General features: G+C 35.5%; 3 protein-coding genes, 1 non-coding gene and 1 pseudogene across 4 annotated transcripts; 2 read left to right on the top strand and 3 right to left on the bottom strand.

Annotated features, from left to right (window-relative positions):
• Positions 1 to 37,898: 37,898 nt before the first annotated feature.
• On the bottom strand, positions 37,899 to 39,872 carry LOC112126982 (annotated as a pseudogene).
• A 29,120-nt stretch (positions 39,873 to 68,992) lies between these two features.
• Positions 68,993 to 105,152, top strand: LOC112126984. Its single transcript, XM_024227134.1, has 7 exons — positions 68,993 to 69,078; positions 75,142 to 75,147; positions 96,365 to 96,437; positions 99,357 to 99,449; positions 100,267 to 100,293; positions 102,330 to 102,469; positions 104,621 to 105,152. Exons 3-7 carry the CDS (start codon positions 96,389 to 96,391, stop codon positions 104,804 to 104,806), a joined length of 495 nt encoding a protein of 164 aa, XP_024082902.1. The 5' UTR covers positions 68,993 to 69,078; positions 75,142 to 75,147; positions 96,365 to 96,388; the 3' UTR covers positions 104,807 to 105,152.
• Positions 105,153 to 124,188: 19,036 nt separating this feature from the next.
• Positions 124,189 to 159,468, top strand: LOC106668211 (dynein heavy chain 5, axonemal). The gene is made up of 78 exons (XM_024227141.1): positions 124,189 to 124,266; positions 128,971 to 129,108; positions 129,169 to 129,270; positions 129,323 to 129,493; positions 129,545 to 129,734; positions 131,163 to 131,323; positions 131,382 to 131,507; positions 131,566 to 131,730; positions 131,785 to 131,892; positions 131,960 to 132,266; positions 132,339 to 132,356; positions 132,434 to 132,657; positions 132,717 to 132,864; positions 132,918 to 133,099; positions 133,154 to 133,360; positions 133,422 to 133,618; positions 133,682 to 133,826; positions 133,891 to 134,017; positions 134,072 to 134,205; positions 135,572 to 135,695; positions 135,757 to 135,917; positions 136,422 to 136,685; positions 136,754 to 136,952; positions 137,006 to 137,241; positions 137,302 to 137,361; positions 137,418 to 137,639; positions 137,697 to 137,963; positions 138,019 to 138,231; positions 138,296 to 138,495; positions 138,554 to 138,871; positions 140,486 to 140,693; positions 141,938 to 142,099; positions 142,154 to 142,378; positions 142,437 to 142,609; positions 142,661 to 142,839; positions 143,059 to 143,246; positions 143,307 to 143,501; positions 143,602 to 143,740; positions 143,795 to 144,071; positions 144,128 to 144,255; positions 144,325 to 144,521; positions 144,579 to 144,764; positions 144,821 to 144,993; positions 145,079 to 145,263; positions 145,321 to 145,598; positions 145,654 to 145,894; positions 145,948 to 146,153; positions 146,213 to 146,376; positions 146,439 to 146,561; positions 146,620 to 146,812; positions 146,872 to 147,002; positions 147,060 to 147,208; positions 148,579 to 148,748; positions 148,800 to 149,026; positions 149,093 to 149,369; positions 149,430 to 149,574; positions 149,629 to 149,774; positions 149,832 to 150,047; positions 150,172 to 150,437; positions 150,530 to 150,698; positions 150,754 to 150,909; positions 150,971 to 151,126; positions 152,622 to 152,778; positions 152,842 to 152,972; positions 153,029 to 153,282; positions 153,349 to 153,539; positions 156,520 to 156,641; positions 156,703 to 156,871; positions 156,938 to 157,090; positions 157,173 to 157,399; positions 157,461 to 157,538; positions 157,595 to 157,789; positions 157,851 to 157,952; positions 158,010 to 158,170; positions 158,231 to 158,387; positions 158,442 to 158,654; positions 158,786 to 158,938; positions 158,992 to 159,468. The coding sequence occupies exons 1-78, from the start codon at positions 124,189 to 124,191 to the stop codon at positions 159,376 to 159,378; spliced, it is 14,070 nt and encodes a 4,689-aa protein (XP_024082909.1). The 3' UTR covers positions 159,379 to 159,468.
• Positions 158,697 to 194,013, bottom strand: LOC106668242 (peroxidasin homolog; the record flags this gene model as incomplete). Its single annotated transcript, XM_024227140.1, has 24 exons — positions 158,697 to 159,780; positions 161,080 to 161,312; positions 161,376 to 161,584; positions 161,643 to 161,760; positions 161,822 to 162,167; positions 162,221 to 162,372; positions 162,473 to 162,656; positions 162,727 to 162,930; positions 162,986 to 163,141; positions 163,199 to 163,671; positions 163,736 to 163,848; positions 163,906 to 164,041; positions 164,122 to 164,246; positions 166,288 to 166,558; positions 166,813 to 166,974; positions 167,108 to 167,374; positions 167,431 to 167,597; positions 167,659 to 167,776; positions 170,070 to 170,227; positions 170,287 to 170,358; positions 174,258 to 174,329; positions 174,394 to 174,465; positions 174,537 to 174,608; positions 193,907 to 194,013. Coding segments are annotated over 24 exons (4,086 nt in total), but the record flags the coding sequence as incomplete, so codon positions are not given.
• Positions 194,014 to 214,245: 20,232 nt separating this feature from the next.
• On the bottom strand, positions 214,246 to 214,318 carry Trnad-guc. Its single transcript has one exon. It is a non-coding gene; the product is annotated as a tRNA-Asp (tRNA).
• Between the last annotated feature and the right edge of the window lie 64,426 nt (positions 214,319 to 278,744).

Here is a 278,744-nt window from a genome sequence, read left to right as displayed (position 1 = left end):
TTTAACGGGAAAGATGCCTTCCCTAATACATCTTTGAAAAATAATTGTAAGTGGCAGAGCAATCGATGAAGTGCAAGTTTTAACAAACATCTCTGCTATACCATCAGGTCCCATCGCAAAGGAATCTTTCAAAATAGCACATCTTTTTAAGATATCCCTGAGTAAAAACTCATTCATCTGTGTAACATCTGCACGCCTGAAATTTTTGGAGAAATTATTGTACACATTTTTAACACTCGATAAAATGGTGATATACATAATTAAAGGATGGTGGAAGCGATAAGGGTGAACTAGGTGATAATCACAAAGATCCACCTTAAAATCCTTCTCCAAGGATAAAACCAAATCAAGGATACTGCCAAAATTATTGACTACGGTGTTACATTGAAACAGATCATGGAAGAACAAGTTATCTGACAAAAGATCAAGTCCAGTAGAACCCCCAAAATTACCATTGTAGTCACCGATAATCAGACACTGATCAAGATTATTATTTGAGCGAATCTAAGAAAGCTAAGAGAAAAATTCTTCATAAGTAACGCGCGACGAGTTAGGAGGAATGTAAAAACACCCTCCCAAAATCTTACCTTTATTGCCTTGAGAAATCATGACCCAGCAATGCTCGAAAAGAGATGATTGCCCACCAACGTACTTCACAGAGAGGGTTTTTTTTGACAGCAATAAGGACCCCCCCCCCCCTAACTAAACCTGTAGATGTACTACATCTATCATGCCTAAAAACATTATACTTTTCATTAAATATTTCCGCGTCATTAACTGAATCATTAACCGAAGTTTCAGTTAAAACAATGAGATCTATGTCGTATGACAAAACATTATTATAAAATTCTTGAGTCTTTGATCTAAGACCCCGTACATTCTGGTAGAATATTGATAAAGACTTGTAATTAAGACGATTAACATTGATATTACTAAAGTTATCACTAAGACTATGCGGAAGAAGTTCAGGCATATTACTGGCATCATTTGATGTACAGGAAGGAACATCCGGCACGTTGATCACACTGCATTCTTGAGTTTCCGATGGCGACGTAATAAAAAACGTCGAAAGCTGACATTAGGAGGCCAAAAAGACAGATCCATGATCTTATCGATATGATTGTAACTTACACTAACTTTAAACATTGCTAACTAACTTTACTTTTATTAACTTTTACTTTGCTTCAATGCCCCGAGGGTCAAGACATGGAACCCATGTCCAGTGTCAGGTCATTAGAGTCACTGACTTCCGCCAGGGCTTCCTTGCAGTTCCAAACACTCTTTGTCTTCACCACCTAGGGCCGTTAGTGCTACCTGACTGACAGAGAAAATAAAATTAGTAAAAAAACTAAATTTGCAACCTCATTGGAAAAATTTATGGTTGTAGGCTTGTGTTTGCCTCTCCCTGCTTATAGACCCACCAACTTGAAAGTTTTTGGTTTCTATACTATTATTATATTATTGTAGTATATACTAACGAAAAATCACGTTATCCCATTACTGAAGAAATCGAAATTAGTTTGACAGACCAAAATGATAGTAAACGACCAGACTTTATAATCCTATCAACCTGGGGGCTCTTTTTACTCTTTTGTGTTACACATGTCCATCAAATATGATCTGATAAAAATAATTAAAATTAAATTCTTTGTTCATCTTTAATTTCAGTTTCAGTTTCATGTAGAAATAATATTAACCAGGCAAGTTTTTAATTTATATGTCGAGATCTTTAACACGATTTTTGTTTGTGTTGTTGACTAATTGTGTTTTCAACACTTTGTATATAAATTTCACGTACCCGCTCCGATGACGTTATTGTCAAAGGTGAGCCGGGGAGGAGGAGGTTGCGGAAGTCGTTTCACTCAAAAGGAAAAATAATTGGGAGTTGTGGGTTGTAGATTCGCACGTGTTCATCCGCGATATCCCCAGCCCGTCCCAAATGAGAGTTACAAGCCCTAAGTGGAATATAAAGCAGACCGAGCCAGGTCGGTGGCTTATGACAAGGAGCGACTCCGTGAGTTACTGTCCCTGATCCTAGATAGGACGAGATGGATATTTGGGTAGCTGGATCAGCGGTAGCGCAGCTACCAGCCCGGCCCCCGCCTTCATTGTCGTCTTCTTTATTACATCCAGATCCCACTGATAGTCTCCCAGGGGCATGATGTATAACATCCTCCCAGACAGGAGAAAATATCTTCTCCCCGACTAACTATTTGCATCGAAACCTCATGGATTCGGTTCAACCAAATTATTAACCCAACATGTGTTTCTATCTGATAATTACGAAATATTTATTTATTTTTTCTTGTAATTATTTTTAATATATTTAATTATGAATAAACATTAATTAATTTAACTTGAATAAAATTTCTGTGTGTAATTTTATGTGTTTAGTCACGATTTCTGTTCAGAATTATATATGCGTAAATGGTTGTGAAATATAGCAATAATTTTTTTTCATTGAATACATTTTAAAGGAATATATAATGTATTCCATTCGAACAAATATATGTTGTACACATTGATAAAAAAATTCAACACCTGGCAGGATTTTTTGTATACTTAGCCAGGCATCGATTCGTTTCACTGTTCTTATTGTAAAAAATGTGAAAAAATTTTCCTAATACTTTGTTTATTGCAAAAAATAGATGGAGAATTAAATTTTCGCCCATTTATTGTGCTGAAATTAATTCATTATGCATCTTGTTGAAAACGTGTGCAACAAGTTTCCAACTTAAGCATACCACTTCAGCCACTCCTGCTAAACTAGGGCGTAAATCTCTGTCACCCTAAAGTCAAATTTATTAACATACCACCACGTTTGGAAGCGGGTTAATCCGTCAGTGATCTTTGTTCGCCAGATTCCATTCTCATCGACGATTAGAGATTTATCCATGATGCCTGCGGGGTGATGAACCCTCTAGTGTGGTCGTTACCGATCATTTTGGTCAGCCTGTCTTCCCTGTTTTTATATTTGACGATATATATTTACGAAAATATCAATATGACTAAAAATTTAAAAAAAAAATATAAAATTCCGATTGAGATGTTGACATGGGAAGTTATTTGTTGAGTGATGATTTGTGCAAAATCAGCTAATTTCAATTTACATTTAGATTTTAGTTAATATTTTACTTTTTTTATCACGTATTGAACTATATTTCTTTTATATAGATTTAATCTATTTACTATTTAGCGGCCCTTACACGATCAATATTATTGACAATTTACATTTATTAGGTTTCGTGGTCCGCTTGACCAAATAAATTATTTTCAATTAATTAATCTTTAATTAAAGATTTTGTTGAGATAAAAAATCAATGTCACAAGCGGGATTCGAACCCACGACCTTCGGCTAAATACCACTTGAGCTGTCGTGACTTCGATCCTCTCGGACATTCCCACTTCCCGGAACTTCCCATCTTAACCCCACCTTTTGAATCCAGCTTGTGGAGCTGACTTTTTTATCTCAACCAAAACCTTAATTAAAGATTAATTAATTGAAAATTATTGACAATATCAGTATTGTCAATACAGTCGTTTATTTCTTGAGGTACCACCGTCAATATCGTCACGCTACACGGTCAACATTGTTGTCAATAATTGTATCAATAAATGTGCTCAGTACGTTTGCTTCCACCTTTCAGACAAATGAAATTGTGTCTTTCCAAGTGAATTTTCGTGGCGTCCTGAAAACATGGACAATCGAAAAAAATGTTGTGTAGCCGATATGGCTATCAGTCGAGTTCAGCGTAATCGGTTGAAGAAACGTGAAAAATATTCTCATATGCGGCTGCTGAGGGAAATCAGATGGTGGTACCACTCTTGAGAAAGCAGAACACAAACATGAGGGAATGCATCCCTATTAATGAGAGATTAGCCTTAACTCTGAGGTACTTTAGCTACGGGAAGAAATTTTGAAGATTTGAAGAAGTTCTCCGTCATTACGTCGCCGTCAACTAACAGCAAAGCTATAACTGAAACTTGTGAAAATCAAATTACTCAATAAAGATCCAAGGGTTTCGTCTTCCGGGCTTAATTCCATAATCCATAATACTCCGCACAAAGATCACTTATTTCAATAACTAAGTATTGTCAATATTATTAAATATACCCCTAGACGCTCAATAATATTGACAATATCGAGATCAGAAAATCTGGATTTCATCAATATCGACCGTCAGCACTCTTTTTTTTTACATGATCAATATTATTGTCAATATCATACTGTCAATATTACTGATCGTGTAAGGGCCGCTTATAACAATTTGTTTACAATTGAAGTTTAAGGCCTAAAGCTGGCAATGGTCGGGGGGGGGAGATTGCAGCACAGCTCATGCAGGGATTGGCCCTTTTGCCATTGGGACTTAGCGGTGTGAACATCTAGTAGATATGTAAAACCCGAGCCAAATTCAAAAATAATTATTGGAAGATTAATGATTAATGAATTAATGGGAAGAGTGAGGTTGTTGCCTACATAATTTGGATATGGTGGGCATCTAGATAGCTTCGGTGTTTAGTTTTGCTGTATAGATAGAAAATCAAGACTCGCATAAGTGGTGGCAAATGGAAGAAGAAAAAGTTTTAATTTTTCAGCGAGCAGTTGATATTTTTTGTTTTCCAGTCGGAGTCAAAAATTGGTCAAAAAGTATCGGACTAGAAAGTAGATTTCAAGATGGAGTCTGAAGTAATGTGTATCAAACATTCTGTTGACGATAGTCTCTTTGGCTTTGACGAAATTGAAAACGGTTTGACCACCCATTGCGGCATTGTATCCCAAGCAGTTGGGAAGTAGTTCTCAAAGGACATCATCAATGAACGTTCGCAAGCTCCAATTTGTTTTCTTGTAAAAAATCATTTAGCCCAAGAAAAGACTCCACCTCTTCCTTCTCAACTGATTCAACCCAAAACTGGATTTTTCTTTTGAAGGCGTGAACTTCGTCATTAGCATAGAAAGTTTCATCCTCCCATGAAAGACTCATTCATTTTAACGAAACTCTGATAAATACGACTAAATACTTCGTCATTTCTCATATTAAAAACGTTGGCTAATTTGACATTGTGGTCTGTCATCACAGATAAAACTTCACAACGCAAATCCAGTAATCGTGAAAGTGGTTTCTCACTAGACAGGCACCTCACATCTATAAGGTGAAGCATGTTGAAGGCTTCCGATATCGACACATTGTAAAAAGTCTTGACTTTGTATTTCATAATTAATAATTTGCACAGACACATCTAAAACTTTCTTGAAAGAGGCTGGCATTTGTTTCATAGCTAAAGCATGTCTGTGAAAAACAATACTACTGCTGCAAAATAAAACACTTTCGTTTTCAATACTCATTGTTATTAGATTTTTAATTTTATTTATTCATTCTCCGATTATTTTTGTAATTATTAATTTTACTCGATGTTCTCCGCGGACTTCTAGTTAGGATCGGCGGACCACAGTTTGGGAAGCCCGCCGTAGAGGAATTTCTATTAAAGAGCTTCCTGCCTCAATTTCATTAAAAAAATAACTTAAAGCAAAAACTTTTTCTGCATATTTTGCTTTTCGTTGTACGTATATTTTTTAATTTCTTTCTAAGGTAAAAGGAATTAATTTGATGTTGTAAGGGCTAATTTGATAGAAAAAAGTTCTAATCTTATAGCTTTTGAAGCTTTTTTTTCTATCAAAATGACATTTATTAAATTAAAATTAACCTTTTTTTTAATGCTAACTTTTTAATTATTTTCTCACCTTATGCTTAGTTATATAAACACTATTTTTTTGTAAATGAAAAATTTGTGTCTCAGGCGGGATTCGAACCCCATGACCTTCGGCTAAATATTTTCGAAATGAAAAATTTGTGTCACAGGCCTTGTTGTGTCAAAAATTGTGTATAATTAATTGACTTTTTTTTAAACATAAATTGAATGAATATGAAGAGAAGAATTGTATGAGCACTGGGGTGAAAAAACCCCATTTGTATATCGGGTTCAGTGCAGTGCCGTTGCACCCGGGTTAATTTGAAAGTTAAAAAAAGGTTAATTAGAATTTAAAATGATTAATTTATCATAAAAATGGGTTGATTTAATTCGAAATACGGTTAAGTTGATGAAAAAAAGCTATACATATATTAACTACTTGGCCACATCCTGTCCTTTTTCCTTATAGAGATCATACATCCGATGTAGCATACTTTTAATGCAGTAAATTTATTTTTTTACATAATTTATCATTTTGGTACATCTCTTATTCATTTGTGCTGTATATTTTTTATTAACTTTTATCTTGCAACGTATCCTTTTCTAAATATTGTCTATTTATTTATGCTATTTAACCAGCATTTCGTTTTTCATTTGCAAGAAATTGTCTAATTTCATATTTTTTTGTTTCATGTGGTGATCTTGACTTCTGGACTATAATAGTATGTAAGTACACATTTTACCTATTTTCTAAGTATAAATCTGTTATTCCTGTTATAAATTTTTACATTACATCCCTGTATTTTTCATTTTTTAGTTATAAATGGAACTAAAGAAAATTCTTATTTATTTATCAACAACTTAATTAATAGATACAATTAATTAAGGATTTTAGTCGAGATAAAAAAGTCAATGGCACGAGCGGGATTGGAACCCACGATCTTCGGCTTGATACGCCGCTGCTCTACCACTTGAGCTAACGTGACCTCGATCCACTCGGACACCAACTTCACCAAAGCTCTCCGTGGCTATTACATTTGTCGCCGAGAATCAAATTGATTATACGACGTTTGAAAAATGGCAAAAAGGAGGTAAAATTCAAAAGGTGTCGTTGAGATGGGAAGTTGGTGTCCGAGTGGATCGAGGTCACGATAGCTCAAGTGGTAGAGCAGCGGCGTATCAAGCCGAAGATCGTGGGTTCCAATCCCGCTCGTGCCATTGACTTTTTTATCTCGACTAAAAATTTTAATTAATTGTATGATATTAATTGGTCAAGCGGATCACGGAACTTGTGAATTTAATTAATAGATTTAACCTTATTCGTCAGTTCCGCAAAGTAAAGGATTTTTGATCGTCCAACCGTGAAATTACATTTTAACTGCTTTAGACTTGATCAGATGGATTGATTATTGTGGATGAATATTAATATTGTAAATAATTGTAAGTCACTTTTGGAATTGTTTTTCGCACAGTCGAGGCTAGTTATGACGAAGGTGTTTGCTTTACGTCGGATTAAGTATGCCCTTGATACCACCTTGGGCACAGTTGTGACAGATCGACCGCGAGTGGGCCGAAAAGAGCGAATGTTTTAATCCGACCGGCCACACAGCTCGCTATTGTCTACTTCAGATAGAAATCTCGTCGGTAGCCCACACTCAGTATGCTTATTGTCCCGGCCATCTCCCTTAATTGTTCCCTTTTATTGATGAGACGGGAGACTTGAACGCAACAGGGAAGAAGCGATGTTAGTTGCCTCCTCTCTTCAAAACACAACTTTATTACATTTAATTTAAATATTATTTCTCATTATTGACCCAGGAAGGAAGTTATAATAATCAGACAGAGTTTTTATAATATTGCCGATTTTTCCAGAAGTTTCGTTAAAATTTCATAGTTTTACACAGGTTGTCTCTCGACTCAATGCATTACTTCTCCAGCACATTCAACGCCGCAAATGGAATTTAAAAAACACCATAGATACCACGGTCTGATTCTCAACCATTTCGCAGATATTCAACTTTCTTTTTATTTTCCACTGTCTATGGTTTTCGTAATAAATCTGATCATCATAAATTAGTAGGGATAGGGATAAAAGAGGCTTCAAAGCTTAGATCTAATGTGCTCCCCTGTTTTTTATAACTCACTGGCCAGCTTCAGGTTGTTAATCAGCCTCCATAGCCTTGCCAGCGGCTTCTTAGTGTAGGATCTTGCTTGAGGTTTTTCCTGTACTACTTACAAGAACCTGCACCTCAATATACCTTCACAGCAACATAAAGTGTATTCTGCTGTCTCCTCTTCTTCCTGACAGTTTCTTCTGTCTGTATTCCTATCCGGTCCATGTGCTTTCTTAAGTTGCAATGTCCTGTCAGGAGTCCAACCAGAATCATGGCTCGGTTGCGGTTGCCTTCCAGTAATTCTTTTGTAATTTTTGCGGATGGTCCGATGAATCTCTTCGCGTCCCTCTTGCCTGTGGTTTTGTTCCACCTGGTTTTTACTCATTAAGGATCCATTTTAAGATGTATCCTCTTTTGTGGCAGGATGCTAAGCCACAGTAGGTTTCAGAACCTAGAGAGTCCATTTTGTCCCTTTTTTGTCCAACATGTCAGCTTTTTCGTTGCCTCTGTGCCCCGAGTGCCCAGGAACCCATGCCCAATGTCAGGTCATTGGAGTCACTGACTTCCGTCAGGGCCTCCGTGCAGTTCCAAACACTCTTTGCCTTCACCTCGCATGAGGCTAGGGCCCTTAGTTCTGCCTGACTGTCCGAGAAAATAAAATAAGTAAACCTAACTAAATTTACAACATCGTTGAAAAAATTTACGGTAGAGCCTGGAAAAGTTATTAGCGGTATACTCTTTTGTTTAATTAAATCGAACCCAATTAAAGAAATTTTATGCCGAATTGAAAAAATGGGGCGACGGTGGTTAAAATGGGATGGAGTTAATCCAGTAATCCAACTTTTTCCCTGGGCTAAATTCATTTCTCAACTTTAACTTAATAAAAAAGCACAAAAAGAAAGAAAAATGACACAAAAGACATTAAAAAGAGGTACTGAACAATATCTAACAACCAAAGCAGAAAAATTGAACAAAATATATACTCTCAACACAGACAAAAAAAGAATAATAATACAGAATTTGTTAAACCCAACTTCAACCTAATAAAAAAGCACAAAAAGAAAGAAAAATGAAACAAAAGACATTAAAAAGAGATACTGAACATAGCTAACAATCAAAGCAGAAAAATTGATCAAAATATATACTCTCAACACAGACAAAAAAGGAACTATAGTAGAGAATTTGTTAAACCCAACTTCAACCTAATAAAAAAGCACAAAAAGAAAGAGAAATGAAACAAAAGACATTAAAAAGAGACACTAAACCTAACTAACAACCAAAGCAGAAAAATTTAACAAAATATGTACAGTAAACACAGACAAAAAAAGAACAATAATAAAGAATTTGTGAAATCCAACTTCAACCTAATAAAAAAGCACAAAAACAAAGAAAAATGAAAAAAGACATTAAAAAGAGACACTAAACATAACTAACAACCAAAGCCGAAAACTTTAACAAAATATGTACACTAAACACAGACAAAAAAAGAACAATAGTAGAGAATTTGTTAAACCCAACTTCAACCTAGTAAAAAGCACAAATAGAAAGAAAAGTGAAATGATATAGATCGTTATTTTCCTGTGAAACCTACTTGATTTCTAGGCAAATAGACTTTATTTTTAGATTATCACGTAATTGAGTTTTAAGTGTATAACAAGACGGTGATAAACAATTCGAAAGGAGAAAGAATGTCAGACGGAGGATGAAGAAGAAAAGAGGATTACTGTTTGCCGGTCTAATTGGTGAAAACTTACCTTGTAACTTGAGGGTGCTGTGGTAATTGCAATTGCAGTCGTACCTTGTGGAATGTACGATGCGCTAGGCCCGTAATTCATGTAGTACACCTCTCCAGCAAATAAGCTCTGGGACTTAAGAGCTAAGGGTGATTAGCCGGACTTGACGCATGGCCCGACTCGAGGCACTTCGATTGACCAAGGCCGGGTCGATCGCTAATCCAAAATCTTTGCGGCCCGACGCGGATTATCTTTGCCCAGTATTTCTAGAAGATTGTCGGTGTAGCTGTATATTATTAATCACTTAGTTTTGAAGAAATTTTCATATAGGCAAGTAGGAAATTTTGATCTGAACTGTTGATGGTTTCTCTCCCTTTTTCGCTGGTTTTTCGTACTTTCACTTTTTTATTGCAAATGTTTTATAAGGCTAGATAATTTTCGTCAAAATTACGATCATTTCTCCGGTAGTCAATTACTCCTTTAAATGCGAAAGTACCTCGTTTCATCCCGCGTCCTTTCCAACTGAAAGAAAATATGACACTACGTTTAAAACGAGTTGCCATCTCTAGTGTCATTTTTCTCAAATGTTTATTTTTCCATCTCCATTTAAGGTTGTTAACAACGCCGAGGAATGCGAGGGAGCCCAGTCTCAGATGGACCTTGAAGATAGGTCTACGAGCAATTAGGCGCTCGGACGAAATATTACACCGTTTTGGATTGCTTGATAATTCGGTGTGAGAAAGAGCCGGTCGTACAATCTCTCTTTTTTTATCCCTCAGGTTTATTTTGATAGTTATACAACATATTACAACACTCTGCTAATTTTTATACCTTTCGACTTGGCCAACATTGCATAAATGAAACGTACACAACTGTCTTCTCAATTTTTCATGAGAGAAAGGTGGATGTTTTATATAAGTAAATCAAAGATTTTTGAATGCACGCCACATTTTTTTAAGCAAAACTTTGCGAAAATGGAGAGCAGAAACAATTTTTTAAATTTCCTCAGATTGGAAATATCGTTGCTCGGTCGCTACGTCAAATTTATGTTTGGTAAACATTGATATGGGTAACTTAGTACGTAAAAAAATCGAGAAATAAAGTTTCGTTCGTATTTTGCCCCCTACAAAACTCCTGAATATAAATTGTTGTTACTTAAAAAAAAAATCATTAAAATTTGCTTTGCTTCTTCCTGTGGCCTCCGATTTTTTTCGGCAATCATGAAAATATTGTGATAACTTTAAAACGATTTCACATATCCACAGAGAATTTTAGATCGGTTTAAAGCCTTAGAAACTCAACATATCTACACGCTTGGCCTCCATAAATAAATTACTACCGGAGATTTAAAAAAAAATTTAGATGTTTTTTGTTAATTTCATACTTATTTTTGCCACTGATAATGAAATAAAATCGTGGATATAATCTAAAAGGGAAGAAATCCAGCTTTCTATATTCTGTAATACGTTGAAGTTGGCTAAAATCCAGAGAATTTACGAATTTTCAAATTAACTCAGACATAGTCGAAAAAATTGGGTAAATCCAACGAAATATGTGCCTGAAGAGAAAATAGATTGATTATTTTAATATGCCAATTTGCTCTGGGAACTTACTTTCGTGATATGAATTTTCGTCAGTTATGATCATCAATAACAATTTCATTGTTCGTCACTACCCTAATTATATATCTTCACCTTCTTACGTGCATGCATCGCCCTGCTTACACCCTGACGATCACCAAACCCTTTTCATTTTTACAGGCCTACTAACCAAAATAACAGGTATACTACTACTGAATATGGCGAAACGCGTCTAACAGACCAAAATGATACTAAACGACCAAGCTTCATCAACCTGCAGGACTCAAGAGGACATCTAAGGATGATTATCTTCCATTTGCTATTAGGACTTTCTTTCTTTATAAATCTTCATCAATTATAAATATCGACAAAAATTCATTGTTCATCCTACTCCTGTTGAACGTCTCCACCTTTTTTCTGGCCTCACCCTGTTTATAACCTGACCAATTGTAAACTCCTTCGATTTTTACAGTCCTATAAAACAGATTCGACTAACAATAACATGTAAACCCCACCACTGAAAATGGCAAAATGCGTCTGACAGACCAAAATGACGACCTAGCTCAACCTGCAGGCCGCAAGAGAAAATCTAAGGCTAATTATTTTTCTTTTGCGATGGAGTCTTTCTTTAGTTAGCACTCTTCATCAGTTATGATCCCTGACAAAAAGTCATTGTTCGTCACTACTCCAATTGAACGTCTCTACCTTTTTCGTGCATCTTGCCTCACCCTGTTTATAACATGGCCAATTGTAAAATCTTTTGGGTTTTAACAGACTCGGCTAACCATAATAAACCCCACCACTGAAAATGGCAAAACGCGTCTGACAGACCAAAATGATCATAAACGGCCAAGCTTCATCAACCTACGGGCCTCAAGAGGAATCTAAGGATGATTGTTCTCCATCTGCTATGAGGACTTTCTTGCTTTATAACAATCTTCATCAATCATGACCAACAACAAAATTTCATTGGTCGTCACTACCCCAGTTGAACATCTCCACCTTCTTTCCTACGTCTTTCCTCATCCTGTTTATAACCTGTCCTATTGAAAACTCTTTTGGCCTTTAGAGTCCTGTAAAACAGACTTGACTAACCATAATACCATGTAAACCCACCACTGAAAATGGCAAATCGCGTCTGACAGACCAAAACGATCGTAAACGACCAAGCTTCATCAACCTACAGGCCTCAAGAGAAAATCTAAGGCTAATTATTTTTCATTCGCGGTGGGGACTTTCTTTCGTTAGCACTCTTCATCAATTATGATCCCCGACAAAAATTCATTGTTCGCCGCTACCCTAGGTGTATTTCTTCACCTTTCCTTCGTCTTCTTTACCTGTCGTTTCCTTCTATACCTTCATGTCCCGTTATTCACCTGATAGCCTGATGCATTCTCCTTCGGCTATTAGGCACTTCAGGCTTGCCGAAATTAGTTGGGAGCTAAAAGCGTACTCATTTAGTACCTATCTGTCATTAATATCCTTGCACCTTTAAAGGATTGCGTGGACCTCAATTTTAATTGGAATACAGTTGGAACCAAACCATTCTAAGGGGTTGTACTAGGGAGTAATTTTGCTCCTTGTTCTATCTTTGATTCATCAGGGTCCTTTCTTGAAACTTTGAGTTGCCTTTCTTCAAAGATCTCTGTTGTCTATGACCACTTGGAAGGGTCTGTCAAAGTTTTCTTCTCAATTTGTCATGTCATCATCCAACTTTTTAAATGTGTTAGCATTAATTTTAACAAAAACTAACTTATCGAACTAACAGGCTTAACACTGCATATAGCGAAATACGGAAACGCGTCGACAGAACAGTACAGTGAAGAAAGGCAGACCCAGAATTACAAAATGATAGGTTACGACCAAATTACAACGAAAAAAAATCTGTATTTGGCAGTATTATTCATGAGTTTATACTAAGTTTTGCACTGTTGCTAAGATGTTTGGTTAAAATTGTTTTGTCTATTCTGATTATAAAAGAAAAATCGTATGTCAATGGCATGAAAGTGTGAAATTGTTTGTGCTCAATTGTATAAACACTTTCAGTTAATTAATCTTTATGTAAGGTATTGGTTAAAATGAAAAAGTTAGTGTCACGAACGCGATTCGAACCCACGATAGCGCAAATGGTTAGAGCAGCAGCATATTGAGCCGAAGGTCGCGGGTTCGAATCCCGCTCGTGACAGTAACTTTTTCATTTCAACCAATACCTTACATAAAGATTAATTAATTTCGTGGTCCGCTTGACCAATTAATATATTACAATTAATTAAGGTTTTTAGTTGAGATAAAAAGTCAATGGCACGAACGGGATTCGAACCCACGATTTTCGGCTAGATGCGCCACGATAGCGCAAGTGGTTAGAGCAGCGGCATATTGAGCCGCGAAGGTCGTGGGTTCGAATCCCGCTCGTGACAGTAACGTTTTAATTTCAACCAATACCTTACATAAAGATTAATTAATTGAAAGAAGTTATTTGGTCAATCGGACCACGAAATATAATGGATCGTATAAACATTCATGTTCATATTTTAAAGCGATTATTTTTATTTTTACCTAATGACCGTAGATAGATAAAAGTCCTTATCTCTTTCTTTTAATTTCGCATTTAAGGTCGTTAAACAAATTAAAACAACGCTCCAGGCACATTCAGAAAACACACAGGGAACGATTTCTTTATTCTCTGCATCGTTGTGGTAGCGCATGGCTATTACACCGCCCGCATAATTTGTCGGAAAGTACTTTTGATGTTCTCGTCGAGATATTCATTACGTTGCAGTAGAGCCGAGATAAAAACTGTAATGCATTATGAATATAAATCAACTTTTGGCGGTGGGGGCAGCCCGTTCAAAAAGCCGTCGGTCGGATTTTTCCGAAAAACCCGCGACGCGCCTCGTTCAAACAATAGCAACATCGAAACATCATTAGTCATTTTATTATTCATGACGATTAATCACACATGTAAAAGAATATCCTTGTCGCCTTAAAAGCCCTTTGAAGTTCAAAGTCCACCAGTCTTACTTCAAGCAATTATCATATACAACCGTGCGCATCCTTGGGCTAATTAGCTGAATCTTTGATTAATGCTCTTCTTCATTACAGGTGTAATTAATACATTGTTGTCTTTTTTTTTTTTTTTTGCGGAATACTTTTCTGTGACAATGCCAATCTACTGAATATTTTCTGCCTTTATCTTTAGTTTGCTAAGGATTGTCAATTTTTAAGGAATATTAAATGAACTCATAATATTGACTTTGTCGGTGGGACAAGATAGCTAGGGCTAGTCCAAATTCATGCTTACCTCGGCTTCTTTATGACTTCCTAGCCCAATTAATAATCCGATGGCGTGACTGTAAACATACAGTTGTTCTTTCGGCTCTTCCGCCAGCGCTCCTTAACATTTTACGGCCGGGACGGTTTTTATTTATTTTCACTCAGGTCCAAACACGTGCACTCCTATTATTCGAGACGCGGATCGAAATATATTTAATGGCCGAATCGGGCCGGCTAATTGCATATGTTTTATGAATCGGTCAACTTAAACCGAGCTACACGCTAAGCACCGATTAACACGTTAGGCCGGGATCTGTCTTCTCACAAGTCTTCGTGTAGTTGCAAAACTGACCCTATTACTGTACCCTGTTACACAACTACATAATCAGTTTTATTACTTTTTGTCTAATAGTTTACACGTATGAGCAGATGTCGCATGTCCTAAGTAATTATGATTATACTTGGTAATCCTCGTACGTATTCTTACGACGTAATTTTTTTAGTTAGGTAGTTAAATACATTTATTTAGAAATCGTGAGATGCGGTCTGGTGTGATGTAGGGTTCAGAAAAACATTTTCTCTATCGTGCCAACGTTTCGATCTTTATTGAGATCATCTTCAGGGCCTGGGATTTACAAACATTGTTTACATATAACCATTACATTTTGGATGTGGAAGAGTGAATTTATACAATGCAGAATATATTTTTTATGTATTCAATCAAAGTATTTCTACTCACTCAAAGTGTTTGTCTTCTGTGTAATTGTGCCATTCTTGCGTGTCGTGTCGAGAGTGCCAGTGAGATTATGTTATTTTGTGTTTATATACGTTCGATTTTGAAGGGGTGGGGAAGGATGTCGGTATAGAAAAGACATTTTTGTATAAGGTTAAAACATTCCGGGTTTTTATCAGTTACGAGATTTCTGACTAATGACTCGAATAAATATTGATGGCCTCTGATTTTATACGATGAAATAAAAATACCTTGAGGTCTGAAGGCTCATTAACCTCTAGTTTAGTCATCTCTGATCGTTCTGGTTGACTTATTATCCTGTAAGACCATATATGCGCCTGGAACCGATTCTTCGGATAACAAAAACAAACATAGAATCCTCCATCACAGAATAGATCCAAAAATGACAAAATGAAAAGTGGATAAACTCTAGAGGTGCTAAACAAGCTCATGTTTACACAGTCCACACCATGACAGTAAACTCCCTGCTACAGTCAGAGAGGGCTAAACTCAGAAGAGTGTGAATGACTATATACTTCTGATAAAACAATACATCATGGTATATTCAATGATTATTTTATAGTTACCTACCATCCTGGTCGGCATATCCTCGCTGATCGTTGTTAGTTCAGACGCGTTTCGGCATTCTATCATCTTCAGTGTTTGGGTGATTTATGTGGAAGCCAATAACACGCAAAACATGAATGTCGATGCGTCGCGTCTGACAGATCAAACAGCAAGAAAGAACAGACCTGCAGGTGTTAAGAGAAAATCTTAAACTGATTATTTTTATAAATCTCTTATTTATTCTGGGAACACTCTTTTGTAATACAAATGTTCATCAATTATGATTTCATGATAAACGTTTCATTGTTCGTCGTACGTGCGTCATGCCTCCCTTGCTTACAAATTGACGAACTTAAAAACCTTTTGGGCTTTTGCAGATCAACAAAAGTGGTTGGACTAATCAAAAAACATGTAAACATACCATTGAAGATGGCAAAACCCATCTGATAGAACGAAAAAAGAGGATAAGCGAATCAGAATGAAATGAAACGCTACAAGCCTCAAGAGGATATGTGAAAAAGATTATTTTATTTAATCTTCCATTTCCTCTGATTACCACTATCGCTACCCCAGAGCTAACGCTTTGTTCGCGTTATTCTGGTAGGCCGTTTGAATTAATTGTTTTTTGTTTTTTTTCACAGCCTGTTTATTTCCTGATCAAAATCCAATCCACCACTGGATATTGCGATATCCTCAGGTTTGTGTTTTCTGTCACCTTGCTTCTACCCATGACCAACTTCAAACCTACCAATGGATCTTGAGATTCCTCAGGTTTGCTTCCTCTCTCACTTCCTTCTACCCATGTTCAACTCCAATTCAATATTACCATATCCTCAGGTTTGGGTCTTGTCTCACTGTGCTTTTATCCCTGACCAATTTCAAACATACCAATAGATATTGATATGTGCTCAGGTGTCTTGTCTCACCTTGCTTATACTATGATTAACTTCAAACCTACCAATTGAAACAACCATTGAACCAGCCTACCAATATTGAATTGTCCACAGGTTTGTGTCTTGTCTCACCCTGCTTATAACCCTGACCAACTTCAAACCTACCAATAGATATTGATATGTGCTCAGGTTTGCGTCTTCTCTCACTTTGCTTATACCCATGACCAACTCCAAACGCACCAATGGATATTAGATGTCTTCAGGTTTGCGTCTCGTTTCACCTTGCTTCTACCCATGACCAACTTCAAACACGTACTGGATATTCCGATATCCTCAGGTTTGGGTCTTGTCTCTCCCTGCTTATAACCCTGACCAACTTCAAACCTACCAATAGATATTGAGATTTCCTCAGGTTTGCGTCTTGTTTCACCTTGCTTCTACCCATGACCAACTTCAAACACGTACTGGATATTCCGATATCCTCAGGTTTGGGTCTTGTCCTTCCCTGCTTATATCCCTGACCAAATTCAAACCTACCAATAGATATTGAGATGTCCACAGGTTTGTTTCTTGACTCACCCTGTTTATATCCATGATCACTTCAAACCCACCACTGGATATTGCGATATCCTCAGATTTGTTTCTTGTCTCACCCCGGTTATACACCTAACCAACTTCAAATCCACACTGGATTTTACAATGTCCTCAGGCTTTTGTCTTGTCTCAGCCTGTTTATAGTTCTGACCAACTTCAAACCCAGCAATGGATATTACGATGTACTTAGGTTTGTTTCTGCCCTTTTTTTTTTCTCATCTTGGTTATACACCTGACCAACATCGAATCCACCCAGGATATTGCGATGTCCTCAGGTCTGTTTCTCGTCGCGCCCTTCTTATAAACCTGACCAAAGTCAGACCCACCACTGAATATTGCTAAATGCTGAAACTCGTCTGATAGAGAAGAACAGATTCAGGATGGTAAATCACCCCATTGCAAATTTATACTTACATACTTCTTTTTCTAACTAAAACCGAGCTGTTTTTCCATAACTGCGATGATAAAGTTCAAAATAAACTTACATAGTGAATGAATTTTCTTTGGTGTTCCCGACAATAGGTGTTTGATTTTATGTGCTTTTTTCCCGCAAATCATTTCGTTAGTATTATTATTTTAACTTTTTTACGTTTTGTAAATGATGGTTCTACTCACAGATTTGTTATGTACAACGATGCGGATTTCGAGCATTGAACGTCCATCGTCAGGTTGAAGGAGTTACAAACACGTCTCTGCATATTGTAGGCTCTGAGTAGGATTGTGACAGAATGGAAATAAAATGTCAATTAAAATGAAAATAATGTGAACCAACTGGCTCTGAGATAGCACGTGGACCTAATCGTTCCCATTCCATCAAGTTTGTTTGTAACTTCCGCTCATAAAATCCAGCGGTTCGTGATGATGCGATAGAGTAAATCTTGTTCATCGCGCGGATGAAAGTACCCTTAACGTGATAGGAAACCGCTGCCTTGAGATTATATTCCCATTTTCACGTAATTGCGCCCCGTACTGTTTTGAACCAAAAAAGAATATAGTTTAACGCAAATATCCATTAATTTTATTGCTTATTCAACGCTCAACTTCCTCAGAAAGCCCTACTATTACAAGTAATGTAATCACGGTCGGGATTTTTATTACGGCGCGGGTCAGTAGTAATGGGAGTAGATAGCGGTCCTCGAATCGGCCCGTAATCAAAAACGGATTGTAATAAATTACCAAGTGGGGAGAATTAAAGCTGTGGCCAGTTTAGTAGAAAGCAATCAATTGGCTAAGCCGGATATCACGTATTAAACCTGTATAATCTAGGTATACACCGTTTAAAAGTACGGTAATCCTTTTTTAATATATACATTAAATACCGCCGTCGGAGGCGGTAACCTGCGGATTTATCATGTCGCGACATGATTTTTCGCCAACAGCGAATTATCCCTCCCACTAACGATTGGAATGTACTATTTATTTTTTATTGGTAATTTATTCATAACAAGCTTTAAACTCTTACACGAAAATTGAACGATATCCATATATTACTTTTTTTTATATTAATTTCTCTCCGAATTCTATCAATGAAAATTAGGCCATAAATTAAACGACAAATTAATTCGATTTTAATACTCAACACTTATGATTCAATGGTTGCTACCTTTGATTTATTGCTTAATTTTGTGTTTAACGTCAGAGAATCCTATGAATACGAAAAATGGACGTCCAGTTAAACAAGGACAATTAAAACGGTTTTGCTAACATAATTATTAATAATTATAATTCGGAAAAGTACCACGGGCCATTAGATCTTGATTTATTCAATGTGATAATTATTTTGTAAATTTTATTTAATTTAAAATATTCATGGTTCTGGTAGTTGATGGTACAAAAACACATATAGACAGGCAAAAAAAGCAATAAAGAAAATGAAGCGGGTCGGGTGCAAAGAAATATTTTTCTCGCGATTTCTGCATGGTTTGAAAATCAAAAACGTCGCATATCTTAAAAAGTAACCCTTTATCAACAAAACTGTAATATCATCAAAAGTGCTATTGCTCAGCAACTCCGTGCTTTATTAGTGAATGGGAGAGGAAGATAGAAATAGATGGAGAGATCATGAAAAAACGTTATGTTTTTAGGTGGGTTAGGGATTATTAGATGTATGTAAGCAGATATATTTGTAGGTCGATGGGTAGGTAGGTTGGTAGTAGGTAAATAGATAGATAGATGCGAGAGAGAGAGAGAGAGAGAGAGAGAGAGAGAGAGAGAGAGAGAGAGAGAGAGAGAGAGAAAGGGAGAGAGAGAGAGTGAGAGAGAGAACAAAAAAGAGTGAGAATAGAGGGAGAGAAAGATAAAGATAAATTATTCAGAAATCGTGAGATACTGGTGTGATGTAGGTTTCAGACAAATATTTTCTTTATCGTGCCAACGTTTCGATCTTTATTAAGATCATCTTCAGGGCCTGGGATTTACAAACATTGTTTACATTTAACAAATACATGTAGGATGTGGAAAAAAAGTGAATTTATACAATGCAAAATATATTTTTTTATATTCAATCAAAGTATTTATACTCACTCAAAGTGTTTGTCTTCTGTGTAATTGTGCCATTCTTGCGTGTCGTGTTGAGAGTGCCAGTGCGCTATTGCTGTTTTATGCTGCTCCTGCATTGGAGGAATATTTATAAATGTACACCTTCGACCCAAATTAGATTAATTTGTTATTGTATGCAGGTCGATGGAAGAATATTGAGTACTCCATCTTCCAAATAGAATGAATGCAATGTGTATAGGTTTGAATGTATTTATTTGTATGAATCCGTACTGAATGTGTGTTGTAATATTTCGCATGTGCTCGCGGCTAAAATGACCAACTTGTCGGATGCCCCTTAAAAATAATAATAATAGGTATGTGTGGTACTTTGAATGAGTAGAAATACTTTAATGGAATACAAAAAAATATATATTTTGCATTGTATAAATTCACTTTTCCACATCCAAAATGTATTTGTAAAATTTAAACAATGTTTATAAATCCCAGGCCCTGGAGATGATCTCAATAAAGATCGAAACGTTGGCACGATAAAGAAAATGTTTTTCTGAAACCTACATTACACCAGACAGCATCTCACGATTTCTGAATAATTGTTGATTAACGGTCACTAATCACCGCACATAAAGAGAAACATTGAGATAAATGGAGATACAGAGTTGTTCTAGGTATATAGATAATTATATAGGTGTGTAAATAAATAGATCGCTTGTTAGAAAGAAAAATAGAGTGAGAGAGACTCCAGCTGCTTGAACCAATCTTCTCTATATCATTTATACTGTTGATGTCCCATCTGCACCGATGACGAGTAATACTTCGACGTCGAACGTACGGTAAGGGCGAGTAGTTCCTTTGTACGAACTGCAGAGACGCATATCACTTGTATATTGGTATATATTGATGGATAGATAGAGATAGATAGAGAGAGAGAGAGAGAAAAATAGTGATAGATAGATAGATAGAAATAAAGAGAGAGAAGAAACAGGAGGATACGTTTATATGTAGAGAAAGAGAGAGAAAAGGGGTGGTAAAGAATGTTATAGATATTCAGATTAGTTGATAGGTAGGTAGGTAGATAAAGAGTGAGTGAGAGAGGGATAAAGGGTGGGAGAGAGAGAAATTTTTTTTAGTAATTATTTGCAATTGCATGGTTTTTATTTGTTTTTTAAATTTTAATTTCTGTTTACTGGATATTTTTAAAGAAAATACAACATTGCTAACTTTAAAAAAAATTTAATTTAAACTGAGTAAAGCAATTTTATCCAAAATGTTGCTATGGAAACAATGGAGAAAATTAATTCACTAAGGAGTATTATGAGGCTTTGAATCTAGTGCTGAGGAATATTTTCTTACTCCTTCAACAGCATTATTCTTAATTACTACAAATTCTCTGGCATCACCGGGCGACTTTTACCCCCTTTGACAACTCTTCCCTAAGGTGTTCGAAAGGGTTTTAGGCTATGGACTACTTGCAGGCCCCTCCAAACATTGAATTACCCTTCGGATAGTTGTGGGAATTTTAAGCTTTGACTTCTTTCATCTTCCTACAATGCCATCATTCTCGCCGAATCTGTACAGATTAAAACCTCTGAAACAAATTTGAAACTTAAATATTGTCGTCGAGAATCCAATCCGATTAGACGACATTTGAAAAATGACAAAAAGGAGGGAAAACTCATAAGGAGGGTTGAGATAGGAAGTTGATGTCCGAGTGGATCGAGGTCACGATAGCTCAAGTGGTAGAGCAGCGGCGTATCTAGCCGAAGATCGTGGGTTCGAATCCCGCTCGTNAGAGGGAGAGAGAGAGAGAGAGAGAGGGGGGGTGAATGTGGGGAGAGATGTAGAGGTAGAGAGAGAGAGAGCGAGAGAGAGAGAGAGAGAGAGAGAGAGAGAGAGAGAGAGAGAGAGCGAGAGAGAGAGAGAGAGAGAGTGTGCGAGTATTCATAGATTAGTGGATTATTGGATAGGTATATAGATAATTGTATAGATAGGTAGGTAGGTAGATAGATAGATAGATAGATAGATAGATAGATAGATAGATAGATAGATAGATAGATAGAGAGAGAGAGAGAGAGAGAGAGAGAGAGAGAGAGAGTGAGTGAAAGAGAAATTTAGGGATACACCCACATGTATGAATTAAGGAACGATTTGACAATTACAAATGAACATAAATTACTAACAGAGAGAGCATACTTTGGTGGTTTTATTGGTCTGAGGTGACCTGTAATTTGGTTGTTACCGTCCAATTAAAGAAAATTTTGGGAGGGATTAAATTTCTAATATATACGAATCTTCTTCTCCCAAAAATAATAATTAATAAATACTTAGGTAGCTTAGGTCACCTGTGTTTTTTTCTTCTTTTTTTTTCTTTTCTAGTTTTCCGGCAAAACGTGTTCAAACTTTAAATGTAATGAATGAACGGTGTATTTTTAATAATTACAACTATTTCTCAGTTTTATTCACCAATTAAACAATGTACATGCTAAAATCAATCAAATTTTTGTAACAATCGGCGGATTTTACGTTTATTTTCAAACTAAAATTTCTAAATAAATCCGTGAATTGTTCGACCAAGAGTAACGATAGTTTTACTTTTAAAAATTAGGCTGTGTGCAAGAAATTGGATTTTTAACGTATTTAACAATTCTTTCTCAGTGAAGATAAATGAACAGAACTTCTATTATTTTTGAGCATTGAGCAGATAAATAATACAGGACTATTAATGTTAACTGTATACATAGTCATGTATCAAATATTATTTATATGCTCAAAGCTCAAAAATAATAAAAGTTCCGCTCATTTGTCTTCCAGGAGAAAGAATTGTTAAATACGTTAAAAATCCAATTTCTTGCAGACAGCCAAATCACTAGTACTAGTACTCAAAAAATTCATATTTCTTCACATGCCATTATACATCAATTACATAACATAAGAATGGAGGAAATCGCTGCCCAGTCCGGCTTCCAGGCCATCGTCAACGGACTGGTTTCGCACCGAAATACTGTACGGAATTAAAATAGTAGGATCATCACCGAGTATCGCTAATTGGCTGACCAGTGGCAATAAATAACGATAGGGATAACAGCCAACTGGTAGCCAGGTAACAAACCTCAACAATTGAAATTTATAGTGATAGCCTTGTAAGTTGAGTCAACTTCCCAAACTAAATCATTCCCTATTAAGCCTGTGTCCTAATCATCATAAATAACGCGCGTATTTCTATTTCCTTTTAAACGTCGGCTAGTGCAGGGGTAAACAGGGAGCTACCGGGATCCCCACTGGGCACGAAGGGATTTTCGTGTTCTCTAATTGGAATAGTTTGTTAACGATGTACATATAGGCTATTAATTGAAAATCTGAATGGTTTCCTTGTTTTATTCGCCTCACGCCTCTCTCATGTGGCGGTGATAGTTCCGCTCGGGTGGTACTAGCCGGCGTCAGGAAGATTTCAAAAATACAAACATAAATTTTAATAAACAGGGTTTGTAGTGTAACCGGGTGTATATGTTGATATACATAGTTTAAAGTTCAATGCGAAAAGGCGATTTCTTTTATTCTTTTCAAACGGGCCTATCTCGTCGAGGATCAAATACCCAAAAGGTTGTGTCTACGTTTACAACTAACTCAATTAGCTTATAAAGATGCCGGCCCGGGCCAAGTGGCAGAAGGAATCTTCTTTTGATATAAATCTGTTTAGGGTCTGTTACCACAATGACTATTGTGTCCCGTGGCCGCAAATGAGGGATGCAGGCCGTAGATGGTATCTCCTTCGACAAAGACATCAGAACCACTCGAACCGGTGGTTTACTCCCGAAACGCGCACGGTTCGCTTGATGGGAAAAGGGCGCCGGGTGTAAACACCGTGTTTTCACCGGTTTAGGCCGGGGCACGGACCTAAAGTGAAAAAGAATTAAACGTGTAACGAGCCGGAATAAACTGCCTGTGGGGATTTGGAAACGTGCCGTTTTTGATCTGGCCGACACGGCCGATTAGCAAACTGCGTAAATTCTGCCCCGTTTAAGAATCGCCCGTAGCAATCAACTTTCTCAGGAAAACATCCTTCACTAAACCACTATTTCTCTCACCCAAAAACAAGAATAACAGAAAAAAAAGTTCTTTTTCCATTAAACAGCTTTAGCTGATATAAATTTTATTAGTAATTTCAAACCGCAAATGGTTTGAAACTTGAGTTTTCTGATCAAAAACGTAGGTTTCCACATAAAGTTAAATTAAAGACCAAAACAGAATAACAAAAAGAGAAAGAGAGAATGAGAAAACACAGCTGAAAGGTAAAAATTAATGAATAAGAGCTGACAAGGGGCCGACCAGGTTGGTGTGTCACGGATGTGGACCAAACTTTTTTGGTGATTCTACACTCCAAAATGTGGGACGATTATAGGAATGTTAATTTTCCGTGCGCCCAGGCCGCTTGTGCTTAATTAACCAAGTGCGTCTAGTCTGGTCCGTTGACACGCCGAATGCAGACAATATGGGGCAAAATGGGGCGCACTGCGAGAAAATGGAACATGTCTTCCTATACCCTTAATCGCACAATTCACTGTCAAGTTGGCTGAATCATGTGGTTTAAGCTGGAGTTTCACCAATTGCCCTCTTACTAGGTGTAGCCCCACGACTAGATTAGTGTGTCACGGATGTGGTCCAAACTTTTTTGTTGGTTCTGCACTCCAAAATGTAGGACTTTATAGTAATATAATTTTCAGTACACCCAGACTGTTTGTGCTTAAGTAACCAAGTGCGTCCAGTCTGGTCCGTTGAAACGCCAAATGCAGACAATATGGGGCAAAATGGGGCGCACTGCTACAAAATGGTTCATGTCTTTCTATACCCATAATCGCACAATTGACTGTCAAGTTTGCTGAGGTGATCATGTGGTTTGTGCTGGAGTTTCACCAATTGCCCTCTTACTAGGAGACGACCAGGTTGGTGTGTCACGGATGTGGTCCAAATTTTTTCTGGTGATTCCTACACTCCAAAATGTGGAGTGCGACTTTTAGTTTTTTAATGTGCTTTTGAAACCCTTCCCTATCGTGATACCAAGATATTTTACATCGTTAGATAATATGATCGGATGATTATAAACCGGCTCCTGCTTTTTCAAAATTTCGTATTATGTATGTGTTGTTTTCGGTGACTATTCTGCAATTTTGCCTGCTCGCTCGAATCACTTTTTATTTTCATTCTGCTGGTCAATTTTGATTCAGTATCGATGTTATCTTTACCTTCTATTAAAATGGGTAAATCGTCCACATATGCAACAGATTTGATGTTATTGTTGCACAATTTATTTATAAATGTATCGAAGACAGTTGTCCGGATTGATGGTCCAAGTATGGATCCCTAGGGGCAGCCCTTAGTAACGTTTTTTTAAATCCTCATAGCACCTGCATTATAGGTAGCAAAACGGTTCTTGAAATAATATTTTATTATACTAAGGGTGTTATAATTAATCCCATTACTATAGAGCCTTGAAATCAAAGCAGGCCACTATAATGTATCAAAACCTGCTTTCATATCAACGTAGGCTGCTATCACAATTTTAGCTGGACTTGAATTTGTGTCTTCTAATAATTTACATATGGCATCAGTAGTATTTTTAGATTTGATTCCGCCAAATTGCCTTGTGTTGAGCTTTAGTTTACATTTTATTCTACTTGAAAGTAGTAACTCATAGACTTTACCTAAGGCAGGCAATAGGGACATGTATCCGCCACATTTTGTGAATAGGCCCTAGTTTCGCCAAAAAAATTTTGAAAGTGTATTTTTCATGTTCAATGTACTATTTCCTTTATCAGCTTTGAAAATAAAGTTGTTACTATATAACTTCACTAATTTCGTGGTCCGCTTGACCAATTAATACTTTACAATTAATTAAGGTTTTTAGTTGAGATGAAAAAAAGCCAATGGCACGAGAGGGATTCGAACCCACGACCTTCGGCTAGATACGCCGCTGCTCTACCACCTGAGCTATCGTGACCTCGAAAAAAACTCATAAGGTGGGGTTGAGATGGGGAGTTGATGTCCGAGTGGATCGAGGTCACGATAGCTCGGGTGGTAGAGCAGCGGCGTATCTAGCCGAAGGTCGTGGGTTCGAACCCCTCTCGTGCTATTAGCGTTTTTTCATCTTTACTGTTTAACTTCTTATCAATAGACCTAACGGTTGCATATTTAATTTTTTGACGTTTCCTTTTTAATTATAGTTTATATTTGTATTTATTTTACGACAATCTACCGACGAACCAAGGGATAATAGTTTTTTGTATCTACTTCTATTTGGGGCAAATTTTAATCCTTTTTTAATAAATTGTTTTCTTCTTGATTTAGTACCATGTTTGTTACGTTTATAACCCTCGAGTAAAATTTATTAGAGATATTTGGTCTTTATGTATGTGTTTAATTCCAATATACTTTTTTTTCTTATTTTTTTATGTTAACGAACAATGAAACTATTATACAAAAAATAATATTTTTTTAATATATAAATAACAATTTATGCTCATTTAATTAAATTTACTTTGTACTTATATTTTTATAATTAGTTTAATTTATACAAATTATATATTATTATTAATATAAAATTATAATTATGTTATTATACTAATTCGTTCATCAGCAAAATTCTCCAGCACATTCTCAACCAAATTCAAATTCATTAATTTTGAAGGAGGAGGGACCAAATCTAATCTTGGTTGAAGGAATTTAGTTATATATTTATATTGTATAAATTAAAGTAATAATAAAAATTGTAAGTATAAACTAAAATTTAATTAAATTAGCATAAATCCTTATTTACAGATTAAAAAATATTACTTTTTGGGTAATAATTTCATTGTTGGCTAACATAAAACCAAAAATGTTCTACGACACAGAATATTATAATTTGGTATGATTTAAAAAGTTAAATCAACAAAATACTGTGTTTTTTAAATATGTTTATCATTATATAATAAAAATTTAGATTACAAATGAACATAAATTTAGCACATGTTGAACTGCTTTTTTATTTTTTTTTTCTTTGTATTGTGTGGTTAACTGATTCGATTTTTGATCGTTGCACAGTATTTTTATAAAACCTTTATTACTAAATCAATTCGCTTCAATCAGCTAAATTTATTAATATAATTACTAGCTTCTAAGCGATTACAGCCACTGTGTTTAAAGAAAAAGTCCGACAAGTGAATAAAATAATAAATAAAATTTTCATAATACAAGAAAACGATGTAATCAAGAGTAGCAAGGTGTAATTATAACAGGAGAAACACAATTACGACTAAGTTGTATCTTTCAATCTAAAATATAATACCCTCGTTCTTTAATTTATTCGGACGTTTAATTATCGGTTTCTCCGGTCGAAAATTATCGGCGGGAACGCTGAGACATCTTGAAACTTTCGTGTTTATTATAGCACAATTTGCCAATGCGTTGATAGCTCATTTTGCCATGTTAATTTTTTTTTTGTCGAATAGTAGTATCGAAATAATTAACATACGTAAATGAATGAAACGATTAATGTTGGATTATTTATCGAGCAGCACTTCCGGACGACGTAACCCAGAAATAAAACCTTGTAATATTTAGATTTTCTGAAATATTCCATCAGGGTAAAATTTATCTCCGTTACCAAAGCGCAAGGCGACTGGTTTTGCCTAATTACATCCTACACCATCAAAAAGCCATTATATTTCTCGCATACCTCTACAATTGTATATTCCGCACCTGTATCAACCTTACTCTAGAAATATTGAAACACCATCCACTTTCAAAAAATTGACAAACCTGTACAAAAACCTTCGTCACATTTTCTTTCTTAGTAGGATTACAAAAATTAAAATCCTCTAACCGGAACATTAGTTTGTCTTTCTCACCATTACACAGTCCAGCAAGGGTTTCCAGTTGTCCTCTACTCTCGAGTACAAATAAATATGGAGCCTTTCATAATTTTTGATACAGAGTTTCGAGGCACAACAGTCTCTTTTACAAATTAAAAAGGGACCTGCCTCAATTTAATCCTTCGCACCTATCAATCTGAGCGGTTCTTTCTAGTTCGATAATAATCAGAGATAATAAGGGAGAGAAAGCGGGAGCGATAGAGAGACAGAGAGGAAAACAAAGGGAGCGAGAGACAGAAAAGAGAAGGTGAGGGGGAAAGAGAGAGAAAGGGAGGCACAGAGTGAAAATAGAGTGCGAGAGAGAAAGGAAGAGGGGAAAAGACTGTGAGGGAGAGAGAGAGTGATGGAAGAGGAAGATAGATATAGATGGATGGATCGTGATAAAGCGTTATGTTTTTTGGTAGGTTAGAGATGGTTAGATGTATGTAAACAACTATATTAGTACCTCGATAGGTAGGTACGATGGTACATAGATAGATACAGAGATAGGTAGTTTGATTGATAAATAGGTAGATAGATAGTGAGAGGGGGTGAAGAGAGAGTGGAAAAAGGGTGACTATGGGACGGAGAGAAAGGTAAAGAGAAACAATGGGATGAATGGAGATACTGATTTGTTATAAATTTATAGATAATTATATAGGTGTGTAAATAAATAGATTGATAGTTGGAACGGTAGAGAGAATGAAAAAGAGAGGAAGATAGATAGTTGAATAGATCATGATAAAGAGTTATTTATGTTTTTTGGTAGGTTAGGGATGATTAGATGTATGTAAGCAGTTATTTTGGTAGGTCGATATATAGATAGATAGATAGATAGATAGATAGAAAGAGAAAGAGAAAGAGAGAGAGAGAGAGAGAGAGAGAGAGAGAAAGAGAGAGCGAGAGAGTGATGGATGAGGAAGATAGACATAGATGGATGGATCGTGATAAAAAGTTCTTTAGGTTTTTTGGTAGGTTAGGGATGATTAGATGCTTGTAAGCTGCTATATTGGTAGGTCGATAGATACATAGAGAGATAGATAGATAGATAGAGAGAGAGAGCGAGAAAGAGAGAGAGAGAGACTGAGAGAGAGAGCACAAAAAGTGAGATTGAGAGGGAGAGAAAGAGAAATGTTGAGATATATGGAGATATAGAGTTGTTATAGATAGTTATATATAGATAATTTTATAGGTGTGTAAATAAATAGATTGATAGTTAGAAAGTAAAGAAAGTGAGATAGATTCCAGCTGGTTGAACCAATCCTCTATATTATTTATAATTGATCTTTTTATGTAAGGTTTTTAGTTGAGATAAAAAACTCAATGGCACGAGCGGGATTCGAACCCACGATCATCGGCTAGATACGCCGCTGCTCTACCACTTGAGCTATCGTGACCTCGATCCACTCGGACACCAACTTCCCATCTCAANGGGTTCGAATCCCTCTCGTGCCATTGACTTTTTTATCTCAACTAAAAACCTTAATTAATTGTAATATATTAATTGGTCAAGCGGACCACGAAATTAGTGAATTTTTATGTAAGGTTTTTGTTGAAATAAAAAAGTTAGTGTCACGAGCGGGATTCGAACCCACGACCTTCGGCTCAATACGCCGCTGCTCGAAGCACTTGAGTCACGATGGTTCAAGTGGTTAGAGTAGCGGCGTATTGACCCGAAGGTCGTGGGTTCGAATCCCGCTCGTGACACTAAATTTTTCATTTCAACAAAAACCTTACATAAAAGGATTAATTAATTAAAAGAAGTAATTTGGTCAGTAGACTATTAAATATAATGGATCATTTATAACATTGATATATCCCGGCTGCAACTACCTTCCTCCTTGCACCGAAGGCGAGTGATACTCCGACCTGTAATCTCGTTTACTTTCACGTCTAGTCAAAATTATGTACCAACAAACCAAAATTATATTTAATAATAAATTATCTGTTTAAGTGTGATTCTTTAAAGGAGTTAAACTCCTTCCACTACCATGTTGATTAAAAGTGAAAGCCGTGGTTTTCATTATAAAATTGAATCGGTTCAAAACAAAATCTTATGCGCAATTATATAAAAATACTTTCGAAGTGGTTGAGGCTCAATTTTCGCAGGCCGGATCGGAATCGATTACCATATAACAGCTCATCGCAAACGGGGAAAATTACCCGGATTTTCGATTAACCCAATTTTGTCCCGATCTAATGGACCTCAGACAGTACAAAACCGAACAGACGCGTTGACACTTGTCCAGTGTAAATAGCTATCTATTTAAAGTCATTCAGCCTATTATCAAAATTGTGGTTGTGTTTAATTTCCTTATATTCTCATGTCGTTATCATTCCGTGGTTTTGACTGAGTTGTTACATATGGCACATGGCAGCATGCTAGAACTTGGCCAGCGGATTCATTTATATATAAGAATTTTTTTTTTAATTAAAATTATTTATTTTAAAAATCTAAAATTATATAAAAATAAAGGATTCTTTTATTAATTGATACTTTTAAAACATAAATGGGTTTATATAACTTAGTCATTAGCTTACATTTCATACCATGTCCTAGGATTTATGAAGTTTCAAAAAAGGGTTAATTTGAAATTAAAAAGGTACTTTCGATAAAAAGGGTTACGTGGAAGGTAAAGAGAAACTTACATTGACGTTAAAAAGTACTAATTTGGAATTAAAAATGGTTAATCAGAAGAAGGATAGAAGAAATCAGAAGAAAAAGGGTTAATTTGAAATGAAAAAAACGGTTAAATAGAATTTTAAAAGGGTTAATTTTGAGTTAAAAACTGTTTTATTTCAAATTAAAAGAGTTTAAAGTTAAAAAAGGTTTTTAAAACAATTCTAAAGGTAGGTTGAGATGGGGAGTTGGTGTCCGAGTGGATCGAAGTCACGATAGCTCAAGTGGTAGAGTAGCTGTGTATTGAGCCGAAGGTCGTGGGTTCGAATCCCGCTCGTGACACCAACTTTCCTATTTCGACCAATACCTTTCATAAAAACCAATTAATTAAGTTTTTAAAACAGTTAATTTTATGTAAAAAAGGTTACTTTAAAGTAAAAAAAAGTTAATTTCAAATTAAAAAGGGTTAATGGTTAAGGTAAAGAAAAACTTTTATTGAAGTTAAAAAGTGCTAATTTGAAAATAAAAATTATTAATTAGAAGTTGAAAAGGGTTAATTTGAAACGAAAAAGGTTAATTTGAAGTTAAAATCGGTTAGTTAGAAATGAAAAAAAAGCGTTAAATAGAAATTAAAAGGGTTAATTTGAAGTTACAAACGGTTTTATTTCCAATAAAAAAGGGTTCATTATAATTTTAAACAAGGTTTTATCTTAAATAAAAAAGGGTTAATTTGAAGTTCAAAACGGTTTTATTTCAAATCAAAAAGGGTTAATTTGGAGTTAAAAACGGTTTTATTTCCAATAAAAAAGGGTTAATTGGATGTTTAAAAAGGTTTTATTTGAAATAAAAAGGGGTTTCTTAGAAGTTTAAAGACGGTTTTATTTGAAATGAAAAAGGGTTAATTTGAAGTTTAAAACGGTTTTATTTGTAATAAAAAATGGTTAATTTGAAGTTACAAACGGTTTTATTTGAAATGAAAAAGGGTTAATTTGAAGTTTAAAACGGTTTTATTTGTAATAAAAAATGGTTAATTTGAAGTTACAAACGGTTTTATTTGAAATAAAAAAGGGTTAATTTGAAGTTTAAAACGGTTTTATTTGTAATAAAAAATGGTTAATTTGAAGTTACAAACGGTTTTGTTTGAAATAAAAAAGGGTTAGAAGTTTAAAAACGGTTTTATTTGAAATAAAAAAGGGGTCATTAGAATTTAAACACGGTTTTATCTGAAATAAAAAAGGGTTAATTTGATGTTTACAAAAAGCTACTTTCAAATTAAACGAGCTAGTTAAAAGGTTATTAAAATAGTTAATTTGGTATTCAAAATGGTTACTTTAAATTTAAAGAAGGTTAATTTCAAATTAAAAAGGGTTAGTTTTGGGAAATAGCTATAACATGGGATGCAAGAGGATGCCAAGAACCTGAGATACATGATAGAACTGTCATCTTTCTATTCTATCGGCTAGATCGCTAATGAAGAGGCACAGATGTTTCCTTAACGTGAAAATATTTGCAAAATTTTCTCCTGTGGGCTGCGGGTGTGCTAAAGTTTGATAGTTACTTATCGTCTTGGTCTATCCTCGCGGAGTTGGCCGGACTTGAACTTAAATGGTCATACGATCATAAGACCAATATCAACGCTATAGGTTAGGAAGACCAAGTTGATAGATAACAATCAAACTATAGTAAAAATTTCTTTCGTTTAATTACAAATGGAGCAACGATGCCAATTTGACTGATTCATTCGTTTTTGAACTATGACTTTATCATCTTGCTGACTCTGGATAATTCAGGTCCAATCATTAAAGAAAATGGTTATTGTTCAGGTAAACTTTGTTAAAAGAGGGATGAAGATGAATCACAGTCCCGGAAGACCTTTTTGATTTAAACTGCAATCGACGAATGCTACTGCATCTTGTCTGCATTCTTGTTGAAGATACCATAAGAATCAATTTGATATTATCTTACGCTTTATATCTTCAAACCAGTTAACTGTTTACGTCCCTGTTTTAACCACTGAACATGGATATGTTTTAGGGGTTGTTTAGCCTGACCTGTGACCGACTTTATTTATAACCGTGTTAATATTAATTAGTCCGGCAAATTTATGCTTAGTTACAATGGAGATACTTCATTTATGAGTTATTACCATTGAAACATTTGGATTCGAATGTGTTCGACAAACTGCCTCCGAACGCGAATGCAGTTAAATATTCATTGCGGAAGCGGCCAATTCACACCGGCCAAAGGCTGCTCCGCCGAAGGGGTCAATTTTGTATTTTTTTTTTTCATTATTCAAAACGTTTTCAACATCGGGAGAAAATCAACAGGCCATGAAGTATGAGAAAATTCTAACCCTTTTGGCCTCGTTTACGTCTATGGACATCTATAAAACTAGTTCAATTTTTTTAACATTCACATGAAATTGAAAAAGATCTTAGAAAAAGAATCTGCAAATGGTGTAACTATTGTTTCTCTTTGTTGTCGATTCTTCATAACCTTTTAAGGACTCCATTTAATAATTTTGGAAAAATATTTTCTGTCTCTGATTATTTTTTTGATAGTAACAGATGCAGAAAAGCATGATGAATTATTAAATAAATTTAATGCTAATTTTATTTTATTTTAGCCTTAAGGATTAAAATTCCGAACACAAATGTATGCACAACTACTGGGAATGTGGAACTTACAGTTACATCCAGTAGATTTCGTGGTCCGTTTGGCCAACTAACATCTTTCAATTAATTAACCTTTATGTAAGGTATTGGTTGAGGTAAAAAATCCGTGTCACAAGGGGGATTCGAACCCACGACCTTCGGCTAAATGCGCCGCTGTTCTACCACTAGAGCTCTCGTGACTTCGAAACCCGCTCGTGACGCTGACATTTTTATCTCAACCAATACCTTACATAAAGTATGTAAAGATGGTCGTTCATGAAAACATTAAATAAGAGTGGACCGAGATGGCACCTTGGAGGACACCAGAGGAAACTTTTATTACTTGAAATTGTCAACTGTGATCTACTCGGACACCAACCTCCCATCTCAACCTACCTTTCGAATTTTCCCTCCTTTTTTTTAATGTTCAATTCATATCGACCTGGGAAAATTCGAAAGTTCAGGTTGAGATGGGAAGTTAGGGGCCGAGTGGATCGCACTCACGATAGCTCAAGTGGTAGAGCAGCGGCGTATTTGGGTCGTGGGTTCGAATCCCGATTGTGACACTGACTTTTTCATCTCAACCAATACCTTATAGTTATAGTTTGAATATAATACATTTTTCATCTTTGAATCGAGCGCTAAACTCTGTTTACGAAAAAGAATGGGAATAAGCCCTCGAATAAGTTTTACTGAGTTTTAAAAGTAATTTATGAAAATATTTTGTGTAAAAATGTTTATTGTTTTAGGTTAAAATTCGCTCGGTTTAGCATTTTATCCATTTTGAAAGACGTTGAGTCGAGTTAAGAGCCTTTAATGATATGTTGTCACATTTAAATTTCGTTCCGGATAACCGTAGAGCCCGCTTTGCCATAATTCTCATTACGTTTAAAAGGCCATAAAATATTAGAAGTGACGTATCGCCCTCGTGATCTCACGAGTCTTTCCGTCCTTTATATCCAGTTATAATTCATACAACTATCTAGAACCGAGTAAAGATATGGGCATAGCCTTAAGACAGTGGACATCCTGTGTCCTTGTTCGGATGCAAAACAGACGAGAATGGGTTACGGTGACGGCGAGCCTCTAATTGCCTTGAAGCTAATGCCCGATATCCTGCAGGTGCCGGCCCCGCTCAGGTGTTCTTCTTGTGGGAAACCAATGTCCACTAAAGTGTTCATCGGTTCCACTTCCGAAGAATATTTCGAAAAATGCCATGGGAATGTCCCACGGCCGCGGAAGTTCAGAAAGCCCGGCTGTGTTAATTAAATTTGGGCTCAATGTTAATGTACTTTTTCGCTGTCTTGGGCAGTTTAATTTTTATGATTTTTCGTCCAATCCGAAAATTATAGCACGTTGTCTTATTTGAATTTTTTCTAAGGTGAAGTAAAATGGGAAATCGAATTGGGAATTTTATGGTGTGACTCAAATTTTACATTTCGAGTGCATATTTTTTTACATTAACAGGACTTGAATTCTGCACACTTTTGCCGACGGCTAAAATCCGATATCAATATCTGAATTAAAAAAAAGACAATAGAAAACAAAATCAGAAAAACTATTAACCCAGTTTCATATGCAAAAATTATTACTGGAATAAACTTGTGTAAGCTGCGAGGGTAAAAAACTGGCTATCTGTAGGAGGAGATTAAGGGGGATTTCATAGCCAAGCTCTTTTACTTTGTTCAGAGAAACATAAGGACATACTGCAGAACCTACCTGTTAAATTAAACGTTCCATAACTTCGCAGTATTGCCTTTATACTTGATACTCCATCATGAAGTAGATTATTACTCCTCCTTCGATGACTTCTTTGATTAATTACATCTTATGTTATTTTACGTTTAAGAAATGAATGGTGTTTTTAACGCGCAACACACTTCGTAATGAGAAATTAGACCAGTACAAGCCGGCGTACCACAAGGGGACATTCCTGGTCCCATCCTGTATACCATGTACGATGAATTTCCTATTCCCAGCACCTACTGAGATGTGACAGGACACAAAGGAGTTCTGGTAGTTGAAATAGACAATAAACTGGACAGCGGAGTATCTGAAGACACTGAACCTAATCTTGGGATAAGAAGGAGAAACAAAATTTCCCATCTCAAGATGAGGCCACAAAAAACGAAAAGGAGGATGAACGAACGACCGAGGTGCCAAACACAGTAAACCTATGGTTAAAAACACGTTCAAAAAACATAGAAGCATATTGTAACATAATACCTCTAGAGAAGATAAATCAGGGTCACTGCTATCTGAGAAAACACCTACGCAATAAGGTGTATGCAACGATGACCCCATTATTAGGTTCTGAGGAAGAAACTAAATGAAAGAAGACCCGAGAAATGGAATTGCAGTGATGACATCTTAAGAGAAGGATCGATTAATTGGACAAAACTAAGGAACAAGGAAAAGTACAATAAGCCAGAAGGCTGCAACGCTTAAGGAGTAGAAAGCCTTCCCAGCATGCCATCGTCATCATCACAATCGGGCAATTTCATCTTCTACCCCTAATCTAAGCAACCTCCAAAATCCGACAGCAGAGAAACGTAAAATAAGACATAAGAGATAACGACTTAACAGAAGACCTGAACTACTAAAAGACTTTTAAACCAAAATCTATCTTGACGTCCTAAGTCTCTCTACAAGGATATTACTGCAACCACTTTGGACATTCAGGGTCTCCACCAAGCCGTACAATATCCAGCACATGCAGTCCTACTATCAAATATCTGTAGACTAACCAAAACTCCTTACGTCCTCCGATAACCACATTTCTTTTCAAAACGGACTGATCAATTCCCCAGCTTCGAAAAGTACTTCACTATCCTTGGTACCCGGACACGTGGGCTGGAGGGCAACGATCGTGCACACGAAGCGGCGAAAGCTAGTCTTGCCCTCCAGCCAAAACCTGGCGTGATATTTTACGATCAGTAAAGAACGCAATAAAGAAGGTTGGCGGCGCCTATGGGCCGAAGCACTTGCTAGTCAAGAGCACGTTTGAGAAATGGCCCACCGATGATCAACGCAAGGAAAGGATCGTGCTCGTTTGAAGATAGGCCATACCCGATTGACGCACGGACACCAGCTTTTGGAGGAACCCCGTTTGTAATGACATCCGACATAAAAACAGTCCTTGGGCACGATAATGGGTTGTTGGGTCCACTGTTGCGACTTTTAAGGGAGACGGGAGTGTTTCCTCACCTAAATATTGAAAATATCGTATATAAATGTATAGCTCTACAGTGTGTATGTACGTTTATGTTTGTATGTACAGGGTGAGTCATTTTTTGATGCACCATTGGAAAATCAACGCGGGTGCGTTTAAATCTGACTCAAGGCCAATTTCTTTTGATTTTAACATTAAAAAAAGAAAGTGAGTCAATTTTCGGTGCACCATTGGAAAATCAACGTGGGTGCGTTTAAATCTGACTCAAGGCCTATTTCTTTTGATTTTAACATTAAAAAAAGAAAGTGAGTCGATTTTCGGTGCACCATTGGAAAATCAACGTGGGTGCGTTTAAATCTGACTCAAGGCCTATTTCTTTTGATTTTAACATTAAAAAAAGAAAGTGAGTCAATTTTCGGTGCACCATCGGAAAATCAACGTTGGTGCGTCTAATTATGATTCGGCAGATTTTATTTTGTTAGTCTCGTACCAAAAAATAGGCGAGTCACTTTTCGACGCACCATTCGTTACAAATTAATTTTAGTAGGTTGGAAGGAAAATAAACAAAACTAATATTATTAAAACATTATTCAAACACAATGTAAAAATTTAAAAAAAAAATTTCACTAATTAATTTGATTATGGTTTAAGAGTATTTTTTTCTGGTAAAGTAAAAAAATTAAATAAATGTAACAATCTCCTTTGTTAGCAAACCAAAAATGTTCAAAATCATTATAATAATTGTTCGTACAGACCTCCATTTGCTGCAACACAGTAGCCTAGTCTATCGTAAAACGATGATCGGATGAAAAAAATACTCTTATGAAAAAAAATTTTAATTTTTACATTGTGTTTGAATAATGTTTTAATAATATTGGTTTTGTTTATTTTCCTTCCAACCTACTAAAACTAATTTGTAACGAATGGTGCACCGAAAATTGACTCACTTTTTTTTTATTAACGTAATCAAAGGAAATAAGCCTCAAGTCAGATTTAAACGACCCGCGTTGATTTTCCAATGGTGCGTCAAAAAATGACTCACCCTGTATAGTTGTTTGTGCATACGTTTGTTTGGGTAATTAGTTAGTTGTTTTGGTATTGTGTATATAGCCGTTTGTTTGCGTGAATGAATAACTGGCCCTCAGAGTGCTTTGGAGGCTGATATGTCTTAATTGTCGGTAACCTTCCATTAAAAAAAAAAAAAAAAAAAAAAAAAACAAGCTTCCGTTAAAGTTTTTCTTTAGATGGGATTTTAGTTAACGGCTGATGTTCGGGTTGTGTTATTAGCCGGCTACTGTGCGGAGATCACCTGGCTTTATTCTTCGAGCATTTTAATGAGGGCAGAAATTAGTTCTATTTTTTTAAAGATTGGTAATTTTGCTTCAATTTATTAAGATGTTCATCTTTAAGAGTGTTTAATTGATTTGTATTTCTTCGAGTTCTTTTTCATTGTAAGTGTACAGTGGTGCTCTTTTGCTTCCCTACCGGGTTTTATCCGTCTAATAATATTCACAAGTCCGACCTGCGCTTTAATTTTTTATCACGCGATAGTTATGAGATCCGAATCGCGATTAATTGCAAGGAGAAGCGCAGAGCGTTGAACGTCACCGGAGCGTGGCGTATAATGCAGCATTTATCAGCAGGTCTGTGCAACCGTGATGATTTATTTGGCAGTTTGAGCAGATAAGAGCTCACCGGAATTTCCTGCTGTTATTGAATTATAGTTCATAGTATAAGAAATTGAAGAATTACTTTAATTGAAATATCGTGTGGGAAAATTAATATTAAAATATTTTACTCATATTTTCCACCTTTATTTATATATATTTTAATCTTTAACTTTTTTATTATGTTGATGTTTAAATAAAGTAGCCAGGACGATGTAATTTATCTGTCGGCGGACTTGGGCTTAATTCATCGCGTTTTTAATCTTGCTTTACCACATGTAATTACACTCAGCGGTGCATGATTAAGTGTTTTATGGGTGTGGGGTCAAAATCAGATAGGGTACTTTGAAATCTCACCGGATCTACGGAAAAACCGGTGTGAGATATAATAGAATCCGCTGATCTCTGGTGTTGGTGAGTGCTGAAACGGATTTCGCAGTCAGCGAACATTTTGGTTTTCTGCATGCAACGTTTAGCAACATATAACAACGCTAAACATAACACACGATGATGAAACATTTTGGTTGATCATTCGTTCTTCACCAATATCATCGAATCTATTCCTCGGTAGATTTGCTGACGGACAGAGGTATTGGGAGCCGTTATCTTTCACCCGATGAGATTTTGATTGGTTCGGTGAAACAGGACGATACAGGGGCAGAGAGAAGCCGACCAATAATTTTTAGCACCTGGCTTTTTTGCAGCAGCATTCTTGTTTTTCCCCCAGTCTTCATCATTGTCCGAGTCGAAACCCTTCTTCTTGCGGCCTTTGGCAGCTTTGCCTTTCTGTTTTCCACCTTTGGGTTTCTTCTTTGGCGAGTAGTCTTCGTCACTCTCCTTGTCCTCAGAGGCATCATCGCTCTCATCACTGCTCTCCTTCTTCCTTTTGGGCGCCGCTTTCTTCGGTGTCGCTCTTTTCGGTTTCTTTTTCTCCTCATCTTCCTCATCCTCCTCCTCTTATTCTTCTTCCTCCTGTCCCTCTTTCTTTTCAGCCTCTTCCTTGTCATTTTCTTCATCATCCTCTTTGCCTTTGCCGTTCTTCTTGAGTTTCTTCGCTTCAGACTCTTTGAGACACTGCATTACGATATCATCAATTTCCTTTCTTCTTCTTGTCAAATCGGCATCGAGTTTTTTCTCAAGCTCCTGCCGGACCTTTTTCGCCGATGTTTTTTCTTAAATCAGCCCCTTTATGGATCCCGGCAATCTCCTTCTGCAACTTTTCTTTCGAGATGTCGGCCATTTTAGCGGTTGTGGTGGGGGATCTGGTGAAACTTCAAATTTCCAGGAAAGCGACCAGATCGGATTGCGGTCGTTAACTCAATAATTGGTGGTTGGTCAATTATTGGCCAAGGAAAGTTGGTGATAACATCACCATATCGGCCCTGAATCCGTTTGCGGCATATCAATTGCCAAAAAAATTAGATCCATCAGATAAAGGGTTAAGAATTAGTGCTCGGTTCAGTGGGGCTGTATTCCAAAACTGGAAAAATGTTCATTAAAATACCATAAACTGATGGCTGAACTATTAAACCTACGATGTGTAAAGACTAGAACGACAGGGCTGATCACTACGGAGGATAGGACTCGGTGCAGCACAAACAAGAAGATATTGACAGGATGAAGCGGAAACAGCTGAAAATGTCCTGTTCGAAGGCCAATGCAGATTCCTAAGATTCGTACTTCTGGGAAAGAAAAAAACCAAACCCTGAAGTATACACATGGGTCCACTTAACAAAACATTGGTTGCTGACAAAATTCCTTTAGATTATTAAAGAGCTCATGATATTGTAGATAGGTAAGAAAGGTCGTAAAACGACCGTCTACTTTTAACCTTAACCTTAAACTCACGCAATCAGCCAACTAAATCTAACGTTATCTAGAAAACACAAGTTATTTCTTGCCTAACGTCGCAGTAAGTTGGTGCCATACCCCGCCCTGCATATAACCCTGATCATCAATAAAACCTCCACTAAGCCTGGAAAAAGCCGAACCGCGTCTGATAGAACAAACAGACTAAAAATAATAAAGGACCAAGATGTAAGCCCATCACCCCGCAAACCATGAGAAAGATCTCATATGGTTAATAAAATATAAAATGTTCTTAAGGACTTCTACACCATAAAGCAATGTGGAATAAATGTTCAACTTAATTGTTGATATTCCTGGAAGAACATTCTTTCGAGGATGACAACATTCAGGTAAATCGTGTACATTGAAGTAGTTAAAAATAAATTATGTTGTACATCGCTTTAGATATATTGTTGTCGACACATTGCTCGAATATGACATGGTTATACCAAGACTATATTTGGAAAAACACAAGATAAAGCACGATTGGAGTTATAATCAATAACCTTGGCATTAATTATTGTAAGGTAATCAACACCAGCATCAAACCTATCTCGCAGGTTTAATTTTTCAAAGTAACGACTAAGTTCCCGACATCCCTCTTAGCCGTATACTAAATGGACAGGGGCTTAAGTAAAACAAATCCCAGCACGCGCCTTTAAACATAACAAATACTCCTGAGGTATAATTGCGCTAATATATCGTGTCCTCGGACAAATGCCAGGTACACCTAAGGTTAAAGCCGTTTCCGTGTCCTCTAATAACGCCTTTTGGACCCTCAATTACTCACAGGCCTCCCCAAGGGGATGCCGCCCATTAAAGACGTGCTTTTAATTAAAGCTAGTTTACTCCCTGGCATTTGTCATATAAACACTGAGTAAACAGAAAACATTTTTTATCAGCATGGCCTACTATTTTGTTTAGAGTAGAAGGAATTTAGTTTAAAAAAAATACGTTCAATCATATAATTGTACAGGTTGTAAAATAAGTACGTAGCGTTTTTTGGTAGTAAATTCAATTCTTGTTGCCATATTCCATGTACTTTTGTAATTCCATCATTCCCGAACTTCTCAAGTTTTTGTGTGACGAACCCCTGGAAGTTCTACAGTTCCCAAATTAAGTTTTTTCTAATGATAGAGATTTGCTTATATGCTTCCAAGATACTTGGAAAAAGTGAATCTTTGGGCGCGTCCTAGCCAAGCTGGACAATTTTTGGCAATTCTACAAAGACCTTGGTGAATAGCTATTTTCTTGGACAGCCAAGCGACACTAAACTACCTCACGATAAAATCGAAGGCCTTTGGATTGGGAAAAACATCAAAGTCACTTTCGGTACAAGGGCATACAGGTCGAGGAGCAACGAGGAGGACGATAAATCACCCAATGAAAATCAAGATAGGTGTCCTGCGGTAGCAGATCCCAGTGATGCTGCAACCAATATTGACGCCTGCAAAGACCGTGGTGAATAGCGATTTACTTGGACAGCCAAGCGACACTAAACTACCTCATTGGGAAAAACATCAAAGTCACTTTCGGCACAAGGGCATACAGGCCGAGGAGGACGATAAATCAAGATAGGTGTCCTGCGGTAGCAGATCCCAGTGATGCTGCAACCAATATTGACGCCTGCAACCAAGGACCGAGATGAATAGCGATTTACTTGGACAGCCAAGCGACACTAAACTACATGATAAAGTCGATGGCCTTTGGTTTGGGGAAAATATCAAAATCACTCTTGTTTCGTTACCAGGGCATACAGGCCGAGGAGCGACGAGGAGGACGATAAATTGGCCAATGAAAGTCAGGTAGGTGTCTTGCGGTAGCAGATCCCAGTGAAGCTGCAGCCAATATTGACGCCTGCAAAGACCGTGGTGAATAGCGATTTACTTGGACAGCCAAGCGACACTAAACTACCTCATGATAAAGTCGAAGGCTGTTGGATTGGGAAAAACATCAAAGTCACTTTCGGCACAAGGGCATACAGGCCGAGGAGGACGATAAATCAAGATAGGTGTCCTGCGGTAGCAGATCCCAGTGATGCTGCAACCAAGGACCGAGATGAATAGCGATTTACTTGGACAGCCAAGCGACACTAAACTACATGATAAAGTCGATGGCCGTTGGATTGGGGAAAACATCAAAATCACTTGTTTCGCTACCAGGGCATACAGGCCGAGGAGCAACGAGGAGGACGATAAATTCACCAATGAAAGTCAAGGTAGGTGTCTTGCGGTAGCAGATCCCAGTGAAGCTGCAGCCAAGCGGCACGAAAACGATGGCAGTAAAGTCAAAATCTGTTTGGATTGGATTTAGCCCCCCTTAACAAACTCACCCTCGTTTCGTTGCCAGGGAGTACAAGGAAGAGGAGGATGATAAATTTTCCTATGAAAGTTTAGATAGGTGTCCTCTGTCCCCTGAACCCATATGTGTGATACGGAATTTCCCAAATGGAGGTAGAATGCGAACTATTTCATTAAAGAACCACCGCAAAAGTAATTGCACAACTACTAAACTCTGAACGTGTAAGAACAAGAATGGTATGTTGCTGACTGGGCACTGCATGTCGCATATAGACTCGGAGCGGCAAAAGAAGCCTGTAAATATTTTGCCACGAAGAAAAAGAAATATGGCAAAGTGTCCTTTGTCGGATGAACGCCTATACAGGCTTAGATTCCTACTCCTGAAGAAGTAAAAGCTAAGGCCTGAAGGATAACAAAGATATGGGATCTGATAGAACTCAGATAAAACTGATTGTAGATTGCACAATAGACCAACATTGGCCGTCAGGAGGCCTTTTACCGTTAACCTTAATTCTCCTGGGATAGTACATCCTAGCCAAGCTCCAACAAGTTTCGGCGATTCTGCAAAGACACGTTATGGCGAGAGTTATCCTGGGGAAAGCAATCTTTTTTCGATTTGTCATTGCCGGTACATTTTGGTCAATTTTTGACTTTATTCGCTCCAGTTGTATGTAGTATAAACTATAATTAACGGTTCGTTCGTGCAGAAAAATTAATAATATATCAACAACACCAAATATACATAAATTCCTTGTGATGTAATCCGGCTATTGGAGTTGTTGACAGTGTGGTGTTTTTCCCAGGATTCTCTGAAGATTTATTGTAAGGGAACCATTTTTCATCCCTAGTGATTAATCTTTTTAAAAAATTGGTCTACATTGCGTTTATGATAGAATCGGAGAAAGAGGAAAAGAAAATAAATTTTGTAAGGAGCCCATATCCAGACAAATATATCCGGCTGCTCTCTAATGCGTTGAAACGCTTGTATGCGATTACTGAGAGTCTTTAATTTCTAGTGTCGTTCAGTATTTGTTATTTCTGACAAAAGTTTGATCGTCAGTTCATCTACACGGACTGAAGGACGACTGGAGGGTTTTACATCTTCCAGACCAAAATTTCCGCTTCTGAACACAGCAAACAACTTACGGTATGTGATTTCTCCTAAAGTCATCAGCAAAATAAATTTCCCAGGTGTATGAGCTGCAAAAATGCATCATTTTTACTCAATGAATACACGATCTCTAACTAATAAATAAACCTCAGAGTGTATAAACAATAATGAATAATTAAAAATAACTTCAAAGCTCAAGGTAGGTACAATCGAATCATTGAAAAACGTCACAACCAAATAAAATTCCATAGTTATTGAGAGATCCTGGTTCACGACTTTTGCCACTGTTAATTTTATATGCCATTTCTATATATGTATTTCCCCCCTTATCGACCAGAGAAAAAATACAAACGCAACCGTGTTATATACATCTGCCCTCAGATGATGATCGACACGTAAAATCATTCCATCTTTGTCTCAAAGGGGAAAAAACCCCAGGCAGGTGAAGACACCGAAAGTAAATTAATAACAGTTATGCGCAATTGTAATATAGTAAGAGATTAAATGCGTTATGAAGAGTGTCACATGATCTGGGGCTCGGGGTCTGCCAGCAGGTGGATGCCCAATTGCCGGGTCACCTGCTCCGTCTCCGCCGATCAATTATTCTCCGCTGTAATGATGAAATAATAGAGCTCACCTCTACCAAGAATGCCGCCGACAGTTCGCGGCCTTCCTTCATTCAGCTGATACCCGCTTCCTGTATACGAAAATGGGCTTGGCACCCGTCGATTCGGCGATTCTATTTCTTTGATGGGTTTTCATGTTACATTAACATATCCGTAGCGACAGTGTATATTTTATATCGAGAAACACAAAAAAATACGCGTTTTAAGTTGAAGTAATCTTAAATTTACAATATTGACAGGTCGGTTTTGTCTTGCCAGGTCCTGCTTACTTCCCTGACCAACTAAAAACCATTTTCGTATTTACATAATAAACATTGATTTATCTTCAACAGGTCTGATGTTAAACATTTCAACTTCTCCCTCTACTCAGTGGTTGGTTTATGTTTTGCCTCACACTGCTTATACCCCAGTCCGACTAAAACAGCAACAGTTTGGTCTGTATTTAGTAGATACTGACTTAGTCGGTTTGTGACTTGCCTCACACTGCTCATATCCCTGCTAATTAGAAATCCATCAGTTTGGTACCTGCATTTAGTAGATATGGACTTATCCCTATCAGTTCTAATATTAAATATTTCAACTTCTCGCTGTACTCAGTGGTTGGTTTATGTCTTGCCTCACACTGCTTATACCCCTGACCTACTAACAAACTTCCAGTTTCGTCTGTATTTAGTAGATATTGACTTATCTCCATCAGCCCTAATATTAAATATTCCAACTTTTCGATGTACTCAGTGGTTGGTTTATGTCTTGCCTCACACTGCTTATATCCCTGACGAACTAAAAAAGCACCAGTTTGGTCAATATTTAAACTTCTCGCTCTACTCAGTGGTTGGTTTTTGTCTTGCTCACACTGCTTATATCCCTGACGTACTAAAAAACCGCCACTTAAGATTCCTGAAGTCGTGCAATATTAGAAACCATAAGAGATAAGATATTAAATAAATACTAACGTCATTTATGAGCTCATGAACCAACCATAAATGTAATATATCCTCTGTGGGGTTATGAACCTGTATTATGTAGTTTCCGTTCATTTTGGTCTTCCTTGTCTCACTGTTTTGGTCTGTAGGCAGGCTGCAATTCACCATATTCAGTGGGCGCTTTTGGTCTTGCCAGATTGTGCTTGTACCCTTGGCAAACTAAAAAAATTCGCCACTGAACATGTCGATAAGTCCAAACTTTCTTTATTATAAACTGTTTGCCGTTAAGTCAATACATATTTACTAAAAACAAATTTCTTATATGAGATTCTACAAATATGATGATAAACCATAAGTACAAAATCAAAAATAAAAATAATGAAATTAAAAGAATCACATAAGACCATCTCGGGGGGTTGAGGTTTCAGTTGCAAGTTAGGCTGTCCTTTTTTTGGAGTGTTGAAGAAAGGATCAGTTAAAAGGAACTCGGGAACGACTACAATTTAGAAAATCAAAATTGAAAGAATGCTTTGCTGGGAACGGTGGAGATCTTGAGAATACCTGAAAGGAATCGAACTCGAGGATAGTAAAACGGAACTTAATCTTCGAGAGAGAAAAATAGGAAATGAATTGGAATGTAGAAAACAGAGGGACTGAACCAGTATATTTAGATATTTCCCTAATCCCTGCGGTAGAATTGGGACCGGTATAAACATTCCGCCCACCAAAATTTAAAAACGTACAGGGCTAGTGAAATGCAAAACTAGTGATCGTTTCTAGTCGACTAAGTCCACGAGAGCCAGATGTGTGATACAAAGTGAGTTTTTAAAATAAACTTCCTCGCCGACACGAAAGTTTTAAACTTAACATTTGTTTGTTCCTTTGTATGTAATTATTCAAAGTAGGAGGAAGTCCAACGCTTCCAAAAACGTTTATGAATCGCTCTTAACCGATGCCAACTAGCAAAGCTCCTTTTAGTGCCTACGTAGTTCGATGGTGAGTTAGAAATGCTTGAAAAACATCTACTCTTACATACGAACCTATCAAATCCTGGTAATAAGTCAGCATTGGTTAAATCGTACACAAACCCAAACTGTATTCCCTTACTGGCCATATATGCAAATAATCTTAAATATCCCTTACAGCGGGACTTTTTCAGCTTGGATGTGTGAAGCTTTAGAACCTTACATCAACATACCGCCCACCAAAAATTTAAACAAAATTTTCTTAAACTATTTAAGGTCAACAAAAATTTAAAAAACGCGAATAGGTGATAATAATGAATTAAATAATTTTGTAAATCATATTTACAAGAAATATTAGTTCGCGTTCTGAAGAGGACTGGGTACATGGCCTAAGCATACCAAAAAATAAACATATTTGTTTAATGGGCTTTCACATTACATTAGCATGTAACATCATCGGAAGCGATGAATATTCAAAAAGCGAAATACATCTCGACACACATTTTAAGAATATTGACTGTTGAGGAGAGGGGCGGGTCGTTTTGGACCAGCAAACCTCCGATCTCGTTTCTACTAATGCCAGTCTTCCTTCTCACTACGATAGGACTACATAAAGGCGAGCATAAACCTTCACGGAAAACATTAAAAATAAAACAATAAAACAATTAAATTACAATTAAAATAAATAGGTATAAATCAATCAATTGATTTTAAATTTAAAAAAAATATAATTGGAAGTAATAAAGAAAAAAAATATAAATAATAGATTTCAACTTCAAGTAAATAAAGTAAAATAAATTGTCAACTTCGAATAAAATAAATAAAATAAACTATTGTAAACTTCAAATGAATAAATTTAAAACAAATCCAAATCCAAAATAAATAAAATTAAAATGAACTTAAATTAACGATCGATCGATATTACAATCTAGCAAACAGTCCAAATATTTAATAAAGTGGTACCACTTCCCTCATAAAACGACGATCCAACGATGAACAGGTTGGCGATGATATTAATGACGATGACGAGGAAAAATGGTGACGATGCGACGAGAAAAACGAAAAAAAATTTACTTCGATGGAACAACGAACGAAAGACGACTGACTCTTATCTGCCGTAATCCGCCGACGCCGACTCACTGAGCAAAACAATAAACAGGTGCGGATTAACGAAACGCGATCTTTTAAATAAATTCAACAATTAATTGGCGTTAACATTGACTAACACTATAATTTGTATCTCGGTTAACGTTTATCGACGTTTAGAGAATGTTAGCACATTATAAAACTAATTAAATCAATTAAATTTTAATAATGAAATTACCAGCTTTCTCTTGTAAGTAGAAAATATTTGAGAGAGAAACGACATTGATGATCAACAAATTTTAAACCAGAAACAGCTTCCTTTTTTTCGTTTACTATAAGACAGTAAAAAAAGTGAGATTACATTATAACAATTTCGTGTAGCGAAACATGCTACATTATACTTTAATTCTGTGTGCGGTTCGATTTTACATTATTTTCAAGCAAACATAAAATATTATTTGTAAGTTTCCCTTGTTTACTCTCATTAGCATATGGTAATTTAGTCTGCTCACTGTTGAATTGACGAGAGAACCTGCTTTTTAATCCTTTTCAACTTTTTCACTCGTATCAATTTCTGCGGTTAAAAAACATAAAACGTTGAGGAATCTTTTAAATATCATCATTATTATTATAAAACTCGCAAAAATAAGAAAAGTGAAGGACGATTAAAACCAACCCACTTTTTTTATGAATATAGTGCATTGCAATTTAAAATCTTCCGTACCATAGGGATATGGATAGAGATGAGAGCGGCGGCCACAAGGCCTACTGCACCTCGTCCTAAGTAGATGTATTGTGCTCCTCTGTTAATTATAACTCACTGGCCAGCATTAACCAGCCTCCACAGCTTCGCCAGCGGTTCCTTGGTGTAGGATCTTGCTTGTGGTTTTTCTTGTCGTAGTTGCAAGAACCTGCACCTAAATAGACCTTCACAGAAACATGAAAAGTGTTCTGCGGTCTTCTCCTCTTCAGGCAGTATCTGCACAGCGTTTCTTCTGTCTGTACTCCTATCCGGTGCATGTGCTTTCTTAAGTGGCAGTAGGAACCCTGTCAGGAGTCCAACCAGAATCCTGGTTCGGTTGCGGTTGCCCTCCAGTTGTCTTTGGTAAGTTTTTGCGGATGGTCCTTCTATGAATCTCTTCGCGTGCCTCATACCTGTGGTTTTGTTCCACAAGGTTTTTGACTCATTAAGGATCCATTTTAAGACGTATCCTCTTTTCTGGCAGCTGCTAAGCCGCAGTAGGGTTCTGGGCCGAGAGTGTCCATGTTGGCCCCCTTTTTGGCCATGTCAACCTTTTCGTTGCCTCTGTGCCCCGAGTGCCCAGGAACCCATGCCCAGTGTCAGGTCATTGGAGTCACTGACTTCCGTCAGGGCCTCCATGCAGTCCCAAACACTCTTTGCCTTCGCCTCGCATGAGGCTAAGGCCCTGAGAGCTGCCTGGCTGTCAGAAAAAATGCCTATCTTCCGGGAATGTATTCCTAGCATTTTTATTTCTCTGGCACATTGTTCGATTGCTAGATTTCAGACTGGAAAACTGTAGCATAATTGCCTAGGTTTACCGTCAGTTCGGTCTTGGGGTTCATCCTGAATACCCTAGCTCCAGTACCCTTGTCGGTTTTGGAGCCTCAGTGCCAGTAGGAATTTGTCTTTACTGGTTTTAATGGCATCTGCCTGTATCTCCTCCCTCAGTTTCCATTGTTCATTCACATGACCTATCCTAGCAGATGGTTGTCCATTTATAATCCTGTGGGCTGCTGCTCTGGCTTCTCCTTGGATTAAAATGTGAAGTAGTGGAAGGTTTAACAAAACGTCTATGGCCGCAGATGGCGTGGTGCTCATGGCACCTTCCGCACCATACTGGCGGTGCTTAACAGAACAAATTCCTGGAGGTATCTGATTGTAGTTATTAGTAATTTCACCCTTTCCGTGTCTTTTTCTGACGTTTTAGGCATGAGGACACTATGATGGCCATTACTCGCACCATATCTCGACCATAAATAATAATATAGTTAAGCCTAGACTTTATATTAAGAACGATTGCTTCTGAACAACCTTCTATTCCCGGATGAGTAAATTTAATATTTTTTAATTTAATTTAGATAGGAGTGTCAAAATAATGACAATTAGTACGAAGTACGTAAAATCACAACACAGGTCTTTTTGAAATAATTTGAAGGATGATGAACGTGTAGTGTAATCGTTTCAGATCATTTTGGTATGCCTAACCTCACTATTTCGTCCTTCCCACGTTTCATCATGATATCATATGCAGTGTCGGTTTATTTATTCATGTACACTCTGGAGGAAGGTATGATCTTGAAGACAAAAGCTAATTATGTTGTTACTATCAAGCTTTCGACCTATTTTAAGGTCATCATCAGGGCAAAACAATTTTAAATATGTCTTTAGATGGACGTACTTAATTTTTTTTTACTCAACATTTACTTCGCCAAGGATGTGATTGTTTTGTCCTGATGATGACCTTAAAATAGGTCAAAAGCTTGGCAGTAAAAACTGAATTTGATTTTCTTCCTCAAGATAATACCATGAACCAGAGTGTTCGTGTATGAAAAAGTGGTCGATACTTCTACCATTGAAAAGGTTTATTTATTGCCAGGCTCGGCTTATATCCTTGACTAACAAATAAACCCGCCTCTGAAGACGGCGAGATATTAGAATCATTGGAGCTAAGTCGATATTTAATAAATAATATTGTCATTTATTGAGTCCTTTAAATATTGTGGATATCCTTTCAAAATACGGTTTCCATTTGGCCGTTTACAATCATTTTTGTCCGCATAGCCTGCTGTTTTGGCCTGTAGGCATATCAGCCAGTGATCTGTTCCTATCTTGCCAGTTTATGCCTCGCTAGACCTGCTTATATCCCTGTCCATTAAAAATCCTCCTACTGAAAATGGTTAGAAGGCATTGCGAACTTAATACTTCTGTTATGGAGGTTCTACAAATGCAGTGTTAAATCTTCCTTGGGCTGGTAAATGGTGACCATTTTTGATCAACTTTAATGATTGAAATTACCAAGTTTGATTAAATATTATCTCAAAAGAAACTATTTCCTTTTTCAAATTAGTACAATTTTTCATCATTCTGTGTTATTAATTTTTATGTAAGTAGCAGAAATAATGTGTACAATTGATGACCTGCATGTAAAAAGAAAATGTAGTATGTAAAGATGGTCGTTGGTAGTATGAAAATATTAAACAAGAGTGGACCGAGATGAGCACCTTGGAGGACACCACAGGAAACTTTTATTACATGAAATTGACAACTGCGTAGTCACTAATAAAGAAAGAAAAAAACTATATTATGTATATAATAATAAAAATCACAAATTCACAAGTTATACTAAATTCCTTGTGGTTTTGAGCCAAAAACCGGATCGAAGAATCCATGACCAAAATTATTCAGGAACTCTTGGTTTCCACGTATGTTTACAATTTAAATTGGAATTTGTTTTTCGTGTAATCTACTTAAAGAGGAAACATTTTTAACTGTAAAATGTTTAGAAAGCGAAGAATCGCTAGTACCTTTGACAACAGAAACAGTTTGTCTTGTACGTACAGAACGGGGCTTGTACCGACTAAGTGCATCCGCGGCTGATATCTCTTGACATTCTAAGACATTCTAATTACGGGTTGTACGCCCTTTTGCTCTTTCCTCCCCTACATGCAGATCTTAATGTAAAACCCATTAAGTGGTCCCGTTCTAAGGCCTCGTACCCGGTTCATAGGTGTATACACGGTGCACACCTGTACCCTTATTAATTGGACCGTTTACTTTAACATACGAAGTCCCGTTTGGATACTGAACCGTCCGAAAGTCCCCGGTTTGCGCGATCGAAGCTATCCCGTATGACCGAGTGATTTTCGTCTTCCCTCCCATCGAAATTATTTGTTTGATTTGCATTCCAATTAATACATTCGAGCCGACCCTATTTCAGCTCGGTGATAAATCAGAATCCGATTCCACGACAAATTGATTTATGGCCGATGATCCCACAGAGATAAGGTGTATTTAATTCAGATTTTCAGCCAATTCGACATTTGTTATTAGCGACAATTTATTGCTTATTTAATCCGGTCCAACCATCTGAAGGGAGAGCTTAGGATCAATTTCGAAAAGAGGCAACTTCCAAATTCATCTCTGAAATCATGCAGGTTTTATATTAATATTCATTTGTATCCTGTACATGATTTACACACATTACAAATTGTTCTTAACGGTATCAAATCCAGGGCAAAAAACTTACATCATGGTCACTACTGTATCCGTAGGACACGAGTTATGAAAAGACAACCAATGCTGGCACTCAGTTTGTTATCGGGTAGGCGAAGAAGACTCGGGGGTGATCGTTTGGCGCTACGTGTGGGTTTTTGGAATGGAAAGTAGTGGAGAAAGCTTGGGAGGTATGGTTAGGAGGTTGAAAAATTGGAGTAAAGCTTGAGGAATCAGTAACGAATTCGTTCTTCGACGAAAGGAATGTTAAGTTCAGCAAGAGTTTGAAGAAATCTTCTGAGGGCTGATTGGAAAGCTTGGATTAGTTGGATGTCCATATAGGCCAAAGTAATATTTTGTACTGAGTTAGTCTGTTATTTACAGTCATATCCGATTTCGGTCGTAAATCTTGGTTGATGTCCAATGCGGCTATTTAGTTCTTGTCGCTTGAGTCATGTACGAGGATTCCAGTAACTCTTCTGTGGTATAGCACTTTGTAATTGTGTAGATATCGGTAGTTCTTTTCTGTTAACGTATAGCATGAACGTAATTTGGGTGCATTGGAAGAGACACAGCTAATTATAAGATAAATATTTTTATTAAACACTTTTTCTTGATGCATACACAGGTCCAAACTTGGAGCTCCAAAACCCAACGATATTCACATCTAAAATGGGCAAATGAATTGGCAAAAATAACTCGTCACATGTTGGAATTTTAAAAGTACACTTTTCCATGCTCAATAAGCAAATTTGGTTAATATCTATATATTTGGGTAGAGATGGTGTTCAGGGATGAGGCCTATTAGGCTGAAAACAATTCTCAATTTCTTTGTCAAGCTTTCGATATGTAAAATTGAATGAATAGATTGACACTTCCCACTTTATTATTATCTAGGTTTCTTGCGTCGAATTTGTATCTATATATTAATTGTTTGGTTTGTAATTTGTGGCAGGGCATAAAAGACAATTTAGTTTCTATATCACCTTACTTTTATACAATTCAGGTACTTTAATTTAGAGTAAAGATTTTTGTACAGGTTATTTTTATACTTAAGAGCTACATTTATACCCAATTCTTTACTCTACCTCTAAATAACAGCTAATTTGTTTTAAATTTTGTCGACTAATATAAAACCTTTAAATATTTTATTAGTTATACAGCTATGTTGTCAGGTACTGTTTTATCAGGTACTGTGCCACCCAGCATTATTACTGACATTATACAATACTTATTTAGAAATCGTGAGATGCGGTCTGGTGTGACGTAGGTTTCAGAAAAACATTTTCTTTATCGTGCCAACGTTTCGATCTTTATTGAGATCATCTTCAGGGCCTGGGATTTACAAACATTACATTTTGGATGTGGAAAAGTGCATTTATACAATGCAAAATATATTTTTTATATATTCAATCAAATAGTGTAATTGTAAATCCCAGGGCCTGAAGATGATCTCAATAAAGATCGAAACGTTGGCACGATAAAGAAAATGTTTTTCTGAAACCTACATCACACCAGACGGCATCTCACGATTTCTAAATAAATATCGATTAACGGCCACTAATCACCACACATTGTATGATACTTTTATTAACATTTCTATGTCCTAATACTGTAGGTGTAATATGTCTTTAGCTTTGAGTTGCGTTTCTTTAATAAATTCATTGTAGCTAAGTTTGAACATTTTCTACTAAAATACGTGCTACGTTAATGGCCATTGATGGCTGAGAACTGAAGCTTTAAATTCTGTCTGAGGAAGTCGGTTTTTTGTTAGTCGAGAATATTGGAATCAAATCTAATCAACAATTCACCCAGTTATCCTAACATCCAATTTATCTCCTCTTCATATCTTTCATATGTGAAATGGATCTTAGGGTGATTAGAATTGAAGATCTACAGATTTAACTCTAAAAATTCCTTGGGAATTATGAAAAACATACCGAAACTTTTTCATACCTTTTAGCTCAAACGGAAGTTGAGGAGTCGCCCAGTAAATCAAATCATGATCAGGTCAGCAAGAATGGGGGAAGGCATCCGCACTTTGGTAATCCATGGTATCTGAAGGGTGAAAATAACCCTTTAATAATAATTTAATACCGTTAGTTCCAAAATCTTCAGCAACATACAAAGAGTGATAGAAATAATAAATGATGGAGTGAGTGTAGTGTTCAATCCTTTTTAAAAAGATAGTTTCTACTCACAATGAGTTGTTTTGCGACGATCCGGATTTCGAGCCTTTTAGCTCATCATCAGGTTGAAGGACTTCCACCATTACCAACGTTCCATTGGTCCATCAGGTTGAAGGAGTTTCATTACCAACTCAATTGTATTGATTGTGATATTAAATATATAGGACAAAGCGGTAGAGAAATAAAAACAAGAGTAAAAGAACACTTGCCTAAATCGAGCAAATTTTCGGAATTTAAGGACCATCTAAAAGAAACAAAACATAATTTCAATTCAAATCTAAATACAAGAGTGTTACATAGTTTCAACAAAGGGAAAGAATTAGATTGGTTTGAGAAATTTGAAATTAAAAAATGTAAAATTGAACATGGTGATAAATTCATTAATAATATAACAGATTTTGATCTACCTCCCATTTTAAATATGTACATAAATAATACCAAACATCCAAATAATTAAACTAATTATTTTAATTGTTATTATTTTTATAGTAATTTAATAAAATTAAGTATTTACTAGTATAATAGTTATTTGTGTTATAATTTCTGCGTTTCGCACGTTCAAATTGAGCGCCATTAAAAAGATCAGCTGCTAATGGAACGTCGCGTTGGCGGAGGTACCAGCGGGTTCACTTTGGCAATTCATGTTGAGAGACGTGGTTGTAGAAGTCCTTCAACCTGATGATGAGCTAAAAGGCTCGAAATTTGGGTCGTTGCAAAACAACTTACTGTGAGTAGGAACTATCTTTTTAAAAAGGATTACAAAGAGTGATATGGGAAATATTATTCACTTTATTTAATTCACTAGTTTCGTGGTCCGCTTGAGAGATCCTAGAATCAAATTGATTACACGAAATTGATTGAAAAATGGCAAAAAGGAGGGAAAATTCAAAAGGTGTGGTTGAGATGGGAGGTTGGTATCCGAGTGGATCGAGCTCACGATAGCTCAAGTGGTAGAGCAGCGGCGTTTCTAGCCGAAAATCGTGGGTTCGAATCCCGCTCTTGCCATTGATTTTTTTATCTCAACTAAAAACCTTAATTAATTGTAATATATTAATTGGTCAAGCGGACCTCGAAATTAGTGAATTTTTATGTAAGGTTTTTGTTGAAATGAAAAAGTTAGTGTCACGAGCGGGATTCGAACCCACGACCTTCGGCTCAATACGCCGCTTCTTTAAGCACTTGAGTCACGATAGCTCAAGTGGTGGAGCATCGGCGTATCAAGCCGAAGATTGTGGGTTCGAATCCCGCTCGTGCCATTGACTTTTTTATCTCAACTGAAAATCTTAATAAGATTATTCACTTTATTTTTCCTTTTGTTAATGTATAAACAATAAGACTGAGTGGTTTAATTGTGAACAGAGGTTTCACATCAAACGAGATCATAATTTCATCTATGCTTAATGAGCTAACATAATATCTATATATGTTTGTGCTCTGGGTAACATATGAATTTTCGGAAAACTAATTATTATAAAAGTAATAATTGAACTAATATGGAAGACAGAAAAAAAATGATTTTAAGTAAGATTTTAAGTAAGTATTTGAAATTGCATAACGGTGCAATTCCAACTTGTTTTCGATAATTTGTTAATTGTGCTTAAATGAGGAAGTCCCCAAGAATACCAGAAGGCAATCAGATAGTAAATAATAAGGTTTAATGTTGTTTATAGATAAGCTAATTACAGTATCATTATAACCTGTAACGACTGAAGGATACGGTCTGACACAATTTGCTCCATAAATATTAATTATAGCGCGGGACGGAAATTGAACGACTGGTTCCCTCTCCTTGGTCGAGTACGTATATCTGAAGATGAGGTGAAAAAATTACGCATCGCTGCTGCGGGCACTTGCCCGGTCCATTATAATAACCTTTTTTTTAAATATATTTACCCAAATAGGATGGATAATTATGTTAATGGCACTATCCCTTTCACGAGATAAGGTAGCCGTCGAGATAAAGGGATAATTCGAGGAGGCGGAGGGATATGTAAAAGAGCGTTTGTGGTCTCGTCGAGATTATTAAATAATTGTGGTTAAGTGGAGGTTTTGAATTGGAGCCGGGGGGCTGATCCTGTGATAGCGGCGAGGGAGTAGACACCTGTGCAGGCCCCTCGGGATCTGTTAAGAAAAGATCCGCCTCTCATTCATATCTCCTCCCGTTCTTAACAGGACACCTAACGTCCTTAATCGGCTACTACTGTCAGATCCACTGTTAAACATTCAATACATATTGAAAACAAATGAAATTATATTGTTCTGCACCTGTTAATTTGACTTCACTAATTAATTGCATTGTTCCACTTTCGGTATTCATTTTATTAAACAATTTTCATCAATTGTATATCACCAGGACCAAAAGTATAGGGACAGGGATAGGGATAAAAGAGGTGGCCTCAAGGCTTAGATGTATTGTGCTCCCCTGTTTTTATCACTGCGCGCGTCAGGTTGTTAATCCATAGCTTTGCCAGCGGCTCCTTAGTGTAAAATCTTGCTTACGCTTAATCTTAATCTTGCTTGTTGTTGCAAGAACCCGCACCTTCATAGACCTTGACAGAAACTTAGAATGTGTTCTGCGGTCTCCTCCTCTTCCTGACAGTTTCTGCACAGTGTTGCTTCTCCAACTCCTGTCCGATGCATGTGCTTTCTTAAGTTGCAATGTCCTGTCAGGAGATCAACCAAAATCCTGATTGGGTTGCGGATGGTCCTATGAATCTCTTGGCGTGCCTGATATCTGGGGTATTGTTCCACAAGGTTTTGGACTCATTAAGATCTATTTTAAGATATATCCTCTTTGGTGGCATGATGCTAAGCCACAGTAGGGCTGACCCAGAAAATCCATGTTGGCCCGCCCCCTCTTTGGCCAACATGTCAACCTTTTCGTTGCCTCTAAGTCCCGAGCGCTCAGGAACCCATGCCAGGGTCAGGTCATTAGTGTCGCTGAATTCCAACAGGTTCACCAAAAGACAAGTTTACTAGCAGAAAATAACTGTAACAGCGCTTATTTTTATAATTATTGTTATTTTATTTGTACACTTTACATATTCGTACAAATTACAAATTTGACTACAAAACTTTTTTCCCACGGTCAGAGCACTAACACTAATGCCAGCGCTGCACCCGGAGGACACATGCCATGAGAAACTAGCCAATGCTGGCACTCAGAACGAAAAATTGGAGGCAAGATGTCGATGCCATTGTCGATTAAGACAACGTGTCAGGTTCTCGGGATGGGATAGGATGTGTAGAGCGGGTTCGAACAATCGGGTTAGAATGGTTGGTGTGGAACTTTTGGAATGGGAAACGGATCATTTCTTTGACAAAACGAAAGTTGTGCATAGCGAGATTAGTAACGTAGTAAAGAGCTTTTACAATTTTTATGAGGGCTTTTGATTGGAAGGATTGGATGCTCTGCATGTTAGATGGCTTGGCAGAACCTTCAATTATATTCTGTATGTTCAAAGTGGTCGCAGTAAAGTCTTGTATAAGTTTAGGTTTCTATATTCTTTGTTGATGGTCAATTAAGATTTCTGTTCTAGAAGTCTTCATAGTTGACCAAGTCGTGTGTGAAGTTGTTGCTTTTTAAGTCTTGTGTGAGGATTCACAAACTTGTTCTTGGATGTTCGCATAAGATTCGAGTTAGGAGGGCGAGAGGATCGTCCGCGTAGGTTGTGATGATGTTATTAGATTGCACAGGTAAGTCAGGGCTATAAGAATACCCCCTTTTGGAACGCCGGCTTGAATTTGTCTGACGACTTCCTAGAACTCAATTCACTTATAAATGAAATTTGGAAGAGTATGAATGAAAACAACTCACTTTACATACGACTTGCCTCAGGTTAGTTAAGTTAGCAATTTCCATCCAAATTGAACAGGCAGAAGCAACCTATTAAGATCTAGGTGCTACACTTATTCACAGTAGAAAATGGTTTAGGACGAATAACGTATCCATGTAAGTACAACCACCAAGACCTGGCATAGTGACCAAATTCCTTGATGAATTGGGACTCTGCCTGTGCTACAGGTACACAAAGGGGATATATGATAGCTCTCAAGGGGCAGACCAAATTGCCTTGAATATACTTCTCCATCTTCATGAGATAAATTTCTTTACTTATCTTTTTTTATATCGTCTATGCTGTTCTGCAAGGGAGCATCCTAGGTAGGTTCGTTTTGAGCATATACATGGTAGGCTTTTTACCTTGGCACGTACCTTTCCTGACGATTCTCTGCCAACCCTGGTTTTATCCTTGCAGTTCCTTCTGTCCAAGAACAATTTTTTTACCTTCGAACCATGATTCCCAATAAGTGTCATTTACCCTCTAATGCAAAATACTCCCTCCCGGCAGATGGCGTCAAAGACTTGGTTCATGTACAAAAGTTTACATGTAATCCAATTAAAATGGCAGAATTGTGTTACAGATACATGTCAACTAAAAAAATAACATTTATCAAATCATTAAGTAATATCATTAAATGTTATACGTCTTCTAGCTCCCATATTGACTTATATATTATGAAAGTGTAAGGGGCTGCGGAAAAATCAAAGCTCCTTTCTTTGTTATACTTTGGCCTTAGCCAAATCCCGATACCCCAAATGCATTCAAGATTATCCTTTTATTACAACTTCTACACTCGTGATTTTTCAACTTTTACCCTCCTTACCAGTCCCAAGAGGTTGAGATGGACAAAGCAAACTTTTGAGTTCATGTCATGCAGTTCAGAGGCTGACATACGCTAGCAGCATGTTTTGAATTTATTGACATTTCGCCTAATTTTGTATGTGTATCTCATGTAAGCAAAGGCATAACAACAAATAGTCATATCCTTAAAGATCCACCCGATCTGCTTAAAGATCATTTTTAGTTAGATAGACTTGAATAAGTCCCCTTCAATAGCTACTTCTATTTATCCTTTTATGAAGATTTGATCTTAATATTGACTTCTTTCATTTTCCTTTGTGTTCATTCCGAAAGTTTAAGGTGGCAAACTTTCGAGATCGGGCGTGGTCGTTCCAAATTGATGTCTCGTTCCGAGGCTGGAGTTAGCGGTATTCCTGACAAACGAGTTGCCTTTGGTCAACCGTGTGAGCGAGACGTTCATCGCCCCTCACTCGCCTCGAGCCCACTAATACTAATCTTTTGATTTACCGATAAACTCGAATAATTTGTCCAACGTGACGTTCCAACTCCCCTTTCGCTTCGCTCGCACCTCCGCCGCTGACAAATAGCACGGGCGAATTCCAGACATCTGACCCAATTTTATTTTATTTTTGTTCTACTGCCTTTTGAAAACCGGCAATTAACGAGGCCACGTAATACATCAAGTTTCATGTCTCCAAGTGTGTAATTGGAATTTTTTAAACTGTTACGTACGTCGCTCGAAATCTAATTATGTTCCTATCAAAAATTGACTTACGGAAGTAAAAGCTCGTGTCGTGCCATATACACTTTCTTTCGCTACAAATTATACAGAAAAAAACATAAGTTCTGTATCAATGCATTAATATTGAGGTACCATCCATAAATCCATTAAGTACAACTTGATTTATCCTACATCACACAAAGATTCTTGTGTTATGTTAACCTTTGGATAACATATAACCTTTCAACTGATCACATTATTTATTGATTTATCATGATGAATGACGGGTGATTCCTGGCTGTATTAGGAACAATCGGAGTTTTACCCCTCTTGCCGAAGTCTATATTTCCTAGGTTCCTTTTTTACCAAGCTATTAGCACCCAACGTCCTCATTACATTATCCAGTACATCCGGTTCAAATCCTCTTTCCAATCCTGCAATACCAGGTCATCTTCCTGTGACCTAACCCTTCCCTGGCATAAAACTTGCAACGGTCTTTCATTTCCCGAGAACCAAAATTCAGGAACTTCCTCTCATAACTATCAGCAATGCCACTTCCCTTACCTCTTTTAGTAGACATCTCCTGTACTTGCACCTTCTCTCCCTCCAGAGTCGATTTGACCACAGTTTAAATTTACTCAGTAATTTTTATTTTTCTGTGTTAATTTCAAGAGTAACTCATTTTGGTTTTCACTCATTTTAGTTTTTTATATAAGTCCGTTGTTATTACGTTGATTATTACGTCAAGGTTCATTTTTGTGTCAAAATGTTATTAATTTTCACTTTAAGCTATGTGTTGTTCTAAGGAGACTCTTGTTATATGTTATATACAATTCACTAATTTCGTGGTCCGCTTGACCAATTAATATATTACAATTAATTAAGGGTTTTTTTTAGTTGAGATAAAAAAGTCAATGGCACGAGCGGGATTCGAACCCACGATCTTCGGCTTGATACGCTGCTGCTCTACCAATTGAGCTATTGTGACCTCGATCCACTTGGACACCAACTTCCCATCTCATTTGTCGTCGAGAATCCAATCCGATTACACGACATTTGAAAAATGGCAAAAAGGAGGGAAAATTCAAAAGGTGCGGTTGAGATCCAGAAGCCATTGACTTTTTTATCTCAACTAAAAAAGAAAAAAAAACAATTTATTTTATATAGAATAAATATATCCAGCTCTCTCCCTCCTTCTCCCTCCCTCCTCGCATTCTCTCCCTCTCCCTCACTATCTCCCCTTTTCCTCTCATTCACTCTCTCTCTTTCTTTCTTTCTTTATCTCTCTTTTTTTTCTCTCCCTCTCACTCTCTCTCTCTAGCAATCTTTCTCTCTTTCTCTCCCTCTTTCTCACTTTCACTACCTCCCTCCTCTCAATTTCTTTCCAACTCCCTCTCTTTCTCTCCCTCTCCCTTTTCCTCACTCTCACTACCTCCCTCCCACCTCTCAATTTCCCTCCATCTCCCTCTCTTTCTCTCTGTCTCCCTCTCCATATTTCTCAGTCTCTCTCTCCCTCTCACTCTCTCTCCCTCTCACTCTCTCTCTCTCTCTCTGTCTTTCTCTCTCTCCCTCTTCCTCACTCTCACTACCTCCCTCCTCTCAATTTCTCTCCAACTCCCTCTCTTTCTCTCTCTCTCCCTTTTCCTCACTCTCACTACCTCCCTCCCACCTCTCAATTTCCCTCCATCTCCCTCTCTTTCTCTTTGTCTCCCTCTCCATATTTCTCACTCTCACTTTCTCTCTCCCACTCTCTTCAATCTCTCTCTCTCTCTCTCCCTCTCCCTCCCCCCTCTCTCTCTCCCTCCCCCCCCTCTCTCTCTCTCTCTCTCTCTTCTCTTCTCTTCGTATTTCTTATCTATCGTAAAATAGAATGAAATAGATTACTTAAGATTAAGAAATTCGAAACTTTTTTAGTATATTGATGGCCCACGAGTTTGTGGGATCATCTAAAATCCGATCTCCTCTTTGCCGCCTATTTCCCCCATAGAGTTTTCGGTTTTCAATGACTCGATCAGTCCGCCGATAAAAATGGCTGTTAGCCATGGTAATTCGAGCATCGGCCTTTTGCCATGATGAAGCTCTAAAATCACGATGAAATGTCGATATGGATGGTATCGTGATAATTCGAGCACCAGCTAAAACGTACCGCTGCCTTGTTCCCGTTCCCGGATTTAATAGATCGTAAAGCCAAATTCAGAACATCTCAGACAATAGAGACACTCGTTATCACTTCAGAGTTAAACGCATTGTTTTCATTTCATTATCCAACTCCTGAAAACATTGTTTCTCTCTGAAACTTTGGACGTTAACGTTTAGTTGGCCAGGGCGGTTTAATGAACGCTGAAACTGCCGCGGCGTTTTCAACGGCAGCAAACAATTCGGGTTGAACAAGTTTTAATTAGTGAAAGGGCCCGTTTAAAATAGAAACAACGTCTTGTTTGATCACGTGTTAAATCTGGATACCACTGGATAATTTCTGTTAGAAAATGATTTGGATAATTGTAAATATGTATTTTAAACATATAATCATGATAAAAATACTATAATTCTATGTAACTTATGAATGATTACTCTTGCATAGTAGCATCAATCTTTACGACTTTATTTTTATTATACTATAAAGTCGTGAGGCCCAGTCTAGAATGAGGTAGTTTAGAAAAACACTTTTTTGCCGACGTTTCGGCCTTTATTCGAGTCATCTTCAGGTCATAAAATGTGGATCGAGTCTTCTGGTGTCATATTGATTTTGTGTGAAAGTGTTGTGAAATGTCTCATAAAACGAATATGACACCACAAGAATAGCACCAGACTTTATGCCCTGAAGATGACCTGAATAAAAGTAGAAACGCGGCAAGAAAAAAAAGGTGTTTTTTTCTAAACTACCTCATTCTTGACCGCTCCTCACGACTTCAACAAATTATTAAACAACCGGTCACTAAGAAACTCACTTTTATTATACTAATTATAGTTTTTAAAAAGGAAAATTTAAGGTAATTTGGTTGTTCAGTATGTTTATTATCTTCTTCTTTTTTTTTCATTTTTAAGTTGTATTTCCCATATTTTCATGCCTTTTGTATTAGGTTGAAGTTTGATTTTACAACTTCTGTTTTGTAATTTTTTTTATCTGTTTACTTAGCTATTTTGTCCAAATTTTCTGCTTTGGTTGTTCGCTATGTTTATTGTATATTTTTTATATATATTTTGCTTCCAGGTTTTTATTATTTTTTTTTTTTAAGTTAAAGTTGGAAAAATACATTTTCCTGTGACAAAAAGTTTAATTACAAGCGTAACTCCATTACCCCATTTTAACACCATCACCACTTTTTTTTTTTTTTTTTTTCAAATTAGTACAAAATTTCTGCATTTTGATTCTCTATTTTTTTTATAATTTTTTTTTTTTTTTGACAAAACAGTTGTTGATAGATTTAGTGTTTGTTTTTTACCAAAAATTAAATTGAAAGCTTTATAAGGGAGTCTTCTTAAAGGAAATATAATGCTCTTTTCAATTTTTTTTTTTTGGGGGGGGGGTGATTTTCCCAAAAATGAATAGTTCAAGTGCTACGAGTAGTTTTATGACGAAAATCGTAGATGGTTGAAAAAATAAATAAATAAAATTATTCCTAGAGAACTGATTAAAGGCACTTGCAGCATATTGTACATTACATTCTACGACTTCGGACCTCCAAATCAAATTAATATATGCAAAAGGGTATCGGTTCATGTTTTATTTTTTTTTATTTTTTTATTTTATTTTATTTTTTATTTTTGTTTTGAGGTGTAGAAGCACCTGATGAATTTTGTCGTTCACCGAGTATCACCAAAAAGAAAGTATGATGAAAATTGGATTTGCTGGATAATCCAGTTTTTATCAGTTGCTTTAAAAGAGCACTGTGAAAAAGATTTTGACTTAAAAAAAAAAGAATTCAAGACATGTTAGTTCTTATGTTCTACGAAATCTTAACTCTATTGAGCACTGTTAGAAAGGGGTATTCACGATGTTTGTAAGAAGTAATCTCGGGCTAACTCGAATAGAGAAATGTCCAGTAAGATCGTGCCGTCCCGTTCTTTTCCTAGCATGTTAAATGGTAATTTTTTCGGAATGCTGCGCGAGGCGATTGATAGAATCAAAATTAAAGCTATAACAGTCCTTGAAGGCTTGTTGTTGTTAATTTTGGGTTTCTTTTGTGTTAAATTGTAAAATGCAGAAGTTAATACAAAAGGAAAATTAATCAACTCTTTCATTCAAAATGCTCTCTGTGAATTCGAAAAGTACTAACAAATGACACTCTTCAATTCGTGCCGACATACCTAACCTGTATCCTAACGTCTAATAGCCTACAACTTTATAGGGTATGAGATGTATCTATTATGAATGAGAGTATAAGAACAGATCAGAAATTAACAAAAGAAATGTTTTGGTCTGAATTTAATTAATGCTATTTAAGAATAAAAATACGTGTAAACAAAAAACAGCTGTTAAATTCATGGCTGCCATGTTGGTTACCTACGCCCTAACGGATAGCAATGTGACTACATTTTCGACCTAGCATGTAACATTGGCCCTGGCCTCTTAGATCGAGCAATGTTAACTAGCCGCCATCATTTTTCTCGATAACACAACCTAACAGGGTTAACACGAAGATCGTGAATCATGTACTCGAAATTGTCACTACGTCATGTACACATTTCCCGTTGGACAAAGGAAAAAGTCACATCATTCACTACATATCCGACTTTCCTCTGCAATTACTTGTTTTGATCAGTTGTTCAAGGGAAGATACATATTTACAATAAAATAAAAATATATTTTGGGAAAGTTGGTATTGTGGTGTATATTTTTTCACCTTCAGGGATTGCCTAATGCTAATGGATCACAATTTGCTGTAGTTCGACTGTATATTTTTATATTTAATATACACCACATATTATAACGTAATAAATAAAACTCATGTCCAGGCGGTGAGTAATTTAAGGAGTTCAAAAATAAGAAAGGACAATTTTTAGCTCCCGGAACGCGAGAGACATTGGAAACTGTAACGGAAGACGTTAAAACACTTCACTCCGGTTTAAATATAAAGCCGTTGAGAAATTGAGTGGCTTCGGACCGTAAATTTGACAGTCGAGTCCCAGAGGAATGTCCCGAGGAAGATAAGTGGGGAGGAGCGAGGGCATAAATCTAAACGAGTAAACTGAAGGGAAGCTAAGGAGCTATTTAGTGACACCGAGTTGACATAAGGGATCAACACATGTTAAAGCTTCACAGATTTCAAGCTCATAACTCTCCACGCCTCTTGATTAACGATTATTCTATCAACCTCTAACCTCTTTATTTATTTGTTTATCCACACTAAGATCCCTCTTTCTTTTTATAAACATTGGGGTGGTTAAAATGTTTAAACTTCTTTTAAAACCTCTGAGGGGAAAAAAGGAATAGAAACAAACTGTTCCTAAAATCACATACAATTGATATACTGCTGTGCTTCGTGCTCTTGATATTTTGTCAATAAGTTATCTGTTTAAGTAAAATTAAAACTTTCCATTTACTTGTTTTGAAAGTCAACTTTTTTTCGTTAGGTTAGGTTATTTTGAGTCTATAAGACCTCTTCAAGGCAAAGTTTTGTTGGTGTCCCTGTGTCTTGGGTTTTCCTCTCCCAGTGGTGAGAATTTCAGTTGGTATGGGTCATCGTACTAACAGAGGATGGATGCACTGTTTCTCCTTCTTGCTCGCTTGTTTCTGCTGCTGTCTATACATAGCAGTGTCCTATTTGTACAGTAGTCTAACACATTTAGCAGTTACGCTGTTAGTTTATGTGATGTACCTTTTATGCACATTTTTAATATTGCTGTCCTGGGATATATATATGGGGTGTTCGGCTACTCGTGATACAAACTTTCCCAGTAAATTCTACATTCAAAATGTAACCAAAAAGTCCTAATTAACTATGGTCCTAATCTCAACAGTTTCGGAGTTATTCCCCTTTGTCTGATTATTTAAGATTTCACGACCTTGCTTCAAATAAACAGTGATAACTCCCAAATTGAAATGTTTAGGACAAATCCGTTGACACCATTGAAAACTACGTTAAATTTTCAATAAGATGTGATCAATACTAAACTTGTAAACGTTGGTGAAATAAGTGTTTTAGTTGCCAGAATTTTGAAAAATATTTTCTTTAAATGTTGAAAAACTTACTAGGGTGATTCTAAACTACTATTTCTAAATCTAGTCGCCAGCATATTTCAGAAAATGTACACCATTTAATTAATTTAATACTTTTTAGTGGCGTAATTGCTTTTATAATTACTTTTATCAAAGATGAAGATATTGATGAAGGAAAGGTAAAAACCGTAGGTGACGGATTGGTAAGGTCTAAAATTAAAAAAAGAAAAAATGAAAAACTTAAGGAAATTTTGAATGAATGAATTAAAAACGTTTTGAATCTTAAAACACTTTTATTCCGGGTAATAATAATACAATAATCCTTTAATCAAAGTTGCAGTCGTGTTGTAACCAATTGCACAATTTCGGTTTCGAACCCAAATTAAAAAAGGTTGAATAAATTCATTCAAACGTTCGAAACCGAAATTGTGCAATTGTTTACAACACGACTGCAACTTTGATTAAAGGATTATTGTATTATTATTCCCCGGAATAAAAGTGTTTTAAGATTCAAAACGTTTTTAATTCATTCATTCAAAATTTCCTTAAGTTTTTTTCATTTTTTCTTTTTTTAATTTTAGACCTTACCAATCCGTCATCTACGGTTTTTACCTTACATTCATCAAATTCTTCATATTTGAAAAAAATAATTAAAAAAGCAATTATGCCACTAAAAACTATATTAAATGGAATACGTTTTCTGAAATTTGTTGCTCGTCTCTAGGTTTGGAAATAGTAGTTTTAAATCACCATCGTAAGTTTTCAGCATTGAACAAAATTTTTTTTTATTATTATTTTAAAGATGAAGAATTTAAAGGAAAGGTAAAAACCGCGGTTGACGGATTGGTAAAGTAGAAAATTATAACATTTAAGGAAATTTTGAATGAATTTATTAAACTTTTTTAATTTGTGTTCGAAACCAAAATGGTGCAATTATTTACTTATTTACCAAAAGAGGTTTATTCAAAACGTTTTTAGTTCATTCATCCAAAATTTCCTTTTTTTTATTGTTATTAATTGTTCAAGCGGGCCACGAAAACTAGTGAATTTAATTGTTATTAATCTTTCCACCGTACCAATCCGTCAACCTTTTTCTTCTTGGTATACCAACAAATTGCATAATTCTAGCTTTATTTCCGATTTACAATATTTTTTTTCAGATGTCTGAAATAGGCATTATAAACTAACTGACATGTGTGATGAACGGATTTCATCGTCCGTCACCTCCCTGTAAAAGAATACCTCGGTTCACCTTACCATCAGTTTGCTGCCATATTTTGGTAAAATTCTTGAAAAATTCCTCCAGAAAAACCTTTATCCCATTCTTAATACCTCCACTGAGTTTCATCACGTCAATTCGTGATCAGGTGATATCTCTCCATCAATTAACAGTGCGGTAGATATCACTTCGTATTCCTTTGCCTGGAAGCAACTCTGCTTGGTACTCTCCTGGAAGTTAGGCAAGACTTCGATCGAGTCTGGTACCCATGCTTGGTCTGGAAAGTCTTATCTGATCCTAAAATACTGTCTCCGTTAGGAAGTTTCAAATAAAAATTCAAAAATATCCTATCAACCATCCATTATCCTGAAGTAAGTCTTTCTGGAGGCAGCCTCATTGGTTCCATCCTTCATGGGGTATCATCCTGGCTTGCTTTGGAAATTCGAGGGCATCATACCATTTACTATTTCTAAAAATTCCATTTACCTCAAGTTCCATTTACCGTAACCTAATAACCTCTCTGTCCAAGCTGCATCACCTAGATCATTTCTTTGTTCATCTGTTCCAAAAGTCTGTAATTATCAATAAATATTTTTTGTTAATACTTTATCGCTGTAATGGCTGTAGAAGTTAAACATAATCTTCTATAGAATGTAAGAGTCATAATCGTCTGAGCTTTTATCTGCTTATCATCCGAACAATTATCCATTACATGACAGGTTGTGTTTTCTGGATACTGCATTTTCTTAACAGATTGTCATGTCGGAAATAGTTTACATTTATCTCAGTCAACTTCTTGCTGGATTCATGTTCTACGTTCTTTACATACTGTACTTGCACATAAATCCAAAACAACAGTTAAAAACCCCATGATTAATTTTAAAGAATTTAATTCGTTCAATTTATTGTTGCTTTTCACGATGATTTACCATTAATGAATTATTGAATACACCTCACTTAAGATAACTGGGAACTTGCAACATACTCTGAATTATGGCGAGCAGGTGGTTCTATTTGATTAATTACCTCATTCTAATGTCATCACGAATGGTATTAAGCATTGTTTGAACATGCGGGAGCAGTTGAGAAATAATTCAAAACCAAAGTTCGCCAATAACCGCCCAAGATACAGTTTCCACCCCAAAAAAAAACGTTTTAAAATACTTTACCATAAAAATATGTACGACGAAAACAACATATTCGAAATACTTATCCATTATATCCAATATTGATTACACAAAAAATAATCTAATCTGTAGTAAATGTTTGACAATTGTTGTTTTTTTCCCTTAGTGTGTAAAAACATATGTTGACCCTTACAAGATCATAAATTTGGCCCTTGTTGATTAACAGCCGATGTCTTCCTACACGTTGACAAGAGGCACTAAATACTTTCTACCCGCCCTGCGTTAATGGGTCCACGGAGAGGAAATTGAGTCCCCGAGCTTTCCGCCTTTATGGTAAACATGTGAAAAGCCGCTATTTCCGTATTTAGAACCTGGCCGGTTGGTTCCGATTTACAAGATTTTTTCTTCAGATGTCTGAAATAGACATTATAAACTATGACTGACATGGTGTAAATGAACGGATTTCATCATCCGTCACCTAACAGTAGAAAAAATTCGTTTTGACCTAACTACCCGTTTGCTGAGTTATTTTGGCAAAATTCTTCCAGAAACACTTATATCTCATTCTTGATACCTCCACTGTCTTTCCTTCACATCAATTCGGGTTCAAGTGGTATCTCTCCGTTATTTAATAGAGCTACAATGCGGTAGCATTGCATCTTTTTTGACTAGAAGCAACGCTGCTTGATGATTTTCTAGTGATCAGGAAAGACTTCGATTGACTGTGATAGCCATACTTGATCTGGAAAATCTTATCTAATCCTAAAATACTGACTGTCCGAAGAGAAATTTCAAATAAAAATCAGAACATCCTAACCATCCACTGTCCGGAAGCAAGTCTTCCGGGAGGCAGCCTCATTGGTTCCATCCTCCTCTTCTTTTTGGAAGAAAGAAAAATTCCTCCAGAAACACTTATATCTCTTTCTTGATACCTCCACTGTCTTTCCTTCACATCAATTCGGGTTCAAGTGGTATCTCTCCGTTATTTAACAGAGCTACAATGCGGTAGATATCATTGCATCTTTTTTGACTAGAAGCAACGCTGCTTGATGATTTTCTAGTGATCAGGAAAGATTTCGATTGACTGTGGCAGCCATACTTGATCTGGAAAATCTTATCTAATCCTAAAATACTGACTATCCGAAGAGAAGTTTCAAATGAAAATCAGAACATCCTATCAACCATCCACTATCCTGAACCAAGTCTTCCGGTAGGTAGCCTCATTGGTTTCATCTTCTTCTTCTTTCTTGAAGAAAGAAAAATTCTTGAAAAATTCCTCCAGAAACACCTATATCCCATTCTCTAGCGCTGTTGTAACATAATGGTATAACTAGCAACAATGAACATGGCTGAAAATCATAAAATATACACCGCTTACTTAGAAGCATAGCAGAAATTACTAAAATCACCTATTACTACCACTATTCAAACATTATATAACACTAACAAGCTAATCCCTATTAGTTTTTCAGTTTTATATCACCACAAATATAATTCTGATAAAAATAAAATAGTCGAATTAAATTCGAATCTTTAGAAACCGATATACAATATTATGAACTAAAGACATTTAACCTCTATATCCCTATTAAAGATGTTATTGCAACAACAACCCTCATAAAAATATATATAAATACATTAATGTATTAAAATAATTTTGATTAACCCTGATACAAAAGGTACTCCAAAAAAGGATTCTTTCCAAAAATAAAAAAACCTTTCCTTACAGTACTAATAAAATATAACTTATGAAAACCCTATTCAGTAAACTTATTACTAAGAATATAATTATTTTTTGGAAAAAAAGGAAAAAAGAATTAATTATAAATCAATTATTTCAAATTAAACTGATTCAAACAGTTCTCTCATCGTTACTAAGAAGAAACTACCTTCCTTTTTTTTTACGAGGGTTCGCAACAGCAGAGGTCATATAAACCCTCAGGGTGCCGGTGTTTTTGAAAAAAAGCCCATTTGTAAGAAGAATGTCGGATTCGAATGCAGGGCTGCTGGATTCGAACCCGGGACCTTTACCTTACAGTGATGAGCGCCGTGTCAAAGACTAAACCTTGCGGCCACCGACACCCTCCTTCCCCTTATTGTTTGAATTTTATATTTTATTGGAAATTGCTGAAAGTTGATGTGTGTTTTTTTTGTGTGTTTTTTCAGACTGCACTTCACTGGGGAGCCAAGCACGGTAATCAAGATGTCATTAAACTGGTTGCAGGCAAACATGGAGCTGACGTCAATCAAAGAACGGTACGAATCACAGTACAATATAATTTTTATTCGAAAAGCTTCGTATTAATAAATAAATAAAAACTTAATTCTATACGGATTATTGATTTTGAAAGCTGACGGTCGGACATCTTGCAGAGTTATTCTAGGAATTGGTATTACCTGGCCATGTTGTCCAACAATATTGAAATGAGATCATGTTAAAAGTCGGCACGTCCGGAATGGTATGCAATAGCGCGACCGGACCCCATGGCATCTTACTTATCAATCGCCTACTCACTCTCTCCCTCTCTCTCCCACGAGAGAAATTTCAAATAAGCAAGATAAATTAAGGGAATTAAACGTGAACCGGGCCGCGGCCGGTGACAAATCGTTTCTTCAAATTAGATAAATCGCGGATTAAAGGAATGTGCGCTCGGGGATTATGAGTTGAAAAAGACACTTACCTTAGGCAACGCCTTTGACGTCCGCCCTATCGACTTCACCTGATCTTAATCAGGATTTACAAAATCGCTTCTAAATTATAAAAAATCCAAAGCGATAATTTGTTATAGGAGTTGCGAATCATTAAAATACCTAATATCAATATATCTAATTTTAGAAATTAGAAATGCAGTGGTCGCCGCTTATAAGTCTCAAGGATATAAGATTCAGTCGCTTATAAGACTCAGATTTGCCAGAAACAGTCCGGACGTATCCGAATACATTAAAAAAAATCTCTGTTCACTTAGTTTTTTCCACCGTTTTGCATACCCTCAACCTGGTCTCCATGGAAATATACTGCTAATATCTGCTAACACTACTTCACTGATGCAGCCGTGTGACCAAGGAATCATTCGAACCTTTAAAGCATGTTACAGGTTACTACTCTCTTGTATAGTAACATCAATCTTTACGACTTTATTTTTATTATACTATAAAATCGTGAGGAGCAGTCTAGAATGAGGTAGTTTAGAAAAACACTTTTTTTCGACGTTTCGGCCTTTATTCGGGTCATCTTCAGGGCATAAAATGTGGATCGAGTCTTCTGGTGTCATATTGATTTTGTGTGAAAGTGTTGTCAAATGTCTCATAAAACGAATATGACACCACAAGAATAGCACCAGACTTTATGCCCTGAAGATGACCTGAATAAAAGTAGAAACGTCGGCAACAAAAAAAGGTGTTTTTTTCTAAACTACCTCATTCTTGACCGCTCCTCACGACTTCAACAAATTATTAAACAACCGGTCACTAAGAAACTCACTTTTATTATACTAATTATAATTTTTAAAAAGGAAAATTTAAGGTAATTTGGTTGTTCAGTATGTTTATTATATTTTTTTTTTTTTCATTTTTACGTTGTATTTCCCATATTTTCATGCCTTTTTTATTAGGGTGAAGATTGATTTTACAACTTCTGTTTTGTAATTTTTTTATCTGTTTACTTAGCTATTTGGTCCAAATTTTCTGCTTTGGTTGTTCGCTATGTTTATTGTCTATTTTTTATATATATTTTGTTTCATTTTGCTTTCGAGTTTTTTTTTTAAGTTAAAGTTGGAAAATACATTTTCCTGTGACAAAAAGTTTAATTTCAAGCGTAACTCTATTACCCCATTTTCACACCATCACCACTTTTTTCCCAATTAGTACAAAATTTCTCCATTTTAATTCTCTAGTTTTTTAATCAATTTTTTTTGACAAAACAGTTTTTTGACAGATTTAGTGTTTGTTTTTTACCAAATCAAATTAATATATGCAAAAGGGTTGAGAATCGGTCCATGGTTTTTTTTAAGGTGTAGAAGCACCTGATGAATTTTGTCATTGATGCAGCCGTGTGACCAAGGAATCATTCTAACCTTTAAAGCATATTACAGGTCAAAAATGAGAGAAAAAAACTTATCGCTCTTATTGACGAAACCTTGGACTCTCAGTCAACTTTATCTTCAAATTCGACTTTGAAGGCTAACGACGCGCCAAGAAAATCTATCCACCTGGCCAATGAAGCGTGGTTGAAAGAAACGTTAGTGATGTGACCATTGGAAACTGCTTTCGGCTCCGTTTTGTCAAAGATGAAGAGCTGGAGAAGGAGGAAGCTGATAGCTGCCATATTGAGACGTCAGAAGACCTTACTGTGAGGAACTACGAGGATTGGATATCGACCACAATCTTCAAACCTCTGAAGCGTATCCTGAGGACCAAATCTGCCAGTCGTCATGAACGAAGCCAAGAGCAGCAACACATCGGATGGTAGGTACGATGACGATGTTGACGAGGAGACCGATGAAGTCGAAGTTCCACCTTCCAACTTACAGGTGCTAAGGGCTCTAGGGCTGTTGAGAAAAGCTGTCCAGCACCACGGGACCAATTTTCAAAAGCACTACGATTATGAGAAGTATATTATTGAAATGCTGGAAAATAACAAAAACAAACAAAAGTGACAAATTTCTTTAAACCATCTTAAATTTTGAATTGATTAAGTATGTACGTATTGGAAGGCTTACCTTTACTTTATAGATGAATGACACGCTATGTCTATATGTTTTGACAGGAAAAATAAAGTTTGTGCATTACATCCATTCATCTGCTTACAAAACTCATTTTTTGCTGGTCCCAAAGTGAGTCTTATAAGCGGCATCCACTGTAAGTGCTTTAAACTGGATTTGAATTATGAAAGAGATTTCGTAATAGTTATTGAAATGTTAGGTGTTTATAAGACATTATTGTTCGTCGGAAATTAAATATTTAAGGACCACATCCCTGATCCTCGAATATCGTGAAACGTTGGAAGATCTGCGAGGTGATAAACCATCAGACCATGGCCAATTACCGATTGATCGGACTACAAAAGCAAGCCAGGGAGAGTTGCACGGACGAATAATTAATTAGCAAGCATCTCAAGGGTCTGCTATCAGATAGCTAGGCAGCTGTAAGACTAGTTTCCCACGAGGGTGTTTTTATTCACCTGAGTCCCCTGTCAACTAGTTCCGCCGTGTGAAGACTTTTCTTGGCTCGTTTCACACCAGACAAAATCTCTTTCAAAATGGGAATTCGGTACGATGCTAGAACCCGAAGAAGCAGGACCACTTCAGGCACTTCTATTCCGCATGTTTGGCAAGCTCGATGCTGTTGAAATCTGGATAACATCTGCCTGCCACTTCTCTCCACGCTTCACTTATTTATTCAGAAATCGTGAGATGCGGTCTGGTGTGATGTAGGTTTCAAAAAAACATTTTCTTTATCGTGCCAACATATCTATGATTGCAAAAAAACCAAGCAAAATCCTAGCACTCGCTACCCACCATTTTGAACACCAACACAAGTTCGACTTCAAAAATCCAAAAGTATTACATACAGAACAAAACAAACATAAACGGAATTTCTTAGAAATGGTTTATATCAACAGAGATAAACACAGCATCAATTACAGAACATGTAAACTCAGTCGCAGCTACGCCAATATCATTAATCAAATTCAATATAGATAACATACATATATCATTACATTACATTCCACACATCAAATATTTTTCATAATCTAATTGTCCAACAATTTAGCTTTCCTTTTCCTATTTATCCCTTTTTATATAATCCTGAAAGTATAATCTGGCCGAACCATTACCAATACATTGTTTCCCTTCGTCGGCTCTTTTCACCTCAAAGAAGCTGACGCCTTATACAAAAATGTCGCAAGAATGGCACAATTACACAGAAGACAAACACTTTGAGTGAGTAGAAATTCTTTGATTGAATATAAAAAATATATTTTGCATTGTATAAATTCACTTTTCCACATCCTAAACGTAATTGTGAAATGTAAACAGTGTTTGTAAAACCCAGGCCCTGAAGATGATCTCAATAAAGATCGAAACGTTAGCACGATAAAGAAAATGTTTTTCTGAAACCTACATCACACCAGACCGCATCTCACGATTTCTGAATAATTATCGATTAACGGTCACTAATCACCACACGCTTCACTTATTTTACTTTTATCACAATATTTATTACACTTCATGTCCCATTTCAAGGAATTTCTTCAATAAACAGTTCTACGTTGAAATTTTAAGTAGGGACGCTGTCGGTAGTGAATTCAACTAAGTGACCAATGTAAAGGGCGAATACAGCCTAGTGTCTTTTGAGTTCAGTCCTTCAACTAACCACCTTTCAAGAAAGAGGCATAACGCTCGTCCAGCCTAAAGGATCAACTCAAAACTAGTCTGGAACATTGGGTTTTCAAAGAATACAACAAATACTGGGGACATGTGCTAGGCATAGGAAAAGACTAGACGCAAAAACACCCAAACGGGAGAAAGAATTCCTAGTCAACAAAAAGTATCAAAAATCTTAACAGATATATTTACAAGACATTCTCCAAGACTCTAAAAAGTTGGAAATATCTGAATACCCTAAAAACCCATGAAAAGCCAAACACTAAGGTTCCAGGTCATGAGGGAATATCAAGCAACAAGGCAGCAGTCATACTAGGAAAAAGATGAACTTCGGCACAAAATTACATAAGAATTGGAATATAGGATTACCTAAAAACCCAACAAAAACCGTATGCTAGGCATGGGGAGAAGACTACTGGCAAAAAGAACCTGATAAGACCCCTAAGTGATTAAAAACACTAACTAACCTAAACTCTGTTTTTAACTCCGATCTCATCATAGTTGTTGACATTGTAGTTTTGTAACTTTCCGTCAATTTCATTTTTTCGGTAAATGTAGGTTCGAAATAACTGTCTTAACGGTCCCTCCGGATACAAACGATCTGCTAAAGTTACTGGTAGTAGAAACTAGAGGAAGGAGAGTGGGCACCTGCATCTCGATCCTGGATTTCTAGCTGACAATTATTCAAATATCACTCGCGCCTACCTGAATCCATGATCCAAGTCCAATACAATTACGACATAACACAGTATTTACAAGTTAATGAATATGTAACGCATCGTTTGTCCCATTGTAAACTAAACTGCCTATAAATTCTAGGCGTAAATTAGACCGTTTTATATTAGGGGGATGCCCAGTTGTGTAACAAGACTGTAAACTAAAATTCTTTCTTATCTCCAGGATCGGGGACATTATTCAGATATAAATTATACATGCAAAACCGCACCCCATCCCTTCCCATTATCATAATATGTACTCATGGCTTTTTACCATATTTTTTGGGGGATGTTTCCTAATATTTTCACCCGGCCGCCGTGGTTTTTGTCGAAAACAGTATCTCGCATCAGCCGAGAGGGTCGGGGCTGTTTTTTTATGTAGGTTTTACTCCCCTTCCGAAAGGGCCGTTGCTTTGGAACTACCCGCAAATCGATGCATGACAGGCATTAAACGATGTCTTATCAACTGCAATTAACGTTTGACCTGTTTGAACGACGGTAAAGCGTTTCAACTCTTCCGAAAATCGATTAATTCTATGGGATTTAGTTCTATTAATTTTTATTTTTTTAATATTAACAACATAAAACTAAATATGTCAATATTGTTCTTAGTTACTACACTCAAAGACAAAAACCGGACACTTGTTTGTTATTTCAAACTATATGTATTTTTATCGCTGTTAATTACACAACATGCTTATTTTAATGTAAACCAATATAACTTATGATTTTTCCTTCTTGAAGGTGGGTAGGTCATCTCATAAAAACTACAACCAGTTTTTATCCACGTTTCGGATTTATTTTAATCCTTCCTCGGGTGAGTTAACGCAATGGTTAAAACAGCGGTCCTCAGTCATTAATATTTTATAACAGTTTATTTTAAAAAAGAGCCAATCTAGTCAGGTTCAAAATATTAAAACGTTTGTTCGGAGTCTGAAAGACTTAAATATGTACCACACTGGCTTTTTTTTTAAATAAACTGTTCTAAAATATTAATGACTGACGACCGCTGTTTTAACCATTGCGTTAACTCACCTGAGGAAGGATTAAAATAAATCCGAATCGTGTGAATAAAAACTGGTTGTAGTTTTTTTTTTTAGATGACCTATTATCCCACCTTCAAGAAGGAAAAATCATAAGTTATATTGTAATGTAAAAATATGTATATATTTTTTTAACTCTTAATTTTTCTGTTCCATGTTGTCTACCAACTGCAGAATGGGGTAAGTGTTATATTATTTTAATATTATTGATCATTTAAAATATTTTTAGTCTTTTATTTTAAATTGATTTACAACATAAAGGAAAAAGTGAACAATGCTGAAGAACAAATTTCCATGTAGATTAAGACAAGAGATAGATTAAGATACTTATACGACAAACTAATTCACCTAATAATTTCATGTCAAAAAGAGTTAATAAGAATTTAAAAAGGGTTAATTTGAAGTTTAAAAAAAAGGATAAATTGAAGTTTAAAAAGGTTGGTGTGAAATTCAGAAAGGTTGATTTGAAATATAAAAGCATTAATTTGAAATTAAAAAATGTTAATATGAAATCAAGAAAGGTTGATTCGAAATATAAAAGGTTTCATTTGAAGTTAAAAAAAGGTTAAATTCAAGCTGTAAAAAAGTTAATTTAAGGAGGGTTAATTTGAAGTTTAAAAAAGGTACAATTGAAGTTTAAAAAGGTTGGTGTGAAATTAAGAAAGATTGATTTGAAATATAAAAGCTTTAACTGGAAATTAAAAAATGTTAATTTGAAATCAATAAATGTTGATTCGAAGTATAAAAGATTTCATTCGAAGTTTAAAAAAAAGCTAGTTGGAGGCTTTAAAAAAGTTAATTTGAAGTTTAAAAAAGGGGTAAATTGTACTTTAAAAAGGTTGGTGTGAAATTCAGAAAGGTTGATTTGAAATATAAAAGCATTAATTTGAAATTAAAAAATGTTAATTTGAAATCAATAAAGGTTGATTCGAAGTATAAAAGGTTTCATTTGAAGTTAAAAAAAAGGTTAATCTCAAGCTTTAAAAAAGTTAATTTGAGTTTAAAAATAGGGTAAATTGTAGTTTAAAAAGGTTGGTGTGAAATTAAGAAAGGCTGAGTTGAAATATAAAAGCTGTAATTTGAAATTAAAAAAGGTTTATTCGAAGTACAAAAGGTTTCATTCGAACTTAAAAAAAGTGTTAATTTCAAGCTTTAAAAAAGTCAATTTGAAGTAAAAAAGGGTTAATTTGAAGTTTTAAAAAAAGGGTAAATAATAGTTCAAAAAGGTTGGTGTGAAATTAAGAAAGGTTAATATGAAATCATTAAAGGTTGATTCGAAGTATAAAAGTTTTCATTTTATGTTAAAAAAAGTTAATTTCAAGCTTTAAAAAAGTAAATTTGACGTTTAAAAAGTTAATTTGAAGTTACAAACGGTTAATTAGACGGGAAAAAGATATTTACTCCCGCGGTTCAAATCGGCTATACTAAGGGATTTTTTATATTGAAGACTCTTTTCACATATTTACCTTTGTTATTATATGTATAACTTTATGTATATGATTTCCCTTTAGAGGTATGGTTATGGACATTGACGTTTGATCGCTGTCTTCTTCATGTTTCGGCTTCTCACCATCTTCAGGAGGTGTTGATAGATTACCTAAATTATACTAAAAGTAGTGAACGTTGAAAAGATTGAAAATTATTTTAATTATGAAAAGAACAATTAAACAATTCAGAAAGGCGAGTTTATCATGTTTATGAGTTTTTTTACACAAAGATTAAGATCATCTCGGAATGAAAAACATCTCGTTTTTTAACAGAAGTTCAATTGCAGCATTGAATACATTATGAAAATATTCATTAAAGGGTAGTAGATACCATGACACTTAAATATCAAAAATACCTGTTAACATAAGTTCCGATTGTCCTATAAATAGACGACAAAGGTTCGTGTTCAAAACACCCTTCCAAGATGCTCTTAGTCCTGTTTTCTGAGATGGGTTTTAAAACGCCGGGTTGTATTAAATCCCAGCTGTTAAGCCGATATTAAAGTCGCCGAGGAGACAATAGTGCACATGTGCGCTTCCTCCCCCATCCGTACTTCTGTTTTTGAAACACACCCCCCGCAACCCTCGACATCTGTAACAGAATTGTATTAAAACGTGTCCGAGGGAGATGAGGATAAAAGGGGTGAGCGATTTCACGGGAGTCGAATTTTTAAACTTTATTTTCCCTTTATACAAACCGGAAGAATAATTCCGGTCTTATTTTAAGAGCTTTAAATCTAATCTGGTTTTTTTTTCTACCCAGCCTAAAATATTTTAATTGACTCTGGATTAACGAACAAGGACTGGTTATTGTTGGTTATTGTTGGACATTATTGTTTGGTCGTTGCCGATCCTTTTAGGTTATAAGACTCGTCTCCGAACCAACTAACTACAAATTATAAATAGTTCTAATAATAAATTATCATTTTGAACTAATGTCTTGAGGTACCTGGTACTTTTAGCTCGAGTAATTTTATGTGAGCCAGGTTAAGAGCTGATGATCTTTTTCGAAAATTCTAATTATTTTTTCTTTAGGAACCACATAACTAAATGTTTTTGGATTTGGCGATTCGTACGACTAGGGTGTTTTACAACTTGTATGAGAATTTAGTAGTATGACATCCTTATAGTCCCGAACCATAATGCGATTTGGTTCTCAGGTACCGAACTCAGGGTCTTTCACCAAGATAAGGTGTGATAATTGTGTTTGATTTTGAACTAAATCAATTGAAAACTGAAATGATCGTAAATGACCAAAAGTAAAATTAAATTTCAATTAAGTAAACATCGCAGATCACATAGCTTTCACAACGAATTATTCTTTTTTAATTTCGAATTAATACCGTTTTAAAAACAAACTAAACTTTTTAAATTTCTAATTGACCTTTCTTTAACTTCAGGTTAACCCATTTTATATTTTTATTTTATTTAATTGTATATAAATGTTAATTTTGATGGTCATTAATTTTCATATGGTCTTCTAAAAGCCCAATTATTTTATATTTTAGAAATAACGTAATTTCACTTTACATTCTTCTTTATATTTCATGTCAATTACTAAGGTTTTATTGCTTTAAAGAGAGGGTTAATTTAAAGTTAATAAGTGTTAATATGAAGTTAGAAAGGTTAATATGAAATTTTCTTAATTAACTATTAATCTTTTTTAACTTCAAATTAACCCTTTCTTTAAAGCAATAAAAAAATGTAGTAGTCGGTATGAAATATAATGAAGAAGAAAGTAAATTCTTTATGTTTCATGCCAACTACTAAATTTGTTTATTGCTTTAAAGAGAGGGTTAATTTAAAGTTAATAAGTGTTAATATTAAGTTAGAAAGGTTAATATGAAATTTTCTTATCTACGAATTAATCTTTTTTAACTTCAAATTAACCCTCTCTTTAAAACAATAAAAAATTTAGTAGTTGGCGTGAAACATAAAAAGAATTTACTTTCTTCTTCATTATATTTCATGCCGACTACTACAATTTTTTTATTGCTTTAAACAGCGGATTAATTTGAAGGCAGAAAAGTTTCATTTAACGTTAAAATGGTTAAAATCTAATTAACAAAGATTAATTTGAAGTTAAAAAGTTTATAATTTTTAGTTTTTATTGTATTTAATGTTCATATGGTCTTCTAAGAGGCCGATTTGAAGACATGTTTAAAAAATCTCATGTAAAAGGATCATTTATTTTTATATTTAACTGTACATAAATATTAATTTTGATTGTAATTAATTTTCATATATTCTGCTAAAAGCCCAATTATTTTATATTTTAGAAACAATCCGCAAAAATACAGAAATTTTACTTTACATTCTTCTTTACATTTCATGCCAACTACTACATTTTTTTTATTGCTTTATTTAGCGGATTACTTTGGAATTAAAAAGTTTCATTTAACGTTAAAAATGGTTAAAATCTAATTAACAAAGATTAATTTGAAGTTAAAAAGTTTATATAATTTTTAGTTTTCATTGTATTTAATGTTCATATGGTCTTCTAAGAGGCCGAATTGAAGACATGTTTAAAAAATATCATATAAAAGAATCATTTATTTTCATATTTCATTTTACATAAATGTTAATTTTGATTGTAATTAATTTTCATATATTCTGCTAAAAGCCCAATTATTTTATATTTTAGAAACAATCCTCAAAAATACAAAAATTTTACTTTACATTCTTCTTTATCGCTCGTGCCAACTACTAAGTTTTTCTTATTGTAAAGAGAAGGTTAATTTGAAGTTAAAAAGTGTTAATATGAAATTTTCTTATCTACGAATTAATCTTTTTTAACTTCAATTTAACCCTCTCTTTAAAGCAATAAAAAATTAGTAGTTGGCGTGAAACATAAAAAGATTTTACTTTCTTCTTCGTTATACAGGGTGAATTGCTACTCGTGCTACAAACTTCTCCAGTAGATTCTTCACCCTAAAATGAACAAAAAAGTTCATATTGTCCATGGTCCGATTCTCAACCATTTNGAGAATCGGACCATGGACAATATGAACTTTTTTGTTCATTTTAGGGTGAAGAATCTACTGGAGAAGTTTGTAGCACGAGTAGCAATTCACCCTGTATATGCCAACTACTACGTTTTTTTTTATATCTTTAAACAGAGGATTAATTTGAAGTTAAAAAAGATTAAATTAACGTTAAAAATGGTTAATATGTAATTAGGAAAGATTAATTTGAAGTTAAAAACAGTTAATTTAAAGTTAAAAAGGTAAATATGAGATTTAGAAAGGTTAGTTTGAAGTTAAAAATGTTAATTTAAAATACAAAAGGGTTAATTTGAAGTTAAAAAAGTTATATGAACTTTAGAAACTTAATTAGAAGTTAAAAGAGGGTTAATTTAATTCAAGTGGGGTATGCTAAGGCATTTTTTTTAAATTGAAGTCTCTTTTCACACATCTATCTTTATTGTTTATTGATTAGACATGTTTGTAATTTTATTTATAAGATTTCTCTTTTGAGATATGTATGTTGATGAACCTCAAGTTTAGTCGTTTTCGATCACTTCAGTCTGCATTTTTCTTCCTGTTTTGGTCTGTTAGGCACGTTTCGGCTTCCCGCTATCTTCAGTGGAGGGGTTGTACGATTACCTAAATCATACTAAAAGCAATGAATATTGAAAGAATTTAAAATTTATTTGAAATAGTAAAAGAAACAATTATTATTGAAATTTGTTCTGTTTTGACATAAAATTTTAATGAAATGATTCCATTGTTTTAATCAAGCACCGACGGTACAATCGTTTGTTTCAGACCTAATAATTGTGTCTTGTGCGATGTTTCAGCTTGTATCAAACAGGGGATTCTTCTTGACACGGAATTTAAGTTTTAAAAAAGTCCCTCCCCCCTTTCAAATCATCAGTACGAATATAACAGAACGGGTGGATCGTGTTAGCAGGAGTGTTACACTGATTTACACGTGAGGAGTTTACACGCATCTGTGTTCTTCCCGGGTCCAATATCTCCTATCCAATACTCTCCCCTTTCCCTTTATCACTTCCACGTTATTTCCTTTAGCTCCCCCGCACCGATCTCCGTGGCCCCTCTATTTTATCCGCCCCGTTCTCCTGGTATGCTCGGAAATTGAACAAATACACGGACCGACGCGGATATTGCCACGGAATCCTCCTTTTATAAAATGGGGGAACTCTCTTCGATTTAAACTCGACGAAGCTGGAAGAGGGAAGGAATGGATTTCCTTTCTTTCCAATTCGTATTTTTATTGCATCAGGCCTGTTGTCTCCCGTCGATGTCGTTACCTGAATTATTTTTCAATGGGATACAATTTTACTTTCGGAGCTGACATCTTTCGACCCAGGACGGAAAGAAATGAATTCAATGTGAAGTCTTTCTTTTCTACTCAGCATTTCTTTTTCGAATCGGATTAACTTCTGCTTTTATATATGATCTCAAGTCCGCTGACATGTCCAGATATGTAAAACGATGAAAAAAAAGGCATTTAATAACTTATACATTACAATACAGAACGTAATTAATTTGTAAAGATGGAAGGAAGTCAAGAGAAGCCAACCGGATCGGATCTTTTTACTTATAAACTATTCAGTTAGTGATTTTTCATTTACCAGTGAAACAGATAAATGCTCGGAATTTACCAAGACTAAAATTAATAAGATCAGAGGTCTCCGTGGTTCTGGAACATATAGTTGGTGGTTTCTAGTTGATATTGATCGACCTCCGTAGTTTAAATTGATGTATTGGATCTTCTTGAGGTCATTTTACCTAAAATGACCTCAAGAAGATCCAATACATCAATTTGGTGGTTTCTGATCATTTGGGCCTAACAGTCATCATAGTTTTGGTATGATACAAGTAATTCAGATTGAGTGGTAATTTATTTAGAAATCGTGAGATGCGGTCTGGTGTGATGTAGGTTTCAGACAAACATTTTCTTTATCGTGCCAACGTTTCGATCTTTATTGAGATCATCTTCAGGGCTCAAAGTGTTTGTCTTCTGTGTAATTGTGCCATTCTTGCGTGTCGTGTCGAGAGTGCACGTGTGTGGGGCACAATTACACAGAAGACAAACACTTTAAGCCCTGACGATGATCTCAATAAAGATCGAAACGTTGGCACGATAAAGAAAATGTTTTTCTGAAACCTACATCACACCAACCGCATCTCACGATTTCTAAATAAATATCGATTAACGGTCACTAATCACCACACTTGAGTGGTAAGTTTGTCTCAAGCCCAAGACTAAAACATTTATGATAGGCATATCCATCTGATCAGAAACGGCCGAAATCAAAATGAACAATACCGAGGTATTGGTAACCCCCGTGGTTACTGTATTTTCCCACAGACAAATTGTTTGGAATGGTAAATGCTATTTGCAGACTGATGTGCTAAATCAGCGATGGTAGGCAGACCAAAATGGCCAAAACTAAAATTAATAACATCAGAGGTCATATTAACATCCGTGGTTCTGGAACTTAGAATTGGTGGTTTCTGATCATTTGGGCCTATCAGTCATCACAGTTTTGGTCTGATATAAGCAATTCAGATTGAGTGGTACCTTTGTCTCAAGCCCAAGACTAAAACATCTATGATAGACATATATATCTGATCAGAAACGGCCGAAACCAAAATGAACAACAGCAGATCGTGGAACCCCTTGGTTACGGTATTTTCCCACAAAAAAATTGCTTGGAATGGTAAATGCTATTTGCAGACTGATGTGCTTAATCAGCGATGGTAGGCAGACCAGAATGGCCAAGAAAACGTACAAAACTAAAATATCAGAGGTCATATTAACCTCCGTGGTTCTGGAACGTATAGTTAGTGGTTTCTGACCATTTGGGCCTATCAGTCATCACAGTTTTGGTCAGATATACACAATTCAGATTGAGTGGTAAGTTAGTTTCAAGCCCAAGACAAAAACATCTATGATAGACATATATATCTGATCAGAAACGGCCGAAACCAAAATGAACAACACCGAGGTATTGGTAACCTCCGTGTTACGGTATTTTCCCACAAAAAATTGTTTGGAATGGTAAATGCTATTTGTAGACGGATCTGCTAAATCAGCGATGGTAGGGTCCTAACCCTTCTAACTAACGCCTTTCCAAGAATACTGCTCTGGAAATCATAAGGTCCAAAATATCATAGTTCTCTTCCTGAAATAGCTTGGCTCAACAATTTCAGCTGAATGACAATTTTCCCTGGACAATTTTAAACAGTGACCAATTTTACACTCAAAATTGGTCAACCATATCCGCACCTCTCCAACAATGAAATATCTCTTTCATGCTCAAAATTCTTCTAGGTTTTTGCAGTATAAGGACCTTAATATCAATCAACCTTTCTTGAACATACCGCAGATTTCTAAAATTACATACATTCCTCTAGCTCGCTGGTTTTTCAAAGTTGCGAGTTACTTTATCTTAATTTTAACCCCACAAAAGTCAATAGTTCCGATAAATTCTCCCTCTGCAACAGGCAGGATCGAGAAGATTGTTTTCAATTTTTCGCAGAATGTCCAGTTTTAGCGGTATTCCGAGCACGGTATATAGGCTTGCCCACGTTGACAAAAAAAGCACCTAATCTCTTTATTAAATAACCCCGTGTCCGAAAATTTAGTAAAGTTTGCGAGGGAAGCCTGGAACTACAGAAAAGTTACTAGTTTTTTATCTCAATTATTAAATGTTTATTGTATATATTAGATGCACCCCTGGTTATTTATATGTGCATAAATGTATGTAAACATACATAGATATGTTGTTATTTTAATTTACTTATATAGTTTTTTTTCTCTCTTTTGTTTATTCCTTGAGAAGAAATGTGTTGTTCGTTTATTAAAAATTTATAGTTGATGACGGTTGATAACCATTGTTATGTACTTTTTAGTCATGTGCAATATTTTCTCTCTTTTGTTTATTTAATAACGTGTATTTTTTCATTCAGCGATGGTAGGCAAGCCAAAACTGCACTTGATCTGTTTGTTCACAACTTGTTCTTGATAACATCTGAGTTCATATTAACCACCGTGGTTCTGAAACATGTAGGTTAGTGGTTTCCGATCATTTTGGCCTACCCTCATACTTTTGGCCTGACAGAAGCACTTCAGATTCTGTGGTGTTTCATTTGACCAAGTTTATGAAATGTTGAAAAACGACTTATTAAAGACAGAAGCCGAAATTAACAACAGCAGTTCATATTAGCCGCCGTGGTTACGGTGTTTTTCCACCATTTTTGGAATAGTAAATAATTTGTGTAGTCTGATCTACCAAAACGACTAATAGTCTAAAATAGAGTTGATAGGTAGGCTGAAATGCTCAAAAACGACCAAAACTAAAATTAATAACAACAGAGGTCATATTAAGCCCAGTTTCGGTGTTTTCCCACTGAAAAATAGTTTGGAGTAATAATTACTGTGTATACTGTTGGACCAACACACTACTGTGTATAATAATGGCTAAAACATTGATGAAAGACACACCAAAATTCTCGGAAATTACTAAAACTAAAATTAATAGCAACAGAAATCGTATTAAGCATGTAGATTGGTCGTTTCCAATCATTTTGCCCGGTCTATCTATCCTCATAATATTGATCTGTCGGAAGCAGTTCCGGTTCTGTTGTGAGCTTTTCGTTAGCCAAAGTTGGTGAAATGCTAAAACAGGAACGATAGACCAAAACTAAGACAGAATCATCAGAAATGCGAAGTAGACGCTTAAAGGAATAAGCTTAATGGAGGCTGAACCTAAACTACCTCAGGGGTAGTGCACTTTTCGCGGTTTACATTCAATATACATCTACAATTCTAGATATATAGATTTTTTTTTATGGATAGATCTTTCAGATTGCAGTTGAAGAAGGGAAGACTTTTGGTCACCAGTGACCTAGACGATGGAAGAACATATAGAAATAGCCTTCAAAAGAATATTTAATTGACTATTATTTTAAAATTATTGTTGGAGCATTGGCTACTGTCCGCAGAAACTTGGAAAGGACCACCATCGTCGGTTACACAGTAGCTAGTAAGAATAAGTATACACCGTGAAGATATCGCTCAAGAGCAGCACTCTTAATCAGTTGTCGTTGTGAAGATAAATCACAACTCCGACCAGATCCCGTTAAGTGCTCCAAATATAGCATCGGTATTTAACAAAGTCGAGACGCGTTTAGTAGTTGACAAGTGGAATAATTCGTTCGAGGTGGGCCGCAACAGCTGTTCGATAAACCGTCGAGTCGGAACAGCCCATCCGAGTACCTTTATCTCGAACGGCCTCCTAATCTCTCGGCAGACAAATCCGACGGGTTTAAATCTACAAGAGCAATTAGTCTTGACGCTATTTATGGCTTTGTTTAAATAAAATAGCACCCGTCTCAATCCAAGTAGATAAGGAAATGGTCTGGTCGGCACATCCCTCATGGGCACAAATCGATGCCAATGTTTTTACAATGAAAAGAGCTGTAATTTATTTTTTTATAAAGGAACAGCTTAAAGCAGTAAAGCTTCCGAATCGATTAGATAGATATGTTTATTTAAGGAAAACATTCTTGTAAAAGCGGTTCGCAAATCGAAACAGGACCACGATAAAAGCTGTTAATTTTTCTCCCTGGAGAAAAACGCTTTCCAGTGGTGAAAAATTCGTGAAATAAATAATAACATTGGGATTGTGAGCTTATTTTGAAATAATTGATTAAGAAGTGAACCTCTTGAGCGGAACTTAAGTCATTTTCTGTGATAAGCCAAATTGTTTTGAAAGTTGGGTGACGAGGGGCGCGTGGCTTACCAAGCTGCCGCACTGCACACGAGGCATCAACATCGCAGCGTACGCAAGTAATAATGATCGACCCTCCCTCCCGATAGGCGATGACAATACTAATGAATTACTAATACAAAACGTGTCTTTGCCCGACACGTGGCTCAGAACGGTGGGGACTGTTATGTGCTTTGACTCCCAAAGGAACAGCGTTTGTAAAAAAAAAAGTTTTGTGCACGCCGCAATCATTAATTGTTTTGTTTATAAATAGCAAGACGTAAGAAGATTGTGATAAACAAGTCTGAGGAGGGATGAACCTGAAATTTGGTCGTTCTTGGTCGTATTTCTCTGACATTTTACTACAGACCAAAACAGTAGGGATAAAACGACCAAAACGATCGGAAAAGACCTAGTTTCATCTATCCGACCATGGTTATTTTTAAAAATCTTCAAATTGCTCCGGTCAATTTTAGTTGCGTTTCCTTTAACAAGTTATATAATTTTTCTTAAGGACCTCATCATTGTTCAGGAATGCCATTTTTTCCTATTGCAAAGGATGTGCTGTGTTGTTGCTGTGTGCTCTAGACACAGTAGACATAGGTCATAAATAATGTCCAATAAATATGCTTGTTAGAATTTTCATTCCCTTTCTGTTGTGAAGAACTTTATCTTTCTATACATCTATGTACCTCACGATCTTGTAAAAAGAGAATTGGCTTCACAGAAATCACACCGACACACTGAATATATTGAAAATGCACATGACTGACGGACCAGTCAGACCAACCCAGCGACAATAGGCAGACTAAAATGATCGGTACCATACAAATTTCAGGTTCATCACACAGCAGATAACACGGAGAAATAAATGTTCTTTATGGTAGTCAAAAACCAAACACCAATGTAGATGGCGAAAATTTAGCTCTTTTATGACATTATTAAATTTAGTGATAGAATTCTTCAAGGGGTCTTTTATGAAATGGTCAGATCCTGTCTTGCGGCATGACACATGTTGATTTTTTTGGGGATGTCCTGCTTGATGATGCTGATTTTGCTGGGATGACAATTTGGCTTCCAGCTCAAGCAGTCTTTATCACAGCACAATGATTTATCATATAGAAAATTTGTGTAAAGCCTAACATAATGAATATGGTGAAATCATTTTGGTCTCCAATTGCTGTTTGGACAGTCAGTCGCGTTTCGGACTTCAGTGGTGAGTTATGCAAATTGACATTTGTATTCGTTAGGGGGGGGGAACAAATAAAAGAGAGACTCGACCTTATCTAAAACAAAACAAAAATTACTTGGCTATCTGGTATTCTTTTGCTGCCGACAGATGCATCCACCTCTACTCGTTTTCGTTAGTCGAATCCTTACGTCTGTAAAATTCAACGGGGTTTTTAGTTGGTCAGGGATGTAAGCAGGGCCAGTCAAGTCACTAACTTAACACTGAAGATGACGAAATGCAGAAACACGTCTGACAGAACAACTGGCGACGATAGGCTAACTAATTATCGGTGACGACCAAATTTCAGGATCATCACCTCTCAGATAACATGGTGAAATGTTGTTGGTTAAAAATCAAGCTCTTTTATAAAAATTAATCAGTTTAATGGCAGAATACTACATGGTTTCTGGTTTTACTAACTGGTCACATCCTTGCGGCATGACATATCTTGATATTTTTGGGATGACCTGCAGTTTGTCCTGCAGCTCAAACATCCTCAGTTATCAAAGCACAATGATTTAACATATAGAAAATTTGTTTAAACCCAAACACTAATGAATATAGTGAAATCATTTTGGTCTCCAATCATTGCTGTTTAGACAGTCACTCGCGTTTCGGACTTCTTTGGTAGGTTTACTCGTTTTCGTTAATCGAGTCTCTTACGCCTGTAAAATGCAAAGGTGTTTCTAGTTGGTCAGGGTTCTAAGCAGGGCGAGTCAAACCACTAACTCGACACTGAAGATGGCGAAATGCAAAAACACGACTGGCAGAACAACCTGGCGACGATAGGCTGACTAAAATTATCGGTGACGACCAAATTTCAGGATCATTACCTCTCAGACAACATGGTGAAATGTTGTTGGTTAAAAATCTCGCTCGTTTATAAAATTAATCAATTTAAAGACAGAATTATTCATGGTTTCTGTTTTTACGAACTGGTCAGACCCTATCATGACACATCTTGATATTTTTGGGATGACCTCTAGCTCAAACAGCCTGAATTATCAGAGCACAATGATTTATCATATATAAAATTTGTGTAAAACCAAACTCTAATAATATGATGAAATCATTTTGGTCTCCAATCTTCGTTGTTTGGACAGTCAGTCGCGTTTCGGACTTCGGTGGTGGATTTACTCGTTTTCGTTAGTTGAGTCTCTTACGTCTGTAAAATTCAAAAAGATTTTTAGTTGGTCAGGGCTGTAAGCAGGGCGAGTCAAACCACTAACTCAACAGTGAAGATGGCGAAATGCAAAAACACGACTAGCAGAACAACCTGGCGACGATAGGCTGACTAAAATTATCGGTGACGACCAAATTTCATGATTATCACCCCTCAGACATCATGGTGAAATGTTGGTTAAAAATCAAACTTTTTTATAAAAATTAATCAATTCAATGGCAGAATTCTTTGTGGTGTCTTTTTACAAACTGGTCACACCCTATCTTGCGGCATGACACATCTTGTCTAATAGTTTCATGAACTAAATTAACAAAACACTTGCGGCGAAGTGAAATTCAATTTGTATAAATCGCCCTCCAGATGCATTTACTCGCATGTTCGCCATAAACGTCAACCCTACATTTTAATATAAAAAAAAGCACAGGGACCCATCGAGTACGTTGAAATCTATCGAGTCACGGCAATAAAAATTCAATCGAACACAATTTCACTTGGACGTTTGAGAAATGGATAGCGAAGGGGGCCCCGGACCGTCCTTTTCAGCCGAGAGGGGGCGGAACGCAGAAACCGATGACTCTGCCGCCTCCAAACACACCCACGGTCTTCATTTGGCCACGTCACCCAATCCCTCAAGATTAAGGCCATAAAACCCGGACATAAAATTTGGTCTGGCGTGTAAATTATCTACCAAACGAATTGACTTGAGTGTGATTCGACATGGCATGGAGTCCAACCTGCATACACCTATTTATTATACAGAAGTATATTTTTTAAAAAACTACTTTTTCACTTAATGCTCAATGTGTACAGACATGCTAGAACAATTTAACTTAACAATGGAAGGAATAAAATATTGATTACAACAAACTGTATTTAGTTTTGAAGATAAAATTTACAATTTTTTGTACGGTCAGAATGTTTAATCATTTTGTATGAGTCAAGTTGGAAATATACAATATTATAGCATCACAATGTTGTGAGTTTAGTTGCAGTAATCTGCGAGATGATGAACCTACAGTTTGGTCGTTAGATATCATATCTCAACCGCTGGATTGGCTAGTCAGTCGCGTTTCGGCATTTCGCCATCAACAGTGTTGGGTTATTGGCTTGCCTCACCCTACTTACAACCCTGATCAACTGCAAACTCGATCTGTGTGCATAGACCCAATGCCGAAATGTGTCTGACATACCAAAACAGCGACAATAGGCACACCAAAAGGACCAAACTAGAGATTCATCGCCCCGCAGATATCACGGAGAAATGTCAAAATATTTTATATGTGCTGATATTTTCAATTGCAATTTTTCGATGAGGTTCGAATTTATTTTGGCTTGCATTACCTTAGTATAACAGGAGCAATGCATACGTGGCCGACTACAGCGATTGAAACCGCATTCGACTGCCCACCCTTACATGTTTATGTACCAAAGGTGGCTTTTGGCCAACATGCTTCTGAGATGCAAGGAAGTAGAGCCAAATCTAAGGATAAGCCACCAAAAATTCTGCAAAGAAAATAAATGAGATGGATATAACGATATCAGACAAAATGAGAGAAAACCACAACATTGACAGATCCTTCCAAGTGGTCATATGTAATAGAAGATGCCTTTGGAAGAAAGGTAGCCCCAAGTTTTCAAGAAGGTGAGCTAACGTGGTACACAGGTCGAACGTGGAAGGGAGTAGGTGTAGGAGTAACAGCGCCGAACCCTACAAAATACCCTTGGACTAATCCCATGCGTATGCTTTCAGCTCCAGACTTTCGTTGGAGTGCCTAAATTGCCTAATGGCTCTAGAAAAACAAAACGTGGTTATCTTGATGGAGAAGGAATGAACAGGCTGACAAACTAGCCATAAAAGGGGCACTTTCTTACCCATAGTAACCAGAATCACAACTAGGTGCACTGGATTGTGTGCTTAAGTTGGAACTGGAAAAATGACTTGAGAAAGAAAATCTCAGCACTGGACAAGAAACCCAGGCACGAGGGAAGCTAAGAGATTTTTAAATATCTGAAAAAGGAAGGCGAAGGAACTCTTGTCACTCAGCTGGCAGGATTTGAGGACTTATAAGTCTCTATACCGGCCACTGCCCTCATAACTACAACTAAAGAAAATCGCTGAAACAGGTGGAAACATACCGACTTTGTCAGGAGAATCGGAAACATCGTCACATATCCTTTGTGAATCTGAAGCACTTAGATTACCTACCAGGAGAGAGCAAGCAGAAAAACAATTAACTATAAATAATTAATTCATCAAAGCGTTTACTTTTTCTTTTTTTAGTTTTAGGGACGGCATACTCCATTGGTCATCACCAGCCCGCTCTTCCTTAGCTTTACATTTATCTTCTTATCTTTCTCGCGTTTTAATCCTACTAATTTCTTTTTCTGTTTCTCCAGCTGAGTTACGATATTTTATGGTGCAACGGTAACCAACTCTCTTTTCTTTGTCCTATTGCCAGCCTCGATGTATATCAGGGCCAATTGTGGATAAAATAAGACAAATAACAAATACAAAAACATATAAACTAGATGAGAACATGATAGTCTGGTTATCATTCACACTACCCCAGAATACTCGATATTCTTCGGGGTAATTGGGGATAAACCTCTCTATCCACGCTAATAAATTATATTCGCACATTCAGTCAATCTACCCCAGCAGAAATACATGCCATCAATGCTTTTGCAAGCCTATATGCCGTGCTCGGAATACCGCTAAAACTGGGCATTCTGCGAAAAATTGAAAACAATCTTCTCGATCTTGCCTGTTGCAGAGAGAGAATTTATCGGAACTATTGACTTTTGTGGGGTTAAAATTAAGATAAAGTAACTCGCAACTTTGAAAAACCAGCGAGCTAGAGGAATGTATGTAATTTTAGAAATCTGCGGTATGTTCAAGAAAGGTTGATTGATATTAAGGTCCTTATTCCGCAAAAACCTAAAATAATTTTGAGCATGAAAGAGATATTTCATTGAGGGAGAGGTGCGGATATGGTTGACCAATTTTGAGTGTAAAATTGGCCACTGTTTAAAATTGTCCAGGGAAAAATTGTCATTCAGCTGAAATTGTTGAGCCAAGCTATTTCAGGAAGAGAACTATGATATTTTGGACCTTATGATTTCCAGAGCAGTATTCTTGGAAAGGCGGTAATTAGGAATGGTTAGGACCTACCATCGCTGATTTAGCACATCCGTTTACATATAGCATTTACCATTCCTAACAATTTTTTGTGGGAAAATACCGTAACCAAGGGGGTTACCAATACCTCGGTGTTGTTCATTTTGGTTTCGGCCGTTTCTGATCAGATGTATATGTCTATCATACATGTTTTAGTCTTGGGCTTGAGGACAAACTTACCACTCAATCTGATTGCTTATGTCAGACCAAAACTGTGATGATTGATAGGCCCAAATTGTCAGAAATCACTAACTATATGTTCCAGAACCACGGAGGTTAATATGACCTCTGATATTTTAGTTTTGGCCGTTTTCTTGGCCATTTTAGTCTGCCTACCATCGCTGATTAAGCACATCAGTCTGCAAATAGCATTTACCATTCGAAGCAATTTTTTTGTGGGAAAATCTTAAAAGAGGTTAAACAGGCAAAAAATCCTTATAAGATCAGAAACCCAAGCAACCATTAAAGATTAGCACGTAAAAGAATCACATCAAAATTAGTCAGTGAATGCATCTAAAATCTCCAAAACCTGGGGAAACACAACAACCTGATAATATCTTGGGTGCCAGGCACAAAGGAATTTTGGGTATCGAGAAAGCAAACAGACTGGCCAGAGGATCCGCATGGCCATACATAGGCCCCGAACCTATACTTGGGATAACAAAAACAAATATAGAATCCTCCATCGCAGAATGGATTCAAACAAAACAAAAGGAGAAGTGGATAAACCCTAGCGGCGCTAGACATAGTAAAATTATGATGAAACAACCATCACCAAGACTGGCAAAATCGTTACGGCAATTGGAGAGGGCTAAACTCAGAGGACAAACAACGATGCCATCTGCTGATTATGTAACGAGGAGGAAACAGCCGCCCATATCATCTTCGAATGTTAGCAACAGCTCAACGGAGATTCAACCTAACATAGGAAAAAACTTAGGGAATAAAATTGTAGCAGCGATAGTCAATGACCTGATACTTCTAAGGAGAAAGATTGAATCTATTGCACTGAACTAAGGAACTAGGAAGGTACAATAAGCCAGAAGGCTGCAGTGCCTGGGGAACACAAACCCCGCTTCCTAATGTCCTTATCACCATACCATCTACCCCAGAGTGATCAATATTCCTCGGGTTAACTGGGAGCAAACCCTTTTCATGCTAATAAATAACATCTGCTCAGCACAAATCATTCACACTTCCCAGAGTACTCGATATCCCCCGGGGTATTTGGGGAACAAGCCTCTCCATTCACGCAAATAAATACATTCGTTCCAATAAATAACATATCAATGCATACAAAGATCCCATATTCAACTAAAAGTATTTATGACCCTAAGAAATAAGAAATGTGCTTGCTGCGGTGCCTCAAGGCTGCGCATAGGTCGTTCGAGATGTCGTATTTTCTCTGCTGACTTAGGTCTTTGCAGTCTGTTATTATATGCTCACCGTGATAAGCTCTCCACAGAACGTTTACTCGATATGTCCATGTGAATATTTCCCCTTAATTATAATTTGTTGAACGATGTCCCCTGGGACTTGACTCGTGGAATTTACACAAATAACACTTCTCTTTCAGCCCTGGGCTTGCCAAAGATGAACTAACATATGTCAGAATATTAGTATAGCCGTGTTATTACGTATTATAAATATTTTATCATCCTGAGACAGGAGTGGGAAATCCTTGTTCGGGCGGCATTTTCGCCTAATTACATCTTGCCCCGTGTGACAACTACATCCCATTCCGTTCCAATTTTATAAATAGCCACCCCGGTTGCATTAATCCTGTTGTGTCGCCTCTCTGCTCTTCAGCATCTTGTCAGACGGCTACCATTCTTATAAATGTTTGGGTAAAAATGACGTTTAAAAATCTGTCCGGGAGTTAATCATTATTAAGACGGCCGACGAGTAGATTTTTCAGCGAGTCTATTCTTGTATTATTTAAAAAGCTCTTTTATAAATACGTTTAGGAGCGAATGGGATTTATTTATAAACACAATTTCGACTCGTGTTACCCCAAAAGAGGATCAAGGGGGAATATCAACAAACTAAAATTTTTAAAAAATTATTTGGAGATTCAGCCAGGGTGCAAAATGGAAAATACTTCAAAAATTCAAGTTGAAACTGGTTTTGGTGAAAATGCAAGAAATGAATTTCTATTTTAATGTGTTCAATATGATCATTTTTCCTTTTTTTATTTATTAAAACTGGCCTTGCTAAACATGTTTATAATATGTTGTGTAACATACACAAATGTACATATTATTCTGCCACGGAGCAGCTCTCGCGTATCAAGTGTCTTGCCTTGACTTACTTATATCCCTGACGTTGCATTCCTTTTCCTGTAATGACACATTTCTTTTAAAAGTGACAATGTGAATAAATATTGGAGTCAACAAAAAAATAGTAGTATTGTCCTTAAATGCAAATGTTGACTTTAAGATGGTTAAATTTTTAGCAAAACCCACATTTCGAATTCTCGTATTCTCTCCGTTTCACAATCATGGAATCATGGAAACCTATCCTATTCTTAACTCAAACTTAATCTAAGCGGAAAGTGTGCTTAAAGATGGATCTGAAAAAATGTCTTGAGAAGAAAAAACTCAGGCACTGGTGAAAAAGCCCCAGGCATGGCTTCTATACTGACCTAGCATCTGAAGAAGATGGCCAAGTTGAGACGGGGATTCACACTATCAATAAGTACCTTAGACAAAAGACAGGATAAAAGTGAGGATATAATAGAAATCACTAACAATCCAAGAACCTTCTGTCGAGTTTCAGAAGGAAAGAAGCAACAGAATGCAACAAAAGAAGCAGGAATAACCTTGGAACCCTAATAGGTCACTGCGGATTGAAAAGGCATTCAAAGAAGATTGATATCATTCAACACTTACATCTGCTCACTGTGGAGCTACACTTGCCCGCAAGGAAGAAGTGTTTTGGCATGTACAACATAGCCGTAGAAGAAATTCAACTACTGAAACCGGGCCTACTAATAAAATATCTTTTTGAACAACAGTGTGCTATAGGTACAGAACGGGAGATACAATAGCGCTCAAAGAACGCAGTATATTACACAAACCAAATATTACATCTACATCCTTCATGAATGTGAAAAACTAACCTTTATACAGAAGAGGCAATGAGGCAGTGCTTATGCACTTATCTTTGTGGAAAAAATGGCATTCGTAATGGCCATAATCGTAAGAGTTCCACATAGATTTGTAGGTTGTAGGCTATGAAATACCCTTGGACTAATCCCAACCGTTTTCCAAGCAACACCTGGATCTCCTATGCACAGGAGTTAACAAAGAAAAATATAAAAGGTTATCAGATTTAAATACTCTCAGACCGTCTGACAGCTATAAAGGCATTAAATGCGTATGCTTTCAGCTACAAACTTTTGTGGTAGTTCCTAAATTGCCTAATGGCTCTAGAAAAACAACGTGGTTATCTTGATATAGAAGGAATGAACAGGCTGACCAACTAGCCAAAAAGGAGGCAGCCCTCTTACCAACAGTACCATAACCACAACTTGGTACACCGGAGTGTGTGCTAAGTTGGAATTGGAAAAATGACTTGAGAAAGAGAACCTCTACACTGGACGAAAGCACCAGCCCCATGGCCCTCGGAGGATCTGACTCGTAGTAAAAGGGTCATCTTCACCGGATTAAGAATAGGCCATGCGAGGTTGACACACTTACTTTCGGGGCAAATCCTGCGTATGTGTACGGCAAACAGAGAAAGGTTGCTCGAAGTGTACCACTTAATGAAGGGGCGATTCCCTGGCTCCATACAGAGAGCGCGCAGGAATATCAGAGATTGTACTTGAGCACGGCAGCGAGTATTTAGGTTCCGATTCGTGCATGAAACCGGATTGTTCTATTGTACATAGTTATAATAGTTGTGTATGCTTAGTTTGCGTGAGTGAATGTATTTATTAGCGTGAATTTATTATGTGAGAGCGTCGATGGTGGAATATCGAGACCCCATCGACCTTAGATTATGTAAGGTGCATAGTACGTGTAAAGGTTGAGTTGAGTGTGAATGTATTTATTGGCGTGAATGTTTGATGTGAATGGGTCTATCGCGGAATATCGAATACCACATCGACCCTCAGTTAGGCTAGTTTTATAATATGTGTAAAGGGTGATGGAGGAATATCGAGTACTCCATCACCCTAATTGAATGAATGGAATGTAAATAGAAGTGAATTATTTAAAAATGAACGAATGGGTTTGGAACTGTATGCTTTGGGTGGTGAATTGACCTAGCTGTTGACAGTGCCTCCCCCCCCCGGAGCCCAACCTAGGTGACTGGACGGTTAAGACTGAGGTCTGCCCCCCGACTGCCAACACACGGGGTGGGTGATTCTCGAGTCTGCCGGCAATTTACTGTAACTAGCAAAAGCTAGAATTGCCTATGAGAAGCCTATATTGGTATATATGTACATACTTGTACAAATCCAAATCCAAAATCTTCTGATAAGGCTATGGAGGTTGATTTAACAACCTGAAACTAGCCAGTGAATTATGAAAATAGAAGAGCACAATAAATCCACTTAGGTAGTGGTGCAGAGGGCCTTATGGCCACCTATTTTATCCCCATCCGTATATTCTAATTCGTACCATAAGATTATTAATTATACTAGTTTGTATAGCTTTGTTCTTTTCAACCTTCTAATGGTGTTTCGTTTGTGTAGGAGTTTGGTCGCTGATATCACCGCTGTGTCATCAGCAAACGTTGCAAATTTTACATCGTCCATTTTTGAATATGTGCATATTACTCATATGCAAACGATTCCGCCATTCTTACAGCAAACCCAGATACAGTTGTGATCTTTAGAAACCTTTAGGCTCATCTCTCCCCTTTGGAAGAATGTTCAAGAAATGGAGGATCAGACTCAACGAAACCAAATCTCTGCAAATTACCTTTCGCCCTATCACCTCTCCTTCAATCTACTACACTTTTCCATTCCCAGCTCAATGTCGTCCACTATTTGGAACAGTACATTGGAAAATACCCCCAGGCAATCTGAATGTAAGGATTTGAAATGTTGAGTTCAACCAAGCGTTCCAACCTCAAAAGAATTAGTGACTCCAGTCCCAAGCTGCCTACTTCGTATCCGGCTTAACAACACACTCAATATTCCAAATACTACGTCCTCAAAACCTCAATTGATTTTTTAAATTTTTTTACGAGGGTTTGCAACAGCAGAGGTCAAACCCCAGGGTGTTGGTATTTTTGAAAAAAAAAACCTGGCCGCTGGATTCGAACCCGGGACCTTTACCTTATATTGATGACCTCCTCTATTGTACACTGTTCTTTCATTTCATTTGTCCTTTGCATATTTTATTGAGAAATAATTTGTGGTTTGGTCGTTTCCCTCGTTGTTTTAGTATCAAAGACGCATCGCGACATCTTCAGATTTGGTTTGTACTTGGTCAGGGTTATAAACAGGGTGAGGCAAGGCACAAACCGAACATTGAATATAACAGCAAGGGGTTGATAATAAACTACACTACTCTACATTCCTCGAGCTTTATTTTAATGTTATATTTATTTTATTCTGTTTTAGGGGTTCACCGCTCTTCACATAGCTATGCAGTACGGCCACGACGACGTCTACAATCTCCTCGTGGAAGTATACGGTAAGTTCTCGGTCAATTATAAATCGTATTGTACATAGATGGAAACAAAGTCAAACTTGACTCGGCCGGTCGGGAATTACGAGATAATTCGTAATTGGTTCTATCGTTGTGGAAATGAAATCGAGGAATGTCAACACGAGTTGATAGGCCTGTTCTATCTGCACCATTAAACACCCAGTTATTAATGTTTACCAGGCGCTTTCAAATACGCCGCTATCTCAGATAAATTGCGACCCAATCCGCTTTTTTTTTAAAACAACCAGTCACTTTATGTGTTTATTCAGTTCCAATATGTTCCTCGTGCCAGATACGATTCTCAATTAGCTCAATTACTCCAAAATGCAAATATATGGATCAATTTGGCGCAGCTCTTATTTTTTTTAAAGCCTTTTAACTTTGTTTTCTAATGCACACATTTATTGGTGTGCAGTTCACGTGATAAAACTCCAAAAATTATATTTTATTTGTTAGTAAATTTTGTGACTAAAATTTCTTTTTGGTTGATCTATGAAGTATATGACATTCCGCCATCGGCCTTATGCTGCACATTAATCACATATTACAATTAATTAAGGTTTTTAGTTGAGTTAAAAAAGTCAATGGCACGAACGGGATTCGAACCCACGATCTTCGGCTTGATACGCCGCTGCTCTACCACTTGAGCTATCCTGACCTCGATCCACTCGGACACCAACTTCCCATCTCAACCGCACCTTTTTGAATTTCATTTGTCGTCGAGAATCCAACCCGATTACACGACATTTGAAAAATGGCAAAAAGGAGGGAAAATTCAAAAAGGTGCGGTTGAGATGGGAAATTGGTGTCCGAGTGGATCGAGGTCACGATAGCTCAAGTGGTAGAGCAGCGGCGTATCTAGCCGAAGATCGTGTGTTCGAATCCCGCTCGTGCCATTAACTTTTTTTCATCTCAACTAAAAACCTTAATTAATTGTAATTGATCAAGCGGACCACGAAATTAGTGAATTTAATTAATTACATACTCACAATAATTATTCAGAAATCGTGAGATGCGGTCTGGTGTGTTGTAGTGAATTTATACAATGCAAATTCACTTTTTTCCACATCCTACATGTTTTTTTTTTAATGTAAACAATGTTCGTAGATCCCAGGCCCTGAAGATGATCTCAATAAAGCTCGAAACGTGGCACGATAAAGAAAATGTTTTTCTGAAACCTACATCACACCAGACCGCATCTCACGATTTTTGAATGATCATCGACTAACGGTCACTAACCACCACACACATACAATAATTTAATTATTTACAAATTTATTGCAAAGAAATGACTTATGAACAAATTTAACCCACCACTCAATTTATTTAGCTTATATTTAAATTCATTATCTTTCTATATTAGTTTCAAATAATAAAGCTATTGTCAAAATAAACGATAAATTATGCATTGGTTATTTCCTTTATTTACTTATTGATTAATCCCATTTACACCAAAAATAGCTTTACGCCCTTCAATTCAGCTACTCCTAAAGATCGCTTGCAGTTAATCTTTTTCCTTCGTTGATTTCAGTTGATATTATTCTTTTCTTAAACCTTTTTAATGGCTGAAAGATTGGGGACGAGTTTTGTTTATAGATGAAGTGAGAGTTGTCCGAATTAGTCCCAGTCTTCAGATGGGCGTAATTTCATATGGAGATGCTCAGGAGAAAGGTTACGCCCTATGCTGTCTGGTTCCTCAAGTGGCTTGGTCATTGATGGGCGGTATTTCCTTGAACGCCTGCACGGAATTGGTTGTTGTGCAAGGAAGATCTCTAACTTTACAGATGTACTTACAAGACATAATCGAAGAACATGTAGGGCCATTTGCTGTCCACTTCGGTGAGAGATTCCTGTTAATGCTGGACAGTGTGAAGCCCCATAGAGCTTCTATTGTGGATGACAGCCTGAATGTGTGGCCAGATTTGAACCCAATCAAACAAATTTGGGACCATCTTAGGCGATTAGTATGACAGCGATGCCCAGGTCCTAACACCCTAGAAAAGTTGCAAATGACTATTCTTGATGAATGGGAAAGAATTCCTCTGGATTTTACCAGAAAACTTTTCTAAAGGATGCAAAGATGTTTAACAGGCGTGATTCTTGCCAGGGGTGGAAATGGTCGGTATTAAAGGGGACAAAAAAGCTTTTTTATTCAAATTTTTTTTTATAAAATTGGATAATTAAAATTTTCTTTTTAAACGTCTTATTTTTACAACCAAACGTATTTTTGGTATACAAAATATAAATAAACTTAAATATATTAAAATTTAAGGGTGGTGGGTTAATTCTGTCCATCAGTGTATATAATATATTTAAAATTATAAATTATTTGCAAATAAATATACACAGTATATGCAACATTTATATCTGAGGGAACATGAGGCTCTGACATAAAGTACTCAGGTGGGCAGGTCAAATGTTGGGTTCCCTGTTCGGTTTTTTAATCGAGAACCTTAGTACCATCTTTATGTCAGAGCTCATGCCTACTCGCTCCTTTTAAGGAACCAAAGCATGGCACTCTTCGAACAAATGTGACACACTGAACAGCCTTTCTCTACAAACGGTTTTGACCAACAGGTGTCCATATGTCAGACAGGTATGGCCGATCCTGAATTGGGTTAACACGATCCTTCCCATATGTTTCAGACTCTTGGGGAGAGGGATTTGTTCAGTCGTGCTTTTATCTAGTTGAACTAGGATCTGTTGAATGGTGATCCTACAGATTGTGCAATGCTCCCTTCTCTGAACTTGGTTCAAATTATGAACTAGGTTTCAGGGCAACTCGCTTAAACTTTGATCCCTCAAAAACAAACCACCTGTCATTGTGACAGTTTTTTCTCAAATATCAGTTTTCCAACCGCTGCAACTCTTAATGAAGCTGTATTGATGACATTCATTTTACAGGAGCTGACCCTCACCTGAGAGATTGGAGCGGAAAGAAAGCAAGACAATATCAGACAAACAAGGGCATGTCGGTATCAGCAGACACTTTCAGAAGTGAGTACAAACAGCCGAGAGCCAAAAGGGCAAGGGCTGCCTCGTTTTTTCAGCACGGATCCTGGAGTCCTGGATCAACTACCAGGCGCAAAAAGAGGAACCATTCTTTCTTGGTCGCTTCTTATTTTCAAACACAATAACTTCAAAAGAGAAATAATTAGTCACATATTTAGCTATGCACCCCTGCATGAAATAAGTTTTGCATGAGTTAGTAATATATATATATTTTTTTTAAGAAAGGAAAAATATGCATTTTTGTAAATTTGCTTTAGTCATAGTTGTGCTTTATTTTTTGTTAAATTTTCTCTTTATTGCTATACTTATTATTTATAATCATGTTTACAATTTATTTGTAAAAATCAATTGTCACATTTCTAAGTTTATTGATATTTTAAGGCATGTTATTAGCATTTTATGATACACATATTTATAAACGATTATTTTCTAGGAACTCGCATTGAGTTCGTAAAAGGGCAAGTATTATTTTCTTTCCCCCACTTGAATTCACATTGAAATAATTTATTAATGAGTGTTTAAAATTTAATGTAAAAATTGTAAATATTTACATGCATGCTTTAGTTGAAAATAAATCATTTCGTTTAGTACTGGTTTACTTTTTAACACCCTTGTGGAAACTAGTTTAGTTAACTAGTCACAAATTTACTACTTTGCATGGATTCTTCTTTAAGGTAAAATTAGCTGCATGTCATTTTTACCGTGCATGCAGGTTGGATAATTTTTGTTTATTTGTAATCGCACATAAACCGATTTGTTTTTGTACAATTTTGACATTAATTCAAGTAATTTTCATTTTCAGAAATAAAAGCGAGGAAAAAACAAGCAGGTAATTGATCATCTCGTATTTACTCATCAAATTCATGTTGATACTTTTTTTAAATACATTAGAACACTTTTCATAATTACGTCATCTCACCAATTTGGCTTCTTTCCCCATCGTCCCATCATTTAGCAAGGTTTCAGAGTCGTTGAAACCAACAAGAACTGCTTGGGTGCTTTCCTGAAGTTTTGATAGTCTGGCACCCAGGAATTTTTTATAAATTTAAACACTTCCTACCCACCTCTTATTATAATATTCTGCAATCTTATTTAACTGACTGATGCAGGTGCAGCAACGAGTACTTAGATTTCAGACCTATACAGACAGTGTCCCACAAGGGAGCATTCTTGGTCCCATTCTGTTTACCATTTATACTGCTAACTCTCCTACATATACCAACACCACCATTTATGCAGATAATAACAAAATTCTTTCTTCTAACACGAATTCTACCCAAGCAACCTCCAACAACTTCTTGAGTTTATCAAAGACAATTTGATGACAAATGTACCCAGGAGCTAACCACCACCCAAGCCAATTATTTACTGATGTGGAATCCTCACACAAGACTTAAGAATTAACAGACGACTGGACACCTAGAAACTTGTAAGACTGAAATATGTTTTGACCATCAAAACTCAACTAACTCTATTCAAAACATTACTGTGGCCATTTTGAACAAATGTAGCAGAACTGTGGGGCTCAACTAAGTCATCCAATATCCATTCCTCTAATATTTCAAAACATCCTCAGATTGAACTACTCACTAAGTCACAGTGACCTGAATATTCTTTGAATCGTTGAATTGATCCATTCATAATTCAATTATTCTAACCTTTGGATCCATCCTTAACTTACGCTAAAACCCTTTCTGTTCTTTCCCATCGAAATAATTAGGTTATATTGAGGTTAGTGATGTAATATGAATCTTTGGCTATTTTTTCCAAGAACTAGTGACTCCATTATTCCTAAGGTCACATCATCTCAAAGAGTCAACTATGGCTTTGAGACTTCATGACTGTCACGTTGATGTCCAGGTAGGACACACAGGTTTCTTAACATGTGTATTCTGGCTACAGTATCTTTGACAAGGTGAAAATAGCATCTTCATCCAACTGACGTAAGAAGGGTACAGTGGGTTTCCATCAAACCACTCAATATTTAACGTATTCAATCATTGAAATAAAAACTTTTCAAAAGAATTGTAAAGCTTCATATATCACTAACCTCACTATCCACAATGACCTGAACACTCTTTAAGCAAACTAACTGATCCATTCATCATTCAATTCATTCTAACCTTGCTGTTCAAGTCCTGTCTACAATACCCTATTCTGAAAAATCTTCAAATGACAACATTGCTTTATCTGTCGCATTGATGTACATCATTGACTGGTTTCTCCCAACACTGAAGACGGAATTGATCCTACCCCACCTCAGTTCCATACCAAGCTCTCACCCTAACCCTATTGCCAAAGCCTATCTACACTTTTCCATTCAAAGAACCTACCACATCTCCTTTTATGGCAATGGCTTTGTCGTGGCAGCTCAAGTGGTTAGAGCAGCAGCGTGTTGAGCCGAAGGTTGTGGGTTCAAATCCCGCTCGTGACACCAACTTTTACATCGCAACCAAGACCTTAGATAAAAAGAATAATTAATTAAAATTAATATGGTCAATAATGACCACTAAACATTATGGGTTGACAATAAGCTGTAACATAATACTTAAAAAATAAGAATTCAATATTTTTCTTCAAAAATTTGGTTAACTTTTATTATGCACCTTTAATTTGGCTGTTACTGATTGTTTTTGGTTTTAAATGAAAATAATCCTGAACAACCCAATTACAGGTTCATCATGAAATCTCACAGTATTATTATGCAGCTGCACGTCAATTTCCATTCATCTCACCGTGCTTATTTTCACTGGTTTTCTTCAGAGTTGGCGAAATTCTGAAATGCGACGAGAATAAGCATACCTTGATGGTCGGAGATGTCTAAATAGTGCCACAAAAATTCACTTGTTGTTTTTTCTTTTATAGAGAAAGATCTTGGATTTTTGAGAATTGGCTCGCTGAACGTCAGAGTCAAACGGACAACTGAAGCGTTCAGCAATTTTCTAGGCGTCGGCAACACAGATAAGCTTCACAAGAATTGGGGTTCTGCTGACAATCTCCACCAGGTGAAAAAAATGCCACATTTTACAAATTTATATATATTAATAAAATTTTTAAAAAATTATAAATAGCGTTGAAATTACCTTGGTCGAATTTTTGATCAACTTCAGAACACAGTTTCAGAAATGTGGAGTAGAAGCATCATCTTCCAAATGGTGGTAGTGTGTTGGAGGTGGTATGTGATTAACGCCAGTGGTACTGCTTAGTTCACTTGTTTTTGGAATGTGTAGATAAGCACCAAAATTTCCAAGATATTTTGAATTTCAGTCGTTCAATTTCTCTGTTTCCTTAATTTTCATCAATTAAGCATTCAAGAATAAGCACTATTGAGTTTTCAAATCATAATTTTTAGCATGACTGCATGTAGGTTATTATTATAAATAATTATTTATAATTATATAAGTCCTTGTGCATAAAAACCTTATTTATTTCTTTAGTAAACTACATTATATTAGTGCTTATTTGCCTTATTTTAAATTTACATTGACAATTTCTTTTATACAGCTGTACTCTTTAATTATTTTTACAATTAACTCCCTAACTTGCAATAAGCAAGATAATATTGGAACAAAAGACAAATATAATAATTGTGCAAGGCTGCATTAAATTTTTCTTTATATTATCTTTTTATTCAGCAGCTCGATAGATTTCAAACTATCACAGTGTCAATACTTACTCATACTTACACATTATTTTCTTCCCATTGACACAGAAATTAATCGCATAGAGGGAGAAAATCAATGTCTTGCCTTGACTCGCTTATATCCCTGATGTTGCGCTACCTTTTCCTGTAATGACACATTTCTTTTAAAAGGGCGGCAATTTGAAACTGTGAGGATGTGAATAAATGCTGAAGTCAACAAAAAAAGTAGTATTGTCAGTAAATGCAAATGCTGATTCTAAGATGGTTAAATTTTTAGGGAAAAAAGCCCAAATCGAGTTCCCATATTTTCTCCATTTCAAGTAAAATCATTGAATCGTATATATATTTTACCTATATAATCCTTAAATCTAACTCAATCTAATGAGAAAGTGTACTTAAAGATGGAGCTGGAAAAATATGTTGAGAAGAAACAACTCAAGCACTGGACAAAAGCACCAGGTTTGAGGCAGGTTTAAAAGATTTATAAATCTCTCTAGAAAGGAAAACGAAGGAAGTCCTCTTTATCAACAATATGGAGGAATATAGCTTCTATACTGGCCTACCATGTGAAGAAAATGGCCAAGTTGAGATAGGGATTCACACTATCAATAAGTACATTAGACAAAAGACAGGATAAAAGTGAGGAAATAATAGAAATCACTAACAATCCAAGAACCTTCTGGCGAGTTTCAGAAGGAAAGAAGCAACAGAATGCAACAAAAGAAGCAGGAAAAACCTTCGAACCTTAACAGATTACTGCCGATTGAATAGGCATTCAAAGAAGATTGATATAATCCAACATGGTCTAGATTCTGCAAGAAAATAGAAAAAACACTGATGCATCTATTTACTGTGGAACTACACTTGCCTGCAAGGAGGAAGTGCTTTGGAATGTACAATATAACCATAGAAGAAATTCAACTACTGAAACCAGGCCTTCTAATAAAATATCTTTTTGAACTAGGATTCAACGGTACAGAACGGGAGATAATAGAAATCATAGCTCTCAATGGACTTAGTATATTACACAACCTGAATATTACATAAAGTCATTACATGAAGGTGAAAAACTAACCTGTATACAGAATAGCCAATGATGACAGTGCTTAGGCACTTACCTTTGCGGAAAAAAGTGCATTCGTAATGACCATAATAATAGGAGTTCCACATAGATTTGTAGGTTGCAGTAGAGTGGTCGTTATTCGACCATGCCATAAAAAAACCTAACCCTACCAAACCTAACCTTTTCTAACCTAACTTAACCTATCGCTCTCGAGCTCTCCTCAGCAACATGGAATTGATGACACTTAATTTTCTTGTAAAAAGAATTTTTGTATCCAGCACATATTCATGTTAAAATTTAACAAAGGTTTTGACTAGTAAAATTTATGTACTTTTGTGAAACCTTTACACTCTTTCTCTAATGTACTAGTGTACATGCACGTACATGCGTGTATGCTTATAGACATTTTTTTAAATTTGACTGAATCATTTACTCATTACATATTTGCAGGCTGAACAAAAGAAAATGCCACCGCCTAAATTTGGCCCGATCAAAAAGCGCAAATCGAAGAGGGCGCAGGACTTCAGCTCCAAGACGCATCTTGCTGATAGGACACACGAACGAGGCGCCTCTGCACAGGACTCAGACTCGGATACAGCTGCTGGTTTTGGCTCTGCGTGGCAGTCGACAGTCTAATGTTTTGTTCATTTATTCCGCACTCATTTCAAATATGGGAAAGGGTTTGGGAATAGGAATAGTCTTGTTTCTATTGAAACGTTTATTTTTGTATCAGATCTGAGGTATTTATGCTTATAAAATTTTATTATTTTACAGAATCCATCACACTTATGAGTCTCAAACATCAGTATTTTAATTTGTAGTCATCATATTAAAAAATATATGTTTATTTATGCCAATGCATTATTTTTTAAGCAGATAACATTACTTAAAATAGCACATCACTCTGTATGTAATATATAGTTTTATTTTTTGGAATATTATTCAATAAAGGCCAGTAAAATTGTTTTTAAATTATTATTGAAAACAGTATTTATTTAAGCATTATTTGTATAAATTTTATTATTATTAGATAATTACACGATATTGTATGCTCAAAACATTTTCCTTTGTTACAAATATATTTTTTAATGGTTAAGTACTTAAATAAGTATGATATTTATTAACTGATATTATTAAAACTTGTATGGTTACGATGTTTCAAAAAATACACCCGATATTATTGAAAAATCTTTCAAAGTAAACAAATAAATAATTGCTACGCAATAGATTTTTTTTTACACCATATAACTGGGTTTTCACTACCTGTTTATAAATTACATTATTAGATATTTTAGCTGTTAAAGCTGAGTTTCAGGTAAATGATTGTATGATAGGAACGGATGTCTATGCATTCAATCTCAATATAAACAAAAGAAAGCTCAGGGGTCATTGGTGGCTCCAACGGTTCAGATTGAAGGTTGGATTGAATGTATTTATTAGCAAGAATGTATAGTGTGAGATGGTGGAATATTGAATACCCCATCGACACTCAATTATATTAGTTTTATAACAAGAGTGAAGATTGATAAAGAATATCAAGATACTCCTATGCCCTACTTGAGTAAACGGCACATAAATAGGAAACAACATTTAAGAATGAGAGTATGTTTGTAACTAGTTTTACAAACTACATGTTTGAGATTGATGGAACAGGTCTAGAAGCAGTCGTAAAGTGAGAGGATGCAAATACTGTAAGCTCACAACGAGATTGATGGAAACAGTTCTAGAAGCAGTCATAATAGCCAGAGGAGGTGAATATTGTAAGCTCATTAAGAGATTGGTGGAAGCAGGTAACCTGTCATCAAAACCTGAGGATGCAAATACTGTAAGTTTACATTGAGATTGGTGGAAACAGGTCTAGAAGCAGTCATAATAGCCAGAGGAGGTCAATATTGTAAGCTCACTAAGAGATTGGTAAAAGCAGGTAACCTGTCATCAAAACCAGAGGATGCAAATACTGTAAGTTTACATTGAGATTGGTGGAAACAGGTCTAGAAGCAGTCATAATAGCCTGAGGAATTCAATATTATAAGCTCACTGAGAGATTGTTGAAAACAGGTCTAGAAGCAGTCATAAAGCCAGATGATGCAAATACTGTAAGTTTACAATGAGATTGGTAGAAACGAGTCTAGAAGCAGCCATAATAGCCAGAGGAGGTCAATATTGTAAGCTCACTAAGAGATTGGTAAAAGCAGGTAACTTGTCATCAAAACCAGAGGATGCAAATACTGTAAGTTTACAAAGAGATTGGTAGAAACAGGTCTAGAAGCAGACGTAAAGCCAGAGGAGGCAAATACTGTAAGCTCACTAAGAGATTGGTGAAAGCAGGTAACCTGTCATCAAAACCAGAGGATGCAAATACTGTAAGTTTACATTGAGATTGGAGGAAACAGGTCTAGAAGCAGTCATAATAGTCAGAAGAGGTCAATATTGTAAGCTCACTAAGAGATTGGTGAAAGCAGGTAACCTGTCATCAAAGATTGTTGGAAACATTCTAGTAGCAATCATAAAGCCAGAGAGGCAAATACTGGAAGTTATTAACAATGAGACTGATGGAAAGGATGTTTTGAAAATAGTATCTCCTAGAAAAAGCAAAATGGCTTCAGACCAATTTGTACTACTGGGTGTATCTAATCGACTTTATCTTTTGAATAGTGAACGGTGATCGATTTTGTGCCCTGACTCTCATTCAATAACATGTGCGGTCGTAATTTAAATTGGAATTGCACAATATTGAAAAAAGAGGATTTCAGAGATGCATAAGTTTAAAAGCCGATTTGTTGAGTCGGGTCACGCTCGAGTCGCGGTTTGTTCGATACAAGGAAATACGTTTGACATCAATAATACACGGTGACTGGCGGAGTCAGCCGATGAGGACGGGCTCCACTTCTTAGCAACGCGAGCGTTTATTTTTCCCCGTCAGGAATGGGCGAGTCAGACATTGCCAGTCAGGTAACATGTTATTTTTGACATACTTCGCACACGTTTGCTGTCAGATTCAGACTAGACGTTATGGCCAAAGCTGAGCTTTATCGCCATTCTAGGAAAAATCGAATCATGGTCGATCAGACTGTTCCCAACTGAAAACAAATCCTCTATCCTCTTTATCCTCCACTCTTAGACTTGTTAAAAGTTATACTCTTTAAAACAATATATACACGCTAATATTTTTTATAGATATAATGTAGTGCCAATGCTCAGTAGTTCGATGTGTTAAGGGTGCCATGCCGTAGCCCATCTCTGTGCGACTTCTCAATTTCTGCAATTTTCATCATTTATTTGATTTCTCGACCAATTGCTTTATTACAACCTGATTACACCGCCCCAATATAAAAGCTTGCAAAACATAGCATAACCTAAAACCAAACATAACACTTAAAGAAACAAACAACGTTAATTAACAAAATTAAAGACAAAAAATTGCACCAAACAAATATCGTTTAAATTGCAAACCAATTAAGAAGGGGCTAGTAGACATCTTCAGCCTACTGCGAGTGAGAGGGATTAAAAATTTGTAGAGAACGATTATCGCCTACCCTTGGATCAAAAAAAGATCCAGAGAACTTATTTCAATATTGGCCAGCGGTGAATGCTTACGGCTTAATATAATCTGTCCTTTCGCTAATCAACTTCTCTTATTTTTCCTAATGAATGTATTTATTAGCGAGAATGTTGAATGAACACGTCTGGGCGAGAATAGGCCGTTCGACGGTGTATGCCAGTACATCTTGCCTATTTAGGTGTGTACGATATGAATGAGAAGTGGCCATTGGATCATTGTTGAAACCGTGGTTAGTGTCGAGTAAGAAGAGTGGTGCCACGGACACCTATGACGTGTGGGCTGTCAAGTGAGCAAGCGCTGCTGAGGGAGCGTGTGGCTTGTGACTTCTGTTGGCTGATTGCTTCATTAATCGACGACTAATCTGATTCAAGCAAGTTGTCTTAATAGGGCACTGCATTCTCATTGGCTTTTATTTGATAGGCGGAGTAAAGTCAAAGTAGTGATGTCAGGAAGGATTGATGAACACCTAAGTGTGCTGCAGGTTATCACCATAAAGGTTTGTACTCTGCGCAGTTATTAATCAAAAGAGCCATACCAGATTCATCATTCAAATTTAACTACCCTTTGTGTACAGTGCCAGTAATGTTGTTTCCAACATAATCATTAAATGCTAACCTTTTATAGATGATTAAACTTAGAAATCGAACATCTATGACGTCAGGATGCCACTGATCGTCAAGGTTATGTATGGATGACATGATTTCTGATCATTTTTACTTAATTTTGTTCATGGATTGCTACAAATTCAACCGAAATTGACGGGTCGTTGTTACAAGTGCTGGAGACAGGTAGGTCTGTAGTAGTAAATTCTCCAAGCATCTTTAAGGAAAAGAGAAAAGGCTCGTTGCAAAACTGTGATGGTTTGAAATAATGTACCTGACTATAGGTGAGTTTTATGTTATAGGTGATAAATGGCAAAACGGAAAGAAGAAGTTGTATATCTATGTGTGCACCACCAACGGAAGTCCTTCGGCTTTCCTTTTTCTCTCAGGTTTTTTCTTCGACAAAAGTGCTGCTCCCGTGATTATAGATGTGAAGCAAGCCTTCGATCGGGTATGGCACTAGGGGGCAGCTTTAAAATAGTTCTTTTACCTCTATCTGATTCTAAAATCCTACTTACCCAAAGTTTCAAGTAATCAGTGGCAACTCTCTATCAAGCGGATGCAGGGGCATCCCAAGGAATTGTTTTTGGACCCATCCTTTACATAGTATAACCGCAGACATTCCTACCCTTTTTCAAGCTTTCCTTAACTGGTGTACGGCCATCCAGTCGTTTCGTTAAAAACTTACCAAATTTTCTTGTTTATTTTTTATTTTTTAGTAAATTTTTACTAAAATATACAGCCCTAAATGTTTGAGACGTGTAAGAGACAATTGAAAATTGACTTCAATTATTGATATAAAGGTGGGAAAAAAAGAAAGAAGTGCGTACGAGTTCGCAGATTTTTTCGAACTGGGATTTAACATAGTTTTGAAAGTTTATATTCACACACATCTTAAACATCTGTCGAAGATCTGCCATGAAACACGATTCCGGGATTGCTAATTCTCGTGAATGAAGATTTAGCCAGTTGACATGCTTCTTAAGCGATGTTCCAACTGGTAAAGTCTTAACGCACCGACGGAGTTTCAAGTTGAATCCTCTGAATTCAATATAATTACAGGTTCTAACTGGATTGTGGTCTCGGTTTATAATTCGGCATCCTGTGGGCTCAAAAACCCTATTAAATAATCTACAAGCACAGCATCAAATATTCCTGTTTTATTTGAATAAACAGTTAAGAAATTGAAAAATGTCCTGAATTTTTACATTAGCAGAATTAATTACAAACCTATCTATTGGGTTGTCCGGAAAATAATGCAGGATTTTGGTATTAAACAAAAAAAAAGAAACTAGTTACTTTAAAGCAATGTTCTTTAATCAAAATAATTTCCCATACTCTCAATACATTTCTCCCAACGTGTTGGTAACTTATTAATTCCGTCTGAGTAGAATTCAGAATTTTTAGAATTGATAAAGTCAATAAATGCATTTTCCAGTTCCGTTTGATTTTTGAATATTATGTGTTGTAAGTAGTGGTCCAGGTGTCTAAAAAAATGGTAGTCAGTAGGCGAGAGGTCCGGAGAGTAGGGTGGGTGAGGCAAAGTTTCATAGCCAAGCTCCAATAATTTTTGTGACGTTACACGTGACACATGTGGTCGAGCGTTGTCATGCAACAAAATGGGCCCTTTCCGATTGACCAAAGAGGGCTTCATTACTGCCAATTTCTGATGCATGGTATTAATTTGGTTACAGTATGATTCAGCATTGATGGTTTCGCCAGGATTTAAGAAGCTGTAGTGTATTAAACCAAATGAAGCCCACCATACCGTAACCATTACCTTTTTTTGATGAGTTGGGGGCTTTGGAGCTTCTCCTTTGTCGAGCCACTGTCCAGAACGTCTAGTGTTATCGTAGAGAATCCACTTTTCGTCACATGTAACAATTCTGGCCAGAAATGGGTCATTTTTGTTTCGACAAAGAAGTGATGCACAAACATCAAAGCGCTGATTTTTTGGCGATCGTTTAATGAGTGTGGAACCCAATTTTCGAGTTTTTTCACTTTTCCAATCGCCTTGAGGTGGTCAGCGACGGTCGTTTTACTGACTTTGAGTTGCTCTGCAAGTTCTCGAACAGTTGTTTTGGGGTTTTCTTCCACCACTGATCGCAGAACATCATCATTAAGAGAGGAAGGCCTTCCACGACCTTCTTCATCTTCAAGGCTGAAATCTCCCTCCCGAAATTTTTTAAACCACCTTTGCACAGTGCACTCATTAACACAACCCTCGCCCCAGACTTGGTTAATGTTTCTAGCCGTTTGGGCTCCGCTTCGGCCGAGTTTAAACTCGTAAAAGAAAATCGTACGAAATTCTCGCTTTGACATTATAAGGATGACTGAATTATTTCCAAGTAGCGGAATGCTACAGAGGTAAACAAACAATATCATTTGGAAGAGGATTAATAAGTGTTGACATTCATACAAATGAGTAATCCTGTAAACGTAAACAGAATATTTTATATAGATTTTTTTTAATGAAAACTTAAAATCCTGCATTATTTTCCGGACAACCCGATACAAACAACCAGAAACTGTTCATATCTAAAATGTAAATTTGATTGATATAGTTACTGGTATGACCGCCATTTTATTTTAGAATGTCATACAATTTGGCCTGAAGAATTGGAAGATGGCTTTCGTTTAAAGATCTTCAATCACAGCAAGTTGCTGTTAGATAACTCTCATTGACACGTCGCGAGGCCAGTGACGCTTCGATCGGATAGGATATCTGGAAGGGTGCGAGATGAAAGAATTGAGAGGGCTGCGACAGGTTAATGTGAAACGTCTTGTAGCTCTTTTTGGCTACATCATGGACATATTGGGCATTAATTGGGAGCGAACATTGGATATGTAGAAAGGAGGATTGACGATGTTTTGGATAGGATATGTTAGGGTTGGAGTTCGATGGTGGACGTCCAAAAGCTTCACAGAATAGTGATGTATAAGAGACGTTTGTTTTGTAGGCTGTCTTTTTAAAAGAAGCGTCTGGTGAGTTTGCCTTTTTTTTTTTGTAAGTCTATAGCCCAAAATGGATACTATTGTAGTAGATGAGAACAGTAGTTATCTTGCTTAGGGCGAAAGAGATATTTTAACGTTTTTGTGCGTTTATTTTTATTTTCTACCTTTTGAACCTGTGTTCAAAGGATGTGACATGAGTTCGCAGGTTTTTTGTTGACTTGATACAAACTTTATGAAAGCAAAGGATGACACTATTCGCGTAGGTGGTAAGAAAAGTTTCAGAAAGGGTAAGAGTGTTTGGAGGTATATAGTGCGAAGAGAATGAGTCCTAAGATACTTCCTTGGGATGCCCTGCATCTGCGCGTGTCTGTAGGTTTTTAAGATCAGGTAAAGGTAAACGTCAAGACTCATAAATTTTCCAAAGTAGCCCGATCGAAGGGCAGCTTGAGATAAAGGAATAGCAAACGTCAAGAGCGTTAACGTTAACTCTCACCGTCCTAAAAATCTACTGCGCAAAGACCTGTCGTCTCAAGCGAACCATTTGAGAACAACCCAGATCGAAATTGGTGAAATTTCTAGCAATCCATTAACTAAACGAATAGGCCAAATTGATCAGAAATCATCAGAAAGTATCAAAGGCAAACGTTGACGATCAATGACATCGTTTTCTAGGTCTATCTATAAAAGACTAACATTTTTTGATTATCTGAAATTTTAGAAAACATCTTACTATCGCTGACCACCGTTTTGTGTCTCCACGGTAGTTTAATCGTTGTATCATACAGTTGATTTCTAATTCTGAATTTAAAAAAACATGTAGATACTATGAATGACGATTCTGGTATGGCTCTTTTGATAACCAAGCAGGAAACATAGTTTCGTAATGATGACGATCAATAGCGTGCTGATATCCAAAATGTTTTCTTTGTCAAATCATCGATAAGGGACTAACAATGTGTAATGACCTGAAGTTCTAGGACACTTTTGATTATCAACTAAGCAGTGTAGTAATAACCTTTCTGGTGACGCCTGTAGCGTTCTTAACTTTCCACTAGCCGCACTGCTGGCAGTCCCGCCTACTTAGACATTATTTCCGCCTTCCAAACAACAGCCAAGGAAAATGCAGTAAGCAGGGGTACCGATCATTAATGGAACAGTCAGCTAACAGGAGCCACAAACAACAGGGTCATTTTCGACAGTACTCATCACTAGGTAGCCAACTTGGTTTAACTGCCCGAGGCTCTACATCTCTAACATAACACTAACAGCGATTTCTACGACCATGATAGCCATTACTTCCTTCTTGTAAACAACATCCAATAAGAATGCAGCGTCCGTCTATTTAAGTAGGGCTCATATATCATAAAAAACCAGACATATATCATAATCACTAATAAACTACAGGCTTCTATAACCATCTGGCTCATCGACACCTCATTGGCTTCCTCTGCACACAGCCAAAGGTCTACGACGATAAGCCTCAACCTCAAGACCACTATAGTCCCCGGTCACTAACCTTTTAAAAAAGAAGCCCTAAGAATAATAGCAAAATCTCTCCAGTTATCAGGTTGGCCACTTTTCAAAATGGCTTCGTGGTGCCAGCAGTTCAAGATGTGCTAAGAGCTTCACACATGCGATTCCCAAAGGTTAAGCAATCTTCTCAACAAGTTGATGTCCAGAAAGGATTGGCAGAAAGGATTATATGAAAAATATTTCTTCATAGGGGCTGGGACTGGTAAGAAAAGAACATAAAAGACCTAAATTAAGGCAAAATACCTAATCGCTTCAATATCCATTCAACGTCCATCAGATAGGTCGGTGTGCTACCAGAGATTGTTGTATTAACTGCTGGAAATCAACAACAAAAAGTTAATAACCTAAACTATATTACAATTAAATTCACTAATTTTGTGGTCCGCTTGACCAATTAATACATTACAATTAATCAAGGTTTTTAGTTGAGATAAAAAGTCAATGGCACGAGCGGGATTCGAACCCACGATCTTCGGCTAGACACGCTGCTGCTCTACCACTTGAGCTATCGTGGCCTCGATCCACTCGGACATCAACTTCCCATCTCAACCGCACCTTTTGAATTTTCCCTCCTTTTTGCCATTTTTCAAATTTGAGGAGGGAAAATTCAAAAGGTGCGGTTGAGATGGGAAGTTGATGTCCGAGTGGATAGAGGTCACGATAGCTCAAGTGGTAGAGCAGCGGCGTATCTAGCCGAAGATCGTGGGTTCGAATCCCGCTAGTGCCACTGACTTTTTTATCTCAACTAAAAACCTTGATTAATTGTAATATATTACAATCATTGATACGTTCTCTTTATATGTATATTCGCTATCATAAATCCATGACGGGTTTAATGAAAAATAACGAAAATGGTTAACTAGTTTTCGACAATGAGAAATGTACATTAAAATAAGATCGTACAGCATACACGGCCTAAATTAGCATCATCTTTTCTCGATTTTGACGGGACTGCACCCATTTCGGGCAAACTTCTCCAAGGGATGGAAGTTGCGTGATATTTGCCGCCGGTTCGCACGATAACACGACAGACACGAACCGAACGGATTTTTATCTCAAATCATCCTTTTCATATTCAACTATAAGAGTGTAACACAAGGCTGGGGTTTTTACGATAGTGACTGAAACTTCTTGTAAAAATAACCTGGATCACTGATGATTTTTTGTTTTTTTCTGTCGTCCGAACTCATCATTGTGGCATTGATTTAATCCCTGTGCAAACCCACAAAAGGGGTTTTTCAGGCTTGAATGTTTGGTTAAAAGTTGAATTAACCAGAACAGGATGTATCTTCTCAAATCGTGTTAAAAAGCGTTCTGAATTTATTACAGGTCATCAGGAAGTCATCTCCTTGTATGAACAGGGTCCTCTCCTTTTCTTCTCATAGTGACCAATGCTTCATTCATTGGCCAAAGTAGAGCCAAGACAAAGCCCACTTATTTTCGGTGTTAAGCTTGTTCTAGTGCGTTTTAATCTCATATGACAAATTGTTTGAAATACGAAAACTGGCTATGACCTCAGGTTCGAAGTAGACAGAAAACCAACGGCAGCGATCATCATACGAGCTTGCTCATACTACCCACACAAACACGAAATGGTAGCACTCGTACACATGACGGACAAATTAAAAACCACAATGTCACCTTCCGAAAAACGAACTTGAATTAAAAAGGAAATACGTGCAAATTAACTGATTTTCGACCACGGTAGTACAAGTATGGGCAAGTCAACTCGACTGCCCTGTCAAGTTCAGCAAAAATCTGTTGAGGCAGGGGCCCTGAGGCCCTGAAAATGATCACAGAAGAATTCTCAGAATTTGAACCAACACTTTTATGCTCACTCCCATAAAACATAACTACAATTATTATTCGGAAGTCGTGAGATGCGGTCTGGTGTGACGTAGGTTTCAGAAAAACATTTTCTTTATCGTGCCAACGTTTCGATCTTTATTGAGATCATCTTCAGGGCCTGGGATTTACAAACTTATATCACTAATCAAATTCAATACCGAGAACATACATATATTATCACATTACACAAAACATATATGATAACATATAAAACATTCATCACATTCCACACATCAAACATTTTTACATAGTCTAATTTTTTCAACAAATTAGCTTTCCTTTTCCTATTTATCCCCGTCTATATAATCCTGAAAGGATAATCTGGCCGAATCATTTCCAACGTTTTTTCCCTTCGTCGGCTCTTTTCACATCAAAGAAGCCGACGCCTTGTACAAAAATGTTTTTCTATATCTACTTCCTTCCCCAATCCTTCAAAATCCAAAGTACATAAACATAAAACAGCAATATCCCACTAGCATTCTCAACACTACACCAAGAATGGCAAATGTACGCAGAAAAAAAACCACTTTGAGTGAGTAGAAATACTTGGATTGAATATAAAAAAATATTTGTTTGCATTGTATAAATTCACTTTTTCCCACATCCTACATGTATTTGTTAAATTTAAACAATGTTTGTATATCCCAGGCCCTGAAGATGATCTCAATCAAGATCGAAACGTTGGCACGATAAAGAAAATATTTTTCTGAAACCTACGTCACACCAGACCGCATCTCACGATTTCCGAATAATCATCGACTAACGGTCACTAACCACCACACATAACTACAATATTAATTAGCTGAAATGCGTGTAAAGGTTGTTTGCTCTTAAAATTAAGAAAGGATACAAAGCCACATTCTAAGAAGCTGCTTGTATTCTAGCAAAAGTCTATAATAGGATCCAATTAATAAAGGTTTTTAAGTTGAGATAAAAAAAGTCAGTGCCACGAGCGGGATTCGAACCTACGACCTTCAGCTTGATACGCAGCTACTCTACCACTTAAGCTATCGTGACCTCGATCCCCCCGGGCACTAACTTCCCATCTCAACCCCACCTTTTGAATTTTCCATCCTTTTTGCCATTTTTCAAATGTCATGTAATCTATTTCATTCTCGGGGACAAGTGAAATGGCCACGGAGAGCTTTAGTGAAGTATACTTCATTATTACAATTAATTAAGGTTTTTAGTTGAGATAAAAAAGTCAATGGCACGAGCGGGATTCGAACCCACGAACTTCGGCTAGATACGCCGCTGCTCTACCACTTGAGCCATCGTGACATCGATCCCCTCGGGCATTAACTTCCCATCTCAACCCCACCTTTTGGTCAAGGTCAAGTCCCATCTCAACTAAAAACCTTAATTAATTGTAATATATTACTTGGTCAAGTGGACCACGAAATTAGTGAAGTTAATGAATTAAAATGAAGTATACTTCACTAAAGCTCTCCGTGGCCATTTCACTTGTCGCCGAGAATCAAATAGATTACACGACATTTGAAAAATGGCAAAAAGGAGGGAAAATGCAAAAGGTGGGGTTGAGATGGGAAGTTAGTGCCCGAGGGGATCGAAGTCACGATAGCTCAAGTAGCAGAGTAGCTGCGTATCAAGGTTGTTGGTTCGAATCCCGCTCGTGACACTGACTTTTTTATCTCAACTTAAAAACCTTAATTAATTGGATGATATTAATTGGTCAAGCGGACCAGGAAAAATAGTGAGTCTATAATAGCGTTAAAGTGAGACTAAATTACGGCAAAATTCTGTATAAGTCGAAAGAAATCATAGTGGTGGGAAATGTCAATATGAAGAAGAAAGTGGAGATTGCAAACAGATAGATGGTTACACCCAGTAACCTAATAAGTGATCTCTCGGGTAATGAACTTCGATATAATCATTTCTACAGATGGTCAATCAAATAAACTGCAAATTGGAAGCGCGTTTGCCATAGTCAACAAATAAAGTACAAGAATATGCGGCAAATGATTTCGATTAGGCCCAACCTGCGCTGGTGACCAAGCACAAGACGTAGCAGTCATGGAAGAAATAAAAGAACTCGAAGTATGGAAATTAATAAAAATAGTCATTTTTACACATAGTCAATCAACTTTCGTTTTTTTTTTGTTTTTTTTTCAAAAAAAGTCCATTTGTAAGTATGTCGGGCTCGAATGCAGGGCCGCTGGATTCGATCCCGGGACCTTTACCTTAGAAAGATGAGCGCCGTGTCAACGCTTAAACCGTTGCGGCCACACACGCCCCCACTATTGTTATTACAACCTATAGCGTAAATTAGGGAAAAAATAAAGATGATTATGATTGGAAAGAAATCAGCCAACAACCGTAATTTTGAAGAAACCTACGCCCTAAAACCAATCTGCTACGCAATCAAAAAAAGATCCGTAACATCACACTAAAGAAATGGAAAGAAGAACCACAGGAGGTGAAATAAAAAAATCCTTCCCAACTGTAAAGTCCATAATGCACCATGACACGCGAACTCTCTCCTACGCAATTTAGTACGGGACACGGAAACTTCACGACAGCACACAAGACACGGATTTACAAATCAACAACCCATACATATAATTTACACCATGATCCATGAACCATGGATAACAATGGCCGAAGAGAAAAAACCCAAAACACTATGAATTACACAATCCCTTTCACGGAGTACAAAAAGGACTTGGCTAAACGAAAAATCACACTGAAGATGGCGTAATGCCGAAACTCGTCTGACAGTCTCAAAAACAACGAGTATAGACAGACAGAACGATCAGAAACGACCTAACACCAATACTTACCAAATCATTTTGGTCTTTCAGATTATGTTTTTTTAAGAATAAATACCTTTTCGTTCGTTGATAAAAGGTGCCTTTATTTCGAAGGTGATTTTCCCATTAGGTTTCATGTCAAACCTAGCGTGCCACTGTCAATGACAGTCTTTTGGCCAGGACTAAGCATCGCGTGTTTTCTTTATTGTTTATCTTGTTTACTTGGATTGAACCCCGCTGGGAACTTTTCACAACAATTAATCTCGACGATCTTAAGGATTTTAAATGTGCTAAGACATGCCAGCACCGACACCTTTCTGGGCTATTTAACCAAGACCGATAGTCAGCTTTTTGATGTGATTTAAGCAAGTATGCTCGGCGTCCTGAGCAAAGATTGGATTGTACTAAAAGTAAATTTATTTTTAAATAGTTATAGTAATGCTTATATACATTTAATTGAGCTTGTTTTGATCGCTGACTATACATTTTCTCTCTCTTGATTATGTCTTAAAAGAACAAAAATGACAATATCAATTTTATAAAATCTACATTCGAAATAAGGAGAAATTGTTGCATTTTGAATTGACCACAGTCGTCAAATTTCCATTAATCACGACCAGATTTGTCGAGGTAGATCAGAACAGCTTTCATAACCACATCAAATTTCCAGTCGCGTGTAAAACTTTAACTGGAATTGACACTGGTCCTCAAATTCACGATTTGTTTTGACGAGACTTGTTTCAACTTGAAAACAGGGGGTTGCGGTAGTATTATTTCGTTATTAATATTGAATGTACATGTCGAGTGAAAAATTGTGACATTTCTTCATAGGGTCTGCCGAGAAACCGACGGGTCTGACAAATCAAAACAGCGAAAAACGGCAGACCAAAATAATCGGTACTGACCGAATTACAAACACGAAAACACCCAACAAATTTGGATGGTTTTTTTCATTTAAGAATTTATGTTAAAAGGCTTGAATTATTTGCCAACTTTCCGTTGATGGAATTTTAGTACAAAAAAAAACTATCGTTAGTCAGTTACTAATTTTACTATTTACAAAAATTTTTGCTTGTTTATCTTATGACGAACACATTTGTTGACTTCTTTACGTGCAAAGATTAAATAATTAAATTGCTAGCAAATTACAAGATACCCTTTTCTGGTACGCAAGAAATAAAATTGTGGAGATATTCACATTATAATTTTATTTATTATAATTGAAACATTTTGTTTTTTACTGTTCCTCCTTAAGTTTCCAATTGTCAGTGTTATTTGATTCGGACAAATAAAACAGACTTTGTGATTTTTTTCTTGGGGTCTGGGATTGACAAAGTTGTAGTTTGAACGTTTCCAATCATGCTGCCTAGCCATGCTGTTTTGGTCTGTCAGACGAGTGAGAGAGACAGAAAAAACAAAAAACAGCTTTCTTCCAAAACACTGTTTTTTAGTTAATTCTGTGGAATAAAGGCAAATTATTGCTGTCTGATTTCCTTTTGGTTCCGCGAGGCGATGAGCTTATGTCGTCTTATGTCGTCGCCGAATATGGTCGTTTCCGATCATATTCGTCTGTCTTTCATCGTTGAGTTTTTTACATTCCTTACTTCTTTGACCTAACAATCACAAAAACCGATAATCGATTCCAATTCGACACATACAGAATATCAACGGCAACAATCAACATCGTAACAGCTGACTCATCTGACAGACTAAAATGAGGAAAGGCAGGATGGAATGGTATGAAATGACATAGTTCATCTCCTCCCAGATCCAGAGAGAAAATCTCACAAAGTTTTACTTTTCTGACAAGGGGACGACCAAGTTGGTGTTTCACGGATTTGGATCAAACTTTTTTTTGGTGGTTTTACACTCCAAAATACGGGACACATATCCGCTACTTCTTGAGAATAGGCCCTTGTTTCGCTTAAAAAAATTGAAAGTTTAAATTTTTCGTTTTTTAATTTTTTCGCCGTTCTACTTACTGAAATCAACTATATGAATATATCATTTTACAGCATTTTGTATGCTGATTGCTATGAAAATATAGTAAAAGCTATCAAAATTTGTCAACTCCAAATAATTTCTAAAAACCAAATATTTTTCAAGTATACTAGGTCATGAAAAAATCTTTTATGACATTAATACGAAAATTTGTTTCAACACCTCTATAGACTCCTAAATATAAATTTTTGTTTGAATCTAAATTTATCGATTTTTTTTTATCTTAAAATATTTCCGATTTTTAAGAAGTCGTTCTCTAAATATCTGATTGAACGTCTAATAGGTTTTAACGTCAAACATACCATTTGAAAGAAAAAAAACGTAGCTTTTTAACGATGTATGTACCATGAAAATATGTAAAAATTTCTATAAGAAAATACATAAAATAAGATAAAAATAAGAATAAGAAAATATCACTGTCAGAAATTATTTCTGATTTTTTAATTGAATTTTAATGTTTGATACAGTTATAAACTGCACTTGACAATTTCTTTAAAACTAATTATCTAACCATGAAAGACATGGTTTTCCAGACATTGAAAAAAATTATGTTAGAGCTTGCACTAGAATCAGTCACGCAGAAGATCGTCGAAATTATCAGTCAAAAAATTAATTTGCACCGATTTCCGCGAAAGTATTTAAAGGTGTTAAAATGCTAGAATCACAAGGAGGTCAAATCCAAGTTTTGACTATTTTCTCAAGTACTTTGATTACAGAAGGTTTATTATGTTGAATTATCTTTTTAAATCATACCAAATTAGAATATTCTGAGCGTCTTAGAACATTTTTGTTTGTATCTTAACGAACAATGAAATTAATACACCAAACATAATAATTTTTTAATCTTTAAATAACGATTTATGATCATTTAATTGCGACTAAAATTAAATTTTGCAAAAAGTGTAATTGCTGGGAATTAAACTCTCTGCTACCAGTTTTTGTCACCCTCTCTCCTTCGGTTTCCTACCAGCGGAGGTGGAATTAGAGAGTAAAGAGAGTAGATCTACGAATAAAGAAACAATATTAGCTAAATTAAAAGTATTTATGACTTCGCCCTTCCGGGATCCTTTCCGGTCCACCCAGGTTCGTGACAACTGTGAGAAATGATAGGCTCAACTCTGGGCATCCGTTTATACATGTACATGATTTGAGGTTAATATAATCACTCATGAGGCTTTTGAGCTGAAAAGTACACTTGGTGAGGTATCGGAACATACAAATACGGAAAGAACAGCTGCGAGTAGTTTCAAATAACTAAAATAAAAATATCCCTTATCATGTTCGTTTTTAAACTTAAGGCAATTAATAATAAATATACAAACATTTTAAGTGGGGTTTTTAAGATAATTTTTGAAATAATTTAGAAACAGAAAATTAAGTAACATTAAATGGAAAGAAGTATTTATTCAATAATTATTAAATATGAATTTTACATAACGTCTTAAGAATAGGCTAAACCCGCACAACGTCTGTGTCATGCCGAACTGTTGGTCCGTTTTATTTATTTTTAATAACGGCTTAAAATAGGCTAAACCCGCACAACGTCTGTGTCATGCCGAACTGTTGGTCCGTTTTATTTATTTTTTTAATAACTGTTTGGAATAGGCTAACCCCGCACAACTTCCGTGTCATGCCGAACTGTTGGTCCGTTTTATTTTTTTTTTTTTTTTATATTTTTTATTATTTTTGTACCCTTACATGCTAGTATATTTTAAAAATGTGATCACAAACCGTTTTTCACGTTTATTTCAAAATATTTTCTTATTTTACGTATTTTATTAGAAAACTTTTATACATTTTTATGGTACATACCTCGATACAAAGCTACATTTCTCTTCTTGCAAATGGTATAGTTGTCATTAAAATTCTTTTAGCCGTTTTTGAATTTTAACTGTTTCAATTAGATATTCTGAGAACGGATTGTTAAAACTCGGAAAAATTTTAGGGTTCAAAAAAATCGATAAATTTAAATTCAAACAAAATTTTGTATTTATGGGTCTCTAGACGTGCGGAAACAAAATTTCATATCAGTTTCACGAAAAAAATGTCTAACCTAGTTTTTTTTTAAAATATTTAGTTTTTAAAAATTTTTTGGTTATTGACAAACTTTGATAGCTTTTATTACATTTTTATTGCAATCTAGAACAAAATGCTGTAAAATGTAGTAAGTAGAACGGCGAAATAATTTTAAAAAGGCAAAGTTTATACTTTCAAATTTTTTATCGAAATTAGGGCCTATTCTGAAGAAGTGGCGGATACGTGACCGATATTTTGTAGTGTAGAATCACCAAAAAAAGTTTGTGCAAAATCCGTCAAACATCAACCCGGTCGTCCCCTTGTGACTCAGATGGGTACAATGAACGTAAGAAGAACGTAAAAAAGTAATCTTCCAGTTTTTTCCATTGATGAAATGTTTTATTGCTAATCCACTATGAATTTTCGTGGCATAGGCATATTTTAATTCTCTCTTTCTTGAGGTGATAGCGGGTAGTTTGATCGTTTTCGATAATTTTGATCTGTATATTCTCCCTGTTTGGTCTGTCATACACACATACAAAATCCAACTTAAAAAAACAAAATGATCGCAAACGACGAAACATAGGTTAGTGGTGACTGATGAGCTTGTAGTTTAGTCTTTTCTGATCATTTTTTCCTGCCGTTCTTTGTTGGTTTGTTATATTATTTAATTCCTTGACCTACCAAATGCACAAGCAGGTTTGACATCGCCGGTTTGACAAATCCATTGCACAGAACGGAAACGGAAACGGACTTCATACGAGCTGACACAAACTTACACAGACAAAATGGCATCACTTAAATATCAGACAAAACAGTTTAAGCAGACTAAAATGTTCGGAAATTGCCAAACTACAGGTACATCACCTCTCCTACCCAAAGAGAAAAATTGACAATTCAGCAAGAAAACAGTCTTTCATCATTGAACAAAATCTAGCGCCTGTAATTTTCCCAGTGTTTTTAAGGAAAAGCCGTTTTTTATTTCTTGTTTATTGTAGGTTTTAGTTTGATCGTTTTCTAAAATTTGGGTATGGTTATCGTCACTTTTTGGTCCGTTCTTCTTAAATTCCAGACTTGTTTTTTTTTGTTCTCGGATGAACTGCTTTTATTTTTGCTGATTACTGTGGAATCTAGGAATGTGAGCTTTCCTTTTTAGGTCTGAGAAAAGATGTGCTTCCGGTCGTTTCCGATCATTTTGGTCAATATACCCTCTGTTTTGACCTCCTTGCCCCACCAATTACAAAACTGATAATCAACTTCAGTTCGACGTTTTATACAGAATACCAGCAGACAAAATCAAATGAGCTGACTCAAACCAAACATTCACAGATTCTCAGGACACATGGGAGTAGAAGGTAACGAGAAAGTGGACACCCTTGCAAGGAAAGGGGCTGCCACACCGCTGATAGGACCCGAACCCTTCTGTGATTAACGGATATCTCAGATAGAAGGGCAAAATGAAAATGAAGGAACAATGGAATTCACTCATTGGACATAAACAATCCAAGAATCTTCTAACCAATTTTGGTAAGAAAGAAATCACAGAATGTGTCAAAGGAAGCAGGAACAGACTGCGAATCCTAACAGGACACTGCAGATTAAATGGACACTTAAAGAAAATTGGAACAACCCAAGATGGCACATGTAGATTCTGCAAGGAGGCAGAAGAGACACCAACACATTTACTAACAAACTGCGGACTTCATTAACCCGCAGGAGGAAACGTTTTGGGATGTATAATGTGACCATAGAAGAGCTTCAACCACTAAAACCGGGCCTATTAATCAAGTTTCTTGATGAAATAGGGCTCACCGATGTGCTTTAGGCAGAGAACGGGGGATACAATAGCTCTTAAAGGGCGCAGTATACCATACCCTGAAAAAATTACATCTACATCTGCATCTACAGACACAGATACAAAATGGCAAACATTTAAAGGACAGCCATCTCACCATTGTCAGTTTGTGTAGCGACAATGAGCTGAACAATGTCAAACTTTTTTCGTCAGATAAAAAAAAGCTTTCTAGCAAAAATACTGCGTAAATTCTGGCAAATTTTAACCTCTTATGTTTATGTTCACTGATCATAGACTGTATTATTTGCTGATCTAGCATGAATTTCCTTCATAATGAGGGATGAGATTTCCTCTTAGGGTCCGAGAGGGTGTAGATAGGTCGCTTTCTGATCATTTTGGTCTGTTTATCATCGCTGTTTTCTTTCTCATCATGATTTTATCTGATTTCTAAGCAACCAATTTCCCTAGTCACAAAACCCCAATCGAAGTTTTAAGATATAAAATAAAATTGATAAAACCATAAACAAATAAAAATTGAAAATATGTCAGGTAAACTATATGAATATGCTTGAATTTCGACCAACAAAAATTTAATTTTACTTTATGAGTACTTTTTAAAAATTAAAAGCGTGAGTAGAATTGAAAAACAATGTTTCTTCATTAGTGCATTAAATAAAGAAATGAGTGAAAAAAGCCAAATGTGCAAAAACATTTTTGTTGTCTCGACTGCAAATCAATCGAGAAAGCCGACAAAATATAAATCAAACCACCTCACCTGAGTCGAAAGCTCCGTGTGACTGAGTGACGAGGATCCGAGGGTGGCGTGCAGCCCTGTTCGAGTCGAGTCGGGTGAAGCGGGGAGTTTAATAGCGAGCCCATCACATACAGAACCCTTCGACTTCACTCATTCCCTGTTCGATTTCGCCTGCCTCGACATGTTTGTAGCCGCGATCCATCACGGAAATGAGGACGATTCCAGCGAGGAAGAAGAGAGCAACATCAGCCTTTTGCAGGTGTGTCAGACATCGACTGTCGCAAAATTGTAAAAATCTGCGGTGAATATTGGACCGTTTTTCCTCTAATTAAAATTGAACGGTTAAAAAATAACTTATTCTTAAAAATATTCATAAATTTTACTTCACCATGCCTGAAATGCAAACTGATTTCAAAAACATGACTTCCAAAACAATATAGAACCATGAATTAACGTGATGTCATCTCACCCACAACTGCTGTACTGTACATAGTTGGGCGTTAACATAAACACGAATTTACAATTTTTTTAGTCGTCTGACAGACCAAAACAGCTAGGATAGGCTGACCAGTAAGAAAGGAAACGTCCAAACATCACTGACTTACTGTGTTTGCTGAGTTGCAAATATTGGCTATCTCACTCCAGCAAATGTTTGAGAATGTATTGTGAAGGGAAAGTAGTTCTTTGGCAGAGATTACATGAAATTTCTTGAATAGATTCAGTGGCGTAGCTACGAGGGTGCCAGTAGGTGCAAAGCACCCGGAGATTAGTTGGGCTCCAAACGTAGATTTTTTTTATAAATATACGGTTTTGTTGAGTCCTTTTCCTCCGTTTTCCAAATATCCTAAAAACGGACATTTTACACTAGAAAGTCGTCAAATCTTTGATATTGTCGGCAGAAGGCTGACTCTTTGATGCCAATTCGGCTTAAGTGCCATCCTAGGAGATGGTGGTTGAACCTAAGTCTGAACAATAGTGTATATTTTTTACCTCACGTTATTTATTATAGACTTCCATAAAATTTTCATTTTTCCAGCGAAGTGCTACAAATCTCCTTTACCTCATTCTTTTTTATTTGAGCTGTCTGAAGTCACTATACGATCCCTCTTCTTAGGGTTCCTCTTTGGTTAAATGGCCAGCTTTTCCGTTACTTTTCAATCGGAAGATCAGTTGTGGGCTTTTAATTTTGAATTAAATTAATAATAATCTCCAAAATGATAAGCCTGTAGTTTCGTCGTTTATGATTTTGGTCTGCATTTCGTCGCTATTTCGGTCCATCACTGCGTTTCGATTTCTCACCATCACCATCACGAACACTCAGCGTTTAAACTGGCATCACTAAGATATAAAAAGGATAGAAAATTGACTTACTTGCAAGCCAAGGAATAGAAGAACACTTTCAAGACGAAAAAACTCATAAGTTACCTAATCGTAATTTACCCAGTATCTGCTTACCCTAAGACCGTTTAGCTGATCGTTACGCACTTTTTTTTAACGAGGGTTCGCAACAGCAGAGGTTATATCCACCCTCGAAGTGCCGGTGTTTTTGAAAAAAAAAAAAAAAAAAAAAAAAAAAACTGTAACTATGTCGAATTCGAATGCAGGGCCGCTGGATTCGAACCCGGGACCTTTACCTTACAGTGATGAGCGCCTTAAACCGTTGCGGCCACCGACGCAAGGGAGCATTCTTGGACCGCTCTTTTACACGATTTGTACTGACATTCATCTCCTTTCCATTTTTACGATCGAGCAATCTTTTCCCACGCATAAAGATCACGTCATTGTACGAGAAACGTTTAAAACCATTTGCAGGGCCTCAATATGATTCAACAAATAAATATAAAACTAAATACATTGAAGTGCCAAATTGGCACACATTAACTGGCCAGTCATTCACACTGTCGTTACATTTAACCTACGAATATTTGTAAAAGAAGAACTAATGAAAAAAATAAATTCTAGAAAAAATGAAGGTAAGGTGAGTATGTAGATTCATTTTTTGTAACCAAAATCTGTGAGTAGAACCATAATTTACACATGTGAAAATAATTTCTTTCTCATACTTGCTACCTGTGCAAATAAGTTTTCCTCGTTATGTGTATTTTAACATTTTTCTTCTCGTGGTTAATAAGCTAAAAAGAGTTAAAGAACACTTGCCTAGGGATAGGGATAGGGATAAAAGAGGCAGCCACAAGGCCTACTACACCTCGACCTGATCTATTGTGCTCCCCTGTTATTTATAACTCATTGGCCAGCTTTAGGTTATTGACCTCCACAGCTTTCCCAGCGGCTTCTTGGTGTGGGATCTTGCTTGTGGTTTTTCTTGTCCTAGTTGCAAGAACCTGTACCTACATAGACCTTCACAGAAACATAAAATGTGTTCAGCGATCTCCTCCTCTTCCTAGCAGAGCAGAGTGTTTCTTCTGTCTGTACTCCTATCTGGTGCATGTGCTTTCTTAAGTGGCAGTGCCCTGTCAGGAGTCCAACTAGAACCAAGTTTTGTGGATGGTCCTTCTATGAATCTCTTCCCGTGCCTCATACATGTGGTATTGTTCCACAAGGTTTTGGACTCATTAAGGATCCATTTTAAGATGTATCCTCTTTTCTGGCAGCAGCTAAGCCGCAGTAGGGTTCTGGGCCCAGAGTGTCCATGTTGGCCCCCTTTTTGGCCATGTCAACCTTTCGTTGCCTTTATGCCCCAAATGTCCAGGGACCCATGCCAAGGTCAGGTCGTTAGTGTCACTGACTTCTGTCAGGGCATCCGTGCATTTCCAAACACTATTTGTCTTCACATCGCATGAGACTCATTCTGCCTGACTGTCAGAAAAGAAGGCTATCTTCTGGGAATGTATTCCTAGCCCTTTTATTTCTCTGGCGCATTGTTCAATTGCTATGATTTCAGACTGGAAAACTGTAGCATATTTACCTAGGTTTACTGTCAGTTCAAAGCGGTTCATCCCAAAGCCCTCAGCTCCCGTACCCTTGTCGGTTTTGGGGCTGTCAGTTAGCAAGTAGGAGTTTGCCTTTAGTGGTGTTCCTTTGGCCCATTCTTCCCTTTCTGGTATCAGTACTTTGCACTTTTTAGTGAAGTTGTACTTTGGAGTAGTGGCATCAATTGGCATGCCTAGAATGGCATCTGCCTGTATCTCCTCCCTCAGTTTCCATTGTTTATTTACATAGCCTAACACTTGCCTAAACTGAACAAATTTGCTGAATTTAAGGGCCATCTAAATGAAACAAACAAAATTTCAATTTCAATTTCAATACGACAATGTTAAACTGTTTCAACTTTCAAGAGGAAACTAGATTGGTTAGAAACATGGAGCCAAATGATGGACAAAATAAATGTACCACCATTCAATTTTAATGTGTTTAGGTTTATTCATATGTTGCATACCAAAAACATTCGATTGGGTTCGAATTTGGGCTTCGAGCTGGCCAGACATTTTCAACCTCATTCAGGTTGTGATCCACAATGCGTGCTCTATGTGGCTTGACATTACCCTGCATTAGCAAGAATCTCTTATGATGTGGGAGGGGGCAAATGGCACTACATTTTCTTAGATTATTTCTCGTAAGTACATCGTTGAAGTTACATATCTTCCTCGCACAACTTATTTGGTGCGGGTGTCTAAGGAAATGCTACGCTAGAACATCAATGATCCACCGTGGAATGCCACATGAGGAACCATTAAGCATGGGGCATACCATTCTCCTTAGCATCTCCAGATGAAATTACGCCCATCTGAAGATTGAGGCCAACTCTCACATCATTTGAAATAGAACTCGTCCCAATCTTTCAATGTCCAATTCACATGTTACCGTGCTAATTGAAACCTGGCCATTTTCTGAGCTGTGGAAAGAACTGATCCACGAGCCGAGTGCTGAGCCCTGTTATTTTCGTTAATGATGTCGTTTCGTAGAGCCTGATGATGGATGAATCTATCACCTCTCTCGTCCGAAGACCTAGGTCGACCCTGTCCTGGCCTTCTAGTGTGAAGCTCAGTTCTCTGAAGGCCAGAGAACTCTTCCTATTGCAGAGTGACTTACACTCTTCTGGCCTTCTTTAGCTCCTTCAAAATTGAACGGCATTAAAAACCAGCTTCTCGTTGGAAGGTCGCGTCAGAGGTCATACAATTCATGTCAAGAGATGTCTATAACTCCTTCAACCTGATGGTGAGCATTGAATGCTTGAAATCCGGATAGTTGTAAACAACAAATCTGTGGGTAGAACCATTTTTTACAAAAAGTGAATCTACATACTCACCCTACCTTCATTATTTCTGTCACCAGGACAGCCGCAACTTCTGTTCATTAAGATAGAATGGCATCCATGATGGAATGACATTGCTGCATTGTAAAGTGCAGGGTTCTAATTTCAAACTTAGTTTTTAATATGGGAGGTTTTTCTTCTTGGAATTTAATTTGGGGTCATGGCATTATAATGTGAGCTTTTAAAGGATTTTAGTCATTACAGACAGGTCCATAGGATGAATATGTTTTAAAAAACAATTGGATAATTCATATCGCTTGTGCAATCTGTCCGGTTATACAATAATTTTATGCAGGATGTGCATAATTCTTTTTATGGTTTTCTAATTTAATAATTTGTTCCAATATCATGTTCAATAAATAAAATTTAGAACAGGCACAACACAATCAATTGGACAAAACTTATGAACACACAAATGTATAATGAAAAAACAAAACTCCTATTAAAGACACTGATAGAAAAATGAAAAAATAAAATGTGGACAAAATAACAGGCTAATCACTGAATATGGTGCTAAAATGTGTCTAACAGCCAAAGACAAAAATTCTAGACAATCTAGCTAAAATGTAAAATGTTTTATTATTTATAAATTGGTTCAATTGACGACAAGATGATAAAGTGCTAAAGTAGTAAAGTAGACTGGTTAAAGTTGTATTAAAAGTACATGCCATTATATGATTGACATTCCAGAAAAGAAGAGAAGAATGCGAGCGCAAAGCAAGAAGGGGGGAGATGGACCCCAGGCTGGAATTCACATTCCAGCTGCTCATCGATGCCACTGGGCTTCCCCGATCAGAGATTATGGATAACGTATTTGAAGGGAATATGGTAAAATTGTGATAATTAATAATTAAAATAAGTATACTTTTTAACATTATAATTCACTAGCTGGATGAAATCAATGAGTTGTTCCTTCCCCATATGAGAAACAAATTGATTTGGTTTCACCAGGATGTCGAGGAAACTCCAGCAGCTCCTAGTCAAGATTTGGTACTGAGAAATAAAATAATATTCACTTTGGATACAAATACTTTAATTTTAGGGGAAAAGTATCGGTCTAAGAGCTCTTCAAGGAGCAAAATATCATCATCAAGCATTGATGAAGAAGAAACTGTTTTTAACGGACGGTTGGGAAATACCACTAACTGGTATATGCATTTATATGTTCAGGTTAAATACTTCAAAACAGTTACCAGAAGAGGGCTTTCAAAAGGTAATAATTGTATCTCTTGATTTTATTGCAATCTAAAAGGTAATACCGTAGGATCTCTTTTGTGGAGTTATCAATTCCGTCAATGTTGGCCTTGTGACGACTGTACAAAGGGTGATGGAACATGTTTTCATGGAAGCTTTGGCCCAGCCATCTTCAGAATCTGAAGAGGAAGAAGTCGGAAGCGCTATTGTGAGAGATCAGCTTCTCCCTGGTCTTAGGTCTTTCTGCAGTGCTCTCAAAGGTCTACAAATAGAATTACATTAATGAACTATATTTTTAATTTAAGGTCTTGGTTGAGACAAAAAAGCAAGTGCCACCAGTGGGATTCGAACCCGTGACCTTCGACTCAATATGACTTCTGACTTCTCAAGTGTAGAGCAGCGGCGTATTGAGCCGAAGGTCATGGGTTGTTTTTTTTTTTTTTTTTTTTTTTTTTTTTTTTTGATTTTGCATTCAGTCAATGTCAATTAATTGGTGACAACGCCAACCGACCCGGGCCACCCCCAAAGGGCACTACCCCATACACCCGCTTCTTATTCAGGTTTACATCTAATTTCGGTAGCATTAGAAGGATATGGATAAAAACCGTACATGGCAACAGAAGCCCCTGGAAAAGTCCACATCCTCCCCACTTCCCGGGGACCAATTGCCCTTTGCATGTGGAGTACCCCCCGGAGACAACCCGAGACAGCCGAGCCAGCACCCCCAGAATGACCCAGGTTCCTCACCTGTCAATCAACCAACTGATAAATAAATACTTATAAATAATCTATACAAATGTATCGGTATCAGCGAACAAATTTCTATATAACCAGTCAATAAATAAATCAGTATTTACATCGATAATAAATAATCAATCGGTAAATATATAATTAATAAATTACTAATGTAAATATATAAATTCTACTACATAAGTAACAATGTAAATCTTTAATAGATTAATAATTGGACAGATATTGCATTAATCAATTGATTAATTATCTGGCGATTAAGCCTTCAGATCATTTTTATTCAAAAATTCAAACGTCTTAAATACCATTTCATTTTCAGAACTTATAGGGCTATTAAAATTGAATGGCTTCTCTACCTCTTTGTAACTAAAAATTTGTTCAAACATGACATTTCTCGCTTCTTCATACTCCGGACAATCAAACACAATATGCTGCATTGTCTCGGGTTCATCGCATGTTTCACAATTTGGGGAGGGTCATAAACGAATTCTGTTCAGATAAGCACCACATATGCAGTGATTCGCCCTGATTCTGATAATCGAAGAAAAAAACGCCTTGCTTCCCCTCATTGCGAAAATCCATGAATGATAGCCTTAAAAAAAGAACCTGCCTTATCCCTATTATACCACTTTTTCCATTCCTGTGACAATTTTTTAGTTAGTACTCTCTTTATATCCGATTTGGGTATTCTGACGTTCTGGACTTCTGGTCGTAGCTTCCTTTCCAACCTATCAACAATTTCGTTATGCACCAGTCCACAGTCATGGGTTCAAATCCCACTAGTGGCGCATGGTTTTTTTCTCAACCAAAACCTTAGATTAAAAGTATAATTAATTAATATAATTAAAATGGTCAATACTACTAAATACATATATGGATTAATTTAAAAAAATATATTTTTGAATATTTTTAACTTGCCAATATTTATTTGGTTTTAGTCTGTGAAGAAGTGTGTAAGGAGCCGAATATATTTGAAGATGAGTGTACTTTGATGGACAATATACGTTCATTTGATGAAGCAAAAGAACTTCTTTACCAGCTAACAACAATACCCTTGCTTGAAGAGCGGGTCAAGCTTTGGCTAAAACGTATCCATGAAGTACGTTTTCATTTCATTATTGATTTTATCATCTAATTACAATAATTTTCGCTTAAAGGTTATTATGGAAAGTGAACAACTCAGAAAGGAGAACGACACTTCTGGCCCGCAAGACGAGCTGGAATATTGGAAGAAAAGGGACGCCCAGTTTTCACAAATTGTGGCACAGATTCAAGCTCATGAAGTCAGTTATTTGGCAATGACTGAAACAAAAGAAACTATATAAAATATATCGGTTTCAGGTCACGATGACTATCCAGTGTTTAATGATGGTTAAATCGAGAATACTGAAACTCTGGAAAGAAGCTGACATGAGAATCACTTACTGTTACAACGAGGCCAGAGACAATGCAAAATATATTCAAGCTATTGAAAAATCATGTCATGCTCTTTACCTACACGATCCAGTAATATTTTTATAATTTTATATGGGCAAATAAAACAGCATAAATTGTTTTTAGGTTAGGATGAAGAGTTCCATTCTTCGCCTTCTTCAGACGGTGAAACTCATTCACAGTGTTTCGCAGTATTACAACACGTCTGAAAGAACATCCTCTCTGATGGTTAAAGTATGTATAACTAAATTTCCTTTCAGAAATTTAAATAATTAACTAATTTACTTATTTACATGTACAGATAACAAACCAAATGATCAGAAACTGCAAGCAGTACATCACTTGCCACGGCAAAGAAAATATTTGGTCGCAAGACAGAACAATCGTCAGAGAAAAACTTGTTCACTGTGTAAAACTCAACAAAGCATATCACGATTCATACACTTACGTTAAAGAACACAATTACGTCCCAGATCAGCCTCAGTTGCAATTTTCTGAAAACTACGTATTTGGAAAATTCGACACATTCTGTAGGAGGTTGGCAAAAATTATTTCAATGTTCAACCTTGTCGACGATTATAATTGTTTGTTTGAATGTAGAATGGAAGGTATAATGCTTATTATTATTATTATTATAATGGATCATAAAAAGTTATATATTATTATTATTTCTTTTCCAGGATTATTACTCGGTGAAGGTTAGTTTAAAAAATTATTATTATTTACTTTTCTTTTATTACTTTTCAATCCTGTTCAATTAAGTGGTTGATTGTAGAACTTGAAGAAGTTGTCAAAAATTTTAATGATATCAAAAATAGCATAACATCGAAAACTTATGATTATCTTGAACAGCGCAATGTTGAGTTTGATGATGATTTCGAAGAATTTATCGCGAGCACAAATTCCCTTAAAGAGAAAATTGCTAATACAATTGAAGATAATTATTCAGGGATATGGGAAACTTTGCAAGGCGTAAAATTCTTAAATAGATTTGAAAAGGTAATTAACATTATTGTAATTAAAATTATATGTTTAATATTTTCATTATTGGCTTTAAGATAAGTGGTAAAATACCTTTGAAACAAATGTCTGAGAAGTATTCAAGGATTTTAAAATTTTGTGATAAACAGCTTGACAAAGTTTTAAAAGTGTTCAGGAAGCAGCATAACAAGCCGCCAATACCCACAGACTTCCCTCCGCTTGCAGGTTCATTTAACAGTTATATTTTCCACCAGGTCGTAATCAATTTAATTGTTCAGGTAAAATTACATGGGCAAGATCACTGGGAATGAATCTCAAAAGGCTCATTGACTCAGTCTCAGAACATCCCCTTCTAAGTCCTCTACCTGAGACAAAAGACCTCCAAAGGAAATTCGCCTACATAAAACACATTTTGGAAGAGTTTGAAGATAATGTTCTAGATGTTTGGATGAATCATAATGTAAATAATCTATTTCTGTGTCAAGAACAAACTTTAATCATTTTATTTTTACAGGTTTGGGTAGCGGAGACTTGCTTGAGAAAGAAATTACTCGTATTAAACGAAAAAGAAAACCACATCGATATAAATTTTGATTGTAGATTGAGCTGGATGATCAGGGAAGCTGAATGTATGGCAAAATTGGATCTGCCAGTCCCAGTTCTTTCTGTGGCACTGCTGTCAAAGAAAAACTATTTCATTAAAATCAAAGACTCCCTTGATGTAAAGATGAAAATTAATTTACACTACTTTAAATATAATTATTTATATGTAAATGTTTTAGGACATGCTTGTAAATTTTACAAATACAGTAAAAAGGGTTAAACTCGAGGTTCGTCCTTTGTTTTTACCGCAACTTGTCAGGCTTTCTAGCCTTTTAAAACCAGCACTAAACACCCTCAGTTGGACAGACCCACAATGGAAAAATTTTGTGGAAAACATATCAGAAGCTATAAACAATTTTGATATACTAATAACAAGGTATTACTTTTATATTTAATTGCTCTCCTTTCTTTGATTTATTCAAAATAAAAATAAACACAGGGTGCACGATGTTTATTCAAACCGAATCCTCCATGTCCTATCGAGCATCCAGAATGTATCTTTACACATTTTGCCAACAAATAATCCATGGACAATTGACGAATTCATAGATAAAACTGATGAAAACTGTCGCCATGCTGCTATTGTAAATTTTTTTATGTGATTTAAAAAAAATATATAATTTAGCTATATATTTTTTTTAACTATAGGAGTTGAACAGGAAGAGTTTAATGGTTGAAGAAGCAGTGGAAGAAATATTGGAGCTTGTGAGAAAAGCCGCTTTAGAGTTCAAAGCCAACCACTCAGTACCAGAAGAGTCTGATTTCATCCTCGATGGTAATCTCTTGTAAGCAATCAGTTGTGGCAAATTAAGTTTAAATTGATTTAAAGTTCCAGACGATAATAAACATGATATAATGAATGAAGCCAATCAACAGCAGCAAGATTGGAGCCAAGTGTGTGAATGCTTTGAAAACCCATACCAGCTTCTCCAAAGTGCAGGAGGGCTTTCAAAACCAATGCAGGTATAATTATGTATCTACTTGAATATTTACCCTACCTTCTAAGTAATAAAAGTTTTCCAAAGACATTGAAATTAATAGTAGTAGTTAAGAATTATGAATAATGTGCAGACAAGGATTCCAACCTTTTCTTAACCTATATAGGTCTATTGTGGGACCATCTATGATGAAGATTGTACAATGGAAAGTGCGCTTTTTCCCACAAAACTAAGCACTTGATGCCCCATCACAAAATTATAGACCTCTATATTGGCCACTGACTACCATCTGAAGAAGATGGACAAAGCAGAGACCAAACCATGCTAACTCTGTCAACAAAAAGCATAGATATCAGCACAAATCACTTTTGAATGTGAGGCATTATCCTGGATACAGTACAGTGACTTCTATAAGGTGATTGCTACACCAAGAGAGGTACACAAAGTGGCACCAAGAAAAGTCTTTAGTTTTGTGGGAAAGCACCATCACATTCTTATAGGTTATGTGCCGATGTCTCTGTTTTCTCTTTACAGGGTTGGCATGTTTTCATTTCTGCTTTGCCCATCTTGAAGCCAGTGTAGACCTACACTTTTCCTAAAATTTTGCCTGCACAGAAAGAAAAAAACCGCCTTCCACTTCAAAAGATTTATAAATATCTTGGCTTACCTCATATCTAGTGATTTTGTCCTGTGCTTGCACAATTTTTCTTAAGGCATTTTTCTAGCTACAACTTGACCATTCTCTCCAGAGTGTCTTCTAGACTTCTTCTGAGACTATTTGGTCAACCTATTCGTTTCTTTCCATACCTTCATGTCCTGGTACCCAGCAAATTAACCTTGTTGCATTCTCCTAGCGCATTAGGCAATTTAGGTTCTCCCAGACTAGTTTGGAGCTAAAAGCATTTGCTGTTAGTGTCTTTATAACTTTGTACCCTTTGTAGACTCTCCGAAAGTATGCTGTGTCCATGTGCCTTAACTATTAGTTCAAAGTAGCTAGATTCCTAAAGCCCAGTCCTGAAAGGTAAATATGAGAGTCCTTAATAAAGCTTTAGGATCTGATAAAAAGCCTAAAGCTTAATGAAGAGTTCTATATAATTATTCTATATATTAATGGAGATTGCACAATAGACCAATATTGGTCGTGGTGAATAAGGTCCTAAAGAGGCTGTTTTTTACCATAACACTTTAGCCGTCTCACTTTTGTTAATTCTCTCCAGGATTTTGTGATGGCTTCTCCTTAGATCTGGCTTTATTTCTATGTATCTCAGGAATCTGTTAACCCTCTCAAAAGCCACCTTCTGTGCTTGAATGTGTAAGGGTGGGAGATTAAGATCTTTTGAGGGAAAGTACGTTTAATTTAATATTTTAATTGGTTTTTACTTTTTGATAAGGATATGGTAAGAAATGCTGTTGGTGAAATGAGACGATACTACAGTCGAAAAGTCGTTGATGTCTTAATTAAAATCACCCGTCAAGCTTTAGACACAGTTAGAAGGAGATTTTCTTCTCATGAAGGTTAACTAAATTCAACGATTAATTTTTAATGTCTAAAAATAAATCGAAATTTTTCTGGCAGGAAATACACCCGTTCTCTTAATAAACGGTTTGCTTTCGATACCGAATGTAATCGTAAAACCGAGTCTGGACGATGTTCAAGATTGTTTGCTGATGGTCGGAAAGATGATAACCAACGTCACAAGAGGTGTATCACAATGGACTGGAGGAAAGCCGCAGATTGTACGTTTTACACATCTTTCATTCAATTTTTAAATGAACTGCTATAACGAGATAAAATATATTTAAATATTATTTTTGTAATATTTATTAAGCAATTAAGGCCATTTTATCAAGAAATGACAAAAGTTTTCAGCTGCAAGTAATTGTTTTTGATATTTCAAAGCACAATTTATTTAGTTTGTATATTAGAGTTTTTATTTTTTAGTATTTTCTTATTTTATTTTATTTTTTTTGTTGAGCTATATAAGATTTAGGATTTCCTTTACATTATTAAAATCCTGTACAAATAAGTAAACTGTTAACTTTACTGATTCACTTGTTTTCTTTTCTTTTCATCTTGTGTTTGTCTAATGTTTTGTGATGTTCATTCGTGTCTACCCCAAACCATCCTTTAATATTTACTCACGTTCTAATCAATAAACACTTCCTTACATTTTCCACCTTTCTGCCTGTTGTGTGTGTCTTTGTCTGTTGTTTGCCGTTCATACCCCCTACCAAAAGTAGAAAGGCGAAGGCTGGAGACGGCTGGGTGTGCACGGCGACAAGGGAATGTCAAAGGCTTTAGCTAACCTTGTCTCTCGGCTAGATCAGAACGAGCCCAAGCAAGAAGACGCAAAAGCAAGGAGGAAACGTTTATACAGGCTCGCTTCAAATACAAAGCCGCCCTTTCCACATCAGCCTAAGAATTTTCATTCTCACATAATGGAGAACAAAGAAGTCATCAAAACTCTATCTTTACTCTCTAACTGCATCGTTCCTATAAAATTAGTAAGCTTTACGCTTTTGTATTGTACAAAATTATTTACTGTTTCTTTTATCTGTACTTTTTTTTAAAGGAATTGCAAAGATATGTTGAACGTTGGAAGCCGTATAAAATGCTCTGGAGTTCTGACAGCATAGCAACAAAAAGGGATGCTCACAGTGTCAGTTTGTTAGAATGTGAAATGTCATTATGCAAACATGTTGAGCTTGAGAGTGAACTTTTGGCAGAAAACAATGTTTATATTTTATGTACCACAATTGCAGTCAATATCGGTAAGACTAATCTTAACACATTAAAAAAAATTATATGTTAATTATTTTTACAGATCAGCTAAAGATGGCCCTTACAATGGAGATTAAAACCGGTACACATAAAATTGGGCAAATTGTTCGTAAAAAATACCAAAGAGAAATGGACTACGTGTATGCGGTAATGAGTGAAATGGAGAGAAAGCTTGAAAGGCCGATAAGAGATTTGGATGATGTAAGAATGGTAATGGAAACGCTGAAAAAAATTAGAGATCAGGAGGTTGACATGGAACTTCGAATTGAACCAATTGAGGTTAGTTAGGTTAAATTAAACTATTAATCGAAGTTAGCTAACTTTTTTTTTATAATAAAGGAAGCATTCAACATTCTGACAAGATATGAGCTTCCAGTTGACAGAGAAATTCTCGAGCAGGTAAATTTTCATAATTATTTTGCCTTTACACAATTTGATTTTATTTTTTATTCTAGGTAGACAACCTGCGATATACATGGCAGCAGTTATTAAGCAGGTCTATGGAGGTGAATTCGTTGCTTCTTGCGATGCAACCACACTTCCAGGAAGAACTACAAGGAAACCTAGCCAAATTTAGTGAAGACAGCGAGGATTATATACACCAGTATAGAACAGCAGGGCCCATGAGCCCTGGGCTTTCTCCTAGGGAAGCTAGCGACCGATTGATTCTGTTTCAGGCATGTAAATCATATTGAAAACTATTGTCATATTAATCCATGTAGTTTTGTTTTTAGAACCGATTCGATGGAATGTGGAGGAAACTGCAAACTTATCAGAGTGGTGAAGAACTGTTCGGCCTGCCTAATACTGAAAGTCCTGAGTTAGGCCAGATCAGAAAAGAACTCAACTTGCTTCAAAAGTTGTACAAGCTGTATAACGATGTTATCGACCGAGTCAGTAGCTACTATGATATACCATGGGGTGAGGTTAACATAGAAGACATAAACAACGAACTAATGGAGTTCCAAAATAGATGCCGTAAATTACCGAAAGGATTAAAAGTAATGAATAAATTAAACATTATAATTGGCTATTCATAATTTAAACTTTGACTAGGAATGGCCTGCGTTCCACGCTTTAAAACGCACAATTGATGATTTCAATGATATGTGCCCATTGCTCGAGCTAATGGCCAACAAAGCAATGAAACCGAGGCATTGGCAGAGAATAATGGAAGTGACAAAACACACGTTTGATTTAGAAAGTGAAGGTTTCTGTTTGAAAAACATTTTAGCAGCACCATTATTAAAATACAAGGAAGACATTGAAGTAACCATTTTATAAATTAATTAATTTAAAATTGTATTAAAACAATTTTAATTTCATTTTTAAGGATATCTGCATATCAGCTATGAAAGAGAAAGATATTGAAGCAAAATTACGCCAAGTGACTAATGAATGGTCGGTACATGAGCTAACATTTATGTCTTTTAACAACAGAGGTGAACTACTTCTGAGGGGTGACACTACAGCTGAAACTATTGGACAATTAGAAGACAGCCTCATGGTTCTCGGTTCTTTACTATCAAATAGGTATAAAAATTTAAATTTAAATTAAATTTTAAAACTCACCTTTATAAATTCATTACAGGTACAATGCACCGTTCAGGAAGCAGATTCAACAATGGGTATCAGATTTGAGCAACACTAACGAAATACTCGAAAGATGGCTTCTTGTGCAAAATCTATGGGTGTATTTGGAAGCCGTATTCGTTGGCGGTGATATTGCAAAACAATTGCCAAAAGAAGCCAAGCGGTTCAGCAAAATTGATAAATCATGGCAGAAAATTATGCAAAGGGCACACGAAACTCCCGGTGTTGTATCTTGCTGTGTCGGAGACGACATGCTTAAGCAAATCCTGCCACATCTTCAGGAACAGTTGGAACTATGTCAAAAATCTTTGAGCGGGTAAAATAATGCAAATATATACATTTATATCTAAAGGGCTATTGTGGGACCCCTATGATGTGAAAATTGCCTTGCCAAAATGGCTTGCCTCTTTGCCCATCTTTCTCCTGATAAAATTGGCTTCTTTCTGTCTTTGCTTTGCTCACCTTCTTTAGGTGGTTGTCAAGAGGGCAGTAGCCTTCTTTTTTTCTTTCTGACAGATGTTGTTTTTTTTCAGCACCAACTCATACTTTCCAATTTGCCTAGTGTGCCCGTTCTCACATTATTCATTTCCTTCTGTACCTTCATGTCCTGGAATCTACACCTTGTGTTCTCCTAGGGTAATCAGGCAATTTAGACATACCCAGACTAATTTGAGCTAAAAGCATACTCATTTAGTACCTTCTACCTGACCTAGTACCTGACTATCCAAAAGTATAGAAATATATGTAAATCTTTCATATCATCTTTAATGACTCCAGCACAGAGCTAGATTGTGTAAACCTTAGTTTGGAAGTTTGTTGGAACCAGTACAGAGGGTTTTGCTAGGGTTTAATTTGGTCCATTTACCCCCTACACCTACACTATATTCCACCATAATCAACTTTACGTTGTCTTTCTTCCAAACAGCATTTTTGTCTATAACCACTTCAAACGGTCAAAGTTGAATTTTCCTCTCATTTCGTCATCTTATGAAGAAGAAACAATGGAACATATCCTGTAATGGTTCAAAGGTCAAAAGCTGGGTTTCCGCTGTGCAAAACTCACTTCCACAATTGTTGAGAAGACAACCAGGACTGTGAAACTTTTGGTGTGAGGATGTTTTGAGGTTAGCCAACCGGTTGTTGGTTTTTTAGTGTGCATAAAAGTGTTTTGCATTGTTTGTTTCACTCCATGTAAACGCACTTGTCTTGAGTATGAGAATGAACCAGGAGGTGTGCATTAGACTTATCCGAATGTCCCATAGCTACTGATTTTTTTAGGATGCTAAAGAACTCATCAGAACAAGAACATGAGAGAGGATGCGTGGAAGGAAATTAGCATCAAAATGGGAAAAATTGTAGGTACTCGAAAATAAAAACTCTAATGGGGCTTGTCGACAAAATAATTCTTCGATCCACCAACCACGTTTTCTTCGTTTATTTTCCTTTTTAATATAAAGTATCGCCATTATAGCAAATGCTGATGCATCAGTTTTTGTAGTTATAAACAGCATGCTTGTCTCACGCAACTGATGGCTCATCTTGTTTCGCCTCGTGGAAATGGTTAACCCGAGACGGCATTGAGTAATTCTTGCATTTAGTTGCGTGAGTATTTTTTTCATGGAGTGGAAACTCAGCTTAATAGGCTGAGATGCCTACTCCTGGAAAAAGAAAAGGCAACGCAGGAATGCTTAACAAAGCTTTGGGATCTGATAAAAGTCTTAAGACTAATAAGCTCTAGATAATCATGGAGATTGCACAATATACCAATATTGGTCATGGTGCTTAAGGTCCTAAAGTGGCCTCTTTATGATTAAGTATGGGAGGTCGAATTTCTTTCTATTTCATTGTTAGATATTAGTAGAAACAATTTATTTTTTCTTTTAAATCTATTTTATTAAATTCTTATGTTCACATTTTTTAAATATTTTAGTTATTTGGAAAAGAAGAGAATGATGTTTCCAAGATTTTTCTTCGTGTCTGACCCAGCGCTTCTTGAAATCCTGGGCCAAGCTTCAGACTCTCACACGATACAGAATCATCTGCTGTCAATTTTCGATAACACCCGCAACGTCAAGTTCCACGACATTGAATACAACAAGATGACAGCTATAATTTCCTCTGAGGGAGAAATGATTATGGTGAGCAAAATGAAATATTTGTGGATCGATCCTAATTCTTGTACATTTAGCGCCTTCAGCTCTATTGCACATTAAATTCTCATCAACAGACTGTACCAATTTTAAGTTTAGTCCTTCTGCATGCTCTATGAATAAGTCCTTCCTAATAGATTCCAATCCCAATCTGGCAATTCTTCCTCTAGACCTTTGCTCAGTGGTGTTCCTCAAGGTTCAAGCATTGGACCACTGCTATTTGCCCTTTACATAAGTGATATCCTCCTCTCTCTCTCTCTGTTTCCAAATATCATCTTTATGCAGATGATTTTCAGTTTACACGTGGTGAAAATCAGGCTAGTTGCCAGCTTTTAATTGGTACAGTTAATTGTATTGAAATTCTCGCTCTAATCATTTTAATGTAAATCCTCAAAAACGTCAGGCCTTAATTGCTCTCAGGAACAGATTGGAATATTTGGATTTTCCTAATATCATCCCAATTAATACCGTAATTTCTTTTAACGGTTCTGTGAAAAATTGTGGTCTAAAATGACCCTGCGACCTATTATGGCAGCAAAAAATAAATTAATCAGCAGAAAGTCTATACTTTGCCTAAAACACTTGGCAGTTAACCCAATTTGATCAAATCTTGTGAAAAGTCTTGTCCTAACTTACTTCACCATTGTTTATTTTATTTCTTCTATTGTTGCTTTAACAATAGAACTCGTTTTGCACTTAACCTCACTCCACGCTTACATTATTTGGAACATGCTTAATTTATTCTAGGTTATGAGATTGAGCCATCACCTTACTCAGTTTAAAATTGATTTTTAAAATTCTGCACTGTTTAAAGGGTGGTTGGTGGCCGCAATGGTTTAGGCGTTGACATGGTGCTCATCGCTATAAGATAAAGATAATACAAATGGGCTTTTTTACAAAAACACCAACACCCCAAGGGTTGATATGACCTATGCTTTGCACACAAAACACTCCACCCCTCAAAATATACCATCCCTGAATATTTGTGCACTGTTTACATCTAGAACTAGACTTCAACACCTTTACCCTCATACTCAGGCATATCACAGATTATTTTTGATTATTGATTGTGAGAGCCTGAAACTGTCTTTCATACCGAGCGCACTCGTCTGCCTCCGTTGCTTCATTTGCGTGTATTTCAACCTTCCTTTCTAGCTTTCTTTTTTTCACATGCACCTTTTCTTTACCCCATAACTCTTCGCCACTTTTTCAACTTTTATATATGTTTGCAGCTTGAAAGACCAGTTAGGGCAGAGGGTAGCGTCGAAACCTGGTTGATGTCCCTGCTTCAATCATCACAGCAGTCTCTACATGGCATAATAAGAAATTCATATACATTGATCAACGATCCCAATTTTAATATTCTGTCTTTTCTTGACCGGATCCCAGCTCAGGTGTGTATTTTATATTAACCTAGCTACACTATTCAAATTTTGTACAATTTACAGGTTGGGATACTTGGAATCCAAATGGTCTGGACAAGAGATGCTGAAGCGGCTCTTGTGCAAGCTCGTAGCGACAAAAAATTAATGCCTGAAACTAATAACCGATTTTTGGAACTGCTCAATACTTTAATTGACCAAACAACTCGTGATTTGACTCGTTTGGAAAGGATCAAATTTGAAACTCTTATTACAATTCACGTTCACCAAAGAGATATATTTGACACATTGGTAATATATTATTTTATTTGATATTATGTATATTTTTCAATTTTTTAACTTCATAAAGGTCCGACTGGCTGTAAAATCAATAAATGATTTTGAATGGTTGAAACAAAGTCGATTCTACTTCAAAGAAGATCTAGACAAAACGTGGATATCTATTACTGATGTTACATTTACCTATCAAAATGAATATCTTGGATGTACTGATCGTCTTGTGATCACACCATTAACTGATAGGTATTAAATCATTTCTATTAAAGATGGAGTTTATCTGATTTTTTTTTCCAGGTGTTATATTACTTTAGCGCAGGCTCTTGCGATGAGCATGGGTGGTGCTCCATGTGGCCCAGCAGGTACAGGAAAAACTGAAACCGTAAAAGATATGGGGAAAACATTAGGGAAATATGTAGTCGTATTCAATTGTTCTGATCAGATGGATTATAGAGGTCTAGGAAGAATATATAAAGGTAATTTTAATAATATACAGGGTTTAGCTTATGATTAAAAATTATTCAGAAATCACGAGATACGGTCTGGTTTGATGTAGGTTTCAGAAAAACATTTTCTTTATCGTGCCAACGTTTCAATCTTTATTGATCATCTTCAGGGCCTGGGATTTACAAACATTTTTTACATTTAACAAATATATGTAGGATGTGGAATAATTTTGGATTATTGTCGTCAAGGTTTGGCTCAGTCTGGTTCTTGGGGTTGCTTTGATGAGTTTAACAGGATCGAGCTTCCAGTGCTGTCTGTAGCTGCTCAACAGGTCGCCGTTGTACTTGCAGCTAAGAAAGAGAAAAAGAAACAATTCCACTTTACAGATGGGGACCTGATTGACATGTTTCCCGAATTTGGAATTTTTATCACGATGGCAAGTTTTTACAGTTGTACAATTTCAAAACAAACATCCAATCCTTTTATTTAATAACAGAACCCAGGATATGCCGGGAGAAAAGAGTTGCCGGAAAATTTAAAAATACAATTCCGTACGGTCGCCATGATGGTGCCAGACAGGCAGATTATTATCCGCGTGAAGCTTGCAAGTTGTGGATTTCTTGAAAACATAACTTTGGCTAGAAAATTTTACACATTGTATAAATTGTGTGAAGAACAGTTGACTAAACAGGTTACTTTTAAAAAAAAATCTAATATTTATTTTTAAAATTATATTATAAAAAACCACTTTTTCATTTAAACCTACTGTGTTATTAAAACAAATTATTAAGGTTCATTATGATTTTGGGCTGAGAAACATTCTATCAGTACTTCGCTCACTTGGTGCGGCAAAGAGGGTGAATTCCAAAGATACTGAAAGTACGATTGTTATGAGAGTTTTGAGAGACATGAACCTGTCGAAATTGATAGGTACTCATAACTAGTAAAAAAATATAAACATCAATTTGATCAATAATTTTGCAGATGAGGATGAACCACTTTTTATATCTCTTGTGGCTGACTTGTTTCCTAACCAAAACCTCGATAATACTTCATATCCTGAGCTTGATGCTGCGATAATTGAACACTTGGAGGAGACAAATTTGATATACCATCCGCCCTGGGTGCTCAAGATAATCCAGCTCTATGAGACACAGAGGGTAAGGCATGGCATTATGACTCTTGGACCGGAAGGAGCTGGTAAAACAACCTGCATACACACTTTAATGGCCGCACTCACAAAATGCGGTGACAGCCATAGGTTTGTTCGCACATGTCCTAATTTTAAAAAAAGCCTATTAAAATATTTATTTAAAGGGAAATGAGAATGAATCCAAAAGCGATCACTGCTGCTCAAATGTTTGGGAGGTTAGATGTTGCTACTAATGACTGGACTGACGGTATATTCTCAGCGCTGTGGAGAAAAACATTAAGAGTTAAAAAAGGTCTTAAATTTATGATAAAATTAATTATTTAAAAAATTATAATAAAACATAGACTACATTGACTCTTAGATGAATATGTATGGCTTGTGCTCGATGGTCCTGTAGATAGTATCTGGATTGAAAACTTAAATTCAGTTCTTGACGATAACAAGACACTAACTCTAGCCAATGGCGATAGATTAAATATGGCTCCAACTTGCAAGATCATATTTGAACCTCATAATATTGACAACGCTTCTCCTGCAACGGTGTCTCGTAATGGAATGGTAATAAATTCTTAACTACTTTTTTTTTTTAACTTGCATAATAAATCAAATTGTCAGGTATACATGAGTTCATCAGGACTCGACTGGGAGCCAGTTATAAAAGCTTGGCTCAAAACTAGGAATGAACAGCAGCAGAATGTATTCAGAGAACTTTTTGCCGAGACGTTCACTTTGGCTTACGGCTGGTCGACTCAAAATTTGCATATGGTTATGAAAGTACTCCAGTGTAATATTATCCAGCAGGTATTTTTATGAAAATGAGATTAAATATTTTCTCTGGCTTATGAAAAATGTTGCAGATGAAAGCTTTGCTGCAAGCTCTTCTTCCTACAGAAGAAGGAAACGCAGATGATCAAGAACAGCATGATGCCAAACATGATGATCATAAGGCTCTCAGTCCTCCGCAAATCCTACTGAATGGGGAAGAAACTAAAGAAAGCAGCCCTCCAGCCCCATCACCAGTCATTAAAAAGTAACTAAATATAATTTTTATTTATAAAATAAAATAAACACTTAATTTTTTTAAATGGCTAATGATTACGGAAAATTTGTTCTAGTGTTTCAGATGAATTCTTACAAAAGGTGTATATTTTTGCCCTTGTGTGGTCAATTGGTGCATTTTTGGACAGCAACGATAGAGAAAAATTCAATAATTTTGCTAAAGAAAATCTCAAGATGCTCCCACTTCCAAGAACCGCTGACTCAACTGTATCTTTATTTGATTTTACAGTCGGAAAAGAAGGTATATTTTTATAATTATGACTAAAATATAGATTTGAATTTTAAACACCGTTTACAGGCAAATGGGAGCCTTGGAGCAAGCTTGTACCATCTTATACTTATCCAGACACGAGCACACCCGATTTCAACTCAATTTTAGTGCCGATCGTTGAAAACGTACGGACTGATTATTTGATCAACTGTATTGCAAAGCAAGGCAAGGCTGTATTACTTATCGGAGAGCAAGGGTCAGCCAAAACCGTTATGATGAAGTCTTTCATGAAGAAATTAAACCCTGAACAATATTTAAACAGAGCATTTAATTTTTCTTCAGCCACTAGCCCTTACCAATTTCAGGTAATCTTAAAGAAAAAAAATGTTTCTCAAGCAATACATAATTTTTTTTCCATAGAAAACAATAGAGAGCTTTGTCGAGAAAAGGTTAGGTAGCACATTTGGTCCTACTGGCGGGAAAAAAATGATCGTATTCATCGATGACATTAATCTTCCACAAATAAACGAATGGGGTGATCAAGTGACAAATGAAATAGTGAGACAGACAATGGACATGAATGGATTTTATAGTTTGGAAAAACCAGGAGAATTCACTACTATAGTTGATATGCAATTTGTCGGTGCTATGTGTCTCCCAGGTAATATCGTACGTTAATTCTATGTAGCATTGTTATAAAATCAATTATTTAAGGTGGAGGAAGAAATGACATACCAGCCAGGCTTAAAAGACAATTTTGTATGTTCAATTGCACCATACCATCTGATGTGTCTATCGATAAAATATTTAAAATTGTTGGTGAAGGACATTACAATCTTAAACGAGGATTTTCAGTTGAAGTTAGGACGTTGATTAGAAAGATTGTTCCTTTAACTAGAAAGCTCTGGCAAATCACTAGGGTAAATTCATGGCTGAGATATTAAAATTTTACGAGTTGTTCTTATATGCATTATTTCAGGCTAATTTACTTCCGACACCTGCAAAATTCCATTATGTATTTAGTTTGAGGGATCTTTCAAGAATTTGGCAAGGTATGGTAGGTACGCTGTCAAATGTTATAGAATCGGAGAGTGTTTTAATGAACCTATGGAAAAATGAATGCACAAGAGTATTTGCTGACCGGTAACTGTTTAATTAATTTTGTATATTAGTATACAACTTTAATATTTAATATGTCAATATAGGTTCACGCTATTATCAGATAAAGAATGGTTTGACAATCAACTGCTTCAAACGATTGAGAACGAGCTTGGAAGTAATTATAAACAAATGGCACTGCCTAACCCACCTTTTGTAGATTTTATGAGGTTTGACTTTATTCTAAATATTTTCAAACTAACAAAACGACTAATCTTGAATTTGTAGAGATGCTCCGGAGCCAACAGGAGAAGAGGGTGAAGATACAGACATGGAGTTGCCAAAAGTTTATGAGCCGGTTTGGGACATTGCTGAACTCGAGGAGAGGCTTGAAATGTTCCTGTCGCAGTTCAATGAAATGGTCAGAGGAGCCGGAATGGATCTTGTCTTTTTTCCCGATGCCATGCTCCATCTTGTAAAGGTAAATTTAGAATCTTTGATATTTATTGTATCAGAATAAATAAAAAATATATATATTAGATATCAAGAGTGATTCGGCATCCACGAGGTAATGTAATGCTTGTCGGCGTCGGTGGCTCAGGAAAGCAATCTCTGACTAAACTGGCTTCTTTCATTGCTGGATATAAAACATTTCAGATAGCCATATCCAGGTATATTATTGCTGCATTGCTTTTAATTTTAGGAATTACCAAAATGTTAATTCATAGGTCTTATAATGTCGCAAACTTCATGGAGGATCTTAAGTTTCTTTATAGATCTTGTGGCATTCAAGGGAAAGGGACCACATTCATTTTTACAGATTTGGACATCAAGGAAGAAATATTTTTGGAATATTTAAATAACATTTTATCATCAGGTAAGCCAATGTTTAAAGTAGTACATAATATGAAAATTAATGTGTAGTTTGGTCTGAATATCCTTGCTGTGTGTGTCTGTCAGATGCTTTTCAGCATTTGGCCATCTTCATTAAAGGATTTGTATGAAAATGGACTAAATCATCAAGGTTAGGTAGACAGAATGATCAGAAGAACTCAAATAAATTAAATTTAGCTTTGCTGTTTCTGATCATCCTGATCCACTCATCTTCCCTGTAAGGGTCTGTCAGATGCTTTTCAGCATTTCACCATCTTCAGTGATGGATTTGTGTGAAAATGGACTAAACCATCAAGGTTAGGTAGACAGAATGATCAGAAGAATTCAAATAAATTAAATTTAGCTTTGCTGTTCCTGATCATCCTGATCCACTCATCTTCTCTGTGTGGGTCTGTCAGATGCTTTTCAGCATTTCACCATCTTTAGAGGTAGATTTATGTGGAGACAGACTAAATCATCGAGGTTAGGTAGGCAGGATGATCAGAACGAATTGAATTAATTAATTTAAGCTTAGTTGTTTTTGATCATCCTGGACCACTCATCCTTGCTGTGTTGGTATGTCAAAGGCTTTTCATCATTTTGCCATCTTCAATAATGGATTCATGTAAAAATAGACTAAATCATCGAGGTTAGGTAGATAGGATGACCAGAAAAACACAAATAACATAATAAATTTAACTTGATTATTCTATTCTAGTCCACTCATCCTTGCTGTGGTGACAACAGATTGTTTACTATTGTTTGAAAAAAAAAAAATTGGAGTTGTTATTGAAAAAAAATCTTTTCGCATTTCTACAATGCTATTATTTTAATTATTCAAAAGTAATGTAAGCTATTTAGCGACAGGTGGTTCAATAATTTTTTGAATCAGTGAGGAGCAGTCAGGAATGAAGTATTTTAGTTAAACACTTTTTCATTTTTTTGCCATTTTGATCTTTATTTGTATCATCTTCAGGGGTCGGGTGAATTACAAAACATATTTTGATTTGAAGAAAATAATTAAGCAAAAAATATGATAAGTAAATATAAATAATAAAGGTAAATAATATAAATTTTGATGGCTCTGAAGATGTCTCAAATAAAGGTTGAAACATTGGCAAAAAACTTGAAAAAAGGTGTTTATCTAAATTACTTCATTCTTGACCACTTGCCACAACTTAAACAAATTATTCAAAATTAAATTTAAGCTTGGTACTTTTTTAAAAGGAATCATACTGGAAAATCAGATAATGTTATTAATTGCAACTTGAAAACTTCAATAACCTACAAAATCCACAGTTTTTTTTAATTAATTCGAAGAAAGTATTCGAAAAGTAAGTGTAATTGATTAATGTTTAATGCTGCATGTTTTAGGTGTCATTTCTAATTTATTTACACGTGATGAGCAACAGGAAATTATATCAGAACTCACCCCTATAATGAGACGAGAAAACCCTAAACGCACATTGAATAATGAGACAGTGATGGAATATTTTATACAGAGGACATGCCAAAATCTCCATGTCGTCTTATGCTTTTCACCAGTAAGATTGATTTTTTTTTTTTTTAACAAAAATAAGAAAATATCTTTTTAGGTCGGAGAAAAATTCAGGTACAGAGCAATGAGATTTCCCGCCCTTATATCAGGCTGCACATTAGACTGGTTCCAGCCTTGGCCAAGGGATGCTCTTGTCGCAGTGGCCAAACATTTCTTAACGGAGTTCAGTATCGAATGTGATGATCAAGTAAAAATAGATCTGGTTGATGCACTTGGTTACATCCAGGACATAGTCACGAATACATCTACTGAATATTTTCAAAGGTTTTTTCTTAAATAATTGGTTTATTATTTTCTAAAATGAATGTACCAATTTAAAAACAAAAATAGGTTTCGCCGAGCAACACATGTGACTCCGAAATCATACTTGAACTTCATAGCTGCCTACAAAAAAATATATGTCGAGAAGCAGAAAGAGTTAGGAGAGGGTGCCTTGAGAATGGACACTGGTCTTTCTAAGCTCGAAGAGGCATCTGTTTGCGTCGGAATATTGAAGACTGAATTGGCTACAATGGAAAAAGAGTTGGCGATCGCATCTAAAAAGGCTGAAGATGTACTTGTTGAAGTGACTGAACGAGCACACCAAGCAGAAACTGTCAAAAATCAGGTAAAATAAAACCTGAAAAGTTATGTTGCTAAAAAATAACTTCACTTTCTTTAATCAAAGGTTATGAAAGTAAAAGAAAAAGCAGAAGCTTTAGTCGCAGTCATTGCAATAGAGAAGGCAATGGCTGAGAGGAAGCTTGAAGCTGCAAAACCAGCTCTAGAAGAAGCCGAAGCAGCTTTGAACACTATAAAACCAGCCCATATTGGTAAAGAAAAAAAAATTATAGTGTAAAGTTTAAACAAAAATATATTTTTTATAGCAACTGTCCGTAAATTGGGAAGGCCACCCCATCTCATCATGAGAATTATGGATTGTGTTCTGATATTTTTTCACAGGAAATTGCACCCAGTGATTGCTGATAGTGCAGCACCGTGTCCTAAACCTTCATGGGCAGAATCACTAAAGGTACAATTTCAGATAAAATAGCATAACCAATTTAACTATTATTTTGTATAATTACAGATGATGGCCAGCACCACGTTTTTACTCCAACTTCAAAACTACCCAAAAGATTCCATCACCAATGAGATGATCGACTTACTCCAGCCTTATTTTAACATGGAAGATTACAACATGGAGACAGCCAAAAGGGTCTGCGGCGATGTTGCAGGGTTGTTGTCATGGACGAAAGCAATGGCATTTTTCCACAGCGTCAATAAAGAAGTTTTACCATTAAAGGTGTGTTTCTAATACCATAATATTTACTGAATGTCTAGTTATTTATTTACAAGATCATCTTTCTTAAATATTTCTGTTTATTTTTCCCCTGCGATTATTTACATTTTGCTTTGTACAATTTTAGGCCAATTTAGCCCTACAAGAGGCTCGTCTCAAGTTAGCCATGGACGATTTGGCTGCAGCCGAAGAAGAACTAGCTTCAAGGGAAAAAGCTCTTGCAGACGTGAAAGCTCAATATGATGGAGCAGTCAGAGAAAAACAAAGACTAACTGATGCTGCTAACAGCTGTCTTCGTAAAATGACAGCAGCAACTGCCCTCATAAATGGTCTGGGGGGAGAAAAAATCCGTTGGACATGCCAGAGTAAAGAATTCAAGGCTCAGTTAGGAAGGTATGATTCGCTTAAGTTCTTGAGTGACTAATCATTGGGATAAGTTCATTAAAAAAAGATTTGTAGCAATTTATTTAATAAGCAATTTACAGGTTGGTCGGAGATGTACTTCTGGCTACTGCTTTCCTCTCATATTGTGGTCCATATAACCAACAATTTAGATTAAATTTAATGACCAGTTGGACAGAAATTTTAGACTCTCATCACATTCCATTTACAGTGAACTTAAACATTATTAATATGCTTGTTGAATCTTCTACTGTAAGTTTAGACCATTGCATGTATAAAAAGAATATCGTATTAGTTTTAATTTTAGGTTTCAGAATGGACTCTACAAGGCCTTCCAAATGATGAACTCTCAGTTCAAAATGCGTTAATTGTGACAAAATCCAGTTCGTATCCACTTCTAATCGATCCACAAAATCAAGCCAAAATGTGGATTAAAAACAAAGAATCTACTAATGAGTTACAGGTTCTTTAAAATAATTTTTGGAAATTTCTCCTTTAAGAATAACGCTTTCACTTTTTTTCAGATTACGTCGCTCAATCACAAATACTTCAGGACGCATTTGGAAGATTGTCTCTCGCTAGGCAGACCGCTGCTTATAGAAGATGTGGGAGAAGACTTAGATCCAGTTATTGACAATGTTTTGGAAAAGAATTTTATAAAATCTGGTTCTATGGAAAAGGTTCGAGTGTTTTGGATTTATGCTAAGTTATTTATGTATATTGGGTTGTGAAATAAGTCTGTAGTGATAATTTTATTTTATCGCTCATGTGTTTCGAAGCAAGTAATGAATTAACGAGTGGTGGTTAGTGATCGTTAGTCAATGATTATCGGAGATTGTGAGATGCGGTCTGGTGTGACGCAGAAAACGAAAACTTTGAATAAGTACAAATACTTCGATTGAATCTAAAATTTTCAAGCATTGCTTAAATCTAAAATTTTCTATCATTGTATAAATTCACTTTTTTTATTTAAAAATTTTTTCTAGCATTGTATAAATTCATTCTATTTTTAAAATCTAAAATTTTCTATCATTGTACAAATTCATTTTTTTCACATCCTACATGTATTTGTAAAATTTAAACAATGTTTATAAATCCCAGGCCCTGAAGATGATCTCAATGAAGATTGAAACGTTGGCACGATAAAGAAAATGTTTTTCTAAAGCCTACGTCACACCAGACTGCATCTCACATTCTCTGAATAATTAATGAATTAACCACCCTGAAAAGGAGTTAGTTCTTATTTTAGGTTTTTATTCATCAGTTTCGTTAGAGAAGCCATATTTTTAATGCTTTGCTGATTTAAAAATGGAGGAAAAATGGTGCATTTTTGCCTCAATTCACTGCAACTCAGCTAGGAAAATCTGTGATGTGTGCGGTGATGGCAATAAGTGGCGCTTCAGAAGAGGAAATTTTGATTTGGAAGATGCCAAGCTTTCATCTGGTCATTCTTCAACCGCTGAGGATGACTAAATTCAAAATTTTGTCACAAATAGCGCACACTCAATGTCAGGAGGCATCGCAGAGACACAACTAAACTCCTACAAGCATTCCAGCCTGAAAGCAGCTGGATGAATTTATTGGTGCAATATAGGTTCTTTGTATGTAAACTAAGAAAAATTTATTAGACTTCTCCATGTCCTAAATCACCATGTAAATGACCCATTTTTAAAATATTGATGACTGGGGATGAAAAGTGGGTTCTTTACAGTAATATTCAAAGAGGAAAATCCTGGAGAAAATGATACATTGTTAACAACTTTAAAAGCCAGATAACATCCATAAAAGTAATGTTGTGAATTTGGTGAGATCAGAAGGAGGTTCTTTATTATGAGTTTTTTCCGCCCAGCAAAATCTTTAATTATATTGGAGCAATTAAAATCACCAATTGACCAAAAATGGCCAACAACGGCTAACTGGAGTGTTGTTTTCCACTAGGATAATATTCACCCTAAACGATGTTCCAGAAATTGTTGAAGCTTGGCTAGGATGTTCTACCCCATCCACCTTATTCCACTATTATCTACCCCTTTAAATTTCCACCTCACCATGCTCAGCAAAACTATTAATGGGGAAAACTTTATATCACTTGAGGACAACAAAAAACACTTTGGATGTATTTTAAAACCTGATATATGTGCAATTATATCATGTTTTTAATGAATGTCCTAAAAGGTCGTCGTTGGAGACAAAGAGACAGACGTCATGCCTGGATTCATGCTTTACATCACAACAAAACTTCCAAATCCTGCCTATTCGCCAGAAATCAGCGCAAAAACATCAATAATAGATTTTACGGTTACGATGCAAGGCTTGGAAGATCAGCTTTTAGGTATGTTCCCATAAAAATAGGAAATTTGACTTTTAAATCTGAGATTCTGTTATTGCTGTACAGGAAGAGTAATATTAATGGAAAAGTCAGAACTTGAAGGAGAAAGGGTGGCTTTGTTTGAATCTGTTATTAAAAACCAAAGGAGAATGAAAGAACTCGAAAGTAATCTTCTCCACAGGCTTACTTCATCAAAGGTTATTAATTCAATTTTTGATGATTAAACAAAATTCTGAAATGTTTAATTTTTCAGGGTTCTTTAGTAGATGACGAAGCTCTTATTGATGTGCTTCAAGTTACCAAAGCAACATCTGAAGAGGTAAACGCCAAACTAGTAGTTTCAGAAGAGACTGAACAGAAAATTACTATTGCCAGAGAAGAATTCCGTGCTGTAGCTGCGAGAGGATCTATTTTATACTTCCTGATTGTTGAAATGAGTTATGTAAACATCATGTATCAGAATTCGCTCAAGCAATTTTTAAACATTTTCGATTTCTCCATCACAAAGTATTATTACAAAATGTTCCGGTTTATTTTACAAGGTTCAAGGTTTATTGAAAGTTTTATTTTTAGGTCACCGAAGAGTAAAGACACTCTTGAAAGGATAGAAAATATTCTGAGCTTTTTGACCTATCAGGTATGGATCTATACGCAAAGGAGCCTTTACGAAAGGCACAAGCCTCTGTTCACTTTGATGTTAGCTATGAAAATAGACTTCCATGAAGGAAAAATCACGCACAATGAGTTTTTGGCATTTATTAAAGGTAAATTTTCTTTTCACTACATTCTCCGAGTAAAAATGAGACTTTGGATGCAATTTGTTACAATAAAAAGCGAGAAATTGTCTAGTTAATAGTCTAGCTTTTTACATATTTTGTGGTGTTTCCATTTCCATTTGTCGATGCACTAAACATCAATGATTTTGTACTTTATTATCAAGATCAAATATTTTTTGATACAGTTTCAGGTCTTCACAAAATAATTTATTAACTACACAAAAAAAAATTAAAAAAATAAAAATAAAAAAAAATAAATAAATAAAAATAAAAAAAGCATAAAGAACTTATATGAGAAGACAGAAATCCCTTTCAGTACTGAGAAAGAGTTGACTGAACTGATAGAACTTTTTCCATTTTGTTTTTCGGAGGATCTATGGAAGAGTTCAACACAGGGAAAAAACTTCCTTTCAGTTTTTGCTGAGCTTTCGATAGTTTTTGTACTGTCATCTTCAGGGCCAGTTTTATCTTTTTAATCTGTGATCTTAATGTAGAATATTTAAATGTAAGAAAAGTTAATTATATATATGTATAAGAAACATGCTGTGATCGCATGTACCTGAAAACAAAAGGTGTTTTACTAGTTTTTTAGACTTTTACGAGGTGACCTTTTCTCAACCACGTTTTCATTTGTACTTATATTTGTAATTTTTTTAATTATTAACTTATTAAAATGTAAATAATGTTTAGATGCTGAGAACCAAAAAGCGTAATGTACTTCGGTGCCCACGACACCATGTTTCTTTTTATTTCCCCATTAAGGTTAAAGTAAGATATATAAAATTTTCAATTTTTGTGCAATTGTTTTTTCATGTTTTTAATTGTTGTTTTTGTATGATAATAAAACAGGCCCTGAAGATGACAGTATAAAAACTGTCGAAAGCTCGGTGAAAACTGAAAGGAAGTTTTTTCCCTGTGTTGACCTATTCTGTAGATCCTCCAAGAAAACTTTATGTTTCCAGCAGGTCGATAACCCAGCTCATCGTTACTTTTTCCATTTTCCGTATTGGAAATATCGACCATTTTTCCACTCACGAACACTCTGGATCAAGGTATGGTCTTGATACTTGACTGAAGCAAATTCAGTTGTTACTGCCAAGCTTTCGGTCTATTTTAAGGCCATCATCTGGGGAAAAAAAATCATAAATATGTTTACAGATTGGCACATTTGTCTTTTACAGACAATCTCAAATTTCTTTGAAGACCGACTTAGTAACAAACTGAATTTTCTTTTTTCTTCAAGATGGAGTGTTGTGTGAACTTTTTCCCTTCAAATTAATTTAGAATTAGCCATATTTTGAACCAAATCAACTTTTTTTTAACTTCAAATTTTACCCTGTTTTACTTTAAATTAACCTTTTTTAATTTCAAATTATCGATTTCTCTGAAGCATTAAAAAACTTAAGTATTATATGAAACGTACATTTTTTAAATTTAAAATAATTGGGCCCTTAGACAAACTTAATTATAGTTAAAATTGAAAGTTATATAAAAGTAAAAAATATTTTTGTATTTGAGAATTGTTTAAAATAATAATTTGGCTTTTATATAATAGAAATATGAAAATTAATTACACTAAAATGAAAAATTATGTAAAATTAAATATTGAAATAAAAGATTCTTCTTTTTATATGTGTAGAGATTAGTGACCGTTAATCGATAGTTATTCAGATATCGTGAGATGCGGTCAGGTCTTCTTTTTATATTTAATATTGGATTTTATATATTTTTATACTAAATTAATTGTCAACTGGTTTTTCAGAGACCGATTAACTTTTCCAATGCAGGAATTTTTGCATAATTTTTCATACCAAGTTGTTTTAAAGAAAGTGCTGCATAGGTATATCGGTGGTTGCAACGGTTTGACATGGCGCTCATCTCCTGATAAGGTAAAAGTCCTGGGTTCAAATCCAGTGGCCCTGCATTCGAACCCGACAGCCTTACAAATGGACTTTTTCAAAAACACTGGCACCCTGTGGGTTCATACCCTCATAAAATAAAATAAATAAATAAAGATGGCTCATTTAAAACTAAAAAAATGTGAATTAAAGTTAAAAACAGTTAATTTGAAATTAAAAAAGGGTTAATTTGAACATAAAAACGTTAATTTGAAGGAAAAAGCTACAGGAATTAATTAAAGTGTTCAACAAGGATGTTGGTTATTTCTTGTTCTTTTTAACATCTACATCTACGACATGGTCCATTAAAGATAATATGAATGACTCCTGGCATATTGCTAAATCAAATGGACTTATTTTCAATATGCTCTGTTGTCAATGATCAGATGGTTGTAGAAAGAACAGAATATTATTTCTAGCTTGCTCTTTTCACTCTCAATAATGCAAGGGAAATGTCTAGCAAATCTCTAGCAAACCTAAGTTGGGTAGGCCAGGTGCCGTATCTTACCTTCCTTGGCTGCGACCTGACCTACAAGCAGGACAATGATGTGGCCAAAGTTGGACAATTTCAAAAAATGTGTGGCAGCATTTACTGAGCTCTTGGGAAAAAAGGATGAAAAAGAAGCAAACTTGAATTTGACAAAGTGATGCGACCACAGTGCTGAAATTTGGGAGCAAATCTTGAACACAAGCACAAGAGAATTTAAGTTCTTAGAGAGTCAAAGGAATTGTTTGTACATTGAGGTATCAAGTCATAATTAAGCTGAGAGGAGTTAGGAATACAGTCGATAGTGAAAAGAAAGATACCGTCAAGTAAATCCCAAGTCAAATGAATCCCAATAGAAAAAACATGGTTTGACATAACGATCATCGAAATAGTACAACCATTGTTCACATGAAGATTGAACAGGTTGCAAGCCTATCCCTAAAATGAAAAAGAATAAACTCAAGGCAAAAGCTTTATAGAAGTTGTATGAGCAAACTTCTTCATCATTGCTAAGAGTCTGCCTTTTTAAGAAGCAAATTTAAAATATACGACTAATAATAGTACACAAGCTGTTTTTTTATAGGTGGAGCATCTCTTGATCTAAATGCTGTAACGCCAAAGCCTTTCAGGTGGATTTTAGATATCACATGGCTAAATCTTGTCGAGATCAGCAAGCTAGAAGCATTCAATGAAGTGTTATTAAAGGTTAATTTTATTTTCTTCTTCTATTTCTGTGTCCCAAATACAATCTTTTCACTTGGCATAGATAAAACAAAATGAAAAGGAGTGGAGGTCATGGTATGAAAAAGAAAAGCCGGAAGAAGCTGACATTCCTTGCGGTTATCAGAAATCATTGGACGTTTTTAGAAAATTGTTGCTTATAAGGTCCTGGAGTCCTGATAGGACTTTATCTCAAGCTAGAAAATATATCATAGGTATTTTATTTTGAAAAATACAATTTTATTGCATTATTGCCGTTAATTTATTGATTTTTTTTTAAGATTCACTAGGCCCAGATTATGGAGAACCATGTATTCTTGATTTAGAAACAACATGGATTGAGTCCGAGCCATGGACACCATTAATTTGCATACTTTCAATAGGTTCTGATCCATCTCCTCAAATTTCCGCTCTTGCTAAAGGAAATGATATAAGTAATTTCATGTTTTTATGTTATAGTATATAAAAATCTGACAGGATTTGATTGTTAATCGTGTTTTTGTTTTATTTTTCAAGTCCTTCGATCAGTCTCAATGGGACAAGGCCAGGAAATTACCGCCCGACAACTTATGAATGATGCTATGAATAACGGTGGTTGGGTACTTCTTCAAAACATTCACCTTTCTTTGCCATTTTGCTCTGAAGTGATGGATTTCTTGGCTGATGCGGACACAATCGATCAGTCATTTAGAATATGGTTAACGACCGAGGTTCATACCCAGTTTCCAATTGGCCTTCTTCAGGTAATTACTAAATTGACATATTTCTATTAAATTATATTCACTCAATTTTTGTCTTTCAAAGATGGCGATAAAATTCACAAATGAACCTCCTCAAGGAATAAGAGCAAGCATGAAAAGGACTTACCAAAACATTACCCAAGTATTTGTGCATTCATTAGCTAAATTGATGAGCATTCTATTAGTCAGTTGTTGCAGGACTTTTTGGATTACTCGTCCCAATCTCAGTGGCCGCCTTTGCTTTATGCAGTTGCATTTTTACATACGATAGTTCAAGAAAGAAGAAAGTTTGGCCCTCTTGGTTGGAACATACCCTATGAATTCAACCAGGCTGATTTTGCAGCTAGTGTGCAGTTTGTTCAAAACCATCTAGATGATATGGACCCTAAAAAGGTTAGTACTGGTGTTGGTGGATCAATGGTTTTGATCATGCCTTATTGTTTTGAATCTACAGGGTATATCATGGGCAACTGTGTGCTACATGCTTGGAGAAGTGCAGTATGGTGGGAGGGTGACAGATGATTTTGACAAAAGGCTCTTAACGACATTCACTCAAGTAATTTTGTTAAAATTAGCATGTTTTTACAAAGCATGTAATAATACTTTTCGATAGGTTTGGTTTTGTGATGTCTTATTGCGCCCTGGTTTTGAATTCTATCACGGATATAAGATACCATTAACTAGAAGTATTCAAGGATATATCGACTACATAAATAGCCTGCCAACAACGGATACACCTGAAGTATTTGGCCTTCATCCTAATGCTGATATTACGTAAGGAACCATTAATATAAATTAATTGTATTTACACTGTTCAAATATGGTTTTCACCAGGTATCAGATCAATACGGCAAACGGCATACTTGATACAATTTTGAATGTCCAGCCAAAAGAGGGTGGCTCCCAAGGAGGAGAGACAAGAGAAACCGTTGTTTACCAGCTGGCCAAAGACATGCTGGAAAAACTCCCCCAAGCTTACAACAGTTTTGAGGTATTTAAGAATGTTTTCTGCTTTGGTTTAGAAATAAATGTTTATAATTTTTAGGTAAAAGATGCTCTTCAAAGGATGGGCGCTCTTCTGCCGATGAATATCTTCTTGCGACAGGAAATTGATAGAATTCAAAAAGTGATAAAGGAGGTACGGACAACTCTTGTCGACGTCAAACTAGCCATTGATGGTACTATAGTCATGTCTCACAGTTTGCGTCAAGCCTTAGATGCAATGTACGATGCTAGGATTCCAAACACTTGGCAGAAGGTGTGTCAACAAGATATTTACAATTCATCATCAAAACTATTCACACAAAAAAGATTATAGTTTTTATTTCCTCTATATTACATTAATTACAATTTTATTTCTAAACACAATTTTTAAAATTATGGTCGTAGTGTTCATGGGAATCTGCGACTCTTGGTTTTTGGTACACTGAACTACTTGAAAGAGAGGCCCAATTTAAAAAGTGGCTTCACAACGGGAGGCCGAATGTGTTCTGGATGACAGGGTTTTTCAATCCACAAGGGTTTCTCACGGCGATGAGACAGGTAAATTTATTTTTAATGTAAATCTTGGTCAGTCTTATCCTTTAAATTACTAGGAAGTGACTCGGGGACATAAAGGCTGGGCTTTGGATTCGGTCGTTCTTCAGAACCTCATTACCAGGCACAATAAAGAGGAGATATCCGATGTTCCGCCAGAAGGAGTGTACGTCCACGGCTTGTTTCTTGAGGGAGCCAGCTTGGACCGTCGCACTGGGAAGTTGATAGAGAGCAAGTCAAAAGTGCTTTATGAACAGATGCCTGTTATTTACATATACGCCATTAACACGACAGCAGGCAAAGATCCAAAACTGTATGAATGTCCCATTTACAGGAAGCCGCAAAGGACTGACCAAAAATATGTAGGCTCAATCGACTTTGAAACCGATAACAATCCGAGGCATTGGACCCTCAGAGGTGTTGCATTACTGTGTGATATAAAGTGAAAGAACCACATTCAGTGGATGGGTATGAGGTTATTTATCTACCAAACAACCTAACCAAAATGAGACAAATAGTTTAAAATAATAACTTAACAAACATTTATCACAATAGGTTATAAAAGCTTAAAATATTAATAAACATTTAAACATTAGACTGTATAATACAACAATTATATAACCATTTTAGCAAAGTTTTCTTGATGAAAGAAAAAGAGGAAGCACACGTCACTTAATAATATATACAATAAAAATAATGGCAGTTTTTTAAAGTTAAGCAACATAACCTCAGAAAGAAGTAAGTGTGCTTCAATTTACACATTGGGGACAACATTTATTTGGGGGTGTTTCTACTTGACTACAGTTTAGTTTAGGACAGGATTTCCGCAGACACGAGACCTGTTTTCCCTGGAACAAAACCAAAATTATGTAACATCACAAAAGATTAAATAAATTAAAATTATTTACTGATTTATTTATGCTAAATTTGCACATGTATGTACAATATATACACATATATACCTATCATTTCTTACAGTCCACTAGCAATTTCAGGTTCTGCAATCTACAAAAACTTACTGCCAGGAAGAAAAGGAGACCGCAGAACATGTTTTATGCTTTTGTGAGGGTTATGTAGGTGAAGATTCTTGCAACTAGGAAAGTGAAGCTAAAAGCTATCCTATACCAAGGAGTTGCTGGCAAGCCTATGGAGGCTAATTAACAACCTGAAGCTGGCCAGCTAGTTATAAAAATGGAAGAACACTATAATCTACTCAGATCGAGGGGGGGTTCGTTTTTCCCCATGGCCTTTTCCTACTGGCAGGTCTCAAGAATCACCCACCCCAGGGAAACACCTCAGTCTTATTTGTCTGGTGAGGTTGGGCGACAGGGGCTATCAACTGGTCATTTCAGCCCAACACAATCAATTTCTTACTCCATTCACACTCCCACTCACTTTTAAATACATTCTTACTTATTTGCATACCACTCACACAGTTAGGTTGCATTCACTCTCAACAAATGCTAGGGACACAAAACTGTAAGTATTATATACACTATATATGTTTAGCGGTCTTAATTGACCTATTTAATTATTTCAATTAATTATACTTTTTATCTAAAGTTCAACTTTTTCATCTCAACCAAGACTTTAGATTAAAGTATGATGAATTATATACAATAAAACAACCCTGTTTCCTCCAAAAATCAGAACAGGGGACCCAGATACTGATGTGCTCAAGCATAAGTCATATCGGGTGGCCTTCCTACATGCTTCCTATATAGAGCCAAAGAATTGCACCCTTCAACTAGGTGGGACACAGCGAGCAACCTTTCTCTACAATTAGACACATACAGGAGCCTTGGCCCAAATTAAATGCCTGTGGCCTAAAAACATCGCATGGCCTATTTTTAATTTGGTGAGGATGACCCCCTCCTTTACAAGTCAGATCCTCCAAGTGCCATGATAGCTTCTCTTCCGACCTGGCCCACTGACACTGCAACATTTTTTTGCATAATACATTTTTAGCATCAGAGGTCCAATCGCAGAGGTTAAGTTGGGAGGTTAGGATATTCCAACCTCAGCCTGTCTTTTCATTACTTTCCAGACCCATATGTCCCGATAGGCAATTTTTTTTTTCAATTTTCTATCAAATCCTATTTTAAATTTGTATACATAATTCAAATCAGTCGAGTGAAATATCTTACCTCACATTCACACATAACACAGGGAGATTTTTGCCAAGTTTCACCATCATTCCTCTGTTTTCCTTTGTGATCCGTACATCCATCTTTCTGCAAGCTTCTCAGTTTTCTTTTGAGATTTTTCACTGTCTTCTTTAGTTCCTCAACCTCTTCTACAAGCCCGTCTACTTTGTTTTCCATTAGATTAGAGACATTTTCATCGAAGTGATTACGCGACGATGCGCCTTTTTCACAATCTAACAGAGAAGATTTTGTAAATGACAATTCATAAAGACCTAATTAAAGATATTTTTTAATACCTTCACATTCATACCAGAACCTTAAATCTATACTAGGAACATCAGTACAATCTATAATATTTGGTGTTTGCAAATGCGGTAACAGGAATACGTTTGGAGTCACTCTTGTTATGTTGTCACCATTGTCACATAATATCCGGCTTAGCAAACTCTGCTTTATCTGAGGCAGCTGAGAAGCTTTGAATGTTGAAGGGTTTTCATACCAAAACCTGTGATAATAAATATTTAAATAACAGATATTAAAACTAGCTCTGTAAATTCATGTACCTATCACCATCCCGAATCCTTCTAAATTGTTCGACTAAAAGACATCTGAATGTTGGTCCTACTCGAGCACCATCAATTTGATCTTCTAATATGCCACCAACAAATATATCAATGTTATCTGAAATGTTATTAAAATATTCAAGTCTGATTGATTTTTGTTATTTAAAAATAAAACAAACCAGGATGTCCATATAGCTGTTGCAATATCCTTCTTACTTCATCATCTGTAATCTCATTTTTGAGGTCGTCGAAACTACTGGCCTTGGTCAGATTGCAATATTCTCTGAATTCGTTGTAGAATGGTATTCCATGATCTCTAGACCTTTGGACGTTCATCGAGGCCAGGTCCAATGCAACGGCATGGAAAGATGTAAACAAATGCTCAGTTAATTCTGAGTTCAGGTTTTGCTTGGGTTGTTTCCTCTTAGCCGGTGAAATAAACATTCCTCTCATTAAAGCATCTATGCCTCCTTCTTCGATAACTCTCCACGGCGCGAAAAACGCTTTGCCCAATGGTAAATCACCCTAGAAACCAGCTCTTTCATGAAGTGTGACTCGACAAAAATTGTAGAATTTACCTGAGGGATGCTTCTGAAATTCTCATCCAGACGTGATAATACGGGATTGATCAAAGTGTGGCCGAACCGAAGGGCAGCAGTTGCAAAAACATTCGAAATCCCAGGGTCAACATTAGGGTTGTAGCCTGTATAAGGGCCTAGCATCTCCATTCCTGTTAAAGTTAAAAAACTTTAAAACTTGCCTAACCTAGGCACCTTGCTAAGTTTGAATTTTAAAGGATAATTTATAACATAAATGAAAATTAGAGTAACCTTTTGGTCCTAAAATGTGTGGGAGCCAATGCTGATATGTTATGTGCTGCATTTCTGCGCCAACTACTTTCCGCGCTTCATGGAACAGAATTTCACCAGTCCAATGTGGGTTTACTTCTTTGAGCTCTTTAGCAATCCTGTTATGTTCTCTGAGCCAGATAGTATGCATGGCAATTAAACTAACCTGAACGCAGTTTAACATATTTTAAAATCTTAAATTTGATTTTAAGGTTTTTTTCATGTCAGTACTCTACCTGTTCATTAACTCTAATGTCTCCGGCCAAGAAACATTTCAAGTCACTTTCAGTCGGATCCCTTCTGCAGTCTACTTCATTGTCACCTGCTTGTGGTAGTAACCCTTTGTCTTTAACCGGTGGGTCAATACCGACTCTTAACAATCCAAGATCTTGTGAATAATCACGAAGCAGTATACTTCTATTTAAGTGGAAACCATAAACCTACAACATATTTCAAAATTTATTGAGAGGATATAAAATTAGATTGATTAATTACCTGTGAGCCATCGATAAAGGCTGTGAGCTGGTTGATTTGTTCTCTTGGTTGGATTTTATTAAAGAAAACTGAAGTAACACCTGAACCACAAATGGCACTGGATCTGATAAAATCCATACAACGCCGCTTTTTAGGCCTTGGGTCGTCTGCCATCATCTGAAAATTTTTGTTTTTTAATTTTCAGTTTGGAAGGCTTGTGTATAAATCATTTACCTCCATAGGGAAGCAAGGTGGTGAAAAACTACAGCTCTTTTTACAATTAACACCATCCCAACTTTCAGCTGTGGTTGAAGGTATAGCATGGTCCAAATCATGATCGAGAAACTGTCCCCATTGCATTACCATATGAGTGATTTCATCGTCTTGTGATGTGTTTTCCGTTTTTATCAAAGCCAGGGAAACGGATCTCGCCAAAGGCAATGAGTAGCCGTGGTATTTCCGATCTTTGTTCCAACCAACAGGCTGGCTAAATCCGTTTTCGTAAATTGGCTTTAAGAGCCGTCTGAAAGCAATGTGGGAAGCTCCCCAATACGGGTGTTGAAGATTGTTGCATGTACCGTCAATCGTACGATATTTGTTATGGAAACACATGTCACTACAATTCGCTGTCTGATGTTCCATACATCCCGATAATCTAGCGATGAGTAACAGTTGGTCTGGAGATAGAACTTCCTCATAAGAAAAATCTGAGGAAAATAAATAAGACACAATTGCAGAATAAAAAATATTTTTTGCGTTATACTTTAATACCTTGTGTGCCATTATAATGTAAACCACTTGTAATATGCTTTCTTATGTTTAACAAGGCATTCTCATAAACATCAGCTGCTCTAACTGCTGCTCTTGCTTCTGAGTCAGGATAACTGAAATTAATCTGAATAATTACTCTATTTTTAATGCAATATCATGTTTTTTATTACCGGAATAATCTCATCAAATCGTTAGGCGACTTTGAAGCGTTGCTAGAAAATATATCAGATATCGTTGAACTAATTGCATGATCAACTGATGCTTCTGCATCATGAACTGCATTTGTGATTATGTAATCATTTAAACCTGTTAATTTATGTAGTAAACTTAATTATACGTATAAAAAAATAAAAGTTGTTTTATAAATAAAATTATTATTAACATACCTTCTGCTAGTGTAAGTGTTGCACTAACACTCTTTTCACCAAAAGTATTTACCGCTTTACAAACGTAAAGTCCACTATCATTGTTGGAGAGATTGTAAATTCTTAAATGACCGCTTGGGTGTACTCTGAAATTTGGACTCAGTCAAATAATAAATTCAAATAAATAATTTATTTGCAGCCTGTACACATGAAAATACATTTTACAAATTTGTGTGTATATGGTTTTTGTTCTGGTCACAATACTTGCATTATAGCCAGCACTGGGTAGTAAAAGTTAACCAGGCAATGCTGACCCTCATTACGAGGAATAAAGGAGGTAGGAGCTCTCGAGACAGTCATTTAAGCCAATGTGGCTTGGGATGAGAAAGTGCAGAAAGGGCTTGAGCTGTAGGGTTAGTATGGATCAAGAGTGACAAAAGGAATTTCGAGGTTATTGTGTGTAGTGGATCTGTCTGAGTACTTTTGGTTGGAAGGATTGGATCCGCAGGATGTTGGATGGCTGGACGATTGATAGTTCTACTCTATATTCCAAAGTGGTTGCAGTAATTTCTTATGTAGAGTTAGTTGAATTTTGGCAGTTCAGATATTTTCCCTTAATATGTCAGTAGTTGTCTAAGTCTTCTGTTAAGTTGCTTCTTAACTCTTGAGTGGGGTTCGATATCATTCTGCTGAATAGGTATAGTCCTAGTTATAGTAGCTAACTTGAGTGAATGTTGGTAGCTCCTTGTTGTTGATGTACAGGACAGCATGACTGTTTTTTCATGTAAATGCACACTGGGTACATTATCCTCATTTAGTCTTATCCTCTACTTTTTGCGACAGCCTTTGATTGACTCATGTTATTGGATGTTGGAATTTTTTTTTGGATAGAAGAAAATAGCAGTAACATCAATCTGCCTAGGTGACAATGATGAAGTTGAGATGAACAGAAAAGTTAGCAGAATAAATGGTATACAAGGTGGGACCAAGAATGTTCTCTTGAGAGACTCTGGCCTAATATTGGTCTAAGATCTGCATAAAGTAAAAAGTAAGTAAAGTAATTCCCTCCATTTATATGGGCTTAATGTCCAACAACTCGTTTGGTGTCATGGACTAGGGGTCAAACCACTTCACAATACATTTTTCATACTATTACAAATTACAAAGGCATTAGCTCTGCCGGAATTCGAACCCAGAACTACTAAGCATGGAAAATAAGTCAGACATCGTAACCACTGAGCCACTGCAGTCCTCTAACTCAAAATGTTTTTGGATGTTGGAAAACTTTTTTAAAAGAAGAGAATAGCGGTTTCCACATGGGTGGCAATGTTGGTGTTGGAATGTGTAAAAAGTCTGTAGTATAAGTGGTAAACAGGATGGGACCAAGAACACTCCCTTGAGGAACACCGATTTGTACTGGTCTAATAGCTGAGTAAAATAAAGTAATTCCAGCCATGTAGGTGAGCTAAACGTCCAACTATCCATTTTCTGTCATGGACTAGGGGTCAAACCACTTTATAATACATTTTTCATACTATTATAAATTACAAAGGCATTAGCTCTGCCGGAATTCGAACCCAGAACTACTAAGCATGGCAAATAAAGTCGGACATCCTAACCACTCAGCCACTGCAGTCTCCTAACTCAAAATGTTTTTGGATGTTGGAAAACTTTTTTAAAAGAAGAGAATAGCGGTTTCCACATGGGTGGCAATGTTGGTGTTGGAATGCGTAAAAAGTCTGTAGTATAAGTGGTAAACAGGATGGGACCAAGAACGCTCCCTTGAGGAACACCGATTTGTACTGGTCTAATAGCTGAGTAAAATAAAGTAATTCCAGCCATGTAGGTGAGCTAAACGTCCAACTACCCAATAATCATGGACTAGGGGTCAAACCACTTTACTTTTTTTTTATTCTATTATCAACTAAAAAGTCAGGGTTCTGTGGGATTCAAACCCAGAACCATTAGAGGGTGGCAATTATGAGTATGATGCCCTAACCACTTGACTACCATGGTACCCTAATATTTGAGTACATATTGCCACATCTCACTCAGAAGCAGTTTTTGTTAATAATGGCCCAGTATAATGTAATAAAGAGTGAATAGGAAGCATTTAGGTTTATAAAGGATGCCAGACATTATCAAAAGCCTGGGTCATAAAAGTTAAGTCAAATGTCAAAAACTTACCTATGTTTTGAATCACTGTTTAAAGGTTGGTCATTTTTAGACCAGGAGATCACTGGCTGTGGGTCACCTTGCGCCCTGCAAGGCATTTCTACTGATGTACCGATTGTTGCAACCAACGGGTAAGGAGTCTCGATGAAACTCGGGGGCCTTGGCCCATCTGGACGCACTCTAAGTTCTCCGTTCGATTCAGCATTTCCATGAATGCTTTGAGCCAAGCAAGTATAGAGACCACTGTCAGTCTCTTCTACCTTTTGAATTATTACAATGTGGTCTAAAATTGTAACAAATCAATGAATTTCGAATTTTTTAATTAATTGAATTTTTGAAGAAAAAAGTATCCAATTTTTATAATGGCAATTAACTAAGTGAAATAACAAATCTTGTTGACTGATTCAAGTTAGTGTTATTCAAGTTTTTTTTTTTTCTTATAGGACAGCTTTATTTTTCTTCAAAAATTTTGTAAGTATTCTTTGATGTTTTCATGTGCGTATTGTTTTACAACTTGTTTAATTTTCTTAGACTTACTATCTTCCTTTAATTTAATTCTATCAGTTGGCTGGACAGTGTTTCCATCTTTGTACCATGTTATAATTGGATTTGGATAGCCATATGCTACACACTTCATTTCCACATCAACACCGCTTTTGACCCATTGGCTTTCAGGCGGGGTTGTAATTTTAGGTGGAGCTGAAATTAAGCATACACAATATTCTACTATCTTCTGAAAACATATTGAATTTTGTCAGTAAAATTAATTAGTATGTTTTTGGAATGCTTTTTAGAACAATTAAACTTTTAAACAATTTTTTTAATTTCTTACCATTTACTACAAGTTCTGCTGATGTTGAAATTCGTCCTCCGATACTGTCAACATTGCACCTGTATAGGGCTGAATCTTCGATAGTAACTGAGTTTATTGTTAATGTCCCTTCAGGAGAAATTGTAGCTCTTGCGGCAGGTACGGGTAGGTCGTCTTTTGTCCAAGTAATCAATGGAGCGACATCACCTTTGACTGAACATTCCAGCTGTACGGTGTCACCTTCTTTGGCCACTTGGTCAATAGGCCTCCGCACGAATTCCAGCTTTTCTAAATTTATAAAAGAAAAATTATTAATTAAAAGTAATAGTTTAAAGAAATACTACCTCTTTTCTTTTTGTGCTTCATCGTTGCAGCGTCAGATTTCAAGGATCCGTATGGCGATTGGGCCATGCACTCATACACACCCAGATCGGCTGAAGTCGTCGATGAAACAATAAGTGTGCCGTCTTCTTTCACATGGTACTTTGGATTAGTCATATCAATTTCATTGCTAAAATTACATAGATAGTAATATTTATGCAACAAAAGATTAAAATTATTTGAGATAATACTTATTTAGCATCCAAGTGATTTTTGGATGAGGATCTCCGTCAACCCTGCAGGTGAATGAGGCGGAACCTCCAAAGTTGACCTCAACATCATGAGGCCCTTCTACTATCCTAGGTTCATCTTTGCAAAACAAATAAGACTAGTGAGTCCAATATAAATAATAATTTTATATTTTTTTCAATTAATTAATCTTTAATTAAGGTTTTGGTTGAGATAAAAAAGTCAGTGTCACGGGCGGGATTCGAACCCATGATCTTCAGCTAAATAAACCAAAACCTTAATTTTTTTTTTTATTACATTTATTTGGTATTTACAACTACAAGTGATGTATTAAGTAAATATGTTCGTATATGTTGAATTATCTTTCAATTATATGTTGAATTTGAGGCTCTTGTAGGAGAAGTTGCCCAGTGGTAACACTCAATCACTGATATCTTGTTCAGTCTTCACACAATGAGAAGGTCTCGGGGCCACTTTCGCTTCAATCGTCTTGGAGGATTTTCAGGTAGGGTTGGAAGTGATAAATTTCTTACGAATAGATTACTATGTGTGTTCAGTGATTGATGAAATTTTTTATGTTCATGTACAAACGGGATGTGTAGGTCTTTGTGGATAGTGTAATTTGAAACGTAAACAGGAGCATTTATAATTTGATGGAGAATTTTAGATTGGATTGATTGGAGACGCTGGGAATTGGAATCCTTGGTTGAGCCCCACACTTCACAACCGTACGCCCAGAGAGGTCTAATCATTGTCTTGTAAATTAAAAATTTATTTTCAAGGTCTAATTTTGATCGTGAATCGAGTAGTCTTTTTAACAATTTATAACGTCGGTTTGTTTGCTGTCTTTTCAGTCTTGTATGGGGATTCCAAGTCAGTTGTTTATCCATGAAAAGTCCAAGATAACGCACAAGATCAGTGGTAGGTAATGGAATTCCAATTATACTCACCGCAGGACAGACATTTTTATGTAAGGTAAAATTGATCTGTGTGCTTTTTGTTAGGTTTACCTTTATTCTCCACTTTGCGAACCATATTGTTAATTCATTCAGGTGTTGTTGTAAGTGTTGAGTGTTAATTGAGGGGTCCGAATTGCGTGTAAGAATCGCTGTATCATCAGCGAATGTGTGTGTCGAAATGTTAACATGTATAGGAATATCTGCAGTGTATATGGAAAATAGAAAAGTGCCAAGTATGCTTCCCTGAGGAACACCCGCCCTTATGCGTTTATAAGGTGAGAATTCAGTTCCCTGACGGACTCGACAAAATCGATCCGTCGGATAAGATCTCAGTATAAGATAGTACTTAAAAAACCTTAATTAAAGATTAATTAATTGAAAAGATTATTCGGAGATCTCCGAAAAATCATTGATTAACGGTCACTAAAATCACACATAATTGAAAAGAATTTATTTGGTCAATCGGACCATGAAACCTAATAGATGTAATAATTTTATATTTGTTTAAATAATTAAAAATACTTTTAAAAATGTTCAAGAATAAAATATCATTTTTGTAGTGCCAAATAAATGCTGAATTGTAATGCTAAACTCTTTAGGATCCCCTTGGTCGCAATTTTTTCAGTGAAAGAATAAAGTAGGATTATCTTGAGTTTAACAACCCTACAAATTTTAACAAAAATCTGCTACCTCCGCAATATATCAGCACAGAATTTTTTAAGCTTAAATTTTAAGAAACACTAAACCCATGACTAGAACTACACCCGGAGGACATGTGTTATAAGAAACCAGCCAATGCTGAAACTCAATCTGTAACTGGATTAAGCTAATCACTTAATTAATTATTATTAATGGTCGAATAATATTGACTTAATCTCAAGGATATGAATGTGCTCATTTTTTCCCAAATATTTGAACATGATTACTTTTTCTTCCTCTTGTCATCTAGTGATTTAGTTGCCTTTGTTTTTTGATTGTTTTCTATTTTGTGCATGAATGTTTTTAATTTTTATTATACGCTCCAATATTTGAATCAATTATTGTTTTATTCCAAATGGAAATTAAATTTCATGTTCAATTAATCCACGAGTTTTGTAAATATTTTAATTCAATTCAGCCCAAAGGGTTCTTCACTGCTGACGAATTCTGTTCAAATAAATCAGAGCCCAATTTGTCATTCCACGCGAAACAGCGGGATAGAATAATTTATTTTAATTATTTTCATTTATCACGAATGAATATCAGGCCCAGTAATTTGGAAATCAAGCGTATCTTAAGCAGTGACAGAGTAGCCTCTGGGCAACTTAATTTGAATAAGACATCATCAGGAGGAGGGGGCGTTTGAATAGAGAACTAATATATTACTACGGCCCCGGCTTCTGGTGGATATCGGCCAATTATTCGCCTCTGGCCGCTTTCTGTTCAGATTGACTTTTTTCAATTCGCAAACTTACTGCAGTTCAGTTCGTTGGGCATGTCGGAAACAGGAAGACCTCTCATGTTTTCGGGATACTGGCATGACGCAGCGACCTGAGCGCCTTTCATTTCCTGGAGCATCTTTTTAAACCACATGATGCTGCAGTCGCAGACGAGCGCATTTCCGTCGAGACGTCTGCAAAAATATTTAGCAATGACAAACAGTTTAAAATTCGTACTGCAGGCTTTACTTACAGCCTTTGCAACTCCTTCAATTTGTCGAAAGTACCATGGTAAATGTGCTTTATACGATTCTCATGGAGAAACCTAAAATTATTTACATGTTAGTCTGATCTGAAATGATCAAAACTGGGTATTTGGCATGCAGTCACAATCAGCTTGCAAATTGTGGATCATTATTCCATTTATTATACATTAAAGTTTTTTTTTTAAATTATGTTATTCATTGCTATTTGGACAAAATACATTACATTGAGCAAATAGTATATATAATTGTATACAAATATAATAGATCAGGAGACCAGGAGAATTCAACCAGTGCTGGACTTTTTTAATTTAGTTTGAAGGGTTAAGACAGGAGGTCTCAAGACCATCGTAGTTTTACAAGGCGTGGAGTATTGTAAGGGTGGGACTGTGGGGCAACACTGCTAAAGAGCACGTGGCGACAGGAAAGTAGTGGCGGTTAGAAGTGCTTTAGCTGTTGTAAAACTTGTAACGTATAAAACAAATAAATCGTTTACATCGTGAAGTGCGTACTTATTAAAAACATTGAAAACCTACATTGGTGACCCCGACGTGATAGGTGATCTGCTACTATGTTGTTTTTACCGGAGATATGCTGTAAATCTGTAGTGAATTGTGAAATATATTGAAGTTGACGAAGACGTCTGGCTGGAGCATTGTCATGCTTTTGTTGAAATGCGTAAGTTAATGGGGCATGGTCAGTAAAAATTGTAAAATTCCTGCCTTCCAAATAATGTCTAAAATGCTTTATAGCCAGGTAAATACTTAAGAGTTCACGGTCATACGTTGAGTAACGCTGTTGTGTTTCTGAAAATTTCTTTGAAAAGAAACTGATTGGTCTCCAAACATTGTTTTCAAATTGTTGAATTACAGCACCTGCAGCAAAGTTAGAAGCATCCACATATAAAGCGAGTCTATAATCTGTACTGGGGCAAGTAAGGAGAGTAGCTTCTACCAATGCTTCTTTTGCACTTTCAAATTGCTCATTAGATTCGTCAGTCCAATGTATTTCACGCTTGTCATTTTTCTTGGCATGTTTCAAGTATTCATATAGTAAGCCTTGTTGTTCTGCTGCATGTGGAAGGAAACGATAAAAATTAATGAAGCCCAGAAATTGTCTGTCTTTGACTGTGACCGGTCTTTTGACATTTGCAATCAACTTGACGCGATCAGGATCCGGACGGATACCATCACCTGAGATAAGAAAACCTAAGAAAGTCACCTCTTCCACTCCAAAAACAGATTTGCTGATATTGATTCGAAGTCCGTACGAATTCAGTCTTTCAAAAACAACTTTCAGCTGTTCGGTGTAGTCGCTCTATTTTACCATTACTTTGTGGATGATAGGCTACGGTATGGGTGAGTTTAGACCCATAAAGTTTAGTCAGTGATATAAATAATTCTGAACGAAACTGGGTTCCCAGATCGGTGACAATTTGAGGCTATTAATATATAAATATACATCTATATAAACGAAACAGTAGGGTAGTTCAGATAAGACGTTATGAATAAACCTTTGAAAAGTGCTAGGAGCATTTCGTAAGCCAAAAGGCATAACATTGAATTCGTACAGGCCAAATGGCGTTATATTTGCTGTTTTAGGTTTATCCTCTTCAGCAAGAGGAATTTGGTAAAAGGCAGCGTGTAAATCTATTTTGGAAAAAATATTTTTATGCTCTAGGATTTCACTAACATCTTCAGCCCTAGGCACTGAATAACGGTCTGGTATTGTGCGAGCATTGAGGGCCCGATAATCGCCACATGCGTGCCATTGTCCGTTTTTCTTGATTGTAAGTAAAAGAGGACTGGCCGACTGTGATTTAGATGGTCCCAGTATACCGTGATTTAATAGGAATAGGAATTCATTTTTTGAAATTTTTAATTTTTGAGAGTCTAGTCGACGTGGTTTACAGTAAACGGGGGGGGGGGGTCCACTAGAAGTACAGATATAATGTTTAACATTATGTGTCACTTTAGAAGGCATTAAATTAGGTTTTATAAAATCTGGATAATTTTTTAATAACTGGGAAACACTGCTAAAGAGCACGTTGCGACAGGGAAGTAGTGGCGGTTAGAAGTGCTTTGGCTGTTGTAAAACTTGTAACGTATAAAACAAATAAATTGTTTACATCGTGAAGTGCGTACTTATTAAAAACATTGAAAACCTACAGGACACGAGGAAAGATTTTGAGCTATTGGGTTAGGTTGGAGCGATAGTTTACAGGCCAAATTGAGGAAGAATGTTCGGATTAGATCCTTCACGAATGGGATTTTAAGATTTTTAAGGATCATTTGATTGGTGACGTAGATGGGAGAAATTTTTATTGAAAGGATTGGATATGTTGTATGTCGGAAAATTTGGCCAGCCGTACAGTTCACCTCCTTAAGGCCAATTTGGTTTGATGAGTGTTTTGTAACGGCCCCTCTACACTAAGGGGCCCTGAAAGGTCAATGCATTGGTCACTAAGATGGGCACCATGCTATGGGCATATTGATATTGGCCAGCATGGTCTCAATGGCCAGTTGCTTACTTTTCCTGTGCCGTGATGGGTATAGGAGAAAATAACTGCTGCAGCTGTGTTTGGCTAGGGTGGCAATGGCCGACCAATGTTGACACAGTGTGTGGATAACTTCTTCTGAGCATTTTGTTCGCACATGTTGGCCTCCTTTGATGAGTTTACTGAGACCGCTCCTAAAGCCAATGTTTCCCAATACAATTTCCAACCTTGGCCAATAAGGGTCACTATAGGCCATCCTCCTGTACAGTTGGGCCACTATTTGGCCCATAGTGAAGAGGAGCCATAAGCTGTTAGTTTGTTACGTATGCTGTTCATTTTGATCCCAGTTGTTTTCTGAGTAGTCCAGATCTTTTGTCAAGTTCTTTACTTGTTAATCTTGTATGTGGTTCTATGTAAGTCCGCTAAGTAAAGCCCAAGGTAGCGGACTTGGTAGGATGGTGGTATTACCTTGTTGTTTATGTTCACGGTGAGCAGATGTGACGTTTGAGCGTAAATGTTACTTGGTTGTTTTGCTCGATCAACCTGATTCGACGACGAGTGCAACAATCGATAATGAGTTTCAGAGTTGTTAGATTGCTTCTCTGACTAGGTTAGGATTGCGGTGTCGTCAGTGTAGGTTGTGAGTTGGGTGTTCGGAATTGTAGGTATGTCAGCAGTTAAGATGGCGTACAGGATTGAACCTAGGATACTTCCTTGTGAAACTCCATCTTTGATTGGCGAGATGGGTGAAAAATCGGTGCTGATTCTCATTTTAAACCATAGATCCGAGAGGAAGGACTTTAGGATGAGATAACAGGTGGAGGCCGGGTATCACACTCGAACGAATGCTTCCGTAACGTCCAGAAATACGGCTGTTTGCTTTCTAGAGCCGAAGATATCGTCGACTACTCTAAGCATTAATAAAAGTAGAATGAAGAGATCTGAATCCAAATTAATGGTTGAGATTTACGTTTTCACAGTCGAATATGGGACTTCATCGGTCTATAAGAGGTCACAGGGGGATTTGTGTGTTTTTGGTATTGGGATGTTAAAGACAGTTTCCACCGGTTGAAGAAATAAATCGTGTGAAATATTGCATTGTAAGTCGTTGTAATGTACACTGTTGCTTTGTTGGGTACACTTTGGAGGATTTTAAGAGTAAGGTCCTGGCCATTAAAGCTAAACCTAAGTTATGAAGGGCTTAATACAAAATAAATTAAAATGACTTTTTTAAAATTACACAGGGGATACAACAAATCTTATCTGAAGGAAATAATACCACCTGAATTCAACCCATTTCATATTATTTTACATTTTATTTAAATGCAAGAATCTTTTCTATTTGTTAAAGTATATTTCCTGATTTTTTCCTATAAATCTTTTTTTTCCGACGTCTTGCATTTTGTTTTAATTATTAAAAAATTATTAAAATTCATTAAGGTTTTAATATCGAATATTCATTACAGTCTCAGCAATTCGGGTATCTGGTCAAAGGTCCTGGGGTGGATATTTTCAATTCTGTTGTAGTGCAAATATCTAAAAAGAAAAAAAAAACAGTCAAATTCTGTTCAAAACTGTACAAATTATTTCCAGTACTCACAGCTGCTGCAGCTTTGGCATCCCATCAAAAGCCAGCTCGTGAACATTCTGAATTTTATTTTTGTAGAGGTACCTGGAGGAAGAGAAAAACAGCATTTCGGTAAAGAGGGGTGCCGAAGAAAGTAAAATCAGATCATAACTTACAGATGCCTTAGTTCGGATAAACCTCTGAAAGTCCCCTCGTCCAGCGTCGTGATGTAGTTGTTGTTTAAAATCCTGGGGGCAAAATGTTGAAATTATTAAATAAATCAAATTACAAAGCAAACTATCATTTTTCAAAAAGACAAATAAAACCGGCAAATATTTTATATATTTTTTCAAACAACAAATGTAAAATGAAACCAAACACGCCTCCTCTCTAATTACCTTCTGGTTCACCTAATCATGCAAAAATATTTATTGCGTCTGTATATTTACAATGGGAATAAAAAATGAAGGGTGACCGGTGTTTTTTCCATGCAAGCTCGCACGTATGCCGTGTTTGAGAATGCACGAAGCTGCATCGAACGGGATCACCCACTTAAATTCTTTCCCTGGTGAATATAAATAAAGTATATTTCTCCAACCTTCACAATTTTATCCACACTGCATTGCAATCCTCGCATTAAACAATTAAAAACGACGAACCAACAAATTATTTATTTTTAAATGGCAAAATTTCTTCACGAAGTATGCGGGATGAAGAACAGAGACATTTTTAGGATTTTGAGGCCATGGCCCTTCTTGTTTTCAAATTAACCCGGGGCATTGAAAAAATATGCGTTCTGGCTAAGTTTATAAAGTTTGGGGTTTAACTCTCGTAACAATCTGAGCGATAAGCAATAAGTTACATAGATAACGAGGTAATACAAAAGAAAGAATCAGCTCAGAAGATTTGGTCCTTTGGAGGATGCCTCGTAGAAGAGGGGTTATTCTCACACGATCAAGAATATGCTAAGGACTTTTGGGCCAAAGCCAGACAGGGAAAGGTTGCTCGATATGTACGACTAAATTGAAGGGTGCAATAATTAAGAATCATGTTTGAGCATGGTAGCGAGTATCTGATCCCCTGTTCCGATTTTTATTGGAAGCAATGTTGTTTTAATGTTTCATTTATTTGTTTTTAATTTAAAATTTTCTAGCACTGTATAAATTCTTTTTTAATCTAAACTTTTTTAGCATTGTATAAATTCAGTTTTTTTTAATCTAAAATTTTCTAGCATTGTATAAATTCAATTTCTTTTATCTAAAATTTTCTAGCATTGTATAAATTCATTTTTTTAATCTAAAATTACCTAGCATTGCATAAATTCAATTTTTTTTAATCTAAAATTTTTTAGCATTGTATAAATTCAGTTNTTTTCTAGCATTTTCTACATTCAATTTTTTTAATCTACAATTTTCTAGCATTGTATAAATTCATTTTTTATCTAAAATTTTCTAGCATTGTATACATTCAGTTTTTTTATCTAAAATTTTCTAGCATTTTCTACATTCAATTTTTTTAATCTACAATTTTCTAGCATTGTATAAATTCATTTTTTATCTAAAATTTTCTAGCATTGTATACATTCAGTTTTTTTATCTAAAATTTTCTAGCATTTTCTACATTCAATTTTTTTAATCTACAATTTTCTAGCATTGTATAAATTCATTTTTTATCTAAAATTTTCTAGCATTGTATACATTCAGTTTTTTTATCTAAAATTTTCTAGCATTTTCTACATTCAATTTTTTTAATCTACAATTTTCTAGCATTGTATAAATTCATTTTTTATCTCAAATTTTCTAGCATTGTATACATTCAGTTTTTTTATCTAAAATTTTCTAGCATTTTCTACATTCAATTTTTTTAATCTAAAATTTTCTAACATTGAATAAATTCATTTTTTTAATCTAAAATTTTCTAGCATTGTATAAATTCACTTTTTTCCCCATACTACATGTATTTGTTAAATGTAAGCAATGTTTATAAATCCCTGGCCCTGAAGATGATCTCAATAAAGATCGAAACGTGGGCACGATAAAGAAAATGTTTTTCTAAAACCTACGTCACACCAGACCGCATCTCACGACCTCCAAATAAATATTTATTTATATTCGAGAACAGTTTATACATTTTAATATTATACAAGCTATAGAATACGTCAGAGGGCAAACAGATCACATCGGCCACAAAAAATTCTTGAAGACAATAGAGAGGGTTTTTTGGCTGAAATGATCTAGCTGTTTGTAGCCCCTGGAGTCCAACCCCTAGACGAGGTATGTTTCACCCGGGATAGGTGATTCTCGACGCTTGCTGGTAATATTTGTTTGTTACAAAAACTGGAATATCGAGTTTTATACGGGTATCGTCGGTTCAGTTCTATCCGTATGGCGTGAATATAGATTCAAATTCAAAGAGAGTCGTTTTCAGCTCTAGGTGTGAAAATTACGACTCACAGCCAGAAGGAATAAAACATCTAGATTGAAATTTCTCTCCTCCTAGACCGACAAGTATCACAACTTATCAATTTAGAAAATTTTGGACGAAACACATTAAAAAATGGCCTGGGTGTGCTTTGTTCAACCTCCATCCCCCAAAAAACAATTTATTATGAAACATACATTCTCCCACACCACTCAGTATATTCAGAATAGGTGGCTATAAAACTTGGATGATGACCTCAGTAGTAGTTACTTTCTCAAGCAAAGATCAATAATTAAATATGCCTGATCATTGGAGATCTGCTGGCAACAGTTCATTAACTCCCATGCCAAAGTAAGGGTAGTATTCCTTCAATCAACCAGAGTATACAATTACAAAATAGAACAACTATATCGAGGTCGATGAGTCAATTAAAATAAAATATTATTAAAAATAACAATTTTTTGTTGTAAACATGCCATGGAATAAAAAATAGGCCTCTAACAGACGGAATATTTGGCATAAGTTTCCAAGTGTGTACGTAGAGTGGATGTTTGTAAAGGCCGACCCTAGATACACGGGCTCTCAAATTTATGGACGTTCTCTAAATATAGACAAGCCGGCCTGTGAAGAGGTTGTTCAAACATATTTTGCATACATTTTACACTGGTGATTTTAACGTTGGAGTAATTCCAAATCGTTCATTTAACTGTCAAGTGCACGTATGAACAGATGTACGGATCGTAAAAAAAACGAACATTGCAATTGTATTTTTAGTGCTTGTATATAAAAACTGAATAAAGCGTAAATTTGTGCCATACATAATAAAATATTAATAACAAACGATAACTCATATGAATAATAATGTGTGTTTTGTTAGTGACCTGTTGTTCCATAATTTCTTGTTGTCATGAAGAGCGTTCAAGGATGAGGTAGTTTAGAAAAACACTTTCCATTTTTTTACCACTGTTTCGACCTTAATTCGGGTCATCTTTTATGCCCTGAGTTGGAAAAAGCTAAATTTGATTAGAAAAATGTTTAATTTGATCTGGATTAAAAAGCAATTTGAGCTGGAAAAAGTTTAATTTCCTTTGTAAAAAAGCTCAATTTTATCTGGAAAGAGTTCAATTTGATTAGGTAAAAGTTTAACTCGAATTGGGAAAAGTTCAATTTGATTAGGAAAAACTGGAATTTGATTTAGCAAAAGTTCCATTTTATCTGGATAGAGTTCAATTTGATTTGGAAAAGACTCATGTCATCTGGAAAATTTTAATATGATTAGAAAAACATTGAATTATAATTAGGAATAAGTATAGTTAGATTAGGAAAAAGTTCAATTGAATCTACAAAAAGTTAAATTTGATCTAAAAAAATCACATTGAGCCGTAAGTAGGTTAATTGATTTGAAAAAAGCTCAATTTTACCTGGAAAACGTTTAATTTGTTATGAAAAATATTCATTTTGATCCGGATATTTTTTAAAATTTGATCTGGATTCACAGCCGTACAAAGTTTAATTGATCTGGAAAAAAATCAAATTGAGCCGTCAAAAGTTTAATTAATTTGGAAAAAAGCTTAATTTCACCTGGCATAAGTTTAATTTGAAAAAAGCTCAGTTTTACCTGGAAAATGTTTAATTTATTATGAAAAATGTTCATTTTGATCCGGATATTTTTTAAAATTTGATCTGGATTCACAGCCGTACAAAGTTTAATTGATCTGGAAAAAAATCAAATTGAGCCGTAAAAAGTTTAATTGATTTGGAAAAAAGCTCAATTTCACCTGGCATAAGTTTAATTTGAAAAAAGCTCAATTTTACCTGGCAAAAGTTTAATTTGATGAAGGAAAACTTCACTTTGTATTGACAAAAGTTTAATTTGATTAGGAAAAAGTTACAAAAAAGTATATTAGATCAGGAAAAAGTTTTTTAATCTGAAAAATCAGTTTGATTTGGGAAAGGCCCAATTCGATATGCCAAAAACGTAATATGATTAGGTAAAATTTCAATTGTGCGTGGTAAAAGTTTAATTCCATTACAAAAAAAAGTACATTAGATTCGGAAAAAGTTTAATTTCTTCTGAAAAAAAATTCAAGATAGCTCTAGATTCTTGCTCTATAATTTTGAAGATTTTCCTTTTCGTTACAGCTTTTATTTGAAAAATGTTTATTATATGTATATATAGACACCATGATACCTGCTGTTAGATTCATTTGCCTCATCGTATGTTGAAACTCTCATTAACGCCTGCTAATTATAAAAAAATTACAAACAATTATAACCTTGGCAAAAAAACAATGGACATCCAGAAATATTTATCGATAGGTTTGTTAGTAAAAATAATATTAAAAAATACGTTTAAAAGAACCAACAGGCGGTTTTAGCCATCCCACCAAAAATGAATATTTTATTTTCGCTGTCATTTTTGCCATTCATTGAAAAACCGTTTAAGTAAGTAAAAGTAGGTTTCTTAAACGAGAAGGTGTTATAGTAGCTTTTAGAGTGTCCACTTAGAAACATCCTCTCTTTCAGCAGTAATGTCACCTTTGTTGATACCTTCCTTCATTTCCCACAATTATCCTCAAAATCATATTTAAAAGTGTGTAATTGGACATGGAACCAACGAATTTAAAAGCAAACTTGTGACCAATCACTTTACATCCTACTTAAACCAGATGTTCCGTAACAACCTAGTACTTTCCAGACTTGAAATACTAGATCTTAAAAAACACTGCAAACACTCTCTTCCCTTAACTTTTCAATGATAAAATACGGATGACGCAATATCAAAAACAATAACTAGAGACTTGAGCTTTGGGTTTCAGCTAAATCTTTCAGGATCCAAAGAATTCGAACTGTACAATCCTTGGATCGGTCGGAAAATATTCGATGTCCTCACAGATCTCGACATTCCATTTAAGACCCAATAAGAAACCGATACTTTAAATTCTCCACAGTCTCCACCCACGACATTGTCATTCCGCTTCACCCACAGTTCCTAACGATCCAGACGTCTGGAAAGAAAGTGGAAAGTGAACTTGTTTTAATTGCGTGTAATGAGCGTAACACAGACCAATGGGTGATAAGTCCCTCATGTGAACTGTTTATATATTTACAAAAACAAAACAAAAAAGAAAGAAAGAATACTAGATACGGTCAACGAACGACACCGACAATTTTAAAATGTAACAAAAACGCCGAAGGGGATCGGCAGATTGCCTGTTACGAGCGGGAACATTTTTTTTTATAAATGCTTTCAGATCCAAATGAAAGAGATCTTGAGATGAAAGGTCCTTTATTCGGATCTGGGAGCCGGTGAATCTGAAAAATGCCTAGGGTCGAATTTGAATAAACTGGTTCATTATGAAAAATCTCATATCCTCGCATCTCATTACTAAACATAGACGGTGTGATATCTATCAATGGAAAATTTACATTTTAAATTGAAGGACTTAAAATTGAGTAAATGGCTTAAGAAAACTCATTATCGGATTTACGTTCACCCACTTCTTTCATTTCCCTTTCACTTATGTACAAAATATTGCCAATAAAATTTAAAAGTGTTTTTATTATATATAATACGTTTTAATACTCCTTGATCCGTATCTAAGTGATTTTACAGCCCCTTTTATCCTTAGAGGGTAAAATCCGATGATGGTGATTAAGATCTGAAAAGGAGCTGAATGAACTGAACGCAATACGGATTTACTTGAACCTTCCACTGGAGTATGAAAGGCTTGTTTAAATTTACTATACATTTTCACACAAATTTATTACCTCAGGCCCTCTATAATATAATTTATTTATTTTAAGCGTTTAATCTTCCAGCTGGTACATTTGGGTAAGATTGAGAACGGCCTTCTTAACTTTAACCTTAAGAGAGAGGCTCGTGGGCGTTGAACCTTGAGACCCAAAAAATTGTGACATTCATTTTTAAACTTATTTCCTTTTTTTTAAATGATCCACGTAAACAATGAAAACAAGAACTTATTTAGGAAGTTTAAGTCATTCCTCATAAGTTTTGAACTAGAATACTGAACGATCCAAACTTCTTGTTCATTCTCCTATTCACAGAGTTAATGAAGTTCATACTATTTTTAACGTCTGAATGAAAAGCAATTAACAAAGGAAACTTTCGTACTTTGTAAAAACTCAACTTCAACGTTTAAGTATATAGCTTTGTTTATACAGATAAAAATCTATTAAGAAATCAACTTCAAAACATTTTATAAACCTTTAAAAAAAAAAAAGGCTGTAACGAAAAGGAAAATCTTCAAAATTATAGAGCAAGAATCTACAGCTATCATGATTTTTTTTTCACATTAAGTTAAACTTTTTCCAGATCTAATGTACTTTTTTGTAATGGAATTAAACTTTTACCAGGTAGAATTGAAATTTTACCTAATCATATTAAGTTTTTGCCATATCGAATTGGGCCTTTCCCAAATTAAATTGATTTTTCAGATTAAAAAACTTTTACATGATCTAATATACTTTTTTCTAATCAAATTTAACTTTAGTCAAAACAAATTAAACTTTTTCTTTATCAAATTAAACTTTGGCCAGGTGAAATTGAGCTTTTTTTCCAAATCAATTAAACTTTTTACGGCTCAATTTGATTTTTCCAGATCAAATTTTAAAAAATTTCCGGATCAAAATGAACATTTTTCAGAACAAATTGATCTTTTTTCCTAATGGAAATATACTTATTGCTAATTGTAATTAATCGTTTTCCTAATCAAATTAAACTTTTTCGTAATCAAGTTAAACATTTTCCAGGTAAAATTAGCTTTTTTCAAATCAATTAACCTCCTTACGACTCAATTTGATTTTTTTAGATCAAATTTACCTTTTTGTAGATTCAATTGAACTTTTTCCTAATCTAACTATACTGATTCCTAATTATAATTCAACGTTTTCTAATCATATTAAAATTTTCCAGATGAAATGAATCTTTTCCAAATCAAATTGAACTCTATCCAGATAAAATGGAACTTTTGCTAAATCAAATTCCAGTTTTTCCTGATCAAATTGAACTGTTCCCAATTCTTGTTAAACTTGAACTCTTTCCAGGTAAAATGGAGCTTTTTTCAAATCAAATTTAAAATTTTTCCAGCTCAAATTGCTTTTTATTCAGATCAAATTAAACTTTTTTCTAATCAAATTGAGCTTTTTCCAACTCAAGTTGATCTTTTGCCAAATCAAATTGAATTCTTTCCATATAAAATGAAACTTTTGCTAAATCAAATTCCAGTTTTTTTTGTTTTGTTTTTTCAAATCAAATTAACGTACTTCCTGATCATATTTAACTTTTTCCAATCTAAGTTGAACTTTTGCCAAATTAAATTGAACTCATTCTAGATAAATTCTAGATAAAAAATTGAACTTTTCTTAAAAGAAATTCCAGTTTTGTCCAGATCAAATTAACGTATTTCCTAATAATATTTAACTTATTCCAATCCAAGTTGTACTTTCGCCAAATCAAATTGAACACTTTCCAAATAAAATTGAACTTTTGCCAAATCATGTATAAGCTTTTTTTTTATAAGTAGCTCAAAGAGAACTTTTTTCTGATCATTTTTAAGTTTTGCCAAATCAAATTCACTTTTAGTAGATAAAATCGAACTTTTTCCAAAAGAAAATTAATTTAAAAAAAAATCGAATTCAACTTTTTCTACAACAAATTGAACTTTGGAAAGATCAGATAGAATTTTTTCCAGACCAAGCTTTTACCTAACTAAATCAACTTTCTGCGAGTTTAATAGAACATGAAGAATATGTGTTTTTTTAATTATGTATTTTAAGGTCATCATCAGAGCAAAACAATGTTAAATAAATTCAGTCAAAACATTGGTAAAGTTATAGCATTAATAAATATTGAATGTATAGAAATTGAAATTGTTTTTTTCATCCTGATCCAGATTATTTAGTACAAGTGAAACTTGAGAATTGAACACTGTAAACCAAATTAAACCTTTCCTCTTTCGAATTGAATTGAACATTTTAACTGGAATAAAAATTATGTATAGATAGCTTTTTTAAACGAATAATCTGTATAACTTTTATAATTCTAAGTCAACCTTTTTCAATAAAATAATTTTTTTTACATACCAAATTTTAATATTTTCAAAGTACTAAACTAATGTCGAGTCTAAAGTTCCATTCGTATTTCTTAATTTTTATATGTTTATTACGATACATATATACCATTTCCGCAATAGGCATTTAATACCTCAGACGCTTTTTAGTCTATTATAGACCATCTTTAGTGACTTTTTTTATATAAAGTGGTTTGACGGTTTTTTACTTTTTATTTTTATAAGTCCAGAAGTGGATGTTGATGACTAAAGGCTTGGTGAGTAGCCTGTCAATAAGTTCTCTCTCTGAAGTTAACGATTTAAAATTATCATCTAGGTTATAGATTAGACGATTAAAAACTATATTAGACTAATTTTAATTTCAGCTAAATTTAAATGTACCTCTTTTCTTATTTTTTGATCTTGAAAAAAAATTGTTTTAAAACCTGTGAAAAGTTTAATGTAAGAATTTTTTAAGGTAATAAGTGTATAAATATTTGGGCTTAGTTGTTAATTTTTTAATTTAACTTTTTGTTTTGTTGGTGAAAAAACTTCTCTCAGATTTGTTCAAGCAATTTTCCAATTAGTTGCAAGAAAAAAGTCCTGAGAAAAGTTCAGGTTAGCATACCAGTATACTGAAAATCTTAAAAATTGTATTTTGCCTGTTTTTATGATTCTGCTTAAAATGTAGAATATGAAATAGAAAAATGTGAGTTAGAAAAATAAAATGGTCAAAACTGATTGCTAAAATGTTCAGTTTTATTTACCAAAAGTTCAACTTGACTCAGAAAAATTTCAATTAGGTAAATTTATTTCAGATCGTACTTCTAAATGGCACAATCCAATTTCATACCTCAGTTCTCAACTGCCGAAACCACAGGGATGTTAAAAGTGGTAAAACAACGAACCGGAATATTCCATTAAATGCCGGTTCACTTTTTACGGGAAAAAGAAGAGGCGGCCTTAGTTACGTGGGAATGAATCCTTGCGGCTTTAATCTCGGCAGAGTGACCCGGATGCGATCTACATCACAAATCAGTTTACTTATAAGAAGACTCGATAAGGGCAAAACATTTTGGTAAAAAATGCTGTAAAATTGTGAAAAACCTTCGGCCAAACATCCAACGACCTCCGGATAAGAAAGTTGTAAAACCTGTTTTAAATGTCCAAATTTTAACATCAATTTTATAAAAATATAATTTATGATAATAGCAAGGAAAATAAAGGCAATTTCAAAATCTCTGCAAAATTGTATTAATTTCAGCTGATTTAATTAAACAATTGTCTATAAGTGTAAGGAGTTATACTCGTGTGAAAAACTTTACCAATAGATTGTACATTCAAAAAGGAACCAAAAAGTCCTAATTAACTATGGTCCTAATCTCAACAGTTTCGGAGTTATTTCACTTTTTCTGATTTTTTACGATTTCACGACCTTGCTTCATATAAACAATGATAACTCCAAAACTAAAAGCTTTTGGACAAATCCTATGAAACCATTGAAAACTACATTAAATTTCCAATAAGATATGATCAATACTAAATTTGTAAACATTGGTGAAATAAGCGTTTTAGTAGCGAGAACTTTCGAAAAATAATTATTTTGTCAAAGTAGAAAAATTTACTATGTGATTCTAAACTACAATTTCCAAACCTAGAATCCAGCAAATTTCAGAAAACGTATTGCCTTTAATATCCTTTTTAATGGTGCAATTGCTTTTTTTAATTACTTTTATCAAAGATGAAGAAATTGATGAAACTAAAAAACCGTGATTGAAGGATTGGTATGGTGGAAAGATTAATAGTAAATAATAAAAAACCTGTGGAAATTTTGAAGGAATTTATTAAACCCAAATTTAAATAACTTTAAAAAAATAAATTCATTCAAAATTTCCATGTTTTTCATTTTTTATTATTATTATTCTTTCCTTGCCAATCCTTCCACCACGGTTTTTCTTTTCCTTCATCAATTTCTTCATCTTTCCAAAACGTAATTAAAAAATCAATTGCACCATTAAAAAGGATATTGAATGGAGTACGTTTTCTGAAATTTGCTGGACACTAGGTTTGGAAATAGTAGTTTAGAAATAGTAGAGAATTCACTAATTTCGTGGTCCCCTGGACCAATTAATATATTACAATTAATTTAGGTTTTTAGTTGAGATAAAAAAGTCAATGGCACGAGCGGGATTCGAACCCACGATCTTCGGCTTGATACGCCGCTGCTCTACCANCGAGGTCACGATAGCTCAAGTGGTAGAGCAGCGGCGTATCAAGCCGAAGATCGTGGGTTCGAATCCCGCTCGTGCCATTGACTTTTTCATTTCAACTAAAAACCTAAATTAATTGTAACAGTATAGAAAATATTTCAAGTTTAAAAAAAAAAATTTTTTTTTCGAAAGTTCTCGCTACTAAACTGCTTATTTCAGGAATGTTTACACTTTTAGTATTGATCACATCTTATTGGAAATTTAACTTCTTTTTCAATGGTATCAACGGATTTGTCCAAAACCTTTTGGTTTTGGAGTTATCATTGTTTATTTGAAGCAAGGTCGTGAAATCTTTAAAAAAAATCACAAAAAGTGGAATAACTCCGAAACTGCTGAGATTCGGCCCATAGTTAATTAGGACTTTTTGGTTCCATTTTGAATTTAAACTCCACGGGCAAAGTTTGCAACACGAGTAGCCGAACACCCTGTATATAAATTAAACGATGAAATGTATATTTATGTCAAACGTGTACGCTATGTAATTTAAGCAAGTAGAAAGTATTTATCATATTATTTATTCGTCCTATTTTGAATCCTTATAGGATGAAATATTTCAATAAAAATGTTCTAACTGATTGAGAAGATATATTAATAATAAATTAATATATTATGTTTTTAGTTGGTCCAATTAACCAAAGTATTTGCTTACAGGACTTACAGAATAACAATGTGGTCGAGTTGAAAGATTATTGACACGAGCGAGACTCGAACCCACGACCTCCGGATCAGAACTTAAGTATGTAGGTTGTGTTGATTAGGTGGAGTCTCGAGAAGTCACGCTAAAGTGGTTGAAGTGCCGGGGACGATCCGAAACTCAGGCATAAACGAAAAGTTTTAACTGTATAAGTTTCCGTTCAAACGTACGCTCTGGCGTTTTTTGAGGTATGGCTAAAACTGACTTTACGAAGGCGAGTTAGCCCCTTTGTAAAATAACTGCATAACACTTCCATATATAGCAAATATCGTTGGCAATGCACTTATAAAGTTGACACTTGGATGCACATAACGCAGGATCGAGCGGAAAATTATGAAACAGCATGTAGAAGATTAATCAAAACAATAAAACAAAAAATAAAAACAAGAGGATGTTGAGAAACATAAGACTTTACCACAGAGTTTACAAATCACTAAGCGATCTAACAACACTACGATTGATCGGTCAACCGAACAAGCACTTGAAGAAAAAATTATGCGGACTTCATCAACCTTAAAGTTCAATACATACCAGCCTACCTTAACGGTCTTGAAATCCCATACGCCATCGAGGCAAAGTAGGTATGGCATTAGATACAAGCTTGCGGTGTAAAACACACGTCGAAAAAAGAGTGAAACTACAGTACGAAAATTCGGAAAATGTACTGGATACTGGATAAAAATCTCCATTGCTCATTGAAAGTAGGCTTTTACTTTATCATAAATGTCCTAAGGCCTATGTGGACTTACGGCATCCAGCTTTCTGGCCGTGCCAGCAAGCCAACCGCCAAAGCATACAAACATTTCAGAATAGGGTAATAAGAAGCATCTACTCTGGTACATCAGAAATTAATATCTCCACCGTGACCTCAAAATGGAAAGAGTAGAAGCTATCTGGTCGCTTTAGACCACCATCAAAACTTACAGGTCAACGTAGAAGCAGTCGTGTTTGACGTTGAATATCTACATAGACTACTCAAACACGCCTAGCCATTTTAAACCCGAAAAAACTATATTACGTTTTTTTTCTATTGGCAGTTGATCTTGCTGGCACACCCCAGGGATGCCATAAGTCCTTATAATCCTGTTGATTAAGTAAAAGCTTCTTTCAACAGGCAATGTAGAATTTCTGCCCGTTGACCTCTGTACATTTCCGAAATTTTATGCTGAGCTTTCGTTCTTAAAGCCAGAAACTCACTTACCCGATGCTACGCCATGCGACGCTACCCGAGTGGGGTGTGCACATCTATCCGACGCAAGCACACGTCGCGTACAGTCCACAGCGTTTATCACAATAATTACTATCACAATCGCAACGCATCTTTTGTTCTTAATGCACTATTTTGAGCAAAACCATGTAATAAATTGTTAGTTAAATTTTATGAGCACAACCATCTAATAAATTGTTTGTTAAACTTAATTGTTTTAAATAAAGTTACTCCTAACCATCATAATTAAACAATGTTTATAAAAACTTATGCATTTTTGATTTCGTTTAATTTGGTTTACATTAAAATAACATGTTGTAATTAATATAACGACAAAATTACATGTACTTAGTTTGAAATAAACTACAAAAAATATGAGTGTCCTGTTCTGTTGCTACCCGACATTAGAAATTGGTATAATTTTACGAGCAAAACTATGAAATAAATTGTTAATTAAATTTTATGAGCAAAACCGTGTAATAAATTGTTCCAATTTTAGTATATGTACCGCCGAAGCGAGTACAATAAATTGTTAGTTAAATCAAAAGTTAAAGTATAGTTAGTTATATCAAAAAATCGTATTCCGGTGTTTTGATTAATTTTCTACCAAACCATTAAAATTAATTTTTTAAATAAAAACTACATAATTAATTTTTAATCACAGTTAATTTGGTTTATATTAAAATAAGTATGTTGTAATTAATGTAACGACAATAATACATGTGAGTGTCCGGTTCTTTTGTCTTCGACTGTACTCGATGCGACCCGACGAAAATCTGGACAGTGGGGATCGCAGAGCGTCGGGTAGGTTAGCGTGGCATAGCATCGGGTAGGTGTGCACGGAGGTAATGCAACCTTATGGAAAATCGGAATTTGGATTTGCGTCGGCTAGCGTCGCATGGCGTAGCATCGGGTAAGTGTGTTTCTGGCTTTAAGCTTAATATTTCAGTGTTACTCTCAGGAAAACCATACCCAAGGCTTGTTCCTTTTGAAATGATAGTCGAAGGTAACGGATGATTTCAAAAGCTTGTAGGATAGAACTATCTTACCTGATTAATTTTTAAAGTGACAAGTGCCAAATTGAATAAATTTTATCGATTTAACTTATTGAGTACGTAAGTTATCATGAACTGTTTTTATAGATAAGCTTTGAACTGTCCGACGAAAACTTAAAAAGTTTAGGGCTTGTCGCCATCCTTGGAGTTTTAAAGGACTGGCGTGTTATATTTGAACTCAATTTCCTTTAACAACACTGAGACCAGAAGTGTACCTTATGTGTACCTTACCACGACCGAACTGGCTTGGAGTGAGTGAGCTATCAAACACAAGAATCTACTTAATCGACAATCTTTCAATTAATTAAGGTTTTTAGTAGAGATAAAAAAGTCAGTGTCACGAGCGGGATTCGAACCCACGACCTTCGACTAGATATTAGGCTAGATTCTCTAATATTGAAAGATATTAATTGGTCAAGCTTAAGTTAAAATGAAGTATACTTCACTAATGCTCTCCGTAGCCATTTCATTTGTCGCCGGGAATCAAATAGATTACACGACATTTGAAAAATGGGGAAAAGGTGGGAAAATTCAAAAGGTGGGGTTGAGATGGGAAGTTAGTGTCCGAGTGGATCGAGGTCACGTTAGCTCAAGTGGTAGAGCAGCGGCGTATCTAGCCGAAAATCGTGGGTTCGAATCCCGCTCGTGACACTGACTTTTTATCTCAACTATAAACCTTAATTAATTGAAATATATTAATTGGTGAAGCGGACCACGAAAACTAGTGAATTTAATCGAAAATGTTGCAAGTCTTGAGTGGGCTTTACAAGGGAAATCTAAAACTTCAGGCAGTGGAAATATAAATTTGTGTTAGCTTACATTGTCATTTTAAAAAAATATACCATTAAATACCAGAAAAACTGGAAAGTCCAATAAAAAAATAAGAAACTAATAAATTAGATGTTATTGTATATTTGATAACATTATCATTTTATCTATTTTTTGTGTTAATACTTTTTGTTTTTAATTTTGTATCTTGATACATTAAATCAATTAAGCACTCGCCAGACGAATTCGATCCACACTCTATTTTCCTATGTTTTCACAAAAGTGTCTATCAACAGTCTATCTGTCTAATAATAAAATACTACTTCTACTCATAAAATGTACAATTTTCTCTAAAGAATAAAAAAAAGACTCTGTTGAAACAAAGAAATAAATACTCGCAGAGTTGTTTTCCAGATACGGTTGCTCGGAGGCAAACGCTGACTGTGCAGTGTTCTTTAAAATCGCTCCCTCGGTTTGCCGCATAAATATGTGAACGTTTACTCACCGGCTTACCATTTTTTTTTTCGTTTAAAAACGGTCAGAAATGTCTCAAGTGATCAAATACTAAGGTACAGTAAGGTACCGATCAATTCCCAGGATATATTTGTCGCTTCGTAATCAACTTAAAATATTTATAGCAATCGATTATCCAATTAATCCCTCAGCGAAGTTGTCTAATTATAATTGGCTTGAAAAAAAAATTAAAGGACGTGAAAGTGCTAGGGGGAGGCCTTACCCATTGTTCCACCGAACAAAAGAAAGTTATCAAAACTGAGAACAAAAACATCTGTCAATAACTGTATCATTGAACAAATCAATAATTAAGCAATTATTTGTACAAATTTATCTTGTTTTGAGCAAATCGTATACTTAATTGTATACAGATCTTCCAAATTTGTCAGTCTAGGGGAGAAAAATCGGCTGGAACTTTCTTTTAATTAGTCTGGAGGGTGAAGATGAGAGGTCACGAGGGCATCGTCGTTTTAGTCGGGTTGGAGTACTATAAGGGTGGAACGTTGAGGAAATAATTTGGGCTTGGTTAGGGTGGAGGGATAGTTTAGAGTAGAAATTGAGTAAGCCCTTGAAGAAATGGAATTTTAAGATATTTATGAATGATGACGTAGAAGGGAGGGGTTGAGTATACTTTGGATTGAAAGAATTGGACATGTTGGATGTTGGATGATTTGGCCGAACCACAAAGTTCGACTCCGTAGGTTTAAATCGGTGTGATGAGTGTTACGTAAGCGGTTAGTATGCTAAGCTTAGATTACAATTAATTAAGGTTTTTAGTTGAGATGAAAAAAAGTTAATGGCACGAGCGGGATTCGAACCCACGATTTTCGGCTAGATACGCCGCTGCTCTACCACTTGAGCTATCGTGGCCTCGATCCACTCGGACATCAACTTCCAATCTCAACCCCACCTTATGAGTTTTCCCTCCTTTTTGCCATTTTTCAAATGTCGTGTAATCGGATTGGATTCTCGACGACAAATGAAATGGCTTCATTTTAATTCATTAAATTCACTAATTTCGTGGTGCGCTTGACCAATTGATACATTACAATTAATTAAGGTTTTTAGGTGAGATGAAAAAAAGTTAATGGCACGAGCGGGAAAAATGGCAAAAAGGAGGGAAAACTCATAAGGTGGGGTTGAGATAGGAAGTTGATGTCCGAGTGGATCGAGGTCACGATAGCTCAAGTGGTAGAGCAGCGGCGTATCCATCCGAAGATCGTGGGTTCGATTCCCGCTCGTGCCATTAACTTTTTTTCATCTCAATTAAAAACCTTAATTAATTGGTCAAGCGGAACACGAAATTAATGAAGTTAAGCTTAGAGTTGCTTTTGGTCCTGGTAGGTGTCAGAGTAGATTGTTAAGTTCCATATAAGTCCGTCATGCAAGTAAAGTCCTAGGTAGCAGACTTGGTTAGATTGTAGTATTACCTCGTTGTTTATGTGCACTTGTGGCAGGTCGGACGTTTGAGCGTAAAGTTTGTGGTTTTGTGTTCAACCGAGTGCAACAGTCGGCAATGACGTTCAGAGTCCTTAGATTGCTGAACGAGGTTAGTGCACCAATCAGAAATCAGGTTACTGATGTTGGAGTGGTTCATTGGCTAGGATAAGATTGGCGTGTCGTCGGCATAGGTTGTCAGTTTTCTTGGAAGTGTAGGTATGTTTAGATGGTGTAGAAGATTGGCCCTAGGATACTTCCTTGTACAACGTCAGCTTAGATTGGCGTCATGAGTGGAAAATCCATGCCCATTCTCACTTTAAACCATCGATCCGAGAGGAATGACTTCAGGATGAGATAGTAGGTGTAAGAAAGGATGTGTTTTAACGTTTAAAAGAGACCTAAATAAATAATATAATAAAGACCGCTTTATGTTTCGAAGGTTTGATTTTACAATAAAAATAACAAATTAAATTTTTTTTAAATCGCCACACTATGGTTACACAATCAAGACGGGATTAAAAAGCAGAAAAGAGGCGTGACTTCTATGTAGAAAAAATATGTAAGCAATATTTTATCCACTCTTAATTAATTAAACGCTAAACTCAGAAGCTTTCGCTCCCATTTGATCAGTTTTAATAACAAGAAAAGTTGTTTTTAACGATCCATAGCTTCCGGAGGAATATTGTTTTTGCGAAAAATAAAATTCAGCCGGATAATGAAAAGAACGGGTTGCTTAGATAATAATCGGATAATAATTCATATTTGTTTCATCTGTTTAATGGCGGAACTTACAAAAATCAATAAAGGACATTCTAAAACAATGGGATTTTGTTTCACGGGAGCTTATCGTCTTTTAAAGTCACATCTGTCCCTCTTTGTAAGCAAACTTTTGATTTAAATACGGCGATCATATCTGTTCTGTCTGCGATATTAATCTGTTTATTGCTGCTTCTTTGGAACATTATAATTCCTTACGGGCTGTGGCATTGTATCCAGGAAACTGTGGGAAAATACCAACGGATGAGAAAAAAGTATCGATATTTTACTTGTATCGGGTTTTCATGAGCGTTAAGAAATTTCTTTCGAAACATTCACTCATGCACTTTAGGTTAAATACATTTGTATATTATATTTTTTTATTGTGGAGTTAGAGTAAGAAGAGAAAGAAGAAATTAATCACGTTTCATAGACAGGCTTTTTGTGACCGTTTTCGGGTTTTCCACCACTACCAGCAGAAACGTACGTTTTGATTGACTCTCACGGTAAATTACACAATAGGAAGGATTCTTCGGCAGTTCAGAGAAACAGTGCTTCAGACTTAAACGCCAGGGCAGGGTCGACCTAGGACAAGAAAGACGATAGATTCATCCGTCCTCGGGCTCTACAAAATCGCAGGATTTCGGGAAATGAGATGCGTTCCCACTGGGGTAGCGTGCGAACCTGGCCGATTAGACCCTATCACACGTTTTAGATTCTCAAGTTAGGAGCGACTCACCTCCGCGCACGGAAAATCTGCTGCTTCCGTGAGGTTCGGTGAAGAAGCCCACATCATCCTGCAGCAAACAGCCGACATGTCGATTTCTCCAGCTTGCCCCTTCCGAGGGGGTGGGTTAACGTTGTGCACCTAACCAGTGACGCGCTGGATTCCCAAAAGACGGTCGAAATGCTTCGGCCCAGTCTCCCACGCACTCCTTAGATAGAGACGACAACTATCTTCCTGTGTGTAGGGGCTAGCGTCGAAACATCCGGATATGCTCCGGCCACGGTTTCGATTTTAGTGGAATCTCTAACCACCCCCTGAGGAGACCATACCAATGGTAAAGCAGCTCTGACGGCCGCCACCGACAAACACCCGCCCCCGTCCACCATTCCTCACGCATTCGTGGAACGCCGGCAGCGTAGTCATAGCTAATCGGGAAATGGGATAAGAAATTTGATAAGACAAGTCCGAAATGTTTCGATTTACTCCAAAACTGTAAGACCTCATCCGGCTCAGGGACCTCTTCTTACCGCAGCTCAGAATTTGCAAGGGAACATGTACATTGGACATTGGAATATTGAGAACGAGTTTTCTTTTTACATGACATAAGAGTTGGCCTCAAATCATCAGATGGGTGTAATTTCATTTGGACCCTTCTGTGACATAGGAACCCACACTATCAATACCTCAGACAGAAGGATAAAAAAAAATTAGGGAATAAACTGCGACAACTAAGGACACTGCAAACTAAACGGACATTTAAAGAAGATCGGTATGACCCAAGATGGCACGTGCAGATTCTGCAAAGAAGCAGAGGAGACACCAACACACCTATTAACAAAATGTGGTGCTATACTTGTTCGCCGGAGGAAATGTACTGTGACGTACAATGTGACGAAGAAATTCAACCACTGGAACCAGGCCTACTAATCAAGTTCCTTGATGAAATAGGACTTACCAGTGTGCTATAGTCACAGAACGGGGGATGCGATAGTGCTTAAAAGGCACAGTATGTTACACCCCGACTAATACTTCTACAATTTTATATGGAGGTGCTGAGAAGAATTGTGGGGTGACATTTCCTCGGACGCCCGGACCGAATAAGTTGTGCGAGAAAGATCTCTAACTTCACGGAGGTACTTACAAACCATAATCGAACAACATGTAGTGCCATTTGCCTCCGCCCACATCGGTGATTCCTGCTAATGCAGGAAAATGCCAGGCCACATTGAGCACGTATTGTGGATGTCTACCTGAATGAGGTTGGAATTGGATGCTTTGTGTGGCCAGCTCGAAGTCCAGAGTTGAACCGAATCGAACACATTTGCGACCAATTTAGGCAACTAGTACGACGGTGAAACCCACGTCCTAACGCCTCAGAAGAGTTGGATAATTGGGAAAGAATTCCTCAGGATTTTATCAGGAATCTTTTACAATGAAAGACGTTAAGGACGTCTATCTTGTATCTAAAGATTACAACTTTAGGCTGTTTGAATGCTTGAATATAAATCGGTAATATAGAATCATAAGACAGCTTTTTAGGCTAAATATTGATAAAAATCTCTTAATTGCAAACAGCTCTGCAAAAAGGAAACTGCTTTTAATAATAGAAAGATGAAATACTCACAGAGTCGTCAGTTGTTTCAGATGACTGAAACTCCCCGGTTCCAAGCTTCGTATTTTGTTGAACCTCAGATCCCTGGAACAAAAGAAAATGTCGATTATTCGCTTGTTTTATTTTTCTTCCTTCCACCATCACAAAACTCGGCCGATCGTGAGGAGGATTTTTCGATCGCGCTTCACGGGCCGTGAACAGGCCGGCATGGCCGGCAGCCACATGCTATCTGGCGACGAAGATATTAAGAGAAGGTTGAGATCCAAGATAGGGGCGACAAACGTGCACCGACTTTATTATCAGATGAGACCGGTCATCTCACATATTAAGGCAGAGACCGTAAATTACGAAATTTGGAAAAACTGACGCGATTTTTTGTTTAAGACCGTCTGTTCAAATTATACAAAAAAGAATAAAATTAGAAATTGGATTTTAATTCAATCATTCCTCTTTCTTTAATCTACAAATTAAGATGGGAATTTCAAAATCCCCAAAAGCTTTGGGATTTCTTTTTAATAAAAAAGGATTTAGAAGAATGCGATGATTTATATTAAACCGGAGGTGTTCTCGGCGTGTCATAAATGTCTTTTAAATACTAATTAATTTTTGCCGTCGGCTTCATTCTCAGCCTTCTTTTTCTCTATTTAACATAAAATCCGGAATTACTTAAATACACGTCCGGACACATCTAGCCTATTAATTAAATCCCGTCCGTGGCGAGGGGTCATTAGTCCCTGTTTAATCCCTAAATTAAAAGGCTTTATTTCTCCTCAGCTTCTGTTCTCAACTTCTTTAGTTGTGTCGAATAATTTAATAGGTAATCACGCCTTTGGATGAAACACACCTAACACATTGTTTACTTCATGATTTCTAAAACGGAAACAATGCAACTGAAAATTTGTGTGCAGTGTTTGGTATGCGGTGAATGTTGCTAAAATGGCAAGGTGGTTTGACCGATTTGTAGAGAGAATTTTTGTTCCTTGAAGACGATGCTCGCAGTGAACGTCCTGCTGAGGTTGACGATGACATATTGAGGCATATGCTTGAAGAATTGTTGTCTACAACTCTGAAACCTTGCTGGACAGTTGAAAGATTTTACATGTATTAAACATTTTAAAAGGAGTGTTTCCAGGATTGGACACCACATACAGACTGATGGACCCTATGGTCGGTACGGGTTTCTAAAGAAGGTTTTTGAAGTATTGTGGAGGTCCAGGGATTCTTATACTTGGTTTGGTCCTTGTTCGAAAGGTTTGCGATGGAGTGATGTACAGAGATAAAGGATTCCTTGTTGTGCCAAAAGAGTCGGATTATTGGATTGGTCAAGTGATTTTTATACTTGGTTTGGTCCTTGGTCGAAAGATTTGCGATGGCGTGGTGTAAAGAGATTAAGGATTCCTTGTTGTGTCAAAAGTGTTGGATTGATCCAGGGAATTTTGTACTTGGTTTGGTTCTTGGTTGAAAAGTTTGCGATGGAGTGGTTTACAGAGATAAAGGATTCCTTGTTGTGCCAAAAGTGTTGGATTGGTCCAAGAATTTTTATACTTGGTTTGGTCCTTGGTCGAAAAGTTTGCGATGGAGTGGTTTACAGAGATAAAGGATTCCTTGTTGTGCCAAAAGTGTTGGATTGGTCCAGGGATTTTTATACTTGGTTTGGTTCTTGGTCGAAAGATTTGCGATGGAGTGGTGTACAGAGATTAAGGATTTCTTGTTGTGCCAAAAGTGTTCGATTGATCCAGTGATTTTTATACTTGGTTTGGTCCTTAGTGGAAAGGTTTACGATGGAGTGGTGTAAAGAGATTAAGGATTCCTTATTGTGCCAAAAAAGTCGGATTTTTGGTCCAGGGATTTTTATACTTGGTTTGGTCCTTGGTCGAAAAGTTTGCGACGGAGTGATGTACAAAGATTAACGATTCCTTTTTGTGTCAAAAGTATTGTATTGATCCAGGGAATTTTGTACTTGGTTTGGTCCTTGGTTGAAAAGTTTGCGGTGGAGTGATGTACAGAGATTAAGCATTCCTTGTTGTGCCAAAAGTGTTGGATTGTTGGGTTGCCTATATGTTGGATTTTTCATTACCTCTGACCCACGATCCAATAAGTAAAAAAAATTGTTTTAAGAGTATTAACTTTATTTAGTTTTTAATTAAATTAACAATTAGCAGACCCCAGACTAATGTCAAGTGTGCTATTAGGCGCTAGACAGGTTTTGCGTCACAAAACTTTTAAACTTTAACATTTATTGCATGAATACCCCTGTTAATTAGTACAAAATAATATTAAACTTCTTACAATTTGGTAAAATTATGCACAGCAGTTTGTATTATTTGTGATTAAGTTAAATATATCCCTTCTTATTTAATATTACATGCAAGAGCCAATTTGTCGTGGATGCTGCCTAGTTAATACTGTCTAATCAATCAATCAAATCAAATATTTACTTGTTCCTAATAGTGTTGAAATAACGTTGTCGAAACTGGGGTGGAAAATTTTGGCCTGTCGTGTTCTAATTGCTGATGGATGGGTCGTCATATTCAAATGAGATTAGTAATGTTAAACACAAAAACACATATATTTAAATTATCGATGGATATCTTTTATTTAAATAGAACAGAGAGGGAAAAAATACATCAGAATGGTACAGAAGGCACGTTGAAATGGGAAACAAAACTCCAAAAGACGAGCATAAATGACTCCATAACTTTCTAGACTATAATGAGACATTGAACCAACGAACACGACAAATAATTCCAATGTAAAAGTTTTCCAGTTCTGCTTTTCACCCATGTGATTTTGCGCAAAAAATTGATGATTACTAAGAAGAATATTATTTGTATAGCATTATTTTTTCTTCAGTATGTATAGAACATATAGAAAACAAGCCTGAATATGATTTATTAACATTAAACAATATATAATACAAGTATAATCTATAAATTAGGCCTCTTCGGAAAAACCTGGATTATTTCGCTTCGTTCTGATATCGATCCAGTTTCTCTTTTGTCCTGTAAATTAGATTGAGCATTATGCTCATTTAATTTAGTCTTCCCACTTACAAGGGCCGAATGATCTTGATCTGCTTGGCTCGGAGTCAGTCTCGTATGCGACCTTTGGGCGACGCCCAAGTCAATGCTCCGAAATGAATGAAAGGTATTTTTCGAACTGGGTGCACATTTTTGTGTGCTGACACAGTTCAAGTAAGTCTGACTTGCTTCGTTGAATATGTACTGTTATTGTTGTTGTAATTAGTTTACACGCAATTTTATGAGCAAATATTGTTGATAAATGAGGAAAGAAAAGAGTATTTTTTCGGTTTTGGTTGTGGATAATCAACAGTTCAATCAGACTACACAGACCCAAACTGACTTTTATCATGTATTTTTTCTCTCTTAGTATTCGCCTACTAATTATATATTCACTACTACACAGGCCCAAACTGTCTTTTATCATATACTTTTTTCCTCTTAGTATTCACCTACTAATTCTATATTCACTACTACACAGACACAAACTGATTTTTTTCTCTTAGTATTCACCTACTAATTCTATATTCACTATTACATAGACCCAAACTGACTTTTTTTCTCTTATTATTCACCTACTAATTCTATATTAACTACTACACAGACCCAAACTGATTTTTTTTCTCTTAGTATTCACCTACTAATTCTACATTCACGACTACATAGACCCAAACTGACTTTTTTCCTCTTAGTATTCACCTACTAATTCTATCGGGTTGTCCGGAAAATAATGCAGGATTTTAAGTTTTCATTAAAAAAAATCTATATAAAATATTCTGTTTACGTTTACAGGATTACTCATTTGTATGAATGTCAACACTTATNCCTACCAATTCTATATTCACTACTACACAGACCCAAACTGATTTTTTTTCTCTTAGTATTCACCTACTAATTCTTTATTCACGACTACATAGACCCATATTGACTTTTTTCTCTTAGTATTCACCTACTAATTCTATATTAACTATTACACAGACCCCAACTGACTTTTACCATGTACTTTTGTTCTCTTTGTAATCACCTACTAATTCTATATTCTCTAACTAATATAATATAAATATGTCACATATGCTGAAGCACGGTTGAAATCTAGGGCAACATAAACAGTCTACTTATGTTTTATACCAACCAGTTTTAATTTTCTTAGATTTTCACAAGGTTTGTGGAGTCACGAACCTGTAGTTTTTGGTATTATTGAAGACTGTGACACTGAAGAAGACGAAAGACCTAAAGTTGTCTGACAGAATAAAACAGCGAAGATGGCAGACCATCATGACCGAGCGATTGTTTAAATATTGCCTAAAATAAACTAATTTTAGATGGATAACAATGATCGTGTTAAAAAATCGTTAAGTATACGGGGTTTTGGGTTTAATGATGACTTCACCCATTTCAACTGTTGGCATTCTGATCGTTCTGGCTCGTTTATTCTCGCTGTTTTGACCGGCCAATCTGATTCAGCCTGCACGTGCATAATAGAAGGCACAGAAGAGTCAATCCGTACAGTAAATTTTCAAATGACAGTTTTATTTATAATTCATGTCAATTTATAAATAGAGTACTGCAGGCTAAAACAGCGGGGACAGACAGGCCAAAATGATAGGAATTGACTCCGCAGTTCAAATTTACAGTATGTGTCATAAGAATTGCAACATTTTATAAACGCTATTTTTATGTATCCAATGTATGCTAAGAATGTGTTAAACACAACAACCCTTATGATACCGTAGCACGGAGGTTTGGGTATAGCTTAACTGGAATCCATCAATTTTGTATGGTTCCTCTTCGGACATGTAGATTGTTCGTTTCGGATTATTTTTGGTCCTAATTCATCTTGTTGGTTTTGTCTGCCAGTTATCAGTAGTGAGTTAGTGATGATGATGATGAGAAGCCGAAACGCATCTGATAGACCAAAACGATCGAAAACAACCTAACTATAAGTTGACCAAATTGATCTGTCTTCAGTAAGCCAAGAAATAGAGGAAATTAAGAGAAAAAACATGATTCCAATGTTTTTGTGGTCTTTTCTGTTCACTGATCTTAACAAAATGTTATACTAGAGGTTTTTGTTGGCAAACTTGAAAAGTTGTGAAATTTCCTCTTAGGGTCTGCGATGTAATAAACCTGCGGTAGGTTGTGAATAGTTGGATTGGCTGTACTTGCTGTTTCGGTACTAAAGCACCACTGAAGATAGCGAGAAGCCGCTTGACAAACCAAAACTGCGAACATAGGCAGACCAAAAAGATCAAAATAACCAACCTACAAGTTCATCAAATGCATCTGTTTTGAGGAAGGCAAGAAAGAGAAAAATTAAGCGGCACATCATGTTTCCTATGTTTTTTAGTGTTTTCTGTTCTCGGATCTTAACAAATAATTTCTAAGTTAAAGTCTGTACCACATTTCACACCACTGTACCACATGTCTGATCATATCATGAGTCTATGTTTTGGTCTTTTCTGCTCACTGATCTTAATAACCTGTTATACTCGATGTTTTTGTACTTCAGTGTACAAACTTGAAAAGTTTCTTTACGCTTTGGTGTCTGCGCTTACTGTTTTGCATTCATGCACCACTGAAGACAACGAAAAGCCAAAACACATCTGACAGACCAAAACAATGTAAATAGTTGGCAACAGTGGAAATTAAGTGTCACATCATTAAATCCAATGATTCTCTATTCCCTTCTGCTCATCGATCTTAATAAAATGTTATGCTCAGTGCAGAAACATGAAAAGTTTCCTTACGCTTTGGCCTGTCTGTACTTATTGTTTTGATACTAATGCACCACTGAAGATAACGAGGAGTTAAAGCACATTTGGCAGACCAAGACATCGTAGATAGTTGGAAAAAGTGGAAATTAAGTGTTAAGCGCATTCGAAGCTTTCTGTTACCATTGCATACTCTATGAAAGCAGTGCGATTACCAAGGTTCGCGTGATGGTGATGTGATTTTGTCGTTTCCGAACATTTGGGTCTTTCTCTGCTCGCTGCTTTGGCACTAACTAACGCTAAAGATTGCGAGAAGCCGAAACGTGCCTGACAACCAAAACAGAGAAGATACGAAGCCCAATATGATCGTAAACGACCAACAACCCAAGAAAAAAAAATCGCGAAGAGAAAAACCTTCATCCTCCATCGAGTTAAACATCAGGTAAAAAAATGCAATCATGCAATAAAATTACTCGACATTTCATTGCAATGTGCCAATCATTAGCTTTCATTGATTATCCAAGATAGATAGACATAGGTATTCAGAAAGAATAACCCGATTCAGCGTTTTAGAACTATATCATTTTTCAAAACGGTTTTTCGACCGTTGAGGTGTAATCAACGGGTTAACTGTTTTGTTCAAAAAATCAATGAGTCACGAATACGGAAATTAACTGATGAAAATGATAGTTTTATCCTTGAATCTAAGTCCTTGGAAGCGTCTCCTATAATTTCCAATCTCTCAATTTATTGCAGATAAGATTTATATTGATCCAGATCTTCACCGGGCTGAGAAAAAATTAGGTTGGTCGTGATGGCGCCGAATCATGATCCAACAGCTTTGTAATTAACAAAAATATACACTTCATAACGGAACAGAAATTTATTCAATTAACCGTTTTTGTTTTTTTATTAAATTTCTTTAAAAAAAAGGTTTAAAATATTTATTTATTGGCGAGCTATTTTTCTCACCTCTGAACACCTCTCGTGAAGAATTTATAATCGAATCAACAACAATGATTTATTTGATTTCATTATTATTTAAATAATTTAAAGTATAAAAAATATAATCAAACTTCACCGTTGTAAAAAAATTACAGCATGTCGCATTTGCCATCGTGTCTGTTTCATTTATCGTACGATCCAGATCAATTAAACCTTAATACTATTACCGACGGTAATCTTGTTTCCTACGTGAGATATTAAACGAAAGTAACTTCAGGTTATTACATTTTATAATAAAAGTACTCCAAGGGGGGAAATTAATTAGAAAAGGTTAATAACAATAGCATGCCTTAATTGAGGCAGTCAGGAGATGGAATTTACTTTAACTTGAAATTCTTCAATAACGTCTGTTTTAAACATTCAAATTAAAACATTTAAACCTTCAACTGATTAAATTTAACGAATCTTCAACCGATAGATTTTGCCTTTAATTGAATTGAGCAGTTAACAAGTATAGTTTCTCGAAGAGTGATGCTTAAATCGCGAAAGTTTCAATTTTACCTTAATCATGGACAATCCAAAACTTACACTGTTTAAATTATTATAATCGAAATTTTTTAAAGAAATACTTTTACGATAAGAAAAGGCGGCCATGTTAAGCACACTAGGCCATCGTCGTAGATGGCGACGTGGAAGGTACTCGGATCGGAGGTGGTGGAGAGGGCTTGAAAAGAAGAGTTAGGATGGATTGAAAGGAACGTACTCGTATTAGAATGAGGGAACACGTCAAATCTATAACGAAGGAAATGGTATTGTCATTGTGGATAGTGACACTAGAGACGAAGTTAAGAGCTTTGAGAATTCTTCCATTTCAAACTTAGATGGCTAGGTGGTACTACACAGCTTCATTCCATTCAACTTGTCCTACATAATGTTTTGTCCATTGTTAGTTTAGTCTGCACAGGTATGCCTGATTTTGGTTCTTCATAGTTGTCAAATTTTTCGATTGAGTTTTGTGTGAAGATTCCGCGTCAGTACGGTTAGGATGAATCGAAAGATCGTCGTTGAGTTATGTAAAGTGAACCTGGAGTCATAGCAGGGATATAGATAGGGCTAGGGATGAAAGAGGTGGCTACAAGGCCTTCTGCAGTAGTTTTATTGTATTCTTCTAATTTTATAAATCACTGGCTAGCAGGTGGTTAAAAAACCTCCATAGCCTTGCCAGCGGCTCCTTTGTCTCCTTGGATGCGGTTTTTCCTCTCCTAGTTGCAAGAATCTTCACCAGCATAGTCCATGACAGAAACATAAAACGTATTCTTCGGTCCCTTCTTCATCCTGGCAGTATTTGTACAGTGTTTCTTCTGTCAATACCCCAACCGGTGCATGTGCCTTCTTAGAGGGACGTGCCCTTACAGTTGTCCGATCGGAAGCGGATGACCCTTCTATGAATCTCTTCGTGTCCTCATGCCTGGGGTATTATTCCATCAGGTTTTGGACTAATTAAGGATCTATTTTTGGATGCATCCTTTTTTGTGGTAAAGTACTAGGCCACGGTGTCATAAAAGGAGCTTGGAGAATTTATCTGAAGACTTTTGATTGGTAGGATTAGATGAGTTGGGTATTGAATGGCTTTACGGAACCACAGTCCCATTCCGTCCAGTGTTCGCAGTAATGTCTTAGTACAGTCAAAACATAGTTCCTACTCTAAACGTACACGGGTTGTCTAAGTCTTATGGTAAGTTGTTCTTTTAGTCTGTGCTAAGTAAGTAAAGTTAAGGTTAGTACCTGACTTGAGTCGAAGTCGTTCTTTGCTGTTGATGAACTGTGGATAAGACGTACAGTTTTCCTCCACGTTTGTCACAAGTCTTTGATATGCTGTTTTGTAAGGTGTTATTTGATGTTTAAGGACGCTTGAATACAAGATGTATTTTAAGTTCTCTCTTCTATGTTTAGTGTGCTGGTTACACGTCAGCCTCTTGTTAAAGTATAGAACTGAAATATAGAATAAAGATCAAAGGATGTCTAGTTCTTCTTTGGCAAAGCCTTCTTGTTACCGGCGGTCTTGGAGGGTTTCTAGGCCGGGGATTTCTTAGGCATAGCTGGGCTAGTTTTATGCTTCTTCGGATTGGGCTTGGGCTTAGCCGGGGACTTTGCCGTGGTGGCTTTAGCTTTCTTGGCAATGGGCTTTCTCTTGGGTGTAGTCGCAGTCTTCTTTCCGCGGTCTCCTTTTTGAGAGGAACGGATTTTTTGTTGGTCTTCTTGCCGCAGGTTTCTTCATCGCTTAATTAGCTTTCCAAGCTTGTCCTTGCTTGGAAACTTAAACGGAGCCGTTGGCACCGGTGCCCTTTGTCGGGACAAGGTGTCCCGAAGCGCAGCGCTCTTCAGGTATTTACTGATGAAGACAACTTTCGACGATGAATTTGGCGATGATGTACTTCTTGATGGTCTGAAGGGAAGAACCTCCTCGCTCATGCAAGTTTTTAAAGTTAAAAACATTTTAACACATTTTAAACATGACACACACACATTTTAAAGTTAAGTTAAAAACATGACGATCTGCATAAATTGTCAGTTGCTCTAGTAATTGCCGTAGAAGCTGCGGTTGCTGGTTTGTGTAGAGGTAACAAACTCAACCCCAGAGTACAGTTGCCCCATCTTTCTTCTGTTTCTAAGCATCAAAAAACTCTTCTGATTTTTGTGATTCGGAAAAGAAGCATTCCAAATTATTGGTTCAGCTTGATCGAAGAACTCCAAGACTTATGTTGGGCCAATCCATTCTGAATCAACAGAAAAAGCGCTATGTTGTTCTTTCATTAGTACATCTATACAAGTAAGTTGGCAGTTGCAGTTTTGAGAGTTCTCACACTCAAGAAAATTAATAGAGTAGCTTGCGAGAAACTCTAGAGAGCAGAGACAGCATAATACAGCTCTCAAATGGACCTGATTCTCATGCAATTTACTATCATGAGGTCCTGCACCTTAAGGAGGAAAACCTGATGAACCACTAACGTCCTGACCTGGTCTGTTGCCCCAGGCCTACTGGACAGTGGGAAAATCGTCTTCGTGGCAGCCACAACTTCCCTTCCAGGTCACCAGCCTTGGTCCAGGATGGTCTCCGCTGCTCAAGAAGAGGAAAATTTAGCAAAACGCTGACAGACTTTCTCCAGTCCTGCCGGACTCGACGTTCCATTGTTGCCCTCTTATCTCGCTCCACTCTGGCAGCAGCTCACACCTCTCCTTAATTTCTCCTACTTATTTTTCTTTCTTACAGCTAAATTGTAAAACCAACCCTCGTCTTACATTTAACCAACTTTGTTCCTACGATGCCTTTCATTACTTGGCTTTCCTCTCTGCAAACACGATACCTCTCAATGCTGAAGGGGGGGACTTAAAAACATTTATTTTAACAAAAAACTAAATTATGACATTCAATTTTTGTTGAAGTCTGCAAGGTTAATTTCCTGATCATTTTAATCTTCCTATCTTCACAATGGACCAGCGGTTCATTACGTTGCAGATCTCAGGCAGAAAAACCACATATGGATCAGGTAAAACTAGTTATGTACAAGTAACACTGATAAATATGTCTATTGGGTTGGTGCAAAATTATTTTTAAAATTTGTTTTATTTTCAGTGTCATGTAAACAAAGCTAAATCGTCAAATCTAATTTATGGACCATCCGATAGTAGACGGGTGAGATGGTGCCTTCTTCGCCGATCCAGTCTTCCGACCCTTCTTGCCTGCACCATTGCTGTTCTTCTTCGGTATTTCAGCCGATGCCATCGCAGCGGGTGTAGTTGCGGTCTTAGCCATGCTTTGCTTTGCTAGCTCGAAAGTTACTTACGGTATGACCATCTGGTTCAAGTAGAGCAGATATAAAGTAATTATTGGAATGGTAAATGTCTCTTATTAGATTTTAAATGGATTGATTACATTTGTTATACCATATTCTAACTTAGACATATCATTTTGAGAATTTCTGTGGAAAGTGAGAGGAGAAAGGTGACATCAATGTTGGTAAGTCATGCGTATTATTGGTGTTAAGAATAGGATCTAAGAACCCTCCTTGAGCGATACTGGTATTCATTGGAAAATAAAACTCTCACAATCCAGGAAATCTCTCAAATTTAACACAATTAGAACTGAAGGTGGTTAGGGATAAGGTATGATTCTCTTGAACTTAACAACCCATGAACTTAACCTCCCCGCAAATTTGATTCAAAACAAGTTTTTAGTTGTCCAACCGTTCTGTTTTCTTGCCGCAAGAGTGTTGTGTGAGTGTTCCGGGTCAATCTGCTAAGTAAAAGTCCTAAGTATCTCACATGACTGGAGGTGGTAGTACCTAGGTGGTACATTTTGCACCAGGTGTATTTTGGGTGTTGGAGGTCGATAAGGATAGAAGGCATCCGTATCATACGCGTAGTGATGGTGTGGATACGACCGAAAAGGCTCCTTTGTGAAACTGGCTTGTATCGATCTAAGAGTTCTCTGCTGCATGTCCCTGTGAAGTAGCGAGGTTAAGTAGAATTTCAGGGTAAGATAGGGGTTAGGATGGGTTGAAATATTGAGGCGAAACTGAGGGAACTGACCTATTCTTTAAAAAAAAAAGAGAATGCCAAGGTCTGAAAACATAGTGATCCCGTGACCTGTTCTTAGATAATTAGAGCGATTATAGTTAATCGATGTTCCAGGAGTGACTGGATAACATCTCCACTCGATTTAATGAAATTTGAATATCAAATCCATTAAATTGGCATAGTTTTAATAGATTTGCAAAAACAAATTTTTGTTTCAGTTTTGCTTACGAGACAAACATGATTTAAAGATTTTTTTTTCATTTTGAAGTAATGAATTTTTGATTAGCTTTCGTTTGATTTAATAGCTTAATCGTCTAAAGGTTGATAAGTAAATTAAAAAAGTGCCTAACTCAGGATTTTACTAAGATTATTTCATTTTATTCCGAAAGCAGCTTTCCTCCGTGCCTACGAGGCGTGACCACTACCGAATAACGAGCCACCCATTAGCTTAATCCAACATCGAGGTGCGGAATTTTTATCTGACCGCCTTAGGGCAGTTTTCATAAGAGCGGGCATGTTCGAACCACCGCTGTTTCTTAACAAAAGTGTACAGAAGGGGCTTAACATGTGTGGGAAGTTGTAAGTTTATGAGAGGGTGTTGTTGTGGTACACGTACTAGACTCGACTGATCTCCATAAGCGGTGCTTTTTGCCAATGGGCCTCTTGTTTTTTACCACTGTTGCACTTTGAAGTCAACAAGGCTGGTAATTTTTGTTAACATTAACAAGCTCTTTGTTGTTCGGGAAGTGGGGTTCGAGGTTACTGTGGATTTTTAGTAGCTTGATCTTACTATTTCTTTTTTTCATAAAGGAAATCTTTAAGACAGTATGGTAGTGCAGATAGAAACAGTGAATGATGTAAGGATTCGTGATTTTAGGGCAAAGTTTCTCCGGAGTCTGAAAAGTGAAACCCCATAGTCTTCGCCGTTTAGCCGTTTTCCAGCCCAGGAGAGAGACATGTGAAAAAGTTCATCAAAGGACCCTCCAGAGACCAAGGGGAGAACTACTAAATCTAGGACCTGTTAGGACTGGAACATTATTTGGACTGCTAACTGGACCGAACAGACTACGGAGGCATATGCTCGAAGTGACAGAAACGAGCTTGTGCAGATATTGCCAGGAAGAAGAAATATCAGCGGAACATTTTTCTCTTGGTGCGAATACTGTTTGAAAGCTAAAAGATTTTTACTCCTGAGAGTAAAAAGTCCGAGACTGAAGAATACACACGGGAGTCTTTGAAAAAGCTTTGGGATCTGTAAAAAGCCCTAAGCTCTTGAGTAACATCAAACCCCTGAGACTGAACCAGAAACTTGACCACGTGCCGGTACGACCAGTTGAAATAGCTAAATTTACAAAATAAAAATTAGCTTATAATTTTGATCAGCAATCAGAGATAGAAGTTAACCTTAAAAAATATAACAGCAGGTTTACAAAAAATAAAACAATAAAACGCATAAAATTTATGATATACCAATTTTAATAAAGATGCACATGAAACCATTTTTTATAGCAATAGAACACCAGTTTTTACTTTATAATTATTTTCAATTAATTAATCTTTAAGTAAGGTATTGGTTGAGATAAAAAAGTCATTGACACGAGTGGGATTCGAACCCACGACCTTCGGTTAAATACCGCTGCTCTACCACTTGAGATATCCGACTTCGATCCACTCGACACCAACTTCACTTGAAAAATGGCAAAAAGGAGGGAAAATTCAAAAGGCGAGGTTGAGATGGGAAGTTGGTGTCCGAGTGGATCGAAATCAAATAGCTCAAATGGCCGAGCAGCGGCGTATTTAGCCGAAGGTCATGGGTTCGAATCCCGCTCGTGCCATTGACTTTTTTATCTCAACTAAAAACCTTAATTAATTGTAATGATTTAATTGGTCAAGTGGACCACGAAATTAGTGAATTTAATGGAGTTAAAAATGAAAACAAAACTGAAACAGAAACCTGCTGACTCTGTCATGAATCAGCAGGTGAAAAGTTAGCCCGACAAAATCATAATTGGAAAAGCGACATTAACGGCTTGATAAATAAGAGAGGCACCATGGAAAGTGCTCAACTGTTTTAAGAATAGTGCACTTGCTAAGGTATAGAGATAGAGTAGAGACAATTATCATCCAATATCATAATTGTCCATTAGGGCGAAGTATAAAAGGCGTGGGTCACCATTGAATGATGAACTGGTTTATCAGAAAGATTTTGATAATTTGATAATACAGAAACCAAAAAAGATGATTCTATTTGGAAATAGATCAACGATAAAAAAAAAAAAAACATCAGTGAACAAATCCGGAAGAAGCGCCTGGCATTTGCTCAAGAGTTTAGTACCACTTGAGAAATCTGACTTCGATCCACTCGACACCAACTTCACTTGAAAAATGGCAAAAAGGAGGGAAAATTCAAAAGGTGAGGTTCAGATGGGAAGTTGGTGTCCGAGTGGATCGAAATCAAATAGCTCAAATGGTAGAGCAGCGGCGTATTTTGCCGAAGGTCATGGGTTCGAATCCCGCTCGTGAGACTGACTTTTTTTTCTCAACCAATACCTTACTTAAAGATTAATTAATCGAAAAGAATTTATTTGGTCAATCGGACCACGAAACCTAATCGGTTTTATAATTATTAACTTTTTTTTCAAACAATTTAAGAATGCGTTGACTTGTTTAATGGTAACTTTTAATTAGAATTGATATCACGATATGAATTTTCATTTTATGTCATGTAGGACGAGGGTTAATAATGAAGTTCATTGGTACTAATTTGAATGATGAAGGTTTTTTTTTTAACAGACTCTTTTAACCATGTTGATAGAAAAACTACTACTAATGATAATAAATTGAATGAATCGTCATCATAAAACTATTTGTAATAATAAATCAAATTCCGGCTGTTGCTTATATTTATTATAAATATTTTTGCGGAAAAAGTCAACTACATGTTTTCTATACAATGCCATAGGTTCGTCAGTATTAGGGAGATTTTTTAAAGTATTTATTTGTTAGCTTAAATTTTTGTTTAAATTTTCAAAATGTAAAAAAGCCAGGGAATCTAATAACTTAAATAAGTCTGCCCTTTGTTAAGCTATCAACAAAATAAACCCGTGGATAGGAGCTTCATTGTCCGTCTTTTTCAGACAGTTTTCGTTAAAAGATGGGCAGTGGGTTTCAAATATGTTGAATGTGATATCTTTTGAAATAAACCCAGCTACGGTTGGGACGCCAAATGAATGAATGGCTATTTTTTGTGACTGGTTTTTTAAACTGAACATATGGCCAACATATTTCGTGTGACTTATCCCATAAAAAGTAATGTGGACCACCGACAATATGCTTGTTGTTAGCAGAGGTTTTGAAGAGTGCATAAGGCGAATTTAAAATTCTATTCTTACTCAAACCGCATTGGCTCGCTTAAAGGGTCCGTCTTCACCCGCAGGTTTGTTGAACTACTCAAATCGCATCGCGCATCTTCAGAGAGTAATCCTCAACCATTTAAGTGGGCCAATGTCGCCATAAGTTCACCGATTCACAGACCCCAAGCCTAACTCTAATTTTGTTTCTTGCTAACAAAATATTTTAACCTACTTTGCTGTGTTTCTCAAGTAAAAAACCATATTTGGCAAATAGCCAGGTAGATATTGAAATATGTACATAATTTATGACCAATATGATAAAATATTTTACTTAGATAGAAATAAAGTCTAAAAACAATTCGTCTTTTCTCACCCATAAATGCTAAAGTACAATTTTTTTTCCTTAAAGTTATAAGTTGTTAAATGCTTTCGATTTTTTCCTAAAATCTAACAGTGATCAGGAGTCATGAGTTTAAAAAATGGTAACCCCGAAAATTTGGAAAAGGTGAGAGTAGCCTTTAAATAACAGAAACGATGTCCTATGATAATTTATACCGATGATGTTATTTTTGAGCAGGTCCTAGAGAATAAATTTAAAGAAAAAATTCCGGAATACAAATTTTTCTGCTTCCAAACGTTTTCGATTTTTTCAAAAATGTCGATAACATTCAAAAGAGTTCTCCCTACCGGAAATTTTACAGAGGGTTAAAACCCTATACACGACACATAATGGAATAAATCTGCCTTCAGTTAATAAATTAGAACAAGAGATATAAAATAATACTTTGGTGGGGTTTTAGTTCATTTTATCCTTATTTTTGTCAATTATAAAGGCATAAAATCTAAAGATGGTGACATACTTTAAAAGGGGAGAAACGCGGCTTTCCAACTGTTGTGATAACCTGAAAGTTAATAAAATTCAGAGAATAAGCATTTTGCTGAAACATGCTTAGTGCTTCCCACTGCTAAAGTGGGACGCAGGACATAGGAGGCAAAAGCCCAGCTAGATAAATTCATCGAAAAAACATTTTGTTTACGATGAAACTTCATATTTGATGTTTTAAAGGGTGCTTAAAACGAATTTGAATTATTTAGTTTGATTTTTGTTTTAATTTATGTACTATAATGGAAGAGTTTTTTTTTTTGTAACTGTATATACGTTTAATATTTTTTAATATGATCCTGTTTATTACTTTAGTGTCTTAGATTAAAATGAACAATTCTACTGGTATAATTATAACATTGCAATACAAAACGAGGGAAGAAAAACATGTTTTAAAAAATGGCTTAAAATATTCGAAAAACACAAAAATGACGTTAACTTTGAAACGACTTCACCGATCTACCGGAAACTTTACACAGATTTAAACCCCTAAAAACGGCAAATAATGGCACAAACTTATATATAGAAGAAAAACAAAACGTTTAAGGGGCTTTCAGTGATTTCATACATATTTTTTCACGAAGGAAACAGCATATAAAAACTTATATTTTTTTCTCGGCTCCTAGTGCTCATTGGCAAGAACGCTCTGAAACCAGTTTAATATTTTTAGACCTAGTATCACCAAAACAAAATAATTAATATCGGTGATCCCACGTTCTAGCCTCCGCTTGTAAGAGGTCAAAATTCGCAATTTTTTCATAAATGAATGGTTATAATATACATCATTCGAATCGGGCAATTTATTGACAAAGAAAACGAAATGTGCTCGATAAATTATAACACTGAGGAATTATGAATAGTTAAAAAAGTCAAGTCCAAAAACTAGGAACGAGTGAAAGTAGCCCTTAAAAAGCATTCTGTCCTATGTTGATTTATACCGATGATATTGTTATTTTTATTTTTTTATAGAAACGAAGAAACATTTCTTTTTTCTCACCCAAAAAACTCCAGAGCACAAAATATTCTCTATACTTTTTCACCTTCCAAATGCTTTCGATTTTTCCTAAAATCTAACACCAATCAGGGGTAATGAACAGTTAAAAATGACACCTCCAACAATTTGGAAAACGTGAAGGTAGTCCTTAAATAGCAGAAACGATGTCCTATGATAATTTATACCGACGATGACGTTATTTTTGAGCCAGTCCTGGAAAATACAATTTCCAAAAACTCCGCAATGCAAATTTTTCGCCTTCCAAACGCTTCCGATTTTTTCTAAAATTAACAACCACTCGTGAGTTATGAGCAGCTAAAAAAGGCAAACCCGAAAATTTGGAAAAGGTGAAGGTAGCCCTTAAATATCATAAACCCTATCCTATGATAATCTATACCGATGATATTTTTATTTTTGAGCAAGTTCTGGAACGTGCAATTTCGATTTCACTTGTTAGGAAAATGTTGTAATGAATATTTAGCACCGATAAGTACAAAGCACATTATTCCATAGGTGTTAAGTTAGATAAAGCAAAACCTTCTGAAAAGCTTCTGAAATAAAGATTCACGACAGTTATAAATACTTGAGTCTAATTTTTACCTCTATTGGTTTTTACCTCTATCTAATTTAAAAGAGCCTCTGACAGCAAGAACAAACATCTGCTTGTTCCCAAAACGAGGAATGTTTTTGGGCTGGAGACACAAATTTTATTCACGCAACTATTACGTTACACCGATTTTGTGTTACTCACAAGAGAGGTTAAGTTAGGTTAGACTGGGTTAGGTTAGGAATGGTAAGTATATGGAGTATGGATAGGCCTATGTTTAGGAACATATTTAGACATTTTTATTAGACCTGTAGCACTAAATAGTTAAAATAAGCAGGAGTCTTCCACGATAGTATCCTTGGGCCTTTTCTTAACATATACTATTATATATCTATCTGTATCTCCCTGTTTACATTTAGAGACTCACAAAGATCCTGTACTTATTCTCACCCTATCTTGAGCCGTGGATAAAGAAGTGGAGGATAAAGGCCATTATTAAAATATTACAATTCAACAAATCTCAACAGTGATCATCAAACTACGACTCTACGCTACTAAGGACTACACATCGCTAAACGTCTCACGTGGAATCCTCAAATTAGATTGAAACGAAACAATAATCAATACAACAAACTATTTTTTCGACTCTCACACAGATGAACAAAACGATTTATTAATAATAAAAGACTAGCTACAATACTTTGTGTTTCCTACTGCGGATAGTTTTAAGCAGCAGTGAACGATCGTGACGAATAGGAACGAAGTAGAATAGCGAGATTAGGCGGCCGCCAACAGATGTCTGTTATAATAAGACCAGAGGCTTGCTTGTAAAACATGGATTATGTCGAAAAATCAACAAAGAATGCTAGTAGTTTGGAAAAGGAACGTTCTGAGGAAAATATTTAGGGGACATTGGAGATCCCAGGGAACTCTGCCAGCTGTACAAAGAACCAAATATTACAATGCACATCAAAAGAGGTTTGATTAACCAGGAAAGGTTGCTCGAAATGCTTCTTTTCCATGGTGGGCCTCGAATAAGAGAAAGACCCGTAAGACCTCCATGATGACCCTAGTTTGGTGCCTGACTTTAGACATTGTGTTCCTGAGTACTCATCGTCAACAAGACAAGAGGATCTTTAGCGTCCGCACCTAGCCTATTCGACCTTATCGGACGTTTTGATTCTCAAGATGAGAGCTGACGCACTTCTGCATACGACGGAATGGTGTTACCGCCGCAGCATTGGTGTAGAGGTTTCCCAGCCCCTAAGAGCCAGTACAACCACGCTCTCCGCTTGTCTACTCCGAATGGTCGGGGCCGCATTGTGCATCGGGTCGTATGCCGCACGCGAGGGGATAACAGGCCGAAATACATCGGCCCGTCCCCGCCCCCGCGTACTCTCTAGATAGAGAAGGCTATCTCTCTGAGTATAGAGGCTCCACCAGCGTAGAAACTTCCGGGAACGCCCCGGCAGCGGCTTAGTTTAAAGTGGAATTGCTAACCACACCCTAGATGAGCACCGCCTACGGTAAAGTCTCTTATCGAGCTCAGCCTACACCTGTCACGCGCATTCGAGGGACACCATAGGCTCAGCCTAGGTGGTCGGATCCTTCGCTTCCCCAAGGGTACCACGCCGGTCATACGCACAACAATGCAAAGCATACTCGAGTCCAAGACACCGACTCACTACCCGCTTCCATTCGCTTACTTAAGCATTCGAGGGACTATAGCATGATCATTACGTCCTCAACGCTTACATGCTGTCGTCCGGTCGCAACGTCTCCCATGAGCCCGGGGGGTTTTACGTTGGCCATACGCAAGCTTCACTGAGGTCACAGATAGAAGACAGCCTCTGTCTAAGTTCCCGCCAGGGGCGTCAACACGCACCACCACGAATCCATTCCCAGTGTAACTAGGGCTGAATTTGAAACTTTTCAGTTACCCCGTGGTACAGATGGCCATACACCCTCCCCCGTCTTTGCAGACAGGATCTAGTGCACTGGCCCTCGTGTGACTCTGCTAAGGCACCCGCCGCCCATGCCGACCATTAGGCCGACACGAGTACAGCTTGTGCTTTAGAGAGGTGCCACGCCCTCTGGGCTGCACCTTTACTTTGTGCCCGGATAGACCCCTAGTAACCAAGGGTTAGGAGGGACCACAGGATAGAATGAAGGAGCTCGGATTGAGAAATAGGGCCGTGGATGAGAACACCAGGTGAGCCGTTTCGGGGTCTCGAGTCTCGAACCACACTATACCACCCGTTGTCGCCGTAGTTCCACATAAAATGGGCCACGACTCCCAGGGTGGGTGCCTGACTTTAGACAATCAAAAGTTCAAGATGGTTGAATTGCAAAACTAAACTAAAAAGAGTGACCCTCTGCGGCCCCAGAAGAGAAACTGGAGAGCCGCCGTTGCAAGGAAAAAAGCTGGTATACTGCTGATAGGTCCAGACTTCTTTTGTAACATACACTAATAATGAGTACCTTAAACAAAAGGACGAAATGAAAATGAGTGGACTTCAATCATTGGACGCAAACAATCCAAGAACCTGTATCAAGTTTTGGAAAGAAAGATGTAACAGGAGGGCATTAAAGGAAGCACGAAAAACTTCAAACTAACAGGGTTCTTAACAGATCAGTACAGATTAAATGGGCATTTCAAAAACATTGGTACAACCCAAAACAGCAGATTCTACAAAGAAGCAGAGGAGACTCCAACACACCTACTAACAAACTGTGATGGCACATTTGCGCGCGGAGGAAGTATTTTGAGATCGTGACCGCAGAACAATTCAACCACTGAGGCGGAGCCTACTAGTCAAGTTCCTTGATGAACTAGGACTCACTAGTGTGCTACAAGCAAAGAACGGGGGACACAGCGCGCAGAACACCATACACTCAGATTGTATGTCAATATAGTACTAAAATCTACAACATTTCTTAAACCTACGAGGACTGTATGGAAATATGATGCTCAGTCAGAGCAACTCCTTTCGATTCAATCCTTCCACTTCAAAACCTTCCATTTTTAAGTTTCAAATCTTACTTTTTACCATGACCCCAGCATCCCTTAGTTTGTCAATCCCGATATAACAAATCCACTAATAACCGAGCTTGTCACAGTCTCACTTCCGACTGGAACGCCCAATGATGCCAACCTAAGCGATGCCTAGTGGAAACTAAGTGGTTTTATTTACAACGGAGTGTCTCTACTGAGTGTTGTGTGACCTAATGTATTATTCAATTCACTAATTTCGTGGTCCGCTTGACCAATTAATATATAACATTTAATTAAGGTTTTTAGTTGAGATAAAAAAAGTCAATGGCACGAGCGGGATTCGAACCCACCATCTTCGCCTTGACAGGTCGCTGCTCTACCATTTGAGCTATCGTGACCTCGATCCACTCGGACACCAACTTCCCATCTCAACCGCACCTTTTGGATTTTCCCTCCTTTTTGCCATGGCAAGGGGGGGCCGAAGATCGTGGGTTCGAATCCCGCTCGTGCCATTGACTTTTTTATCTCAACTAAAAACTTAATTAATTGTTCTAATCTATGATTTTACACAATTCTACAGATGGTTAAGTACTTGACCGACACACTAATTTTCAGATCTATGCTTAAATTTCAGTTTTTGAACTAACAAAAGTTCTCTTGCTCTAAATTGGAGAATTACGAGAAACGATTGATCCTTAAATTGTGAGCAGTTTATAAACAAAAAATTATTAATTACCCTTATCTAGAAATGTTTTAGGTCGTTTATAAGTGATATAAAAATTAAGTGATTTATGTCCTTACTCCGCAGTGTGAGCCGTTAACAGGACCACCTGCATCCGAAAAGGGAACGCGCTGTGCTGGCGGTTTATTTATTCGACTTTTACAGACGCATTTTTGTCCGTTTAGCCCGTTCCTTATTTCGGAATATATCAATCCAGGACAAGGTTTCGCTTTTTACGACCGAAAAATTCAAATATGTCAAATAAAAGAAGTCCTGAAGCAACAAAATAAAATCGCCGAACGAGCTACCGCTTTAATCAACTTTTTAATATCCCTTGATTGTAGGGTCTTGCTAAATTGTTTACTGAAAATATAAAGATCGATTATTAAAGTTGTTTAAATGGCTAATATTAAAAAAATAAATTCTGAAGAGCAAGCGTGGTATTTGTGTTATTTTGTAACACATCAACCTGCTCATACATAAATTATTATGTCGTGCACTCAATATTAATTCTTTAAAACTGGTCGGGAGATTTTGCACTCTGCTTCAGCCCTTAATTTAATTTTCTTGATTATTAAAGGAAGAATTCAGCGTAAGTGTTATACCTCGGTTCGAGCGAAGGCGACTAAGTCCTTTTAGGATTGAAAAAATGTCCTCTCTCTGATGGTACAAGTCTACAAATTACTTCGATAACATACTTCGAGTCCACTCCGAGGTATAATATTAAATCCGGCATCTTAACCCTCCAAGTAATTTAATCATGATGTGGAGGTTGAAGTTTCCCCGGCCTTTTAAGTTGGAGGTTTAACTTCCGTGCGCATAAAAGTTTCATACGTTCACGTTGAAGATATAGAAGAATGGCAAACTTCTTTTTACGACGCATATATTTTTTTTAATAATACTTATACCTTTTTGATGTCATTCAAACCGGTATTTTATTTCGCCGAAGTCAACGTTGTTAAGGAATAATACTCAGGTGGTTATATTCAGAGTTTTGAATGGAAAAAGTCACTTGCGTCACTTTATAAAAGTAGAAAGTCTTGACTTTGCTTAATCTTATGTTCAAGAAGGAGATAAAAGAAGAATATTTCTGGGATGCGGTTTTCAGAAAAGGGGAAAATATGAAACAATAACAGGTCCACAGAACACACCTTGAATTTTTCCAATTTTCTCTCAAGTCCCACAAATCTCTTATTGAAAAAGGCGTAATAAAGCACTGAATTATAGTGTCATTTACTTCGATTTCAACCTGAAAAAAAACAAGTAATCTTCTTCAACACAGAGCCATCACTGAAGATGGCGAGAAGACCAACCCAGCGAGGTTAGGCAGACCAAATGATTAGTAACGACAACCACCTAACAAATTACAGGTTTAGACATCCCAAAATAACTAATCTATTAACCCGGTGGTATAAGGATCGACCTGGTATGCAAGGATTACAGAGGTAAGGTTATTTGGGTCCAAAATATAAGCACTCAGAGCCTTGGCCATGTACGTCATCATTAGGTAACATAGTCTAATCAATTTTTATCCTGATGTTATTGGCAGGTAACTTCCTTTTTTATACGGCGAGGCAAAAGGTCTATTATGGAAGTAACCTTTTTTTATTTCCATACCCAAGAAAGTCACCCTACTTTTCGAGATTCCCTTCGCTTATGCTAAGTCCTCACTTTGAGTTGAAGAAGCGTATGCATCTATGGCATCATAATGCATAGCATCCTAATGCTACTATTATCGCTGAAGTTGACCAAGTATGCTTTGATAAGATGTTAAGACTTGCCAATCTTTGTAATTGTTCAAATTGATTTTAAGACTATTTGTCCAAATTTTCGCCCACATTAAAAGAAGTGGTTTTAATTGTTTTTAGATCTTGAGTAACCAAATTCTAACCGTAGTTCTATACAGCTAAACTACTTTTGGATATATATTACGCAGGGCGGGTGACCAGGACCCGAGGGGTTAAAAGCCTGGGTAGGCCCGTATCCCATCCCTAAAAGGTCCGGGACCTGGTCGGCTCACGAGTCCTGCATAAACCTTTTGGACCTATTCACAAACCCCAAAATTGTGGACCATTTTATCCCGGGGACTGTTTTGGTTATGTCCTCTCCTTCGAAAGTTTCAAAACTTTCCCTAGCATACCTATCACATTCTGCAAGGTAGTGTCGAGCCGTTTCTTCCTTTGTTTCACAGAAGCGGCAGAAGGGGTCTGGTAAAGTACCCATTATGAAGAGGTATCTTCTCAAGGGGCAATGGCCCTATCAGCCTCTTAATTCCCCTCCTTGAGTTAGAGAATAACCATTTCATTTCTTTTGGTTTGATTTCCTTCAGAAACTCCTTCGATTGCCTGTGTCCGGGGGACATATTCCATTCTTTAAGGAATTGTTTCATGCCCCAGCAACCAATACTCTCTTTCGCTGTGCTGGGGTAATACCGGTTGTGGCCCGACAAACGCAGTATTTGATCCTTCTTTGGCCAGGCTGTCCGCCTCTTCATTACCATAGTGCCCCTTATGAGCAGGTATCCATATGAGGGTTACCCTAATCTCGTCCGTAGTAGTTATCCTATTGATAAGTTCAACGGTTCCTCTACCAGCCTAGATGTAGATAACTCTTTTTGTAATGACTTAAGACTGGCCTGACTGTCGGCAAAAATTCTAATATCTTTTCCCTTAGTATTATTATCCATGAGTGTTCTTCAGCAAACATTGATGGCCCAGACCTCAGCCTGAAAGAATGAGGTGTTATTACCAAGAGGGGAGGAGATGCTGATTCCTAATTTGGGTATATGTATACCAGCGCCTCTTCCCTTGTCCTTAATGAGTGAGCCATCGGTGAAGCAATCTATGCTATTATGGTCATCATCCGCATTATAGTTATAATCACATAGAGTAACTACCTGAAAGTGTTTTTTCCCCAAAGGTGTTTTAACCTTTTTGTCGCTAACAGTTATTAGTTTAACCTTACTCAGTAAATGTAGAATTTTCGAGTGTCCTGTATTGTTTCCCTTATGATTCCAGCTGCCTTCACTAATTAATCTATAGCAGCTGGTTAGTGCTCTAACCTTGAACTCTATGTGTAGAGGTGTGGTATTGGTTATCATATCTAGTGCTAGGGTAGGTGTAATGGGAAATGCTCCCGTCATCATCATACAACCTAGTCTTTGATATGATCTTAGCTTGTTAATAGCCCCTTTATTTTCTAGCCCGTTCCACCATACTAGGGCTGCAAATAGAAATTTTGGTAGTATAATTGCGGTATATATCCATTTGGCCACCCAAGGTTTGATACCCCATGTTCTACCAACAATTCTATTTAAATCCCATGCTTTATTAAAAAAATCTTTCGCCCATATTTTTAAGGTCTAGACTCGTAGAGGGTGCTTTTAGATCAAGCTCTCTTCTCTTTGTGAATAATAAATGGAAGTGATTACTTTCGATTTGAACACGGAATACAAAATCAGGTATAGTTGACCTGTGAACTCGAATATGAGATAGAAAGGTGGTGCTAAATGACAAGACCAAACTAAATAAATTAGACGTACAAAACAAAGCACTCTCAACTGAAGTCCAGGCTGTTTGCGAATATCCTTGCAACATAGCTTATACGACTTTAACTCTATTTGCAAAATCTAAGGAAATTAGCCATAGGCCAGCAAGCGTTTTCTTGGAAGGTAGAAAAGGAAAGCAACTACAGATTGAATAAAAGAAAGATGGTAAAAACCCCGAAACAAGAGGTTTCTTGATAGAACAATGTAACTCCATAGACATCTGAGAAAGATTGACATAACCAACACGGTTTGTAGTTGTTGCCTAGGAAACCCCAACCCTGGTTACCGTGCTACACATCCCTTTATTATCTACAACTTCGTTAAGATTAAGGCTTTTTTATGATCCAAAAGCCTTGTTAAGGTCTCCCGTGTATCTTTCTGACCTTGACTTGTCCTCTCCTAGGAGTCATCTCAGCCTTCGCACCCACAGAGGTTTCTTCGTTTCTTCTTCTTCTCGGCAATGTCTGCCCAGCTGTTCGCCAGCAGCCAAAATCAAAATGGCGCCGACGAACACGACCGGGAGAGAGGAGTTGAAATTAATAAGAAGATTGTTTCGGCTCCAACAGGAATGGAAGATTCCCGATTGAATAAGGGATGTTAGTTGAGGAATGGCTAGTTGAAGGAATAAATAATGAACGAAAGGAGTGATTGAAGACTCACTGTTTAATGAAATTTATATGGCTTACAAGATGGCCGATGATCGTATTGGAGATGTGAAGGTGATGAATCCCTCTGAAGGAGATGAAGACCGGAAAGCGGTGAATGTCTCCGGAATGCGATATCGTGCGTTGTTCGGCGATGATTAGGTATACCGACCTGGTTCTTGCAGCGGCGTTGATGATGAGGCTGGATGATGCAATCCAGTAGCGGTGAGAATGAGACGATGCAATCCAGGTAGTAGCCAGTGAGATGATAGAGTCTTCGCGGAATAATGAAAGGATGTTTCGTTCGCGGGATTATAATGATGGTAGATGGAAGAAGGAGATGATATATTAAGGGAAAATGGCGATGATAGGTTTGCGAAGCGGCGATCTTAGACGGAGTTGAATTACTATGGCGCAAGACTTTAGCGGGATAGGGCGATAGGACGTGCGCTCGCTCCGAGAGCTGGCGGAGGAGAGAACCCGAGAAGGCTGGAAGGGATGGGTTTTTTGAGGAAAAAGGAGGGAAGTGTATTGGTGGATTTCTAGAAGATAGGGGTTGTAGATAGAGGGGTACAATCTACGAGGGGTCGCAAATCGGGCGCTTCGGTGACGTGGACGCGCCCGAACACCAGCCTTGTTTCTGTTCCTCCGAGGCCTATGAATCTACAGGGTCCAGTCAGTAGTCCTACTATCATTCTTTGTTTAACAGTGCCGTTAGTTTCTGCGTCCTTGGATGAAGTATTTACTGGAATAATCCTATTGAACTGAGTATCTATTCTTAACCCATTGTCTAGTGGGTCTAGGTTATGGCAAAAAATTAGGTATAATACCTCCTAAAGGGCTCAGTACAGCCCAACAAAATTATCAATCAATCAACCCCTAAAAACTTTTATTCTCGATGGTATCAAAACTGAAGCGTCATACTAGCTGAAATGTTCTTCAAGTCTTAGACGAAAACAAATCCCCTGAGATTATGAAACGTCAAAAAAATGAAGTCAACAAAATTAAGCACATAAGCAGACGGAACAAGTTTGCTAATACTATCAAGGTGTAAATTTTTTTGGGTGTAAGATTTGATAAATCAGACCGTGATTTCGACATACAGCCAGTCGAAGGTCTAACAGAAATGTGCTTCCTAGTGCAAAATCTTGTTTATCCCAAAGTTTCAGACCGGGTTTACCCCTTATAACCTAATTTTACATTCAAAATACTTCAAACTTTCACCCCACCTCGTACTCGAGTTAATTGCGTTTCCGAACTTTTTCTCAACGCATTGACACTGCCAATAGAGGCGGGATTGATTCGACCATTATTTCCACGCTCTGTTCTCTATTCATCCTTACATTTCGGCCATACTACAAACCGTTAATGAAATAGATCTTCGCGAAAGCTTTTCAAAGCGCGAATTAAGTCCGGACCTGTGTGAAATTCAATTAAACGTCTTATTATTCCGGTACACGGGTTTTAAAAAATCTGATTAAAAATCTCCCCTACAATTAAAGCTAAATGTAAAGTTCTCTTGGCAATTTCTGTTTTGTTCAATTTTTTTTAATTAGCAAAAACTTGCGAGGGTTGTTTTTTGTTTAAACGCGAGCTGGGATAAAACTGTTTAAAAATTATGAAAAGAACTCCCACGAATAATTTGCATGTAATTAAGAATTGACAAAAGCCAAACTTTTTATCTAAGGTCTTTATTTTATTTAAAACTACATTTTGTTATATTATTGTAAATATAATATTGTCAGTCACCTTAACTAATTTTTCAAACCAAATGAAATCAGTGTCGTGCCTGCTTATTTGCTGAAAAAATCACTTTACAAGAAAAAACACAGCTATACCTAAAGCAATAGCACAAGAAATTAAAAACTCGCCCTGTTAAAAAGACTCCAGGATATGATCTTGTCACTGGAGAACAGGAGGTTAGTTAAACTAAAATACCTATTTAATGCTGCTCAGATAGAAATATGTTCCCAGCATCTGGGAATTTGCAGAAGTCATTATGATACAAAAGCAGAGTACGAGGACAAATCACATAAGCCACTTGCTCTACGACCGACAGTCTCTAAACTTTTCGAAAAGTTATTACTAAAAAGAATAAAACTAATTGAAGACAACGAATAAATCTTCACTGATCACCAATTTTGATTCCGAACAAGACATTCAACAACGGACAAAAATCACCAAACAACGAACATAATAGAAAAATCACTCGAAGAAAAATTTGTTCTCCTATCTTCCTTGATGTCTCACAAGCTTTTGAAAAGGTCTGGCATAAAGGACTCATTATTAAACTAAAAGGGTTGCCACCAAAAGCAGCATGTAGATATCAACGGTTGCTAACTGACTACATTTCAGAGTTAAACAACAAGATCAATATTCCGAATTAAAAGCCAATAAACGTAGGAGTGCGACAAGGTAGCACATTAGGTCCAACTTTACTTGTTTATACACCACGATTTTCCGAAAATATATAGAGTTTAGCAACATTTCCGGATGAGACAGCTGGGATATACCTAGGACATACCAAAAAATTGCAAGATTAATAAATTGAAAAATGGAGAATTAGCCTCAATCTGCATAAATCTGTGCATGTAACTTTACAGAAAAAAAATTGAGCCATGTTCCGTTTCTCACCATTGATGAAGCTATTATACCGTACAGCGATACAGCTAAATATTTCTTTTTGTTTATTTCAATAATGTCTGTAGAATATTCAAGGATTGTAAGTTTTCTTTATATGATGATTTGGAAATATTTAGCTCTGTCTGCTCACGATTGTGTTAATTTACAAGGGGAACTGGACATCATTAATTGGTGTGAGCAGAATAGTAATCCTCTTCCTTTGAATAGTAATAAATGCAATGTAATTAAATTTACTAAAAAAATATCCTACCTCGTGACTTCGATTGTCTTAATTATTTCGTTGATGGGCAGAGATTGGAAGAGGTTGACACTATCAACCCAACCTGGGTGTCGTTTTCAGCAGAAAGGACCATTTCAGTGACCAAATCAAACAAATTCGAGGTAAGGCTCTACGCAATCTTAATTTTATTACTAGGTCTTCTAGAGATTTTAAAAATGTCTTGGCAGTTAAAATATTATATCAATCCCTCGTGCGTAGCCATCTGGAATACGCAAGTGTCGTGTGAGTACTACGTTGGTGAGATTAGCGACTTAGAAAATGTACAAAGGAAAGCAACCAGGATATTAACCTTCAGATTTGGTCTTGCAAATCTGAATTACTTGGAAAGACTGAACTGGCCTGGTCCAGAGTCGCTTAGCTCCCGCCGTATTTCTGCTGATCTCATTTGGGGTTGGAAATTGTGGAATGGGACCCTTGATATCCAGACGTTTATATTTATCACTATGTGCCTCAGCAACCACTTAGGAACCATAAATTGTTGTCCCACATTGCAAAACAGAATATGGACTAAACACTTCTCTACCGAGGATAATGAAATTACTGAATGAAATTCCAATGAAATATATGTACTTCGCGATTCCTTGCTCTCAGTTAAAGTTAAATTAAAACCTTTCAATTAATTAAGGTTTTTAGTTGGGATAAAAAATTAAGTGTCACGAGCCGGATTCGAACACACGACCTTCGGCTAGATACGCCGCTGCTCTACCACTTGAGCTATCGGGACTTCAAGGAACTAGCTTAAGTGGTAGAGCATTTGCGTATCTAGCCGAAGGTCGTGGGTTCGAATCCCGCTCGTGACACTGACTTTTTTATTTCAAATAAAAACCTTAATTAATTGAAAGATCAATTGGTCAAACCGACCACGAAAACTAGTGAATTAAATTAAAACGTATACTTGCCACGAATCCTTAAGCCATGTGATTCTTATTATTGCTTATTTACTCATTTGTTTCTTTTTGTTAATATGTGCTTTTTTGACTACTCCTCTTGTAGATTCATTCTTTTGGAGTTACAAATAAATATGTGTAGATGATCATAAATGCCAAGCTGAGATGGAAAAAGTAAAAAAAAGAAATAAGTTTAAGGTATTATCACAACTATACTATTTCATAGGATACGATTCCAACCTTAATAGTATTTATTATACAGTCCTAAAAATTATGTATACATATGGTATATATAACTATGGGGTTATACCAAACACAGCCATATCAACATTATATACACATGACAATTAATTAAGGGTTTTAGTTGAGATGAAAAAAAGTTTATGGCATGAGAGGGATTCGAACCCACGACCTTCGGCTAGATACGCCGCCGCTCTACCACCTGAGCTATCGTGACCTCGATCCACTCGGAGTTTTTTCATCTCAACTAAAAACCTTAATTAATTGTCATGTATTAATTGGTCAAGCGGACCACGAAATTAGTGAATTATATATACACTCCACAAAAAAACATGAACAGTGCACCATGGTACGTAATAATAAGGACTTTCATTGGGATCATAAGTTCCGGACAGAAATGCAAAGGTCAGTTAGCACATAAATGTGAAATCGACCAAATTCCTACACAATCGAAACAATATTTAAATAAAAAATATCTATTGAGTAAGAAACTTCATATATTTATAAATAAATAGAATTATAATTGGAATTTTCGGTTCAATTTTGCTTCTTCTGATTCAATTTATGGGCCAAAAGGAAACAAACAGGTGTCGGTTCTGCAACGGTTTCCGAGTTAAGGAATGGTTTTCAAAGTTTTCTTTTCCTATAAATCTGTTGTAGCCCAACCTTTGTTGTTCAACCTCACCACGTGGCCTACCCACTTTCATTTATTGTCGTTGAGAAGTGTCCTGTAAAACCTCACCTATTCAACATTTCCTTTCATTCTTTCCTAGTCGTGTACAACTGCCTGAAGATTCAATTTACAGTCGAAAACGCCGAGGGGTTTCATTCAATATTTTCCATGTTCTCTTTTTACAATTTTTTAAATTGAAAATTACGTGAAATGTGCGCAGTTTTCTCAAGAATTTATACGATACTCACCCCTAAGTCGCAGTTTAGAAGATAAAATGAATTATACGATCAAGAAAAAGGGTCGCCCATCTACTCCAAATGGCTCGGTTTTCAAACGCAACCATTGCCCATAAATACAGGGCCGTTTGTTCTTCTCCTCCTTGTTCCTTATTATTCCCAAGTCATTTTCACTGTATCATCTACTCAACGGTGAAATACCACTTCATAAATTACAAAAGAACTTTGTACTCTACTTAGTATAATTCGCGCCAGATTTCCCTATTAATTACTCAGAATAATGTATATGCTTTACTGGAGTATTTGAGTACTAATTTATTTCTTGTTAGGAGAAAAGAGAAAAGAAAATTATCAGCTTTTAAAAAATCAACTAGGTTACAATCATTTAGAAGAATAAGCAATTTAATATTAAGATTAGTATTAGGTAGGAAGCGTTAGTAATGTATGAATTTTATGTTTTGCAACGACACACCAGGAGAAAAACCGATGAGAATGAGAAATGAAAATATTTCGAAAACGTCCCAATATAGTGTAGTCAATCCTGTCAAACAGGAAGGGTTAACGTCCAACTATGCGTTCGAGGACGAGATGTCAAACCGCTTGACAAAAGAAGTTTATTATTCTTAATTAAAATTCCACGAGTTCTGCCGGGTTTCGAACCCAGGACCGTTAGAGTGGCAAATACGCGTCGCATTCTTTAATCACACTACCACCCAGAAGAAAGGCGAGTTTCAAATGTTTATCTATTTATGTTCGTCAAAATCCGATATACCCAGAAAGGCCTTATAAATTAAAATTTATAACAATATTTTCAAAAATGAGAAGCTTATCTCAAAGGATAAGCTCATCCTCAACCGCAGGCTCGGGCAGTGCGAGCTGATCCACCAAAGGACGAGGAAGGACTCTCTCTCAATTTGTTTGAAGACAGCTGCTCTTTTTATGTAAATGGCAAGGAGTTAGTTGCGTATGTCATAGATCACATATTTTTATTTTTTTCAAATCTGAATACATTTGTTTTTTTAAGGTTTTGTTATAATTTATTTGGATCAGGTCCCGATTTTCGTCTTTTCCGATTAATTTGTTTGTGTTTGTGGCACAAATATTTATTTTCATTTTTATTTTACACTCGAAAGGATACGAGTTTGCTTCGTGTGAAGGGGATTCATGCTAAGATCGTAATAAATTTTGTTTAAAGTTGATGTATAATTATTTGTATATAGATACAAAATATTTATGTACTTTATATTTATAACGTCAGTTTGTTTTGTGTCTTTTCAGTGTTTTGTCTAGATTCCAAGTCAATCGTTTATCTATGAAAAGTTCAAGATAACGCACAACGCTGACGGTACTTCTGCATAACGTAAAATTTATCCGAAAGCTTTTAGGTTTATTTTCATAATCCATTTTTGTGAACCATGCCACACGTTTATTAGGTGTGTGAGTTTTGTGTTTATGGAGAGGTCCCATTTACATCCTAGTACTAAAAAAAAGAAATGAACCAAGTACGCATCCCTGATGAACACCTGTTCTACTACTTATGTAAGGCAAAAATTTAGCTCCCTGGCGGACTCAGCAGAATCGAACTGTCACGTATGATTTCATTATATACGTATATTATATCATTTGTAAAACAAAAAGCACAAATTGGAGGAATTTTAAGTAAGTAATTTAGGTATAGTAAGGTGATGATGATGAAAGAAAAGTAGGAAGTAGGGGTTTTTGTTCCTCAAGCACTGCCATCTGGTTTATTCTATTTTCCTAGTTCCTTAGTTAAGACAGTCGACTGAATCTTCTCTTAAAAAGTACTAGGTTATTGACTTTCGTTGGTACCATACATTTCCCCGGGTTTTCTTTGCATCCTAGGTCATGCCTCTATTGCGCGGTTGCTTCTCATTCGAAAATGATTTGGGGGCTGTTTCTTCCTCCCCATTGCATCACCTACAAATGGCGTCATTATTAGATGTTTTCTCAGATGCCAATGACCAGTAAATAGCCCTAACATTTCTTTCAGTTTAGCCCCTTCTAACTGTAACAGTGGGTTTACCAGTCTTAGAGATTGTATGAATAGTAAGAAAAGAACAGTTTCTAAAATTGTACCTTGCGAGACAGAAAGAAAAAGGAGTGATTAATTGGAGCCACGAAAAAAATCTAAAACTAAGAAGAACCGAATGAAGCCGATATTATAAATAAAGACAGTAATAAAGACGGTTTATTACTATTTATAATCTGGTGAGTAAAGGCATAAGACATTCCTCCAAAACATTCAAATGTTAAATTAGTTTCAAGTTTATGGAAGGATCCAAATTACGTGTAAGAATTGATGTGTAATCAGCGAAGGTAAGGTGTGTATGTGTTGTTGAAATACGTGAATATCTGTAACGTACACGGAAAAAGAAATGGGCCAAGAACGTTCCCCTGAGGAAAACCTATCCAAATGCGTACATAAGATGTAAATTTAGTTCTCTGGTGGACTCGATAGACTTCAACCGAATGAAGGAGAGATTATAAATAAAGACAATAATAAAGACAGTTTATTACTATTTATAATCTGGCGAGTACAGGCATAAGACATTCCTCCAAAACATTCAAATGTTACATTTGTTGGGTGTTTATGGAGGGGTCCAAATTACGTGTAAGTATGTGTGTGGTGATTAGTGACCGTTAATCGATAATTATTCAGAAATCGTGAAATGCGGTCTGGTGTGATGCACTCTCAACACGACACGCAATAATGGCACAATTACACAGAAAACAAACACTTTGAGCCCTGAAGATGATCTCAATAAAGATCGAACCGTTAGCACGATAAAGAAAATGTTTTTCTGAAACCTACATCACACCAGACCGCATTTCTGAATAATTACGTGTAAGAACTGATGTATAATCAGCGAAGGTAAGGTGTGTGTGTGTTGAAATACGTGAATATCTGTAACGTACATGGAAAAAGAAATGGGCCAAGAACGTTCCCCTGAGGAAAACCTGTCCTATTGCGTTTGTAAGGTGAAAATTTAGTTCCCTGACGGATTCGATAAACTTGAATCGAATGAGCGAGAGATTACAAATTAAAAAAGTTTATTACTATTTATAATCTGGCGAGTAAAAGCGTAAGAAATTCTTCCAATACATTCAAGTGTTATATTTGTTTAATGTTTTTCAAATTACGTGTATGAACTGAGGTGTAATCAGCGAAGGTAAGGTGTGTTGAAATACGTGAATATCTGTAACGTACATTAGAAAAAGAAATGGACCAAGAACGTTTCCCTGATGACAACCTGTTCTAATACGTACGTAAAGCAAAAATTTAGTCCCCTGGCGGACTCGACAGACTTGAACCAAATGAAGGAGGGATTATAAATGAAGACAATAATAAAGACAGTTTATTACTATTTATCAACTGGCGAGTAAAACCATAAGACGTTTCTCCAAAACATTCAAGTGTTATATTTGTTGCAAGTTTATGGAGAGGTCCATATTACGTGTAAGAATTGACGTATAATCAGTGAAAGTAAGGTGTGTGTGTGTGTGTTGAGATACGTGAATATCTGTAACGTACATTGGTAAATGAAAAGGGCCAAGAACGTTTCCCTGAGGAAAACCTGCCCTAATGCGTATATAAGATGAAAATTTAGTTCTCTGGGGGACTCGATAGACTTGAACTGAATGAAGGAGTGATTATAAATAAAGACAGTTTATTGCTATTTATAATCTGGCGAGTAAAGGCATAAGACATTCCTCCTAATACATTCAAATGTTTTATTTGTTTAATGTTTTTCAAATTATGTGTATGAACTGAGGTGTAATCAGTGAAGGTAAGGGCTGTGTGTGTGTGTGTGTGTGTGTGTGTGTGTGTGTATGTGTGTTTTGAAATACGTGAATATCTGTAACGTACATTGAAAAAAGAACTGGACCAAGAACGTTTCCCTGAAGAAAACCTGTTCTACTGCGTACGTAAGGCGAAAATTTAGTAGACTTGAACCGAATGAAGGACAGATTATAAATAAAAAGCCTAAGACATTCCCCCAATACATTCATGTGTTATATTTGTTGGGTGTTTATGGAGGGGACCAAATTTCATAGCGAAGGTAAGCTGCGGGTGTTCAAATACGAGAATATAGAGAGGTCACAGACAGTTTATTACTTTTTATAATCTGGCGAGTAAAAGCAAAAAAACATAAATTCGAAAAAGTCGATTTGAAAGAAACGACTTCAAGGAATATGCAGATGTTGAGGTAATGAAAACATCGACGTCAAAATTCTTATTTATTAGAAATCATAAAACTAGCCGCGAGGCGGTCGGTTTTATAATTTCAGAGTCGGCGAGTTTGGTAATTTAGACGTTCGGGAACGCACCTGAAACCTGCAATAATGATTAATCAACGGCCATGGCGATTCATCACAAAAATCAAATTTGTAGCGGTTATTACTGTTTCTCATGAGATAGTTTGTGCCCGTCGAGCACGGACCGGGTTGTCGGCCAATAAAGCCATTTTAATTATTTAAACTTCGAACATCAATTTACATTTTACACAAAAGAATTTGTACAGAAATAAAATACTGTTCGGCTCTCACTGGAATTCACTATCCAATGATAAATTTAAAAAAGGCATTAATATTAAATAAGACCGTTCTATTTTAAAATTCATTTAACGTGGACGAGTAAGGCTTTTATTTCAATATTTCAAATATACATTTATTCAAATTAAATTATAATACTTTAATAATTCCTCTCACTGGAGACCCGAATGTTTTAAATATCCTATCGACAATGTGCTTATCATATGTTCCCATTTAAATTATAGACAGTTTTTAGAATTTTAGAACGTTTCAAGCATCTCGTTGTACAATTTTGACTGGCAGGGGAAATGCTAATGACCGATTAAGAAAGGGGAAATTATTATTTCCGCGTTAACATGCATCAGACTTAACAAATTTAGACAAGGGCCTAAATCGGTTTTGAAGTTTGGATAACAGCTTGTCAAAAGGAAGTCCCGTTTATTTTTTGGTCTTTCTTTTTTAATCCTGAATAATTACCCCTTTAAAAAAAGGCAGAAGAATAATTTCGTATGATAATTGTGCATATCTTATTAATTCTGTATAAATTAGATTAAGAAATACCATATCGTCAATCAATTTCTTAAAAAAAAGAAAAGAAAACAGAGCAATTCTTCCTTCTTTTATAAACCGACTTTTGGATATCATTTTAAATTAATACCCCGAAGGATTCAATTCTCCTGCATAAATTGTGTCAAAATCCTGAGAGAGGGAGGAATTAGTTTCAAATGAAATAATCCTGCCAAATTGTGGCAGGTTAAAATAGACGGTCGGTTGTCCGACAAGATTAGATCGTGAGATGCGCTCTGGTGTGATGTAGGTTTCAGAAAAACATTTTCTTTATCGTGCACTCTCAACACGACACCAAGAATGGCACAATTACACAAAAGACAAACACTTTGAGCCCTGAAGATGATCTCAATAAAAATCGAAACGTTGGCACGATAAAAAAATGTTTTTCTAAAACCTACATCACACCAGACCGCATCTCACGATTTCTGAATAATTACACAGATCGTACAATCATAACACAGAACACCTTCTGGAGTATCAGTTATGCAAAATAAAATAACAACCAAGCACCTTTTTAATCATAAAAGGATTGATATAGGCAACAAATCAGACCCAGATATGTGTCCTACGGCTGGCCGGAGTGATGTCGCCGGGTGAAAATCATAAGACCAGAACAGAATTTTAAAAAAATAAAATTTAAAAAATGAAAAATTGGCTACCAAGGTCGTGTAAATCACTTTAGACTGAAATATCAGAGTTCGGTTTAGGTTAGGTAGCTTGGCAATAGCCCGGTCATGTCGTTAAGTCTGAGCTCTTTTAAAGGAAGTGTTCTATGTATCACCGTGTGGTCTGAAAAAGTGACTTATGAACTGCCATAATAACTTTGGATTTGTAAAATTCATAATTTTGGAGTCTTATAGAAGGAACTAGTTCAGAGTCCTTTATGTAGGAAACTATCTATCTCATCTTGAGGTCTACATACTCTTAGAATGAACTGCCGATTAACTGGAGGAATCTGTGTTGGCTATTTGAAATGACGGGTGAATTACTTTACCTAAATTTCACCCCATGGGTTGAAAGGACAGTTGCGCTATGATCATTGTGTAACTTAGCAAGAGAGAATGGGGTTTAGCTTTTAGTATATATATCCTGTTATATTGCTATATGTTAGCAGAATTCAGAATGCGACACCTTAGCGTCCGTTCTTTATCAGAAGCAAAATTTTAAAAAATGCTAAACTATGCAGTAACGTTGAATCTTGAAAATTATGGTCGCTCCGCTTGGCGTTACAGATATTATTTAGTTAATGAATTTAATTATTAATTTTTATCTACATTATTGCTAATCATATTAAACATTTTTTATGCTACATATGTTTTTAGTTTAACTATTTTTTCAATATTTGAATGCAATGTCAATTTAATTTTTAATTAACTGTAAGATTGTAAGGTAATTCTTGTTTGTATATATTACAGGGTTGTCCGCTACCTTTTCGTTAGTTTTATTGTGACATTTTTCAAATGTAGTGTAATCTATTTGATTCTCGGCGACAAATGAAACGGCCATGGAGAGCTTTTCTGAAGATGTACTTCATTTAACTTATTAAATTCATTATATTTCGTGGTCCGATTGACCAAATTACATTGAAAAATGGCAAAAATCATCACGCATTTTAAATTATAAATTATTCGGAAATCTTGAGATGCGGTCTGGTGTGATGTAAGTTTCAGAAAAACATTTTCTTTATCGTGCCAACGTTTCGAACTTTATTGAGATCATCTTCAGGGCCTGGGATTTACAAACATTGTTTAAATTTAACAAATACATGTGGGATGTGGAAAAAAGTGAATTTATACAATGCAAAAATGTTTTTTATATTCAATCAAAGTATTTCTATTCATTCAAACTATTTGTTTTCTGCGTATACGCATCAAACACTTTGAGTGAGTAGAAATACTTTGATTGAATATAAAAAATATTTTTTGCATTGTATAAATTAATTTTTTTACATCCTAAATGTATTTGTTAAATTTAAACAATGCTTGTAAATCCCAGGCCCTGAAGATGATCTCAATAAAGTTCGAAACGTTGGCACGTTAAAGAAAATGTTTTTCTGAAACCTACATCACACCAGACCGCATCTTACGATCTCCGAATTATCATCAACTAACGGTCACTAATCACCACACATTAAATTATAAAATTAATTCCTATTCTTTAATTACAATTTTGAATTTTTGTTCTCTAATTTATACATTTACCATAGGCTTGTATGGCTAATAATAATAATAATAATAATGGGGGCGTCGGTGGCCGCAACGTTTTAGGCGTTGACACGGCGCTCATCACGGAAAGGTAAAGGTCCCGGGTTCGAATGCAGGGCCGCTGGATTCGAACCCGACTTACTTACAAATGGGCTTTTTATGCAAAAACACTGGCAACCCGAGGGTTTATATGACCTCTGCTGTTGCGAACCCTCGTAAAATGAAAATTAAAAAAAATATTTAAAAAATATTTAAAAAAATAATAATAATGGAGTCACACTAACAACAGTGTAGACTCATCTTTATTTTTTTATTCGTCCATTCAAATACGATAAACACTCTAATGCTACTTAACAATCATAATAAAACTAAGACACAATAACACAGCCTCAAAAATTTCTGAAAAAAAAGAAATCTTGCACGCAGAACTCTCATTCAACCTCTAGCAGACAAACTTTCAAAGTTATAGGAATTTGGGAAAAGACCTAAATCAAATTATAAATTCCAATAAATTTAAGAAAGCTGAAAAGTTCTCGTCTAAACAAACACTGGGGATCTAGCAACTCCTTTAAATCACTCGAAAGGTAGTCCTAAAGAAAGGTCCTTTGCCTAAAATGCGACAGTCGATCAAAACAGGTGTTTACATCTTATTATTTTTTATTGTTATTATTTTCATTATTATTATCTGTAACCATCCTTAAAGTGCGACAGTCGACCATAATATAATATTTTACATATCTTATTATTTTTTTATTGTTATGATTTTCATTATTATCTGTAATCACCCCTAAAGTGCGACAGTCAACCAAAATATAATGTTTTACATGTCTTTTTATTTTTTATTGTTATTATTTTCATTATTATTATCTGTTCCCACAAATCACACTTTGTGCAAATCATTGATTCATGTTTATGATCATCCCTATATTATGCGGTTTTTTTTCTGTTTGTTTACAATTAATGTTCAACATAATAATATATTTTTTAAATATTCATGGAAAGCATTTGTATTGGTTTTGAGCACAGGTTTACCCCAAAGTTAATTGTTTTTAAGTCTGTTTATATATGTGAATCATTCTTCCTTATGAATAAAAAACCTTAATTAGTATGTTTTTCCGTTTTATCCATTATATTACTGCATATGTTTTACTAAAACCTACGCGAAAGTTAATAGGACAAACGGAAAATTTGTTTTTGGAAAAAACATTTCGGCTTCTTTTTTAAGCTCCATTTAAAAGCTCTTATATACAAATTTTTATAGGAAACGAAACATATTTTTGGCATTTTCTTTCATGTTTAGTATTCCACTGAAAAAAAGCATAACTCCACATCATTGTATCCAATATCCTTAATACACCCAGTTGGAAAACTGTATTTCTTTTCTTTGAACCTTTGCCAATAAAGTTTAAATTTTAAGTCATTATAATTCAAACAAATAAGCATGAAATTGACAAAACCTCAAATTTTTTATCTCAAATTCGAATTGATTTATGGAGGTCAAAGTCATACCATTACGCGTAATTAATAAGGCTCCCATCCCATGTTAAATTTACTATAGATCAGTTTTCAAAATAGATCAGGTTGCGGGCGAGTGTATTGAAACACAATCAATAATTATTTTGTGAGAGAGACGCAGCAAAGTAAGTGTGAAATGTAATTTAATCATTCGTCCTGGCCTCCAGTTGTTAACCGATTTGAAATTATAATAACCCAAGCTGAGTGAAATCAATCGGAAAATCACTTCTTCATTTCTTCCTAAAGCGTATCAATTTCAAATTACACCAGTCGGATGGAGGGCGGCATGAAAGACAATTAAGCTCAAACCTTATCAACCTCTCTTTGAATATTTTCACTAAAAACCAACTTTTCAACATACTTTTTATTATATTATGCTTTTTTTATTTGAACCTTATAATTTATAGGCTATATTAATTCAAGAATGTACTAATATAACAATTTGTGTGCCCATTTCCAACAAACCACTTGTAGTTAAGCATCCCTCTCCAAACATCAAATCAGAATTGATAAATTAATTCCCAATTAAAGTCCAGTAAATACATTCTCTTTAGAGAATTAAATCTATCGATTATATCTTGAGATAAATAAAAAAACAACCTTTCAAAACAGAAAGAAACAATAGTTTAATATGTAATCGATTATTTTCCACTTTTGTTGGAAAGTAGAACCATCTCATATAGTTGTACATACGTAAAACTTAAATAAGTATTTTTTAAATTACTTTATAATCCGTTAGATTTCGTGGTCCGATTGACCAAATAACTTCTTTCAATTAATTAATTTGTATGTAAGGTATTGGTTGAGATAAAAAAGTCAGTGGCACGAGCGGGATTCGAACCCACGACCTTCGGCTAAATACGCCGTTACAACTTAGCTATCCTGACAAGCAGAAGGACGAGGGTTCGAATCCCGCTCGTGACATTGACTTTTTTATATCAACCAATAACTTACCATAAAGATTACTTTATAATATTATAACCAATCATTAAATTCACTAATTTCGTGGTCCGCTTGACCAATTAATATATTATAATTAATTAAGGTTTTTAGTTGAGATAAAAAAGTCAATGGCACAAGCGGGATCCGAACCCACGATCTTCGGCTTGATACGCCGCTGCTCTACCACTTGAGCTATCCTGACCTCGATCCACTCGGACACCAACTTCCTATCTCAACCCCACCTTTTGAGTTTTCCCTCCTTTTTGCCATTTTTCAAATGAGTAATCGGATTGGATTCTCAGCGACAAATGAAATGGCCACGGAGAGCCTTAGTGAAGTATACTTCATAACCAATGAAGAAACATTTATCTTACTTGATTATTTAACTATTATCATCCTTTTCACTAATAAGGGACAGTAGGTCGAAAAATATTGGATATATGACTGAGCGTTCTTGCTGTTTCTACGACTGAACGATGTAACAAACTAGGTTAAAATACTTGGTTCCAATTTTTGCCCCTAATGGTAAATTTAAAAAGAGCATGTGACTAGCAAACCAAAAGCACCTGCCTTTCCTTCCAAAGAGTAGATTAGTCTAGTAGAACCAAAACAAAATTTGATCTCTATTGGTTAGATCAATATGAAAGATGATACAATTTCTGCCTTATTCATGGATCTGTTTTTAGGCTCGTAACGCAAATTTTATTTACGTGGCATCCATTTTACTGCATCGATTGGAGTAGAGGTTAGGTTAGGTTAGAAATGATTAGGTTAAGCGGGATGGTCAGGACGGATTAAGTTCAATGTATTTTGACCTACATTAATATAAGCGTGTGTTAGTTTTTATAACTTTTTAAACATCTGATCTCATTTAATACCATCCTGCATATTATTTTTTTATTTTATGTACAAACCCAAGTCGATTGATATAATAATGTTAAAATACATGTACTTGAAATATTAAAAAGACAGTAAAACACGTGTCCAAATATCCCACGTCTTCTTCTTCTTGTAAGTATGAAGTACGAAATTTTTTTCCGACGAAGTTATACGAACTTTCGGGGTGCCAGGGTTTTTGATAAAAAGCCCATTTGTAAGTATGTCGGATTCGAACCCGGACCCTTTACCTTACAGTGATGAGCGCCTTATCAACCCCTAAACAGTTTCGCCCTTTATTGCATCTTGATTAACACCAAAGATGAATGTAAAACATAGAAGAGGAAAAAATGACAGAATGGGTTTTGTTTTGGGTAGCCTTCAATGATGAAGGAAGTGATAACAAGCTAATAATATAATAAAACTTTACAAATTCATATCAATTACATTCTCATTATCTCATCATTGTTTTAGATTAATCAACCCAGGGCACCAGACCAATTATACAATTCATCAACACATTCAATTCGGCTTGAATGTCCTGAAGCTACGATCCACTTTAGCCGGCTGTTGTAATGTCAATGTTGACTACCACAATATAATGTTAGTTTCAGTCATTCGTATTTCATCTCTTTAAAAAAAACGGTCAGTACTGTTCAAGTAAATAAGATGAAATCTCTTATGTTTTAAAAATATGCCAGAACACAGCCCTAGTTTAAACACGACAAAAAAAAAAAGGTTTCTAAGCCCGGGAGTAAAAGAATTTTTGGGCAAATACTTTAAAGGGCAAGGGAAAAGTTACATTGTTTACTTTACCCCTCTCACGTTGCTTACAAGTTAGAATGTTACAACGTACAATTTGAATAATTGGAATTTACTATCTCAAAGTACCTGATGATAATTGTAGTAAGATTTTTTTTCATTGTGCAAGTATGGATGTTCCATCCTGTAAATGGTTCCTTCCTCAAATTTGTTCTCTGGTTCAGTGGAACGTAGAATTTCCAGTAACTGAGAGGTTTTTTACATGTGTATATATAATTACACACATATATATATATATATATATATATCTCTTTATCTATCTATTTCTCTCTGTTTCTCCTTCTTTCAATTCATCTTTCTTTCTAACTGTCTTAATTTTCTTTCCATCTCCTCTCTCTCTCACTCTCTCTCTCTTTCTCTCTCTCGCTCTCCCACCATTCCTCCAACTCAACATTACTTTCCCTCAATCCACCATGTCTATCTTTCCGCTTTCCTCTGTCACTGCCTCACTTCCTCTTTCCCCTCTCTCTCTCTCTTCCTCCTCCTTATTTCTTTTCCATCGGGTTGTACTAACACCTATATAAGTATGTTAATGTCTAAAAGAATGATATATATGTATTGCTTTCTGTTTATGTCTTTCTTATTCTATCCTTATCTATCCCTTCGGACTACTTTTTCCTTTTTTTCCTTTTTACTTAATTTTCAATTAATTGACCAAAAATAGAGTTCTTAACGCTAGGAAAAATCAAAAGTTTAACGCTTATAAACCACTGTGTAAAAATGTAATCAGCTTAGATTTCTTTTTTGGCCATGAAATAACGTCGTTAAAATATATAATTAATGTGTAGAGCTTAGTGACCGTTAATCGATAATTATTCAGATATCGTGAGATGCGGTCTGGTGCGATGTAGGTTTCAGAAAGACATTTTCTTTATCGTGCCAACGTTTCGATCTTTATTGAGATCATCTTCAGGGCCTGGGAGTTACAAACATTGTTTACATTTAACAAATATATTCTACATTCAATCAAAGTATTTCTACACACTTGAATGGCACAATTACACAGAAGACAAACACTTTGAGTGAGTAGAAATACTTTGATTGAATATAGAATATATTTTGCATTGTATAAATTCACTTTTCTACATCCTAAATGTATTTGTTAAATGTAAGCAATGATTGTAAATCGCAGGCCCTGAAGATGATCTCAATAAAGATCGAAACGTTGGCACGATAAAGAAAATGTCTTTCTGAAACCTACATCACACCAGACCGCATCTCACGATATTTGAATAAATATAATTAATTAACGTAATATATTGGAGTTAAAAAGTGAATCGTATCGATTTTCCAGAATGGCAGAAAATGTCATAATTTCGAGTTGACGAGAAAGAAAAACGAAAACGAGATTAGCAGGCATCAGAGTTGATCCGAGAATTGCGATTTGAAATATATGGAATTCAGAAAATAGCACTTCTTCGCCCTCTGTTGACTTTCTCACTCACTCTCTCTCTATCTATCTATCTATATCTTTTGTCTACTCTACCCCTCTTTCTCACTAGCTCTCTTTCTCCCCCTTCGATAAATGACCTCATCATAAGCCTATTGGATAACTCGGGCCACAAAATGCTGTCAAGTTAAGGCCAACCCTCTCAAGATTGATTACTACTCCCCCATATCGTATAAACTCGTATCTATCCGAAACGGATAAGCAGAGTGCACTCAATTTTTTATATAGCATAAACCGATTAGGTTGCAATTTATGCTAAACCGCTGCTTGTTTAAGAGCGGTTTGATAAAAATCGATGAGCTTCTTTTAATCCAATTAACCCCTTCTACTATGTTTGTATTTTTATTCTTACCTCGGCAGATTTTTGTCTACTTGTTTTACAAAATGTGTTAAGAATTGATAATGCCTAAACTTTATTTAAATATGGACACAATCTATTCAATCTTTCTTGTATAATATATCATTATTATAAAAAATTAAAATAACATATATTAGCGGAAATATAAAAAATAATAATATAAAAATCCTATGCAAAAAAAAATAAATAAATGGAAAACCACTGGATCGAAAGAACCAGATTTAAAAAGACAACGATCTCTGGATTGCAGAAGCTGGGTCTAGAAGGGAAAAGGTCATACTAGTTTGTGCTCAACAAGGTTACATATGAGTACCTCCTGTTAAGAGTGAGACGCTATAATGAATTTTAGAGATTTGAGTGTGCAAAACGATTTATATATTCCGCATGACCTAAAAGCCTTGGGGTACACACTAGCAGGCACCAATCGCTGTTATATGTTTTTTTTTATTGGATCTAATGTGTTTATTAACGAAAATGGAGCTAACAGACATGCTAATCTTTGATAGCGTACACGAGGTAGGTGATGTCTGCTTGAGTATATCGGCTTGAATGTGAAGAGTCTATTAAAAACAACAACAATTTGTGTCAATGTGCTGAGTCAATGTAACTCATTATTGCGTAATTATACACCCCGAATATCGAGTACTCTGGGGCAGGGAGGAAAGAAGTCCCGTGTATAGGAAGTTACTTTATTAGAGTAAATGTTTAAGACGCATTCCCAATTACCCCAAGGAATCTCGACTTTGGTGCAGTGAGAATGATATATTGCATGTGACAATGTAACTTAATGCGTGAAACTTGGGGCTTCTATCCCAATCACCTCTGAGAATATTGTGTACTATTGAAGTACGATTGAAATATGGTATGCGGGAATAAAAATATTAGCGTAAATGTAAATGCTTCTTTCTTAATCAAACCAAGGCATATCTGTTGGTTAAAGATGATTGTGAATAAGTGATGCACTCTGTGTGCGTGTATTTATTAGCGTGAGTGGAGGTGACAAATACCTTGCCGCCATTCCAACCGTTGGTTTAGGTGTACGTTTTCAGCAGTATTTCGTGAACTTATTTTCGATATGAAAAAAAAAAAAAATACGCAATTGATTTTACTAATTTCGTGGTCCGCTTGACCAATTAATATATTACAATTAATTAAGGTTTTTTGGTTGAGATAAAAAAGGCAATGGCACGAGCGGGATTCGAACCCACGATCTTCGGCTAGATACGCCGCTACTCTACCACTTGAGCTATCGTGACCTCGATCCACTCGGACACCAACTTCCCATCTCAACCCCAACTTTTGAATTTTCTTTCCTTTTTGCCATTTTTCAATTCAAATTCAAATCAATTCAAAAGGTGGGGTTGAGATGGGAAGTTGGTGTCCGAGTGGATCGAGGTCACGATAGCTCAAGTGGTAGAGCAGCGGCGTATCAAGCCGAAGATCGTGGGTTCGAATCCCGCTCGTGCCATTGACTTTTTATCTCAACCATAAAACCTTAATTGTAATACGCAATTGATTGAAAATTTCTCTATGCTCTACCTATAAGTAAGTATGCTCTTTTCAAAAAAAGTGCAAGTAGTTTAATGATATTTATACAACCTTTACAAATGACAATTTTACTAAAAGTTGTATGCATTGATAACAGGTAGTGTGTGCCGTGCCATTGATGTCATACGGCTTCAGTCGAAGTCTAGTCGGAAGGTTTCCACACCCCGTCAACCCCCTCCTTTTATATTTACCTCAAAAGCTCGTTTCGAAAGGTTTCTGCGGTTTCAGAACTACATACAAAGTATTGAATGGTAGCCATTTCCGATACAGGGATGATCCATGCATCAGGTCTTGAATTCTTATAAAATAAATGAAACGAATGGAACAACTACGTTCATGATGGATCTTGCAGCTTAAGATCAAGTTAGTGTTAGCTTGTTAGGGCTCAGTGACGACGGTGTGAGTGAAGGGAAAAAGAAACAGAAAGGCTAATTATCTAGTGTGCATAAACAAGAAAAAATGTTGGGCGCCAGTCGACAAAAATAAATAAATTAAAAAAAAAATACCAGCACAGGAGAAGAAAGAAAAACCAAACCTTAATGATCCCAACTTTCCCGGACCGGAAAAATACACGGAGGGCTAGTTTTACGTTTAATTCAAAATACATACATGTATGGAGAAACAAATTACTCCATAATCATACAAAAATAATTTAAACTATTAAAAAAATAATGGGGCAAAATAAACAATTCTCTTAAGAATTAATTTCATTTAGTTAGCCAACAAAATAGAGAAAAGGTAATATAAATGCTCGTTATGCAGTTCTTGCGAATCCAAGAAAAAAAAACTTAGTGAAAATTGCGTAGAGTTGCGTAGATAAAAACGTGCCTGCAGGTGGCCACTGTTGCACGTGGTCGGTGTTCTTCCTCCCCCTGTCGGTAGGAGAATCGTCCTCCTTTTTCAAGCCAATGTCTTTCCGGGTATGCATCCTGATCTCTCATTCATCACGGATTTGGCTGCGCATATGAAAGAAAATCCGACTAATCGGCGAAATCATCCTGTTGTGGAACTGGGTAAATTTTTGGAAAAATGTGATGTCAAGATAGTTGTGAAGGTCATTTTGGAGGCATAATACGGAAAATGTATCACTGATCCTACAGCACTCGCTACCCACCATCTTGAACACCAACAGAATTTCGAGTTCAAAAATCCAAAAGTATTACACACAGAACAAAACAAACATAAACGTAATTTCTTAGAAATGGTTTATATCAACAGAGATAAACACAGCATCAATTACAGAACAGATACATGTAAACTCAGTCGCAGCTACGCCAATATCATTAATCAAATTCAGCACAGATAACATACCTATATCATCACATTACATTCCACACATCTAATATTTTTCACATAGTCTAATTTCCAAACAATTTAGCTTTCCTTTTCCTATTTTATCCCTTTCTATATAATCCTGAAAGGATAATTTGACCGAACCATTACCAACACATGTTTTCCCTTCGTCGGCTCTTTTCACCTCAAAGAAGACGACGCCTTATACAAAAATGTCTTTTCTATACCGACATCCTTCCCCTTCAAAATCCAACGTATATAAACACAAAATCGGAAAATCTCACTGGCACTCTCGACACGACACGCAAGAATGGCACAATTACACAGAAGACAAACACTTTGAGTGAGTAGAAATGATTGAATATATAAAAAATATATTTTGGATTGTATAAATTAACTTTTCCACATCCAAAATGTAATTGTAATATGTAAACAATGTTTGTAAATCCCAGGCCCTGAAGATGATCTCAATAAAGATCGAAACGTTGCCACGATAAAGAAAATGTTTTTCTGAAACCTACATCACACCAGACCGCATCTCACGATTTCTAAATAAATATCGATTAACGGTCACTAATACCACACACACACTGATCCAAGAGTCCCGACGATTGAAAGGACGTCGGGTGGTATTATTTTTGAATGGACGGTGTTCTTTTTCAACTCATAAGGATATAGATTATGATTTAACGTAACAATTGGACACAATTAATACTATTGTTACACAACTTTTCACTTGAAGAAATTTAAATATGAGATTAAAAAAACTGTTTATTTCACTTTTAGACTGTAAAATTTAATTTTCTTTTGAGGATAGGCCTCTTGTTCATATGCATAATATTAAGTCTGTGCTTCTTTCTTGTTCGCTCTATCTGCCTTCAAAGTAATTGCTCTTCCAATTTTCTTTTATCTTTTAGGCTTTTTTTTATCTTTCTGGTTTATTCGACGGGTGAGGTGAATTCCTGAAAGGACTTAGCTCACTGACTTTCAATCCCCTTCCTCATTCCACCCTTAGATTCTCCTTGCAATTTTAACTCTTCTGGGTCGCACTAGGAATCTCATTTCCCTCCAAGGATACCGCTTCCTTCTCCTTCCCTTTCGACTTTTGTTTCCAATCTTCGGCCTTAATGCAGTGTTCCACGGGACTACTCAAACGGCAATGTACGACGGGCTTTTTGGGCCAATTCACTTTTTTTTAAGCTCTCCGATGGACGAAATCAAGTAACTCCATCCAGAAAACCTCAAAGGTTTCAACGCGTCCTGAATTGAAAGCATTGGCAGCCCTGTAAAACCATGCTTTTTTCAATAAAAGACACCCTCATCTAAAATCGTTTAACAAGAGGGAGCATTCGGATGGGATCATCGTTTTTAATGAAACTTTTGTTTGTATTACATGAACGAAAAACGTTATACATTGTGTCCAAGTGTTCTTATCAATTTCATTATATTGATAATAAATTTCTAGACAATATAGAATAATAAAAAATAAGAATTTGCGCCCGAGCGATATACCAAATTAGGTTAAAAAAAATTTTAGAAAGAAACAAAAATTGATATTTGATTTTTGCGAACAAAAAATAACGGAAAACAAATTGTCGGAAACATCCTTTTTTCATTGAACTTTTATCCATTGCCTACACTTTTTAACCTAAGATTAGGAAATAAAAATGCAAGATTTGAAAAAAATGTTTGAAAAATTTTTGCCCACGATTTTTTAAAACGTAAAAACAAATAAAAACTTTAAAATGACCCCTTCGAGCTTCATGAAATTTTACAGGCATTTAGAAAGCCAACACCGACATGTAAAGTGGCCTTCATAAAAATTTTGACCCGAAGAAATAAAATAAAACTTTTGGCGATTTTTTATTAATTCAACCCTATTATTCTTCCCTTTAATGGTATAAAAATTAAGTTTTATTGGTGTTGGCTTAACGTTGAACTATTCACCATTCCATCGATAGCCTTAACGTTGAATTTGGATAACAAATAAAGGGAGTCTTGAACTTTTAAGTGCAACAACAGACAATCGAATGGAAAAATTGATGCATTGATACACTCCAAAATTTTATAATTTTATAACTATTAAAATTCGTATTTTAATTTTTAAAGGGTGTTTAGAACAAATATCCACTTTCTCCGTTGGTTATAAATGATATATTTAAATTTTTCCTGTATTCATGGCTTGCTGGCAAATTCAATTTTGAAGTTGTGTCCGAGCGACCTAGCAAAGTTGCCTAAAATATTTTGCTAGTAAGGAACAATGTAGGTACTCGTATTTAACATTCTCAAAACGCGAATTTTTGGGCATATCGAAAAAATATTCTTTCCCGTCAAAATTTTCTCCCTTTAAATGCCGCCAATATGTTTCCAAAATCATAAAATAGACGATGATGGTAAAACTATTCCAAAGATCAACTAAAAATTTTTATAGGTAAACTACATGTAATGGCATAAATATGACCTTCGTAAATAAATGTGAACCGGAGAAATAAAATAAAAATTTTGACTATCGACATAAACCTAAACCATGTGGACATAGGCTGAATGGTAACATATTCAGGTTTCAAACAATTGTACTATCATTAAATCTTGATAAAATCCAGAGGTGTGATGAAATTTTAACTGGAACGCCAAAAAATCAGAGAAAAAATTTCCCCCTGGGAAAATCGAAAAAATAAAATTATTCTTTTCGTATACTGTATACTCACATGGGCTAGAATTGGGTATAGATTTTTTAAGAAGGTTTGAATCGACGCAGTTCACACTGTTATCGAAGTAACTTCTAAAATTTCTTTTATCAGCAAGGAGACGGTATTTTTTGTTATTAATAATGTCTTTGTTTTTGCAGTATTAAGTTGCATATTAAACCTGCATGAATTTTTATCCATAGTGACAAAACTATTCGACGTTCTAATTTTTTTAATCACAAACTATAACTATTAAACGGATTCACTGAAGCACGTGAATATTTACAAAATTCAGAATCCTATAACCAACACGTAATGATTTGCCTGTCAGTTTCACAAATAGATTTTAAACATGAGAAATAAAATAAAACATTTGAAGACTTTTTCATCCATATTTTTTTCACATGTAATGACATAAATCCTAAATCCTCTTGACGTAGGTAGAAAGAAAAAATGTTCAGTATGTTAACGGTTGTAGTTCATATTTTGCTTTTGTATGAAGATATTCCTATAACATATTTCGATGTATTTTGTTTTGTAAATTTAATTTCTGATTTGATCTTTCAGTGCTTTTTCCCAATGCTTTCGGGTTTTTTTTTCCACTTTAGCATAAGTATATTTGATCTCTGCCGTCTTTTGTTGATAATCCGTTATTCCTTTTGATCCCATTTTTCTGTAGAAGGGAAAGATACGGTGTGAAAACTGAAAAACGCAATGGATAAATAAGGTTTCGCTATTTGCGCTTTTTATATGTACTCGTTCTTTTTGACAATAACTTTATAAATAATAACTTTCCTTAGATCACCACCAAGGCACAAAGATTATGTGATCATATTGTACAATTTGGTGGAGTAAATGATTATTCATAACGGTTCATGATAAATCAAAGACGATTCATATTTTAAAAAAAATAGTTTTTTATAAACACATCTCACGCTTTTGAAAAAAATAATTCGCATTCATTTTAATCACGCTTTGAAACCTTCAAATACGATGTTTCATTCCAAAATGTAAAGGTTTTTGGATTAAACGGGGAGGATTTTTCTCACGCTGATTTCCCGTACTCCGACGTACCAAAATATTTAATACCTCTGAAGTTTAACCAAATTCAACCTTATTATGTAAAGCATCTCCTTTTAAACCTATATCAATAATCTTCGGTGGTTGGGAGAATAATAATTTAAATTTTTGGAATCGACAAATCTTTTAGAACATTTTGGTTTATATCTCGGGTTTTGATTGTTTTACGGAGATCTGCAAACAGTCGAGATATTTGGAAGGCGACAAATTTGAAAGAAAATAATTTTTTTAAAAATATTTTCTGTTAAAACCCTGAAACCTACACGAAATGGCACAAACTTGATGTCATATATTGACATAAAAACCAAAGGTGATATATGCTGAAAGCAGTGTTGGGCAAAAATTAGTCATGTCTAATGATTAATGATTGATCACTCAGACCGTTAGTCATGATTGGTAGTAAGTGACTAATTTAGTCATTAGTCGCCATATGTGATTGATGGCTAAATTAGTCATGACTAGTAATTAAATACGAGGTATGACTAATTTAGTCACAATATAGTTAGTCATGACTAAATTTCGATAAATCATGTTCAAATGGGTGCTCAAAAAATGAAAAATACACTTCATCACTTTTAAAAAATTTTCTAACAGAAATTTATTTCATCAAAACGAAAATCCTTCAACACCTTATTTAACAAAAATCAATCTTCCAATTATAAGTAAAACTCCGTCGTTATGAAAAGCCAAAAAATAATGATAATGATAATAATAATAATAAAATAAAATAAAAAAATCCTAGAACAAGCTACGCTTTGAAAAGTAAATATGTTTACATAACCGATCAATGGAAAAAATATTTCTTTGAATTAAAATTTATTCCACTTAAAAGGAGAGATTTCTACATTATTTGGAAAATACACCATCTAGGGGTCTTGATTGTAATAAAATAGACATGTAGAATAATTATGTAACTTTGGTTTTCGTTTATGATAACAATTTTTGAAGGTTGGCCTTGAGCACGACTCTCATCTCAAAATTTTTATCCGGAGTCGGTTGGATTTTGGTAAGTTGGTCATTGTAGCCAGAGTTGGGCAAAATCAAACTAATTCAATCATGATTAAGAATTTTGATTGAAGTTTAATCATGATTGAATTAGTCATGAGTAAATTAATCATTATATGATTTAGTCATACCTCATGATTGAATTAATTATGATTAAATCATATAATGATTAATTTACTCATGACTAATTCAATCATGATTAAACTTCAATCAAAATTCTTAATCATGATTGAATTAGTTTGATTTTGCCCAACTCTGGCTGAAAGAGGACAAATTCAGCTACTAAGGTTTTAATATCGAGGGCATTTAATGAAAAACGTGGGAGTTAAGAATTTTTAAGTAGACCACTTTACAGGAGCTATAAGAGTTCGGTTATAAATGCCTTAAAAATGGTGCTTAAAACAAATCTTAATAGTTTTTTTTTTAATGAATTTATTGCTCTAGTGTACCGATTTTAATTTTTGATTTTTTTTCCATCAAGTCTTATCTAATGCAATCCAGCATTATCTAACCATAGGTAAAATAACTACCTTTTCGACTGATGTATTATCTTTGAAATATATGTCCAAATAAGGCAGCATGCTATGGTTAAAATGTTTAAATTACCCAAAAGTAATTTTCTCGGGCTCCGAGGTATTGGCAAGAACGTTCGGACACGGGCATATTTATGCTATAGTGGAAAACAAACCAGGAAGGAAATTCGAAAAACCACTGATAGGAAGAATAATCCCAAAATAAAATAATAAAATTTTCAAAATTAAACCCATCGAAATATCCAATAGTAATGTCAACGAAAAGTCAATTTAATTTGTAAATAAGTTTTCAACTTTTTTCAAACAAGACTTTTTGCATGATGCCTGGTGAACATTGCCTAGACCCGTTGACAATTGGAATAATTTTTGGAGCAATTTTTTTCAGATTGTCATTGTTCCATTTAAAAATTCATAACGCTACTTGTAATCCAAACTTAACATTAGGACAATATTAAATTAATAAATACATTTATGTTTAGTGGTTTAATTGACCAAATTACTTATTTCAATTAATTATTCTTTTTATGTAAGATCATGGTTAGGATCAGCCAAAGGTCGTGGGTTCAAATCCCGCTCGTGACACTTTTTCATCTCAACAAAGACCTTACATAAAAAGAATAATTAATTGAAATTAGGACAAGAGTTTGAAAGCTGAATACTTCTTCTTTCAACTTATGTCAATAAGGTTTAGTTTATATGCCAATATATGAAAGAAAAACAACGATAAAATAATAAAATATTACCCAAACGTTTTATTTCATTTCTCCAATTCATTTTTTAAGGCAACATTTTTTCATTACATGAAGGGTTTGCTTTGTAAATATTTCAAAATTTTCATGAAGATCCGAAGGGTCGTTTCAAAAGTTTCAGCATGATTCTGATGTTTACGAAGCGGTAGGAAGACCCATGATTTTATATGCATGCCAGGTTTGGAGAACTATACTTGGCGTCCCGTCAATACTCAGAAAGTTAACGTACATGTCAAATTGGAATAAAAAGTCTCTGCTGTTTGAAGACTCCATTGTATTCGAAATAGTTCACTTTCTGGTAACTCGAACCTTTCACAACTTTATTCCATAGTTACTCGTATCTCATAAAATTTTAATCGTACTCTAATTTTGATTAAACAACAGAAAAAGATTGAACATTCTTTGAGATTCAAATTATTTAACCTTAAGCGAACAAAATATAAAATCACTTAGTATTATTTTACTTTACTATTAATTTTTCTAGTTTCCAAGGATTTTCTCAAAAGTTTAAGATTTTATTAGATCTTTAAACACTGATAAATATAGAGCTTACAGAAAAGTTGCCTTTACTTATGATCTCTAACCCAGGTACATAAAGTTTCAAATATCAGTCATCAGAAATGTATGAAATTGACATTTCGTTGCAAAAAAATTGATTTTCCGGAAACAAAAATTTTGAAATTAGTATTTTAAACTTCTATTCAATAATAATGAATGTAGTACAAATTAAACAAAAAAGACTATGGTATGTAATATAACTTATATATAAATATAAGCCGGTGTGGATGGAATATTCCCTGCCCTCCTTCAACAGGATACACCTAGTTTATCTAGTACAGTATGGGATCTCCTAAGGAGTAGTCTGGCATTGGGACATATACCAAAATGCTGGAAGGAAATAAGGGTAATTTTCTTACNAACGTTGGCACGATAAAGAAAATGTTTTTCTGAAACCTACATCACACCAGACCGCATCTCACGATTTCTAAATAAATATCGATTAACGGTCACTAATCACCACACATGTATAAGTTACTCTAATATAAAATGTCATCTCCGCGCAGCACTCAAATTATGAATTTTTAAAAATTAATCATATTGAGGATGAAATTAAGAATTGGCTGAGAGTAGAAATTGTACCGGTAAAAACATAACAATAACCTGCAAACTGGATACATAAACCCTTCAAGCATTTTTTAACACAGTTATTTATTTACTCGGCATTTATACAGTTACTTACTATTTATTTAAGAATTTATTTATTTCCTCTGCTCCTGAAAGTGCACAGTGCCCTTAGCCACTTTACCTGTAATTTCTATTTTCTTGAAAACATAAAAATAAAATCTTAAATAAAAAATGAACATCCATTGGCACGAACTGGTGGCTGGAATTGGTTCTGTAGCTCAAATAAAACAATATTTTTTAAAAGTTTTAATTATTTATAAACTGAAATTTTCTTTTAAAATTAGGTAATATTTTATCATTTAGTGTTCAACTTCTTTTTCGGGTTTTCAATTGTTCCGATTTATTCGGCTGAAACATATGTTTACGTTTTAGAAAAAAGAAGGTGTAACTAGGGTTACTTGTTTAGAGAATTCGTTACACTATATAATTTTGGCCAGTTAGTTTTTCAAAAAAGTCGTCGAAAGGATGGACAGCCGTCTGAGCTACTTTAGAGCGGAAACAAGGATGCAGCCGGTGCCGAAGTTGGATCTCGCCGACGGACGGTCTTTGTCGAGTCTCTACCGGGTCTCCTCGGACGACAACATCGTCGCGTTGGTGAGGAGCGTGGAAAGGTGCAATGAGGTGATATTCCGTAAAGTCAAACTTGGTCCGACTACCAGCTTGGAAAGGAGGCGGAACGTTACACTCTACGAACGGCCCGTTTTCCGATGCTCCAGTCTGGAAAGAGTCTTGGAAAAAGGTACCAACCCAAATAAAGCATTTCATGTAAAACTGGCCGAAAAGAGGGTCCTCTTTCCGAATTACGTCTATTTCCAGACGAAGGCTGACGTCATTCGTGACTGCCTCACTGGCAAAACTGTACCCTCTCAAAAGAGATGCAATACGCCGACTTTTACTTCCAGCGGTGTCGATGATGATATAACAACACTACGTACTACTTGTAAACGCAATAAGACGAAAGTTAAACCAAAGAAAAAGATTTATCAGAAGAGAACTGGATATATATCCGAATGAATCCCGGTTACAAGAAAGGCATTTTCTCATTTTTGAATATCTTCTATAAATTTACTTTCTATCAAATTAACTAATGTTTTTATGTTTGATGTGTGGACAAAAATTTAAAAGCCTTATAATAAAAAGTTGTATTAAAAATTTCAATAAATTCCTATTATCTGCATATACTATATTATTGTTACGCTTTAATGTTTGAAAAATGCAGAATCATAAAATAATAACTGTTTTATTTTGTTCATTTTTTTAAGTCAAATTTTCTTAAATGATAGAAGAAATATTTTGTTTAGAATGTTTTTAATTTAAAGTAAAATGCCCTTTATTACTCCATTATTTTTTGTTTAACGCTAAATTTTTACGTTTAAAATTTAAATGTAGTGTCCGTTCATATTGGGAAATTATTTGCCACTTTTTGTTTGCTGGTTGCAATTTTCTATCACTTAAACAACTCTTCTTACATCGGTATCAGTTTCAATTATATACACCTCCATATTCCAGTTTTTTTTTTTTTTTAATTTCTAACTATTACATAAAAACAAATTCTAAATTGTCAATTTAATTTTAATTCTAATTAATCTTCATGAAGTATATTTATGATAACCCAATATTCTTATTGGAAAAATTTAATAAATAACAAAAATATCATTTGTTTTTATATTTGTTTAAAATAGTTAAATATTTTGTAATTTTCATATGGTGTTAACGGCTATTACTTTAAATGAAGGTGTAACATAAAATTACCAACTGTTTATTTGATGTTAAAAATGGTTAACTTGACATTACAGAAGGTTGATTTAAAGTTAAAAAGGATGTTTTAAGTTTCAAATTTAAAAAAAAGTTAATACATTTCATAATTAGCTCTATCATCGATTTGAGATTTCTTTCAATAAAAATTAAAATGATCATTTATTTACAAATAAAATTAATAATTAATGAAAATAGATTTGAAGTTGAAAGGGATTACTTTAAAATTATAAAAGTTTAATTTGATGTGAAAAAGGGTTATTTCGAAGGAAAATATGAAAACATAATGTCCAATTCGACATTAAAAAAGTTTTAAAAAAATAAGGTTCCATGTTTTTCCAACGGTTAATTTGAAATTAAAAAGCAACCATTTACAGATAAAGGTTAGTTTTAAGTTAAAAATAATTAAATTGATATTAAAATGTACTAGTTTGAAGTTAAAAAGGATAAATTTGAAATTAAACAGAGTTTTTGGAGATATAAATGATTAATTTGAAACTTAATAAATGATCATTTGAAGTTAAAAATGTAAATTTTAAAATAAAAAAAGTTCATTCATGTCATGATTAGTTCATTAATTCAAATAAAACATAAAATTAGCGACAATTAAAATGTAAAATTATATGAAACAAAATGTCTTTTTAAATATGAAAAAGGGAAGAAATTGTGGGTTTTAGGTACACAATTATTTCATATTTAAAAAAATTCCAATTAAGAGAACACTCGTTTGTTTTTATATTTGATTTTTATAAATACCTTTTAATTTTAATTAATTTTCATATGGTCTTCTTTGGACCCAATTATTGTACATTTTATTTATTTTTACGTGTTTAAATTTTATACCAACATTTATAGTTTTTTGAAAGAGTTAATTTGAAACTAAAAAAGATTTATTTTGAAGTCAGAAAGGGTAAATTTGAATTTAAAATGGGTCAATTTGAATTAAATTTTTTTAAAAGTTAAAAATGGTTAATTTAACCTTTATAAAAGTTAATTTGAAGCATGAAAAGGTTTGTATGACGGAAAAAAGCTATAATTGAGACTGAGAATTCTTTGTCTGATACAAAATAATTGGGTACTTAGACCATATAAAAATAAATAAAACTAAAACTTGTATACTCATAGATAGAAAAATAAAAAATTCTTCTTTTTTTAATAAAAATAATTGAGATAATAGTTTCTTTTTATTTTCTTTAGTTTGTAAGAGCCCAATTATTTCATATTAAACTAAGTATTTGATATTATTTCATATTAATAAATTTTATTAATGAAAATTCATATTCACATTTTTAAACTCTAATATTTCATATTAATATATTTTTTATCAATTAAAATTCATATTCATATAAAACTTAATTAACTTAATGTCAATTAATTTCATTTTATATTCCTAGAACCCAATTATGTTTTTTTAAAGGGGGTTAATTTCAAATTAAAGAAGTTCTTTCATGCGAAAATGTAGGAAAAGGTAGAATCTTCTTTCAAAAATACGCCTAAAAATGAGATGGTCCAAATAAAATCACTTAATATTTACTAAAAATTTCTAAAGTTTAATATTCCTTCTTTTTCTAAACTAGCAATCACTTTTGGTGTTCTAATAACGGTGTAAATTCAGTGACAAAAGAAAAATTAACGACTCTACGTGTGAAAAAGATTAATGGGTTTCGCTTTATCCCATAATCAATCCCCGTTCTGTCCCATGACGAAAGTTGATTTAACATCATCCCCGAATAACTTTTAAGCATTAAAAAAGGCCAAGTGTGGGAAAAAATTAAACAAAATCAACCATATAATTAGGCGATTTTATTCGTAATTTGTGTTGGAGCGGCGTTTCTTTCTTCTTATTTGTTTTTCTTTTTCAGAAGAATATTATTCCTAACGCCAGCGTAAAATCTGTTTTTATTAAGGAATTTCATACGTCAGAGCAATGGTTTGTAATATTATATTTTTAAGTCAAATAATTTGTTAATTAAGTGTCAATTGTTAATAAATTTAAATTGCTGTTACCAAAAACCGTCTGTTTTGAAGAGTGCCCGTGCAGTAGTACGAATTGAAATTATAATACAGAAATAAAACAAAACCGCCCCCATATCGACAGCTTTGTGCTTTATTTTATTTCAAACGTATCCAAATGAAGCTCAGAATTTTTATGAGTTTCTATTGGTGTTTTGCTGACTGACCAAAATTGATTCTTTTCATTGCTCCCAAACAGCTTTGTTAATTCAGAGTGGAATGAGGCTTAATTTGACAGTAAAAATCTCAACTAGTAATTCTTTTTATTTTGGCCTTTTTTGATTGATACCACATAAACCGATGCCAGAAAGCGTTTTTGTTGCACAAAAATACGCAAATACAACTTTAATATAAGCTCGTAACCATAGGTACATGCCTCACCCTCTTTTTAAATACTCAAAATATCAAAAATGAAAACGTGTTTAACGATTTTTCTTCTAGTTTGTTTTTAAACTATTAATCACTTGATACTATCGATAGCCAGTGCTTTTGTGTACCTGTTCTGAGATTATTTCAGTTTGGGCAGCTTCTACACAGGGTAATAAAATAAATAGGATACTAAAATTAAATTTAATGAACTATCAATTGAATTTTAGAATGGAAGAATTTGTGAAATTCTCTAAATTTTTTTTAAAGTGAATAGAGATATTTGTAATTTATTCATATACTATTAATTTTAACTAAAGTAACCGATATAATCTTGTTAGTTGGATAAAACAAAATAGAAAATACAAACAAAAAACAAAAAATTTGTTAATCCTCATATTTAATAACGGATTTACTTGAGAAGAGTAAGCGTGAAGATTACTTATTTNGTACGCGACGTGTACTTGCGTCGGATAGATGTGCACACCCCACCAAAACGTGGCAAGGCGTCGGGTAGCATCGGGTAGCGTCGAATGGCGTAGCATCGGGTAAGTGTGTTCCTAGCTTTATAGTGGCTCTCAGCGTATTACGACGCTAAAGAGAACAGAAATATTGTAATTGTTGCAAGACGGAACACTTTCCATAGTGCCCGCCAGATCCTAAATGAAGTACAAGATGTTTTGGCAAAGCCTTTATCAACACAAACTATTCGTAATCGTTGGTGGGAAGTTTGCCTCGCATCGTATGCCCCTTTGAGACGGCCTGCAACAATAGCCCGCCACCAGCAACTCAGGAGAAGTTGGTGCATAGAGCGCCTAGAAGAGAACACCAATTGGAATTCTGTTGTGTTTACTGATGACTTGTTTTTGTGTCTGTATAGTGATAGCAGGCGCTTAAGGGTCTACCGAGAACAGGGGATGTGTACAATGCCCGAGTTCGTGTTCCCTTCAGTGCAGTTTGGAGTAGGCGGTGTAATGGTTTGTGCTGGGATTTACACTGGACTCCATATTGTTGAAGGTAACCTAACCGGAGTCCGTTATATCCAAGAAATTATCGAGGAATTTCTCTCTCGACCTCAAGCCAGGGATCTCATTGGCAGGGATTTTCGATTTCCGGATGACAATGTCAGAACTCATAGAGGCATAGTTTTTCATGTTTAGAAAAAACCTACGAATTTTTCATTTGCCCCTTTCCCCATTATCTCCAGATCCCATTGAGGCGTTCGATCATCATCCGCAGCCAGTTGACCTGCAACAACTGAGTGCAGCGTTGGAAATCTATAGAGTGAAATTCTTTATAAATTAGGGTCTACCTTATTACCAATATGCCTAACATGTGCACTGAGGTTTTAGCTAACAGAGTACATTATATGCGATATTAATTGTTAAAAATATTATATTAAATTTTCCTTCAGTAAAAAACAATTATTAATAAATTTTAATGCAATTTAAAATAAAAGAAAAATAATAGGGAAAGTAAATAGTAAAAAATTGGCAATACCCCTATTCATTTTTGAGCAGTTTAGATATGGTTTATTGGTGTTCAATTGATTTAATTATCTTAATTTATACGTTTATAAGAGAATAAATTTGCCAATGAAGTCAACATTTTTTTGTGGGTGCCAAATGTTAAACAGATACTTTTTCATATTTTAGTTAATGTCTAGTTAAACTTTTCTTCTAAATAAATCCATAATACCTTTGAAATTGCCTGAGTGAAAAACACTCTCTATCTTGATGACCGGAAGTACTGGGTTGCAAGCTAAGATCATTCGTCTATTCTCAGGGGAGTAGAAAGAGCGATGATACGCTCTTGCACGACGATTTATAACTCTTAATTATCCTTACAAAAATCGATTTTCCCAACTTCTATTTCTTTTAATCCATCAATTTCCAATCTTAAGGCTACTCGTAATTTAATTTAAGTATTACCAGCGAACACATGTACTAAATTGAAAACTTATTACTGGTAAAATTTTCGGAAGAAACTTTCTTCTTATACTTAATAATTTTGGCCCAAAAACATCGAAAAAAGGGAAAAAATTAAATATCGAATTGGATCAAAGACAATTTTTAAAATTTGTATGAAGCCTTAAGTTGTAATTATGTTGTATCTTTTCAAAGGAATTTTGTTCACTTGTCACGTTGTGTTGTTTGACTGTTCACACTAGTTATAAGTCATGTAGTACAACACTTTTTATTACACTATCTGATTTTATGTGTTGATTGTTGTTATGAATATTTTCTTCACGATAAAGCAAAAGATAATTATTAAAAAATTAATAAAACCCAATAAATTTAATTGCAAATTTGTTTTTAAATGTATATATTAAAAAATTAACATAAGAGGAAAGCTATAAAATATAAGAAGACATCTCATGCCGTCCATTACACCAGCGTTAATAATTTTTTTAATAAATCGGAAATTTCTACGTGTTTTAAATTAATCCTTGATCTTTCCGATGGACGTTGGGCGTAAAAAATAAGATAAAGAAATTTCAGCGATTCGGCTTGAAATTTTTCTTTGGCAGGAATAAACCAGAATACCACATTTTTGGGGTAATATCCAACACGGTATAACATCCAAATTGTCGTTCCTTGTCTGACAAATGAAATTAAAGGATAATAAAAACTAAAAAATAGATTAATAAAAATAAATATTTAGCATCTTTAAATAGAAGCATCTTTAAAGCTAAGAGCTAAATACTAATAGAAAAAAATATCTAAACTCCTAATAAATATTTAAAATTTAGAGTTTTATAAAATTAAATATAAAAATAAATTATTTTTCTTCTAATTTGCGAATCAAACAAATCTGAAATAATTTTTTCTACAAAACACTACATGAAAATTAATTATAATTAAAACTAAAAGTAATATACAATTAAATATTAAAACAAGTCTTTTTATTAATTCGAATTTTTTAATGTGAAATGATTTGTCTATAAAATTACTATTTTATGTGTGGTGATAGTGACCGTTAATCGATAATTATTCAGAAATCGTGAGATGCGGTCTGGTGTCACACCAGACGCATTTCACGATTTGTGAATAATTACTATTTTATATTTAAAAAATGTAATTATTAGAAGTATCATTTGGTTTTTATATTTAATGTTATATTGTCATCAATTTTCATGTGGTATTTTAAAACAAATTTTATATTCTTGAAAAATATTTCAAATGTTTATGTCCGTATTGGACTTTATATGCATATATTTCACACGATCTAAGTTTTTTAAATTTGGTTTTTCATTAAGACCATATCGTAAACCAACCTATTCGTGACTTAATAAGTGGCCGATACATCTAACATTTAATGATTTAAAAAAAGGTTAATTTAAAACTATAAATGGTTTTTTGAAGTTAAAACAGGTTAATTTGAAATTTTAAAATGAATTAATTTGCAATTGATACGGGTTTATTTAAAGTTAAAAAGTTAATTTGAATTAATTAAGGTTTTTAGTTGAGATAAAAAAGTCAATGGCACGAGCGGGATTCGAACCCACGATCTTCGGCTAGATACGCCGCTGCTCTACCACTTGAGCTATCGTAACCTCGATCCACTCGGACATTAACTTCCCATCTCAACCCCACCTTTTGAATTTGAGATGGGAAGTTGGTGTCCGAGAGGATCGAGGTCACGATAGCTCAAGTGGTAGAGCAGCGGCGTATCTTGCCGAAGATCGTGGGTTCGAATCCTGCTCGTGCCATTGACTTTTTTATCTCAACTAAAAACCTTATTTAATTGTAATATATTAATTGGTCAAGCGGACCACGAAATTAGTGAAGTTATTTGAAATTAAAAAATCGGTTAATCTAAAATTAAAAGGGGTTTATTTGAAGGTAAAACAGCTTAATTTGAAATGCTAGAAAAGTTTAATTTGAAATTAAAATAGCTTAATTTGAAATTACCAAGGGTTAATTTGATGGAAAAAAGATATTTATTAGACCTTCATGGCAGAGATTATCAAATTCTTGTGCCACATCATGGAAAACCACTGTACACAATTTTTTGTTATAGAAAGATTGTTGAGATTTTTCTTCGGAAACCAAACTTATGGCCGGCAAACCTTTTAAGTAGGAGTCTTTAAAATAACTTAGACAATCTACCTGTATGATCAGAAATCAAGCTAAGGTTACAGGTTTAGGGATCGTAACGTCCCCCATGTCTTCTTGTTTGTGGCATATGTCTGAAGGCTGCATCGATAGCCCCGACCATCGTGATCACAGTCTTTCCATGGTTAACTATTAGATCAAAAATCAGGTCGTATCCTGAGACCAGAGGTTTGTTTTTGGCTGATTTCGTGTTTCGATCAAGTCTTGGACTTAGATATTAAACACATAATTTGAAAAAATATCGACTTTGCTTCGGTTATCTTTGATCGACTGATTATGAATAATTTTAAGAGGTAGAGTTTGTATTATCTGTATTTATTATTACACCCTTCTTCACAGTGAATAGTCTGAGATGTGATCAGCTGACAACTAACAATTCACTTCGATAAGCATTGAATGATTCTTTTTTTTATATTCCGACATCTATGTAGAATTTGCTTGAGTGAAAACGTGAAAATACCAAATTAACATTTCTTTTAGCTTCCTACATCGACCAACAGTCTTTTCCATTTCTTAAGAGCTGCTGAAGAAAGATAAAAATAGTGATTATTTTGTTTCAAAGCTTGATGACGATAGCCAGTGAATCCTCCATCAAATCTGTTGAGGGGAACCCATCGCGTGTGATTGGAAAGGAAACGTTTATACATTACTGCGAACATCGTTTATGATGATAAAACGGCCAATTCCATAGAAATACATTTACAAAATTCACTTATCAAAAGTGGCTTGGATTAGCAAATATTGAAAACGATTTAGATAGTGCGAAAGAAGGAATATGATTGAGAGGCGTTATCAATATATCAGACAATATATTGATTTATCTGCCATGCCCTAAACCCAAAAGAAAAAAGATTTTAGACAGATTTACAGAACGATTGTATGGAAAAAAAATATTGGTGAAACTTTATTTTTAAATAATTAAAGCTTTAAAATATTTTCTGTTTCTTTTGATTATTAAAGTAATATATGCTGCTCGATGACAAATGGCACTTTGGTCCACCTGTCATTGAGATTCCAGAGGATCAGATCATTAATTCCTGTCTGGAAATGGCTTCAAGCTGAAATGTGTATGAGTGAATTGTAAACCAGTCAGAGTAGACAGAGTAATGCGATCACTGATCAGTGTCGATCAGTTCAACATGTTTTCACAGAAAAATCTTCAAATTTTGATGTTTTGTAAATGAATTTATTTAAGTTCAATAATTTTTTCCTCAAAACTGTTACAAATTCAAAAGAGCTTTTGAAACTTGTTCAAGTTGAACTTCTGAAAGGATAATCTCAAAGTGTATTTATTACTTATTACTATGCGCATTTCCCAAGTAGTTGATGGAGAGTCGGGCCAGAAGATGTCCTGTTTAATTAATTGAATTTGTCCTTTTTTGAAAGGGAGAAATAATCAAGCACCTGCCACAAGAGCGGGTTTTCTCCAGACCTCTACAATTGATCACTATAAACTCTTTTTCCCTTGGTGATTCATTATTCCCCTCAAAGCCCTTTCCTTTGTGAAACATTTGAGCCCTTTGAAACGAAACTAATTACGTTAAATTAATCTTTCTCAACGTAAAAATTGGTTTTCACGACTCAAATCAACTTACACAAAAGACTAAATAATTCAGAAAAACAAATGATCCACTTTAAAACAAATTTTTATCTTAAACATAAAGTTTTTTCAATTTGGTAGATAGATATAGCTTTTTCCAACAAATTAACCAATTTTTAACATTATATTAACCTTTTTATTGTCAAAGCAACACTTCTTAACTTTAAAGTAACACATTTTAACTACAAATTAGCAAGTTTTAATTTCATTAGTAACCATTCTTATTTTTCACATAACATTTTTAATTACAAATTAACCATTTCTAATTTCAATGTGTGCATTTCTAAGTTTTAATTAACACTTTTTAATTGCAAGTTAACCTCTTTAATCTCAAAAGTAACCCTTTTTAACTTTGAAACAACACTTTTAATTACAAGTTAACCTTCTTTAATTTTAAAGTAACCATTTTTAACTTTGAATTAACACTTTTTAATTACAAGTTAACTTTCTTTAATTTCAATGTAAATCTTTTTAACAATGAATTAACATTTTCAATTTCAACGTAACCCTTTTGTACTTTGAATTTATATAGAAATTACAAATTAACCATTTCTTATTTCAATACAACCTTTTTTGATTTGAATTGAAAAGTTTTAATTTCAAATTATCTATTTTTAATTTCAATGTAATCCATCTTAGCATTGAATTAACGCTTTTTAGTTACTAATTAAACATTTTAATTTCAACAATACCCATTTTAACTTTAATTTAATTATAAAATATATTTTTAATATAAATGATAAATGGTGGAGTTAGTGTGTTGGTCGATCTTTTTAAAAAGATAGTTCCTACTCACAGAAAGTTGTTTTCAACTATCCGGATTTCGAGCCTACAGTTCATCATCTGGTTGAAGGAGCTCTACAACAGATGAGATGTATGTTCGAAATCCGGCCGTTGAAAACAATTTACTGTGAGTAGGAACTATCTTTTTATAGAGATATCTTTTTAATTTCAAATTAACCTTTTTTAAATATTAAACGATATGGGAGATAGTAATTAATTTAACTACTTTTTAACTTGTTTTGAACGTAACGATTTGTTTGAAAGTAAAACGTTCAAATTGAAATTAAAAAGTGTTTATTTGGAGTTAAAAAGGGTTAATTTGAAAATATAGAGGGAAAATTTCAATAGATAATTTGAAGTTTAAAAGGGATTAATTTAAAATTAAAAATGGTTACTTTGACAAAAACCTACAGTTTGTTTAAACCCAATATAGTACTGTCTAGATTAACTTGATAAATCCAAATATCACAATAAAATAATTTTGAGATATTCAGTTGTAATTGCGTAGAGGAATAAGTCGTGATCAGGTCAAGGCTCACCTTGTATTATATCATTTATATATAAAGCGTATAGAAGTGGCTCAGAATCTATCCTAAGGAAATTAGCATTGACTATAATATCCTCAGAGCAGCCCTCTTTTTCAGCATATGCAGGTTTAGAAACCCGCATTTTTTTATAAAACAAATGGGAAATAATGACACCAGAAAAATATTCTTAGAGTAGCAATCCGGTCAGAAAAATGTAATATCGGTGTTGCATGTTTTTAAGCCTCGTGGATGTTTTTGTCTATTATAAGCTACAATGATATTATTTTTAAAAATATTTGAGCAAATAAACAAAATAATACCTTATATGGCAAGTATAACTTGAGAGATGTGGCTGCTGACTCATGCAAAGAACGAATTGTTTGATTCAAATAGAGGCAGCATAAAAGAAAATTTGTTTCTTAAAAAATACATAATAATTCAGTACTTATCTTGATAGCCAGGCGCCTGCAGTTGCCAAGAAAGTGTCAGATATCTCACGTTTCTGTATGATTTATAAGAGTTACAAATAATTTTTTGCACTTTTTAAAAATAAGAACATAATAAAACATAAGAATCCACCGAAACGAAAGAAACACATCTGAATTATAGAAATGTAAAAACGACATCGGTCCTTGGCCAGCGGAAACTGTAACATAATGTGATAACATAACAAAAGACTGTAAAAAAAACTAATTTTGCAAAGAAAGAAATACGACATTCCGAATGATTTCGGTCTTGACGCAAACTAATCGCGAATTCAACATCTCAGGACCATAATTTTTTTTAAGTGCATAAAGATCTTTGTCCCTTCATGTATGTGNCGTGTGTGTGTTTGTGTAATGTGTGTAATTTATTAATAGTTAAATGTAATTTGTGTGCTAAGAATGAGGCGATGAACAATGTAGTATGCTGGTCCTAAAATTTCAAATAAAACCATTTGATTGTTATGAATTAAAACAAAGCCATTAAATTGTAAATAAGTATTTTAACGTCTTCCGTTTGTTTTTACTGTACCATTAAAAGATTTTATCGAGTTTAATTTGTTGAAAAGATAAACGTATGCGTTCCACTCAAGCCTGATGAAATGTTAATGGTACCTTTAAAACAATTATTATTGTAAGAAGCACTCTGCTATCCGACCAGATCTTAATTACACATCTTGGCAAGTTGAGAATAAATAAGGAGGTTCTAAACTTTCTTTAAATAATGATGATATCAGTTTGAGTATTCGGAAGGAATTAAACACGGGCTCATTTTCTATCTTTTCAACTGGATTATCTAAACATTAATTTAAACGGTCCGATTGAATGGGAAAACAAACTTTAGCTCTGAAAATATGCTCAGGTAAAAAATATAAATGTAAACACCTAAAAGATCAAAGAAAAATCACATCAAATATAAATAATTGTAAATTGTCTCGATTGTAAAGAGTTCCTTTTCAAGAGGTCATTTAGCTGTATATTATACTATTATTCATCGTAATTTTGCAATTACACCCGATGGTCAATATTGCAAAGGGAATGAGACTCACCCTTCCAGCCAAAGATCGGCCGATTTGAAATGGAAATTACTGTGTCACTTCTGACCGGATTTTGCTTCCAGCAGCTGTCATTCGACTCAAAGATCCGACACCGACTACCGCTGGCACATTGAACGACGATGTAAAAAGCCGGCTATTTCGTGTAAGTACAAGGTTTCTAAGCATAACGATTGCTTTTCATTTCTTTTTTCGTTAATAATTCTCTTTCATATCACAAATACATGATATACGAAAAAACCTGCATATTTAACATATTTATGGACCGATTTTCAAATTGTTTTCGCTATATCGCTGTGAATAGCCAACCACCGGTCAAAACTTGGCCATCGTTAAAATATTTTAGTGAAGTGTTAATTATTTCGCAGTTTAATTAATGTGACGTCTAATAAATTATGTAGCAGGAGAGGAAATATTTAAACAAAGTAGGCCCACCCGAGTCGAATTAATTAACATAATAAGCTTTAAAAAGTAAAATCTTAGAAGCAAATTATTGAATATACAAAGTTATTATTGAGAGATGCTTTGAAATTTTCCACTAGTAGATCCCCATGCTTTAACTATTTTTATTAATACATTGGACAAAATATTATTTTAAAAAACTATTCCCAAATCTAGAAAAACGAAAAGTTTTCAACAAACTATTATATTTCTAAATACCTAGCCTTATCAGAGAAGCGGTTAAAAATAACAAATATTTTTGTAATTCCTATACTTTTTTTGCAAGACATTTTATTTACCGATATAAGCGTGTGGACCTCGGCCACTAGTCCGTACTAATTGTTTCGGCAATGAATACTAGATATGCCATAACTGACCTCATCTATTCACCAAGTTTTTATTATTCACGCCAATAAATACATTCAAACAAAGTAAAAATCTCGCATTCACTGTCCTAACCTAAGCTAATTGGTTTAACAGGTCTATGGTTAGTCGATATTGTACCCAGACCGTATCCATATACATTAACCACTCACTCAAATAGATACATTCACACAATCGTTTAGTCACCAGGGTTTTTGATAGTACGCCAGAGATTACCGCACTATTACACTGCATTGCACTCTCTATGTACAGGGCTTTTAACTTCTCCTCACACACTATTTTTTTTTTCAAAAACTTCGTAATAATAACTTTTTAATTTTGTCCAGATTTCCATGATACTGAATGTGTTCATGTAACTCTCCATGATGGCAAACGAATATAAGTTGATCTCTTCGAGAAAACTGGGAGAGCAACAACAGTTGTTCGTGCCCGTGTGTCAGACTGGTGTGGCCTATACGCAAGCGAGTCAATATGATTCTTTCTTTTCACTGACCGTTTGATTTCGTGTGGTTTGTCAATGGTAGTCCAACGGTTCTGCCATTTTTTTCAGCATTGGTTTGATAAGATAATTTTTCACATCCGCATAATTCACCGGTGTCTCCTTTCTCTTTTCCTATTCATTATATGACAGATTTGGGGAATTTATTGTATATAAATCTCGCTACAATGCAGAAATACTAAGAAGGGTTTATGACATGTAATAATGTAGTTTAAAAAGAAAGTTTTTGCCCCTAAGTGTATATATATTTTTTTTAAAGTTGTTTATTTGTGTTACGGATATCGACTTAAGAGAGTTTTGGAAGAACTCTACGCGACTCCACTTTAATACTCTTAATGAGATACAGTAGGAAAACTTTTATGGTTTAGTAAACTTTGGTCATACTTTTATTTTAACGAAGAACAGAATTGATCCTCGGCTTTCAGGGTAAGAAGGTTTGCCGCATGCCCGGAAAATTCACCAAATCTTTTGGGGAAATCAGCGGTTTATTTGCCTTTTTTAACGAGCTGTTATCAGAATATTAAGCTTGACGAATAGTCTCATTCTATTTGTTGGTTATTAATTAACTCATTGACGGAATATTGATAAGTAACACTTAAGCGATTGCTATTAATAGAAAGGTCGATGATGAACCGTTGACCGGCGCATACTCCGTCTCGATCGTTCCGCAACACGCTCTCGGAAAATGTAAAACTTCAGCAACAACGAAAACAGCCTGTAGAGATCCGTTGAGGGATGTACAAGGCTGTTCTATCAGGTCATGGAAAGCTAAGCCTCTTAGGGCTCGCTTTCCAGCAATTAATTATGTTATACATTGTGCAACCGACTACACCCGCCGAACACTGGAATCTTTAAGTACGTCTAGAAACTGTTACTTAATTGGTTCATATTCATAAAGTTTCTTTTTGGGGAAAAAAAATTGAGGATATGTAAAGCCCTTATCTTATATGGAATCTAAATGTCTTATGGACCGCGGTTGCCGAGTGATTATATCGCCCGATTCGTATTTGTCACGCACTCTCTTTTTGGTTCGAATCGCGGCCCAACGCACGGATTTTTAATTGATCATAATATAAAAACGTATTATAAAGTGTCTCCCTTGTCCGCGATACTCAATATTTGACGTTCTGCCTTTATTACAGAAATTTATTTAATAATAAATACACTTAATTCTACCCATTTTAATCAAACCTGATCATAGTGTCTATCACTCGAAGGAAAAAACAAACATTTTTAAATAATTTTAGTATGGTAATAGAAAGGCGAGATGAAATCTTAGAAGAACGTACATGAATAAAACACATATTAAAACATATAATTTTTCCAGCAAAGTAAACATTTTACATTTCAAATTAATCATTTGTCGAAACTAATTAACCCTTAGTTAACAATTTAACTAATTTAACACCAAACTAACCCTCTTCAATTTCAAAGAAATTATTTTTAATTTCAAATCAACGACTTTTAATTTCAAATCAACCCTTTATAATTTCAAATTAATTAATTTTCATTGTATTTTGTCATATTGTTTATTGCATATTGTTGTGTCATAACAATTAAAATTAACCTTTTCAAAAACCCCTAAAAAATGGTATGAAATGTAAGCACGTACAGTAAAATTCTTTGCTATAATTTATATAATGTCAAACATAAAAACAACAATTCTTGTTTTAGTATGATACTTTTTAAATAAAAAGTAAATGGGCTCTTGAAAGCCACCATTTCTCACAATTTTCAACTTTAAAAAAATTATTTTATGTAATTTTTAATTTTAAGTTTAATTAATTTTCATATTGTCTTCTAAGTGCTCAATTATCTTGTACTAAACACAGAATTCTCAAATATAGCTTTTTCCAGTGAATGTAACATCTTCTAACTTGGAATTAATTGTTAAACTTCAAATTAACCCCTTTTAATTTCAAAATAACCTTTCAAAAAGAAAAAAATGTTATAATTTTAAGCTTGTAAAATAAACTTCCTGCACCTGAAAAAAAATTATAAAATAACTGCGCCCGTAGGAAACCTTATGTAAATTAATTACAATTAGAATTAACATTTATACAAAAGTAAATTAAAAACAATGAATTCTAGTTTTAATTTGATATTTTTAAAAAATAAAAATATAATTGGCTCCTAAAAACCACAATTTCACCCTTTTTCAAAGTACAAGAAGAATACTTTGTTTTTGTTTTTCATTGGATATTGATTAATCGTTTGATTGAAACTTTTCGAAATGGAAAAAAAAACTTTCTAAAGAAAATTTAAGTACAAATAAAATGAAAAAGTAACGAAAATAATGAGAAAAGTGGGCCAATACTTCCAAATTAAAACGAATAAAATTAAATAGGACCATTCACCCGAAAATAATGCCAAGAAAGACACCTCACTGAAAGTTCGAATCACGGCGGAGATGCAACTTCGTGCCCGAGTCCATCGTAGTCTCCGGAGACTACAGCTTCGTTTATTACGTTATAATATTCTTGGGTTGAACAAAACAAGTTAAACCACCAGCACAACTTTTAAATATAAAACCAATGGAGAGAGTATTAGGAGTTGATCGTAAAGAATTCGTTAAGATAGATGGCTCGCGTTAACGGGGTGAATAATACAAAACAATTACTTTTCACATTAGGGGTAAGAACTATTTACACATGTAAATCCTATTGGCGTAAACAGATATAATTTTTAATTATAATTTCATATGGCCCAATTGTTTTGTTTTAAAAAATCTCAAAAATACAAGAATTTTACTTTGATGTTGATGCTGAGGATTGGTCTGAAAATCGGTGAACTGGGTTAAAACGGCGCTGCTTTCGTCGTTATTAAGAAATAATAAGCTAGAAGAAATATCAAACGACTGAGTGTAAAATAGACACCAGCAGGACAGGAATACCAACGTAAAAAATAAACAAAAACCTTGTGAAAAATAGATGAAACTTTCTTTCCTTGGAATAAACAGTTTATCAATGGTATTTTTTTCAATAGTTGGTTTTAACCAAGTCGAAGAAATTGACGTCAATTCTATTCGAACAGTGAAAAACCGCTGTTTTCACGGAATTTGTTTTTTAATTTTGTCCAATTTTTATCTGAAACTGACTTTTTTTTTGTAGGTATATATTACTATTATAAACAGAAGTTTGAGAAATTAGAGAAAAAAGTGGTCATAACGTTTTAAGAAAATTTAAGTTTCATCCAGTCCATATTAGTTCGCAATTTTGTATATCGACTCGCTTGAAGGCGTGTGGACTGTTTTCTTTCTCTAATGGTGCACGTTTAAAAACAATTTAAAAATTGTTAAATAGCCAATGTTAATAAACTTCAGATTTTTTGTCGTTCTAAATGTATTGTTAACAATTTGTTAATGTCTGATACGATTGTTACATTGGCGATGTCCGATTTTATCCATTATTCTCTGACTATGGCGCGATGGCGAAACGCTAGCGGCCAGCGGGAATAAACTGACATAGATGATCAATTATGATCGAACAGTTGACTCTTCTATGCACACAGGACCTAAGCAGCCGGTAAATCATAAAATGCCCTTATCATACAGTTGTACTTGAGGAATATATCCGCAATCGGATTCCCTTTTTAACCAATCAATTACATTATTTTTAAACGAATATGTATTTGCATTTTCTAATGAAAATAACTTGCTCAGAATTCCAACTGGTTAACGAAGCAGCCGTAAATCTTGGTGCAGAAAAACGGGAAAGAGCTTGTTGGAAGAACCGGATTCAACGTGAACAGTTGACCTCCTTTCGGGATTCTCTGAGGGAAAAAACTTTGTATAGCCTGGCAGAGTCCAGACGGAACATACCCGGAAGCACCGACCAGACCACCCTTATACGCAGTGAAAAGGTTGACAGCATGAAAGTGTCTAATGGAACCCAGCTACTCCAAAACTGCCGAACATCACTTTTCCCTTTACAAGAATTTTTTTGTTCTAATTTGACGAAACCAAAATTGACTTATTCATTTTCCAAAAGTTTTGTTTAATTGCTCTGTTTATTTATTAATGGCATCAACTACAGCTTTTTGTTTAGTAAAATTTAACGAACGTATTTTATACTCTGGCGAGTTGAAGTTATTATTAGGCACTTCTTTATCTTCTAACAGTTGGTCTGTATGTCCGTTGAGAAAGCTCCTTTTCTAAAACCTGACTTTTTTCTCGTCTGTTCCTATTTTTGCAGGCTCAGCGGACGTCTGGGGTACAACGTTCACCAAAACCGCTCGAGATTTCCAATGGTTTTTACCTGCTATAGCCCGAAAAGACGGCACCGGTTGGCTCGGCTTGGCCGGTATCTTCTAGCTAAGATGTGACTTTATTACAAACAAGCCGAAGGTCGTAGGTTCGAATCCCGCTCGTGGCACTAGCTTTTTCATTTCAACCAAGACCTTACATAAAAAAAATTAATTGAAAGAAGTAATTTGGTCAATCATACCACTACACATAATATATTTATTACAAACTACAAACACAACCTCAATTGGTTCAGTATTACTTTCAACAGTTACGTTTAACTGGTCCTATCCGTCCCAACGTAATTACTCTCCATATACAAATCCATTCAAACTTTCACTTTCTCTTAAAAACATTCTTTTTTATTAAAACACAGTTGGGGAGGTGGAGAACTCAATATTATGCAATCACGCTAATAAATACATTTAATTTTAATATACATGACGAAACATAAGACGAAGTATCTATGAGGAACTATATGCGTATAGTAAAACAGTCCCAAAAATTTGAACAGAGGGCCAAATACATGCTGCTGGCCTCAAGCACAATTAAAGGAAGACACATTAAGTACTCGATATTCCTCCACATCCTTTCCACATACAGTCTAACTAATATAATTAATGGTCGATTGCGAACTCAATATTCCACCATCTGCCCTCTCACACAGCACATTCCCGCTAATAAAAACGTTCAATCTCACGTAGTATGTATAATAAAAAAAAACATGTTTTCAGGAAAATAGGAACAGAGGACCGATTACTCACTGCCGTGTCGAAGCACAATTCTCATATTGGGTGACATTCCTACACGCTCTTTGTAAGGAGCCAAGAAATGACACCCTTCAACTCGATATTCTTCCATTACACTTTAGACAGACTATCTATATCTAACTAACCTATTTGAGGATCGGTTGGACACTTAGTATTCCACCATAACTCTCTTACACCTCACATTCACACTAATAAATGCATTTCTCATTCATTCAATCTCAAAAATGGAAACAGGGGGCCGAAATACACGCTGCCGTTTTCAATTACAATTCTCATATTGGATAGCATACCTCTATATGTAGCCATGGAATTCACTCTTCAATTAGGTGGGACACACCGAGGAACCATTCTCTACGCCGTGTGTCAACCTTAAATGGCCTATTCTTAATCGGGCGAGGGTGATCCTTCTTCTACAAGTCAGGTCTTTCGAGGTCCACAGTGTTCTTGATGCTGAATAGCTTCTCTGCAGATCCGCCCCATAGATTTTTTATCTCAACATATTTACTTGAAGCGGTTAGTTCTAAAAAAGTAAATTTTTAATTGTTTGTCAGTGCAAAGATGCAAAAGGATCTTTTTTGTCAGATTTAATGCAATAAAGAAGTCAAATCCACAAATGAACTATCCAACTGATCTATTCGGTGAACTATTCAAAAGTTACAAGTCAAAGGTTACATGAACCCTCGGGGTGCCGGTGTTTTTGAGAAAAAAGCCCATTCGTAAGTATGTCAGGTATCGAGCGGCCTTGCATTTACGGTGATTTTATGCCCTTAACGCCTTTACCTTACAGTGATGAGCACCGTGTCAACGCCTAAACCGTTGCGGCCACCGACGCCCCTCACTTGTATTACTAGCAATACCAGTAGTAGCAATATTTTAAGAAATGGTTGAAGGATGATAAAATCAAGGCTACCTGATAATTAAAAGTTATAAAACGAGAAAAAAAAATCCTCTACACGTTCTTTGAACCATTTAAAAATTCCACCACAAATGTGGAAGTGTACTCTTAAAAGTTGGGGATAATTACAAATTCGAGAGTAAGGATTCATATGTCCTTCTGGAAAGTTTCTATGGCTTTGATGTATCATTAAACTTTTACATAGAGTAGGCGTTCAATTGAAATCAAGGGGTGATTTTTCCTTGCAAGAGAAATGTCAACTTCGTGCCAGATTTTACTGCTCTACCATTCGGCGTACCGGGCATAAAACACGAACCGGGGGGGGGGGCAAAAGTAATTTAAACAATTGATTTTGTAAATTACGTCAGATTTATCCGGCAACTTACATCGGTTTTACATCCCAATATCTGGAAAAGAGAGTAAAACAACATATCTATGATTGCAAAAAACCCAAGCAAAATCCTACAGCACTCGCTACCCACCATTTTGAAAGGATCGTCGCTCCGAGAAGTTTCAACTAGATGGTCAGTTTTACGATCTTTCAAACAAAGTTGATTATTAAGGAAAGGTCGACGGAGATGGCCACACAGCCTGTCCCGGCATCGGAAACACTTCATCATGAGAGAACAGGCCGCCTTTATGGCACCGATAACCGTTCAAACTACAACTGTACTAAACTGACAATAGTTTAGAGTAGTGGGCGAAACGTAATATCAGATTATTGTCTTATTCTTACTGCGAATAACCTTTCGAACCTTAGCAGCACGACTTGTGTATAAACTGACGATAAAATTTGCTGAAAATTGTTTCACGATAAAGCTGATATTTATTCTTAGAAGGGGTGGTTTTATATTTAATTACAAAAAGGGAAATATATTTACACAGAAAAAATAAGGCGAGATGGAATGCCTGATTGTTGATAGAAAACAATGGCTGTTTCAGAAAGTTTATTGAACGCTGAACACTCTTAATTAAATTACTCCATACAAGTTTAACCGTCATAATTGACAATATTAATTATTTCAGTTAATTATTCTTTGTATCTAAGTTTGAAATGAAAAAGTTGGTGACACGAGCGGGATTCGAACCCAAGACCTCGTGGCACTAACTTTTTCATCTCCTCCAAGGCCTTAGATAAAAACGATAATTCATTGAAATGCTTAATCAATTAATTTGAAATTTTATTGAACGCAAAAATTTTTATTTGTTTTTTAAGATACACTCAATAAAAGGAAAGGATAATAAAAAATAAATATTTTTACATTCTATTACAATTAATTAAGGTTTTTAGTTGAGATAAAAAAAGTCAATGGCACGAGCGGGATTCGAACCCACGATCTTCGGCTAGATACGCCCCTGCTCTACCACTTGAGCTATCGTGACCTCGATCCACTCGGTCACCAACTTCCCATCTCAACCCCACCTTTTGAATTTTCCCTCCTTTTTGCCATTTTTCAAAAACCTTAATTAATTGTAATATATTAATTGGACAAGCGGACCACGAAATTAGTGAAATTAATGATTTAAAATGAAGTATACTTCACTAAAGCTCTCCGAGGCCATTTCATTTGTCGTCGAGAATCCAATCCGATTACACGACATTTGAAAAATGTCAAAAAGGAGGGAAAACTCAAAAGGTGCGATTGAGATGACAAGTTGGTGTCCGAGTGGATCGAGGTCACGATAGCTCAAGTGGTAGAGCAGCGGCGTATCTAGCCGAAGATCGTGGGTTCGAATCCCGCTCGTGCCATTGACGTTTTTATCTCAACCAAAAACCCTTAATTAATTGTAATATATTAATTGGTCAAGCGGACCACGAAATTAGTGAATATAGTGAATTATAATGAATGATTTTTTTTCTTTCAATTCACCGAAACTTAAACTTCACTAGAAAAATAAATTAAAAGTCGGTCAACGTTTGTACATGAATAATGATATTTTTAAAAGATCCCTAGCTCATAATTAACCAATAAAGGTCTTTATGGAATAAATTTGTGAAACTTAGAAATAACATCTTTCAGTTAATTAATCTTTATCTAAGTTATTGGTTGAGATAAAAAAGTCAGTGTCACGAGCGGGATTCGAACCCACGATCTTCGGCTCGATACGCCGTCTGTGTGTCTATTCGATTCTCGGTGACAAATCAACATACAACCAGTGTCGACTATATCTAGAAGGGGCAGAGGAAAGAGCATATCTTATGCATGAAATATCTTTTTTATAACATTTATTTCATATTTGCAACGATAAATATTTTATGAAATAAATAAGTTCATATATGCTGAATTTGTCATTTAGAAGTTGCGCAGTGGCAGGACTCCTTCACACTGAAATCTGCTCAATCATTACTCAGTGAGAAGTTCTCGGGGCCACTTTCGCTTCAATCTTCTTCGAGGATTTTCGGGTAGGGTTGGAAGTGATAACTGTCATACTATTAGATTATTGCGTATGTACAGTGATTGATGAAATTTTTACAGCGGATATTGATGAGTTCATGTACAAATGGGATGTTTCGTTACGAATAGTGTAATTTGAAAAGTACAAAGGAGCATTTATAATTCGATGGAGAACATTAGATTGAGTTGATTGGAGACGGTAGTAATCATCAGTAAATGTACGAATTGAAATGTTAACAAGTGTAGGAATATCTAAAGTGTATACTGATAATAGAAATGGGCTAAGTATGCTTCCCTCAGGAACTACCCGCCCTAGTGCGTATATAAGGTGAGAATTCAGTTCCCTGACGGACTCGGCAAAATTGGTACGTCAGATAAGATCACAGTATGAGATAGTGTGTATGAGGGTGGACGTTCTTCAGTTTCCAAGGCGAGCAGGAATGCCAGACTCGATCGAAGCCAGGAAAACTCAAAAGCAAAATTGTATAAATTTTAAAACATTCAGTAACTGTGAACCCTCATTTATAAGTTTGCAACGAATCGATCAGTACCTTCATATCGATACTCCATAATTACAATTAACGTTAAAACTTAGTTTTAAATATAAAATAAATTCTTCTTCTAATAATTCATTGTTTTAATATATAAATTAATTATTTTATACATCAATTATTGTTCATTAAAAAATAGAAGAAATATTTGTTTTTATAATTAATAATTATTCAGAAATCGTGAGATGCGGTCTGGTGTGATGTATGTATCAGAAAAACATTTTCATTGTCGTGCCAACGTTTCGATCATTATTGAGATCATCTTCAGGGCTCAAAGTGTTTGTCTTCTGTGTAATTGTGCCATTTTTACGTGTCGTGTTGAGAGTGCCCTTTATATTTAATTTTATATATCTTTTAATTTTAATTGCAATTATTTCATAGGCAAAAAAAACATATTTTACTTTACATGAACACATTTTATACCAACTCCTTAGTTTTTAATGTTTACAGAAAGGTTAAGTTAAATTAAAAATGGTAAATTTGAAGTTTAAAACTTTAATTGAAATTAACAAGGTTAATTAGAATTTTTAACTTTTTTCATTTGGAAAATGATATTTAAAAAAAGCAGTTTGAAGTTAAAATTTTTTAATTTGATATAAAAAAGGTTATTTGAAGTAAAAAAACAGGTAATTTGACGTTAAAATGTTTTAAATTGGACGGAACTGTAAAAAAATTAAGAAAGTTAAGAAAGAAATGGGCGGAAAAAAGCTGTACAATTATAAAAACAACATAAAACGCTGGAGTGAAAAAGAGAGAAGAGAAAGAAAGAGAGGGAGATCAGAGAGAGAGAGAGAGAGATAGAGAGAGAGAGATAGTGAGAGAGAGAAAGAGAGAGAGAGAGAGAGAGAGAGAGAGAGAGAGAGAGTGTGTGTAAGGAAGCTTATGATCATGATAAATATTAGAGGTAAAAAAAATGAGAAAAAGAGAGAAAGCGTGAGAAAGGGAGAAAGTAAGAGAGCAAGATAGCTAATGAAGATGATAAATTAGTTAGAGAAGGAGTAAGACATCTGATGATAAATATCAGATGTAGAGAATNTATCTACAATTGATTCGCTTTTGTACAAAAAAATTACCAACTGGTCACATTTTTTATTAATCTAATAGATAACAAATCTCTCTCTCTCTCTCTCTCTATCTATCTATCTATCTATCTATCTATCTATCTATCTATCTATCTATCTATCTATCTATCTATCTATCTATCTGTCTATCTATCTATCTCTATCTCTTTCTCCTTTTCTTACTTTCTCTAGGGGACCGCAAAACTCAACTTTGACAGACCGCAAGTGTTAACAGAGTTATTTGGAATAAAGTAACCCAAGTATCGTACACTAATGGATCAAACATGGAACAGTGCGTGAATGTCTAAAGGGGCCCAATTACACTCTAGGAAAGCGACAGCCCCTTGGACTGATTCCAAGTTCTTCCCAACCAGAGGGTCATGCAATTCAACTGTGCGTAGCATATTATAAAGAGGAATATGAAAGCTGCACGGATTTACATCATTCCGGACAGGCAGGAAACCCTAATCACCCTAAGAAAACAAGGTACCTTGTGGTGGTTTTTGGGACATGAAGGTACAGAAGGAAACCAAAACAGTCGAAAGTTGCAACGAACCACAACTAACCGCACTGGAGAGTGTGCAAAAGTTGAACCTCAATGCTTGAAAACTCACGAACTGGACAAAAGCACAAACCAAGGTAAGATTAATAAAGCTCTCCAAAAAGAACATACCTCAAGTTGGGAGGCGGAGGAGTCGACATTCTCCTATCACCCTTTCACCCTGTATACGCACGCTATTAAATACACACACTCTCAATGTACTCAATAGGGAATACAAAACTATGTATAATATAACAGCTCGGTTTCCTTCAACAATCGGATCAGAAGACGCAAAAACAACAGCTACACGCTCTCTGTACAGTGCCGATTACACCCTTCAATTATGTGAGTCAGCGAGCAAGGTTTTACTTCATGCAGGAACGCGCATTTTGGACAAAAGTGTACTTCCCAATGCCTATTCTTAGTCGGGTAAGGATGGACCCTCTTCTAGGAGTCAGACCCTCGGAAGGCTATCCATGAAACATAGGAGCTTATTTATTTAGATTTCGTGAGATGCGGTCTGGTCTGATGTAGGTTTCAGAAAAACATTTTCTTTATCGTGCCAACGTTTCGATCTTTATTGAGATCATCTTCAGGGCCTTGGGTTGTCTGCATTTCAGCAAAAGCTCGTTACTTTTAGCTTCGTGTAGAAATGTCCGATATCCATATGTAGTTGCACTTTGTTCATAGAATCTCATGTTCTTCGTTCTTTTCGTGTAGAAATGTGTGGTGATTAGTGATCGTTAATCGATATTTATTTAGAATTCGTGAGATGCGGTCTGGTGTGATGTAGGTTTCAGAAAAACATTTTCTTTATCGTGCCAACGTTTCGATCTTTATTAAGCTAAAAGTATTCTGAAGGACATCGCCAACAATGAGAAGAAACTCGCATCGGCTATCAATCAGAGAACTTTTTTGCTGAAATGCAGACAACACAAGGCCCTGAAGATGATCTCAATAAAGATCGAAACGTTGGCACGATAAAGAAAATGTTTTTCTGAAACCTACATCACTACAGACCGCACCTCACGAATTCTAAACAAATATCGATTAACGGTCACTAATCACCACACATAGGAGCTTATGTTTCATAATCATGAAATATATCAGGGTATAGTTTCTTCTTGTTGAAACTAAATCGTAAAAACCTTTCCATGACGCAATGTATGATAAAGGTGAACACAAACTAAACAGAGAAAAGTTTATTTTTTCAAGGCATGTAGTGCAAGCTCACAGAGATATTTCTCCTGTACGTAATTTTGAGAATATTATTTATTAATTTATTATTATTATTAATTATTAATATTATTAAAATTATTAATAATTTTTTGAGAAATTATTAATTTCAATAAGGCAGGTGCTACAGATATAAATAACATTCTTGATAATTAAATGATTTTATAAAACCTTGAATTACTGAGATAAAGATAATATATTACAAAATAGTAACCAATAAATGTATTTTTTTACAGGTATGGTCTGACACGCGTCCAACATACATTGGTTCAGCACTTAACAACAGGTTTTTATATTTATAATTTGTTTTCTTTTGGTAAATTTAACATATTTGATTAATTATTTTTCCAACGGGTTAACAGAACTTTAAAGCCTACTGGTGGAATGTTGAGAAGCGTTAAAAGCCTTACGTCCTCATGAAAGTTAAAGGAAATTATGATTCAAATTTCCTTTTGTTTCTGTCAAATTAATCATTTTACAATTTAAATTAACCAGTTTTTTACTTCAGATAAATTTTTTAATTTCGAATTAATTATTTTTGCAAATCAATTCAAATTAAACATCTTTTAACTTCACACTTGACACTTTTCTTCAAGATTAAAATAACTTAAGTAAAATTCCTGTATATTTGGTCTATTTCAAGCTATGAATGGTTAATTTGAAGTTTAAAAAATTTTTCACTTGGTGCAAAAAGGTTAATTTGATGTTAAAAAGGGTTAATTAGACGGAAAAAACTACTATTCATATTCTGGAATATATTTTAGTGCTTGATTTATGTGATTTTTGGCGGCGAAAAACACAATTATTTTAAAAGTAATTTTTTATCAAATGCAGAAATTTTAATTTACGTGCTTACACTGTATACGTTCACTTTTTTAGTTAATTTGAAATTAATTTAATTTAATAATTGAAATCGTTAAAAAATTAATTTGAAGTTAAAAATGGTTCATTTGAAATTAGAAAAGTTTGATTTGGAGTTAAAAAACGGTTAACTTGATTGTTAAAAAAATCTTAATTTGATGGAAAAAAGGTTAATTTGATGTTAAAAATTGTCAACTTAACGAAAAAATTATTCATATTTTTCAATTCACCTTAGTGCTTGATTTTCATTATTTTTGGCGTTTAAAAACGCTATATTTTTAAATGCAGAAATTTTAATTTATGCGCTTAATTGTATACCTTCTTCTCCTTGTTCTGTTGTGAGGGTGAAAGGGTTAATTAAATTTAAAAATGGTTACTTCGAGGTCATTAAACTTTTAATTTGAAGTGAAAAACGGTACATTTAAAATTGAAAAAAGTTTAGTTTGTTGTTAAAAAAGTTTATTTGACGGAATAAACTATTCACATCTTTCAATTTATAATAGTGCTTGATCGTCATTATTTTTAGGCGATTAAGTACGCAATTGTTTACAATTAATTTGTTCATATACAAAAATTTTACTGTACGTACTTGCATTGTATACTTTCTCCCAGGGTGTTTAAGAATTTTAACTGGAAATTAAAAGGAGGTTATTAAAAGTTATGAAAGAGATAATTAAAAATGTTTAATCTAAAATTTAGTAAAGGTTCCTTTTTACAGTAAAACTGTAAATTTGAAGTTAAAAAAATATTAATTTAAGGGAAAATGGGTTAATTTGATGTTAAAATAAGTTAATTTGACGGAAAAATAGTATAAAATCATATTTTAATAGAAAATGTTATATGTATAAAGGCAGTTCGACATTTACCAAAGAATCTTTATGTCTATTATTACACGAGAAGAACAATGTACTCTAATTTAAACGTGTGTTTCATTAGGTTAAGTTGGCTTTGAACAACTTCAATAGTTCGGAGTTTTCTGACAAAGTTTGCAATATTATTAGGAAAATACAATTATTCTGGGCTACTTCGCGAATGAATGCATGTGATGAGCATATAAAAACATCAAAAATTGCCAATCTCCTAATTGTTTTCTGATTATGCATAGGAAGTTTAGTCGGATGTTCTGCATTATTTAAAATGTGTTAATAAAATGGCCACCTGAATAACCATTGTTCAATAATAGGCATTTATATGAAAGTGGATCGAGATCGTGTCAAGTCTGTTACCATCGGATTGGAACTCGCACTCCAATTCAATTATTTTTCAATAAAAAGTCTACCTAATTTACCATAATTTGGTGGATTACAATTGGCCAAACTGCCCAACAGAAGACAAACAGAGATTGAGGAGGCTATTCTTTATTGTCTATAACACATTCTGTTGTGCCCTAAATTTATAACATATCAAAAGTTAAGCAAGTGAGTACCATATTTATCCATACTTTTCCACTTTGCCGCGTATACGGATGCTCGAATTCTGTTACATCTGTTTCTTGTGAGGCTTCAGACAAAAGGTTCGTTGTGAAGTTCTACGGTAAATAACGGGCTCCATGTCCGTCGATGTCCTCACACGCCCCTTTTGTGGTAACCTGTTCCCCCGGCCGATAAATCTCGAATAATCGGAATATTAACGCCGAAGCCAAGCTGGACATGAGGGTTGATATTGTTTAATTGCTACTGGCACAGCTCGTAGGCGGTACGACTCCCTTCTGCATGGAAAGCAGAAACAATTCAAAAACATAATTTTTTATTGTTATTTTTGGTCAAGTGCACTCAGGAATTTTTGCTTGTAAAGCTGCTTTTCAACAATATTCCGAGCACGAGAAGTCTTTTCTTAAAAAGTATTAAATTTAGTTTTCATTGCTTCGGAAGAAGAGTATCAATAATTTTATCAGTATCAAAAGGGCATTTTCTTATTTTTATTTTTTCTCTTCTAACTCATTTTTAATTTTTTAAGGATATTGAAAAAAATTATAATTACAGAAAAAAATTGCTAAAAACTAGTAAAACCTCCATTATTCCGTGTAATGATGGGGGGGACTCCACAGAAAATATCCCGGATAATGGAATTTTTTTTTAATGCGTTAATGAAAATGTAATTTAGGAAGACGTTGACATATATTACTTCTATTAATATGTATCTAACGAAAAATATTATGAATTGTGATTAATTTTGTTTTAAAAAAATCGTACAAAAGTTCCATAAGATCAAATCGAAAAACGGTCTTCACAGTCGATACAGGACTTTAAACACTGACACCGATTCGATTCCAAAAATGGCCCCAACACTCCTACAACAAGCTTCGAAAGCGGGGATTTTACAGAAGAGGTACGTCGTTCTGGAACGACGTCCATAAATGGGGAAGGGTTTAGTGCGTCGTTCAACAACGACGGCCGTAAGGAATATGTCCATAGTAAATAAACCGGTGGGAGTTTAGGATATACATAGGACAAGACAATGGAATCATAAGTGACTTGTTGCTACACGAAATATACTATACCTGCTTAAATAGTATACTTATACGGAGATGCGGGGGCCGTTTTTTTATATATTTTAATGGTACCTACGTAGTTAAAAAGCTACGATCCGGTTCTTTCAAATGGCCTGTTTGTCGTTAAAATCCTTTTAATTTTTCTTTTTTGAATTATTACCGTTACAACAATAACGACTTCTCAAATACCGGAAAAATTTGAAGGGTAAAAAAATCGATAAATTTAAATTCAAACAAACATTTGTATTTAGGGATCTCTAAAGGTGCTAAAACGAAAATTCATATTACTTACACGAAAAAAATTTATGACCTAGTTTACTTGAAAAATATTTGGTTTTTAAAACTTTTTTGTTTAATGATAAACTTATATAAGTGTTCGGTTTTCTTTTGTTTAATTGTCCGAGAGAAATTTGTTTACTGGGGAGCCCTACCACGTCCGAGACTAGCATTTTGGAATTCTTTCTTTTCGTTTAGTGTACCGCTTTTTACATCCGCTTTTAGTATTGTTTTCAACTCGACCAAACCGCAGGCGAAGCCGAACTTGGACCTAGCCACTCTTCATCCAAGTGCAGGATTCAATGAGTCCTATCCAGCCACTTCATCTTTCTTCCGCACCTTGTTCCATCTCATTCCTGCCCACCAATGTAGCTAAGCGACTGTTGTTGGGTAAATTTATTTATTTATTTTACTCTTTTTATTTATTTAAGTTTTTTCTTCTCATTTTTATTTTTTCATATCATTTTTTTATTATTTTCCCGAAATAAATAGGGTGGTCCTCCGTGTACGAATAAAACCGCACAATAGGTGTTACTACATTTTACTACAATTAACATACAAAAATGTTGTAAAATGTTATATCGACATAGTAGAATCGAGCAAGTAGAACGGCGAAATAAAAATGTTTAAAAACGGAAAATTTCGACTTTAAATTTCCTTAGCAAAACCAGGGTATATTCGCAAGAAGTGATATTTTGAAGTGTAGAATCAATAAGAACGTTTGGTCCAAATCCGTGACACACCAACCTGTCCATCTCCTTGTTATCTTTAAATAAACGTATCTTTTTGTTTACGACCTTCCTTACAAACTTTCGAGCTCATGAACCTTAAAGGAAAAAAAAAGATTTAAATATTTTCGTCAAATTGCCGATTTTACATTTCCAAGCCAATTTTTTATTTTCAGCATAAATGTATTTGATCTCAAATTATCCCCTTTTAATTTCAAATTAACCGTGTTAAATTTTTATTTATTTATTTTTATATCAATTTTTTCTCACCTCGCGCATAACCACGGCCTCTAGTTACTCAATTTTTCTGATATGTGAATATCTATATTTGAATTCGTCAACATAACCCTTTTTATCTTCAAATCAACCCTTTCATAATTTCAAATGATTTTTCTTAATGATTCTTTTAAATTCAAATTAAAACATTTTAATTTCAAACTTACCCTTTTAATTTAACATTTACCCTTTCTTTATTTCAAATTAATCTTTTTTGAATTCAAATTAAATCTATTTAATCTCAAATTTACTTTTTTTAAACTTAAACTTAACTCCTTTTAATTTCGAATTAAACATTTTCCCTTCAAATTTACTCTTTTTTTTATCAAATTAACCAGATTTAATTTCATATTTTAAGTACAGATTAACCCTTTCTTTACAGCATTATAAGGATTATAATCATGAAAAATATATTTACGATATTTTATATAAAAATAAATGGGAAATATTTAAAATGCTCTCTTTCTCTCTCTCTCTCTCTATATATATATATACAACTAATATGATTTAAATTAAAAGTAATGTATAATTAAATGTAATAACGAATGATTTTTCTATTAATTCATATATTTTCAAATTTATAAAATAATTGGTATAAAAATTATAATTATTTTTGTTTTAAAAAATCNGCCAGGAATTGAGAGGGCCAGATGCCATGATCTTAGTTTTCTTAATCTTCAGCTTCAAGCCAACTTTTGCACTCTCCTCCTTCACCCGCATCAAGAGGCTCCTTAGTTCCTCTTCTTTAAAAAAAAAGTTACCCTATGCTTAAACTTAATCTTTCTTTTATGATGTCTAAATCTGTTCTATGGAAGTCAAAGAAATGTGCCAAAAAACCGTTATAAAACCAGATCAATGGAATTCAATAAAGCTTAAATTGAACACTGTGTGAGGACCGGTTGTTGGATTTACGAGTGCATGAACGCTTGTTAGATCTTCATATTTCTGTCTGTTTAATAATATCGATCTTCTTTGTTACACGGGTTTGTGTAGACGTCATTATTGTAAAGATTCGCCCTTTGCCTTCCTTCCATCCATTTGAAATGCTTCCTTTGGAGAAATTGTTTCTTTGATCCAGCCTATAATGTTGTAACGTAACGTGAGTACCGATTGGCCTAATAATCACGCTTCATTAATTCTTCTTGTCTCCTCTTCCTTCATTATTTTCGTCATGCAGTTTCGAATAGGTCAGTGACTTATTTAAAAAGAAAATGATATGTATTGATGTTATATA

The sequence above is a fragment of the Cimex lectularius genome, unplaced genomic scaffold (genome assembly GCF_000648675.2).
Source record: "Cimex lectularius strain Harlan isolate CLEC.00 unplaced genomic scaffold, Clec_2.1 scaffold158, whole genome shotgun sequence".
NCBI lineage: Eukaryota > Metazoa > Arthropoda > Insecta > Hemiptera > Cimicidae > Cimex > Cimex lectularius.
This window is presented reverse-complemented; position numbering and strand designations above follow the sequence as displayed.

Bases quoted from the DNA above. Each gene is read 5' to 3' on its own strand.
- LOC112126984 (XM_024227134.1), top strand. From the start codon at position 96,389: ATGCAGTACGGCCACGACGACGTCTACAATCTCCTCGTGGAAGTATAC. The intron at 96,438-99,356 runs GTAAGTTCTCGG...TTCATTTTACAG, and splicing joins TCTCCTCGTGGAAGTATACG to GAGCTGACCCTCACCTGAGA. The intron at 100,294-102,329 runs GTAATTGATCAT...TTTCTTTTATAG, and splicing joins AGCGAGGAAAAAACAAGCAG to AGAAAGATCTTGGATTTTTG.
- LOC106668211 (XM_024227141.1), top strand. From the start codon at position 124,189: ATGTTTGTAGCCGCGATCCATCACGGAAATGAGGACGATTCCAGCGAG. The intron at 157,091-157,172 runs GTAATTTCATGT...TTATTTTTCAAG, and splicing joins TGCTAAAGGAAATGATATAA to TCCTTCGATCAGTCTCAATG. The intron at 157,953-158,009 runs GTAATTTTGTTA...ACTTTTCGATAG, and splicing joins TCTTAACGACATTCACTCAA to GTTTGGTTTTGTGATGTCTT.